Raw genomic sequence first — 288,358 nt, 5'->3', positions numbered from 1 at the left:
CATATTTCAAAGTGTAAAATTGGAATCACATGAATACAATCTCATCAATCTGAATAATAGAGGGGAAGTATTCAAGGAGGATAACATTTCGATGTGAGTGAGAACTGCAGAGTGATTGAGAAGGATGAGAAAGAACCACAAGTTGTAGTCACAGCCCCCGAGAGTGCTATTTGTGATTTGATTGAGCCCATTTTATACAACTGAAGGTGGGATAGATGGGTTCAAAAGGCATTATGGCCAAGATAGGGAAGGATTTCAATGGTAACACCAAATTGACAGGCCTTCAGTAGGAAAGAGGTGTTGGAGGGGGATAATATTCACCGAGAACAGGAAGCTCAGATTGGAATTTTGGAGAGGCAATGAAGATGGTCATTCTGAAATGGACAGGGTGATACCCGAGGACAGGTCACCAGTGAAATGGTGGCTGGTATGGGTACCAAAGAGAGAAATTGCTTTAGTGTTAAGTGGGAAGATCTACACATTCTGGCTTTTATTTCTCATAGCCAGGAGGGCTGTGTTGCTTAAATGGAAGGAAGTTACTCCGCCTACTCATGCTCAATGGTTACGGGATGTTATGTCATACCTGAATCTAGAGAGGATCCGTTGTTCAATTCTTGAATCTAATTTAGACTGTCAAACCCTGTGGAGACCTTTTTTGAATTATTTTCAAAACCTTTGATTTGGTAACTAAAATACAGACATTGGCTGACATTGTTACGTTTCAAAGGTTTTTTTCTTGTTTTTTTAATTAAGCACCTTCAGTTTTTGGTAGTGGGAGTAGATTTTTTAAATAATAAAATATTCCAATTTTTTCTTAATCAACTAACTATCATATGTGATTATTAATTTAGAGTATTGTGATCCTAAGTATGATTTAATACAATGTATTCAGTAGTATTTTTATCCTCTTTTTTGATGCATGTACTCTGTATTTCTTTTTTGTGGATTTAATAAAAATATTGTAAAAGAAAAAGAAAGTGGGAAGGATATTCATGGACCCGATTATGGTATAGTGGTCAAAATGAGGCCAGAGAAATATAAAGCATTGGAAGAAATGGCAGAGATTAAGTTCAAGGTTGGAGTGAGTGGGGAACTCAGCAGTAGTTGAGAGGAGGATAGAAACAACATACTGGAAATAGTTCTACAGGTGGTTTCAATCTTGGAAATGAATCAAAATTACTTGCATTTGCCAGTAGAAGTAGGGTGAGGATGAAGTGGTTTAAGGAGTCAGTCGAACTTAGTAAGAAAAAATACAGTGCAACCTTAATATAACCTGGATGTCAAGAAACAACTTTAACACCTGCCTTCTAGCCTACCCAATTCATAAGTGAAACTAACATTTACCTATTTCCATTTTGGGGGACATAATAATATGTATGGTGCATTAAAACAATGATAAAATGAGGTGTATTGTATGGAGTTTGCATTGTATAAAGTCTTCCAAGCTTCCAAAGACGTTCTGCAATGGAAGGTAGGTTTAGCTGAGGAGAAGATTTGACGTGGCCAAGGCAGGTCTGGCAATTTTACTCAGAAATCTGTTCAGGCATTTATAACTCTAAGCTTTGGCCATTACTTGCCCAGTTATAATTAGTAATTGTCATTCAGTATCTGGTGGAAAGCAGAAAATCTGGTAATCAATAATTAATATCATCTTAATTCATAATTAATTGCAATAATTATCTTCTTCTGATGAGGAAAGTTGAAGTATTTATTATTGGTTTTGTAAGACCAAAATGTTTTGGTATCTTGCTTTTATAATTTGCCCTATCACAATTTTTAAGGTAGATTTATGATCAAATTGCCCTGATGACATCGCAGTAGAATTCCCTCTCCGCTATCCACTGTGCATTTGTAATTTCTGCTTTCACCTTAAATAGGCAATTCAAGTGAAATTGATTCTGCTTAAAACAGAGGACATATTCGTTTACAATTAATTCTTTTCCTGCATTAAAGGCTGTGTATACTTAATAATCAGTTGGGCATTTTGAAACTTAAATCCCAAGCAATAATGGTAGAATTTTGAGTTGAAATGTGATGCCTTCAAAGTGATGTTAATGAAGTCAATAGCACCCAGCAGTATGCAACCCCTGACATGCTGTGTGAATGCTTTGCCTGCTACTCTCTGGAAAAATAGAGCAAATGTATTCCACCCTTGTGGACCACGAGCCACAATATGTTGCAGATATCTGCAGTTCCTGCCTGATAGGAGTCTGATGTATATAAAATTCGTGGTCAGAACAGCATTGACAGCTAATGGCTCTGAGACTGATGTTGTTGTAACAGGATTTGGCATTTTTCAAGACGGAGGTTCTTAAAGAAACATAGTTGCTATACACGTGGTTGCTCGCTGAGGTGGAAATAGAAAACTGCTCCCTCAACACCCTGGGTGAAATCCTGGTGAAATCCCTTTTGCTCCTCCTCCTCCCTCTTCCAGATACTTGTCCCACTCTTTCTACCCTTCATTTTTTCTGTCATTCTACACTCCAAGGAGAGTTTCACAGGTAAAAGTAAACTTGTGTAACTTTCTCTCCCATATTGTAAAATACAATATCAACCACTTTCTCACCAGAATGCCGTACCAGCCCATATTGGCTACATTCACCTCTGGAAAATGCCTACAAATGCACTCATATCTGAGAGCAAAAGATTAGCGGGAAGCCTTGAAAGAGACAAAATCAGCACTAGCTTCAGAGAATTTTAGAAGTATGGAACATTAATTGAATTGAAGCAGAGACCACCAGAAATCAGCAACTAACCTGTTTGTCATTGATGATCCTTTAAATGGCCCTGAGGAGAATCCTTCCTGATGATTAGCACATGCTCAGGCATGTAAGGTTAATATCTAGTGTCAGCTTCAGTTCCAAATAGGCAGAGCTGGCATCAAACCTATGTTGTGTGCTGGTTGATACCTTTCTCAGTATGGTGGCCAGTGTAGCTTGCACTGCTTATGCACATTCATCTCAATACTGAAAGCAATTCAGTTCTCAGTACCCAAACAACAGCCACCAGGGAGCCCAAGTGTGTGTTTTTTTACCCTGGGAATGCTGCACACTGGAACTGGAACTACCCAAACCCTCTCTTCCCTCCCTCTGATCTATGTTTGTCTTACATTCCTGCTTTTACTTGTCTTTCTTTTTTTTACATTGTCCAATTTCTTAACATTTATTTCCTGTTTTTGATACTCTGTTTCTCTTTACTCTCTGATTTAAACCATCATTTTCCATCTTGCAATTTTTTTTTGCAATATCCTCAAGACCTGAAACCATCATACAGGTGACTGTTTCTCTTTGGGTGCATCATAGCAATTTGCTGACCCATTTTAGAGTATAAATCATTGGACTCCATGTAGCAACACTTTAACCTCTGGGAAGAGGTGGCTGAAGATGACTCTGATGGTAAATTTTCCCTGTGACAGGTGGCAGGGAACACCTCTGCAGTTACCACAGTACTGCCTCTCTGTTGTAACTACATATCATCCTCTTCCCAGATGAGGTTGAGGATTTGTGACTGAAATTCTACATTGCTGAGTTTTAGAACAACAAGTGGTGCTGCAGTTGGTGTTGCTGCACACAGTTGCAGGGAACTGGGTTTGAGCTGGGTGCTGTCTGTGTGGGGTTTGCATTTTATTCCTGTGACTGCATAGATTTCCCCCAGTGCTTTGGTTTCCTCCTGCATCCTATTGATGTGTTGCTGAATTAATTGGTTGCTGTAAATTGCCCTTAGTGTAGGTGGGTAGCAGGAAAATCAGTGGGGAGTTTAATGCCATTTGAAAGAGAATGGATTATAGCAAGATAAATGGGGGAATGGGACTGATAGGAATTTTCTCAGAGCCAGCATGCACTCAATGGGTTGAATGGCATCCTTCTGTATCATAAAAATATGAGAGCTTTGTGGTCAATCTTCCTGTGTCTCCCTTGCTTAGGAAAAGAGATGGGACATGGTAAAGCACTGATAATTTATAATTTGTAAATTTTATAATTGGTAAGAATTTATACTTTATTACCAAAACTATAAATGCAATCAATTATAATAATGTTTTGTTTAATTATTGCAACCTGATATGCAATCTGTTTACTTGTGTGTTGATGATATATTTTCTTGAATTACACACGGATTGAAACAAAGAAATACTTGGAAAGAAACTTTTCAACTCAGAATTGGCCCCATTTAAGAGGCCTTACATACTTTACTCAGATATCGCTTTCAGTTCCAAAAACACAGTGCTTTATCCAGTAATTACTCCACAAACCCCAAGAGAGACAATTGTTTTAAACAGCACTCTGGAAAAGTGGTGAATGATTTCTGGAGAAATGTCAAACCAAGCTAGTAAATGCTGTGAGCTGAAATGAAACACAAACAAATTTTTTCATTTTATTAATTGATGTAACTTGAATCTTGCAACTCAGAAAAATGTTTCAGTGAAATGTTGCACAGATATAGGTTTAGAAATATTAAAAATGATTTAATATTGACTGAATGTAACTTTAATTGGGGAATAATCTCAGGGATTAAAGTGCATTCAGACTGATAAATGTCTCTCATGAATTGAATAACTTCGAGTCCACACTCAAAAATATTAGTTAGAATTATAGTTAGTTATTTTTAAATCTGCTTTATTCAATCACGTTAGCATTGAGCTGAATCTTCCATGCCGGCACATCTGACCACATGCTCTGCCACTGGATTCAGCACTGAGCCCAGCAGTGAAGCACTAACATGCTGAACTTAGGGGCTGCAATTTGAGTAGGTTCACTGACCTTGAGTTAAAAAATAAGTGCACACAAGTGGTTTGTTTATTTTTTCTTATTTTCCTCCTCTTAATAATTTTAATTGATGTCTCGAACTTTCAGATATTTTGTCATCATTGAATAATTCTTATTTTTGGAAGCATTTAAGACCATTTGAATTGTTTTTAAATGCTACTGATTATCAGAGACATTTTAAAAACTGCCTAAAGGCCTTTGAAAGCAGCAGGATGTCAAAAGGTCAAGTCGATAGTCCTGCCTGTTTGGCCTCAGGATCTGCCACCCACAACCTGGTCATCATTAGTGGCCCCCTCCACTATACCATAGGGTTCTCAGGTATGGGAGATCAGCTTGGTTGCCCCTCTATATCATTAGAAATTAGTGCGGCTGGGCAGGCAACTATAGCAGTAAGATGAGGCAATGGGTTGGATACAGTTTTTGGCCAAATTGCATCTATTTCACAGGAGTAAATGGGGTTGGTGTAATGGTAGTCATTTCCAGAGATTAATGATTTATGCCGCAAGGCCAAATGAAAGATCTCTGTCTGGATGGTAGAATGGGCCATTTTAGGAGGTCCTGCTGGTTGTCTGAAACAGGTGTTGGACTCAATATGTGAAGATAAGGGATCTCATGACTGTTTAGGATCCTTCCATAAAGTTACTTGTGGCAGACTCAGGCATGAATGTGCCTGGTTTGCTCAGTATCATTAAGTGTGCTAATGCTAAACGCTTTATTTTTCTTAATTTGCTTCCTGATTCCACAGCAACCCAATCACTAGCCCACTGCTGCTTCTCAACCCCCCCAACCCCTTCTCCTTTTGACCTCTTTTATAGCCACATACAGTGAAGCAACTGGCCAAATATTCATGCACATGCTGTGGAAACATGACAGGGACTGGTCCTTTAGAAATAAGGTTTGAGGCCAGTCTGGTCCTGGCCTCATCACTGCCTCCATGCCTAAAACCAGGGGTTGGCAAATTTATACCACATTGTTCTTTGAGTCAATTTGAGTACCATTATAAATTTTAGACTACCATTTTGCTGATTTAAGTTTACAACGTTCTATATACTTGTGTCCATATCAATCAGATCATATACAGTAATCACGAGACTATTGCTACAGTTTGTTCTTCAAAATATGTAACCTTACAGCAGATATCAATTTTTAAGGAAAATGCATGAAAACAATTATTTAACAACATCCCAGGTTTTGTTCAACTCTGCAGGGTGTCCATCATTTAGAAGCCATTGGAAGTAAGCTACCAAGAAATCTTCTAAATCTGCTTAATTTGGAATGCATGCTTTTTCGTATAGATTGACCTTGGTTTGTTAAACAAGATCAGATTAGGGAGTCAATATCAAGGATGTCTGGGAATTATAAAAATTTATGACACGGAAGGAAGCTATTTTGCTCACTATCTCCATATCAGCTGATAACAAGCTGCCCCTTCTAATCCCACATCCTGGCTCTTGGTCCATGGTCTTTTATGTTACATCATATCAAGTGCTCATCCAAGTTCCAACTGAATGCAATAAGTATTTGTTTGCTATTGACCCTTTAGAATTCAGACCTCCACGAGCCTTAAATCTATATTTTCCTCAATTTTTGAGCTCCCTGCTTAGGGAAATATGTCCTTCCTATCTACTCTATCTGGGCGACTCATAATTATTAACATTTCAATTAAATCTCCCCTCAATTCCAAGGAAAATAACCTAGCCTAGCCAATCTTCCCTCTTAATTAAAATCCTGCGGTCCTGTTAACATTCTCATAAATCTCCACTGTATCCTATCAATGTAATCATTTCCTTCCTGGGATGTGGTGACCAAAACTATACATGGTATTTTAGCTGTTGTGTATGTGTTTTATAACCTTTTCGATGACTTCCTGCTCATGTTTTCTCTTGACCAAGGGAGGAGAGTCAAGCTTACTTAACTACCTTATCTACCTGTCCTGCTACTTTCAGGGATCGGTGAATGACTATGATGTCATCTGTGGCTTTATATTTGCCAGTATTCTGTCAATTATTGTGTATACCTTTGCCTTATTTACCATCTCTAAATGCATAACCTCATACTTTTTTCTAAATAGATTCTATTTGCCACTTTCCAGCCTACCTGACCAGCATGTTTATATCCTCTACTGTCTCCTGCATCCTTTCCCACAATCAACTACACTGCTTTCCTTTGTAACTGCAATCCTGCCCTCTACATTTAATCCCAGATCAATGAAATACTTCATGAAAAGCAATGGATCAGCAATTATTCCTGCAGAATCCCTCTGCAAATAACTTTCCAATCTCCAAAACACCAATGACATTTGATCCTGGCCAGTCAGAAAACTTTGGATCCCACCTGCCAGTTACCCTTGGATCCCATGGGCTTGTACTCTTCCGACCAGTCTGTCATGTAAAAAGCCATGATAAAATCCATGTAGACTCATCAAACATTCTGTTGACTCCTTTAAAAATGCAATCAAGTTGGTCAGGCCTGATCTTCCTGAACAATTTTGGCTCTATAATGCTTCAATAACAATATTACAGTGATTACACTTCTCAGGTACTTCATATGCTGTGAAACATTGAATAAATTCTGAACATGCAAGAAAACTTGCATAAATCGAATTTCTTTTTTTGGTATAAGGAAGGTTATTTTCTCCCACCAAATGGGTTGTTGCACTTTATTGGACTTCAAGGGGCCTCTAGCAGCTGTTTCTGTCATGTTGATTGAAAGGTAAATATTGGCGTCCTGACCAATATTTAAGTTTTCACCAACACTCAAGCAACTATCTAGTTATAATCACATTGCTATCTATGGAAGCTTGTTCTAAGTAAATTGGCTACCATATCTCTTGTGTTGCAACAGAGATTACGTTTCAAAAAGCGCTTTAAATTGCTGTGAACTAGGTTGGGATGTCATGAGGTTACACAAAAATATTGAAATTGGGCAATTTGGGTGTGTTGGCTTATTTTCATTATTATATGCAGAATTTAAGGAGAGGGTAAATGGCTAAAATTGTATTTATAACCAAAGAAGTGGCAAAGCTGGAGAGAATAATCCATTCAAAAGTAAAATACTGCTGATACAGGTAATCTGAAATAAAAGCAGAAGATAGCAGGAATACTAAACATATGTGGAGAGAGACCAAAGTGAAACTGAGTTTCAGTCGATACCCGATTAAACACAAGAAGGAAAATAGTAATAAAAGTGAACACAGTTAAAATAAAGACAAATGGAAAACCCTTTGAAAACAAGAGCAAATGGTGGGCATTGCTGGAAGAGGTGAAGAAGTTCAGTCAATCTTTTACAGAATAATTGTCTAGTCTGATGAATCAGCTGGATTACTCTATATCTGAAATGACTCCTACATCCAGGAGATCTTCATTGAATTCACTGACATGGTTGATAGTCTAGTAAGTTTACTGTACATAAAAATACATATATATAAGTATATAAGTACACACACAAATAAACAATATTAACATTAAATACAAAATAAATCCCACCAATTAACAGATTAGGCATGACTCACACTTCACTGATTAAGTCCAACACAATTGAACATAATGTAATTGTATACAAACGCATGCAAGCAATTCAATGTCAATCATTAAGCATATAGATGAGGATACTTCTGTGGTTGCTGATTTTGCATAAGATTAAAGTTTGTGGAGAAGTAATAAATTAAGACCATGATGAGAAGGCATGGAATAGCTTACTCAAAGGTTTGTGTAGAAGACTAAATATATTTCAGAAACAGTTTTGGGACTGCCCTGAGTGACTGAAGACTGGGAGATCTTATTTCCCTAAACCAGGCATCTGCTGCATAAGTGTGAGCAACAAGATTGTTCGATATATCCAACCAGTACAATAAAGTGGAGACACAAGAGACTGCAGATGCTGGAATCTGGAGCAAAAAACAAACTGCTGGAGGAACTCAGCAGTTCAAGCAGCATTTGTGGAGGCAAAAAGGTAGACTGTTGCCTCCACAGATGCTGCTTAGCCCACTGTGTTCATCTAGCAGTTTGTTTTATAGTACAACAAAGCATTTGACTTTTGGCCTGAGTAATCACAGAGTTTTCACATACCAGTGACCCTATTAATAATTTAGAGAGATATAAAACCTAGAGTACAGTGTTTTCCCAGATCTGAGAATAGTAGAAAACAACAGAAGCCTAAGCTTTGAATTGCCAATGAAGTAATAAGCAGATAACTTAGATTATCAATCCTTATCAATGTGAAATGTGGACCTCGGTAACTGAGTATCATTGGTGGGTTCTAATATCAATAATGGCAATAAAAAGAAAATAAACATAAGGACCCAGCTCTTAAGCAGTAGTCAACATGTAAACATAATACTGCTTGGGGTGTAAATTATTATGCAGATGAAAAGAAAAAGAATGGACTTGATTAACGTCAGAAGAAACGTGTTTCTTGTAAAATGCCAGAATGGATCCCTGCTGGTCATTGTGGTGACCCATTGTGCCAAAATGATGCATTGAAAATGAATGCAGTTGATGCTGTGTGGAGATTCAGTGTAAATAATTTGTACCATCAGGAAAACCATTTGTTCTTGTTCAGATCCAGAAATTGATGAGGTTTGATGACTCCAACATTTATAGCAATTTGTGAAATTCATGCTACATGACCCACTATTGACACTACATAGGATAATACTCATTCCAAATCACTTGTCTTATAAATACTTCGCATAATTATACGTATCATTGAATTGAGTAGTTATGTAATTGAATTCCTGTTTGAAGCATGACAGCCGATCCAACTTTAGCTGGGTTTAATAGACTTAACAATTTGGAGTAAATATCTACATGAAGAGTGGCACAACCAATTAACTAAAGTGCAGAAGTATATGAATGTACAACCTTAGGAAATACATGAATACAGCCTGTTTTATAATGGGAATAAAGGAAAATAAATCAAACAAAATCTACTGGATATGAGTTGGTCAATTCACCAGAATGATTGAACAGCCTAGGGTTCTTACATTAGAAAATTGAAGATTGATGGGTGAGAACACTGAACTGAGAAGATGGAGAAAATGTTACCACATGTCAGGTAATCCAGATCAGGATCCATCAATGTAAGCTGATCACTAATAATTGCATCAAGGAATTCAGGAATAATGTTTACTCAGAGTGGTGAGAACTCTACCTCAACACCACCTTCCTAACCCAGCTATTGCCATTAATTTGTCATTGTACTTGTCTGACACCAGTCTTTGATTAGCAGAATATTCAGTCAACTAAATACTTGAAAAATCAAAATCATTATCTTCAGCCACCTACACACAAAGGGAAATCCACAGCGGCCAATTAACCCACCAACCTGCATGCCTTTGGGGTGTGAGGAAAATGAAGCACCTGGAGGAACCCCACACGGTCACAGGAAGATCATGCAAAATCCACAGCGAGGTTAGGATTGAACCCAGGTTGCCGAATCCCTGAGCCAGCAGCTCTACTCACAAGGCTACTGCAGCACCCAAATTCTGAAGCCCGGTTAGAATAGCTGTAAAGATGAGGCATGAGATCTGGTGACCCAAAACTCTCATACCTGACAAATTGTAAAGTAAATGACAGAGACCTTTTGTTTTGAAAAGTGCTGGTGTTAAAATATGAGCAGCATATACCCAAGCAGCAATATCACTTCTTGTGATGAGGATGCTTAGTGGAATCTACATTTGATAGTTTAGTGGTTTCAATGAAGACTGCTTGAAGTTATTTTTGGTGGGATATATGAATGCTTTTATGGGAAAGCCATAAATAAGCCCTTGGGATGATCATTATAGAGTACCAGCAGGAAGTCTTAGGACTTCAAAATCAATTTGGTAGATTAGTGAACTGGATACAGGAAACATTTTATTTAAGGAAAAATCAAACAGTTTAATATGGGTAGGAAAGCAACATTTTGTGATTGAGAACAGACCTAAATTAAATCCCACACACAATTTAAAATGCATATTAGCTACTGTGGCAAAATCAAATTGATCAGGGTGAGCTGCCTCAACGACTATCGCCTGGTAGCACTCACATCTACATGATGAAGTGCTTTGAGAGGTTGGCCATGGCTAGAAGTAACTCCTGCCTGAGCAAGGACCTGGACCCACTGCAATCTGCCTACCGCTACAACAGGTCTACAATGGACGCAATCTCACTGGCTCTCCACTCGGCTTTGGAGCACCTTGACAACAGCAAAACGTATGTCAGGCTGCTGTTTATCGATTTCAGCTCGGCATTCAACACCATCATCCCCTCAATATTAATCAACAAGTTTCAAAACCTGGGCCTCTGTATCTCCCTCTGCAACTGGATCCTCAATTTCCTTATGAAGCCTCCTCTACACTCATAACTGTGTGGCGAGGCACAGCTCAAACCCCATCTATAAATTCACCGATGACACCACTGTTGTTGAACGAATCTCAGATGGCGACAAAGAGGCATACAGGAGTGAGGTAGATCGGCTGGTTGAGAGAGTTGCAATAACAACCTCGCACTCAACATCAGCAAGACTAAGGAAGGGGAAGTCGGGAGAACACACACCAGTCCTCACTGAGGGGTCAGCGGTAGAAAGGGTGAGCAGCTTCATGTTCCTGAGCGTCATCATCTTGGGCCCAACACATTGATGCAATCACAAAGAAGGCACGCCAGTGGCTCTACTTCATTAGAAGATGGAGGAGATTTGGTATGTCACCAAACACTCTTGCAAATTTCTACAGATGTACGGTGGAGAGCATTCTGACTGATTGCATCACCACCTGGTATGGAGACTCCAATGCACAGGATCAAAAGAGGCTGCAGAGGGTTGCCATTGAGGATGTCTTCAAGAGTTGGTGCCTCAAGAAGGCGGCATCCAGCATTAAGGACCCTCACCATCTGGGACATGCCCTCTTCTCATTACTACCATCGGGGAGGAGGTACAGGAGCCTGAAGACCCATACTCAAAATGTTTTAGAAATAGCTTCTTCCCCTCCACCATCAGATTTCTGAATGGTCCATGAATCCATGAACATTACCTTGTTATTCCTCTTTTGCACTATTTATTTATTTTTGTAACTTAATGTTTATGTTTTGTACTGTACTGCTGCCGCAAGACAACAAATTTCACGACATATGTCACTGATAATAAAGCTGATTCTGATGTCTTCATCTTTATAGCCACGCAGACTCAGTAGTCTCGAGGAAAATAAATAACTTCATAAAGGATGAAAGATGAAACTTGGTTTAGTACATGCAGCAATCGTTTTATGAGCCTCTGCAGGTGCAAAAGAAATTACAGGCTCATTTGTCTGAAGTTTGGACAGTTTTAATTTTTGTAAATGTATATATTTGCATTCATAAACAAAACCAGTATGTATCTATATTTAATTGCATAATCCCTGATTCTTATATTGCATAATGTCTTGGTTTCAACCTGTTCTTGATGGAATAGTCTGCATCTTATTCAACTTTGAAATAGTATCACCTGTTCAGAGCAATTTTCTCTCAACCAAAGTGTCCAGGTCTAAAATGTTAACAGAGATGATTCGCCTATCCCCACAACAGACCAGGCCTTTGACAAAACTCATTACATGATCCCAAAAGAACAGATAATCAGTATCAGGGTACAAGAACACAAAACAATTCTGGTGCACTGAGCTGGCAGGCAGCATTGTGAAAGGAACAACTGTTTACATTTCAGGTTAAGTCATAGAAAAACATAGAAACATAGAAAAACCAACAGCACAATTCAGGCCCCTCAGCCCACAAAGCTGTGCTGAACATGTCCCTACCTTAGAAATTACTAGGCTATAGAAACATAGAAAAACATGAGATCTGAAATATTAATTCTTGTTCCTTTTTATACTAATATTAAAAAAAACAGCTGAGTGATTTCAACATTTCTATTTTTGCTTCAGATTTCCAGCAGAGACAATATTTGGTTACAGAATTTGTTACAGTTGTTTCATATTCATGCACAACAAAATGATTTTCTTTATCATTACTACACACAATATTTTAAATATATTGCCCTATTATGATGTGCTTAAACAACGGCACTAACATGAGTATAAAGCATTGAAAACACAAAGTGCTAGAAGGCACAGATTTATAATTGTTGTATGAAGGAGGATTGTCTGTGTTTGCTTGCACAATCTGCACTTTAAAAATGTAATTATTTCATTCATCAAGATATTTTGTACATAGTATTAAGCAGCATTAGATTATATATTTTCTTCAGTATGGTCTTTAACTAGTTTATAACCTCAAAATCTTTTAGTAATCTGAAGGAAACAGGTTCTGAAACTGAAAAGGAAATGGATGGCATGTTCTGGGAAAAATTACATGAACCCTGTAACCAATTCTAAATGCAGTGAAGTTTTGCCCAGTTACAACTTGTCCAACATCTAACTGCTCTTTGGTGTGGCCTCTAAATTACCAAAGAATAGATTCCATAGAACCATAGAACAGTACAGCACAAATACAGGCCCTTCGGCCCACAATGTTGTGCCGAACTTTAAACCTCACCTAAGACTATCCAACCCCTTCCTCCCACATATCCCTCCATTTTAAATTCCTCCATATGCTTATCTAGCAATCTCTTGAATTTGACCAATGTACCTGCCTCCACCAGGTAGCGCATTCCATGCCTCAACCACTTTCTGGGTCAAAAACCTTCCTCTGATATCTCTCTTGAACTTCCCACCCATTACTTTAAAGCCATGCCCTCTTGTATTGAGCATTGGTGCCCTGGAAAAGAGGCGCTGGCTGTCTACTCTATCTATTCCTCTTAATATTTTGTACTCCTCTATCATGTCTCCTCTCATCCTTCTTCTCTCCAAAGAGTAAAGCCCTAGCTCCCTTAGTCTCTCCTCATAATGCATACTCTCAAAACCAGGCAGCATCCTGGTAAATCTCCTCTGCACCCTTTCCAACGCTTCCACATCCTTCCTATAATGAGGCGACCAGAACTGGACACTGTACTCTAAGTGTGGTCTAACCAGAGTTTTGTAGAGCTGCATCATTACCTCGCGGCTCTTAAACTCAATTCCACGATTTGTGAATGCTAACATCCCATAAGCTTTCTTAACTCCCCAATCCACCTGTGCGGCAACCTTCAGGGATCTGTGGATATGAACCCCCAGATCCCTCTGCTCCTCCACACTACCCAGAATCCTGCCATTAACTTTGTACTCTGCCTTGGAGTTTGTCCTTCCAAAGTGTACCATTTCCGGTGAATGTGTTTATTTGTGTGCAAGAGATAAAGGTTAATTCTAAGAATAAATCTGACTAATAGAAGTGAGTTATCATTAGGTCTATCCCAGTATAAGATTTTTAACAGACAATAGTAACAACTAACGGTTAATGGAATAAGACAAAAACAGCAATATTTTGGTGACAGGAACAAATACTGAAAGAGTTTTGAAATTTACAGTTGATGAACTTAAGATGTAGGGGGAAATCTTCAATAGGTTTGTCTCTGAACTTCTGCGTACTTGACTACATATTACAGTTCATTGCCTGCTGTATCCTTTGCACTGTTAATATACATTTACCAGCACAGTTTCCATTGGGGATGCTATGAATTATCTGATTCAAAACAGTGCCTGGCCCATGTAAATGAGGATTGAGTCAAGTCAGAAACATTGGTTTTGCTGAGTTAGCAAGAGAATAGGAGGCAGCACAGCCTGATTTAAGGAAGAAAAACATTCATCATTGTTGCAGGCTTTTGCAACCTAAAGACCTCTGTGAGAATGTACTAGATGGAGACCAAAATTGGGTTTGTTAGTGATTGTCAGCAGACTCTTCTTCAAGGGGAAGTGCATTGTAGCTGTTGTAAGTGTTGCCAGGTACTCTCTAATTTGTTCTAACCTAACAGATATTCAGGGGAGGGTGGGACGCACCACTTTCCAAAGCAGGCCTTCGTGCAGAATGTGAAAAGCAGGAGGGGTGTCAAAGAGTTGTACAGTACAGAAACAGGCTCTGTGGCCCACCATGTCCAGGCCAAACTTTTTGCCCATTTGCCCGCAATAGGAGTGTATCCTTCTATGCCTTGCCTATTTACATGAAAGAGATAAAGATTAAGTGTAAGAATTATGACAGCCTGTATCTGAAGGCTATGGTGCCATGACGGTAATTGCAAAGGATAGCTGTTGTGGGAAGTATCAAGAGTCAAAACTCAAGGACCTGGATACAATGTTGGAAGACATTTAGCAACCTCATATGTATGGTCAAGGTGAGTAAATGTAACTTTTAAGTCCCATATCCCAATAACTGTCCCACTAGCCATGCACACTGCCTATTGCACCACATACACATGCATGTACACACACTTTCAATGCACCACACCCATCATTCATTTACTGACAATCTCTATCAGCCAGAACTTGTATCAACAACATGCCCTAATCATCTTCAAAAACTTAAACTGCTGAAAGCCTAATGCCAACATCTCACAGTGTGCACATGCTTCTAACTATTCAACCATGACAAGACATCACCCAAGCACAAATGTACTTGTCCGTTCTCTTGCAAGACAGGGTGCCACAATATCGGAGGCACTCGCAGTCACTGCCAAAGGACAGATGCAGTTGAATGATCTTATTTGCATAGAGGAGACATCATGACCCATAAATGGAGTAAGTCCATGGCTAGTGGTAGGACTTCATTACGTCCGATTTCACACTTGTCTCACAAACTCCTCTGAATTGCATAATCTCTTACTTTTCTCCCTCCCCCCCATTGTGCTATGAAGCACAGTCCTACTGTCCACTCAGCACACATGATCCCTTCACCACCACTTCACTGATGCTTTTGCTCTTTCCTGTTAGTCAGGTATCCCAGACTGCCTGCTGCTCATACTAAGAAGGTAAAGTTTATTTCCGAGCATTTTAGCACCAGAGCTATTCAAAGTCATCTTGCATGTTCATTTGCACTGTCCACCATTGGAGTTTGGAAAATGAAGAACTGGGGCTTGGGGGTTGAATTATTCAAAGAACTCCTCTTCCTCCATCTCCTTTTTCTCTTGCTCCATGTTTAGTTGGTGCCTTGCCCGCACATTGGTGAAGTTATGTGGCATACAGCAGATCGCCACAAGTCTTAAGACCTGTTCTGCCAAATACTGCAGGGTTCCTGTGGAATGGTCCAAGTAGCAGAATCATTTCACTGTTCCAGTAATCTACTCTATCACGTTACAGCTTGGCGTAAATTGTGTAATGTTTCCTGCATAGCAGATGTACACAATGCTCAATGCACCACACCCATCACTCATTTACTGACAATCTCTACCAACCAGGACTTGTATCAATAACAGGCGCTAAGGCATCTTCAGAAACTTAAGCTGCTGATAGCCTAATACCAACATCTTACAGTTCTAACTATTCAACCATGACAAGACATCACCCAAGCACAAATGTACTTGTCCTTTCTCTTGCAAGAGTGGGTGCCACAATATTGGAGGTACTAGCAGCCACATTGAGAACAGACTGCCTCTTTGCCCTTTGTCTTGTTGTCAAACTCAGTAAAATCGGCAAATTTCCTTCTCAGGAGGACATTTATTGCACTGACCAGTACAAAACTAACGGTTAAGTTACTTGCATTCAAAGGCTGAATCAGTAATTCAGAGACACCACGTTCACATCCCACAGGGCATTTTAGCCCCAGAGCAGCTTAAGATCATCCCAGAAGGTCACCAGCACTGTCCACCACTGAAAGACAGCCAACAGCCATTCTGCAGTCATTGGGGTACCACTGTGGAAGAACACAAGGGCAGGGAAAGGCACATGGAGAACTGGCACTAAAGAAGTGAGCCAAATGGTTTTCTACAGTCCATTAGCTTCAAACTCACTGTTATTGATACTAGTTTTTGTTCCAGGTTTATTTAATTACTTGAATTAAAATTCCCCAGTTGCCATGGTGGGATTTGAACTTGATTCTTTGGATCAATGGTCCAGAACTCTGCATACTCATAACTTAACCACTTACTGCTATAATTGTTTTCATTATTTTATATCAAAGGCTTATATGAAAATGACAGATGTTAATACTTTGTAGTAGTCACTGACATTTAAATAACCTCGTTTAATTACTCCAGCTCTCTTGTGAAATCTGTACTTGGTTTGATGTGTAATGACATTGTAGATCCAGTGTGATAAAATTAGAAAAGTATCTAGTTACTTCGACTAACCAAAATGATATACTTAGCAACTCATTTGAACTTCTTTATAGAATGGAATCTGTTATCCTTAAAGTGAAAAAAAAATTGAACAATGGTCATCTAATGGCTTGACCTGGGTAATGTTTCAGAAGGTTTAGAGGGCATTTCTGTCGAGGTCAGTGGTATAAAGCACATACTTCATAGCCAAAAGCAAAATACTGCAGATATACTGGAGAAACAAAGGACTACAGGTGCTGGAATCTGGATGAAAAACACTATGATGCTGGAGGAACTCAGCAGGCCAGGCAGCATCCTTGGAGAAAAGCAGGCGGTCAATGTTTTGGGTCAGGACCCTTCTTCAGGACTGAAGATAGGAAAAGGGGAAGACCAATATATAGGAGGCAAAAGCAGAGCAGTGATAGGTGGACAAAAGAGGGGAGGCAGGGTGGGCACAAGGTGGTGATAGGTAGATGCAGGTAAGAGATAGTGATAGGCAGGTGCAGGGGAGGAGGGGAGAGCAGATCCACCGGGGGATGGGTCAAAGGGAAGGAGAAAAAAAGGGGTAGAAAAAAGAGATATGCCCGGAAAGGGAAGAAAAAAAGAAGCATTGTTGGGGGGGGGGGGGGGGTGTGGGAAAGGGGTGTGGGGATTACGTAAAGTGGGAGAATTCAATGTTCATGCCGTTAGTTTCCAAGATGGAAAATGAGGTGCTGTTCCTCCAATTTGCGCTTGGAGTTCTCCTGGTAGTGGAAGAGGCCATGTTGGAAACCTGAAATAAAGATAAACAATTCTAGAAATACTTTACAGATCAGGTGACATCTGTGTAGAGAAAAACAGAGTTAATGTTTTAGGTTGAAGACCTTTTATCAGAATTAGGAAAATTAGAAATTAAACAAGTGTTAAGTTGCAGAGGAAGGGGAAGGGGGTGGAGAGGACAAAGGGAATGGTGATCAGGAGAGATGGGCTGACACAAGCAGTGGTGGTGCCAGCTGAGAGAGGTACGTTTGGAGCAAGTGCAAATGGGAAAGTATGAAATTTAAAACAGCAGAGAAGAGAAAGAAGTCTGAAAAAAATGCTGGAAGTATAAACACAAGACTGGAAAGGATAGATATCTGAAATTATTGAATTCTAAGTTGCATCCCTAAGACAGCAATATACCCCGTCAGAAGATGAGATGCACCTCAAGCTTGTGTTGAGTATCAATGGAACAGTATAGGAGGCCAGGATCTGAGAGGACTGGATGGAAGGGGAATGGAGAACTAAATTGACCAAAGACTTAATAGAGGGTTTCCACAATGTAGAGGAGATGAAATCATGAGTGCAGAATGCAGTGTGCCTAATTTGGAAGAAGTACAAGTTAATTGCTGCTTCACCTTGGAGGGGTGTTTGTGTCCCTGGATGACTATTTCAAAACATTTACCTTGAGAAGTACCCCAAAAGTGTCATTTCAGAATGCTTGTTTAATTATATTTGAATCAATAGCTTACATGGAAACGAATACAAGGTAGGTTAAGGCACATGGGATCCAAGGTGAACTGGCTAATTGTTTCCAAGATTGGCTTGGTGATAGGAGGCAGAGGGTGTACTGCAGGGATTTATGCTGGACCTTTGCTAATTGTGATACATACATACATACATACATATATATAAAAAAATACATACATACATACAGATATATATATATATTAATGACTTGGATGTGTGAATTAAGAAGGTACTATTTATAAGTTTGTGAAAGACATGAAAATTGGTGGTGGTGTGGATAACCAGGAAAGTTGTCTAAGGATATAGATCAGATGGAGTGTTCAGCAGAGCATTAGCTGATGGAAATTAATCTCAACAAGTCTGAAGTGATGCATTTTGGGAAGTCAAATAGGTGTAGAACATATACAGTGATTGGTAGGGTTCTAGGGAATGTTGATGGACAGAGAGACCTTAGGATCCGCATCCATAGTTCCCTGAAAGTGGTAACACAGGTCTATAGGGCGATGAAGAAGGCATGCTTGCCTTCATAAGTTGGGATGTAGAATGTAAAGTTTGGGACATTATGTGAATATGATTATTCAGTGTTCCAAAATGTTATTTCAGTATAGTTTCAGAAAAACGGGCAGAATTCTTCATTAAGACACATTGAAAATAATTCACATGCACCATGCCATATTATAGCACTTATGAATAGTAATAATATATTTTTTCAGGGATTATCTGTCCAAAGATTAAATTATTTCAGCAGGCTGTAGAAGAACTGCGTCATGACCATTTCCTTAAACTTTCCAGGTTAGCAGTATTTAAGCCTAATGGTTTCAAATAAATCACCTTGTCAGCATAATGCCTTATCTCCCCTGTGGAAAAATAATTAAAGTTAACGTAATTGAGCATTTCCTTCATCAGTTACAATCCACAGTTCCATGCCTCGCAATCATGTGGAATGACTATATTTCATTTGCAATAGTTTCCAGTGTCAACCAAACAGAGTTCTAATATAATTTAAATACTCTGTTACTTCTTATGATTTTTTATGGTTAGTAAGGAAATACTGTGGCTGCTTTTGTGGTACAGCATTAAGAATGTAAAGGGAATTGCCTTCCTCTAGCTTCCAGATGGTTAGTTGTGCTTGCTTTACATGTTTTTGGATACGGACTGAGGCTTTGAAGAGGATGCAGAAGAGGTTCACCAGGATGTTGCCTGTATTAGCAAATATTAGCTATAAAGAGAGGTTGGACACATTTAGATTGTTTTTTTCTTGAGTGTTGGAGGCTGAGGGATGATAGAAGTATATAAAATTATGAGGGGCATAGATAGGGTAGATAGAGTCTTTTTCCTGTGGCAGAAATGTCAAATACTAGAGGGCATAGCTTTAAGGTGAGAGGGGGAAAGTTTAAAGGAGATTTCGGAGGCATGTTTTTTTACACAGAAAGTGGTAGGTGCCTGGAATGTGCGACCAGGGGACGTAGCAGAAGCAGATATGATAGTAATATTCAAGAGACATTTAGACAGGTGCATGAATAGGCAGGGAACAAAAGGATATAGATCATGTGTAGGCAGGCAGGACTAGTTTAATTTGGCATCATGGGCTGAATGGCCTGTTCCTGTACGGTACTGCTCCATGTTCTATATATGACTGTTGGAAACCAATCAATGCCTTTTTAGATGAGTTAGACTACCAAGAAAAATAAATTAATTGTCTTGATTCCTTTGATCCGAACTGCAAACTATAAATACACACCCATTCCCTAAAATTATCAAGAAACAAAATACAAAAGGAATAATAAGAAAGGAATATTGTACCAGACTGCATATATTACTAACGCCATTGTTTACTCAGTTACACCAATAATTTCCTTGATTTGCTTCAGTTGATGAATGAGTTAAACAAAATGAATTTGCTCCAGAGCTCTCATCTAAATTTGAGCCTGGAACGCACATGCATTTAACTAAGTGTTGTTATCTCATGTACAGTATCTGCTGTGATGCCAAGAGGACTACATCCATCCCTAGCCTTTGGCAAAGGCTTTGTAATTGGGATATTTTTCCATCAGATCTATTATTACAAGTGTCATCGAGACATACAACAAAGAAACATGTGCCGACATTCAACGCTAACCTTACATTAATTCCATTTTCTTTTATTCTTCCGAGCTCATCATCTCCCACCAGATTCTACCACTCATCTACATACTAGGGGCAACTTACAGTGGCCAATTAACTACTGACCTGCACGTCTTTGGGATGTGGGAGGAAACCGAAATACCTGGAGGAAACCCACATGGTCATGGGAGAACATGCAAACTCCACAACGACAACATCCGAGGTCAGGATTGAACCTGGGTCTCTGGTGCTATATGTGCCACTGTGCCATCTCTTTTGCAAAGAATGTGTTCTTTATGTTGGTGAATTTTTTTTTGGTAATTAGCAATGCCTTTTCATTGTCCCCTTCGTTTTTTTATAAAGTCTGTTACCAAGAAAAATCAGAAATTTATTTGCAAAGTTTAGTCTTCAACAATATTGTCCAGTTCAAAAGGAAGCAAACTGCAATAAGGCAAATACAAAACTTTTTTTTGAAATGGTATTTAACAAGGAATTCAAAATGTGTTCTGGGATCAATAGGTATTACACATATTATTTAAGTAATGTGCCTTTAAAACTGAGCCAAAGTGATTCCCAAAATAGAAAACTTTAAAGTTCGGATGAGATATTAAACCAAGGCAGACTGCCCTATTCAGAGGATTAAATAAACCTGCAACGTCATTATTATTTGTGAGACTTGCTACACACAAATTAACTGCCTATATTTCAATATCGACCAGTTCAATTGGATCTAAAGTGCTCTTGGTTTTCCTAAAAGTTGTAAAATTTATTGTATGAATCCAAGGTTTTGATCTATCTAATTTTGTGTATAAGATATTAGCTAAAAGAATTTCCGAACTTTTGTTTTGAAAGGACTAATTGCTGCAACTTGTAACGTGACACATTTACACTCATTGATATTTACCAAGAGAAAAGATATTCCTATGGATTTAATACATGTCAGTAGTGTGAAACACACTATGTAAAGAAGCAACAGCACATTCTACTCTGTTTCTGAAATTTGGAAGCAGAACAGAATGTGCAGTTAATACTGTATTGTACATTTTGCACTACTGATTCAGGATGAATTTGTCAGTACTAATTTCTTTATCGTTCTGCAGTTTTAAAATCATTGGAACCTATTTGTTATTTACTAAAAGGCAAAAATAAGAACGTTTTTAACTGAATGTAACTTCTAAAGCATTTGCTAGGACTAAGTTTAAATATATGTTAGTTCATTAGGCAGAATTGACAAATATCTCTCTTAAACGGAGACAGTTTTTTTCAGCAGTAACACATTTTAATAGCACATAGCACTAAGTTCATCATGTGAACCATGCTGCTATAGAGACAGCAGGCTTCATTTGAGGGCTTTCAGCCAACTTCTGAGTTAATGATTGAAGAATGCCAGTGCCGATAGCATTTGGAATATTGAATGTCATCTCTCTCACCCAATTAACCCAGCTTTTATAACGCACCTGAATTTAAGGAGATGGGAAATAATCCCTGATAATCAGAGCTCTCCTGCAAAATAGCTAAAGTGACCATTTAAAATCCAGTCTAAAATGAACAGCACGTAAAAGATTTGATGTAAACTAAAAGGTCATGTGATTGAGGGTAATTTATTAGCATGGTAGAAGATTGATTGAAGGACAGGAAACAGAGAGTGGGAATAAACGAGTCGTATTCCAGTTGGCAACTTGTTACCAGTGGGGTGCCATAGGGATTGATCTGTATTAATGATTAAGATGAAACTAAAAACAGTAACAAATCCAGGTTTGCTGACAATACAAAGCTTAGTGCAAAAAGGAGAACACCCCAAAGAACTTGCAAAGAATTGTAGACCAGTTCACTGAATGGAAAAGGTAGTGTAAATTGGATTATAATGTAGGAAAAATATTTATTTTAACAGTAAGAATATAAAAATAATGCCCCCAATACATAATTGGGAAGAAATTAGTAAATGTTGGTGTAGTGATGTTGGTGTCTTCGTATCTTTGTTCATGATGAATAAAAATTTACTATGCAGGTACAGTAAACACTTTGGAAATTGAATGTTATGTTGGCTTTTATTGCAAGAGACTTGGAATACAAAAGTAAGCAACCGTGGAGGGATGTGGTGAAATCACTTCTGAAATATTATGTGCAGTTTTGCTCTCCTGACTGAATGTAGGATATACTTCCCTTGGAGGCTGTAAATTGATTCTTGGGATGAGAGTTTTGTTATGTGGAGAAAGAATGGTGTATATTCAATTGAGTTTAGAAGGATGAGAGGTGAATACACTAAAATGTGTAGGATGTTCATAGGCTGCATCCTCTGGCAAGAATCGAGAACTATGGGACAAAGTCTTTGGATAAGGTGTTGCAGACTGAGATGAGAATTGTTTTTTACTCAGAGGCTTGCAGATCTTTGCTACTCTCTATCCCAAGGTATGTAGATCCTTGGATCTTGAACATTTTAAAGATTGATAGATTTTTGCACAGTAAGAAAATCAAGACACATGGATTTGGCAGGAAACTGGATGAGATATAGAATCAGCCATAATTTTGTTAAATTCTAGAATGAGTATAAAGAGCCATGAGGCCTTCTCCTGCTTCTGGCTCTTAGGTCCCTTCATTCTTATGGACCTTAGATCCCACATTTTAAAAGTATCTGAAATCACTATTGTGATCACTGAACAAAGGTACTTTTGGCATTATAGGTGTGTTTTTTGAGAGTCTTTCTCGGGGGATGAAGAGAAACAGAAAGGGCATGGATGTATCTGAAGGGTGATCAAATAAAAGGAAGCCTTCTCAGAAGAATCCATACCCTCCTACCTAGAAATCACACGTGGAAAGGGTTCAGAGTCCTTGCACATTTCTGATCCATTAAAAGATAAAGATGCAGTAAAAATTTGTGCAGAAATATGCCTGTAGGTTGATCACACGTACCTTTAATAATAATGATCAAAATTATAATTTAATTTCAATGAATGATCCAGCAATTATATGCATTTTTCTGACTTGGCCCCAGGGCACTGGCTCAGTAGACCTAATTGTTAGAACATTCTGTTCCTTTTGAAGATTATTGTCTCAGAATTATAAACCTACAGTTCCCAGGGAAGTATATGGCAAGGAAGGTGGTCATTTGGTCCATTATGACCATACAAGTTGAAAAAGGTGTTAAGGCTAATCTATTTTCTCTACTCTTGGTCCATGACTTGGTTGGGTATTGCCCATTAAGTGCTCACCTTTCAAATGTGATGAGAGTGTTTGCCACTGTCACCCTTTTAGCCAGAAAGTTTCAGATGCCAATCATTGTTGTGGTGTAAAAGTGTGTCCTCAACTACCCACGATTGCTTTAATCAATTACATTAGAGCCATGCTCATTACTTATTGGCCTTTCTGCTGTGAAAGTTAAGCCTTTCTTGTTCACTCATATTTTTATATGTCTCAATTAATGTCTTCCCTTACCCTCTGTTCTAAAGCAAAGCACCCACAGCCTAACCAATCTTTCCTGCAGCTTGGCAACATGCTCATAAATTTCCTCTTCTCCCCTCTCCTCTGGTATCACATCCTCCATCTATGCTAAATGCATTAATGCATAACAAGACACAATTCTCCATTAAACTACTGATTGCTTGTGTTGCATCCTTCAACAAAACCAGCTAACAGAGCACTCTTTGTTGTGGGCATGCTAACTGCAAACATGAACTTTCTTCCCTACACCTCCTTTAAAGTTGCCACAAGGTACAACATCATTCAGTCTGCAATTCATGCATGTATTAGGCAAATGACTCTTATCACATGTAGGCCGATTAAAAGCATCTTATTTCCCTGAGGTATCCTGATTTTCAGAACTAGAAATTTATTCAAGGTCTGTACAATAACAAAAAGGGAGTACGATGAGCTTTCCCCTTCTGATTTATGAATAAAAATAGGACATAGGAAGGAAAAGTTTAACAGTGCTAAGACAATGAGCCTGCATGTTTGATATGGAGGCCACGTGGAATTAAACCATGGCATTTAAGGTAAGATCTTTACCTTCAAAACATAGAAGTCAAGGCAAGTCAAGTTGAGTTTATTGTCATATGCACAAGTGCAGTGATGTACAGGTACAATGAAAATCTTGCTTGCAACAGCATCACAGATACATAGATTCAGGCAACACACAGAACATAAATTATACAAGACCGTAAAGAGAAAGACTGTGCAAAACAAGACATGAGTGTGAAAGCACAGTTAGGAACAATTCTATGGTCGTGCAAGAGATGGTCTGTAGTGTTCCGTTGCTGAGGTAGGATTAGAGTTATGCAGATCGGTTCAAGAACCTGATGGTTGTAGGAAAGTAGCTGTTCCTGAACCTGGTGGTGTGGGACTTCAAGCTTCTGTATCTCCTGCCTGACGGTAATAGTGAGAAGAGGGCATGACCCAGATGGTGGGGATTCGTGATGATAAATGTTGCCTTCTTGAGGCAACGCCTCACGTAGATGTTTTCGATTGTGGCAAGGGCTGTGCCCGTGAATCACTGGGCTGCATCCACTACTCTCTGCAGCCTCCTTCATTCCTGTGCATTGGAATTGCCATACCAGGCCATGATGCGACCAGTCAGGATACTTTCTACAGTGCATCTGTAGAAGTTTGTTAGAGTATTGGCTGACATGCAGAATCTCCTCAAGCTTCTAAGAAAGTAGAGGTGCTGGTGCACCTTCTTTGTGATTACATCTATGTTCTGAGCCCAGGACAGGCCATCCAAGATGTTAACATCAAGGAATTTGATGCTGCTAACTCTCTCCAACCCACCAATGAAAACTGGCACGTGGTCTCCGGACCTTTCCTTTTCTGAAGGCAATGATTAGAAAGAAATGTAATCCATTGCCTTACAATTATTCAGGCATCTGTACCAATTTGATGTTCTCTTAACTATTCAAGATGAAGAGGACTTTCTCTGCTGAGCTTATTCTATCAATCTCATTGCAACTGTCTTCAAAAACCTGGACCTTACAGCATATTTTCCCTACCTCCTTCTCAGTGAACCATGTTTCACACTGGCTTCTGGCCTCATTTACCAATGAAGGGAGGTCCAGAAACTGGAACCCTGGAACTGATCCCTTGTGGATTTCTCTGAGCAGCCACCACCATTCTTCTAACAGTTCCTCACTGGATGGCCAAATCAATGCAAGTTAAAATTGGGAAAGAATCAACAGCATTAATTAATTCTAGGAAAATTACTTTCATAAGTAATCAAGTGATAATAGATGGAAATTATTTGTGAAGTTGGTAAAGTTAAAAATTAATGTTTGGGCGACGTGAACAGAAGCCAACTACCTGTTTTGAGAAAATTTTCTGGGTGTGATTAGTGCAATAACTTTGAAAGTAACTTTAAAACTTTGAGATATCAAGTCATTAAGCTGACAAATTGCATGTTGATGAATTAAAAGACAGGTGAAGAAATCAACAATGCATATTCCACTCAATATGATAACATTTTCTAGTTATCAGAAACACATGTTTTTTAGTTTTATAAAAATATTTAGATTTGTTTAATAATAGCTTGCAGTATGAAACCTGCCAAATACTGATTGTATTGCAGCTGTTCTAATGCAGTCTGTTACATGAAACCAGAACATACTTTCCTGTGTCTTTGGTTACCTTTAGCATGCCATGTATTATTTAGTTTTGAGGACAGGGCACTGAACCTGCAATCATTAGGGTTAATGTTACCATAATTTTAGACTGTTTATTCAATTAGTGTTTAAATTACCAACTGTCTCCTTATACAGGAAATATAAGTGTAGGAGCACACAGACAAAGCTCTAAGTATCTCAGTCCGATTTCTCCTTTGTAAGCTCAATTTTGCTTGTTCATATGCCTGGTAAGCCACAATTTTGAACGTTACATGTATTTGACAAGAAATGAATCAACAAAAAACTCTATTTAATCTTGCTGTGTAATAATCTATGGAGTGAAAATTGAACACTTTAAATATACAAAAATAGTATTTTCTGCATTACCATGCACTTTCTGCAAGCAGCTGTGCTTGTCGTAGTACATGTTTCTCATGGTCTGTCAGAATCCTGTGTTTTGTCACGTGTTCAGCTGAAGAAATGTTAGTCTTGGAAACATTCCTGATGCTGTGTTCCACTGAACCACCTACTGTCAAATTAGAACAGTTAAGCAGCCACACTCTTTGAACCTTTTTTCCCCTTCAGTTGCATACAACTCAAAAGTCTAGAGAATTAATATTTTTGGTTGACTAAACTGACAACTTAGAGATAAATGTGCAATTTACCTAAAGGTCTCTTCATGTTTATTAACATTTATTATTGTGATTCAATAAAATAAATCTTTAATTTAATCAGCCAATTCATTCATTTATTTATGATTTGTAGTTACCCTATTATTTGTGCTTATGTGAATTTTGTGAAAGATCCTACATGTGTTGGCATAGTTAATGGGATACTTATACCACATATTTTGTTTTGCTATGGTTTTGTGCTGCAGAAAATCACAATCTACATTAATACATCTGCAGCCAAGTTCAGCCTGAGTTCAGATTTCAAGTTCGTTTGTGAGACTTCCTCCAGGATGTAATCTCACACCTCCTGGACTTAACAGAGGCTGTGGGATAACTGTAACTGGTAAAAAGGAAGATTTTTAAATGCAAAATTATACGTGTTCCTCCAATCTTGCATTGGTAGTAATAGTTACAAGCTAACTATTGTGCTTTTTTTTATTAACATGAAAAATGTCACAGAATCTATGCAGCCGACGCCAGAATTTTATGTGTCCATCCACTGTGTTCTGATTTTTCTTTACTGAGGGAATAGTGTTAAGTCAGCAGTGTAATTTCATGCTAATGGTTCAGATTGTTTTAAAGCTGAAATCATCTGGTGAATAAATATTAATTTAAAAATGTAATTTTATGGGCTTTAAATATATCAAGGCAGAGTAGAAATCTTAGTTTATCAATCCATTGTTGTGAACAGATAAATGTCAATAAAAAGCCATTGAGCCATGCAGCGTGGAAACAGGCCCTTTGCTCTGCGCCCCCCACCCCACCCCCGAGTCTGTGTCAACCATCAAGCATTTGTTTACACCAATCCCATTTTAATCATCCTATTTTCCCAATCAATTCAACCCACATTCTTCGACTCACCCAGACCAGATATTAGATGCCAGTTAACCTACCGATCCATATGTGTTTGGGATGTGGAAGGAAAGCAGAGCACCTCAAAGAGGCCCAGTCACAGGGAGAACATGCAAACTCCACGCAGATAGCATCGGAAGTTAGGATTGAACACAGGTCGCAGGAGCTGTGAGGCAGCAGCTCTGCTAGCTGCACGACTGTGCTGCCCATAAAGTCAACTTTATTTGACACTGCACTTTTATAGAAGGATTTCCACATTCAGGTTATGAGAATGTGAATTCAGGAACTGTTTTCCATGTATATCTCTTGTATGTATGAGTATATTTTAACAGGAAACTTGTGACAAATCTTTAAACACTCGTGTACTTTTTAAAAAATATTTTACCCCAATTTTAGGATGGAGTCTCGAATAGTATAAAGAGTTGGGATAAAAAAAATTCTCTTGCTGCTTTCTGCCAAGCTGTTTACTTTCACATAAACTTAGAAATAATGGTAGAAGGAACTTATCTCCCTGAGTAATTACAAAATATGAATACAAATTTACTGACAATGTCATCTAATTTTTAGGTTATCTGAGGGGTGCAGGATCTTGGATGATCCATGTGGGTCCAGTTCAGTTTCATTTCAAAAAAACTTTTTCATGTATATCTAGAGTAGTTCATAGCCAGAGATTGGATCCATTTACAGATGCCCAAATGAAGTCCTTGATTTTATACATCTTTAACAATATAACTGTCAATTAGTTGCAAAAGTACTTTAAGCAATATGCTTTGAATACCCTCTTTTTATCCACAGTCCTTAATGCTACTCTGAGCCTTGCTCCGTCTTAACACTAGAGTAAGATACTTTTTTGTCTGTTGATCCATGCTTTGAAAGAATTACAAAAGTGATGTGAAGAAACTGAATTGCGATAAATAAATGCAGTCATTTATGTTGTCATCCTAAATATACTCCTGTTAATTCATTCCCATCATGTTGTCAGGCTCAATAATGCCTCCAAACAACTCCCAAATTTTTAAATATAAAATCAATGGATTAGAGAGGTTAAATAAAAGACAAATTAAGTCAATGTTAAACATAATTGCGACCAGTTTGTTTTTAAAGCATGTACTCCTGCTAAAACCACTCCATAAATTGTTGCAAAAGAGATTCTCTTGCAAGGAGATCTCCTTAATGTATTTAGAATTTACAACTGAGTAAGTAACACAGGACATGCTCAGCTTTTAAAAGTACTTTAAAATGAAGCATACAATTTATTGTGTTTGGGTTTAGGGCAAACATAATTTTGCCTTTCCCCGCTTACAAGTGGTGTGATTTCGTTGATTTGAGTTTTTATATGCTACTTGTCAAAACCTTAGACTGAAAGTCATTGAAAGTTACATTGTCATTCAAGGGAACCTACAAATAGCACATTAGGACAAATTCTATTATAAATTTGAATTATCAATTTTCATTCAGTTGGGACAGGTGATGGCCTGGGGCATCCATCCATTGATGCCAGCATGAGGTTACACTATTTCCATGATCAGGTTTCATCACAATAACGTATAGAGGCTGCCAGCACTGAACGAGCATTGACAGGCAGGTTGGAAGGAAGGATTGCAGGAAATCTGGCAGCTCCGCTGCGCAGCTTGGGGGAAAGCAGATTGTGCTTTTCCTGGCAAATCATGTGCAGGTTCTTTCTAATTATTTCTACAAGTTACGTGCAGTAGACCCTCTTAAAAAGGCACTGTTTCATCCACTCAAAGCTCAGTTCTGTCAGATGTTGCTCATGCTTCTCTGGTGGAAGATGAACATTGTGCTGTATTCATTAACACAGTATTGGACTCTGCCGCAAATTGATACTGTTCGCTTGCACACATAAAATTGAGGCCGGCCAGATGTTGGCAGGATTGTGGAGCAATGTCTGGCCCTACGTCCGGGACCCCCTCCCCAACCCTTTAGGTTTTCTTTCTTCACATTTTGGTCACGTTGCTGGTGTACTAATCCACAGGCAACAACAGCTGTCTAGGATTCTATCCAAGTAGTGCTCTTTGTGTATGAGCCAAATGGTTGAGTGCCAGGAAGCTATTCATTTGAGGTGTCATCACTATCAAGTCCAATACTTTCCATACATACCCATAATGCAGGAGTGGTCACTGGAAACTGATTACAAGGGGGGCACTGGCTGATTTATCTTCCTCCTTTCCACTCAATCCTAGGATGTTGAGATCAAATGTTTATCTCACTACTACCCAGACTGTGATTAGTTAATTGAGTACAGGCCAGAAACTAAAGCTGAGCTCTTACTGCTTTGAATGGCTCACTGCTGTTCAGGGCAGTTCATTTGTTCACTGGATCATATCAAGTCATTGAGAGAGTTCACAAAGTATTTTATTTTTGTAACAATGCCTATATTTTACTTTCAATAACAGTAATTGGTCATTGCAGGCAGTAAATTCACTTAGACTTCCTACATTCACCTCAAGGCATTAGATTACAATTCTAATTTGTCTGTTACTGTGGCTCCTAAATGATAACAAAGTTTAAAAAATTACCATATATTCAAATTGCATTTGATCCACAGCTGGAGCCTTGTTCCCAAGAATGACTCCTGTCATTTGGGAAAAGAGGGGAATAGTTTAGTTTAAATGTGGAGTTGCAGCCAACCCAACTGGTCTTATCTCTAGTGTTTTTTTTTAAACTGAAAATAAATCACTAACTCAATAATCTCACTCTAAATTTCTCCATTTCACCCTTTCAGGTCACCATCAGATCCTGAAGGAAAATTATTTTGACAATTTTTGCTATTATCAGCATCTAAAAATTATTCAAGAAACCACAGCATCCACCAACAAAGCAAAACATAGGACACATTTTTTAATGTTTTTAATATTTTGTTTTGCAACGTACATTCAAATCTCTGTAACCTTGTACTGTGATAATCATGCTCCTCTGTTTCTGATAGAAGCCCATGCTAGATAGCCTTTGATAATTGTCTGATGTAATTTTTAGAGCTGAATAAACTCAACCAGAATACACGTCCCTCTGGAAGGACTAAGTGCCTCTAGGAAACTTAGTTCCAGTCCACTGAGTACATGCAGCACTCAGAGCCAAAAACAAGCATTCACTCACTAAATATTTGCTGGAAGAATTTCTAAATACTAAGGTCTGCAGAAGTATGCTTCAGATAGCTGGCTTAATTTTTAACCCACACTAATTCCTTCTGATTCAGTAAAGACCCAGTTTTTATTTTTTAACTCAATAAAATTTGAACCAGCTATTATAAAATGCTCTTGTTTTTAATTAACATTATTATATAGTTTACCTATAGGACCTCTCTTTAATGTTCTCATTCTTTCTTCAAACCTATAATGTATATGTTGGTTTTAATGCTGGCTCTCCTTCCTGTTTAAGGTATAGTGGGCAAGAAATTGAATGGCATGGCATTGGGTTTTTGAACAGTATGTTTCAATGTATTTCTGCATGTTGCTTGAGAAGCTCAATTTGATCCTTTGGGGCCCAGACCCATGAGCATAGATAAAACCTTTGGTGTGTGGGATGTGGACTGAATTATGTCAGTTATCATGCCACAGTCATTTAGCTTGTCTACAGCTGCAATTGGATCAAGTTTCTTTGCTTTTGAAGCATCATTGGATAATCACAGGGAACTAGGTTTTCACAGCACTTCATTCACTGTAACTGCGCTATTTAAAGGGTTACTCAGCCTCTTGACACATTCCACTATGCTTCATAAATAGCTTCAGCCACAAAGATAACCTCCCCCAGAGAGCATCAGGATAACACCCCTGTACTTTATACTCAGCCGAGGCTGTATCAAATGAGAAACTTGACATGAGCAATGCACACATAAGTGAACTACCCATCCTGCTGCATACCCTCAATCTGAATTTTCCTGCTCCATCTTACCAGTGGTATTCACCAAACTCTGTTCAGACTTGCTGAGCAATCCTGAGTACCTGAACTACAGCATTCCCTCCAGAGCAAGTCTACCTGGAATCAAAGAATGTTATGAGAAGCCAAGGCCAGAAAGTGGTGGACCCAAGAGCTGGCCATTGTCGACAGACATATCTAAAATAAGTGAACTCCATTTGTTAATGCCTTGTCACATCTAAAATGCATCAAAAAGCTACAATTACTTTTGGTGTGTAGTACAGCAATGAGCAATATTTCAATATTTCAAAAGTACTAATGAGATGGGTGCTATTTTATTTTGGTGATCCTAGTTGAGGGAAAAATATTAGCCAAATCAAATATCTCTTCTTTTTGTTCCTTCAAATAGACTCATCAGATTGTTAGGATTCACTTAAAAAGTGAAGATAGGAACTTGATTTGTGAATGGAGTCTAAGATATTGGTATTGGTTTATTATTGTCACTTGTACCAAGGTACAGTGAAAAGCTTGCCTTACAAACTGATCGTACAGGTCAATTCGTTACACAGTGCAGTTACATTGATACTGATATTGATATTGATATGAGCTCTAGCCATGGAGCAGAAGTTATCAAGAGAAAAAGAACATTTAATTCATCCATTTAGGAAGATTCTTCTGTCCCCCTTGCTTTTGCAACCAACTGTTTCTGAAACATTTTCAGTCTTTCTCCCTTAACACTCTACTTTTTGATATCAGTTCGAAAATGATCCTTTACTGTTTTTATTTGTGCCTCTTGTTCTACTAATACGGATTAATTTAAGATGGTTTTCCAGTTCTATCTTTACCTTTAATTTGTCATCCCATTTGTTTTATAAGACTGACAATCCACAATTAGGACACCTATAAACTACACTGTGAATGAATTCTTTCTTGTCAAGTTATCACATAGGACATCAGATAGCTGGTGAGGACTAACAAATATTTATGCCAAGGATCAATCAAATCCTCACTGAGGAACTGTTCAATTTATTATCCTTAGCTGAATGACACTAGATTTGGTACAGTGAACTTATTTGCATCACCCAATTCCAATTATGTGTGAATTTACCTTGGCAATACCTGTAAAATACAAAGTAAGTAACTTATTTCTTGTCAAGTCATAGATGAACTCATCAGACAATAACTCTTGGATTAGCAACCACTTATTGAGTACAAGTCAGAACTGTAACTATTTAAACACTAAGTACACAAACAGTGAATAGGAATAGTTATTAATTAGTAATTGGAATAATAAATAATTAATGGAGTTACCGACAAATTGACACAATGGATTTTAAAGACATTTTGCTGACATCAAAACTGTAAGTGAGATTACTTTCTGAGATGGCTCCAAAACAGTGAAATTATACCATGATTAATTTTCTTAAATAGCTGACAAGTTAACAGTACAACTGAATGGATGACAGTTTATGTGTTAGTAGCCAACAATATTTCCAGATTTTATATCATTCTATCTAAACAGTGTGATGGAGCTATGGAGACACAGAAACATGCCCTTTGGTCCACCACTTCTATATCAACCATCATGCCTATCTATACCAATCCCACTTGCCTGCATTAATTCCATATCCCTCTGTGCCCTGCTCAATCAAGTACCTATCCAGATGCCTTTGTTACCATTCCTGCCTTCTCTGGAAGCTTATTCCAGATACCAACTACTTTTTGTGTGAAATCTTTACCCCTCAGATCTCCTTTAAACCTTCTCCCTCTCACCTCAAAGTTATGCTCTCTAGTGTTAGTTACCCCTACCGAGGGAAACAGATTCTAGCTATCCACCCTATCTATGCCTCTCATAATTTTATATACCTCTACTATGTCACCTTTCAGCCTTCTTCATTGCAGGGAACAGACCCAGCCTATCCAGCCTCTCCTTATAACTCACGATTTCCAATTCTGAGAACATTCTTGTGAATCTTTGCTGAACTTTCTCTAGCCTAATCAAGACCTTCCTAAAGGTTAGACCAAAGGTTTAGACGGGGCAGAGTTTGTTAAGTGTGTCATAGTATCATAGTATGTTGACAGGCCGACTAGAGGGAATGCCATATTAGATCTAGTATTAGGTAATGAACCGGGTCAGGTGACAGACCTCTCAGTGGGTGAGCATTTGGGGGACAGTGACCACTGCTCCCTAACCTTTAGCATTGTCATGGACAAGGGTAGGAGCAAAGAGGACAGGAAGATATTTAATTGGGGAAGGGCAAATTATGAGGCTATAAGGCTAGAACTTGTGAGTGTAAATTGGGATGACATTTTTGAAGGGAAATGTACTATGGAGATGTGGTCATTGTTCAGGGATCTCTTGCAGGATGTTAGGGATAAATTTGTCCTGGTGAGGCAGAGAAAGAATGGCAGAGTGAAGGAACCATGGGTGACAAGAGAGGTGGAACATCTAGTTAAGAGGAAGAAGGCAGCATACATAAGGTGTAGGCAGCAAGGATCAGATAGGGCTCTTGAGGAATATAGGGTAGCAACGAAGGAACTTAAGAAAGGGCTGAGGAGAGCAAGAAGGGGACATGAAAAGGCCTTGGCGAGTAGGGTTAAGGAAAACCCCAAGACATTCTTCACTTATGTGAAGAGCAGAAGGATGACGAGAGTAAAGGTAGGACTGATTAGAGACAAAGGTAGGAAGATGTGCCTGGAAGCTGTGGAAGTGGGTGAGGTCCTTAATGAATACTTCTCTCCAGTATTCACCAAGGAGAGGGGCCTTGATGACGCTGAGGACAGTGTTGGTAAGATTAATGTTCTAGACCATGTTGATATCAAGAGAGAGGACGTGTTGGAGCTGTTAGAAAATATTAGGACAGATAAGTCACCGGGTCCTGATGAAATATTCCCCAGGCTGCTCCGCGAGGTGAGAGAGGAGATTGCTGAACTGTTGGCTAGGATCTTTGAGTCCTCGTTGTCCACGCGAATGATACTGGAGGATTGAAAGGTGGCAAATGTTGTCCCCTTATTCAAAAAAGGTAGTAGGGATAGTCCAGGGAATTATAGACCAGTGAGCCTTACATCTGTGGTGGGCAAGCTGTTGGAGAGGATTCTTAGAGATAGGATCTATGGGCATTTGGAGAATCATAGTCTGATCAGGGACAGCCAGCATGGCTTTGTGAAGGGCAGATCATGTCTCACAAGCCTGATAGGGTTCTTTGAGGAGATGACCAGGCAGATTGACGAGGGTAGTGCGTAGATGTGGTCTATGTGGATTTTAGTAAGGCATTTGACAAGGTTCCACATGGTAGGCTTCTTCAAAAGGTCAGAGGGCATGGGATCCAGGGTAGCTTGGCCGTGTGGATTCAAAATTGGCTTGCCTGTAGAAAGCAGAGGGTTGTGGTGGAGGGAGTGCATTCAGATTGGAGGGCTGTGACTAGCGGTGTCCCACAAGGATTGGTTCTGGGACCTCTGCTTTTCGTGATTTTTATTAATGACTTGGATGAGGGGGTAGAAGGGTGGGTTGGCAAGTTTGCAGATGATACAAAGGTAGGTGGTGTTGTGGATAGTGTGGAGAATTGTCGAAGATTGCAGAGGGGCATTGATAGGATGCAGAGTTGGGCTGAGAAGTGGCAGGTGGAGTTCAATCCGGAGAAGTGTGAGGTGGTACAATTTGGAAGGACAAACTCCAAGGTGGAGTACAAGGTTAATGGCAGGATTCTGGGTAGTGTGGAGGAGCAGGGAGATCTGGGGGTTCATATCCACAGATCCCTGAAAGTTTTCTCACAGGTGGATAGGGTAGTTAATAAAGCTTATGGGATGTTAGCATTCGTAAGTTGTGGGATCGAGTTTAAGAGCCGTGAGATAATGATGCAGCTCTACAAAACTCTGGTTAGACCACACTTGGAGTACTGTGTCCAGTTCTGGTTGCCTCATTATAGGAAGGATGTGGAGGCGTTGGAAAGGGTGCAGAGGAGATTTACCAAGATGCTGCCTGGTTTAGAGGGTATGCATTATGAGGAGAGACTAAAGGAGCTAGGGCTTTACTCTTTGGAGAGAAAGAGGATGAGAGGAGACATGATAGAGGTATACAAAATATTAAGAGGAATAGATAGAATAGACAGTCAGCGCCTCTTTTCCAGGGCACCAATGCTCAATACAAGAGGGCATGGCTTTAAAGTAATGGGTGGGAAGTTCAAGGGAGATATCAGAGGAAGGTTTTTGACCCAGAGAGTGGTTGGGGCATGGAATGCGCTGCCTGGGGTGGTGGTGGAGGCAGGTACATTGGTCAAATTCAAGAGATTGCTAGATAAGCATATGGAGGAATTTAAAATAGAGGGATATGTGGGAGGAAGGGGTTAGATAGTCTTAGGTGAGGTTTAAAGGTTGGCACAACATTGTGGGCCGAAGCGCCTGTATTGTGCTCTACTGTTCTATGGTAAAATGTGGTGGCTAGAACTGCATACAAAAGGGTCCTAACCAACATTTTGTACAACTGTAACATGACATCCCAGCTCTTATATTCAGTGCCTTGGCCAATGAAGGCAAGCATGCCATACACCTTCCTCACCACCCTGTCTACCTGTGTTCCCATTTTCCATGTATTATATACTTGTACTCCAAAGTCTCTCTGTTCAACACAACCATATCAATGCTGCTTAGCTCAATGCTCACTTTACTTGCTTATGGACTATTGAGAAAAGTGTCATACATCTTTGCAAACAGCCAGTGTAACCATACTATGTGTCTTGTATAATATCTTGCTGTTTGACCTGAATATATTTTATAAACATGAAGGCTCCCCCCATCAGCCAGGTAAAGATTATGTCAAAAGACAATGAAAGAAGACAAAGAAAATCTAACAGGAAGAATCAGAGACAAAACAAAGACACAGAGACCCGGACAAAAGACTTTGCAAACAACTTGTTATATACACTAAATGATGTACAGAGGGATCTTGGGGCTCAAGTCCATAGCTCCTTTAAAGTAGATAGGGTGGTAAAGAAGACGTATGGCATGCTTGCCTTTATTAGTCGAGGCACTGAGTTCAAGAGTCAGGAATTTATGGTGCAGCTTCATAAAACTCTAGTTAGGCCGCATCTGGAGTATTGTATTCAGTGCCCTATTATGGGAAGGATGTGGGGGCTTTGGAGAGGGTGCAGAATATGTTTACCAGGATGCTGCCTGGATTAGAGGGTATGTGCTATAAGGAGAGGTTGGACAAACTAGGGTTGTTTTCTCTGGAGCGTCAGAGGCTGAGGGGAGGCCTGATAGGTTTATAAAATGATGAGAGGCATAGATAGAATAGACAGCTGGTATCTTTTTCCCAGGGTCGAAATGTCTAATACTACAGGGCATGCATTTAAGATGAGGTGGGGGGAAAGTTCAATGGAGATGTGCAGGGCAAGTTTTTTTTTTACTCAGAATGGTGGGTGCCTGGAATGCACTGCCAGGGGTGGTGGTGGAGGTAGATATGATGGAGGTGTTTAAGAGGCTCTTGATTAGGCATATGAATATGCAGAGAATGGAGTGATATGGACCGTGTGCAGGCAGAAGGGATTAGTGCAATTAGGCATCATTACCTTAATTAGTTTGGCACAGCATCTTGGGCTGAAGGGCCTGTTCCTGGTCTGTACCATGCTATGTTCTATGTTCTAAATTCAAAGGGTAAAAAAATACTTTCTAAGGAAGCTTTTTTGTTGTTCAATCATTTCTAACAGTCACACAAAGGTTCTGGAAGATATCAAAGTTAATTAGGCATGATAACATGGCACCATGTTCTACTTTTCACTCCTGTAACTTTTCAATCTTCTTAACAAAGGATTCTACACAATACCAGATATGGTATGACATATTTATGTCCTACTAATGAGCTGTTCCTGACTGCAGTCCACGACGTTAGCCTCTCATCATCGGTAAGGAATGTTCTGTTCCAATAAACATCTATGTGGTTTTAAAAATTGATTTCCAAGCCATTTCCAGTTTTCAGGTCACCCACGAACCTATTGTGTGGACAATTAGGAAACTCCATTTTGAGAGCACACTTAAATCTATTTATTGGGCATTTTCCTATGTGGCTCCTCGAACATATGTATGTTGATTTCTATCCTTTAATTAATTCTTCAACACTGAATTTCCATGGATTTAAGTTTAACTTCAGCCCTTACCAATTGCATTTGGAGGTCAACATACAAAATAGTACAATGTTCTGGAAGGTTTATTTCATGTTGTTACTTCCTGAACAAATCTGATGGAAGTTCATTTAAAGTGCCTTCCTTTTCTAAAGCTTTGTTCCCATGGTGGTTGTTGCACAGGTGATAGCCAATTCCATAGGTTAATGGAACTTAACTAATATTAACAACTGATTAGTCATTCATGTTTTTGTTATCATTCTTTTAAAATATCAACATTAATCCATCTCCAGTTTAATGAGGACTCCCCAATATCCAATGACAACAAACAATCTGCTGGAGGAACTCAGCGGCTCCTGACGCAGGTTTCGACCTGAAACATTGACAATTCCTTTCCTCCCACAGATGCTGCTCGACCCACTGAGTTCCTCCAGCAGATGGTTTGTTGCTCCAGATTCCAGCATCTACAGTCTCTTTGTGTCTCCGGTATCCAATGATGTGTTCATAGAGATTAAATCTTTTACGTAGGCTGCACTATTTTTGTCTTGAAGGAATTCAACCCAAATTCTGATCTGTGTGGTGTCTCAGTTTCCAAAATTTCTCCCAGGTCCCCCATGCCCATAACATACCTGTGTATATCCTTTGCACATATACAGAGAAGCTGGAAGCATGTCAAATGGCACACATTGCACTTTTTAATGTCATTTGTCCAAAAACAACACATTTCACAACATATGTCAGTGATAATAAACCTGATTCTGATTCTGATTCTGAATTTATCTGTGTACCTGAAGCCTGTGAATACAGTCACACAGAAGCAGGTTTTACAAAACTGTTGAGCGCTGCTTCCCTGCTACCTTAAGGAGACTAGTTTTACTGGTTCCAGAGCTGTTGAGTCTGAGCCATCAATTTTCTCTCAGATAGCTCCTGCTTCACATTATTTTCACTTGTTGCTTCCTTCCTGCTCCTCCTACTGCTGAATAATTTGAACTTCCCAACTGATTCTCTGTCTTCTTGCTTCTGGATTACTGTATCTTTATGAGAAAGCAGTATTTTTAGTGATCTGCAGCTCATCTTGAAATAGAAAGTGGAACAGTACAGCACAGGAACAGGCCTTTCTGCCCACAATCCCTGCGCTGAACATGACGCTGAATTAAACTAAATCACTTCTGCCTGTACCTGATCTATATCTCTCCATTCCCTGCATATTCACATGTCTATCTAACAACTTCTTAAACACCACTATCTTATCTGCTTCCCTCAATACCCCTGGCAGCCCGTTCCAGGCACCTACCACTCTCTGTGTAAAACACGTACCCCACACATCTCCTTTAAACTTTCCCCCTCTCAAGTGCATGATCTCTAGTACTTGACATTTCTGTCCTGGGAAAAAAATTCGGTCTGTCTGCTCTATCTATGCTTCTTGTAATTTTATAAACTTCTATCAGGTCTCCCCTCAGCCTCTGATGCTCCAGAGAAAACAACCCAAGTTTGTCGAACCTCTCCTTTTGCACATACCCTTTCATCCAAGCAGCATCCTGGTAAACTTCTACTGCACTCTTTCCAAAGCCTCCACATCCTTCCTGTAATGGGGCGACCAGAATTGTACACGATTATCCAAGTGTCTTGTAAAATCATGCAATATTTTGCTCCTCCTGGCTTGCATCTCATTCACTGGAACTTCTGCATCCCTCCCGCAAATCTGAGGACTCTCTCCTCCAAGGCAATTATATTATTTGTGCCACTGCCAGGCTGCCATGGAGAGTGTGCCTTTAAGGCCTGACCCTTTTCTGATCACTACACAGCAAAGTATTGGCAGCGACACTAAATTTAACCAGGTCAAGAACAGCACAGGTTGCACCTTACTGCTTCTTTCTGTGGGTAAAATACCCCAATGCTTTTGGATGCTTGCTTATTGACATGTTTTGAGGGGAACCTGATTTATCATTAGTGTTAAATTCAGCTGCAGGTTAGTGCATCAAACATAGGTGCGATCTAATTTTTTGGCATCAGAAATCAAAGATATGGTGGAAACAAACATCCAGAAACTGGAAATGGCCAACAAGCATTTCTAAAGGGGAAGTCATGCTTGACTCTTTATTAGAGTGGGAGACCAATTTATTCCAGTTATGCCTGGTAGCTCAGCCTAGGGGTAGAGGAGAAGGCCAATCAACAGAAAAAGGAATAGGACTAGCTCAGAGATGAGGAATGAGAAGAACGCTATACAGGAGGCCAAGCCCACAAGATGTATCCATACTTCACAGAATGAGCCAGAGCTGAGGCATCTGTGTTCCACCTATGAGGCTATCCTGAGCTCTATCACCTATTTTAGCTGGAATCTCTGTCAATTCTAGGGCATGGACTACAATTGGCAGGGTTATTGACAGCTGTATAAACTTAACTCAGTAATGTGTCTTAAAGTATCGAGATGTATGAAGTCGATGTGAAGGACATTTGTTATTGAACAACCATGTAATGAGTTGTCCCCATGTTGCAGAGGTCATATTTATGTTGAGGGTTGGCATAAGGCTTTTGTGGCTTTTGAAATTTCAAAGATATTAATAAAGGTTTGTAATTCCTGTAAATATATAGTGTAAAGTTACATAATTGCAAACTGCAAATCTGGATTGAAAAGTGATTGTAATTTACATGCTTTGTGAGCAATAATGTTTGTTGCAATGTTTTTATGGAAACATAGCTGGATAATTTTCTTCTATTAAGATGCTCACAGAAAAGCTTGCAGAAAAGCACACCCAAATGCTCAGAATTTTATGTTTGTTGTGAAAGCCATCAATAAAATTTACTCATTCATGTCAATGGCTGATTATAGGGCCTGCATAAGAAGGGAATCACTGATCCTGCACATAAGTAGCAAAATTATTCCATGAACCATTTCCATCACAATCACGGTTTATAAGATTTGTGATATATCCTCTGAATAAATAGAGAACCAAAGAGTATTAGTAAATTTTATTTTCATAAATTCAAGAATTCTTATTTCATTGTAAAACTGCTGCTTTCTGTAAGTGTGGTATGTTCTGCGTTATTACTCCATGGCTAGTCTCACATGGAGTCCAGAATGGGTAAAGAATTTTCTTCTCTGAGGGATATTGTTGAACTAGCTGGATTCTTACTGAGGTTTGGCATTTTCATGGTCATCTTAACTCATGCTAGCTTGACTGATTTAACTAATTGAATTTAAATTGCTGAGTTGCTATGGTGGGATTTGAACTCATCTCCCCATCATTTGTCCAGACCTCCTTATCTCATAATTTATCTAGTAACAAAACAACTGGAGCATTTAATCCACATTAAATATGATAGTGTAGCGGTTGCTACCGCGGAATAAAACAAGACACTAGTCGGAGGATTGCCAAACAAGAACTGGTTTATTTTCCCGCCTTGCGCGGGCCCTTTAGGGGAGAATGTTCCCGCCCAAAACAACTGGCAATGACGTAAGTACTACGTCATCAAGACTTTCCTGCGCGCGGGTTCTCCCCGTCACTCGGAAAGATGAGGCCTGCCGCCATCTTGGGCCTCGTCGCTCCGACGCCGCGCGACCCAACTGCCGAGCCGGTTCGCCCGACTAAACGGTGAGTCGCCACAATAGGTTTTTTTTAACCACGTGTGTTAGTTGGAGAAAAAGCAAATTGTGACAGAAATATCTTAAGAGGGTTGAGGAGCCTGACTGATCCACATCTGTAATCTTCTCCCACAGCTGTGGAGTTCATGATCTTGCTTAGTTAACCGTTGTTGAGAATAGAAACTGAAATGTGAGGAAATGCACAACTTATAGAAAGAAATGTAGAAAGACAACAACTCTTCAAAATAATTATCAATAAAATGTTTTTTTCAACTACATCCTATGTAAATTTGCATATTTTCATAAGCCATTCTAGTTATGTACTTTTATTTGGTATAGTTATCGTGAGAATAGTACTAATTTTCTGTTTTATTTGAACAATGCACTTTGCATTTCTTTGTTGTTCCATGTATTATACGGTAGAATGCACATTGCAACTTTGGTGAAGAAAGCTGTTTTACCAAGTGTTTATAATGTTAACTAGAAGTTGGGTGGTTAGCTATTAGATGAAAGCAGCTTCAAGAAGGCAGATGGTATGTCATGGATGAGATTAAAGGGACAATTTTGAAGACAGGAGAGAAACTCTATTCGTATGAGGAGATTAAGGTATAAACTAGGGCAAGATTTTCAAGCCAGAAATTAGGGCACAAGCAGGAGAAACTGAGACTGCTTAGCTTTTCTTTCCTTACCACTGGGTGATCTCCAGCTCTCGAACTTTGTTCTGCACTTCCCTCGTGAACAACCATGACCAAGAATTTAATGTGTTAGAAAAACATTTCTTAGTTATCAAAATATTGGAGTAAAGAGAACTATTGCATTGTATTATTATAACCTACTCTAATGAAACAAAATTGTTTCTGTTGTCCATGAATAAAGGAGACACAATTATTAATCTAAATCTCATCCTGCATCTGAAGCACTTAAGGGAAAGAGAAGTGTGTTAAAACAAATAAATTAAAAATATAAGAGCTTCTTGAAGCTTCTTAAACAATGAAATCGTAGAACTCTCACTGCAAATATTTGGAGCAGTAACTTGTATACTAATAAGGTTACCTGTAATGTAGTTAGGATGTCATCATATTATTGGTGACATTCTAATTATTATGCATTCCATTAAAAAAAGAATCACCAAAATGACCCAAAAAATAGACAAGTAAATTCCAAACAACAACTTTTCAACACAAATTGTTCCATTACAAGATGCTTAAATTCCTAAAGTATCAAGATAATACCATTTAGAGCTCATCAAAAAAATTAAGTCTCAGAAAATTTTTGATAAATTATACCACTGCTACTCCATTATCAAACTATGGCTGTGGAATTTTAAGATATATTGCAGGAACCAAGAGATGTATCTTCAGTTTTCTACATGTACTTGGGGTGTTCTGCCCACCTTTGGTCTCAGCAGAGTATACTTCAGATTTGGTAAACATCGCAGCAGAGGTTCCAGTGGGAACCCCAATTATTCATGGAAATCAGGATCTCAGTTAAGATTCACTAGCCAATAGGAAGACCTAAGAAAATTCCAGATGCTAATTATGGGGTCACTTGAAAGAAACATCTAGATATAGATATAGATATAAAACATCACAACACAGTACAGGCCCTTCGGCCCACAATGTTGTGTCGACATTTTTTCCTGGTCTAAGATCTATCAAACCCTTCCCTCCCACATAGCTCCCCATTTCTCTATCATTCATGTGTCTATCTAAGAGTCTCTTAAATGTCCCTAATGTATCTGCCCCCACAACCTCTGCTGGCAGTGCATTCCATGCACCCACCACTCTCTGTGTAAAAAACTTACCTTTGACATCCCCCTTATATCTTCCTCCAATCACCTTAAAATTATGCCCCCTCATGTTAGCCATTGTTGCCCTGGGAAAAAGTCTATTTTCAAAACATAGATGAAAATCAGCCAAATTAATATTTTTAAAGAGATAGTATTTGGATCAATTGGATTGGTCATTTGATGAATCATGATGGCAGAACTTAGTAGCATAAGTGTAATATCTTCAGGCAATGAGTTCAAGTCAGAGTAAATTATTTATTTTCATAATATCACACTGTGGACTTGGCTTTCAAAACACACGATGCACGTAGATTTACTGCGTTTATTTGAGAGAGAAGCGGACTCGTTCCAGAGTGAAGTAGTTGTTTTCAGTTATGAATTAACTATCTACAATTATGTTTAATGGGCTACTACGGTCTTTGTGCTTGAATGAATCAAACGGTCAGATAGGAAATTCCCAGAATTCTTCTTAAGTTGGACATGGCTGTATTCTTCTGTTTGTTCTCTCTCCCAGGAAACTGCATAATTCAGGGATGGGTAAATGCAATCGTGTGTGCAATTCCTTGATGAACTCAATAGTCATTTCCCAAACTTCTTTTCACTTGTACATGTATCATTTATTCAAAGTGGTCTGGGATTTTCCCCAGCTGCATTTTGGGAAAATTGGAAAAGTTTCTAATCTGCAAACTAATTGCAACAAAAAAATGAATGCTGAACATTTATTTGAGATCCAGTTCTTATCAGATAATGTAATATTACCTGAGGTGATACTCAGCAATAGTGTTAATTTGGACTAAAAGAACTTAAACTTTCTCCAACCATTTTGAGCAAAATCATTTTTTACAAACTAACATATTATTTGGAAGATAAGGGCAAATCATAACCCAACCTCACACTCAGCAACAGGATGAGGAAACAGTCTTATCACTTCATTCCTGTTCACATTTGCAAACATTTTAAATTTTAGCCACACTTTGGTAGACTTCTCTGATGCTGATAACTTTCTGCGAAATTGGCCCCAGTATATAAGGAAACGGCATTTAGTTTTAAATCAGGTCTAAAGTCATCTGGGGTAGTGAGTGTTTTGCATCTGCCCAAGCCTCACTGATAATTAAAATTAGGTGTAACGGGCAGCACGGTAGTGTAGTGGTTAACGTAATGCTATTACAACGCTAGCGACCCAGGTTCAATTCCCGCTGCTGTTTGTAAGGAGTTTGTACGTTCTCCCCGTGTATCTGTGTGGGTTTCCTCTGGGTGCTCCGGTTTCCTCCCACATTCCAAAGAAGTACAGGTTAGGAGCTGTGGGCATGCTATGTTGGCACCAGAAGCATGGAGACATTTGTGGGATGCACCCAGTGGATTCTCAGTAACACAAAAAGACACACTTCACTGTGTGTTTTGATGTACATGTGACTTTTCTTTCTTCTTTCCTTCTTTAATTCAATATAAGTGAGTCTAAATACTTTTTCAGAAGCTGGCATTAAATGTACAGTGCATTTTTGTGTTTGTCCTACATGATATTCATAATTTATGCTACAGGCGTAAATGAGGTATATGGTAGTTGAAGGAGCCAAAACTAGAAATTTTAAATTTATGTTAAATTGTTGATTCAGTGACACACTGAATCTGCTTGATCCTTACATCATTATATCCTTACAACACTACAATTTAATTTACAATGTGGTAAATATTTAACCATTAATCTATTTATGAAAAACATGTCAGACTACTTCACATTATTTCCAGTAACTCCCTTTTCACTTGATCAAATGACATTTCCTTACATATGTGAAAGCAGACAATAATTCAGCAAGGATGACTCCAAAGCCAGCATTTAATGTCCATCCCAAACTGCCCTTCAAGTGGGTGGCAGTGAGCTGTGTTCTTAAACCATTTAGGCCATAACAAGAAGATGCTAACACTGTCCTGTTAAATATGGAGCTCAGGCATTTTGATCCAAAAAAAGATGAATATATGGTTCTACGTTTCTGGATCAGAAGGTTGTGTGACTTCATTTGGAAGAGAGTAGGGAGAGATGCATCCTGCTGCCCTGGTCCTTCCAAGTAGTAGAGGTTCTGTTGAAGAAGCCTTAATGAATTGCTGCAATTGCATCTTACAGAGCCTGCTGATAGTGGAAGGAATACGTGGTGCCACTCAACCAGAGTGATTTTTTTTCTTGGATGATGTTAAACTTCTTGACTGTTGGAGAAAGTATTCCTTCACACTTACATCTTCTCCTATGTCTTGCAAATCTAGAAGAGCTTTACGGAATAAGGAGACGAACGATTAGCTGGACAATAACTGTTCACTGGTCTGGTTTATTTCCAAGGCTGATCCAATTAATTTCCTAGTCAAGTGAAACTCCCAGTATATTGACTGCGAAGATTCCGTGTAGTTAATGACATTGAATGTCGAGGAGAAATGGTCAATCTCTTTCTTGTTGGAGATCGTCGTTACCTGATACTTGTTTGGTAAGAATGTTAGATACCATTATCAGAGTAAGTTTGAATGCTGGCCCAGTCTTATTGCATGTGGGAACAGACTAATTTATCTGGGGATTGTGAATGCAAGTAAAGGGTGTGCAATGAGAGGTACAGAGTCATACAGCACGAGAACAAGCCCTTTGGCCTAGTGAGTTTATACCAACCATCAAGCACCAATTTATACTGATCCCACACTAATCCCATTTTATTTTCTCCATATTCCCATCAGTTTCCCCGGATTCTATTACACATCATGTAGGCTATTTAACCCACCAACCTTTAGATGTTGAAGCAAACTCGTGCAGTCAAAGGAAAAACATACAAACTCCACATTTACAGTACCCAAGATCAGGACTGAACCCACCGCTGGAGCTGTAAGACAGCAGCTCTGGTAGTTGCACCACTGTGCTGCCCAAATTATCAGTGAAGATCATTGGACTAACCTTATAGCGTCACAGAATTATATAGCACGGAAACAGGACATTCAGACCAACCCATTCATGCTGATCTAGTCCCATTTGCCTGCATTAGGCCCAGATCTCTGTCATCCTTTCCTTTCCATGTCCAAATATCTTTTAAACATTGTAATGGCACCCACCTCTACTGCTTCTTCTGACAGCTTGTTCCACATACTCACCACAATCTGTATGAAAAAGTTGCTCCTCAGGTCCTCTTTAAATCTTTCCCTCACTTTAAATCTATGCCCTTTCGTTTTAGACTCCCCTACCCTGGGAGTATTCACCTTATCTATGCTCCTCATTGTTTTTTTGCATCTTTAAGCTCACTGCTCAGTCACCTACACTCCAGGGTATGATGGAAGAAAGGTCATTAATGAAGTAGCTGAAGATATTTGGGCCATGGACACTGTTGTGAAGAATTCCTACATGAGGTCCTGAGGTTAACTTGATTGAAGTCCAGATACACAACAGCATTCCTCTGTGCTAAGAATGACTCCAGGCAGAGGAATATTCTCCCTTATTCCCATTGACTTCAATATCACTGGGGCCTCTTGATGTCACACTTGGTCAAATTCCACCTTGATTTCAAAGCCCATCACTCTCATCTCAGTTCTACAATCTGCAACTTATTTTGATATTTAGATGAGGACTGCATTGAGATCTGGTGAAACCTAAGTTGATCATTGATCAGCCACTTACAGCGATTATGTGCCATTTGATGCTTGTGTGGAGGGCTTTACAGAATTGATTGAATTGGATATGTCATTGACCTGTCCAATATCTTAGTCAATGCTGCATAGAGCACCTGGCTTTTTTCAGAATATGTCTAATTGTTGAACTTGCTAGGCCATTTCAACTGCAGGAGATGCAACAGCTGACCTTTTACTTCTTCCCTTCCCGGCATCTGAAGACCCAAACAGTCCTTTCAGGTGAAGCAGTGATTCACTTGCACATCTTCCAATCTAGTGTACAACATTCAGTGCTCTCATAGTGGGTTCCTTTATATTGGAGAAACTAAATGCAGATTAAATGACTGCTTTGTGGAGTACCTGCATTCAGTTCACAGGCCCAGCCCCAAGCTTCCTGTTTCTTGCCAGTTCAGTTTAGTTTTCCAGCCCACTCCTGCTCAGACTCATCCGTCTGTGGTCTCCTTCAAGGTCCAAGTAAAGCTTGAGTTACATCATCCATCTGGACATGTTGCAGCCTTCTGGATTCAATATGAAATTCAATAGTTCTGGTAAATTTTTCTCTCTGTTTGTATCAGAATGGGCAGTTCTGCCACAGCTCATCCACTTGGAATCTTGAATCAATTTTCTCTCTCCATTAGCATTCCCTACAGCCCTGCATTTTGCAGCATTACACTACTTTGTGTTTTTCTCTCTCTAACTGCCTTCATCTCACAGTTTTTACATTTCTTTGTTCATGTTATTTCTCTGACTATCCTCATTAAACCACCAACCAGATTACATCAACATCTTTTCCCTACAGCAACCCCAATGTCATCCTATCAGCGATATTCCCTTTGTCCTAGCCATCCCTTCAACACCGTATTTGTAACTTGCAACTCATTTGTTTTCTCTCTTTCCCATTCTGATGAAGGATATTTGACCTAAAACATTATTTTTCTAAGTTCTGATGCTGCCAGACCTGCTGAGTGTTTCTAGCATTTCCTGTTTTATATAACAGTCATTCAAATAGCTGTGAGTCGAGAAACATATGCAGGCTCTGCTGGTTAAGACCGAAAGGATATCAGGAAACTAGATGGTGTTTAAAGCATTTTGGTATTTTCACGGCCTCTATCCCTGTTACTAGATTTTTATTCCATATTTAGTTGATTAACTGAATTTATATTTTCCAACTGCTTTAATAGAATTTACATTCATATCTCCCAATCATTAATCCAGGCTTCTGGAGTACTAGTCTGGTAACGTAACTAGAAACACACTCAAGAGTGCAAGTGATCACAGTAGAAATATGAACGGGGGGGGGGGGGGGGGGGGGGGGGGTGGGTGGTGTTGTATTTAGGAATAGAAATTATGTTGACAACCAGTCGCCTACTCATCTTACAACACTGCTATTTTGTGGGTTCATACATTTTGCTCTTTCCATGATTTTAGAAGTTGAGAGGCGGGGTTAAATCACAGTCCTTAAAATGGATGAAGGAAAAGGGAGTTGTATATCAAGTTTCTAGTTGACACTTAGGAAGCACAGTAGATTATATAGATGGCAGCAGGAAGTGGAAACGGATATACAGCACTCAGTTAACAAGTATGCCATTCCCTTTATGTCAATTATAGTCTTGCTTGTATCCATCTTTCATGGGTCCACATTCCCTTTCACCATTCTGTTTTTAACATATACATTAAAAACATTATCATTATGTTTGATATATTATTCACACTTTTCTTCATTCATCTTTTTCCTCTTCTGACTTTCTTTGTCTCATTTACCTCATAACTCTTCCACTGGATTCCCACTTTCCATTGCACTTGTGTAAGCTTGATGCCATCTCTTATCATTGTTAACCATGGCTGCTAATCTATTCAGATGGAGTCTTTGTCCTATCAAGGTATATACTGGTTTTGTATTATAGTAAATAGGCAGGATCATCCTAGACCTGGCCTGCTGCCCAGACTTACTGCCTGCGATGCCCACCCATTGCTCTAACCTGTTCCACATATGGACAGCCGGCTGAGTTGACCCTGAGTAACTGAGAGGTCTTCAACAAAGCGGCATATAATGGGCTTTGTACTCTGAGTTGAGTAGTCTCGTTTACTAAAGATTATTATTTTACATTCCTATAATGACTGCTTCACTTAAACTGAAATTTTGGTTTATAGCTAGCAATCCAAATGTTAAAAAAGATGAAAGTTTTGACAAATTAAAAAAATTAACTTAAAAATTGTCATGAAATGATGGTAAATAATTAAAAACATTAAAATAAAACAAATAAAGTAATCCACTTACTTTCACTTAGCAGCTCAGTTCGTGTTCTCAGCAACTGCAATATTAAGACCATCTTTTCATAAAATTGTCCCAGATATTTTCTGTAAATTAGTTACCTTCCCTTGAACTGTACTGCTTCTCCCAGTTCATGTGAAATCTAAAACCTTCCGTTACAAATGCACCGGCAGGAATCTGACCCGCTCTGGGTCAGATGGGAGAGGGACAGTGTGTATTCAGGTTGAGGGGTGCTGTGGGGAGTGGCAAAGATGAATTTGTATATGTGGTTCACTCACAACTGGAGTTTTATTTAGGAAAGATGTGAAGGCTTTAGATTCAGTGCAGAAGAGATTTAACAAAATGATTTCAGGAAAGATGGATTTTAATAACATGGATAAACTGGAAAAGCTGGGGGTATTCTCCTTGGAATAGAGGAGGTTGTGAGAGGATCTGATCAAGGCATTTGAAATCAGAAAGGGCATAGGCAGAGTAAATAGAACTGCTCACATTCTTGGAGAGGTCAAAAATTAGGGGACACAGATTTAAGGTGATTCACAAAAACACGTGATGTGAGGAAAAGCTTTTTATGCTGCAAGTGCCCAGGGGCTGGAATACACTGCCAGGGAGTGGAGGCAAATTCAATTATAATATTCAAATAGGGACTGGACAAATATTGGGAACTGGACAAGTATCTTCAAGGAACTTTTAGGGGAATGGGGAGAAGGCAAGGGAGTGAGATCAGCGCTTTTGCTCTCGCATTGAGCCAGTGCAGACTTGTTGAACTGAATAGCTTCTTATTGTGCTGTAACCATTCCTTGATGCTTCACAACTTGCTACAAAGTCACTCTCAGTTTACTCACGTGGGTGTGGGACATTTGGAAGAATTGATTCTGAAGAGGTGGATGAGTGAATATAAAATCTAAGTGAGACTGTACTTGATTTAAAGGCTTCCAGTCAGGTATTCCAAGGCCCATGAAACCTTGCTGCTGAGAGGAGGTGGGAGCTAGCAGATTCAGTAGCTAAGCTCCTTTTATGTTCACAGGCCTAAAGGAGTGGGAGTGCCTGACCACAGGCCCCTCAAACAAATCCTTCTCTCTGATCTGGCTCCTTCTCTATTGCAAGCTGACAACAGCAGTCACCCCCACCCTCCAACCCACCCATCATCTCCAGATTATTTATTGTAAGCAATGTTGCAGTGCAAGGTTAAGGAAGTCTTGTTGCAGCTGTACAAGGCTTTGGTGAGAGGGCTTTGGTGAACAGCTTAGCACCTGGATCGAAAAAGAGGGAACTATGAATAGGTTGTTTGCCTTTGCGTGTTTATTGGGAATTGCCTTTGCTTGAGTAGATGTCTTTTGAGCCTATTCAGCTCTTTATATGGTACTTTGTCCAAGTGTTAGTGTTAAAAATTTAGTTTTTCATTTGCATGTTGTTGGATGTTTTTAGAGTCAGAATCATACAGCACAAAAACAGGCCCGTCAGCCCACATTGTCCTTGTTGACCTTCACGTTGCTATTAATACTAATCCCATTTACCAGCACTTGGTTCATGCTTTGGTAGTTCAAGTGCTCCTGCCACCACCCTCTACTTGAAAAAAATCTTCCTCATATGCCTTCTAAACCTCTTACTCCTCACCTTACACCTAAGGTCATAATGCTTCTGCCAAGGGAAAAAGTTTCTTACTATCTACCCTATCCATGTTTCTCATAATTTTGTATTCCTCTATCAACCACACCCCCACCCCCACCCTCACCCCAAGCCTCCTCTCCTGCAAGGAAGACAAACCCAGCCTTTCCAATATCTCCTCATAATTGAAATATTTCATCCTAGACAATAACCTGTTGAATTTCCTTCGTACCTTCTCCAGTGCAATCATGTGCTTCATATAGTGTGGCAAGCAGAATTGTACAGAATCCTGAGCTTTTCCTGAGGTTCCACAGTTATGTGACCGGAACTTAATAGTCACTTCGGGCTATTTTTGGCAAGGGTCTGTATCTACCCTTGGTGTTGTAGTGAGGACGATGTGGGACATTTGTATTTTGGGGAACAATAAATGAGGAGGAACATTTGTGTACAGCAGAATCCTGCAAGGTTATTACATTCAAGGTTTAAATTTAATGTCTAAACTTTACTAGCTCTGTGGTGGATCTATTCTCAGTGGTGTCCTGTGTGAAGGTCATTGTCAAAATTTACTAGCTAACATTATTTTAACCCATTAATGAAAACTTGTTTCCCCACTGTAGCCTGTTGTTCACATTTTGTCTGTGTAACATGAGTGGGGACAATCAAATCTTTCCTTTGGTAAAAATAGGATTTTAAAATTCTCTTCAAGTTCAGTGGCTCCATTTTCCCTCACTAACAGATAATATATTTTCTTCTAAGTGAAATCTCTGACTATCTTCTAGATAAATACCTTTGATGGAGGTTTCTATGCCAGCTTGAACACTCCACAAAACTCACAATCTATTTGAAGCATTGGTACTTTTATTGAATGCTTTAGTGACAGAATTTTATAATGATCTTCTTTCAAACTAAATACAAACAAAAGAAAATCTTCATTGAATATACTTAATCTTTTTCTTTTGTTATGAACCTAGGTGGCAAGGTTAATTGTGTTAATTTCTTAATCATCTGAACTAAACTAAAACTAAAATGAAAATAGATATTTAAATGATTGACACATACTACAATGCTATTGAAAATATCAGAGTTTTATGAGTGTAAATTTAAAATCAAAATTATTATTGGTGATTTTGTTATTGATTCTGTTGTTTTCTGTTTTAAGAAAGAAAACAACAGAATCTGAAACAAAATCACCAATAATAATTTTGATTTAGGTATGGGGGAAGGAAGATCTATATACTGTTGCATTATTATTACCTTCTAAGGCAAAGTTTTAAATACAAGTTCATCCTGTAACATTATATTGGTGTAATTATGTGCACTGATTTGTCATGGAGAGAAATAATGGGCTGCAGCGCGTAGTAAAGTTAACTATTCTGTTGACTGATCTGTTGGAGATCATTCCTTCCCCTCAAAGAATTACTGTAAATCACAGTCAAAAATTAGAATAGCTGAGAAAATTTAATTCAATTTTTATTCAACTATTTTGATGAATAGAAAATGCACATATTAGTATTTTTATAAGTATGTTATTAGTCTAATTGTTATCCTAGTTAGTGAAAGCAAAAATGCAAAAGGGGGAAATTTGTATTTACTTTCATCAATGTGAGTCTCATCTTTTAAATCATAAAAATACATAATGAACACGTTTTTGGTTCAGCCAGAAAACCACAGGAGAAGGGCTGGTCAACAACTACTTCCTGTCTTTGCTTCCCTTAGTCTCAAACTGTGGCAGAAGTTCAAAAACTACAGAGATGATACTTTATTGTTTCTTCTCACTGGCCTCATTTTATACTTCCATGCTCCCATGAAAGTAAATATATCAATTTCTTTCAAAACATGTTATTAAAAGTCTTTTTAAAATCCTTTTCTAGGTAAAAATGGATTTTTAACAGCAGATGTTTGGTAGATGTTATACAATGAAAATGATCTACACCAGTGCAGCAGTGAGATTCAAATAATGGAGAAATAAAAATCTCTGGCTAGTCTCGAATTCTACTTAATTGTGAGTCCCCACATTGCCCAGAAATTCATCCCTGGTTAGTAGTAGTAAGCATAATATATCGTCACATCAGCAGTTTGTATTGTGAACAAGTTTCGGAGGCAGACTTCAATATGCTGACCCAACTATAAAGCATAGTTAGCGCTATTGACTGGAGATGAGTTTGAGGCCAAATCAGTTTTGATCTTTGGGAATAGGAAACCCACCAAATATGGATTTAGTGAAACAAGAGAGGAAATAAAGAAAAGAGTTGCTCTGACACTCGTAATCTATTTACAACTTAATTTAATTATTTGGGAAAAAAAGCTGATCAGTTTTTAGCTCACTTTTATTTCATGATTTTTCAGGTAAAATAATTTCTGTACAAAATATATAATAGTATATTTCGCAGACATCTAGTGAGTTAATCACCCATAATCCTGCTCTCGTGGGCCCAACTGCATCATAAGATTGAGTCACAAGGATGAAATGTAATGTGAACATGCTGACACTGCCCCTGTGCCCCTCCTGATCCAAATGAGTTCCATCACCCCTCTGCTCCACTTTGCAATGAAAACATCAGCACTGTCCTTGGTGGTAGAGTTTGGATCCAAATTAAATATGTCAGTGATCTCATTTTGAGCCAGAAATTCAAAATGATGGGATCAGTATGTTATCTTATGTTTAGCTCGTGCCCAGAAGGAAAGCAAAATGAGAATTTTAACCAAAAGAATCTCAAACCCCTTTGTGGAAATGTCTGTCCATATAATGCATCCAACAAAATGTAGCCCTCCCCGATCTCTGTTATCTGTGTTTGGCCTTGGACACATCCAGATGGGGTAACGCTAGCCAAGACAGGACAGCACAAGTCAAGACTTTTAAAAGTTTATTGAAATTAATTAACACCACTACTAATATAATGTAAATGCTACAAATAATATAAAATATTACAAGAAAGTACAAAATAAGTATAGATAAGGTTACAAACTACAAAATACCATGCACCGCTGTGGCTTTTATACTTTCACAATCATGCACAGCTTTTAACTATTAGCCAATGGTAACTTCAGCTCCCATGTAATTAACTGTAACTGGGATTCTGGCTATCACCCACCCTGGTGATGACCCCTGCCTAATGGTTTGCTACTGAACCCCACTTTTATAATAGAGAAGAATCACACCTAGGACAAATGATTGACACAAACCTCTCCTTTTGTGAATGTCCTTTCTATGCCCTGTTTATTTCCTTGTAAGGCCATGCATCCTACACAATTTAGTCCACAGTCCTGTATCATCATCATCATCATCGATTTTCATTTGAGGAGTTGTTATGATGGAGAAGAGCTCTGAACTTGTTGGCATCTGCAGAAGTTGTTCCTTCTCTGTGGACACTCTGTAGAGAGACTGCAAAATCTTTGTGAAGAAAACAGATGATGTAAATTGTGTCCTTGGATTAATCTTGTTTGTGAAAGAAAAGGGCTTTCCTTCACAGCTTTCTTCAACTCCCAGCCTGTTATTTTAAAATTTGCTTTAAACAAAGGTCTCATGGTCTCGTACTGGGTAGAACTTTGGTCAATTTTTGGTCAATGTTGATGAATCGGGAGTTAAATGCACATCTTCCTGAAAGCGTTGCCTGCAAACCATACTGTTAAAATGTAAACTTACATGAAGACTATATCAAATATTCTATGAAAGAGAAATGTTAAAAGTTTAATGTTTTCAGTTTTCTAATTTATGTTTAATTGTTAGTTAAGTAAAGAAGTTTTCAGATTGAAAATTACTTTCAACCAAGTTTTGTATTCCAGTTTAATAGCTGTCTCTCCTTACTTTTACGGCACTTCTGCATCTGTTATAAAATATAACATCTACTGTATGATAAGATTCACTAGACTGCTTCCAGGAATGGGGGTTGTCATATGAAGAGAGATTAAGTGGACTAAGCCTGTATACTCTAGAATTTAGAAGAATGAGAGGAGATCTCAAATTCTTACAGGGCTTGACAGGCTGGATTCGAGGAGGAAACTTCCCCTTTCCAAAGAGTCTAGAGCCAGGTGTCACAGTCTCAGAATAAGGGGTAAACCATTTAAGACTGAGATGAAGAGAGATTACTTCATGCAGAGGGTGTGGCTCTGGGAAAATTTCATTGAGTTGATTCAAAATAGAGATTAAAAGACTTAAGGATATCAACAACATTGAGATGCAGCTTGTGCAGGGATCTTTCTGAATGATGGGAATGCTTCATATGTAAACAGCTGCTTTTTACAATCTCCAGAACCATGATCCACAATGATTTTTGAGGGAGATCAAATTGACAATCCAAATCACTTCTAAGCCATTGCTTGAACGTGGAAGACCCAAACTTCTTGGAGATCCTCACTGCTATCAATCTGACAATGGAGTCATCGTGGTGTTAGGAAATCTGTATGCTGAACATGCTCTGACTTTCAGGTAGTTTACATTTTTTGAAATTCAAATGTATGTCTTTGTTAACAAATTGAATTAATATTAAGCATTTACTGTTTTTTAATATTTTCAACTATAAATAATCTAATTTAATGTTATAATTAATTTTAATTGTTTTTGAATATCTTCAATATTTGTGAAAGTTAACAACATCCATAACACCTTTTTACATTTTTGATAACCAGTATATCTGATGCACAGCTTAACTATCTATTGCTGTTTAAAATGTCACACAATATTATAATAAATTTTCCAGTGAACCAGGAAAGTTTAAAGGGAGTGCAAGAACTGGGGTCTCTGAGTTTGAAAGGAGTACAACAAACATTACTTGGTGATTCACACACGAAATCATCAGCATTTCCAAACAGTCAAATCACGGATTATCAGAATTTTACTGGAATATGGATTTGTGGGACATGTCAGCACTGTGAGGATATTGCCAATGATTTGAGACTGAAGAGGTTAATGAATATAAGAACTTATTGCTAATTAATGAAGCTACTTAAGAAAAGGAAGACTTGGGACACTTGGGCAAGCATTGTTGCAATTTCAGTTATGGATTTATAATTCTCCAGAAGCTAAGAACTTTTACTGTAATATGGTTCACAGAATTGGAGATTCATACTGCAAAGAAGCAGGTCATCCAATCTATCATGCCTACTCCACTGCAGGTCTACAGTCTTTTTTGTAAATGTATTTATTTGCTTTTGAAAATTATTATTAAATCTACTTTCACCAGTTACAGTAACTGCATTCACAATCGCTCCATTTGTGAAAAAACAACTCCTCATTTTAGCTCTTGCTCTTCTGCCAAATAGTTGAAACCTGTGTCCTCTAGTTACCAACCATTCTGTCAGTGGAAACAATTTCTCCTAATTTACTCATAATATGTGAATTTGAATGCCTCAGTTCAATCTTCCTTTAAGTGTTCCTGTTCCAAAGAAAACAATGCCATCGTTTTGTGTCGATTCACATTACTGAAGCCCATCATTCCTTGTAGCATTCAAATAATGCTCCATTGCACCCTGTCTTTTCTGAGGTGTGGGCCATCTGAGGATTAGATGCAACATTCCAGCTGAGTCCTATGTACTAATTATAAAGTTGTAGCATGACCTTGTTTTTCTATCCTGTTTCATTTTTGTAGATTCAAGGATCCTTTGTACTTTGAGTCTTTACTTCTTAAGCCTCCATAGTCAAGTAACTTTGTACATGAACTGCCATTCTCTCTGTTCCTTTGCCTTTTTTAAGATTGTACCATTTGATGTATCTTGTCTCAATTATCCTTTCATTTACCCATTTAGGTGCCCATTTCACAGGTTTCTCTACCTCTCCTGAACACTGCTATAATTTCACCATTGTCTACTACTTCTGAGTTTAAAATCATAAAGGAAGTTTGGATTTCAGTGACACAAAGCTCAAAGAAACAGCTTACATGGAGAAGCAACAATGCCTTTCAAGAGAGTCCTTTATCCTTGCAAACTCAGTGAAGGAAAAAATAGACAAATGTGAAATTGTTGGTTAGCAAGTTGATTAAGTTCAATGCTGGAAGGTTAACCTGAAGCTAAACCATGCTTTTTCATAAGTCACCTTGACAACCTTTTAGGATAGAATGTCAAAGTAGACTGCAGACATAGGTTGGAGATCACCTCATGCATGTTCTCAACTCTGATGCTTTCACTCAATACTGTACAACCAGTGTAATACTAGTGCTAGTATTCCAACACCCTAATATTACGTCAGCTGTTTTATTTCCACCTTTTTTCCAATTAATGTAATTTTTCCCCTGAACAAAAATTTCCGGATCCACAGTTAAAGCAGTTTTAAGGTGATGACCGGCAAGCAACATGACATTCTGTTTGTCTCATATTCACTCACGTTCAGGTAATGCTTTTTACATATTAATTAGAGCAAGAAAAGGCCACTGAGCTCCTCAAATCTGCCCTGCCGTACAATGTGATGATGGCTGATCTGACTGTTACTTCTACTCTGCTTTCCTGTCCACATGCAATATCCTTTAACAATTTGGCTTTGCAAATGTCTAATTCTGCCTTGAAAATATTCAAGAACTTTCTTCCTCAAAGATCAGTGGTAGCAGAGTGCCAAATGCACATGATCCTCTGAGAGAAAAGACTGTTTTATCTTATCTCTGTCTTAAATTGGTGACCCCTTATCTTTAAATTTTGCCCCCTAGTGCGAGATTCTCTTCACATCCACCCAATTAAGACCCCTTAGGATCTTGCATGTTTCAATCACTCTTCCAATCTCCACTGGATACAAGCCTAGTCTATTCAATCTTTCCTTATACGTCTACCCACTCATTCCAGTATCAGTCGAGTAAACCTTCCCTGAACTGTTTATAACACATTGACATACTTCCTTAAATAAGGAGACCAACACTGTACACAGTACTCCAGATGTGGTCTCACCATTGCCCCACATAACTGAAGCATAATCTCGCATGTTTATATTCAATTCCCCTCGCAATAAACAATTACATTCTGTTAGCTTTCTTAATTACATGCTTAACCTACGTAACAGCCTTTTGCGAATCAAGCACTAGGGGTCACCCAGATCCTCCGTATCTCTGAACTCTGCAATCTCTCACTGGTTAGCAACATGCATTTTTATTAGTCCTTCCAAAATAGAATGTTTCTCTTCTTCCATATTAAACTTTACTTGCCTGATCTTTGCCCACTTACTTATCTCTGTAGCTTCCCCATCTCATCTTCCTAACTTATTTTCCTACTGGGTCTCTTTTATTTCCCCACCTATCTTTGTGTAATCAGAAAATATAGCAACCATACCTTTGGTACTTCTATCCAAGACATATATATAAGTTGCAAAAAGATGAAGCCTACTTGTTATACTTTCCAACCAGTAAGAGATCCATTTATGCCCATTCTCTTTCCCGTTAGCTAGCCAACACTCTCCCCATGCCGGTTTATTACTTATTATATCATGAGTTTTTATTTTCCATAATAACTTTTAATCTGGCACTTTACCAAATATTTTCTGGAGATCTAAGTATAGTACATCCACTGGCTCCCCTTTATTCACAGGCATGTTACTTGTCCAAATAAATAGGCCAAACATGATTTCCTCTTCACAAAACCATATTGCCTAATTAGCTTGAAGTGTTCTAAGTGCCTTGCTGTAATATTTTTAATTAATATGCTATAATAGTTTTCCTATGATATATGTGATAATACATATGATAAATGTAAGATATAAATGTAATATATAAATTACAAGGTGATGCTGCACAGAAAGTAACTGGATAAACAGAAATTAAAGTACCATTTAATTCTTCAGAATAATTCTTAAATGTTATCTCCAATTATTGAACTAAGTGAACCGTAGAATTCACAGAAAATTATAAACATTGACAGAACTGAGTTTTCAAAGAGGTGGTTGTAAAGGCAATGAATACTCAGGATATCATCTTCAAAAATAGATTCTGGAATGGTTCCTGCAAATTGGAGGATAGCAAATGAGGGGAGAGATCACAGCGAACTACTGAAATCTATACTAAAGGATTTAATATCAAGAATCATGTCTTTATTAGTCATGTGCATCAAAACACACAGTGAAATGCATCTTTTGCACAGAGTGTTCTGGGGGCAGTCCACAAGTGTCGCCACGCTTACAGTGCCAACATAGCATGCCCACAACTTCCTAACCCGTAGGTCTTTGGAATGTGGGAGGAAACCAGAGCACCTGGAGGAAACCCACACAGACTTGGGGAGAACGTACAAACTCCTTATAGCCACGTCATGGATTTATGAAAGTGATGTTTGACTAAACAATTGGAATTCTTTGAACATGTTGGTAGTAGAGTAAATGAATCTAAGTAAGTGAATGTAGTGAATTTGGATTTTTGGAAGGTTTCTGATAACATTCTATGCAAGCGGTTGCTAAATAAAGTGAGAACACATGGAATTGGGCCTGATGTACTCCTGTGGATCAATAGTTGGTTAATAAATATAAAATAAAAGTAGGAAAAACAGGTTCCTTCTCAGGGTGGCATGTTGTGACAAGTAGAGTACCACAGGGATCAGGGTTTGTCCCCCAACTATTCACAACCTAGGTCAACCTTTGAGCTGAAGGGACCACATGTAACATTTCCAAGTTTGCTGATGACACACATCTCAGTGGGGGGAATGTGAGCAGTGATGACGATGCAAATTGGCTTCGTGAGGATACAGACAAGCTGAGTGGGCATCAACATGACAGATGGAGTATAATGTGAAAAAAAACGTAAGAACCAGGAGCAGGAGCAAGAGCAGGGCAATCAGCCTGCTCCAAGCTTCAATAAGATCTTGGCCACACCACTTTCCCACTCTCTCGCGATATCCCTGGACTCACTTGTGGTTTAAGTATTTGTCAATCTCAGCCCTGAATACATTCAAGGACTTCACCTCCGCTGCTGTCTGGGATAGTGAATTCCAAAGATCTGCAAGTCTCTGGGAGAAGAAGGTTTTTCTTATTCTCCATTTTTAATGGGTCACTCCTTATTCTGAATCTATACCCCAGTTCTAGATACCCTCACTTAGGGGAAACATTGTCAATCCCCCTTAGAATCTTTAATGTTTCAATAAGATCACCTTACATTCTTCAAAACTCCCTTGAGTATAAGCCCAACAAGCTCAAACTCTCTTTATACATCTATCCCTTCATCCAAGAATCAATTTGGTGAACGTTCTTTGTACTGCCTCCAAAGTAAATGTATTCTTCCTTCAATGTAAAGATGAAAACTATGCACAGTATTCCAGGTGCTACTTTACCAGTGCCCTGTGAAGTTGCATCAAAACATCCTTACTTTTATACCCCATATCCCTTGCAATAAAGGCCAATACTCCAACAGCTTTCCCAATTACTTGCTCTACCTGCAAGCCGACCCTTTGCATTTCATGCAGTAGGAACCCCAGATCCTTTCTGTAGTCTTGTTGTACTTTTATAATTATTTCCCGTATCATTCTTCCAAGGTGAATGACCTCATATTTTTGCACACTCTATTCCAGCTGCCAACTTTTTGCTATTCATTTAACCTATGCCTTTACAAGTTCTTTGTGAACTCCCCAAAGTTGCTAAACCAATGTGATGCTGTCCACTTGTATAGAAAAATAGAAATGCTGAATATTTTTCGAATGATGAGAGATTGGGAACTGTTTATGTAAAAAAAAAGAGGACTGCGCGACGGTGCACAAGTTATTGGAAGCTGATATGTTACTACAATTAAATGGGACTTTGGTGAGATCACACCTGAAGGAATGTGTGTAAGTTACCTGAGAGGACTCTGAGGGATAAGATACATGTACATCTGGAAAGACAGGGATTGATTAGGAGCAATTAGCATGGCTTTGTGCATGGGAGATCATGTCTTATAAACTTGAGTGAGTTCTTTGGTGATGTGACCAAGAAGGTTGATGAGGGCAGGGCAGTAGAACTGTAGGACCTTTGGTAAGGTTCCACATGGTAGGCTGCTCTAGAAGGTTAGATCACGTGGAATCCAGGGAGAGCTGGCTAATTGAATACACAATTGGTTTGATGGTAGAAAGCAGAGGGTGATGGTAGAAGATTGTTTTCCAGACTGGAGGCCTGTGACTAGTGTGACTTGGGTTGGTGCTGGGCTCATTATTGTTTGTCATCTATATCAACAATTTGAATAAGAATGTACAGGGCATGGTTAGTAAGTTTGCATATGACACTAAAATAGATGGTATAGTGGACAATGAAGGTGGTTGTAAAAAATTACGAGGGGATCTTGATCAGCTAAGTGGGCCGAGGAATAGCAAATGGGCAGGCACGGTAGTGTAGCAGTTAGCGCAATGCTATTACAGCGCCAGTGACCCAGGTTCAATTCCAGCCGCTGTCTGTAAGGAGGTTGTACGTTTTACCCGTGACTGTGTGGGTTTCCTCAGGTTCTCTGGTTTCCTCCCACATTCCAAAGACGTACAGGTTAGGAAGTTGTGGGCATGCTATGTCGGTGCTGGAAGAGTGGCGACACTTGCAGGCTGCCCCCAGAACATTCTATGCAAAGATGCATTTCACTGTGTGTTTTGATGTACATGTGGCTAATAAAGAAATCTTATCTAAATAGAGTGTAATTCAGATAAGTGTGAGGTGTTGCATTTTGGAAATTCAAATCCAGGCAGGACTTTCACAGTGAACGGTAGGGTGTTTTGTAGAACAGAGGGACCTTAAAATACAAGTACATAATTCACTGAAAGAGGAGTCACAGGTAGACAAGGTGGTGAAGAAGGCTTTTGGCACGCTGGCCTTCACAAGTCAGGGTATTGAGTACAAAAGTTGAGAGGTCATGGTGCAGTTGTGCAGGACACTGTTGAGACAGCATTTGGAGTATTGTGTTCAGTTTTGCACACCCTGCTATAGGAAAGATATTATTAAACTGGAAAGAGTGCAGAAAAGATTTACAAGGATGCTGCCAGGACTTGAGGGACTGAGTTATAGGGAGAGGTTGGACAGGCTAGGTCTTTATTCCTTAGAGCATAGGAGCCCAAGAGGTTATCTTACAGAGGTGTATGAGATCATGAGGGGCATAGGTAGGGTGAATGCACTCAGTCTTTTTCCCCCAGAGTTGGGGAATCAAGAACTAGAGGGCATAGGTTTAAGGTGAGAGGGGAAAGATTAAAAGGAACTTGAGGGGCAACTTTTTTTTTACACAAAGGGTGGTATCTATGTGGAATCAACTGCTGTAGGAAGTGGTTGAGGCAGGTACAGTAACAACTTTTAAAAGACAGTTGGCCAGGTACGTGACTAGGAAAGGTTTAGAAGGTTATGGGCCAAATGCTGGGAAATGGGACAAGCTTGGATGGGGAATCTTGGACATTATGGATCAGTTGGGCCGAAGGGCCTGTTTCCGTGCTATATAATGCAATTTTGGTGTCTTTACCTAAAGAAAAAGGATATACATGCTACAAAGGGTGTGCAGTGAAAAATCACTAGGGTGGCTTGTTAGAAAGCAGAGATTGAGTAGGCTAAGTCTCAATTCTTCAGTGCAACTTGCAAAATTCTAAGCAGGCTTGACAATGTAGCTAAATAGAGGGTGAATCTACTGGTCAAGAACTTTAGAACTAAGAGTCAAAATAAGGGGTACACCATTCAGGATAGAAATGAGGAGAAGGTTTTTCCACTCTGTACTCACTGAATCATTGATTGCATTCAAAAGTGAGATTAAAAGATTTCTGGATATTGGAGCAATCGAGGTATGTGGTGATGGGACTGGAAAATTGTGTTGACATAGAAAAATCAGCCCAGATTTTGTTGAATGATGGTTCAGGCTTGAGGGGTTGAATGGCCTACTCCCGCCCTTATTTTTGCGTACATTCAAACATAACTTATTAACTGTAAATTACTTTAATATGTCTCAAGGTCATGAAAGGTTTATTATAAATGCAAATCAATTTTTTTATGGCTTTCATCTTGTTGGTGTGAAGCATCTGTAGCATAAACAATTGGTATGGACTTTTACACAACAGGAAGTTGTTATTGCTTTAAGGTTCCCTGTAAAATTACAAATAAACATTTTCCTACTGCTCTGCCCATGTATTAGGAGCCTAATTATCCTGAGGGACTGGAATGGTTTGGAAATTCTAAATTATTGGTGAAGATCACATGAAATTGCAGCATTAAATCTACAATTATTACAATCCTGCAGTACGAGATTGACTTCCAACCTTACCAGGTTGATTTTCTTGATAGCTAAAAGCTTGTTTATTTACTGCTTTTCTGTGACATTTTTATCTTATAGTATTAAAGAATATGAATATGAAATTTTAACAAAATTACAGAGGTACAAAGGGTAAATTAAAAAATATTCTGGGAAGGTTTTGTCTCTGAAATGGCCTAACTAGCAAACTGCTGTCATACTGGCACCTGGGACATTTATGTGCAACAGCAATCATATTATTTGCATCATTTTAAACTTAAGGTACTAACTTCATGTGGAAATTCCCTTGAATCTTTTTAATCTGATCCTGAAATAGATAGTTTTATATTTAGTTAAAAATTCAGTACCTTTTAATATTGATCTCCTTTCTCATCTTATATATTATTCTGTAGTGGATAATCACCCTGCATTGTTTCATTCAGTTTTGTATCTCAATGCTAATTGTAACTAACTGATCATCTTACTGCAGTAAAGGAACTCAATAGGAGTTGAGTTGATGCTACTGTGACTTTCTTTCTATTGCACCACATACAAGTTATTAGAAAGTTAATAGCTTATTCATACTGCATTTACATTGTTTTAGCAGTAGCTTTGTTTTGTTTTCTTTCATCAATAAGACTGTAATATTTTAATAGCATGCCTTTTATTTAAATATCCCTTTTTCAATCTTATATTCAATACTAAGATTCATCCAGTTTTATTTTCATAAAGCAGAGATTGCGAATAGTAACTATATATTCACATTAACATTCGAAATATAAATGTCATCCAACCTATTAAGCCTGCCCCTTCTGAAAATCGGAGTGCAATGCCTCCATTTGTACTACTCACCCAACCCATTTAACATTGGAAGAATCACACTCAATAATCTGTTTGCAGTAAAATGAGGGCACTACTTTAAGTTTAGTAAAATTTTGAAGTACTTATTTGAGGAAATTGGGATCCACACACAAAATTAGACTTACAGGTTCAGAGAATGTGCTATACATAAATAATGCCTTAGAGTACTATTAAAAGCCACAGTCCAAACAACAAAGCTTTATATTTTCAGAGAAACTGGCATACTTGGGCCTGAAATAGTAACGTGCATGAAATGAGTGCCAAGACATCATCACATGAGGAACTCCGGTTATGTTTACAAGCCCCTCAAAGTGTCATGCATAGTGGAATAGGAATTATACAGAACACTTGCATATTAGCCTTACCTCCAGCTATTGTGGTGAATGGAGACTGCAGTGGAAGTATGTTGGTAAGTTGACTGAAAGATGGTGAGGGTCAGGGAAATACCACCTGGAAGTATTGCCTCGGAAACACTACCTGAAGTGATGAGTTTGTGGAGCCAGGTTTGGGGGAGGGAGAGTGGGTAGAGTGGTGGGGAGGCTGTTTGGTGAGATGCATAGTGGAGGAAATTGAAGAAACAACAAGGAGGGGGACTGGAAGGTTGGCAGAAAATTGTGGAGTTGGGAGGGGGGAGAACAATCAGTAACAATGAAAATTTAATGGAGAAGCTACACATAGAAAGTTGGATGCCATAGAATCCCTAGCAGTCACACAACTACATTTAGGCCCTTTAATTATTGCCAACACTGGTCTCAACCTTCATGTTTAGACCTACTTCAGAGTTCAAGGTCTGCATCGTTCATGGACCTCACACAGACAGTACAGCTTTGCACAAGTGACATCAGAACAAGTGTCATACATTTATTGATGTCAATCAGCATGCCTGGCAGATTCTGACAAATGCACGTCATAGCCATGGAAGACCTGGATTGAAATTCTCAGTGTGCTACTATTGCAAAAAGTGGCCAGCCATGTAATGCATAAAATTGTTGTGAAATGTATTCGAACTTCCAGTCACTAGTTTTAATCAGTTCAGCAATTTCTGGAGATTATATTGGAGAACGCTGCAAAACTTTATAACAGCAACTGACAGCAACCTATGGCTTTGTGTTTAACCGTATACTCCAGAAAATGCTGTCAGTTTTAATGTGTATGGAATGTAAACACTGACAATTTTTCTGTCAATACATCAGCAAAATCTTCCTGCTGATGTTGAGTGAGCTGCTGTGAAACTTAGTATTCCTTGCTTTTATTTTGCTTCATCCCTTACCTTTGCTCTGTCCAATGTATTTAATCTTAAGGAAACAGAAATTTTCAGTTATTTGAAATTTCACTTTAATCCACAGAAAAGTTTTGACATTAATGCACCCTCATAACTTGTACAATTCAATTTTGTTTAGATATCCCACACATGAGACACTCATGCACAGTTTTCACAATCAACAATATGCCTTTGTATCACATTTTATTATTCACTAGTGACAATTTGGAATTTAAAAACAAACTCAACACCTGGCAAAGTAGCTCAATGTGTCGAACAGCAACAGATCACTGTAGTTAATTGCTTTCTTATTATCCCTGACCACGAAGTCTTGTTACCTCCTAATTGCTCCAATAATTTGTGCATTATTTGGTGTTGAAATAATCTACATTATTTTCTCAAGACATTGCTCATGGGTGGTCTGGGGTCTGCTTATTTTCAGGCTTGCAAGCAGAGCATAGTAGAGTGTTAGGAAGTGCAAACGAATGGGACTTGAAGAGGAGCGTTGTGAAGAGAGTAAAGGATAAAGATGGTCAAGAAATGAGGTACAGAATTTTAAAATAAAAGCATCTGGGCTTTGACAAGCTCTTTCTTTACTACTTAGCAGCATTTGACCTGGTAAATTGGCGACATCTGTTCTGATAGAAATATAGTTTCTGGCTTCGACTTTCACTCAGCAGATTCTATCTGGGAGAAAATATTTGCTTTCGACAATTAAAACATTTGGATGCATCTTAAAAACATATTTCTAATGTCTGACAGCAAGACTGACAACAAATTTGGTGAGCCCCATGACTTCAGCCTGCCTAAATCCACGTCGGACTTGTTAAATCCTGGAATTTTTTTAACTACATTCTGTCAGACATAGTTCACTGGTATGACATGGACTGACTGACATTATTGCATTTGCATCCATTTTAATTGGATAAATCTATTAAATACACAAAAGAAGCTGGGAATGGAACGAAAGTGAATCCACATGTTGGCGATGGAAACTTCTTGAATACATTTCTAACATGCAATTGCTAACTTTTATAGATTAGTTTTATGGAAGACGATTCAAACACAATGCATTTCATGTATTTAAATATTTAAGTAAAGATTCAGTCAGAAACTAAGATGATAGCTGAAACAAAGTCGGAAACAGTGAACTACTCCATAATTGGTTTTCTATTATACTTCTTTCAGATGAATGTTTTTTTTAAATGGACTGCTTGTGCTTGAATGGTAGTTTTTGTACCTTTTTATATTCAAGTTAAAATAAATAATTATTGAGGGAGAATAGTGAGGTGCTTAGTTTTTTTAATGCATCCTTTTAAGTGTGACTGAGTCCAAATTATGATAGATACTTCTTTCCCGAATACTACTGAATAGTTGTTACTGCTTTCTATTCTACAGTTACAAAGAAACGTAAATGAAGTAGCAATATCTTCATAGGATAATATCCATATATATGTTTATTCTGAATTTCACATATTAGCATTTTGGGTAGTCACAAATGTTTACTATCCCTTCACCATTTATGAATTATTTGCTCAAATCTTTATTGCAATACAATTCAATATTGATTGTTAGCTATCTGCATCTACCTAAATATGCACTTCAAGTTATATACAATGAAAATAATAATTATCATCAAGTTCAAGAGATTGTTAGATAAGCATATGGAGGAATTTAAGTTAGAGGGATATGTGGGAGGAAGGGGTTAGATAGTCATAGGTGTGGTTTGAAGGGCGGCACAACATGGTGGGCCGAAGAGCCTGTATTGTGCCGTATTGTTCTATGGTTCTATAGTTTTATGAAGTCCAATATATTTCATCTACATATAACCCATTTTGCACACCACTAACTGACCGTAAATCATAAATGTCCTACTCCAACATCAATCTCTGAAAACTGAAATATTTATATATTGTTATATTAAGATGTGCATTGGTTGTTTTTATTTTAATTAATGTTTCTTTACAATTCTGTTATCATAGTTATTTCCTATTTCAATGTTTATTTCCCAGTTGCCATGATATATGTAACATTTTCACATGCTATGCAAACTATTAGAACAACAGGTGTCAGCTGTGGCTCATTGGGCAATCTCTGAGTCAGAAGGTTGCTGGTTCAATTCCCATTTCGGAAGCCTAAGCACAAACATCTAGGTCGACACTCCCAGTGCAGAACTGAGGGAGCGCAGTACTGGCAAAAGTGCTCTTTTGAATAAAATGTTAAACCGAGGTCCTGTCTGGCCTCTGAGATAGATCTCATAGATATCATAAAAATTCTTTAAAACAGCGTAGGGGAATTATCCCAGCTGCCCCAGCCAACAATTATCCCTCAACCAAATTTTAAAAATTGATTATTATTACCCTGCTGTTGCGAGATTTTGATGTGTGAAATTAGCTGCTCTGTTTTCTATGTCAAAACAACAACTACAGTTTAAAAGTACTTATTGACAGTAATGTACTGTGGACATCCTACAGTCATGAAAGGAGCCATGTAAATGTAAGTATTTCTTAATGCACAGGGGAAATTTTATATTCCATCCCATTTTACCTTGCATCAGATTATACTAATTATATACACACTTTAAAATTTTTTGCAAAACTTTTTGTTGTCAAGGGGTAGGTTTGAATAAAAACAAATCATTTTTAACATTTATATCTGTGAGGGAATTTTTTGCTGAATGCAAAAAATCTAGAGTAATACTCTGATAATCCAAAATCAAATTGTTCAGAAAACCTGATGTTCAGCATCAGGTTTTGTTTCCCATACCCCCTTAAAAGTGACTGAGGCTTTTGTTCCTTGCACTCCCTTCGGAATCACTGGGGCCATGTTTCTTGAGCTCCCTTTAAACTTACCAGGGCCCCGTTTCCTGTGCTCACTTTAAACTCACTGGAGCTCCATTTCCAGAGCTCCCTTTAAACTCACCACATTCTGTTTCCCACACTCCCTTTAATTTCACAGGGTCCTCTACAAAATTTATTATACTATTGTGTAGCATGTAAAACAAAATGAATTAAAAATTAAAAGTGAAAAAAATGTGTGGTGTATTAAAAGGAGTAACCTCCAATAATCCAGAAATCTGCTAATCCAACATCAAAGTTCCAAGAGTCCCCAATTAAAGGAATTTTATAGTGTCACTTTATGGCTGTATGCACCATTTAAACTTTAGCTGTAGACAAAGGAAATATTAAACTTCAACTGTTAAAAGATAGTTGATACTTGTTGGAGATCTTTAGCTAAAATCAGAAGCTTACTAAGAAGTTAGTCAAGTCTGTTGGTGCAAAAGACAATGAAATAAATTATCAAAAGTGACTATTAGAGATAATTGAATATGATAAGGGCATTGGATAACCATTTCTATTATTTGAAGTAGAAAAATATTAAAGGAAAAATGGTGCAACTGAGGAAAATGGGACTAAAGCAAAATGTATTTCATGTGCAGCTTTTGGAATGGGCCAAGGTAGCCTCCTCCTCTACTTAAATGTCTACAATTCTGTAATTATACTTGTTCTCAGAGTTTGTTTCATTGTTGTGGAGGCATCAGTTCTTAAAACAAATTCTAATAATATCAATACCTACTGTGAACAATAACTAGTTGTAACTTTCCTTAGTGTCCACTGTTGGTATTGTAATCAGAGAATAGCTAATCAATTTCAACAACTACTATTTGTGGTCCAAAGATTACTTATCAGGCTATTTTTACTGTAGAATTAATTCAATGGTATGGCTGATATGTTGAATGATTTAAAATATAACTTGGTAACCAACTGAATGCTGATTGCTGTTGATTAATCATCATTTATATCATAAATGTGACAATTCAATGCAATTTTTTTTAGGGCTAAAGGGAATAGCAGTATTGTTAGATGAGATAATTGGCAGCCCTCACAGCATAGTTTTATAGGAGACACTTAACAATTAGCTTTATGCATTTCATTTTTATATAACATATTTTGTTCCTTTTTAATAAAATACACAACACTTAAATCAGCCAAATTATAGCTATCAATGACAGCAGAATACAGCCTCACAGTCTTGTTTGAGGTGCAGTCTTTTGCGTGATCACAACTGTAAGGCACTTGAAGTCTACATCATGTTAGTGTAATAGATTGGAATAAGAGTTTGTGCTTATGAAACCACACTGTGGAAGGTCCACCCACAAGTTCCCCTCCAAGTCACACACCACCCTGACTTAGAAATGCATTATCGTCATATCTTCTTTTCCCCTGGGTCAGAATTCTAGAACATTCTAACCCACAGGCAGTACCTTCACCATAGGGACTGGAAGTGGTTTAAGAAACCAGCTCACCACCATTTCTCAAGGGCAATCAGGGATGAACATTATATGTTATACATAGAGCTTTCCAGCAACACCCACATCCTGTGAATGAACAAAGATATATACCATCCTTGTATTCTGCCACCATCATTGAACTTACAATGCATACTCCCATTCATACTTATTAAGAGGGAGCCAGCACATCTCGTGCAACCACCTCTTCGTGGTGTTATGAGGTTTCAGGCTGGCCCTCTTCTGTCTGCAGATGTTAACCAACTTTGCTTCTCCCTCACCACCATAAATTTCATCACTGTTGCTGGTGATGTCCTGACCAACAAGAAGGCAGAGGTGAGCCAGAACTTACTGTTAACAGAACACAGGTGAGAATTTTAATTGACTTCTAGCTGGCCACTCCAGTTAACCATCCTGAGCAAATCACCTTGATTTCTCAGTGAAATGAGATGAAGGATTTGGAACTGACCATGACAATGTTTCTATGCACCATGCATTTTGTTCAGCTGAAGTATGTACAACTCAGCAAATAAAAAAGTTCATCTTCAGAATTCTGTTTTCCTCTCACACACTGCTTTTAAAAATTCTACATTAAATTGGACCTCTTGTTTATTTGAACAATTAATTCTGGGCAAATAAAGTGCTAAAAATTAAGATAGCTCTAAGAGCAGGTCATTGACTTCAGGAAGCAGGGAGGAGTACATTTCCCTGTCTGTATCAATGATCCGGAGGTGGAGATGGCTGAGAGTTTCAAGTTCTCGGAGTAAATATCAGCAATAACTTGACCTGGTGCAGCCACATAGATGCTATGACCAAGAAAGTACACTAATGCCTCTACTTCCTCAGAAGGCTACAGAAATTCGGCAGGTCCCCAGTGACCCTCACCAATTTTTACAATGCACCACTAAAAGCATCCCATCCGAATACATCACAACTTCGTATGGCAACTGCTCTGCCTAACACCTCAAGAAATTGCAGAGAGTTGTGAACACAGCCCAGTCCATCATGAAAACCAGCCTCCCTTCCATTGACCCTGTCTATACTTCTCGCTGCCTCGCAAAAGCAGCAATATTATAAAAGACCCCTCCCACCCTGGTAATTCTCTCTTCTCCCCCCATTCCATTGGGCAGAAGATACAAAAGCTTGAGGACATGTACCACCAGGTTCAAGGACAACTTGTATCCTGCTGTTATAATACTCTTGAATGGATCTCTTGTACGATACAGATGATCTCTTGATCTTTCAATCTACCTTGTCATGGTCCTTGCACCTTAAATGTCTGCCTGCACTTTCTCTGTAACCGTAACACTATATTCTGCACTCTGTTATTTTTCCTTTTGTACTATTTCAATGTATGGAATGATCTGTTTGGCATGCAAACAAAGCTTTTCACTGTATCTTGGTACAATAACAATAAGAAACCAATTAAAAATTAGGAAAAATATTCTATCAATATGTTTAACTGAACAATGGTGATACATATGTTCAGAGTATACTGCACAAATTCAACTTAGTCCTGCTTTGGACAAAGATATAAGCTGAATTTTAATTTGCCACTGTACTGGGAGTGGGGGTGAGGAAGTCTTGCAAGCAGACAAAAGCTCCAAAGTTTTCTGCAGCACATTTGTTGAAGTATGTTTAACTCAACAATTCCATTAATCTATGATTCATTATCATTTCCATGTTTCTCAACCAATGTGTACAGTGGGTGCAAGGGCAATAATATGCAACTTTAAGTTCCACTGTTGAAAGACATATTGTAATCATTATACATAATGGACACTGGATTGGCAGCATTTCAAAGGAGGAAGGTAACCTTGGAAGCAGGCACATAAAGGCTGCTCCAGATTAACTGATGGTAGTCACCATCAACAATGTCCTCCTTTTGTCATTGCTGGATGTTATGCTTGGAACAGCTGGGGCCTACAAGAACACTAAATTCCCTGCTAGTGGAAGGTGCTCCAAGAAGGCATGGACTGAAATAGTAGCAAAAGTCAACAGGCTGACTGTAGTCCACTGATCTTGGATCAATGTGATAAGAGACATAATGATCTCATTTCATCAACAGAAGTGAGGACAATGGTGCATTCACCCACATACCAATGTGTTCATCAAGCCAACCCCCTCAGTCTGCCTTTTAAACTATCTCCAGTATATCACTCATCACACCTATTCACCTTGCAAGAGCACTTATTGCTCTCTGCCTATGGACATCCTTACCTCACCACCCATCCAGCCTCCACATTCAAACTCGTCTTTGCAGAGCTTCACACCTCTCCCTCATGGTCACCAACAAATGTTCTCCTTTCATCTGTACCATTCCTCTCACTCATAAGTCTCACCTTGTGGAAAAGACCAGAGTCTGTGAGGAAGGTCAGAAAATGAGGGATGACCTTCAGCTATCAACTATAAGAGCATGATCTAATCTGTGGCAATGGAGATGAGCAAACAAAGGGTCTCACAGCTCCCTGCTGACAAAATTCTTTCTCATCCAGCCACATTGCACACAACATTCACTCATATGAACTAGGTGTCAATAGTGAGTGAAAAATAAAAATATTTTACTTAATTGTAACTTATGTCTTTAATAATCCACAATGCCTTCACAGGGTACTGGAGAAAGGCAATGTCTTCTTCTCAAAGGTGGTCTTTCACGCCAAGGACTCACTTACATGCCTTCCATCCACCTGAACAGATTTCCACACATTTATGGTGTGGTCAGCTGTTCCCCCACCCCACCAGGTTGGGTCACATTCTGTAAGTAAGCAACAGCAGATGACAGAGATGAGGACAAAAGTGACGTCCATTTTGAAGGACACCGGATGATATGATTAATGACGGACTCTGATCTTGAACCCCATGCCATCAAATAATAAGGTACCGCTGCAGCCCCAGAAAAGATTTCATGAAATGCTAGCAAACTCATTGCACACTGGGGTATGGAGTGTGGAAGAGTCCATCCCAAGAACAAGTCATATCTTTTACAAATGATGTCTTAGTCCACGAAAAAGTCACACAAATTATAAAAACTATCTTGAATAGTAGACATGGTAGCCTCGGCTAAGAAATGTTATGAAATTTTCCAAAGTCACCTTTAATCCATTGTTTTTAGAAAATAATATCAGTTACTGAGAAAAATATGGAAAAAATATTCAGGAAATGTTATGACAATATCTTTTAGAATTGTGTAGGGCACCCTAACAGTTATATTATTGACTATAAAATCACAATTTCTCCTTGTGCAAAAAAAAATGGTCTTCACTATTCACACAGAGCAAGCACAGAGTTTGCCTGAAACATACTTTGGGCTTGTCAGTGAAGATCTTGACCAATCCAGCATCAAACCCAAGGTGAGACACTCTGCAGAAGATCTGTGGCAACTGTGAATAGGGAGCCTCTTCGACAAAATAGTATAAAATATCCTCATGGAAACACACAGACTACAAACCAGGAAGTAAAAATATTATAGAAAATAAGTTACATGACACAAGTAGTAAAATAAAGATTAGAATATAAAGGTATGTCTGAGGAAAAAAAAACATCTGTAAATATCAGTTTTTAAAATGTGCAGAATTCAGTTCTCCTGAGGGAATGGGACAGCTTGGTTAATTAATTTTTCAGGACAAGAGAGATTGATCAGCAATAATTATTACACCATTGAAAACTCATTTTGACATTTTCAGCCTTTTTAAATATGATACTAGTGGACAGTTAGCCCAAGTACGAGCTGCTACAGGTATTTATGTGCAGATTTCGATAGCGTAGTCTGTGAAGGAATGGAGCTTCACTGGCAGCAACTTACAGATTTCTGCCTTTAACTGCTCATACGGATGCCAGACGTTGCTGCCAGATTTACGTTGTAATAATGGCAAGTGTAATAGCCTCCCTGTAAAATCCAGGCCATTGTATGTCCATTGTTAACATGGTTTAACACAGTAGGAAATCTTTAACAAGCACTTTACAGTGCCACCTGCAGGAGAAACAGGTATTTCAGGTATCTGCAAAGATTTAACAAATTAAATTCACAACCCCTGTGGAATTAAACATACAATAGCTGGAAAGCATAGCAGATGGAGATTGGAGGAGGCATTTGTACAAAACTGGGAATCTTTATTATACATGAAAAAGGACCAAAATAATAGTCACTCCCGTTTAAAGTTTGAGCTGCATTAGTCATACTATTTAGGCCATATTAGATATGTTCAATTCCTTATTTTGTATGTACAGATCATATCTTTGTCCATCTCAATTTAGTACAACACACAATCAATTACAGTTTTAGTACCATATGCTTTCACAACAGATATGTGATTTGTGCAATGTGATCCTGGAAGCTGTGTTTGGTATTGTACCTTCCCATGACTGCCATATGTGCCAAATGCAACATAAACGGCAAGTGCTGATATCTCGATTCTGATGACAGGTCATTAACCCAGGAGGATAAATCTGTTTCTCTGTCCTTTGATGCTGCCTTACCTGTTGGGTATCTCAGTACTTTGTTTCATTACTGCTAACTGGAGCTCTTTCTGAGGGTTGACTGCACACTATGACTGAAATGTAGCATTACAAGATCTAAATGTGATATGTCTCCATCTAGATAGAGAACTTATTAGCCATTGCTTTCAGCACTGCAAATTCAGCTGCATATACTTGACAGCAAGGATTCCAACTAGCAGCCAATTTTGATGAGTTCTCTTTGAGCATATGAATTCTCCATTCTGACATTGTTTGAATCTATTATTTTTTTTATTCATTCAAGGGATGTGGGCTTCGCAGCCTGAGCCTGTGAAGCCGACATCCTTGGAAAAATTTTTAAAAAACAGTAATAGTTAAGGAAGTTCTGAAGACTGCTTGCCAGCCAATTGTTGGTGCTGTGTAGGAAGATTCTGGTACCAACAAAAGTAGGAGTTAGGAGGCAGCCCAAAAAAGCAATCAACAAGTGGCTAGGAAAATGTACCGCTGGCTTCCATCATTGCCATGCTGTCCAATCTGAGAAAATGCTGAGGAAGTGGCTAATATCTGAGTCACATGTAACCCAATATAAAATCTTTCACTGCGGTAAATACTTCACAGATAAATGCATGAACAGCAGGAAGCAAACCACAATCAGAGCATCCTGTAGCATTATGTTGCACAATTTGTGCGGTGCTTAAGTTTCAACAGAGAATGCCTCAAGAGCTAATCTTGAATCTTAAAATTAAAGGGTTCTTTTACAAAATGTGGGAGTTGGCTTTTTAAGTGTGTTATGGGTACGATGTACTCTGTGATAACATGTCACATATCTGCACGAAACTAAAGCAATGATGATAATGCAAGCATCCAGCTTACTTACATATTTACCCCTCTCTCCACCTCATCTGAATGTGGTAAATCTTGTTATAATCTAAATCCATACATCTGGTTGCTTTCAATAGTGGACAAAATAGAAAATACTGATTGTAATTTCTGTTCTATTCATGAAGCATATAATTGCTGCAAAGATTAAAGCTTCATTGTCTTGAGGCTTGACTTTTCAAATGCTGCCCTTGCCAATAGCCATCCACTGCAGACTAGTTGATCTGGAAACTACATTTCATGTCCACAAAATTCTTTTGCTCTCTGTACAACAGTGAATGCATTATAAAAGTCTTCATTCTTTTGTTCAAATCCCCTTATGGAGTTCTTCTGCAATCTCCTTTGGTGCTACACCTGTATGTAAACCCCTCACTCATGCAACACTGTCCAACTTCTCTTCTCAATTGTCATCTATTCACTTAGCCTTGTCCTTAAAATCTTGGCAACATTTGATAGTTAATCCTGTCATCCTCATCCAGTTTTTCTGTCACTCAGCTCTGCTACTGGTCCAGCGTGACTCTATTCCTATTGGAATACAACGCACGCTTATCTTTCAATGGCTTTTATTCCCATAGATGCAGTTCCCCCAAAGTTACTCTGTGATGGCCTGCTTTACATGCAGTACAACTTTTCTCTGCAACCCTGCAAACTGATGATCCCTCTAATATTGATCAACCTTCCCAATCGGAGCCTTTGCACAATTTACACTGATAGTTCCATTTTTCTGGAATAACCCCTTAACCAACACTCCTCCATCAATTTACTTCACTCCTAATGATTAAAAAGCTTCCCAAAATCTTTCTTTTTGACCAACTTCTAGGCACCTCTACCTAACTCTTACACATAGATTAAAGTCTGTTCCTTTAATCCTTTTAACTAGATTTTTCTCATTACTTTCTCTGCATGAATCCAAGTCACTGACATCGTATATAGAAGAATCAAGTGTTAGATAAACTCAAACTCTGCAATGAACATAATTGTTTTTTTCTTAATAGGCAATAAATACCAACCTGAAACTGTGACAGCTACTCAAACAATTTTTGACAGCAAAAAGCTGGCCTGGGGGGAAAATACCCTGATCAGTTAACAAGTCAAGAAATGAAATGATGTATGTAGTTAAACTCATTTTGACCGTTCTTTGCGCAGTGAAGTATGATGATATTCATTTATATTAAATGTTCAAACAGTTGTACTTCTCATGAACTGGGACCACTTAATTGGGTTTTTGTCATTAAGGTATATATTGAAAGCTGGTGAGCTATTAATTACATTTGCATGTCATTCTTGCATATTTTTAGTAAACCAACCTTTTTATACTGCAAAACGTATCAATTTCCTTTTGATCTTAAAAAAGCCATTACAACTGCTTTTCAAAAATTTATTACAATGAATTATACTATAATTGAAATATTTCTGTCCAGTTCTTTGATGATTTAAATATGACAAGGGTGACAAGTGATGGAACTACCAGGGTAAATAGCTGAAAGGGGTTTCTGACCCCAGACAATACAGGGAAACTAAATATGCACAGATGAAGTTATGACATCCTGATTAATGACTTATGACATTATTTCAAACCTGTCAGTGTTGTTTGGGTTCCAGAAGGGCTTGAAAGAAATGCTTCTATTATACAATCATAAAAGAATGTTTCAATTTTAAAAAAATGAAAACAATTGAATGAAATGTTAACATTTATGGTCATCTGTAAAATTTACATTATTCAACTACATCTCCAAAACCTGTATGCTCAAAGCAACAGACACAGAAATGCCACCACCTGCAACTTCTCTCCAAGTCACATACATCATAATACGGAACATATCTTTATTCCTTCATTTTCAATTGGGTCACAATCCTGGAACTTATTTAACAGCATTATGGAAGCACCATGGAGACTGCAGTGGTTTAATAACGTATCTCACCACTACCTTCTTCAGATCAACTAGGGAGAGGCTTTATTGCCAGCATAATCCAGAACCTGTGTACAAATAATTTTTTAAAATCTTTTAAAATGGTATCTTTCTGCATAGTAATTATTTTGTTTGGAGGATACAATTGAATGTGTGACACTGAATACAAATGTATATGTGACAATAACTATGGATATAAGATTGTTTCATTATTAGCACTTTTCACCAACTTTGCAATTTATATTTTAAACACTTAATGTCATGCACTCCAGAGGCATCAGTTGTAGGTCACAAAACAGGGCATTGTATCTGCTATGAAGTTATGAAATTGCAATGTCTTTATTTGCACTCATGCATTACAGTTGCAGATATCAGCAGCAGCATTGTCATATTCCATATATCACTAAGGATAATCTGCTTGCACGATAAACACAGGTTATTCAATAAAGCTCACAAATTAAATTATAGAATTTGGTAATTTAACCAAGATTTAAACAAAGTTCATGTAATACAGAAAGTCATGAGACTTTTTTTCTTAAAGGAAACTATTTTTGGTGCATCGATAAACTAAACCAGCTCTGTATATAATTGAGGAGGACAATGAATAGTAGTTCCTGTGATCACCACCCACTCTAATCGCATCAAGGTCGTGGTGCATCCTGCCGGCTGCGGTTGCAAGAGGCAATGCACTGGAGATCTCAGGCGTACAAAGAGGAAATGATTATTGGGCTGGGAAGTGGTAAATTAAAAGGTACCCTTGTGTCCAACCGTTGGTTCACTTAACGCATCAGCATTTCCTGCACTTCAAGACCCAAGTAGAAAAAGTTCAGATAACAAGCAAGGAAACATTCCCGCGGATTTTCACTTTTTTTAAACCTCCTTGAAATTGCATTTGTCATCGATTTATTATGATTTATGATCGTTGAAAATCTTTTAGTTTTGTTAAACCAAGTGCATTACTCTTCACAGAACCAAAACGGCATCGTAAAGAAAAAGGTCTCATTTCAGTGTTTGCAACTTCCAGTTCCGAAGTTTAAGCTTGTTTTTATATAAAAAGATACTGAAATACTAGCATTATTTTAATCTCTAACCCATTACTACCGGAGGAGATGATGAAAAAGAGTTCAGAGAAAACCGCTAAAAGGCTTATTTTGGATATTTTTCTTTATTATTTGTTGTGCTGTAGACTGATTGTCAGAGTAGCCACAGTGGAGGTGATTCCTGCTTCGGAGAACGTGCACACTGTGCTAAAAACTTCTGCAGTTTGCAACTGGAAAAAGAATGCTTCGTTAAAAAAAAGCGCAGAGCCAGGCGTGCATTCCATTGGCCTCGATAAGGCAAGGGAGGCGGTCTGTGGGAGACGTCAATGGTTTTCAGAATCCGTCACCACCCACCCACCTCCCCCCCCCCCCCAACCCCCCCTCAGCCACCCACCACCGCTCCCCCACCCCCCACCCCGCCCCCCTTCCTAAAAAGATCAGATCCTCGAGTTCTCGTCACCGGCACTGGGGAGTAATGTAAAAACTAGGCAGCACTGACTTCCCCCTGTAGCTCCTCTAACATTATGTTTTCTTACTCAAACAATTTCGGATGCTACGTACGCAAAACACCAACTCCCCTAGCACTTTTCAATCGAGGATAAATTGAATGAAGGTTCCGAGTGCTAAGTTTCAGTGGTTGACTTGTGGTGAGGGCTCTCTGTGCATAGTCGGTAATCATGCGTCTTGTGTTTTGGGTAGGGGTAACGTTACTTTTCGTCTCCAGTATAGAAGGAACACCACAAATGTATGAAAGACAAGGTAATACTCGACTATACTCTGAACTGTGCATTATCTACCGTTTGTTGCAAAACCTTATTTTATGTATTTTTAGAAAAATAAAACGAATATTTAACAAAACTTCGTTGACATCATACACACTGAGACATTATTTTGTGGTGATGTCCCATATTTTAAATCAGAATTTTATCTTGTTTCAGCTAAACTACGAGAGCAGCTGACGGTTTATGAAATCGTAACTCCCACTCGAGTGACTGAGTCCGGGGAACCTTTCCCAAACACGATGCACTTTAGAAGAAGAAAGCGAAGCGTTGATGCCGATCTCTGGGCCTTGGTAACCCACTACAGAATTAGTGCATTTGGGCAATTTTTTCACCTTAATTTAACTGCCGATTCTGGATTTATTGCACCTATATTTACCGTTATACACCTTGGAATACAAGCTAATCTTACAAACTTCCATGAAGAGGACACTGACACGAAGCACTGCTTCTACACAGGACATGTCAATGCTAAACCAGAACACACAGCTGTGATTAGCCTCTGTTCCGGACTCGTAAGTATTTTAACCTTCTCAATACTGAATTTCATTTTGGACTTTCCAAAGTGCATGATTATTTCTGTATGAACCTTTTGGATAAAAGTTGCATAATGACATAACAGTTTAGAATTTAGAGTTCAGTACTGGTTTATAAACGTTTAGATATATCGCGAACCAGGGAGGAGGCGGGACGGATTAAAGTTGATCAGTTTGTGAACCTGCTGAGCATTAGGACAAGCCAGTCAGATACACGTTGTCCTCCTCCTCTCGGTAAGATGCGCAACTCATCATTCCCCCGCCCCCACCCAGTCAACATCAGGAACACATTCAGATCACTATCCCTAAATAAGGCAGGTTGGTGCTACAGACCCAGATTGCAGATTACAGACCCATTTTGCACGGTGCGGCACGGGCTCTAGGGAGCCTGGGACGAAGTGCTGGTGAAGTTTGCGTCAGCACCGCTGTAACTGGAGCAGACGGGCCGCTGTTGTACGTACACTGTAACGCACAGTGCCCTGATCTGGAAACGTTCCGCTTGTGCACGGCGTCATCAGTTTCCTAACCACGTAGCTTCCCACTTTATATCCCAAGTGATGACCTCGATCTGAGCAGGAAACTTTTAATGCACACCAACCTTAGGTTTAGGCTTGTGACCACCTTTCGACAGGATCCGAGTTACCCCTTATCTCCCACGGAAAACACATCAATTTCTTGGTCTCGTTGTATATCCTAAAACTTGAACAGTTCCTGCAGAACTCTGTGGAGTTCGCATAAAGCCTTGCCTACAGAGTAAGATCAATGTGTCAGTCGCCAAGGTTTTGTTTCGCTTACTTACCTCGCGATCACTATTTGCAATGCTGTTCCCCACCAATTATCATCAGCGGGACATCCTTTCAATACGACGCAGCCGCCAAACTCTTATCAGTGTTAATCTCCACTGTCAGAAACAACGACAGACTTGGGGCCACTCATCAGATCAGCTCCCTTTTCACGCCGCTGAGGTGGAAAGCCTGCCCGGGGCTCGGCGCGGTGTAACTACACCTGAACGAAGAGCAAGAAGTTGTTTACCAGCGTGACAATTGTTTTGGTGGGCGGAGTTCAGTCTCCTTCCAGCGGTCACTTTACTTAAGGCGGAAAAGTGTAGCCACAACTGTGATTTATATTGTTCACTCGCACTTTCAGTTGATCAATTATGCGTCATGAACCAAACAGCTCTGAACATACTTACTACCGTAAAGAACACAGCTGTTTGCTCTCCATTATTCGTTCAAAAGTGTGAAGGGAAGCCCCAGTGTTGCAGGTCCACCTTAACAGGAGGGACGAGCCCTCCTCACCTCCCTCAACGAGCTGCACTTAGAATGGAGGCTGAGGAGGTGCAACATTTCAGTCACACGCCCCCTGACCCGACCGCGTTGATGTCACGTCCCAGAACTCATTCTGTGCAGTTGTCACCTTGTTGATTCCGTCCGGCGGACTGCAAGAGATGGTCGATTTATTTTTAAGGAGGAACTCGCCCATCATATCTCCCAAAGCTGGTGTACAAAAGTTAGATGAATTACCCCAAGTTTTGTTTTTAAAACCATGGATTAAAATAACATGGGAGTTCACAACTGTAGCCTTGGGCATCATGTGCAGTGTTCGTCTTCATTCCAATAGAAAGATATGCGTTGCCTTGGAAGCGATCTGAGGAGCGATGTGAGATGACCTGTATTAAAGTTTACAAGATTAAAAGGTGATCTCAGTGAAACATTTAAGATTGCCAGGAATTGATAAGGTAAATGTTGAGAACCTGTTTCTCTCGGATGGAAAATAAGCCTGAGATTGATGGCATATATGAATTGAGCAGGAAAATGGACGAGGTGGAGGATGGCAGTGGAGATTTGAGGGGCTTGCTATTTCTAATCCTTTCTCTCCTCCCTCGCCCCCTTTCTTTCTCCCAATTCATACTCATTCTACCACGTTCGTGCTCCCTTTCTTCCCCCATTCTCACTCCTTTTCCCCATTCACTCTCTCTGTCCCCCATTCACTCCCCCATTCACTCCCTCTTTCTCACCAAATAACTCCCTCGCTTCCCCCACATTCGTTCACTCTCTCCCCATTCGCTCTCTCTCCCCCATTCACTCCCTCTACCCCATTCGCGCTGTCTCTCTCTCCCCCATTCGCTCTCTTCCCCTTGCCCATTTGGACTCCTCTTCCCCCCCCCCCCCCCCATTCACTCTTTCTCCATCTTTCCCTTTGGTGCTCTCTCTCTGTTCTCCAACACCCTCTTTGCTCTCACTCTCTCCCTTCCACCACATTCACTTTCAATCTCTCTCCGTTTCCTCGTTTGCTCTCTCTCTCCCTTTTGCCCCATTTGCTCTCTCTCCGCCATCCATTTGTGCTTTCTCTACCTTCCCCACATGTACCCATCTTCTCCCCCCATTCTCTCTCTCTTTCTCTTCCAAGTTCTTTCACTAGCCAACATAACCTTCACTCACTCACCACCTCCCTTTTTTCATCTCCACCACACCCCTCTCTTCCCTTCTCCACTGTCTTCCTACTCTTAGATTGCAAGGCAGCAAGAGGCTAGGTAAGTGAATAACCTGTGGTTGCTGGATGTCTTCAGAATAGGTGGGCAGGCCTTTTGCTCTCATGCTTCAAAATGAATGAAGGGATTTGAAGTATCAGGGCAGTTGACAGTTTTACAGCAGCAGCTGGGCAGGGAGTTGATGGCTAAGACAGCTTGACCCCAGATTACTACCCTATCAGCAATATTGGCATCCCATTTATGTCACAATCCACAGTTTGAAGCACCATAATGGGTGAGAAATTTCCTTTTGAAATTCTTGGACATAGCTTTTGGTATTGGAGCATATCTTTGAAAATGAGATTTGTGGATCGATTAACATTTATGTTAATGAAGGAAAATTTTTAATCTTGCTGATAAATTGGCACCTAGTCCATGTTCATTCCCATCATAATGAACAAAATGTGGAGAAATGTCCATACCTTGTGGTATGTATAATCCATGTTAATTTATTATTTTGATCATTACAAACACATAAAAGTTTGGGTAGTTAGTTATGTCAGCTTGGTGCAATACAAAGAACTTGCTCATAATAATTATCGATGCAACAAGTACATGTTTAAGGAAATACTCAAGATGAGAGGATGGATGAAATGGAGAATTATTGATCAGATGTAGAGCAGACATCTGGTAGGTTGCTTGAAATTCTTTAGGTCTACCTAGAAGTGGACCTCAAGGAACTAACTTTTTAAATGAAATAATGTATTGAATGTAGTCCTGTCAGATTACCAGCCTCTAACAATTCCCAATCAATATTTGCGATATATTGTAAAGTAATGCAGTTTAAGTTTATTGTCATAGGCATATATACCCAGGGTATAAATGCCATAAAAGTTAGCTTTTTGCAGCAGCAGCACAGTACATTACAAACATAAATTAACATAGACTTATATTAACATAAATTATACATAGTTTACAGGACAAAATAAACTAAAATAAACATAACCACATTAGTGCAAGTTGAGAGAAGAAAGAAATATAGTCCGAGGTAGTGTTAGGGTTTTTCAGATCTGTTGAGGAACCTAATGGCAGTGGGGAAGAAGCTGTCATTGAACCTTGAGGTGTGGGTCTTCAGGCTCCTGAACCTCCTGCCTGATGACAACATTAAGAAGAGGGCATAGCCCCGATGGTGGGGGTCCTTAATGATGGATGTCACCTTCCTGAGACATCATCTCTTGTAGATGTCCTCGATGGAGGGGAGAGCTGTACCTGTGATGGAATTGGCTAAGTCCACCACTCTCTGCAGCCTCTTGCGTCCCTGTCCGTTAGAGTCTCCATACCAGGCCATGATGCAGCCAGTGAGAACACTTTTCATCGTACATCAGAAGTTTGTTAGAGTCTTTGATGGCATGCTGAATTTCCTTAAACTTCTAAGAAAGTAGAAATGCAGGCATTCTTTCTTCATGATTTCATCTATGTGCTGGGCCCAGGATAGATCCTCCAAGATGTTGACACTCAGGAACTTGAAGCTGCTCACCCTTTCCACCGCAGACCCTTCAATGAGGACTGGTGTGTGTTTGCCTCACTTCCCCCTTCTAAAGTCCACAACCAGTTCTCTCGTTTTACTGACACTAAACGCAAGGTTGTTGTTACACCACTCAACCACTGCATGGAATCAAGGTCAGGTTTAATCTTATTGCAGAATAATTCAAGGGAAGGATATAGATTATATGAATTCTCTTTTCCAGGCAGCTTCCAGGAACTGCTCCTATTCAATTTTTGACATGTGGGCTTCATTAGAAAGGTCAGAATGTATTACCCAATCCGTAATTATCTAAGAGAAGTTGAAAGCAAAGGTGCTCCCACAATGCTGTAGTGTAGTAAATTCCAGGATTTAGACCCAATGACAACAAAAGGATGGCGATATATTGCCAAGATGATATGTGACTAGAAGAGGAAGCTGCAGTGGTGCTGTTCTCATATGCTTGCTCCCGTTGCCCGTTGATATCTACATGGCTGGTCCTGTTGAATTTCTGGTCAATGACGTTGACGGTGGGCATCGTAGCAATGTTAATGCTATCAAATATTGGAAATGGTCACTGCCTGGCATTTGTATGGCTCATATGTCACTTGCCATTTATAATCCCATACCTGAATTTTGCGCAGGTTTTGTTGCATACTTGATTTTCTGAGCAATAGATAGTAAGTTTAGGATATTGCACTGACGAATGCATGCAACTGTCATCTTTTGTGTGAAATATGTTTCCAACTCTTGGAGCATTTTTCCCTTGATGCCCATTGACTACAGTTTTATCAGGACTCCTTCCATATCACCCTGATATCACCTTGGAGTTTAGCTCCCTGATCCATGTTTCGATCAATGCCATGATGTAACTTGGAACCAAGTGTTCCTAGTGAAACTCAAACTGTTCATTGGTGAGTAGGTTACTGGTGACTTGAATGTTGCTTGATAGCACTGTTGACCACAATTCCCATCACTTTGTTGATGATTGAGTGTAAACTGATTTGGGAGTAATTAGCCAGATTAGATTTGTATTGCTTTGGGTCATACCTGGGCAATTTTCCACAAATTCAGGTAGATAACAGTAATGTAGCTGTACTTGGGACAGCTTGGGTTGACACAGTTAATTCTGGAGCACAAATTTCTGCATTAAAGCCTGGATGTTGTTTAATCCTGTGGGCTTTGCTGTCAGCTACTGGAACACATAGAGTGAATTGAATTGATTGAAGACTGGCTTCTGATGATGGGGATCTTAAGAGGAAGCTAAGACAGATCGTCCATCATTGAACCTTCTCCCATTTGCTGTTTAATTGTCCATCACCATTACATATAGATATGGCAGGGTTGCAGAGCCTTAATCTGATTAATTGGTTGTGGGATTGCTTAGCTCTGCCTATTGCATGCTGGTTTTGTTGTTTAGCACACATGTTGCAGCTTCACTAGCTGGCCATCTAATTTTTAGCTACATTCTGTGCTGCTCCCAGGATTCCCGTTGGGCACTCCTCACTGATCTCCTGGGTTGATTGTAATGGTAGAGAATATGCTGTGCTATGAAGTTCAAGTGTTGTGATGGAATACATTTCAGCTGCTGCTTATGGTTCACACTGCCTTATGGATAACCAGTCTTGCGTTGCCAGGTCTGTTTTATGTAGCACAATCTATTCCATTTCACCCAGTGTTAGTGCCACAGAATAAAAAGGTGGCATTTCACCATATGGACTGGTAACTTTTCTCCACATGGACTGTGCGATGATTACTCTTAAATGCTGTTGTGAACAGATAGATCTGCAATAGGCAGATTGGTGAGGATGAGGTGAAGTCAGCTTATCCCATATTGTTTTGCTCATTTCCTGCTGTAGATCTAGGCTGGTAGCTATGTCAGACAGAATCTGTACAAAGAGAAACAGAATCAGCATTTCAACAGAATCCTCCAACATAGTGTGGTGAGGGGTCTTCAACTTGATATGTTAACTTTGTTTCTCCTTCCACATGCTTCCTGATCTTATGCTTGTTTCCAGCATTTTATTTCAGATTTCCAGTAATTGCAATATTTTTTTGATTTACATTTACTGGTAACTATGTTCTTCAGGATTCAATGAGCTCAGTAATTAAGGATAGGTTCATGTGCCTATATTTGACAAACGATTAGACTTCATGGAGCCTGGAATCAATGTTGAGGACTCTGAATCACTCTGTCTTCCCCCATATATACCACCACCTCTGTCGGAGCTGCCAAGCCAGTTGGATAGCTGATTGTGATGGAGGAGCCTGGCATATTTACTGCAAAGTATAATTCGGTGAACGTGACTATATTGGGCTATTGCTTTACTATTTAGTGGAATAACTCTCCCAGTTTAGATACCAGTCCTCAGCTGTTTGTAGAGGGGGAATTGGCAAGGTGCCATTTGTTTAGAAGTACAGATTCAACTTGCAATGTCAGAATCATTTCTTTGTCATTGTATAATCCTGTACATGTGACTGCAGCCATAATACAAAGACATCAATCTGTGTAGTTGTATGAATAAAAATCCCCCACTTCTATTCCCTCTGTTGGGGGGTGGGGGAGCTTAGAATTTGGGCAACCTGGTGAAGCAGTGCAAGGAAAATCATAGCTAAGTGAAGAATTCTGTGAAAAACTTGTTGAGCACTGAAATCATGTGAGGGAATGGAAGACTCAAGTATGTATTATGTTACATAATATATTGCATTCATTTAATTATGCAGAAAATTGTCTGAGAATAAAGGAAACCGATCCTGTCCAGTTTTTATCATAAAACATTCAGAAACATAATATGTAATTTTGTCTTTGAAATCAGTTGAGGGGCCCCTAAAGACTGGGAGAAAATCTGGTAGCAAGACCCTGCTGGGTACCTCTCCCTTGGTGCAGTCTTGAATCTGTTGATGATGTGTGGCAATATTCAGCATATTGCTTTCAAAATTTTCAATCCATCTGAGGGCATATTAGAAAAGTTGTTTCATTGATTCCAAGCTGCTAAGGCTTGCTTATTAAGGAGTCTGATTCATTTTTCATTTACATCATTGTACCTGGCACTTAATGAGTAGCAGCAGGACATTTAGAATAGTATATTTAAGCAGAGGGAACCTGGTTTTATAAAAGGGACATCTGGTTTAGGGTTTGAGAATATAACAAGCAAAGTGGATAAAGGGGAACCAGTAGATGTAGTGTATTTGGATTTCTAAAAAGTATTTGATAAGGTGCCACATAAAAGATAAAGGTTTCCACACAAGCTAAGAGCTCGTGATATTGGGGGTAATGTATTAGCATGGATGGAAAATTAGCTAACTAACAGAAAACAGAGTTGGGAGAAATGTATCATAGGTGAGTTGTACCTAATGGAGTGCCACAGGGATCAGTGCGGGGGTTTCAACTGTTTATAGCCTGTACAAATGATTTGGATGAGGGGACTGAATATTACCAGATTTACTGACTGTACAGATATATATTGGAAATCAAGTTCTGAAGAGGGCAAGAAGTGCCTGCAAAGCATATAGACAGATTTAGCAAGGGGCCATAAATTTGGCAGATGAAGTATAATGTGAGGAAATGTGGGATTATGCCCTTGAGAGGAGGAATAGAAAAGCAGAACATTGTTGAAATGGAGAGTGGTGATGGAAGGCTGCTGTATAGAGGGATCTGTGGGCTCCCAAATGTGGACTATAGAAAGTTACTATGCAGATACAGCAAGTAATTTGGAAGGCAGAATGTTGTTCTTTATTGCAATGGGGAAAGGGATAGAATATAAAAGGGAAGAAGTTAGAATCAGGTTTATCATCACTGACATATGTCATGAAACTTTTTGTTTTGCAGCAGCAGTACAGTGCAAGACATAAAAACTTACTCTTGGTTACAAAAATAAATAAATAGTGCAAAACAGGAATAGCAAGGTAGTGTGCATGGGTTCATAGACCATTCAGAAATCTGATGGCAGAGGGGAAGAAGCTGTTCTTAAAATGTTGAGTGCAGGTCTTCAGGCTCCTGTACCTCCTCCCCGGTGGTAGTAACATGAAGAGGGCATGTCCCGGATGCTGACGGTCCTTAATGATGGATGCCGCCTTCTTGAGGCACCACCTCTTGAAGATGTGCTCGATGGCAGGGAGGGTTGCTCCCGTGATGGAGCTGGCCGAGTCTACAACCTTCCACAAGCCTCTTTCGACCCTGTGCATTGAAGCCTCTATACCAGGTGATGATGGAACCAGTCAGAATGCTCTCCACCGTACATCTGTAGAAATTTGCAAGTCTTTGGTGACATACTAAATCTCCTCCACTTCCAAATGAAGTAGAGCCACTGGTGTGCCTTCTTCATGATTGCATCAGTGTGTTGGGACTGGGATAGATCCTCTAAGGTGTTGAAGCCCAGGAACTTGAAGCTGCTCACCCTTTCCACCGCTGACCCCTCATTGAGGACTGGTGTGTGTTCTCCTCACTTCCCCTTCCTGAAGTCCACAATCAATTCCTTGGTCTTGTTAACGTTGAGTACAAGGTGGTTGTTGCAACACCATTCAACCAGCTGATCTACCTCACTCCTGTACGCCTCCTTATCGCCGTCTGAGATTCTGCCAACAACAGTGGTGTCATCGACAAATTTATGGGTGGGGTTTGAACTGTCCCTAGCTACATAGTCATGTGTGTAGAGAGAGTAGAGCAGTGGGCTAAGCATGCATTCTTGAGGTGCACCTGCGTTGATTGTCAATGAGGAGATGTTGTTTCCGATCTGCACTGACTGTCGTCTCCCGATAAGGAAGTTGAGGATCCAGTTGCAGATGGAGGTACAGAGGCCCAGGTTTTGAAGCTTGTTGATTAGTACTGTGGGGATGATGGTGTTGAACGTTGAGCTGTAATCGATAAACAGCAGCCTGACGTATGTTTTACTGTTGTCTAGGTGCTTCAGAGCTGAGTGGAGAGCCACTGAGATTGCGTCCGCTTATGGCCTGTTGTTTTGTGGCTGTATGAGTGTTGCAGAGACCATAGCTGGAGTCCTGTGCATAGTTTTATTCTCCTTGTTTAAGGAGGGATAGCTCTGCAATGGGAGTTTCGAGAATATTTATAGGAGTTGATTGCTGAAATGAAGGGGTTAATAAATGAGGATAGGTTGAGAGGTTTGGCCTATACTCATTTGAGTTTAGAAAAATGAAAAGTGACGTCATTGAAACATATAAAATTCTTAGGAAGCTTGACTCGATGGATTCCAAGAGCAAGTTTTCCCCTTGTGGGAGAATTTAGAATTAGTTTCAGAATAAGGAGTACCCCACTTTATTTGGAAATTAGGAGAAATTTCTAGTCTTTGGTGGATTGTGAACCTTTGAAATTCTATATCTGTAGATACAGTGGAAGCTGAGCCACTGAATATATTCAAAACTAAAATAGACCGAATTTTAGAGCCTAGGGGAGCTGAGGTCACAGGGAAACATGCTGGAAAGTATTCAGGCTAAGATTTGATTAGCCATTGTCTTACTAAATGGTGGATGAGGCTCAGGAAGCTATGAGGCCTGCTCCAGCTCCTGCTTTTTAATGATCTTGCATCTGGAGAGGCATGAGAACTTCCGGTGATATCACTTTCGGTGATATAGATGGCTCTTTTGCCATGGATATGCTCACCTTGTGTTCATTGATTCTGTTAGTGTTCCATTTCTGATGACCTCTTGGGATCTGGTGCCATTTTTCTTATTGAAGAACTGTAAAACAGCTTCATATTGCTGGACTTTTTTTGTGAGGTGTCTGTACAACTTTCATTTTGGACAGATTTTTTTCTGTTTTTATTGGAGTGCAAGACATTACTTATTTCTCTTATTTTACTTTTTGAGCTCAGACCCAAAACAGATGTATCTTTAATCAATGTGAAGAGAAAATTATTTACTTATGTACAGTGGCAAAGAAAAGCTATGTAACTTTACACAAGCTAGTCAAGAAACCATTCTTTTCATTTTCTGAAGAAATCTTCTGCTATGTTTTTGAGACGTGCCTTTAACTCCAACTCCCTCTGTCCCACTTTTCAGTCTGTCACGCTACAGTAAAACTTAGTACTTGCAATGAGCAACACCATGGGAGATCTGAGAGCATTAAGATGAATCTCCAGTCATTTGTTCACTAGTGTCATTATGTTTACATGCAAACTAAATAATTGCCATGGAATCATGTTTACATTTTACAATTGACAAATGCATAAATACATTTACACATTTAAATCAGAAGGAATGATTATTAAAGCAAAACAATGAGTTTTGATAATTGTGATTCCAGAATTGATATCCTTTCTACAGCAGGAGAAAAGATGCTGGAAAGCATGTTAGCATAAGACCTAGTTACCTGCTATTTCTGATGTTGATTGATATGTGTCCTTCAGTGAAGGTGGCCTTTGTTACAGACATTCATGTTTGCTTTGTGGTGTGAACTCTACTAGAGATGGTTAGCCTCTCCCCTGTTCTTGTGATGGGAACTCCACCAGAGATGGTTAGCCTCTCTCCTGTTCTTGTGATGGGAACTCCACCAGAGATGGTTAGCCTCTCCCCTGTTCTTGTGATAGGCAACAAAGCAACAAATAATAAGTTTGTTCATTTGAACCCGGGAAAAGATTTTCAATGAACCAACTTACCACTGTGGAAGAATGTTGCAAAAAATGATGTGTAGTTGTGAAAGAATAAGGTACAGCTTCCCAATGACATGTGGATAACTACAGACAGTGGTGAAGGAAAAGGTAATCCGTGGTGATGCAAGGAAAGGATGCATGAAAGGCCGTAAGAAAATATACACGATGCAGATTAAGTTTCACCTTAGCACTTTTGATGAGAGAATTCAATTTCTGTCAATTTCGATGAAATTCTAGATAGTATTCAGGCATCCCTAACTCTGCCTATTCAATTTGCCAAAGTATCTGTTTACCATTTGTAGCTCATTCCCTTGTTCACTCACTTTACCAGCATCTCTATCCTGTTGGAATTCATCATGCCTTCGGACATTTCGCAGCTCCATAACATTGCTACCCTCTTTATTGCTACCATTGTTGCCGCTCTTTTAAGCTTCTGCCAGTTCACGAGAACCTGCCAGGAAAGAAGAATGTTTTGGCGATATTGGATAAAGAGAAGCTACTTAAAAAGCCGGTTGTCATGAGCAGAAAAGTCTGAAAGTGATACATTATGGCTTTCTGACAAAAGTAAGGGTTGAAATTGCACAGGCTATATTTTGGTAGAGAGACACCAAAAGGACCAGGAGTAAGTCATCGTTCAGTCCCTTAAGTCTTCTTGACCTTTCAGCAAGATTGTGGCTGATCCAACTTTCCTCGCCACTCTCCCACCCTACCCCCATAACCTTTGATTCCTTTACGGATTAAAATTCGATCTAAGTTGGCTCTGAAAATATTCAAAGATTTGACCTCCACAGATTTCTGAAGCAAGGAATTCCAAAGGCTCTCAATTGTTTAAGAGTATAAATTTTTCCTCCATTTTTTTCTTAGATGGGTGCACACACATTCTGAATCTATGTATTCTGGTCCTGGGCTATCCCACGTGAGGAAAGTATCCTCCCAGCACTTACCCCTGTCAAATTCTCCAAGATTTCTATATGTTTCAATGAGATAGCCTCTCCTTCTTCTAAACTCAACCTTACCCCATTAGACTTTCCCTCCATACCTTGGATCATCCTAGTGAATCTTGCCTCCAATGATAATGTGCCCTTCCTTAGATATAGGGACCAAAATTGTTTGATCCAGATACGGTCTCACTAGTGCCGAATACAGTTGTAATACGATTTCCCTACTTTTATACACTAGTCGCCTTGAAATAAAAGCCAGCATTCCATTTGTCTTCCCAATTCCCTACTGCACCTGCATACCAACTTTCTGCATTTCATGTGCAATGCCTCCCCAAATCCCATTATTCTGTAGCTTTCTCCACTTAAATAATAATCTGTTTTATCATTCTTCCTTCCAAAGTGAACAACTTCACATTTCCCTCTTCATACTCCATTTGCCAATCTTTTGCCCATTCATTTAACCTACCAATATCTCTCTGCAAACAGTTTGTATTTTCCTCACAGCTTGCCTTCCCCTCTACTTTTGTCCTACCTGCAAATTTGGCTACAGTGCATTTGCTTCCTTCCTCTAAATCACTGAAGTATTAATCCCTGTGGCACCCCACTAGTTACAGATTGCCAACCTGAAAATGACACCCTTCTCCCCACACATGGTTTCCTGCTAGTTGGCAAATGTCCTTCTCTATCCATGCAAATATATTACCTCCAACACCATGAACCATGAACTTCTGTGTTGTGAAGTAACCTTTTGTATGGCACCTTGTCAAATGCCTCTTGAAAGTTCAAATATATTTGCAGGTTCACCTCTATTCACTCTTGCTGATGTTTCCTTAGAGAAATATAATAAATTTCTCTGCTTGATTAAGTAATCGCTAGCCAAATGTTTTGTTGCCGCCTGCTGAATACATAATTCTGGCATTTTTCCAACAATCAGCTGATAGTTACTTTCTTTTTGCCTTCCACCCTTTTGATTAGGTATGTTATATTTGTAGTTTTCTTCTCCTACAGTACTTCCCCAGAATCTAAGGATTTTTAGAAGGTTACAAGCACTACATTCAATATCTCTGTAGCCACTTCTTTTGGAATCCTCGGATGCATTAGATCTTAGGGATTTATCGGCCTTTAGCCCTTTTAGTTTCACAAATGATGGTGATAGTGGTTAATTCCTCCAGCATTTTTTCATATCAATGGGATATTGTATCTTCTTCTGTAAGGCCTGTTGCAAAATATCTGTTTTACTCCTCTGTATTTCCTTGTTCCCCACAGCCATTTCCCTGCCCTATACTCTAAGGTACCCATGTTTACTATGTACTAAATGGAGCTATTATTGTCAGTTTTTATTTTTCTTGCCCTCATAGTTTCTTTTCTCCTTCTTACTTATTTCTTTAGTCCTCCTTTGCTGGGTTCGGGATTTATTCCTATCTTTGGATGTGCCTCAACTTTTGCCACCTCTTTAACTTTTGGCATCTCATTCATCTAAGTAGCCTCCTTAACTTCATTGATTAACCATGGTTGGTTCATCCCCCTTAGAATCATTTCTCTTCATTGGGTTGCATTTTTACCATGGAAAGAATTAGGAGAGGTGATACTAACTAAATAGTACAGTTTGAAAGCAGGCGTGCTGTTGTGATAAGTGGCAAGAAAATAAAGACCAAGGGGTTTACGTCCATGGGTCACTGGACAATGTAGGAAAAATTAAGAAAGCTTCGCTTAAAAAATGTGAAAGGAATTCTTGGTGTTGTCCATACAGGGATCAAGCATGAGAGCAAGGAAATTATTAACCTCCTTATAAAACCAGTTAGACCTTGTACCAGGACATTACTCTTTATGAACTATGTCAAGGATTCAAAGAAGGTGTAGAATGGATTTATAGATCTGATACCAGAGATATTTTCAGTCATGTTGAAGGACTTGAGAAACCAGAGTTGTTCTCCATAGAGTAGAGAAGGTCAAGAGGAGAATTGATAGATGCCTCCAAAGTCATGTGTGTATTTGATGGAGTAAATAAAGTCATGATGTGTTGGTGATCTGTACAGGTTGGACAAATTACACCTCAACAGCACTGTCACCAATGTCTTCATAGGGAGCTTCACTAGCATCATGGGGAAACCTTTAAACTAATCTAGCTTGGTAGGCTGGGGCAGGGAGAGGGATGAGTATAGGGATATGCCATGTAAAAGGAGAAAAAGGTGCAAAAAAGATCACAAGATCACAAGACAAGGGAGCAGAAGTAGGCCGTTTGGCCGATCGAGTCTGCTCCATGAACTAAACTAAAACTATTCCTATCTAGCCCTAATTTCTGGTCTTATCCCCATATCCCTTGATACCTTGACTAATTAGATACCTATCAATCTCCTCCTTAAACGCCTCCAATGGTTGGGCCTCCACAGCTGTACATGGCAAAGAATTCCATAATTTACTACCCTCTGGCTAAAGAAATTTCTCCTCATTTCTGTTTTAAACCGGTACCCTCTAATTCTAACATTGTGCCCTCTAGCCTGGACTCACCCACCAAGGGAAACAGCTTAACCACATCTACTCCGTCCAGTCCTTTCAACATTCTAAGTGTTTCTATGAGGTTCCCTCTCATTCTTCTGTACTCCAGTGAGTACATTCCAAGAGCTGACAAATGCTCATCATAAGTAAGCCCTTTCATTCCGGGATTTATCCTCGTAAATCTTTTCTGAACCCTCTCCAACATCAGTACAACCTTCCTAAGATAAGGGGCCCAAAACTGCACACACTATTCCAAATGAGGCCTCACCAATGCCCCATAGAGCCTCATCAACACTTCCTTACTTTTATACATTATACCTCTCGAAATGAATGCCAACATAGCATTCGCTTTCTTTACAATTTTTCCAAAAAAGATTGAGAGAGATAAATAACATCAGAACAAGGAAAAGAGAGATTTGAGACAGAGCCAGGTTTTTTTAAAGGTATCATTGTTAATCACATGTACATTGAAACATGCAGTGAAATGCATCTTTTTGCATAGGGTGTTCTGGAGGCAGCCCACAAGTGTCGCCATGCTTCCGGCACCAACATAGCATGCCCACAACTTCCTAACCTGTACGTCTTTGGAATGTGGGAGGAAACTGGAGCACCCGGAGGAAACCCACGCAGACACGGGGAGAATGTACAAACTCCTTACAGACAGTGGCCGAAATTGAACCCAGCTCGCTGGCGCTGTAAGAGCTACACTACCGTGCCTGCCCTAAGTACAAGAAAGTCTAAGATAGGTTTATAATGTATATGTATGTAAACACAAAAATTGTATTAAACACAAAGCAAATTAAACAAGATTGATTAGCTTCACGTACAATTGACCTCCTGGGATTTTAACGTTGAGGCACTAAATACATGTTAAACAAAAGGGAAGGAATAAGTTCTAAATATTTCTGAATTAAAGGTCTTCAGGAAAGAAAGGGAAGTGGCAGTATTGATAAAGGAGAATATTACAGTGCTGGAGAGAGGGAATGTCCTGAGGTGAACAGGGATAGAATCTCTCTGTTTAGAATTAAGAAACAATGCAGGTGTGATTCCACTATTGGAACTATTGTGTAGGCCCAGACTTGTGGGAAAGACATTGGGAAGCAAATTTGCTGGGAATATTGCAGAGATTTGAAAAATACGTAGTGTAACATGAGACTTTAGCAATCCAAATATCAACCAAGATAACATGGCATAAGGGCAGATAGAGGGAGGAGTTTCTTAAGTGTGTTCAGGAGAGGGTTCTTGATCACTATGTTTCTGGCCCAACAGGAAGGCAGCACTGTTGGACTTGGTTCTGGGATATGAGTGAGACCAAGTCGGCAAGTATCAGTGGGGAACTTCTAGGAAACAGTGATCATAACATCATTAGGGTTTAGAGTAGCTATGGGAAAGAATACAGTCCATTTAAAATGAAAATGGTCAACTGCAGAAGGGCCAATTTCATTGGGATGATAACAGCTCTGGTCCAAGTGAATGATCTCAAAGTTTGGCAGGCAATAATACATTGAATAATGTGAGGCCTTTGAAGTGTGAGTTTTCGTTCCAGTGCTAATACATTCCCATGAGGGAGAAGAGTAGAGGAAATAAATCCAAACTTCATTGATGACCACAAAGATAGAGAGCAAAATAGAGGAGAAAACAAAGAGAATATGACATACTTACCTCAAGTGCAGAACAGGCTGATTTCAGAAAAGGAAATGAGGGAGGCAAAGGGAGAGCATGAGAATAGATTGGCAGCAAACTTAAAAGGGAATCCTGAAATATTGTCGACATGTAACTAGGTGTTGGTTTGAAGATAAGTGGGACAGTTTGGAGCCTGCCGGAAATCTTCTCATGGAGTCAGAAGATGTGGGTGAGGAATAGAGGTTCTGAAGGGCTAAAACTTGATAAAGGGAAAGTACTGGAAAGACTAGCTTTGCTTACAGAAGATAAATCATATGGACTAGAGGGGATGTATCGCAGGTTACTGAGGGAAATAAGTTTGGAAATTCCAGAGGTTTTGGCCATAATCTTACAGATGTTGATAGATTCAGGGATGGTGCTTGAGGACCGAAAAATTGCAAATGTTACGCTTTTGTTCAATTAAGGCTGTAGGGGTAAACCCACAAACCACAGACCCGTGGTGGTTAAAGTTCTAGGACCAACAATGAAGAGAAAAATTAGCAATCCCTTGGGAAAAGAGAAAGCCATCATGGATTTGTTAAAGCAAATTCTAGCTTGATAGGGATTTTGGTGAAATAACAGAGGGCCAGTGTTAAAATGTGATTGAACGGGTATATATGTTCAGGTATATAAGTGGCATTTGACAAGGTGCCTCATAATGGCATGCCGTCATGATTGAAAGCCATGGAGTAAAAGGGTTTATATCCACATTGATATAAAACTGGCTAGCTAACAAGAAACATGGAGTTGCAAGTGAAAGGTTGTTACTTTGAATGGCAGGGAAAGGAACAGTGGAGTTCCCCAGGAGTTGGTTCCAGGACCACTGCTTTCCTTAATATTAGCCGCAACTAGAATATTCTGTCCAGTTCCGGGCACGATCTTTCCTAAACTGTGGTGTGATTGTATTAAGAGATTTACCAAAATGATTTCAGGGTCGAGGGACATTGGTTAAATGGAAGTTGAGAAATTGGAGTTCTTCTCTATGGAATAGAAGAGGTTACTGGTGATCTGATAGGGGTATTTAAAATTATGAAAGGCACAGACAGAATAGATGGAGAGAAACTGTCTCCTTTTGCAAAGGGTAAAGAACGAGGGAACATAGAGTGAAACTCTCTGACTCTATACAGTGATTGGCAAAGAAACAAAAATGACATGAGGAAGTCAGCTTGTACACAGTGCATTGTAAGTAGTAGGGGCAGACTTGATTGTGGCTTTGGAAAAGGCAAGAGAGACTATAGGTGACCTCTGCATCATTGGCAGTTCTGGAAACAGAAATTTGCTTTACAGAATTCACAAATCACTACCAAGAAATCTGGGATACGGAATAAAAATACGTTCTTATGAAATTTTTGTGAAAATAAGGTAACTAAATAAACACACAATTTTTTTTCAACTAGCATTTCTTGATACTGCGCATATAAAGTGGCTTTGCATTACAGAAAATCGCGATACAGATCATTTTCTAGGAACACAACCCACCCCCTACCCCCCCCCCCAACCGTAAGGCGGGGCTCACCTCTAGTTAGAATGCATTTACATGGAGCCAGTACAGATTCAGTGGGACAACTGGCCTCCTATGCTATAACCATTCTGTGACTCTCTGTGATCAAAAGAAAGTGGTTGAATATGATTGACAAAAGAATTGGATAACACAAGACTTTTTTTCACAAACTAAGCTTGTGTGATCTGGAAAGAATACCTGACCAAAATAATTTGATAATAGCAGTCAAAAGACTGTTACTATTAAGTCAGTTTGCTAAGGTATTGACCAGTTAACTTAAAGGGAAATGAATTACAGACTTTGGGGAAAGAACGAGCGAATGGGATCAGTTGGACCACTTTACCATAGAATTGGCAAGGCGATGATGAGTCAGGTAGGCTCCTCGAGTCCTGTATCATTCTATGTTTCCCATAAAAGTGGAACTTCTGACATTGGCAGTCAGCATTGGTCCCACTCTCCTCAGGTTCTCCAGTTTCCTGTTGAGTGAACTGAATGGTAAACAATGCTTCTCCATACTTTATAACTAGTTTGTCCTGCAATTCCCGGTAATCAACAGAATGGTAACTTCATGGGTATGTTATAAAATAGTGTGGGTCGACATCTTCTGCCCATCGCACTTCCATGGTGCACTTGGATTTCTGCCAAATATTACTTTATATAAAAAAATCTTTGACCTCCATATGCTTTGACCAATCATGTTTTCGGAAGTAAAATGGTAAGTCAGGTCTCTGACGCACAGTCTAAAAACTACTTAAGTACTTGTGTTTAACAGAATGTGTCCCTTTTGTCCTGAAGGTACGCAGCTTAATTTTTTTTCAGATTAATACATGTGTAATATATGGAATAACATTTCCATCCTTGTTATACAGCATATCATTAGACTTGCTGTGAGCAATGCCATAGTAGATTTACTAGGGTTATTAAATATGTTCTTGATAAATTTCTTCATAGCTTGGCACCTTCAGGTCTCATGATGGGGAGTATTTTGTTGAACCTCTTGTTCTGCCTGATGGGGAAGAATATGATGAAGAGCACAATAAACCTCATATTGTGTACAAACAAGATGCACTGAAGACTAAAGCAGCAAGGGAAGTCACTGATATATGTGGCAACTCAGGTATGTTTTGAACCTTCATTGTGAAGACTGGATACCTACTGTACTAAACAATAGGAGAGAGAACGAAGAAAATAAAACAATTATGTCCATCTATTATTAGTGGAAAGCAATTAAAAGTGAGAAATATAATGAAGATATTTTAAGGTTCTAATTCCTTAGAGGGAAAATTACATTCACATAATATGGTTTAATAAGATTTGTAACTGAAAGTCATAGTTGGTACTTAAGAACAATTATGTAATAAATAATTGCAATCTCCGAGTATTTTGATGGTTTTCATTACTGTAATGTTTAAGTGCTGTTCTAATTCTTGAATGTGGAAGGTATTTTGTGTTATTTTTTAAGCTTTTAGATGTTTTTTAATTTAGTTAGAATGAACAATTATTTTCCTGTCTTAAATCATAAGGTTAATATTTTGTGAAAACAATTATGTATGTTTGAACTATTTAATGCAAATGTAAGTTTTTTTTGCCTTTTTTGCAATATTTGGTTCATGCCCAGGTTGAAATGGATCCAACATTTTAATTTAAATAATTTTTGTTATTGAGGAAAAAGTTATAGTGGCATAAGAATGTGATAAAGATGTTTACTTGTGAAAGCTGATAACTTGGTTAACATTTGAGTGACATATAACATAAAATTAAGAACAAATTTATTTATACAAATTAAAATGTTTGTTTCAGAACATTTTTCAAAAATTGCTGGAAAAAAATTTGGTTAAGCAAAGTAAAATTTATTGTAGATGATCCATACTTTTTATTATCTTTGGTGAGTGGTAAAATATGCTTTCATTGATGTATGTGGAACCCTGTTGACTGGCAGGAATTCACATGGCTATTAAGTTGTGTTAAATAGATAGGTGTTGCAATAATTATGATGTAGGTTGTGGATTTGACATTGTAAACCTAACATCAGTGTTTGTCACAGAGTAGACATCAATAGAGGCATGGAGCTTGAAGTTGAAGTTGTGGGAAGTTAATTATGATTCTCCTCAGAGGGAGGATAACAACTTTTGGATCATGACCAACATTTAATAAAGTGTCATTCTACTCCCATGAACAAATGCTAGTATTCTGAGCAGAGTTCAAGCAATGAACTATATGGGAATGCTCAAAATCTGAGCAATGCAATTAATTGTAGTAAATTAATTAGAAGGAATGTTCAAAGGTACAAATAGAGTCGTGCTAACAATATGACTTGAATGTTTTTTTGTTACTGGAGTAAATAAGAAATAAGTAGAACACTCATAGGTATAGACTAATAAACAATAAAGTTAGGGCTGGTTTACCTCAGGGAGCAAACTAAAAAGTGAGCAAACCTAATGCTATGGACATGATTTATGGAGTCGTGGAGATGTACAGCATAGCAACAGGTTCTTTGGCCTACTGTGTCTATGCTGACCATCATGCCTCTCTATACTAATCCTACTTGCCTGTATTAATTCCATATCCCTCAAGGCCCTGCGCATTCAAGTATCTGTCCAAATGCCTCAAAGGTTATTACTGTTCCTGTGTCCCCCACCTCCTCTGGCAGCACATTCTAGATACCATCTACACTCTGTGTAAACAAAAAATCACCCCTCAGATCTACTTTAAATTTCCTCCTCCTCACCTTAAACCTATGCGCTCTGGTTTTTGACACCCCTGCCCTGGACCACTATACCACCAATTTTGATGTTATCTGCAAACTTTACTGTCTATATCGCCAATATTCTCATCCAAATCATTAATATATTTATAGAGTTTTTAGAGGAGCAATTTTTGCATGGTGAGTTATTGATCTAAGTGAAGTTATTTGAGGAGCATTTCATGTGAGAAAACGAAGAACCCCTTCTGTTCACAGCCATATATACTTGTTCAATCAATTTTATACTTCTCAAGATCATGGTAGAGCAAGGAAACTTAAGCTAAAAGAAATCATTAATCTACTTAAAAACAGAAATAATTATCAAAACCTGGTGCACACCACTTCATCTATAATTGGTTTAAACACAAGATAACAAAGTCTCATGCCTGAATTGCAAGGTAACCAGCAACTTTGCTAACTAATCAATGTATTATTCATCAAAAGGTATTTGCAAGAAAGAGTTTTATTGAAAGAAATAAGTTTATGGTTTAAAATTTCACTCTGAATGCCATCGTAAACAGTAATTTTTTGCATGCTTAAATTGTAATGATTTTTGGTCAAATGTAAGATGTATGGAGAATTATTAGTACCAGTAGATAAACACTTTAGGTATCTTTCAATTTGTCTAATCACAATCACAGGTCAAATTCATGTATGACTAGGGTTTCTTCGGCACCCCTCTACAGAAATCTAATCAAAGAGATTCAGACTTGGAGTTGTGAGAAAGGTGCGCACAAATCTAAGATCAGACAAGGGTGTTGGAGATTATTTCATGATTTCAAGGACATTTTTGAGGAGGAAGTTGATGACACTCTTCATAACTCTATCCATTCTTAAACCAATTCAAGGGCTGGTTTGTCCCTTGTGCCCTGATAACTAGAATGTAATATAGTACTTGGGGAATTACTTAATCAGGATACTGTAGATCATCAGCATGATTACCTCTGATTTATACTGTAGTAATTTGGCAATGTAGCTCATCACTTTTCTCATTTTGTTTAGAACTCAGTGCATCTTCCCTACGAAAATCAAACTATTTACTACTCCCTTTTTGCTGATGAGTTCTGATGGAGTTCTGCCTAGTTTAATCACTAGCTTTTCTTCATGTGATCATCTTTCATACTGCCTTTAGACTCTTTGGAAGACTAAGGGTACAACCACAGGGTTCCTGCCATCTACCTTGGCTACGTTTTGCAATTTTAATTTTTCTCTACTGAAACTTCTTTCCTATTCTTTATTTTCTAAATATGTTCATAAATTTAATCCTTAAATTTGTCGCCACCGAATACAAAAATTATAAAAAATATTATTGTTAAGGACTATAGTTGAAGTTACCTGAGTTTATCACCATTTCCAAAATCATATCCTGGTGCTTACATTTTCTGAATTAAAATAGCTATCAACTATTTACAAACTTAATCCTTCATCTCATAAGAAATTTTGGTATAATCTGCACCATGCTATTTAGTAAGCTTGTCAAAGACTTCATAGGGTTTAGTTATACAACATCTTATGAAGGGTAACCTAGCACCTTACCCAGGGAACATTCTCAGAAGTAATGACTTGGAACTATGTTTAGTCCATGTCAGTCTTCTGGTTTTCTCTTTCAAATCTGATCACTAGTTCCATTTTTAAGAAGTTTGTTATTTTCAATAAACTCATCAATGGCTTTTCAGAATTTATCTCTGATGTTTCACTTTCCATCGGTTTTTTAATATCTTTAGGATTGCCTTTGGTTAATCCATGATTAGTTGTTCAGTCTTAAGAGCTTTTGTTATATTCTTATGTTTATCTGGAATTACAGCAGGTTGGGGATTCTGTCTGTATGGATATCAGGTTAAGATTTTTGGGGAAAGGGGATTTTTCCTATCTCCCACCATGATGTGTGTGGAAGATGAACAGGGAACACCGGAGAATCAGTGTAAATGAAATTTATGTTGTATCTTCTGTTTTTCTGCTGAAGTTCTGATTTCTAGTTTGATTAATTGACAATGCCAGGTATTTGTTGTCTCTTCATCAATTAAACTTTAATATCGAATCAAGGACAAATATCTACACCTTTGCAGTAGTCTAAAATATTGTGTTTATGTGTTATGATGCACCTCTACTTATCAAGCAGTATATCCTATATTGACTGCATTATCTACGTCATATTTTTACCTGATTGGCTTTAACTATGAATAGTAAAGATAATCTACCACTGAAAAAATACATATTCAACCAGAACACACAGATGGCTAAACAGCAGTTCAGCAGAGAACCAGCAGATAATTGCAGCACATGCATCAGTGAGGTCCGACTTCTGCATCCATACACTGTACCACAGATGTCAGCAGCAGAAGAGAAGTTGAATGCAAGCACATTTGGCCTGTTGTCTTTCCTTGACTCACCATTGAGTTCTGTAGCATTTTGGAAGATGAGGGACCAGATGCGGCCCAACTTGAATGGGTTTGCTGACCCTCATTAAAAATAGTAAGTTTAGATCATTTTTTTGAGTTTTGAATAATTCACTGTAGAAATAAGTATCAATGTTTTGAAAAAAATGGCATTAAGATTCTCTCTGACTTATTGTAAAACTAAATAATTAGAAAATGGAATTCTGCATTTTCAGTAAAACATTTTATTCTCATAATATTATTGATTATTTTCTTTGTCATCTGAATTAGTCAAGAACTACCAAGTTAGCATTTACGAATATAAGAATATATAAAAATATCCTGTCCATTTGCATTGGTTTATGACAGATTTTGTTCACTGATTTGAAAGTGACATTGAGCAGAAACTCGGCATTGCTTGAGGGGGAAATGGGGGAAAACACTTTATAAATTGGGTGTAGTTTTGCATACAGTTTGTATTGTAATCATTGATTGCACTCAGAACAAAAAGTCTATTCTATAAATTTTGCTTTATGAAACATGATTTGAGCATCTCAACATAATGCAAGTGAATGGTTATTTACCCATTTCACTTAATGCTGAGAATTTGAAAACAGTTGTTCACAGAATGGATTTATTTATGCAGCTGTGAATCCGTGTTTACTTAGCTGTGGAGGATAAAGGAAGCACTATTTACTTTTCAGGGATCAATATAAAAAGAACACTATTTTTCCAGTTTCTGTCAGGATTTTATTACAATATTCTTTCATTGGGGATCTGCATCTTCCCATTCCAGAACATAGTGTCTTCTGACTTCTTGTGAACAGCACCAAACTGCATAGGTTATTTTATTCATTCACTGTTATGACCAATATTCATTACCCATTCTCAATGTCCCTGAGAAGGTGGAAGCAAGTTGTTTTACTGATAAGTGGTGGTGCATCTATTACAGAGGTTAGTTGAAAGTGAACAGTGTTGCTGTGGGTTGGAAATCTGAAGCCCAGGAAAAAATGCAGATATCATTCCATTACTGATTCAAATGGGCTGTTATGAAATCTTGTAGTTTTGTGGTTACAACTATTGATGCCAACATTATTTGCTTAATTTTATTTAATTATTGAGATTAGAATTCACACCTGCCATTGGTGGGAATTGATGAAGTGTCTTTGCATTGTTGTAATTAAAATGATAATGTTACTCATTTCTAATTGAGTAATATTATCATTTTAACATATGCCTTCTCATATTGCACTTGATATGCAAAGTATCAATCACAATTCCACCTTAATGAATCCAATATCATCTTCATAAAACTGTAAAGTCTGAAGAGGTATAGAATGCACCACTGAGTATGTAGTATTGAAGAACGAGTCTGAAAAATAAGTCAGCTGACAGCAAAGAACAGGAATCAATGCAGTTTGTTCATCATTTATTGAAAATCTTTTCAACCAGCAAACTGTGAAACTTAGGATTGGAACTTAATTTATATCATGATCAGACCGTAAAAATGTTACAAAACCATCTGTAAAATACTATTTTGTATTGTTTAAAAAAGGTCTTTGAAAGATTTTTCCATTAGGTATTTGTGCTTCCTTGAGAATGGGATTTCCCAGCTGTATTGCCTTTATGAGAAAACTCTGTGGGTTGTTCAGTTTGCATCAGTTCCAACAATTACAGTAACTGCTTAATGATTGACAAGAAGACTGGTCATTCTGTGCATGCCAAAACCTGCTCTTCTTGAGACTTGTCTCCCTTCTTTTAAAATTCTTCTTTTCTAGTCCAGTGCCAACCCTTGAAAGGGAAACAATAATGGTGACAGAGACTGACGTGTATTTTTTATGTTAGGAAATTGCTGCTTTAATTACTTATCCACAGTGTGTCCCAGTGGAAGTGTTACATATGGTACTATGGAGGCTTGTGTTTGGACACCTGTTCGTTCTTATCTACATAACTGACTTGTGTGTAGAGAACAATGGTAAACTTGTTAAATGATCAATCGAAGTTAAACAGAGAGAGCAAAGGGATGGAAGATGTTTTTCATGTAACAGTACTTGCATTAGTAATGCAATTCTCACAAGAATAGAATATTGCATTTTGGGTACAGAATGAATCTGTGAGCTAGAAATTGGAAGTATCGAGTAATAAAGTATAGTGGTTTGAAACATCCTAAGGATGCGATAAGGTATTTATCTTTTCTGCTTGCTCTACTTTTTGCTTCATCTTTCATTAATTTGTTAACTACTTAGGACTTGGATTTTAGTCTGGATCCATCTTCTGTGCAGCAGTGGAGGAGGTCTTGCCATTGTAAAATTGGTTAACATGGAATAACGGGTTTCTGCAGACTTTAACTGCTAGGTTCCTTTCTACAAGCAGCCTGATTCACATGCTGGAATAATTTTCATCTGGGATACTCACTTCAGGAGGTCAAAACCCAAGGTGTCAGTTGAATAGGAGCACGTCAACCACCTCCTGCCCCATCTGCAGAAGAGTCTACGGGTCACACACTGGCCTCATTAGAGACCATGGAACCCACAATACTAGAGTAGAAGCTAGTCATCCTCAATCCTAAGAGACTTTAGAGGAGCATTTTGTCAATTCGTCTTGATTTCACTTCACTAATGTTTCATGATCAATTTGGAATCCATGAGAAGAAAGATGGGAAGGCAAACTAAACTGTTGACTCATGCTATTTAGACAAATTTATTCTCATTGACTTAGGTTTTTGTAAGTTTCATTTTTCATTTTTCATTCATAAAAGTCATGAAATAATTTGTACTCCAAGTAATTCTGATTTTTTAAATCTATTTTATAATATCAGTTTAGTCATTTAGTTCTGGAGGGAATACATCCTCACGTAGTCCAGCCTAATGTATGTACAAGAAATTTAACCAAGATAGGAATAATTTAGACATGCATATGTACATTTATATATCTTGTTTAATGTCTGCATTTTAGTTAAAAGTTCTTACAGTCTATGTGTTTATTTTTCCTAATGTTTCTGTATTGTACTATAAGGTTCAATGCCTATAATTTCTCAATGGACATGTATTTATTTTTCTTTAAACCTTTGCCTATTTAACTAATATATTTGATGACCTTCGGTCTAGATTCTAGTCCATGTTTAGGAAATATTTTACACCTGTTACTTACGGTGGGGCAATTGTCACTTGAAAGCTGGCATTTATGTCATAGAACATTTTTTTGGGAATGAAGATATGTGTCAGGATATGTTGAGAATAAGAGATCAAAGAGTTGCTGCCTTCTTTGTGTGGTAAATATCAGTGATGGTGGAAGAGTTTTCCTGGTTGGATTATTCCTTATTGTGTTCATGTGAAGACTGGGTCACAGGGAAAGCATTGTTAGGATATGTTGATCCACCACATACATATTATTTGACTTTAAATAAATATCATTAACTTTGCAATAATATAACCACCTATTTGGAAAGGGTCAATGCAGGGACATAATTGACCACAAAATTGCTAGAATAATTGATGGCAATTAGACAAAAATAAGCACTAGTTATACAGCAATTTTAAGATGAATAATTTTCTCTGAATCATGTTTAATGTTACTTTTTTTTGTTTTCTTCTGTCCATGTCCACTCCTTTCAAAAGCTTTCAATATAATTAACTTCTTTTGTCTATTGTGCACCCAAAACATCACACTTCTCAGGCCTCACACATTCTCAGTTACCGCTTTAAATAATGAGGAATGACTAGGGAAAACAATTATCACTCCAAAACTTAGCAGTATCATAAAGCAATCCCTATAAATAATTCATGGAGCTGGAAATTGATTTGCATACAAAAAAATTGTGTTAATGTGGCACTGCACAGGACCTCGTGCCTGTTTCTTCCAAAGCCACAGAGCCAGGAGGAATTTCTCCTTATGTAAGGAGTTGCAGGCACATGTGAACCAATTTCCACACTATTTAGCACAGTTATGCACATTAGCTGCACACAATGTAAGCTTGCCTGTGCAACCTTTTGCCATTGTAGAATCCCTTACAATGATGGTTCTTAAAGGCAAGTATGGTGCTAATTCAGCTGACATTCTAGGAGTAGTGGAACCTCCACAAGAGTAGGTACCCTGATTCTCCAGACCCAACTGTCGTAGCAGACTGAGATGTGGGAAAAGGATCAGAACACCAATGAATTTAGAATTCCTTAAATATGCAAAATGGGTTAATTGATGCATCACAGATGAATCCATCATTGTCCATGGCTAATTCCCCAATAGTTTTCCAGGTTAAGGATATTCATTAACATCCCAGCAGACCACCTACCATTAAGACCTGGTTTCTTGGTCAAAGTCTACACTATGTTCCAGTTATTCACACACCACATTACTGAAGCAAGAACACCAAAATTCCTTGTGTGTTTATTGGTGTCGTTGTTGTGTCCTTGACAGCCTATTACATGCAGAAGCAGGTGATTCAATTTCCCAGTGTGCCGTATGCATTCTGAAATGTTCTGCTGACATTTAGTGATTGATTATTATATTTCCATTCAGTTGCATTGCACACAAAATGCATGCACTTCATATTTGAATTTTTTAGCTCATGGGTTTTTTAAACATATTTTGAAAATGTTGTTTCATTTTATTTATGTCAATATATGTTATAAGATGCAACATTAATAATAAATTTGTAAAAACAGTTCTGGGGGAACTGTAAACTTTCTGTTAAATACTGGAGATGCCCTCCATCTACAACTGAGAAATGAACTAAAAGTACATTTCAGCCCTGGATGCTTTTCAGCTGAGTCTTGGGATCTGGATTTCTCTCAGTTTCTGTGGAATTATAATATTCAAAGTGCAAATAGCAGAATACATAAAATATGAAGTATAAATATTTGAGAGGAATGTTCTTTGAATACTCCTGACCATTTATCTGTTAACCCAGCAGCATAATTTTTCTTCATTGTTCTTTGTGGGATTCTGCAGCTCTTCTGATGTAACTAACTTAAAAATAATTAATTATTAATGATTTTTTTTTGCTGCTTTAGGGACTTAAAGCATCCAAAATAAATACATGTTGCTTTTCAAGCCCTAAACTGAAACTTCTGAGTTAAGGGTGGAAGTGCAGAAAGTTTAATGAAGGGTTTAGGACAATTTTGGGACAAGATGCTGAATTCAAACATAACAGGTAGAGTCAAGTAAACTGTACAACATGGGGAATGTCAAGGAAAGTTTAATGAAGGGTTTGGGACAATTTTGGGACAAGATGCTGAGTTCAAACATAACAGGTAGAGTCAGGTAAACTGTACAACATGGGGAATGGCCACATGTTCATTCTCATTTGATTGAAGGATTGGGTGCAATTAACAAACTAAATTGTGTGATAATCCACTGGAAGTTACAACTTTCATATTTCTCTATGACATAGAAGGAGGCCATTCAGCCCATGAAATCTGTGCCAGCTCCCAGAGCGATCCCATTCCCTTGCATGTTTCCCTGTAACCTATTCTCTCCTACAAATCCATTAATTCTGCTATTATTCTCCTACCATCCACCTACACCGCGGGTAATTCACAGCAGCTAATTAAACTACCAGTGAGCAAGCCTTTGGGATGCGGGAGGAAACCAGAGCACCTGGAAGAAACCCACACAGTCACAGAGAGAGAATGCAAACTCCATCCAGAAAACACTGAGGTCAGGATTGAAGCCAGGTCATTAGAGCTGTGAGGCAGCAGTATTACCTGCTTCGCCACTGTGTGGCCTATTATTTGAATATACCTAGAGAGTGCATGAGCAATTCAGTTCTGTCATGAAAATATCTTTTGTTTAAACGTAGCAACACAAACAACAGTAGCTTATCCATAAATGCAGAACAATGTGGAATTGAGAGTTTGGATGGAGATTTAGAGTACAGATGAAGACCAAACCTGATAAGATATCTTTATTAGTCATCTGTACTGTACATCGAAACACACAGTGAAATACATCTTTTGCATAGAGTGTTCTGGGGACCAACATAGCATGCCCACAACTTCCTAACCCATACCTCTTTGGAATGTGGTAGGAAACCGGAGCACCTGGAGGAAACCCACGCAGACATGGGGAGAACGTACAAACTCCTTACAGACAGTGGCCGGAATTGAACCCGGGTCGCTGCCGCTGTAAAGCGTTACGCTAACCACTACACTACCATGCCTGCCCTTGCACTACTTTGCCTGCAGAACCCCATTATGTGCTTTCAGGGGATCATGGACCCCCTTTTGGAATTCTACATACTTTAGCAATTGTAGCTTCAAGAAATTAAAAATATGGCAATGGAAAATAGGGCAAAGAAAATGACACATAATTATATCAAAGTAGTAGCATAGAAAATAAGTAAGCATGAATTCAACAATAAAGGAAAATTAATTGACTGCAGATGCAGGAAATTTGAAATAAAAACAAAATGCTACAATTCTCAGTCAAGGTAGCATGTGTGTAGAGAAAAAGAGTTACTATTTCAAGATGATGATCTTTCATTAGAACTAGGAAAACTTAGAAAACGAATATGCTTTAAATTGCAGAGAAGAGTGAAGGGTGGAGCGAATAAAGGAAAAGTCTGCGGTTTGGAAATCAATAGGGACCGACTGGTACACATGGTACTAGTAGCAGTTGAGAGAGGTCGATGAAGGCTTGTTAATAGCAGCCGATCTGTCTGGAGGAGATGTAAAGAGAAGGATATGGATTAAGGTAGAAGGAAGATAAAAGGAAGTGCTCGAACTATGTGTAAAATTCTCTCCCTGCGCTTGAAACCTGAATAGCTTTTTTCCAGCATTCTCTTTAATTTCAGGTTTCTAATAACTGCATTGCATTGTACTCCATAGTTCCAGCATTGTTGTATTTTCTTTCTCCTCTGTCCTCACTAATGTTCTCCTAATTTACATCCCTTCCAGACAGATCAACAGCTATTAACAAACCTTCACGATCCTCTCAGCTGGCACCAGCACCATCTATGTTACTCAGTCTGCACCCGATCACACTCATTCTCTTTGTTCTCTCCATCTCTTTGCCTTCATTGCAACTTAAAATGAGCAAGCTTGCTAACTTTTTACAGTTCTGAAGGAAAGTCATCAACCTGAAATACTAACTCTGTTTCTCTCCGCTCACGCACTGCCTTGATATTTCCACCATTTTCTGAAATTATTTAAAACAAATGTGGAAATTTGCTTCTTCAGTCTAACTCAGAAACTAGAGGTAAAAGAGAATTAAGGAGAGTTCTTGAGGAAAATGTAATGCAAGTTACTATAAAGCACATTTTACATGGTATATGGAATTAGAAATTTTTCAGTAAGCATGAGATAATGGGAGTAATAATCTGAGAGAGCAGATAGCTCATCCATGGTAGAATCAGCTGTATTGTCATCTCATTAAAACAAAGGTCATTTGATCCATTCCAACCTGACATCACCCCAAGAAGAAAATTGAAACCTACCCAAGATCCCTCTCATTTCAATTATGTCAGATTGTGGTATTGCGAGAGTGGATTATGTTGAAGTAGACTGTAAAAGGATTATGGATAACATCAAAAAATGAACAAAGGCTTAGAGAATGTGTGCTAAATTTATTTACAATTTTGGAGACTTACTGAGCATAAAAAATGGAGCTAGATCCACAAACATAGTTAGCATTTACCGGTCCTTTATCAGAACTGGTAACTGTTTGTCTACCTAACAGGAGCAGTGATAATTTCTTAGCTTTAATTATCATATTAGGTAACTATTAGGTTTGCATTAAACAACATAAATATGTGTTAATCACATGTAGATTAACACCAGATTCCTGATTCAATCTTAATCAGAGTCATAGAGAGATACAGCAAGGAAACAGATCCATCAGCCCACCAAGTCCACACCACTCATCAATGCCCATTTATACCAATCCTATATTAAACATAGAACAATAAAGCACAGGAAGAGGCCCTTTGGTCTACAATGTCTGTGTCAAACATGATGCCAAATTGAACTAAATCTCTTCTGCCTGCACATGATCCATATCCCTCTATTCCCTGCATATCTCTCCATTCCCTGCAATTATTTTGACTTTGTAATTCACGTAAAAGTCTCACAAGCAGGGGAAAGTTAAACATTGCAAACTTTAGCAAAATTAACTCCATTGAATTTACATCAATAACACATCTCACTTTGAATTTTAGTTTAGTTTATTATGCTGTTGGCAGAAACTTAACCTAACCAATCAGATATAAATTTAACAATCTTACTCAAGTCCATTGAACTGTTGTAGACAGGACTCTGATGGAAGCTCTGCTTTTGTTAATAATTTTTTCACATCCTTGTTTTTGACTTGAGGTAATTGGTTGAGATGGAGTGGCTGACGGTCTCGTTCAAATTTCACATAGGTGTCAACCCAGAGTATAAAGTAGTTCATAATTCTGTAAATATTTAAAATATCATTCAAAGGATTGCTATTGTAAGACATACAAAACTTGTATTTGCTTAGTTGATGCTGCTTTTCAGGGTTTGAGGTTAAAGTACATGGTTGAAGAAAGTAAAAGGTTATTTATTTTGCACTTGACTGTGCTATATCTTAATGGGGAAGATTTGATACTGAAAAATATTTCATTCCTAATTATTGTACTCAAAAGTACAAAAACACCAAAGCCTATATTTCAGACATATTATGTGAACAAGTTAAGCTGAATTTCCACGATCTTAAAGTGTTAGAGTTTGTCTAATATATACTAAAAGATTATGCATTTTTTAAATTCCAGGAATCTGCGCACATCATTGAAACAACATATTATTTGTTTTAGTCCTTTTCCCATGTCTTGAATAAGTCAGTGTGCCATAACTAAAATAAAAGCAGGATATTATGCTGGAAATACTTAGCAGGTCGGTGGAAAGTGAAGCAGAGTCATCATTTCAGGTTGATGACCTTCCATCAGAACCCATATCTAACAGCAATATACTGTACATAGAAGTTTAATATTTGGAATAATGCTACTTTTATGAAAATAAGTTTAAAATGCTCTATTCTGAAGATTTTTTTTCTTTTGAATCATAGGTCATAAAAATAGCCAAAATAAAAACAAGTGGAATAAAGGACTATCCAGCAATACTTTGTCTGATCTGGAAAGCCTCAGAAATAGTGTTGCAATGCACAATTTAGCTAGCATGGATAACAAAACCACTGGAGCAGGAAGGCACAAACGAACAAAACGTTTTTTGTCATATCCCCGATATGTTGAGGTTATGGTTGTTGCTGATAGCAGAATGGTTGAACATCATGGAGCAAACTTACAACATTATGTTCTCACTTTAATGTCCATTGTAAGTACTGCTGTTGGTATTTTCTTGAATGCTTTACTTGTGATTTTATTTTACAGATGCACATTTTAACATGTCAGTAGTCTGTTACAATGAAAGCTAGTTAAGTAATCAGGTCTCCAATGCATTAAGTAATAAAATATATGGAAAATTAGTTTAATCTTCTAAATCCATACTTTATCAGGTTTTTTGTTTTTATTTAGTACCTTTTGCTAACATTTTGTCTTTCATCTGTTACAGGTGGCCACTATCTATAAAGATCCAAGTATTGGAAATCTTATAAATATAGTAGTTGTGAAATTAGTTGTTATAAATAGCGAACAGGTAACTTTTCAATTAAATATTTTAAAATTCTAACTAAAATACTACAAATAAAAATGAGTACTTGATACTTGTTTTATAATCCTCAGGATGGTCCATTTATATCATTCAATGCTCAAACAACATTAAAAAACTTCTGTATATGGCAACAAAAACAGAATAATGCAGATGAAAATCACCATTCTCATCATGATACAGCAGTACTTATCACAAGGTAATTCAAAATATTGTTGTATTATCCAAGGGAGAGATTATTTTGTAGAATCACTTCCAGCAGATACATTGCAAATCACAGGTAGGTCTACTGACTAAGTTACTGATGGAATAATGGCATTGATTGAATGATCTTGCAGAAGTCTCATGTTATGAGTAGAAATCTGAAGTTGTCACACTAATACTATTTACCATTCAGTTCCTTTTCCATTAACTTATGATTCCCCAAGTTTCTTTCATATTTTCTTCTTTATTCTTATTTAAAAGTAATTATCTCTTGAATTTATTCCCTAAACCTAACTACTATTCTATTGATTTCACATAATCATTCTACAAAATGCTTCTGCTCTTTTTCAATAATTATATTTTCTAATTTAAAATGCGATTTTTTAAAGGAAGCCCAAAAACATTTTCTCTTTTCAGAGTCAGTTTATGTCATTTCCCAGATTTGCAGAATTGAAGATGTGCAGTTTTAAAGTTTTTAGAGCAAGTGATTGTTGAACAAGTAGTAACTATTTATAAAAGGATTTAATATGACCAGAGAGAAAATAGTCTGTTTAAGTTTTCTTCAGGTCATTCAAATTAACTATGGTAAACAAATCCTACTTTCCCCGTCCATTTTTTCATAGTGACTCAAAGTCATCATAACTTTACATAAATTTATAAGGTATCTTGCACAGATGGAACAAAAATGTTTTTGACTTTCGAGCATTGAATTAAATGTGTGTTTTCCTTTAGGCAAGACATTTGCAGAGCTCGTGACAAATGTGATACATTGGGTAAGTTTTGGCTTTATTATGTTTTTGGTAGAAATATTATTTGTTTCCTTAGATTATCCTGAGCTGATCTAGTAAGTAATTTACTGCATGAGTTTGGTGGCTCCATGTTTGTGCCAAGTTGGAGAATCCTGGCGGGTGGAATAGAAGAGGTTCATTTTGATTACAGATGATAAAACTGATCAAGACCCACACCACTCATTGCACTTACTTTAATAAGATTTATTATTAATGACCACAAGGGCAAAATGCTGAAGTACACTTACTTCTGTGGATCAATAACCCAGGACGAGTTAACGTACAGGACTGGCTGATCAGATGTTAAAAAAAAATACGAATATGGTTTCAATTTTGTAAATTTTTTGGATTGAATAAATTTAACTTGTCAAGTCTCATTCAATCTAATTTTTTCTTTCATCCATCCAGAGTTGACTCAGCTTTTTCCATATGGAAAAGGAAGGGAATAGTATGTTTCCGTGATTTATTCATTGATAACTGTTTTTCATCTTTTGAACAATTGTCTAACAAATACAATTTGCCTAGATCACACTTTTTTGCAGATATTTGCAGATCAGTAATTTTTTAAAAGCTACTATACCCTCTTTTCTGACACCTTACAGAACTGAAATTATGGAAAAAATTTTAGGTCTTAATCCTTATCAGAAGGGCTTGATAGCAATAATCTATGATTTAATTATGAACATACGTTCAGAATCACTGGACAAAATTAAGAATGAATGGGAAAGCGAACTCCAGACATCTATACCTACAGAGACATGGAAGAAAATTCTTCATTTAGTTAATACATTTTCAATGTGTGCCAGACACTCTTTGATACAGTTTAAGGTAGTTCACAGGACCCATATGTCCAAAGATAAGCTAGCTCGTTTTTATCACCATATAGATCCTATATGTGACAGATGTAAATTGAATGTGGCTTCTTTGACACATGGTTTTGTCCTGTCCTCTTTTGGAAGAATATTGGAAAGACATTTTTAACATTATTTCAAATGTATTGAAGATTGATTTACAACCTCATCCTATCACTGCAATTTTTGGATTACCAAGGATAGAGTCTGGCCATTTATCTGCTTCTGCTAACCGTATGATTGCCTTTGTTATATTAATGGCCAAACAATCCATTTTGTTTAAATGGAAGGATCCAATACCCCCTACTACTTTTCAGTGGTTCTCTCAAACTATATCATGTTTAAACTTGGAAAAAATTAGGAGTGGTACTGTTGATCCTTTGCTTAAATTTGAAGATATTTGGAGTCCATTTATTCAATATTTTCACATGATATAGATCCCCTTTCAATAACTTTCCAACTTAGAGGAACGGAGTTGACGACATAATATTGCTCCGTTTCTACTGAGAAATTTTAGTCCAGTCTTTTTTTTTCTTTTTTTTTTGAAATTTTTCTGTTTAGTTTGGTTTGATATATTGTTTATAATTTTTCTTATTGATTTGGGGATTTTTTTATCTTTCTCTTTTATATATGTAATAAATCTTTTTCTTTCCTTTCTTTTATATTATATTCATTTACTAAGAGATCATTGGATCTACAGGTTTTCTTATATTTTATTGTTCTTTATTATTATCTATGCCATGATTGTTCTCCTGATCTCTTTGTATTACATGTACAAACATTGATATTATATATTAATCTATATTACTTTGAAAACTAATAAAAAGATTGAAAAAAACTTAATTTGTTTTTGATTGATTTTAAATTGAAGCAAAGATGCATTCCTGTAATTCTAATTTTTAAACCAATTTTAGTCAATTAATTTTCTGTGGAACATTAATGCAAATCACAATATACTATGTCAAATCCCCCATTTATTTGAATTATTTTGGACCATGCTTCACTTTCTGAGAAGATTGGAAAATAATCTTTCCCTTTGGATTTATTATAGGTTTGGCAGAACTTGGAACCGTATGTGATCCTTATAGAAGTTGCTCCATCAGTGAAGATAATGGATTAAGTACTGCTTTCACAATAGCCCATGAACTTGGGCATGTGTAAGTCATCAATGAGTCATTTTGATGTTATTGTTTTTATGCGATTTTCATAGAAAATTAACGTGCTTTGATATTTGAATTAACTTGGATGATGTTTCTACCAGGTAGATTTTCCTTTTTCAGTAATAGCTACAATAGCAACATGCATATTTAAACTGACTTAAATAAAGAGATACACCCAATAGCACACCATAATCTTAAAATAAAATGGATGGCATCAATGGAGTTGTGCTTGGTGAAAATTTACAAAGCATAATGTGAGGATGGTGAAAGGCTGGTGGAGAGAAGGAAGAGAATTCCAGAGTGGGGAGTCAGACAGCTGAAGACCCAGGAAGTATTGGTTGGGTGATGAAAATGTTGAAAACTCAGATATCTGGCTCACAGGAATACGTAATTTAGGGATAGTGGGGGGTGGGGGGCTGATAGTGGGAGAGATTTTGTTTTACTGGAGGTTACGGATATGGAAAGGAACAAAAACCTGAAAAGATTCAAAAATTAAAATAAAATGTTAAATTTTAAGTTTTGCCCTAGAAGGCTGGGAATGATTTTAGGCCAAGGAAGATAATATTGAACAATTCTTGCCTTTACTTGTCCAAAGCACCAGGGTAAGTTAGGATGAAAATTATAAAATACAGCTGCTGCCAGAGGCAGCGGAGAAAAGTCGAATTGAAGAGTTCTTCAAGAGCATGGATTCACTTGTGATTTTTGCAACTGAGAACGGTGTTTTTTGCATCTCCTTCAGAGTTTTGTCTGAACAATCCTGTGTCTACTTGGGTGACACCACTAGAACATTTTCAGCACCCTCAGCTCATTCCATCACCACCTCCTTACCACAGTCAGGATAACACAGGAGTCAGAGTTATATGTTCATTTGCTATTATTCTGCTGAAGGAGAAACAGCACTGGATAGAACAAAAGTCTCATGAAAATTAATTGCTGGAATCCACTAATAGAATATATAGCAGAAAGGGTGATATGGTGCACTTATTCATAGAGGCAATAGGTTACCTTTGTCACCTACTCATGAGGTCTTGCAAATTTGATCATTGTCTACACTACTTAAGTATGTGGTTATGAAGGCTATTATCACACTCAAATGACTCCAGTTATTTCAGACAGCAGGGGGAGCTTTGTAATAACAACCAGGTTGCAAAGCAGAATATATTTTTCAGGTGACTCATACTTTGCAGGAGGGCTAGTGAGTTCATCAATAGTGGCATCCCCATTGCTTTGCAAGCTATTACAGAAAAAATACTCATTTACCTAAATGGGAAGAACTTCGAGGCCGTGAATGAAAGACTTAATGTAACAATGTTCAAAAGATCCTGTACATGAGTTGACGTTCAGCTGGAAGCTGCATCGTGCTTTTATCTTTCAAAAAATTATCTTTCAAAAATTCTGTGCTCTGAATAAAATCAGGAATATATTCTGAGTAATGAAGTCCATTGAATGCCATTGGAAGTGGTCTGAGAAGCTAAGGAGCACCAATACAAAGCAAAAGGTTGGTTATCAAGAGCAGTAGAAGAATCTTAAATGGGCAGTTTGCAATGTCCTCCAAATAGTGTGCTGTGTGTTGAAATTTCACTGCACACAAAATTCTGAAGTGTGAGACAGCTGGGATGCAGCTGTAGTCACATTAAGGGGAGAGCAGCTTGGGCGAGCTCTGTTATGTCCTTCATTCAGAAGATTCCTCAGGGAATGTTACATTGGAGCAAAACTCTTCATGGATGAGTGTGTAACATAGTTTTCTTTTGGCACCAGCACACTCCCCTTCCACATTTTCAAATAAAGGAGCAGTTCCTAAATTCCATGAGAGTACTACAGTATCTCAATACATCTGCCCTCTTCATCATCTAATTGAATAAATCAACCAGAAATGCACAATTCCCTGTCTGAATCCATATGCCATGAATGATTCCTAAAGCTAAAGCTTTACATTTATTCCTTCTCCCAGATCTTCATGGTACGTGTGTCTATTTCCTAAGTTTGTGAGAGTGTGCAAATACAAAGTTACTCCTTGAATCAATTGCTACGTTTAATTCATTGTCCCAACTTAAGTTTCATTTTTTTTATAATTTTGCATTAGTCCCTGCAATTTTAAAAATATGCCATAAATCTCATTCAACTTACCTGCATTTTAATGTTTGATGGTCTATTAAAATATATAAAAAATCATAATTTGCAAGAGAATGTGCCCTACTAACATAAATATCCAACTTTCAAAGCCTTTCACAACCCTTCCACCATTTGAAAGGAGGGCCCCCAGCTCACTGTCCCTGAAAATTAAGTCTCTGGGTATATACCCTAATCCTTTTAGTGTCAGGGTCACTGGTCCTCTTTGCTATTCCTGCCAGGTTTTAAATCTCTCTACAGGCAGCCACTTCCATTAATACGCTGTCATATAAAGATGCTTTCACACTCATTGACTTGCTCTTCATCACTCCTATTTTGTCCTACATATCAGTTTGTCAGGTTCTGCCTTACCTGCTAGCTTTTAAATTGCTCTGCGAACCAACTTGTTACTTATCACACTGACCACACTGTTTCTTCAAATTATATTTCTCTCGTCCATTCTGCTCAATCACCCTCCCCTCTCCCAGTAAAATAGCAAAGAATCAATAATACATTATTTTCTCATGGCATTCTTACATAGAGGAGATTTGTTTTTGGCAGTCTTCTCTGCTCCATCTGTGACAGTCGTCTCTTTCACACACAACGGGAGCACACTGCTTAGTGGATCAATCATTCAAGCAGCAGTATTGACGTTGTGTGCATCCTTTGGTAAGATCATATTACCATTTCAGCCAAGGATTGGGGGAGGGGGATCTGGATGAACCAGGGAAGGAAAAATGAGAAGAGGTTTACTGCATGTTTATATGCTTTTGGAAAAGAAAGAAGGGGAAACAATGGAAAATTATAATATTGTTTGGAATTTAAATTGTAACTTGCATGTTTGTTTCTGGAATAGCTCAACACATTTAAGTACAAAAGTACACCGCCTTTTAAATTCATTTGACTTATGGCAGAGTCCAGGAACTTGACAATAGGAGGAGGTGTACACCTTGGAGCCTGCTCAGTCTTTCAATAAAATGAAAATAACATGGCTGCTCACCCTTGAATACATCAATTACTCTGCCTCCACAGCTCTCTAGGGGAGAGAATTCCGAGATTCACAACCCACAAGATATTCTTCATCTTGGTCTTAATGTGCAGTTCTTTTTGTGACACTGTACCCTCACATTCTCAGCATCTAGCCTGTCAAACCATCTGAGACTTTTATATATTTCAATAAGATCACTTCTCATATTTATAAACTCCAAAGAGTATACACTCAAGCTACAATATATGGTAACACCACCGTCTTTGGGATCTACCTAGTGAACCTTCTCTGAAATGTCTCCAATGCAAGTAAATCTTTCCTTAAATAAGAATTATAGAAAAAGTTAAAAAGAAAATAATGAGAAAGGCAGAGATGAACCATAGAATTAAATTCTCAAGGATCTATAAAAGATGTAAAATATTTTACAGACACATCATTAAAAGGAAAGAATGTATGGATGGCAGTAAGGCCATTGAGGGATAGATGATAGAATATCAGAGACATTGGGAAGATAGCAGACACATTAACTCAGTATTTTGCTTAAATATTTACCAGGAATTTAGAACAGGTGTCCATGACATTGGCTGATGAAATGACGAATGAAAGAAATGCATTTAAAATAGAAAAAGAGAATGTATTAAGACAGCCAATCAAATACCACAAGGATAAAACTGTTGCTCCAGGTGGATTGTATCCATGCATTGTAGATTAATCTAAATAAAAGGTAGTAAGGGTATTGTGACACATATTCAATAATTCCTTAGAGAAAAGTATAGTGCCAGAGAACTGGCAGATAGCTAATGTACTACAGTAAAACTCCGATAATCCTCTCATTCTCAGCCTCTAGCTCACTAGGTGCCTATTCCCATCCTTCCTTTGACTCTGAGGCCCCAGTTTCTGCACTCCCTTTCACTCACTTGGGCCCCAGTTCCATTATTCTCTGACGCACCAGGACCCAGTTCCCATGCTCCCTTGAAACTTGTGGTTTCCTTGAAACTTTCCAGAGCCCTTTTTTCCCTTGCTCCCTTTGCACTTAGGAAGGCGAAGAATCTTTGCACTTACTGGGTTCACTGGAAAATGTATTATACTACTGTGTAACATGTAAAAGTAGTGAAGTAAAGGTCTGTTGGGGTAGTGTGACATCCAATAGTTCAGAAAATCTGCTAGTCAGCACCACGCAAGTCTTGTGTGTGCTGAATTAACAGGGTTTTACTGTACCTAGATTTAAGAAGCAGACAGGGCATGTCCAGGGAATGATAGCCCAGTTAGTTTAGTATCAGTGGTAGGAAAAAATAATGAAATTCTTACAGAAAGAGGGAATTGACAAGAAGTATAATAATGAATTGTGGATGTGGATTTCAAAATTCTGCTTGAACAACCTTATTGAATTTTTTGAGGAGATAACCTAAAGAATAGACAATTGTTTTGCAGCAGATGTAATTAATTTGCATTTCCAAAAGATCTTCGATAAGGTATCACACAGCAGACTAAGTAATAAGATTACAGAATGGGTATTTAGGCGACAAGTAACTAAATGGAGAGAGCAGTGAGTATTTGCCATGGAAGAAGGTGGTAGTGGTGTTTCACAAAGATCAGTGTTGGAACCACTGTTGTTCACAAATTAGACTGGAATAAAAAGCACAGTTTATAAATTTGTGGACGGTGCTAAATTGAGGTGGGTTAGTCAGTACTGAAATGGAAAACAATGAATTACAGGAGGACATTAAAAACTTGCGCAACAGGCAAGTAATTGGCAAATGAAGTTCAATATGAATAATTATAAGATTGCACATTTTAGTGGGAGAAGGATGGAGATTGCTCGTAACTTGGAAACTCTGAGTCACGACGGGATTTGTACCACAGATTGGCTAGTGTTTATTTCCAGAAGGATAGATTGGAAAAGTGGGGAATTTATGTTAAATCTTTATCAAACCTTGGTTAAATCATACTTAAGAGTACTAGGTATATTTTTGGTCACCATGTTATAGAGGCATTGGAGAGAGTGCAACAATGATACCAGAAATTTGAGGATATGCATATCAAGAATGGAAGAATAGACTCGGTCTCTTTTCTCTTTAGAAAAGTAGACTGAATGGCAATCTGGTAATTGTTTATAAAATAGCATAAGGTTTTGAAAGAGTATATACAGACAGATTGTTTCCACTTGTGGGGAAGAACATAATCAGAGGCCATTGTTATAAGATGCTCACCAAGAATTCCAAAATTCAGAAGAAACTTCTTTGTGCAAAGAGTGGTGAGAATGTGGATTTCAGTAGCACGGGATGGTTGAGGTGAAACATAAAAGGGGAGGCTGGACAGGCATTTGTGGAAGAGGGGAATAGACAGTTACAACGATTTAGCTGAGGAACATCAGGAAGAAGCTCAAGTGCAGCATAAACAGTAGTGTGGACAGATTGCGTCAGTTGGCCTCTCTCTGCGTAGCATATCCCATATAATCCTGTTGAAGAAAGTAAAGACAGATTGAGTAAAGCCTATTCAAAACTGCTCCTCCAAACTCCCTATCATTTGCTATTTCAATTCTCTATCTCATCCCCACTCTGGCTGTCTGTATATACCATTCTCTGCTGTTAAAGTGAACCTCAATATAAGGTTGAGGAAGAGCACCTCACTTTTCTACTGCAAAATTTGCAGCCTTCTGGCCTTAGCAATGACTTCAAAAACTTCAGATCCTATCTGCAATACACTTTTTTCTTCTCATGCTTACAGTACTGGATGCCTGTGCCAGTTCTCTGAAGAGAAGCAGATGATAAGTGTGCTACCTCCACATTTGAAATTTATGCATGTAGAATTCTGCATCCTTATCACCCAACCTGCTGCTTTCTTTTCACCAGTCCTTCATTTCTTCTTTTGCATCATCAGCTATTCACACACTCTTTCCAGCTTTTATTTCTCTCATTATGTTTCCTTTTCTCTGCTGATAACTTTACATCTGCTTTTTGATTATTTCTTGTTCTTCAGCCAATCCCTTTGTTGACTGTTCTGCTTCTTTACCCATGTGCTTGTCTTTTTTTTCTTTTTATCCCAACACAGTTTTCCACTGTCGCCTTTATTCTTGCAAATCTGTTCATCTGTTACATCTCCTATGGACCTCAAGTCACGACAGCCTCCTGTTAATTTCTTCTGTTTATATTTTGAAGATCAGTTTCTGTGGTTTGAAGACTGAAGCAAATGCTTGCACTTGTATTCTAACTCCTTTGTTTATTACTGCCCTTAGTGGGAAAATCAAAGGAAAACGTGAAATGCCCTCATCTGGCTTTAATTTGCATTCATTTGTCAAAAGTATCACCTTTTACTGATTCTGAGCACGTGCATAAACTTTGTGTCCATGATTGGTGAAGGTTGGAGATTGGTGTGGATCTATCATGAAATTTGGTTTGTCTTTTTCTAAGTAATCCAATAGCCAGCAATAATTGACAGAAACATCTAATATACTATATAATCAACGGGCAGCAGTATGATGGACACATTGAGAAGAATTTCTAAATGAAACATCACCTACACATCATTTCTGATATAATTCATGTGCATTTTGGACTATATTTTGTGTGTAATCTGATACCACTTTTTCAGGTTTCAGTGATGTAATTGGTTTTGCATATGTTGGGGCTATTCCTACTCCATTTTTCAGCTGTGAAAAACTTTTTTTCATTTAATTAGTGCACTGCCTGGTCCAATTTGAGAAAGGAATTGCTGCCTGAATCAGGCTCCATCCGTGCTTGATTAATAAAATTCATCCCTGTGATATGTTTAGAATCCTGAAACAAAATTGTTTTCCAGCCAGGCAGGAGAAGCCCAAATTCTTCCTTTGATCCCAGAAGCATCATATGACTCCTTGGATCTTGTCTCCCCACCATCTCTGCCACAAGTATTCTTGCTGGACTGAGGTGGGATGGCAGGTGTATATATGTCTGTGCAGTAGAGCCTGGTCTCCAGTCACCATGAACCTTGCCATTGGACAAAGTCCTAGTTCCATCAATACCATGTGGTAGCTGGTATGCAATGGCCACCCCACATTAAAATAATACATGTACAACCATCTTCCACTCCTTAGCACTGGAATGGGAGCAAGGCATCCTTGACTTCAAGGGACTGCTTGGATCTGCAGAGAAGTCACAAGACTTTCAAAAACCTGCCCTCCAAGTCACCCTCAACCATCATCACCCAGTACACCAGGCTGGCCAAGCTCTCTGTATTTGCTCAAATATGCCGACAATGTTAAGATTGTATTAGTGAGCCCTATTTAGAAAAAAAATTGCACTAGCCTCCCATTAATCACTTAGTGATGTTCTCCTGCGACAAAATCTATTTTCTGTTGTTTGTGTCTTTTTTTTGAAAGTTGGTTTGAATCAAAATACCTGGGTGTCATTCACAATGAACAATTTGTGATCATGATATGGATTATTAAGCAATTCGCAGTTTGTGATTCCTGGAGGGAAAAAAAATAGCTACTTTTTCCAGCTTTCCTGTGATAGAGATTTTCTGATTGAATTTTAATTGGGCATTGGTTAGATCATTGCCACTTGCATCCACGTAACAGTCAACCTGTTGCTTCTGGTACACTTTGGGTATAGCAGTGAAATCAAACCAGAAAAGGTCAGGAACCTGTGTCACAAGAGATCCTTAAGATGTTGGGATCTGGAGCAATACACACAAAAGGCTGGAGGAAGTTAGCAGGTCAGGCAACATCAGTGAAGATAAACAGTCAATATTTTGGGTGGAGAACCTTCATCAGGACTGAAACTGTTTGTCAGAAGGTCTAAGATGTATTAATTCACATGGATGCATGAAGGTAAATGGTCATACTTAGGAATAATGATGTTCTTATAATGATTGCAATCCTACTTAATGCTGTCTACTTGCTGTTATTGAGAGAAACTGTCTAGAAATTGGAGTTTACCATTTTTGGTGTTCCAAACAGAAGCTGCGTGAGCAGTAGAACCCAGCTGGGTAATCTAAAGAACAAATCAGAGAAAATGTAGTTTAAGAACATCATTTGTATGGTTTTCACCTTGAATCATGTAAAACCTCACCTGTATGGTTCCTGACTGATCTGGCCGCTGATATTGCAGCTGCTGTGTCATCGTCAGGTTCACTGCAGAAAAGTGAGTCAGCCCTAAGAGACCAGGTCAGACCATGGGATGGGGGCTGAGGGGGGAGGGTGGGCAAGATGGAGCTAGGTGGAGAGCAGGGATTGTCTTGTGAACCCCCACTCCATCATCACTACAGTTTAGCAACACTATGACCACTCTGATCACTTTACACTAAAATGGACTTCATTTTTTTTTGGTCTAATTGTAAAAATTGTGTTTAATATATGTTTAATGGTTTTGTCTTGTGAATGCTGCTTATATGATGCAATGTGCCTGTGATGCTGCTGCAAGTAATTTTTTCATTGCACCTGTGCACACATGTACTTGTGCATATGACAATAAACTCGTCTTTGACTTTGTTGATTCCAGCACAATCCATCAAGGTGCATAATACAGGGGTGCTGCTGCTGTGATTATTGTCAGTGATGCATCTGGACAAAAGTGGAACATGGAAAAATGACTGTGGTTGTGGGCATGTTAATCCATGTCTCCTTGTTGACTTGTTGCAGGGTTTGTCCCTTGTTTAATTGTGAGCTATAAGCACAGGTCACAGATTGTGCCTTTAGCAGGCTATTTCCCTTGGTACATGGATGTGGCACACCAGATGAGATTATTTTTTGTGTATCTGATATTTGGGGTGGGGTGATTGTCCCTAGAAGTACCCAGGCCAAATGCTCGAAAAGACCATGACTTTGATCCAGTGAGCAAAAACCATCTTTTATTTGCAAGAGGGACCAACTTCAAGGCAAAAATTGTAAATTTGTACTGTGTAACTGAATGTCATGCTATTTTTCCCAGGTGTTCATATCTGATTTATGACCCTCTACAACTAAAAATATGGCACAATTCCATTAGCAAAATCATTGGAATCAAGTTGGATTTTACCATTTATTTAGGATGACAAACTGGAACCATTCAGTTTCCCCGCAAAAATTTGTAGAATTGACCAAAGAAAGAACACTTTGATGGTTTGAGGGATATGGGATGAACACTGGCAAATGAGACTAGCTTAAATGGGAATCTTGGTTGGCGTGGACCAGTTGGGCAGAAGGGCCTGTTTCCATGCTTGTATGACTCTATGACTCCTCGAATCATGTGGTAAAACTGTACCTGCCCTATTTCAGAAGAGACCACATTTCATTTAGCACACCAATTTTAACCTGTATAGGCAGAGTCCCTGTTGTAGACAGACTGCTGCAAAACATATATGGCTGCCATTAGGGAGAGAGAGGCTGCAGGGGAAAGGGAAAGAGGTCCACATTTCACTCAGCCTGATGCAGAGTTGTTGGTGCAGCCACTGTGTGCCAGTGAATGAATTTGTGTGTTTAATGAGGTGCAAGGAAAGCAGTGTGCTTTGACCTGGATGGCTAGTTGAGAGTTGTTGAAGCTGTACTCATTCAGGTGAATGGAGACTATTCCATTATGCTCCTATGCCATATAAAATCTGGAAAGGTCTTGGGGTGTCAGGGGCTGGTTTGCTCACTGCAGCACACCCAGCCTCTGACCTGCTGTTGTTAACACAGTACTTATATTGGTGGCCCAGTTGAGCTTCTAGTCAATGATGACGCCAAGGGTATTGAAAGTGGGGCACTCAGTAATGCTAATACCACTGAATTTCAATGCCACTTGATTGCACTTACCTGATGATTGAGAGTAGATTGATTATGCTGCAAGTATCCAGATTTATCCTGCTTTTTACGAACAAGACATAGCTGGATAATTTTCAACATTGTCAGGTAGACGCCATATGTGAGGAGAGTGCTCTCCAATAGGAACAGAGGTATGGTGTGCAGGAACTTACTTTTTTCATTCAGGAGGAGATACGTGCCTCCTGCACTCATTATCCTCTTTATCGAAGGTGCAAAGAGCTGAATCCAAGGAGAAAAATGAACTCAGCAGGTACTAATATTTATAATTCAGGGTCAGTCATTTGGCTCAGCTTCATGTCTGGAGGTTGAATTGATGGTAAGGCAGTCTGAGTTTCAGCAGATCATTGCACCGTTGTCTACACAGGTCGCGAGAGGTCGCCTGGTAAGCAGGTTCATGACATTAATGTACTCCTCTAAAGAACACACCAAATTACTTTCCACTATGACCTATCGGGTAGCATGCTCAAACATCCCAAACAGCTCCTTCAACTGGTGCTGGGCAGCAGTCTGGATCTAAACCAAGTGAGGCAAGTGTTTTCAGTCACCAAGCCTATCTCTATGGATTGCAAGTGAAAGACGCTAGAAAACAAACTATTAGTGCCAATAACTTTTTTTAATAGTGCTAATAACATGTTTAATAGTGAGGAGATAAGTAACAATGGTGTAGCAGCTGCTGGTTCTGCTGTAGATCAAGTCATACCTCACCTAGAAAATTTAATAATGGTGTGTGCTAATGTTGTCACTACTGAGCATTCATTGAATGAAGATGTCAATAGCTAAATGCCAGAAAAAAACCCTGTTTGCTTAAGTATGTTGTTGTGAATCTTAAATGGTATTTGAGCAGTCTGTAGAGAGTCTTGAAGCTGTTCGTTCAAGTCTTCTAATGTCAGCAAAATCTCCCTTTAAATGGACATAAATTTAGCAAATGGGCAGTACAGTGGCACAGCTAGTATAGCTGCTGCCTCACAGCTCCTGTGACTCAGGTTCAACCCTGACTTCTGGTGCTGTCTCCCTGTGACTGCGTGGATTTCCTTTGGGTGCTCCGGTTTCCTCCCACGTCCCAAAGCTAGCATAGATTTATTGGCCTGAATTAGCCTTTCCTATGTTGGAAGTAAATATAGAATATACAACAAAGCTATGAGAGTAATCATCAGTTGTACTGTGAGTATTCAACAAAAGATGTGGGTTACAGTCAAAATGCCAACAGTACACAACTAGTGAGGTCATTTGGTATGTGCCTGGTGCCAGAAAAGTATCAGGCGCATTAAGGTGGATTATACACAGACCAATTTCCTAAATTTGTTTAACTCCACCTAGGAATGATTACTGTGCAATTGAACCCTGGTTAAATTGGTTTTAATGTATGCTCTGTGCTTAAAGAAAGGGTACTATAGTATCCATTTCTCGGCAGTGATGTGATGTGAATTAAAACAAAATCATCCAGTTGATGACTGGATGACTGTAAAATAGACCTTTAATGGAACATTTTTATTTTCAACTAGGTTTAATATGCCTCATGATGACAGTAATAAGTGCAAAGAGGATGGAGGCAAAAATCAGCAACATGTGATGGCACCTACACTGAACTATTACACCAATCCCTGGATGTGGTCGAAATGTAGCAGAAGATATGTTACTAATTTTTTAGAGTATGTTTGAATTTTATTATGTCATCAGTTGAACTGTGCATGGTTTTTGTGTGGTTTTGGAGCCTGAGTTGTGTGAATTTCTACTGCAAGTATTTATGTAAGCATTCTGAAAGTTAATCTAATTTGCCAAAATTACATTTCCATTTAGAGGGTTTGTGATTTTCATCAAATGAGTTTGTTGTGTGAAAATTTTCAGTAGTGAGAAATATGAATGCGGGGATATTTTTCTTACCCCTTTTTTCCTTTTAGTACAGGATATGGTGAATGTTTACTTGATGAACCTGTGACAAGAACATATACACTCCCTCATCAGCTCCCTGGTCAAATTTATAATGTTGACAAACAATGTGAACTGATTTTTGGATCTGGCTCTCAGGTGTGCCCCTACATGGTAAGTGCAGTAAGGTTAACCGATGGTTGTGATGTATGTAGTTGGGATGCAGAAACTTTAATAACTGTTTTGAAATGTGATTAATGAAATGATTCTGATCTTTCTATAATTTTGTGGATTTTTTGAGAAGTATACAGGACATGTCACATGTTAATCTAAGTAAGTTCATTCAACATTCAATTTCACATTGAACTAAATGTTTTTTAATTGTTTTTTTTTCCAGTTTGTTTCACACGACCGTTTGTAAGGCAATTAATATAGTAAGCTGCATTCTCAACTTATGTTTTATATGTAAAACTGCCTGGTTGAATTTAAAATTTAAAATTCAGATGCCATTCCATGTTCTCATTTTACACTGGTGCAAGAGGCCGAAGGCTTAACCCAGTAGCTTCTCACTGATAAAGTGTTCTTTAGCAAATAGTGTCATAGCAAAATTGCTCGACTCTATTGCTGAAGAACAATGTATTAACTTCTTTTGTATAGTGATGTGTTCCAGTCATTATTAAAATATGCTTATTCTTTGTAGCACTGTGAGGATATTTTAGTACTGTGAAAATAGAGACTGACAGTAGCAGATTTTAGAAGTTTCTTTTGCTCTGTAGACACAATGCAGACGCCTTTGGTGTACAAGTACTGAAGGAGTTCAAAGAGGCTGTAGAACTCAGCATATGCCATGGGCAGATGGAACAGAGTGTGAACCTGGAAAGGTAAGTGCTCCAAATTTTGATTTTTCATTTTTAAGTCTTTTTTTAAAGTGAGAAATTAGTTTGATGCAAGTTACATTTATGTCTGTGAACAAAATACTATTGTTTTACAAGTGTCATGTATAACTAGATATTATATTCATAGGTTTCTGTTCTTAAAGCATTTCTTCAGTCATTTGGAACTAAGCTAATAATAAGAAGAACCAGAAGCACACTGAAGCAAAAGAAAAATTTAACAATAATCAGCATCTCTCTGCTTTGGTATATCTCACTAGATTTAGGCTGGTTGTTGTCTTTCAAGTGCATGTACCTCCTCCAACAATTAATAGAAGTATAAAGCAGAAACAGACTTAAAGCAATTCTAATGACATGTTTGTGATGCACTTTCCCATTCATTATCTTGGTTAGTATATAATTAATACCTTCCTAACTTAAACTTCCTGTTTAACTTCATTTTAGTCTTGCTTTGTGTTAAATTCTTCAGAAGCTTTTAAAGTACTTCGTGTTTTTTTTAAAACATAGAAATAAAAGTTTTGCTTATACATAACTTCATTTTTTAAGAATTTGTTTTGTTTATAATTCTCAGTTTATTACCTTTGCAGAACTGTAGGTAACCTTATTGCATTACTACGGTGCCATACACTTTTAAGATTTCCAGCTTAATCCAAGTAACTCCCCATGTCCTGCACACTACATATGGTGTTCTCATTTGACCATGTTCACTTCCTTTCCTCCTATTGTTAACATCAGTTATGTTTGCTTACTGCCATAAGAGAGAGAAAACCCTGGGGAGATGAGGGAGAATGGAAATGTCATGACTAGGCAAATAAAAAGGATCCTAAGAAAAATTATCAAGAACTTCAACTGAACATTGATTTTCCCTGGAACTTTTTCAATGAGAATAATACAGGAACTTGGGGTTCTAAATTACAAAGCTGGGCTCAGAGAACTGAGTGTATTTTCATGAAGGATTGAGTAGGATTATAATCTAGCAGTTTAAAAATGTTGAGGGTGGGAAATATGGATTGAAGCAGAATACTTAACACTGAAGAAGGGAAAAACAACATAAACCTCAAGCAAGACTAAAACTTAAGAGATACCTGCCCTCCACCCTACCCTGGAGGAATGCACTTGTTTAATCTGTTAATTAATGATTAATAAAAAGGGATGAATAAACATCTGGTTGCAATGGATTGAAGGTGAAGAATTGACAAAATACCTCAATAATACTATAGATCCTATTTTGTAAGATCAATGAAATTCTGGTAATATATTAGTAAGTAACAAAGGGTAACATAAGTATCTATTCTTAAGTTTTAACTGCATAACTCCGTGATCAGGTAGAAATTTTGTAGTTTCTCCCTGAAGATATGTCTTTGTCTGTGACAGGCCAGTTCTTTGTAGTCAATGGAAGGATAACAATTTAAGAAGCAGCTAGTTTTGTCTTGTTTCATGTATGCGTTTATTTATGAAAATTTACTTGGAAGTTAATGGTGAAATGCTCTCTGTGCCATGTCCAAATGTAAGCACTGGAGAGTTACTGCAATAAAAGAGTTCAATTATAGAGAGTAGTTGGAGAAATAGTCAACCACTGACAGCAACTTTGAAAGTATGATTTCTAATTGCAAAAGTTTCAATGTTACTCATGATCACAAGGGAAAATGACAGCAGTTATGGAGAGAAATGCCAACATTTCCTTGCAAATACAGTGCACTCGCTTCATCCTCATGCAACAAGGGAACTCTGCTATTTTTCATTAAAGGGTAAACTCAGGGTTCAAATTCCACATTACTACCTTATGTGGAATTTGAACCCTGTGTATGTACTTTGTTCCCATACAGTGGCTGGTGGGTGTACACGGTAACATCACTCAGTATACAATACATGAGTGGCAACAGTCACGATTTTCCACCATGATTATGCAGTTTGCAAACAGTTTGAGCCCTGATTGCAGGAAGAGCTTTGCCTGCAGGGTGAAGGCCTGGTCCTCTATTAGTCACAGAATGTTTACACCTTGGCTGTTGCCAGGGAGGTTCATAATGAAAATGCACTTTCATGCCTCCTAGATATTCCCAAGGACTCTTTCTGGAAGGTAAGTTCTTCTTTTCTGTGAGGCAGGGTGTGGCCCTAACACCACAGTCCCTTCTGTGGTGCCCCCAGCGTGATGTCCACACAATGTGTACTGTCTGTTCACACATGCCTCCAAATGTTCCCTGTAGTTGAGGTAGTTATAACAGGAAATTGTATTCCTCAAACAGCTTTGGCCTACTGTGAATTTCTACGCCTAGGACTCTTGGCACATTATAAGTATAATTGTTATAATTAATACTATGAGATTCCCATTCAGTTAGTACCAAAGAGGCTTGACTATCTTGTTGTATACTGAGCTAACAGTGCTTGGGTCAACCAATGATGTACTTTTAATTGCAATCTTCAGCACTCAACCACTCCATTAATATTGACAATCGCAATGGAGTTAAGAGACACAGATGCAAGCCCAGTTAGTTACTGAGCTCAAAAGCAGCTGTTGTAAATTATAAAACCAGAGGGTGATATCCACCATTGCGATGCAAAATTGAGAATCTGCATGAAACCCTTTTGAAGAGTTTAGAACCTTCCACAATAGCAAACAACTGCATGATTATTGTTAATTCGACCCATTATTTGTTACAGAAATATTCCGAGTGTGTGACTCCAAAATAGAGGTAATATTAAAATTTAGTGTACACAAATTTTAACATTTTGATTTCCTAATTTCCTTAAATCATGAGCTGTTCAAGGAAAATAAACTAGCTTTTTAATGTTTTTGGTATAATGAAAACTCAGATACAACTTGGAGAAACTTTGAACCAGCCAAAATACATCCTTGGGATCACCTGACCATGCCTACTGGTATGCAAGATTTACTGCTGAGTATTTCAAATCCTGTACACTAATTACCTTCGATTCACTACTTTAGAGCCAAATTCCTACATCTAAACCATAAGAATGTTTGGCACAGAAAAATATAATTCTCTAAGCCTGTGGAACACAAACAATAACAAGAGAAAATTAGAATCTGTGCTATCGGGACAAGACAGCATTGAAATTAAACAGTCATTTCAAGCAGCATCCAGGTTGTTACTGACAAAGTTGAGTCCATAAAATCAGATCATTAATGATCAGAACACCTTTCTATTGTTTACACAGAAATATATTACAGAGAAGAAAATGAAGCTCTCAATCTGAAATAGCTTAAGTGAAAAGTGGGTTGATGATTTATTATTATTTAATATTATTCACTTGAATAACTCTCTCAAAGAGAGGAGGAGAAAAATATGTAAAATGTTTTATTTTGTGCTTTTGATGATGGTAATTCACCCTTGAAGATCATATTGTTTTGCAAATGGAGTACAAATTTCTCTTGGCATCATACATGATGAAACAGGTGAAATAAGAATTTTGATGTTTTGCAGTGACATTGTCTTATTTGTTTTGAGGTCTAAGATGTGGAAGCAATGGGAGATCCAAAACCTGGGCATTCTGTAATTGGAGTATTTTTCAGTATCCCAGGCTCTTGCATTTAAAGAAGGGTGTCTCTTCAATGATAGTAGGGCTTGTTTCTAAGATCTGGTGACTTCGAGAAGATAGACCTCAGGGATGGAAGTTTTGTTGGTTCTTGAATCTAGTCCCAATCCTTATTTTTTGCCCAAAATGCCTTGGTTCAGATTTTACTGCTTTTGCCAGCAGTTATCCATGTAAGTTCCTGGAATTTCCACACAAATGTGAAAGTCACAATCTTTCTGGCCAAGCTTCACCAATGATTTTCCAGTTACATTTTTCCACTGGGCTCTGCATGGAGCAGGAGCTTGCTAGAATTCCACAGCACTTAACAGTGAGGAATCTGATCTCAGATCTTGTGCCAGAAGAAGAAAGATGAGAATAAAGTAATTTTCTTTAATGATAGCTTTAATATTTTTAATTTCTTAAACATTTTTACATGTTACAATTTTTTAAAAGACAATACTTTTTAAAAATGACTCTGAAGGGAGGGACATTCAGGAGCATAATAAGTGCATGACATCTTTGATAACAACACTGGGGCCATGGCTTTTACATCTGTCAAAGGTTTGCAGTAGAGATTTGTGGGCGAGCCTTTTTCGGCCACATCCACATCACCTGATGATGTTATTTGAGACCAATGCACCCAAAAGATCCATGATGCGGTTCACCACCATGCTGGACCCCTGTGGCAGCGTGTTTTGTGGCTGCACAGGTTCATTAAACTAGTGGCCTCTGTTTTGCTGAATGGGCCACAAGGTCCTGCCCCCCTGTATTCTACCCTGGTGGCCTTTGACAGTTTGTTTCAAATGCTTCTTTCACAATTTCCAATATCAGAGACAGTAGAAAAACAAGTCTATTTAAAAACACATTAAGCTGTTGTTAACTAAAAATGTTAAATACAATGAGATAAAAAAAAGCTGAATTTTTTTCTAATAAATATACCTACTGTGGAGGGGTTGCATACAGTGTGTATCAGTTACAGATTGCTCCTGAACTCAATGATGAGTTCAGGGACAGAGTGATAGATCAGCTCTGCACACTGCAGCTAGCTGGCGTTTATAATGGAACCACCAGCTGGTTGTCACCACAATCCAACTCAGTATGTTGGGTACTCAACTTATAGGGAATATTTGGATAAAGAAAATAGTGGACTGACCTGCTGACATTTCCTTACTGGCTACTTTCAACAAAGCCAAGAGCATGCATCAACAGGGCCCACCATTATATTCACCTTGATTAAGAAAGAGAAGACTTGGATTTATAAACCACCCTTCATGACCTCAGGAAAGTGCTTCACCATCAATGAAGCATTTCTGAATTACACATATTTCTGTTGCTAAGCAGAGCCTTCAAAGCAAGATCACCAACTATAATGAGTGCCAGGGGATTTGCTTTTGATGTCATGCATTCCAGGGCATATGCATTAACACAAGACACACAGGCCTGAAATTCACTCACACTGAGCATTTTTTATGTCCAATGGGATTGGATTGTAGTGTAAAATTGTTTGGTAATAACATCATGCCTATGTGGCACACAAAACATAATGAACCACATATACTCTGCAAAGAAACATTGTGGGGCATGCACAAGAAAGTAGGCCCTGACATGAGAAATGTATGAGATATCATCATCCACCTCTTTATTGGGATGTCCAATATATTAGGCTTTAATGATGCAATGATGGAATAGATTTCTGTTAATTGCTAAGGTGAGGACTGCTGAAATTTTTGGGAGCAACTGAGCACACTGATTCTTCCTTTGGATGTCCAGCTCTGTCACCACACTCTCCCATATCAGACTTGGCACACTTCCAGCATCAGTTGCAGTCAAGCATTGCTGCTTTAAAAGCTCCAGTCGTGGTGTCACATAACACGTGCATTCACAGTAGTGTGAATAGCACAATAAGTGTGCACTATTTCATAAAGAGGGTGCACGGTGCCCTACATGGTCTACATTGAAGAAAATTATTTCCCAGTGGCAGCTGAACAAACTAGCACATCTCCTCACTATTTTGGAATATCCTTTCAAGAAAAAGTGACAAGTATTAGTTAGGATGGTGGGGAGTCCTCCTCTGCTTTTTAATTTACACCATATGACCTTCTACATCAATTTGAGAGGATAGTTGACACCTCAGCCAAGCGACAGCATTTTTGATAATACAGTACTTCCTCCATACTGAAACGAAATGTTAGCCTAGATTATATATTCAGCTTTCTAAAGTGATGCCTTCAACCCAAATCCTATGACTCAATGGTAAGCGTGGTCCTATTGAGCCAAGGCCAATATTGATGAGGTTAAGAATTGGGTCTAGGAGAGAGCTGAGCAAGAAGAGGTGTCAGAAACAAAAATTTTGGAAGTACTCAGCCAGTCAAGAAGAGGTATTGTCCTGACAGCTCTTCCTTGCTTATCATGAGTACAAATACTTTAGATTTTAACCTGTGGTGGGGCCCCGTATTTCCATAAATCTTTGTGAATCTTCTGAATATTAAACAGAACTAAAAGACCCCATGTACTTTAAATTGCGATAGTATATTAATTACTGATAATTATTATTGTACTCATACATGGATTACTATTTGAACCTTGAGTACAATTCAGCAGTCCTTGGTTACTGCCTTGATTTTTCTCTCAAAAGAAATGTCTGCTTGTAAACATGATATGGTGGGAAATGGACCAGTTCACTCTTGGCGTCGCATATCAGGATTGCACATTCCCAGGACAAATATAGCAGAGCTTGTTGGAGTTCAAAACATATTCTATGTTACTTTAATAATTTGTCATAACTCCCACGAGAGAAGAGCACCCTCTAGTGTACTGATGTGACAATTTAATTTCTAGCATTGGCCAACGTTGCTGAATCTGTCATGTCTTTGCCGATGTTGTGCCAATTCACACTTTGTGGGCATGAGCCCAAGAGGAACTAATTCTGGACTTTCCTGAACTCGCACAGATATGAAAAGAGAAAAGATACATGATTGGAAAAGGCCATCGGGATTATCTAACATGATCTAGATGATTGTGATTCCCTATGCTTCACACAACAGACACTCCCAACTCACCTGGAGCCATTTAATCTCCTGAAAGAGGTGAACAATCAGATAAACACAGGCCAATTAGCAGGGGGTGGAGAATTTAGAAAATTCTTCTCATTCCATTTAGAGACAAAACAAGAGGGAGAGGGAGACTTCCATCCACTCAGTTTGGAATAAGCTCAAATCAAACACTGAAGCTGAAAGGATAATGTACCAGCCCAAAACATCGTCTCCCTTCTCTCCGTTCCATTAAATTCCAAACAAACAGGTAATTTGCGAGAATTATACATCCTATTTGATGAATAGTGACTGAAGAATAGTAGGTTAATGAGACATAGTATTTTTGGATTTGATTTTGGTTTATAATGCATTTATTTTTCAAATTGTGCTAATTTTATTTTGTTGGTTCAGACATGATTGTGGAGGTAACGTATTTTACCTGGTTTATTAATTGAGATGTGTTTAGGTGCAAGAGTGCACTACTAGGGGTGTTTCTCACCAGCTTTTAGAGGGGTATGAAAAGCATCTTAACTCTTTAATAGCTCTTGCCAAGCCTAAGGAGTCAGTTGATAAGAAATCATAGACATAAATGAAAGTAAAGAAATCCTCTTAGCAAAGTGGGTTCATTCTCTTGTTGTGGCGGTTCCTTGGTATACACAAGGAGCAACAAAGTAGCAACAAAGTTTGATAATTGTTGGTGACCACAAATGTGTGCTCCTCCAATGCATAGGATTCCATGCATTGGGTGCACACAGATGCCCTGTGTAACAGAGTGAACGACCTCACAATCTATCCACCCTCTTGTCCTGTCAGTCACCACCTGCCCCATCTGTTGGGGACTCCTTAATATCCACATTGTCCTTCAGCACTCATAAAACCTCACTGGAAGTAAATCATCCTAAATCCTGAGATGGACTCTTGACCTCACAATCTACCTTGTTATGACCTTGTACCTTACTGTCTACCTGCAATGCACTTCCCTGTGACACTTCACTCTGATTTCTGTTATTGTGACAATAATATACCAATACTTCCTTAGACGCGAAGATGAAGAGCAGCCATCCTAACAGCAGATCACTGAATTTTGCATGTAACTGCAATAATTTTGCCCTTTCCCCCCGAGATTTACCTGTAATGATGTCTGGAAATATGATTGGTGGAATCTTGGTAGAGACACCCACACAAGCATTGTTGGTTGCTACTCTGTCTTGTATACTTTATTTCATTCATTGCTGTGACATATTGTGAGTGAGAGGCTGCTGAAGATTCATCTATCATAGTTTCAGCCAGCTCTGCTGTTATTATTAACCTTCAGAATTTCATCCGTCTATTGCATTGCTCAAATGTCAGATCATTGCCATTCACTTAACCTTTCTGTATTATTTTGTAGCCTCCTTATGTCCCCTTCTCAGCTTACTTTCTTACCTATTGTTGTGTCATCGGCAAATTTAGCAACCATTCCTTTGGAACCTTCATCTGTCATTTGCATTGATGTTGACCCCCCCTAAGCACTGATCACTGTGGCACACCACTCGCTGCATCTTGCCAACCATAAAATGATCCATTGACACCACCAACCTTTGTGTCATCTGCAAACCTACTAACCTATCACTCCACTTCCTCATCCAAGTCATTTATAAAAAAATCACAAAGAGCAGGGGTCCCAGAACAGATCCCTGCGGAATACCACTAGTCACCGACCTCCAGGCAATATTTGCTCCGTCTACGCTCCATTTAGGTTGGAGGTGTTGTGGATGGTTCAGAAAGTTGTCGTAGGATATAGACAGGATGCAGAGCTGGGCGGAGAAGTGGCAGATGGAGTTCAATCCAGAAAAGTATGAATGATACACTTTGGAAGATCGAACTTGAAGGCAGAGTACAAGGTTAATGGCAGGGTTCTTAGCAGTGTGGAGGAACAGAGTGATCTTTTGGTCCAGGTCCATAGATCCCTCAAAGTTGCCATACAAGTTCATAGGTGGTTAAGAAGGCGTATGGTGTGCTGGCCTTCATTAGTCAGGGGACTGAGTTCAAGAGCCGCAAGGTAACATTACAGCTCTATAAAACTCTGGTTAGACCACACTTGGAGTATTGTGTTCAGTTCACATTTATAGGAAGGATGTGGAAGCTTTATAGAGGGTGCAGAGGAGATTTACCAGGAGGCTGCCTGGATTAGAGAAAATGTCTTATGAGGAAAGGATGAGTGATCGAGGGCTTTTCTCTTTGGAGCAACGCAGGATGAGAGGCGACTTGATAGAGGTGTAAAAGATTATGAGAGGCATTGATAGAGTGGACAGCCAGCAGCTTTTTCCCAGGGTGGCAATGGCCAATACCAGAGGACATCCATTTAAGGTGAGTGGAGGAAGGTTTAGGGGAGATATCAGAGGTAGGTTATTTTTACACAGAGAGTGGTGGGTGCCTGGAATGCACTGCCGGGGGTGGTGGTAGAGGCTGATATAACAGGGACATTTGAAAGACTTGTAGATAGACACATGGATGTAAGAAAAATGGAGGGTTATGGGCTGTGTAGGAGGGAAGGGTTAAATTGATCATGGAGTAGGTTTACATAGGTCGGCACAATATCATGGGCTGAAGGGCCCGTGCTGTGCTGTTCTATGTTTGACGCTTGCCGTGTTTCCTGTTTGCCAGCCAATCTTCTATCCATGCCAATATGTTACCTCCTACACCATGAGCTGTTATTTTCTGCAATAATCTTTCATACAGCATCTTATCAAATGCCTTTTGGAAATGTATGTATAGTAATAATCTGCTGTTTAACCACTTGGAAGTCCTGATGGCATCTGGGTCACAGGTGATGCCCTTAAACTCACTGACTGCCTCATTCCTGAGCTCCCTTTAAATTTACCAGGTTCACTGGAAAATCTATTATTATACTCTGTAACATCTTTTTTTTTAAAAAGTAACTTTAAAAATAACATCCAATGGTCTGGAAAATCTGCTAGTTTTGCCTCACCTTAGTGTGCCAGTTTACTAGAGTTTTACTATTGTACTATTGCTGCTTCAGAGAATTCCAATAAAATTATCAAACACAATTTCTCTATCACAAATCACTGTTGACTTTGGCTGATTACCTTGCATTTTTCTAAGCGCCCTGCTATGACCTCTTTTAATGATGGTATCTAACATTTTCCCTATGACACATTGTAAACCAGGTAGCCTGTAATTTCCTGCTTTTTGTCTCTCTCCCGTTTTGAATAAAGGAGTTACATTTGTTGTTTTGCAATGGAACCTTCCTAATCTAAGGATTGTCAGAAAATTAAAACCAATACTTCAACTATCTCCCGAGCCACTTATTTTAAGACCAAAGGATAAAGTCTATTAGGATTGGAGACTCAGTCCAGAATTTTGCTCGGTACCACCTCCCTGGTGATTTTAGTTTTCCTGAGCTCCTCCCTCCTTTCCAATTCCCAATTCCCAAATTGTATCCTCTGCAATGAATTTTTTTTTGCAAAATTCTGCTGTTTCCTTTCCAATACTAATTCCCCAGACCCAGTTTCTGTACGAGCTAAGCTCACTTTGTTGATCCCTTTTATTTGCAATTAAACTCTTGCCACTTCTATATATAATGGTGGCACGATAGTGTAACAGTTAGTGTAACGCTATTACAGCGCCAGCAACACTGGTTCAATTCCTGCCGCTGTCTGTAAGGAGTTTGTACGTCCTCCCCATGTCTGCATGGGTTTCCTTCGGGTGCTCCGGTTTCCTCCCACGTTCCAAAGCCATACAGGTTAGGAGCTGTGGGCATGCTATGTTGGCGCCGGAAGAGTGGCGACACTTGCGGGCTGCCCCCAGCATATTTTCAAGTAACACAAAAAGACGTATTTCACTGTGTGTTTCAATGTTCATGTGACTAATAGATAAATATCTAATCTAATTCTGGCTAGCTTCATTTCATATTCTAATTTTCCTTATCCTTTGCTGATTTTATTTTCTGTCCAGTCTTCTGATTTGACACCTGTCATGCTGCAAGTGTATGTTTTTTCTTTAAGTTTGACACTATCACAACCTCTTTTAGTTGGCCACAGATGCTGGGTCCTTCTATTACAATTTGTCTTTGTTATTGGAATGTGTTCTTATATTCTGAAAGATTCGCTTAAATGTCTGCCATTGTATCTTGACTGATTTATCTCGTAACTTGATTTCCAATTCACTTCAGCTCTGCTTTTGTGCCCATATAATTGCCTTTATATGTTTACAATATTAGTCTTCGACCCATTCTTCTCTTCCTGCAAGACATAAAAATTTAGTCTTTATTCCCAATGTTGGTGGAAGTATGCTTCTGATTCTAAAAATGAATAGAGACCCAGCTCACTGGATCTCAATCCCTTGTCCTCAGCCTGGAAATTTATGGAAAAACTGGAAAAGGAATAGAGGTCACTACCTCCTTTAAAATAGTCTCATTTTTGTTAACCTTGCACATCATGTGTGAGAGAGATGGCAAGGAATGATACAGTTAAGTTAGTTTGTTGAGGACATTTGCTAAACTTAAAGAAATATTTATTTATTGTTGTAATTTTTAAACTATTTAATATACAATTATAGTATTATGTATGTATTTCAATATTCATTAACGAATTGAGTCTATTCAGATGGTGCTTCTTCAAAATGTTAAATCTATTTTGTAGTTAAAGTACATGATCTAGCAGCTAAGTAAATTCACTTATTTAGAAGATTTAGTTTGATGGAAAACTCTTTTATTTTTCTCAAAGGGTTATGGCTGCTACTGCAACTGACCTGCAAAAAGAGATTTAACCAATGGAAGGATTGCAAAATTGGTCATTTTTCATATAATACAGTATTTGTATTTTCATTTCAGTTCTTATTAATTGAATGAAACATTTTTCATTTTGTGCTCCTGTAGTATTTTGGTTTTTAATCATGTTTCGTTTATATGCTATTGATCTTGTCTGTTCCATAGCAGTTCAAAGAAACCACACTTCACAGTGGACCTAGAAGGAGTTTATTAGAGAACTAAAAGGAGAAAGTCACTTGAGGATTTAAACATTTTCAAAATAGTGCAGAGAAGTAGCTTCTCAAATATGCTCATATGATCATTTTGTCTATGGTTTGGGAAGTTGGGCAAGATAATGGTTGACACTGGTGTGTTTTTTACTCCTAAAAGTATGTCGGGTTTGCAATACATAAATTAAAAGTTCCACTGAAAATGAGAAACAGTAAGCAAATATTTGCCCAGATAGATTAAATTTGTTTATAAATTTAAAAGATACATTCATCTATAAAAGAGAAATAACAATTATTTTTGGCAAGTGAGCATACATAATGAATCCCTTGTGACATTGATAATAATTGGGTGTTAAATCTACTCCTTTCAACATTTGGCTATTATTTATTTGCTTATTTACTCTCCATTTCAATGACATAGAAGTATTTTTCTGCTCATAAATCAAACCTAAGATATTACCTGATTGCTGTTTCATAAGCAGGTACACTATTCAATTAGTTCACTTATATTAGGTACAGGAATAAAGCAAAATGGTTTGTCTGCAGTTAAACTAAATGTAATCAAATACATTCATACCTTGTTTTAAAATCTTTTGTATTCAAGATGGAACATCATGTTTATTATTTGACTGAAACTCTTCTGTGGATTTGCAGCTTTCAAGGCAAGAACTAATTTCTCTCTAATTGTTGTCTCAATAGCACTGCAAACATGGTGTCTGCATTGTAAAGGATCCCACAGAATTTGCTGCAGTAGATGGAACATGGGGACCTTGGAGTCCATTTGGTTCCTGTTCCAGAACCTGTGGAGGTGGCATTAAGAATGCAGTTAGAGAATGCAACAAACCAGAGTAAGCACATTTCATCGGTGTGCAAAACACATTCAATTCCTTTGCAGATTTTGAAAGATCACTGGATTGTCTTTATTTTTCTGTCATTGTTTAAAAATCTGAATGGAATTTAATTACTTACCATGATGATGCAAACTGTTCAGCATTTTTTTAATAGAACATAGAACAGTACAGCACAGGAACCGACTCTATGGCCCACAATGTATGTGCTGACCATGATGTCAATCCAAACTAGTCCCATCTGCCTATACATGGTCTATATTCCTCTTTTCCCTGTATGTTCATATGCCTGCCTAAATGCCTCTTAAAAACTGCTATTATATCTGCATCCTCCACTTACCCTGGCAGTGCATTCAGTGTAAAGAAAAATCTTGCCTCAAAAATCTCCTTTAAGTTTTCCCCCTCTCACCTTAAAGCTATGCCCCTCTACCTTTTAACATAAAAGTCTCTGACTATTCAGTCTATCTATGCCTCTCATAATTTTATATACTTCTATCAGGTTGCCCCTCAGCTTCCGATGTTCCAATGAAGACAATCCAAGGTTGTCCATCCTCTCCTTGTAGCTAATACTCTCTAATCCTGGCATCATCCTGATGAACCTCTTCTGCACTCTCTCAAAGCCTCCACATCCTTGTAATGGGGCAACCAGAACTGCACACGATATCTAGATGTGGCCTGACTAAATTTTTACACAGCTGCAACATTTTAATAGCAACCACTCAATACGGAAATTGAATTTAGTAATTGTATTCTGGAAATGGAAACAAGATTATTATTTCCTAATCTTAGGCCACGAAATGGAGGAAAATATTGTGTTGGCCGAAGAATGAAATTCCGATCATGCAATACAGAACATTGTCCAAAGCAAGAGAAGGACTTCAGAGGAGAGCAGTGCACACAGTTTGATGGAAAACATTTCAATATTAATGGCCTACCTCCAAATGTACGATGGGTTCCCAAGTACAGTGGAAGTGAGTATTTCTTTAGGAGAAGGAAAAATATTAGGATAGAAATTCTATCGTGTAGTAGAAGGTTTTAATACATTACACAACAGTTTCAACAATCAGGAAAAACATGGGGTCTTAGGAAAGTTCAAAATAATGCAATTGCTGCAATACTAAACTATGTGAGCCTCAAAAGCAGGAGTGGGCTTGCTCTGGTTGCCCCCTGTGCATCCTCCCCACCCACTCCCACCATCCTGTAAAATTGCAGTGTTTCATCATCCACCTGAGATGCTTGATGCTCACTGATAGATAAAGCAACCCCACAGTAGCAGTTCCCATTGAGAACCATTGCTTTAAGGGCTCTTACTGTGACAGGAGATCACCCTTTAAAGTTCACATGTCTTATGTAACCTTACAAGTAAAGCGTGGTTATTATGTCTGGGATTTGTGATGCTGGTGTGCACAATGCACATAGGAAAATTGATACCCTCCAGCTCTGCACAAAACTGATGTGTGTCCCCCTGCAACACTGTTTTAATGTACACCTTCCAGCATGAAAGGTGAAAGACATCATTAAACCAAGAATTTTGTTTCCTTTTCAGTTTTGATGAAAGATCGCTGCAAGTTGTTCTGCAGAGTGGCTGGAACCACAGTCTACTATCAGCTCAGGGACAGAGTTATTGATGGCACTCTTTGTGGGCCAGACACCAATGATGTGTGTGTGCAAGGACTTTGCCGGGTACAAAACTAACTTGGAACTTTATGTAAATTTTTGAGTTAGAAAATTGTTTATTTGATGTCTTACAAAAATTATGTTTATTTTCTACAGCAAGCTGGATGTGATCATGTATTGAATTCAAAAGCACGAAGAGATAAGTGTGGTGTTTGTGGTGGTGACAATTCTTCATGCAAAACATTAGCAGGCACATTTAATACTGTCCACTATGGTAAGAAATCTATTATCATAGACATCAGGTAATTGCATTGTTGCCTTGTTGCTTGGACCTAATGCATTTGGTTAATTTAAAGAATGCAAGCAGATATTCTTTAGTACTAATACAAATTCAATTTATTTCTGTATGATTGGTTTCATTAGATGAAATGCTGATTGACTGAGCTTCATTAATATTTGTTGAAAGAGCATTGATAATCATCCTACTTCTGTCAGAAACAACAGTGCAGAAAACATTGATGATAGTTAAAATGAATCAGCTAGTCACTCGCCAAAACAGGCGGAGATTGACCATCGAGTACTGTGCAACAAATATAAAAGCGCAATAATTTTTTTTTAAAATTATTTGAAGTGGCAATCATTTCTGAAGTCTTAGCCCAAATTGTACAGGGAGACGCCAACTGCTCCAAGTGAAACTGCCAAAATTTCCCCACATAAATACACCCAGACTTTGGAATTCCCAAGTGTATGTGTGTGGGCAAACAGAAATCCAGAGCTTGCTGACTGCAGGGAATGAAGTTATGGCAGTTCCCCAACACTTACACTGGAGAATCCACCTGCAGAGCGAGTGCTAAGTTATTCTTGGAGCAGGAACAGAGGCTCCATTCATTTGAATGAAGGGGAATGGTTGCATGGGACTAGATGATGTATGAGATAATGTACATTGTTTTAAATTAATTGTATAGGTAAATGTTTTTATTGATTATAAATGTTAACTATTTTGTTTATTGTTTAATTTTTAATTATTTGATTTGTGGTAGTATTTGAGCACCATATAATAAAATCGTGATGCATCTAATTGTAATGGAAATTCCACATACCCATTCACCAGCAGTAACTTTTCCCCGCTTTACTTAACAAGCATCTATCTACCTAAGCTTTAAAAATATTAAAAGAATCTGCTTCCACTGCCCTGTGAGCAAGTGAGTTTCAAAGACTCAAGCCCTCTGAGGGAAACATTTTTACCACATCTCATCTTAAGTGGATGACTCTTTATTTTTAAACAGTGATCCCTCTTTTTAGATTCACCCACAAGAGGAAACACCCTTCCCTCAGATGTTACATGTTTCAGTCAAGTTGCCTCTCACTTTTTCAAACTCCAGTGGATAAAAACGTAGCCTTTCCTCATAAGGCAACCTACCCATTTAAGGTATTAATCTAGTAAACCACTGAACTACTTCCATTGTCCTTAAATAAGGAAACCAATATAGAACACAGTACTCAAGATGTGATCTCACCAGTGCTCTATATAATTTAAGTATAACCTCTCTACTTTGCGATCAGTTCCTTTAGCAATACATAATAATAAACAATAACATTCTGTTAATTTTCCCAATTACTTGGTGTATCTACTTACTGACCTTTTGCAAATCATGCACTAGGACTCCAAACTGTACTTTGTACTGTGCAAAATGGTAGAATGGTCGTTAAGTTGTCCAGAGGCCTGACTTGCCGTGGGGACGTTTTTGACTTCCTTTACATCAGCCAGAAAATTTAAGTTCAAATAGTTAAAAAGCCTGGTGTGGAAAATAAAGCTAATATCTGTAATGGCAATCACAGAACTGCTGGATTGACATAAAAGCCCATCTGGTTGAGTGATGTCTTTCAGGGAAAGAAATTTTTGCCCTTTATCCAGTTTGGCCTGTGTATGAATCCAGACACACGGCAATGTGGTTATCTCTTGATTGTTGTCAAAGGCCCAACATTGCACAAAGTTCAGGGGCAGTAATGGACAGACAAACTTGCTGCCCACAACCTGGGAATTAGCTCTTTATCTTGCATTAGGCGGTACCGGATCCAGGAACATTATACCCATTCGTTTGAATGGAGAGGACTGCAAAACTATTCAATATATTTTTTTATTTTTTCGTTATGTCAGGGACCTCAGAATTATTCACAGTTTAGGTACAGCTTGGGATCCTGGTTTTGCCAGTGGTCATTTTTTTTAAATTTTTCTGTCCATTTTGTGGGCAGGGCTGTGCAGGGCTTTGTTTTTTGGATTCAAACCTTACCAACATCAACTTCAAGGAATCCACACAATATAACTACAGACTTTTTTTACTTCTGTCAACATTGAGCACAGCCAGCTCCCAGCCTTCTAGGAAATATAGTATTTACTACACAGTGAATAAACCTCACCCATCCAAGTATTGTGTGCAAGATGCTGAATAGTTGTATCATAAGATAAATATCTGCTCCATCTCATTCCTGCAGTCTAGTTCACCTTTTTTGTGGAACGATGGATACATCTTCAAAGGCTCCATTAGTTCATATTTCAGGTTTGATCTTAAGGAAGAAATGGTCCCCATATTGTGTATTTTCATCCAGTGTTGCTCTTAAAATGCTTACATGAAAAATTTCTGAAAGTAAAAATAAATTTAGCAATTACAATTATCTTGTACCTTGAAAATACAGTTTGTTGTGATCAGAAAATCAATGTCAGTTTCTTAAAGAATATCATTGATTGCAACATAGCTGTAATAACATTGATAAATGAATACCTGTAGTTTTCAGATGTCCACTTCAGTACAATTTAGTACTTTACCGAGTATTTTAAGTGTATATTTAGAATACCTTTTTGATTTTTTTCCCAGGGTATAATGTGGTTGTACGAATACCAATTGGTGCTACAAACATTGATGTGCGACAGCACAGTTATTCAGGGAAGCCAGAAGATGACAACTATCTTGGTAAGCTCATTTAAAGTACAGTAAAGGTGTATAGTTTGATACTTCCTGATAACTGCAATAGCCTTGTCCACTCATACCAATAATTCTAAACATTATAGAATTCTAAACATCCTCTTAAGTGATGTGTGCAACAAACACTACAGTTATACATTATCTACCTTCCTGACTGTCCATCACAGTTTTGGGGCAAGAAGTTACCTAATTGCTAATACTCAGCTCTTCCTGTCTGTTGCCAGTCAACCTTTGTTAATGTTGTTTGAATTGTACGGGCCAGATCATGCCCGATCCATTCAGACCTTAGGCTCGTTGTTTGCCCTATTCCTATGATTACTCTTACTTCTTTATTTTAACAGGTGTTTTAACTGTTTTTAATGCCCCTAACATTCAAAAACAATTGAAGTAGATTCAAATAATAGAAATTCCAGTAATAAATTTTACACATTTTGAAGGGAGAGGTTAATTAAAAACATCAAGATTAAAGTCAAAGTTGAGTTTATTGTCATATGCATGGGTGCAATGAAAAACTTACTTGCAGCAGCACACAGGCACATAGCATCATATAAGCAGCACTCACAAGAAAAACATAAATTAAATGTAAATTGTACACAATTTTTACAAGAAAAAAAACACAATTAGGACAGAAAAAAAACAAAGTCATTTTAGTGCAAAGTGATCAGAGTGGTCATAGTGTTGCTAAACTGTAGTGGTGATTAGGGTTTTGCTGGCTGGTTTAAGAACTGAATGGTTGAAGGGATGTAACAAAATAGAGAAAGTAAAAACCTACCTGCACTCACCTTTTCAGTCCTTGCTGGTGACCCCATTCATCCACCTTCCTCAGCTTAGCACAGCTGGACTCCAACCTGGACTCAGTGCCAGCACCTGATCCCCAGCTCATTCCTGTCATCCATGAGGCAATGTGCTTCTGTGGAAGTCAGGAACAAAGTCACCTGCACAGTTTTTTCCAATGGAATTGCTAAAATGAGAGCAGCATGATCAGGTCCAATGTATCTTGATTCTCCTGCCTAGCATATTGTTACTGTGTGAAACCAAAATCTGGGAATCCTCCACCTTCTGCCAAAATCCATTCTTCTCAATGGTGATCTATCTATTAAGATGGAAAATAGAGGTTTTATTATAAACCAGCATGAGGTTCCTTTACCTGTGTTTTAGGTGTTTTCTGTCCAGCTTGTTAAAAGAGATCTTGATTGCTGGCTGCATCATCTTCCCAGTTTTTTAGATGTAGTCCCTGAATGAAGTCATCCCAGAACAGATCTGGTGTAAAACATAAACCTCATTAAATCTTGAGTTCCCTGACTCTAATCGTAGAAAAGCACCCAGCTATTAACTTTCTGCAGTAGCTATTTGTCTTTTTCTGAGTGAAACTGCTAAGTTAGTGGTAAATTACAAATTAATTCTGCAGCAAATGCTGCCACTGGAAACATCATTTGGACCGATCAAGCTGATTTCTTGTGAGAATCCCCACCAGGCAAGGAAATTAAACTTAATGTCCTTAAATTAAGAATAGATGTGAATCCAGTTCTTAGAGCTGAAATAATAAATGGCCACAGTGACAGACTGGCAGGACTGGAATGAATGTTACACATTAATTGCATAAAGTTGGTGTCAGAATTGCACTGAATTGGTTCCTTCTCATTGAATGAAGTTTAATGCATTAACTATTAAAAGCTGCAGCATAAGCTGTGAAAGGCACAGCAAAGGACTGGAGTTAATTTCTAGATGACCAAAATATAAAAGCAGAAAGATAGTATTAAATTAATGTGGAAGTAGGGTTAGGCCACACGGAATACTTCATATTATAAAATACATGTTGAAGCAGAGAAGAGATCTGCAGAGACAAAAGAAGGCCGAATGGAAACAATGAATGAACTGTTTGAGCAAGCTGGAATTCTGTCTGTCATAAAGAGAGGACAGAAGAACCTCATTTTGTGAAAGTATTTATTCTTGGGTGAGTCCAGAAAGGGAGAAAAGTGGGGGCTGTAGGGTGTAATAGATGGCAAATATTTAATGATAACCATTATGAACTCAAACAAAGGATTTAACGGGGATCTCTTTACATAGAGAATAGTGGTGATGTACAAGTTGATTTCATATGGAGTGGTTAAAACAAATAACATCAATGCATTTAAGGGAAACTTGATCAGTTCACAACAGAGGGAAATGGTGGGAGAAAAAGGAGCAAAGTGGTATGAGATTGTTGAATTCGGAGGAAGTTTATGTGAGGTGTATATATATGGACAGAGGTGGGTTGGGCCGAATTACTTTCTTCTCTGTTGCAGATTCTGTTTGATATGTAATGAACTTTCTCATCCAAAGGTACATTTTCATATGCTGCAGAAGGATTTTAACTGAAATTTCTTCTCAAATGTAATTAGGAAAATGAAAAATAATTTCACTAGATTAGGAAGTTTTGAACAACCTTCCATTCCCATCGTCTTCCAGTCACGATCGCAGCAGTTCCAGCAACCAGACCAGAAACGCAAGAGACCCTGAGATGTACCACAGGCTCCTGCTCCCTTATCTACCTGCTATCTGGAGTCAGATCCATTCTTATGTTGATGACACACAGCATGACCCCTTCACTGTCTGTTTTGTCAGAACCACAATTTGCAATAAGTAAGGACATAGGAAGTAGAAGCAACCATTCAGCGCCTCATGATTGTTTAGCCATTCAATAAGGTTACTGCTGATGTTTGACCTCGGTGCCTCTTTCCAGCACCCTTGATTCAAGTAATATCCACAAATCTATCAATACTCTGCAATGAGCCTCCACAGCTCTCTAAATGAATATGTTTCTTCTCATGTCAGCCCTGGATGGGCAGTCCTTTATTTTGAGATAGTGATGCCTGATTCTTGACAACCCAATTAGGGGAAATACCATCCCTATATCTAACCTGTCAAGCTGTAAGAATTTTGTATTTTTCAATGAATATCCTCTCAATCTTCTAAATAAAATACACCTTTTATTTTCTTTCTCTATATGTTTAACAGAATGTTAGCAAATCTTTTAAGCAAGTAAACAGTGAACTTAGAAGTAACTAATGGCTTGCAACACTCTCAAATGAGAAGTTAAAATTCTAATAAAATCTGGGCATGATGAAGTTGAGTGATTTTCAGAATGTACTGTCTTGGTAACACATTGACTTGTTAACTAATTTAACAGATACAGGAACAATAATAAATATCAGGAGGCTTGATGCTAGGGTAAAGGCAGGAACCACACAGGCATGAAGCACAGCTGAAGCCTTCATTATTACTATTCCTGGATATCATTGGTTCTTAAATTCAGTTTGTTACTAGGCTTTACTGCCTGCTACTCAACCAATGGGATAACTTGTTTCATGAATTTATCTACTAATGCCTGTTAATGCAGAACCATGCATAATCAGCTCCTGCTGATTTTCAATTAACTGTCACCTCAACTGCTTTCTATTTTCCTTGTCTTTCTTCACCGGCTAACTTTGATGTGGATCTAAAGTTGTGTGTTCCTAAATTAAATTGACTCAATTTAAGTAGCACATGGTAACATGATCTTGTCTACTTGTAGATCCTCTCCAGGATAACTTGCTTCCTTTTCAAATCAACCTGCAGATATTTGTAGTTAAACCTAAATAGCATTCTGCATTTAAATGTATCAGTCACAGAGTTTAGATGCAATGCCTTCATATCCTTGATGCATATGTACCATGTGGGAACTTGACTGGGTGCTGTGAAAATACTGATCCAATCACTATCATCAGTGAATGTTCATCTTTTAAAGCTAATAGCTCTTTTAATTTTGAGCATAAAGATATGGTGCAAAACAGAATTCAGTTTACTGTTGGGATCGATGCTTAATCGAACCCAGGAAAAATTGAAATGAAAAAAATAATAGGAAATATTTATGCCATCACCAATATCTGTGCAACAATCTGCATTTGGCCACTGCTTCATCTCATCCTTGCCTTTGTTGCTTCTGGAATCCTTTGCAAAAGGTGGCCTCCTTTGTTCCACCCTGGACAAACTTGAGGTCATCTAAAATCTCCAGTGAATCAATTTAAGATAAATTAACTGTGGCAAATACTATAATCTTTACCCTCATTTCAGAACATTCTAGGTCATGAATAGGAAAGGAATTTAATGTTCAGACAGGGCAACAAATACCTATATATGCTCGAGTATTTTAAACCTGCATTAAAATATGGCTGGTTGAATTAGTGCTGCTTCTCTGCAAATAAACCAATTAAATGTAAAGGGATTATGTGAAGGCATCCATGTGACTTCAAGGAACGAAACTGCAATTTGTGCAAGTACAAGTATTAGCAGCAATGTGCCGTACTGCTAATGAGGCTGTTGCAACTGTCACTTGAAAATATTTAAGTACAACTATTTAAAAAAAAAACACGTGTAAACTTGTAACATTGAAGCTGTGCCTATCCACTAGGCCTTTTTTGGCCATGTATGTGGTAGTTTACTAAATACGTTATTTGCAATTTAAAAATCAAAAGAAAGAAACTCAAGTCTATTTAAAGTCTGCATATAAGATGACACAGAAATATAAAAATTGAACCTTGTCCCCAAAATTCCATTCAGTTATAATTCATGATTATGGTATTAGATGGGGTAGAATTTTGGAAAGAGAGAAGTTGACTTCATGCAAAATTTTCTTTTCCTTGCTCTTGTTTTTGATTTCAATCAGTTTTTTTTTCACTTGTTACTCTGCTGTTCTTGTGCTTTGTTATTTAAATGAAACCGGCATCCTGACTTCAGTCCTAATCAATTTTGAATTTTTTCTTCATGTAACTGTTCTACTGGGTTGTCTCCAGTCTTAAACCAGAAATGGGAACCTGTGTTGAGATTACCTTTTAAATTTGACAGTTACAGAGCAGAGTATTGCATCAGTATATTGCTTCCCTGAGTCTTTGGGCAACTTTTTCCATTGGAGGGGCATCTAAGGGAGAACATAATCTACAAGTGAGAAAATTGTTAAAGCAATCTGTGCTCATGCATGTCTTTTCTGCTTAGTCTGCCTGGTGCTAGGTGCACAAACCTTTAATTTTTTGCTTAAGTGTGGAGAATAGTCACTGTTAAATACAATTTGGCTGGATAACTAGAATGTGGTAATACCCTGGGTTTTGTGGTCTACATAAACTAAAGGCTGCTCATTACATACTTATCCATGCTTTGTGATCACTGGGACAAGCAGTAATTAGAAACTTCTATCAGCTTAAAAGCCTCTCAGGCAGATTTGGGACCTGTGTTAACAAAGCATGCAACCAGACATCTCCTTAACAAATCCAGATTTAAAAATTCTTACTGAGACATTAAAAGTCTGAACCAAGAAGCCTCAGGTAGAAGAGTAAACTCAGTGCCAAATCAAAAAAAGAAAAATTAAATTATGTTTTTGAGAGACAGCATCAAACATTTTTACAAATCATTAAATTTCAACTTTTGAAAATCTCCAACAATAGCAATTAACATCTTAAGGGGGACTTCAGACTTCATAAAAATTAAAATTCAATTCCAAAGGTTGTTGGGCCATGATTAAGACTTACCAGGGCATTAAAAATATGATAACAATGGAGTGGAGGTGCCCTTTTGTTTGGCAAGTTTATTGAGAATTCATTATGTTAGTATCACATCGTCACTCCTTTCCAGATGTTACAATGTCAAGAGCCTCTGTGGAGTATTGGTTGTGCAATTTCCAAGCAAGATGCTACTCTCACACGTAACATAAAATGAAAAACACACCATGGGTATTTATTAATTCATGTTTTATTTTTACATCTCCTGAAACAGTTATTTTTTATACTGAACACATGTGTGAAATGTAATTTCCAAAGGTACTAAGACCAAGGTGCACTTCTCTCCAGAGATGTAAACGTCCTTGGAAATGTATGTGCAAGTTAATCTTTATGCATAAAAATATTGAAGTGAAATGTTTTCATTTATGTGCATCTGATGTGATGACAAATGGTTCCTCCAAATTGTCCACTGAAATAACATTGTGCTTGCTTGTTGGTTAGTGACAAGATATTAATTTCCTTCCACGAATAATGCTTTGTGCATGCATTAATTAAAAAATTTCCAACATTGATACGGTTATTTTACACGTAGCACTAGATCATTTTGCATTGAGAGGAAGCCAAGCATAGTGCTGACAGCATGGCCAGGCTGTCAGCAGGGGTAAAGAACAGGAAATATGATATGAGCTATCTGCACTTTGTTTTCATTTGGACTTGATCCAGTGCTGACGTATGACTGTACTGAACAGCTGGAAAATGATAAAATAGATTCATACACTGAGGCAATAAAATGCAGAGGTACAAAGTCTTTTTGCCTCAAATGAAATCTACACTGTGATGCTGAGGGGGAAATTTAGAAGTATAGTTAGAGTTGACCCAAACTTCTTACAATGCAGTCACCCATCCAACCAAGGATGGAACAGCTAATATGAAATAGATTATTGAGTCCATCAGACAGACTCTGTTTTTGTCATTCAAAATGAGGAATTAATTATGTCCATGATTGTATAGCTACAAGTCTGCCTCTAGTGTGCTGCAGAAACAACTGGAAAAAATCAGAAAACTTTCACAATTTAAATGGTGAATTTCATCAGAGAAGCTTTTGTTCAATCATGACCTATTGTTTGCTGTTTTAAAAGTTTAGATAAACCTCTAGATTTTTTTTTTGATTAAATCATATTTAATTTGGTTGGAATCGTTTCTTCTCTGAATTAGACATGAAGTCCTGCAAATTTGATCATACCTTACCAGGTTTTCTGGTGCTAAATAGACACAAAAGGATTCAATCTGGCAGTAGGATGGGCACAATTATTATGAGTTGGAAATGTTTGCATGCTTCACTTTAGTTCAAATTATAACGTTGGCATCCAGGATGTATGCCAGAACTATTTAAGGTAACATCTAAGGAATTCAGATTAGGATTTTAAACTTATTGGTGGGCCATTAGTGATCCAACACCTGACGCAATTTGCAATTCATTGGACTAATTGGCAGGAGTAATCAGAATCAGATTTATTATCACTGACTTATGACATGAAATTTGTGTTTTGCGGCAGCAGTGCAGTGCAAGTACATAAAATTACTGTAAATTACGATAAGTGATGACCTTCAGTGCAATTTAAAGGGCCATTACTAGCAGGTGAGTCACTGTCATTTGAGGCCGCTTATTAATTTCTGGTGGCTTTTCAGTGTTGTTTAACTGAGGTCACCTAATTTTACTGTTGTTTTGTTTTTGGCTGTCTCTTATACGTTTCTGAAAAGCATTGGGTTGTCTGGTGAGGCTGCCTTTGATGCTGCAGGAAGGGGGGAATGGCAAAGAAAACAACGAAGTGCAGACCCTGAGGGGTCAAGAGAAAGAGGAAGAAGCTTGGGTTGCCATTGCTATACCCTGCATTCAGGAAGCACATCGATAGATACAGGAATTTTCATTTCATTAATAAGGTTGTCACCAAGTTACACCATCTAGTACTGTCACAACTTGAATCAAGCACAGGACAGCTTGTGCTTGTCAAAGCTACTGTGTCCCTTAATCTTTAAACAACAAGTTCCTTTCAGGCTGCAGATGGGAACATTGGTAACATTTCATACCTTGCTTATCCACTGTTGTTTCAGTGAGGTCTCCAAGACTACATCTGGAGGCAAAGCTACTTTATTTTTCCAGTGGAAACATAATGCAAAATGAGATGGTACTGGGCTCTGCCTGTGTGTCAGGCATACCAATGTGTGTGAAGCTGACATGGACTGCACCAACACTGCTGTGAACTTCCCCATAGCAGGCCAGCAGCTTCATCAATTGAAAGAATTCCACCCTTTTAATGTGTACCTGGTTTGCATCTACAAGAAGCACATCTTGAAAGGCCATACCCACATTCATCAAGTACAAGTATACCTTAATATCTAGTGGACAGTCAGTTTGCAGGTTACTTATTGGTTGATAAGGAGGACCTGTACTAAGCAGAGAAGGAATGGAAGAGGCATAAACCCCAGCTTGCCCAATTAATAGAACTTCCAAAGAGCAGCTTCTGTTGACCTGAACTTCAAAGTATTCACTCACCTATCCAGTCCGTCCTCAAAACAGCTACAGAGAGGTGGATTGTAGGTAGACAATAAGGTTCAAGGTCATAACAAGGTAGATTATGAGGTCAAGAGTCCATCTCATCATATAAGGGAACCGTTGAATATTCTTATAACAGTGGGATAGAAGCTGTCCTTGAGCCTGGTCGTATGTGCCCTCAGGCTCCTATATGTTCTGCCTGATGGGAGAGGGGATAAGACAGAAATGACCCGGGTACAGGCCATTCCTGGGTTGTCAAGCTTCCATAATATTATTAAATTCAAACACCTGACATACTTGTACACGCTTGTTTCTATAAACGACAGAACTAGTTTCCTCTCTCTTTCTCTCTGCACTTTTAGTAATTGTTCTTTCCTTTCAGTTTTATGTGCTTTTGATGCCATTGATTTCAATACTGTGGAGGTATGGTTACAATAGCAAGTGATTTTTATGTATTTTCTGACAATGGACAAAGTCAATTTATGGATGTCTGTAAAAACTGAACCCACTTGTTACCCGGGGACGGCATGTACAGATGTGTGGGGCATGTACCACCTTCTCTGCTGCCAGGCTGCATTTCTATATCTACCCGCTGCCTTTATAAGAAGAATTTCCAGTCCTGCCACTTAGGGAACAGACTGCCTGGAGGACCACAAACAAGCATGTACTTGGCATGGTTGGAATTTCTGGGCGGGTTTGTCACTATTTACGTTGTTACAGCCAAGCTTAGAAATCTCTTGCAAGCTTGCTTTATGATATTGTAAATAGAAAACAGGTATCTGAGCTCCTTTGAAATTCCAGAAGATTTCATCAAAAAGATAATTTATTGATAGAAAGCATCTATTATAATACATGGGCCTAATATCACACGAGTTCCCAAGATCCAGCAATAATAAGAATTACAATTGGATTACAAACCCCATATCGCTACTTAAAACATACAGCTGACTTTTCACCAAGGGAAGAGCAAAACCTTGTTGAACCTGTATGTGATCAACCATAAGGCTGGGAATTTCTCAGAATTTTCTGACCAATTTTCAGCTACCCATGCAATATATAAATTTATGCACTAAGTTCTGTTGCTGCTTATTCATTGGGACCTAGTTACACAAGTCTGGATGACAGTCCTGGCTTACTTGATGATGAACTATTGAATAGATTATAAATTAGAGGGTTAGTCGAATCTCCAATTTTCTGCTCAACAAAATGTGAAAAAAAATATCCCAATGACAATAAACTGTGCAAAGGTTTTAATTGATGCAAAACATCAAGTATATTTCCCGTTTTAACTGTTGAAAACAAATGGAAATGAGTTAGAATTCTCCTACAATGTCTGAGAATCCATAGCCTAAAGTCAATCACAACTTTGTGCAGATTTGTAATTCAAGTAATTTTGAATCCATTTACTGAACCAATTGATAATTGGATACTCATACGTGCAAACCAAATGGATATACATTTTGTAATTTTTAAATATACTCTAATGTTATTGCAATGTATTTAAGGAATCAATATGAAATAACTATATAGTGAAGAGGGAGGTTGTCTGAATAATTTTTATAGAACCAGTGAGTACTGCATGAAATAAATTTGAGACACCAGGAGCTTCAGAAAATGTGTTAAATCTTTAACAAAGACTAACTACCAAATGGGCTTATATTTGTCATCCTACCAGTGCATTATTACATCACAATTACAGGGACTTGGTTGAGAGAGGGACAGGACTGGATGCTTAATGTTCCAGGGTTTTGATGCTTTAGAAAAGATAGAGAGGAGGTAAAAGAGGTGGGGGAGTTGCACTATTAATCAGGGACAATATCACAGCTGCACTCAGAGGGGACATAATGGAGGGCTCATCCACTGAGTCTATATCAGTCGAACTCAAAAATGAGGAAGGTGCAATCACTCTGATGGGCTTATACTACAGACCCCCCAATACCCACCAGGACATTGAGGAGCAGATATGCCAACAGATTAGGGAAAGGTGTAAAAACAACAGGGTTGTTATTGTGGGTGACTTCAACTTTCTTAATAAACACTGGGACCTTCTTAGTGCAAGAGGTAGAATTTGTTTGAGGCATCCAGGAGGGTTTCTTAAATATATAGGTAGTCCAACAAGAGGAGGGCCCTTACTGGGCCTGGTGTTGGGAAATGAACCTGGCCAGGTGACTGACCTTTCAGTGGGAGAACAGTTAGGGAACAGTGACCACAACTCCTTAAGTTTTAAGATAGCTATACTTAAGGATAAGTATGGACCTTGCGGGAGAGCATTAAATTGGAGCAGTGCAAATTGCAAGAGTATTAGGCAGGAACTTGGGAGAGTTAATTGGGAACAGCTGCTTTTGGGCAAGTGTTTAACAATTATTGGTTCATTCCATTGACTGGCTTTCTTAAATGTTCAGACCTTCTTAACCCTGTTTGGGTTTCTGGCATTTTAATTATTTCTTGATCTGAAGGATATGTGACTTCCCAATTCAACTCACTTCGACTTGCAGTTCCTCTGCAGTGGTTGTGTTCTGTATCCATTTCTGGAATAAATTCTTAATCACGTGTTGTGGTGCAGCTTTCCATGAAAGCATTTGGGCTAAATTATTCTGATTTTCCTCCAAGTAAAGCAATGTATCTTTCACTACTGTAAACTTGCACTATCACACTTCTTTAAGCTATTCTTGTTCATTGGTATTGGAACTTTTTCATGCTGCTTTAACTATTTTACTTTGCTTCTTCCCAATCAGTTGTTAAGATGCAAATCAGGACCTTGCTTTTATTTCAACTGCTGTCCCTCCATTAATATAGGATTAACATAAACTCAAATGCCTTCAAAGTTGGTGAATCCTGTGGTGGAATGTGACATTGTACAATACTGGAATAGGAAATTAGCTAAATGATGATTCATAGCGTGAGTTCTTTGTTAATGCAAATAGACCTTTCAGTTGCACCATTGAAGGCTGGATGGTTTGGGCGTATTAATATATGTTTGATATTGTTCCTCTGCATAAAGCATTCAACTCATATGACATGATTGTGATTTGTTATCAGATACCAGTTTGTCAGGAACACTGAGTTCCTAAAATCAATCTTGGCTCCTTGATTGCACGTTGTGGATGATCCCCGGTATCAAAGTTAAATCCATTTAGAATGAGCACAGATAAGGACTGGACATGGTCTTGTTATACATTCTTGACAGAATGTCTTCCGGATCTCTGTTATTACCTTACCAATGTACAGTAAAACTTTGATAATTTGCTGTCCAACGATTCAAACAACCCAATTGTTTGGCATTTGTCTAACTGCATGCTGAGTCCTGCGTGCTCTTTCACACACTGGGGCCCATAATCCCACAGTCCTTTTCACGCACCAGGACCCTATTTCCCGCAATCTCTTTCACATCCTGGGTGTCTGGTTCCCGCATTCACACACGCACTGAAACTCCATTTCCCGCACTCTCTTTCGCACTCTGGGTGTCTGGTTCCCACACTCTCTTTCGCGGGCTCTAGTTCCCTCATTCCCTTGATGTGACTGATAACAGCACTCACTCTATTGTTTTGAGGCATCACATGCTTCACTGCCAATTGCTAAATCTGTCTTAAACCCCTAGTAATTCTCAACCACAGTCAAAAGGGATCTGAACAGAGCCTTTTGGTTTCTTCACTTTAGCAATGGCTTCAGCCCTGCACTTGTTAAGATACTAACACTTCATCAAAGATTAAATTCTGGCAGAACAAAATCACATTTCATCAGTTTCACATTGAGACGATGTGTTTGCAAATTTCTTCTAAAATGCCAAGATTATCTTCCTTTGTAGAAGTGGCAATGAGGAGGTCATGCTGTGATTAAAAGTAAACTGCTGGAAGAACTCAGCATCTGTGGAGGCAAAGGAATGGTTGATGCATGAGGATGGAAGTTGTCAAAATGGTGGAAAGCATGAGCAGTGTCTTGGATTTAGGTGGGAAGGGACTGGGCAAGGAAAGTAAGTGAGTTCTTCCAGCAGTTTATTTTTTTTGCTCCAGATTCCAGCATCTGCAGTCTCTGTCTCCATGCAACGGATAGGATCTTGTCAATGGTCGACTGGATGGTGTAGCTCCATGAGGAAATTTGGTATATGATTATAATGCCAATGGCAAGGTGGTGTTGGCTGTCTTTATCCATATTATATTGAGCTTGCATATGTGATGCCCAACATTCTGAGGAGCTTGGCTGGCCTTGCCAGGGCAGCTCACATCCTGAGAAATAACTTCAAAGAAAAGGTAAACAAGTAAACTTAGTGTAACCGCTCAAAGGGATAATACTCATCCAAATAAATCTGGTGTTAAACTTGTACAATATATAGTGAGCTGAGTAAGCAGGGTATATTAATTTTATGCTCCTGGTTATAAAAAGTAAACATTCGTTATGGTGAGCAGAGTAACAGCTATTCAACAGTTTCAAAGGAGTGTGACAGATCGTGTATTCCTGGAGTGAACCTCTGCTTTCTACCCTACAGAGTGCATTGGCTTGATTGGTAATATAGAGTTAAACAATTGTGCTTCGGTTATAATGCCTAAAACACTTGACTGCATCTGAGTGATTGCTTACTGATGTAGTCATTTAGCTTTGAGCACAGTTCAAAATGTTGTATTCAGAGGAAGTAGCTTCTTGCTTTTGGGTTCCAATTTTCATGATCAGACCAAATATTAAATCTATTTTATACATCATCCTACACTTTTTAAAATGGCTGTTGTTCCACTTTGGGTTAGGTCTAGATGAAAGAAATGGAATTACATGGTAATGAAATGACAAGGAAACAAATTCAGGAAATAGGGTAAATAATCACATAAGTGTGAAGTTGTGCAATGAATTACTGGTTCACAGGCCACTATGCTTTCAAGGCATTCAGGCAAAAAGCTTTCAAACCCCACAGGAATTCTTAACTCTTTGTTCCCTATTTTAATAAGATAGAGTATCTAACTGAGGAAAGGTGGAGAAGATATTATTTAATTATATCCAATAAAATCAGACTGTTCTAAAAGCTGAAGTCTATTAGCATAATATTCTGAACACATTTACATAATGCATCCTGGAAATAATTATGGAATTTGTAATGTTTTTGCATTTTGTAATTAAATTTTCTTTTCTCAGCTTTGGCTAACAGTCGTGGCGAATTCCTTTTAAATGGAGATTTTGTGGTCAGCATGTTTAAAAGGGAAATTAAAGTTAGAGGAGCTGTAATTGAGTATAGTGGGTCAGATAATGGAGTGGAAAGGATCAACTGTACGGATCGGATTGAAGAAGAGCTAATAGTTCAGGTAAATTAACATGTGTGGTTCAATACTGTGCACAATATTGTCTTATGTTGTAGATTTCCTTCCACACAAGTTGATTAGTTTTTTAATGTTGCACTTTTCATGCAAGGTTTTGTCTGTGGGAAATCTATACAATCCCGATGTACGATATTCATTCAACATTCCGATTGAAGATAAGGCACAACGTTTCTTTTGGGATCAGTTTGGTCCTTGGCAGGATTGCAACAGGCTTTGCCAAGGTAAGAAGGTCCATAATTCCCTCCTAAATAGCTGAAAAGCACACCAGCATTCATATCCATTAATAATTTCATTTGCTGATTACTAGTTTGAAATTGCGCTGATAAGATTTTTCTACACTAGCTGTCATAGCTGTTTAATATAGTTCTCTAATGTCATCCTGTATTTAAACAGGTGAAAGGAAAAGAAGACCTATTTGTACCAGAGAAAGTGATCGGTTGGTTGTCTCTGATCAAAGATGCGATCAAATTCCACGCCCAGCTCCAATTACTGAATCATGCAATACAGAATGTGAAATAAGGTACAAAATATTCAAATTTATAATATTTCCTATTAAAACAATACTGCTTAACTTACAAAATTTATCATTTGGCTATTGTGTGCACATATGCCAGACTTGTGCTGCTAATAGAAATAGAAATAGCACAGGTACCAATCATATGATAGGATCCTTATTGCTATTGCCTACATGGTCTGATAGGTTCAAACTTATCTTTATGATAGTTGCCTGGGCATTGACAGCAATGACATCTATATTCACACTCACAACACTATCTCTAATGTTCCTCAAAAATCTGTTCTTGTTCCTCCTCTCTGTACTGCCTCTTGATGATATGATGGAAGGAAATTGGGTGAGGTTCCAGCTGAACTCTGATGGCACGCACGCCCATTCTGTGCCATCATATAGAGCAATTGTCCTGTGGGTTGTAGTTTCCATTACGTGCAAACTGCATATCCTCAGCACCAAATCCCTGAGGCATGTCTAACCCATTTTTCACAAGGGGCCTTAAAATATTTGGTCATCAATCCTGTACAAAGCAAGTGAAGGCCTTATTGAAGTATTTAAATCAGGGTTTTACCCTGTTCATTGGGCCCTACTGTAATTTTCTAGTGCCAGAATGGCCCAGTAAACTCCTTAAGGAAAAAAGATTTGCATTATGTAGCATCTTCCATGATCTCAGGATAACCGAAATGGTTCGCAGCCAATGAAATACTTTTGCATTAGCAGCAATGTTGTAAGGTAGGAAATGTAACAGCCAATTTGCAATGAGCAAATCCGTAATAGAGCAAGGACCGTATAGTCTACTTAGTAATGTTGGTTGAGAAAATAATAATGTCCAGGCCATCAGAGAGGCCAGATAGGTCTTAGTTTAAAGAGTTTACCAGAAAGGTGGCACTTCAGCACAGTAATAAAGTGTCATCCGAGGTTTTGTGCCCAAGAGTGATACTTCAACCCACAACCTTTAAAACTTAAAGACGAGCTGCCTCTCAGCAGTCTGTCCACTACTTCTGAAAATCACTTCCATTTTCTGCACCCTGTTTAGAGTCATAGATTTATATAACACAGAAACAGGATCATCGACCCAACTCATCTATGTCGACTAAGGTGCCTACCTGAACTAGTCCCATTTTCTAGCGTTTGGCCCTTTCATATTCATGTAATTGTCGAAATGTCTTTTAAACATTATACCTGCCTCTACCAATTCCTCTGGCAGCTCATTCCATATACCCACCACCCGCTGTGTGAAAAAGTTGCCCCTTAGGTCCCCTTTGCTCTTTCCCCTTTCATATTAAGCTTATGTATGCCCTTTGCTTTTAGAGTTCCCTATCCTTGGGGAAAATACTGTGACCATCCACCTTATTTATGCCCCTCCTAATTTTATAAACCTCGATAACTCAGCTTCCTCTGCTCCAAGGAAAACAGTTCCACCCTATCCAGTCCTTATAACTCAAGCCCTCCAGTCCTAGCAACACCCTTGTGAATCTTTTCTGCGCCCTCTCTAGCTTAATCACATCCTTCATATAGTATGGCGACCAGAACTGCACAACAGCAAAGAAATATTCTAAGCAATTGTTTCTATCAGGTGCAAATGTACAAAAATAATAAACAAGGTACTGTGCAAAGAATACCCAGCACATTGTTTTACCCTTCCAGTAATAAGTTAACTAATGGTGAAGCTCCAAGCGAATTAATAAAATATGCTGCTTACTCTGGAACAGATGGCATATTGCTAGAAAAAGTGAATGTACAGCCCAGTGTGGTCCTGGGTATCGGACTTTGGATTTCTACTGTGCAAAATATAGTAGATCAGATGGGAAGACAGAAAAAATAGACGAGAGGTACTGCAGCTATCAAGCAAAACCAGATAATAAGGAAGCCTGCCGTGGAGACTGCAATGCAGGAGGGTGGCAGTATTCATCGTGGTCTGAGGTCAGTGATTTCCCAAAATGCTCTTTTTGGAGAATAACGACAATATCTCCAAACTCACAAATCCAGTAATTATGAGAAAAGAATCAATGACATATAGGAGCACTATGTTCCTATGAAAGTGTGTACATTTGTTTACTTTATTTACAAACACAAAATCAAAATATATCAATGATTTACAAGAGTGATACTGTCTTATCTGACATATGATAAAACTTCCACTTCCCCAAAGAAAATTTTGTTAACTATTCTTACATGAAGATGATGCCCCTTAAGTAAAATGTATTTGTGGAAGTTGACGTAACTTTAGTGTGTGCTAGGATAACTACTTCTACTGTCATAATGCAGTAAGTTTGTGCAGGTGTACTGTGCTAGCCCTCTTTGGATAACTGCATTGTAGATACCATCATTAGCTTTCTTATTTAAATTTTGAAGTGGTTTCTCTTAATACCTGATCAAGATGGGACAGTTAATATGAAAGCAGTAATTGAAAAGCAAAAATAAAATTCTGCAGATGCTAGAAATCTGAAATAAAAACAGGAATTCCTGGAAAGAAACAGCAGATCAGTCAGCCTCTGTGGAGAGAGAAGTAAAGTTAACATTTCAGGTCGATGACCTTTCACCAGAATAAGGAAAAGTTGGAAATCAAACACGTTTTGGTGGCAGAGAAGGGAGTGGGGTGGAGGGAGCAAAGGAGAATGTCATGTGATAGGGTGGAGATCAAGAGAGACTGAATAACAGCGGTGGTGGAGGTGCTGGCTGCGAGAGACTGGTGAAGGGTTGTTGGAGCTGATCTGTCTGGAGGGGACTGAACTGAAAGACACAAAGAGAGAGGAAAAAAAGCAAACAATGCAAGCACTGTGAGATACAAAGCATTGTAGTTACTGGAAACCCAAAATACAAGCTAATACTGGAAAACAGAAGGTCAGACAGCATCTATGGAAAGAGAAAAACAAAGTTAACATTGGAAGTTCATCACTGGTCAGTTCTGACAAAAACTGGAAAGACTAGTTACCTGCAATTGTTGAATTCATTATTGAGCTCTGAGGGCTGCAACGTACCACTTAACAAGATGGGTTGTTCTTCTTCAAGATCATGTCGGGTTTTGTTGGAATGGCGTCAGAGGCTAAAGAGAGAAAGGTTGGATATGTTAGTGGTACAGGGAATTAAAGTGACAGGAAACTGGAACTTCATGGTCACTCTTGCAAACTGAATGGATGTACTCAGCAAAAGCAGTCATACAAATTGTGTTGGGTTTCGCCGATACAGAGGAGACCTTATTGTGACCAGTGAATGCAGTACACGAAATGTTTCTCTCACCATAGGTGCTGCCTGCCCTGCTGGGTATTTCCAGCATTCTTTTTTTCAGATTTCCAGCAACTGCACTGTTCTGTAACTCACAGTTCCAGTATGGCTTGCTTTGTCTCCCTCTCTCTCCTGTCCTCATTCATATCTTACCTACTATTTGCATCTCCTCCCGAGAAATCAGCTGCAATTCACAAGCCTTTACCACCTTTCTTGTCCAACATTAGCGCCCTCAGTGTCTTTCAATCTCCCTTGGTCTTTACCTCATCACAGGCACTCCCTTTGTTCTCTCCACCTCTCCCTGTACTGTTGATTTATAATGGTGCATAGTTCTGATGAAAGACTCTGTTTCTTTCTGCCTAGATGCTGCTGACCTGCTCATTTTATGTTTTCATTTTGGGTTTAAAATACTGTGCTAAAAATTTCCTCAGAGGAAAATTATGCACATGCAATCATCAACTACACAATTTTCTGATATAAATACATAACATCCTATAGGAGAAATACAAATTCCAAAAAATTTTACCCTGAGAAGAAATTACCAAAAGCTGACAGTTCCTACATGTCTTGAGATTATTAAATCAAATATTTCTTGCAACAATCTAAATTGAATAAAAGAAACACAGACTGAAAGGAAAAAATGTCCTAATTTGACTGTATGTTGCAAGTACAAGTTTACTTTTCTTTAAATGCAGGTGAATAGCAACATTCAACTATGCAAAAGGGATTGTTGACTTTTTAATCACTGTAATTATTCTGTACAAAATATCATAATTTCAGAATTTAGCAGTTTTTCTATCTCTTCATCTTCCTTGCACACACTTTGCATGTGGATCAAGGGAGAGCTAGGTAAATGGATACAGAATTGGCTTGGTGGTAGAAAGCAGAGGGTGATGGTGATGGTGGAAGGTTGTTTTTTGGACTGGAGGTCCATGACTAGTGGTGCTTCCCAGAGGTCAGTGCTAGGCCCATTACTATTTGTCACCTTTATCAATGATTTGAATGAGAATGTACAAGGTATAGTTCATAAGTTTGCAGATGATACTAAAATAGGTAGTGTCATTGACTGTGAAGATGATTATCAGGATTTACAGAGGGATCTTGATCAGCTGAGTAAGTGGGCCGAGGAATGGCAAATGGAGTTTAATTCAGATAAGTGCGAGGCATTGCATTTAGGAAAACAAATGAGGTAGGACATCGGCCCCGTGTCTGGTTCGACCAGGCCGAAGCACAATTCCAACTTCAGCAGATCACCTCCGACTCCACACGGTACTACCACGTGCTCAGCTCCCTGGACCAGGAGACAGCCACCCAGGTCGGAGACTTCATCCAGTCTCCTCCGGAGGAAGGCAAGTACCCAGCTTTCAAACACCTTCTTATTTGGACCTACGGCCTCTCCCATCACGAGCGCACCGCCCGCCTGCTTCATCTCGACGGCCTGGGGGACAGATCCCCATCGGCCCTGATGAACAAGATGTTGGCCTTGGCTGAGGATCACAAGCCCTGCCTGATGTTCGAACAGGCCTTCCTGGAACAACTACCCAACGACATTCACCTGCTGTTGGCCAACGCTGATTTCAGCAACCCACGTGAGGTAGCCGCCTGGGCAGGTGTCCTGTGGAAGGCCAAACGCGAGAGTGGGTTGTCTGTGGGCCCAGTCGCCAGACTGCGGGCCCAATGCCTACCTAAACCAGTCCCAGCAACCAAGCGACCACACCCCAGAAACACAGACGATGACACTGGCAACCAGCTGTGTTCCTACCATCAGAGGTGGGGCGCGAAGGCCTGTCGGTGCCACCCACCCTGCAAGTTTCAGGGAAACGCCAGGGCCAGCCACCGCCGATGGCTACGGCGGCTGGCCACCAACACAGCCTCCTATTCGTTTGGGACAAGCAGTCTGGGGGTCGTTTCCTTGTCGATACTGGAGCAGAGGTCAGTGTTTTGCCCCCGACCGGCTGTGACGCTCGTAGCAGGCAACAGGGTCCCGCACTCAAAGCCGCAAACTGCACAACGATACAAACTTTCAGTACCCGTACAGTTCAATTACAATTCGGTGACAGCCGTTTTACCTGGAACTTTACCCTTGCCGCCATTGCCCAGCCACTCCTGGGAGCCGATTTCCTTTGGGCCCACAGCCTGTTAGTCGACCTGCGAGGGAAGCGGCTAGTGCACTCCAGAACTTTCCAAACCTATCCCCTGGGAGAAGCCAGCCTACCGGCCCCGCGCCTGGACTCCATTTCCCTGTCTGGCAACGAGTTCACCAAGCTCCTAGCTGGGTTCCCATCGGTTTTGGCACCTCAGTTCACAAATTCAATGCCCAAACACGGGGTGCGGCATCACATCATTACCACAGGGCCACCCCTTCATGCCCAAGCACAACGACTACCTCCAGACAAGCTCCGCCTGGCAAAGGAAGAGTTCCGCCACATGGAGGAGCTGGGGATCGTTTGCAGGTCAGACAGCCCCTGGGCCTCCCCCCTGCACATGGTCCCCAAAGCCACCGGCGGGTGGAGGCCCTGCGGCGACTACCACAGGCTGAATGACGCCACCACCCCAGACCACTACCCCGTCCCTCACATCCAGGACTTCGCGGCGAACCTACATGGGGCCCACATCTTCTCCAAAGTGGAACTCATCTGGGGATACCACCAAATCCCAGTCCACCCTGACGATGTCCCCAAAACTGCGCTCATCACTCCATTCAGCCTCTTCGAATTCCTTCGAATGCCATTCGGCCTTAAGAACACCGCGCAGACCTTCCAGCGGCTGATGGACGCAGTAGGCTGCGACCTGGACTTCGTGTTAGTTTATTTAGATGACATACTAATCGCCAGCCGTGACTGCCAAGAAAACCTTTCCCACCTCCGCCAACTGTATTCCCGTCTCAGTGATTTCGGCCTCACTATCAACCGGGCCAAGTGCCAATTCGGACTCGACTCTATCGATTTCCTTGGCCACAGAATCACCAGCGAAGGAGCAACACCCCTACCCACCTAGGTAGACGCTATCCGTCATTTTGCCCATCCCAACACGGTCAAAGGCCTGCAAGAATTCCTGGGGATGGTCAGCTTTTACCATCAGTTCATTCCTGCAGCAGCCCGTATCATGCGTCCTTTGTTCTCGCTGATGTCTGGTAAGGGCAAGGACATCGTCATCTGGAATGACGAGGCTGCGGCTGCCTTCGTTAAGGCCAAGGACGCCCTGGCAGACGCCGCGATGCTGGTACACCCTAGGACAGAAGTCCCAACCGCCCTCACGGTGGACGCATCCAACACCGCGGTTGGTGGAGTACTGGAACAACTAATCGAAGGCAGTTGGCAACCCTTTGCATTGTTCAGCAGGCACCTTAGACCACCCAAACTGAAATACAGCGCTTTTGATCGGGAACTTCTAGCGCTGTACCTGGCGGTCTGGCATTTCCAGTACTTTTTAGAAGGCAGGCCTTTCACCGCTTTCACTGACCATAAGCCTTTGTCTTTCGCTTTCTCCAAAGTCTCCGCTCCCTGGTCAGCTCGTCAGCAGCGACATTTGTCCTACATTTCCAAATTCACAATGGATATCCAACATGTCTCCGGAAAGGACAATATTGTTGCTGACGCGCTTTCCAGACCGACCATCCACAGCCTGTCCCTGGGTGTAGACTACGTGGCCCTGGCTGACGCACAGCAAGCCGACGACGAGCTGCCTAGCTACAGAACTGCAGTCTCGGGCCTGCAGCTCCAAGATTTCTGAGTTGGTCCGGGTCAGCAGACCGTCCTTCGCGACGTTGCAACAGGTCAGCCCCGCCCTATAGTTCCTGGAGCCTGGTGGAAACGCGTTTTCGATTCGGTACACGGGTTGGCGCACCCATCCATCAGATCAACTGTCCTACTGGTCGCCAGCAAGTTCGTCTGGCATGGCCTGCGCAAACAGGTCAGTGAGTGGGCCAGGACTTGTCCGCACTGCCAGACTTCAAAAATCCAACGACACACCAAGGTCCCACCACAGCAGTTCGAGCCTACCCGTAGAAGGTTTGACCACATCCACGTCGACCTCGTTGGTCCCCTGCCATTTTCAAGAGGAGCCTGGTACCTCCTTACCGTCGTGGACTGGTTCACGAGGTGGCCAGAGGCAACCCCTCTATCTGACATCACGACTGATTCCTGCGCCCGGGCGCTGCTCACAACTTGGATCTTGCGTTTTGGTGTTCCGGCCCACATCACTTCAGACAGGGGCGCTCAGTTTACCTCCAGCCTATGGTCTGCATTAACAAACATGCTAGGGACGCAGCTGCACACCACCACGGCCTACCACCCTCGGTCAAACGGGTTGGTAGAACGTTTCCACCGCCATCTGAAATCAGCCATGATGGCCTGCCTGAAAGGTCCTAACTGGGTCGACGAACTGCCTTGGGTCCTGCTCGGCATACGCACTGCCCCCAAGGAAGATCTCCACCCTTCGTCAGCTGAACTCGTGTACGGTGCACCCCTGGTGGTCCCAGGGGAGTTCATACCCGCCCTTCGGGGGCAAGAGGAACAACCCGCGGCAGTCCTGGAAAGACTGTGCGAGAGGCTCGGCAGCTTGGCACCGATTCCCACTTTGTGGCATGGTCAAGCCCCATCCTGTGAGCCCAAGGAACTACGAGACTGTTAAGTTCGTTTTCGTTTGCAAGGGCACTGTTGCAACGACCATACGAGGGGCCGTTCCGGGTTGTCAGGAATAATGGGTCCACCTTTATTTTGGACATGGGGGCAAGGAAGAAGTCTTCTCGACGGACCGCCTCAAACTGGCCAATTTAGATCTACAACAACCGGTCGAGGTCCCAACACCGTGACGCAGATGCCGACCTCCTAAGCAACGGCCAGCACAGCCCACGAACCTTAGGGACCGTATCGCCGGTTCAGTTCGGGGGGGGGGGGGGGGGGTGGTGGGGAGGGGGGGTTGTGTAGTGACTCACCGTCCGAGCAAGAGAACCGGCTCGGTGGTCAGGTCGCGCGTCGTCTGAGCGGCGAGGCCCAAGATGGCACTGGGCCTTCGTCTCTCCCAAGCAACGGGGAGAACCTGTGCGCGGGAAAAGTTTGATGACGTAGCGCATACGTCATTTCCGTTTTCGGTGGGCAGGAACCATTCCTCTTAAAAGGCCCACGCAAGGCGGGAAAATAAATCAGTTTTGTTCTGCAACTCATCGACTAATGTCTTACTTTCGCATCGCGGTAGCAACCGCTACAATACAACATTAGCAGTTGGAGAATTAAATTAATTTACTACTTGTTTATCTGTATAAAGTGTTCAAAGAGCTGCGGTGGAGGTACAAGAAGGCGAAATGCAGTTTGTGTCAATGCTATGGGAACGGTTCTTGGAGACAACAAATGCAGTCAACAAGAAAAAATGATTATCCAGCGATGCAATGAATATACATGTCCAGTGTGGAAAACAGGTGAATGGTCAGAGGTTAGTTGCATTTTCTTCTTGATGTTTTATTGGGAAAATAAAAGATAGTTCTGTTTTTTAAAAAACTTTTTCTTCCAATTTTGCTGCAGCTTGATTTCCATGCTATTTATTTATTTATATATAAATTAAAAGTTATTGTGTTGAAATTTGCTGTGGTCATTGAGCTGGTTGTATTTTGAAGGATAAATTTTCCTTTGGGGCCCCCTGCTGGGCACCTGATACAGAATATACTCGATGTGTGCTGCACCTGTGGGGAAAATATTCTGCCCCAATTGATCTGCTTGATCCAGATGAATTCCCACCAGAGGCTCATCTTATAACATACATACATGTGACATACTGCATGACTCTGGTAGACACCCATTACCTCTGAGCATTACTATTCCCTTTTGTATTGTAATGTTCAGTGATGGTCTGAAATAGGTCACAGGAGGGGCAATAGAATGTTGGCCAATGCATTCCATGCATCTAAAACTTATACAAGTTACAGAGAGAATTTATTTGATGATGTTGTAGATCGATTGCTGACGATACATTATTGTTATAAAAATGTTATCAGTCAATAAACTCCACAATTCAAACATCAGGGAAGGCACGGTAGTGTAGCGGCTAGCATAACGCTATTACAGCGCTAGCAACCCAGGTTCAATTCTGGCCACTGTCTGTGAGGAGTTTGTACGTTCTCCCCGTGTCTGCGTGGGTTTCCTCTGGGTGCTCCGGTTTCATCCCATATTTCAAAGAATTACAAATGAATGTCTTGCTATAATGACAAAAATGCCCTGACATATTTCAGGTCTATCAATTAGTTACCCAAATGTTCTAAAGAGAAGGGTGTTAATTATTTGTTATCACTTGTAGCTTGAAGTTTAATATTTAGTATATTTGACACAACATTACAGTTGGAGAACAGCAGAGTTTTAACAAGTTATGGATATATTTGGCTTGCGGGAATTCATAAACAACTGAATATTTAGAATTTTCCATCATTCGTAGCACTTTGCGATAGAAAATTGTTCAACTCAAGAAAAATCAAGAAAAATAATGCTTATTACTTGCCTGTAACAATATAAAGAAATTTGAGTGGAAACAGTACATGCTATTTAAACTGGTGTCAATTGCAGTGCTTAGTGACATGTGGGAAGGGATTCAAGCATCGTCAAACCTGGTGCCAAGTTGGAGAAGAACAATTGGATAATGGGTTTTGTAACTCTGCAACAAAACCAGAGTCAGCCCAAGCTTGTCAACAACAGGAGTGTGCAGCATGGCAAGTTGGTCCATGGGGACAGGTACATTTTAATGTTATCATTTAACTTTCATATTTTTGATAGTAATTTTTATTCATTCACTGTGCACTTTTGCTGTACGTTTGTAAATTTTTCTTTTGCATGGACAGTTATACTTATTTTACAAGGAGAAGGAGCTGGGTGAATAAGTATCTGCAGACTATGCAGCAGGTGGACGATCAGAAAGAAAATATTATTCACAGGGTCATGATTAAGTCATGCCCTTGTACATGAAATCTCCCCTCATAAGCTCACAATATTAATGCCATGTTGTTATTTTTAACAAAAGCATTTATTTGCATAAATATATTTTAAAAAGAATCATTTGAGCCATTACAACACAGCTCAATCAGTACGGCACTGGTGTTCTTGTGAGTGACCAGACTAATTTTATTTGACTTTAATGCATTTTACATAAATCAATGTATTTGTGAGAAAGTTACATACCCTTCTTCAATAAGTTTGTAGTAGAGAAGTGTCCCAGCCTCATCCTCTCCCCTCCCATTAATTCTTTCAAAGTTATCTTAAATTTCTGCCTTCAGATTTCTGTCTCACCAGTTGGTAGAAGTGGTGGATATTTAGCCCACCATTTTCCTTCAGTAGTATTAGTGGAGAAATAGTGCAGGAGAAATTAGTGGCACTGAAAACCCATAAATCCCCAGGGCCTGATAATCTGCATGTTAGAGATCTAAAGTTGGTTGATGGACAGGAAACAGAGAATAGAAGTAAATGGGTCTTACTTAGAGTGGCAACTGGTTTCTAGTGTGGTACCACAGTAGCTGTTGAATGGGTTTCAGCTATTCCACACTATATTTCAATAATTTGGATTAGGGAACCATATATAATATTTCTAGGTTTGCTATTGGCATGAAACCTGGTGGGATGGTGAGTTATAAGGATGCAAAGGGGCACTTTTAGACAAGTTGAATAACTGTGCAAATAAATGGCAGATGCAAAGTAACATGTGGAGATGTTAAGTTATCCATTTTGACTGGAAAAACAGGAAAGCAGAATATTATTTAAATGGTGATAGACTTTACATTCATTTTTGGGATCTGGGTGTTGCTGGCAAGGCCAGCATTTATTGCCTGTCCCCAACTGCCCTCGAGAAGGTGATAGTCAGCTGCCTTCTTGAACCACTGCAGTCCTTCGAGTGAAGGTCTTCCCAGTACTGTTAGGGAGGAATTGCCAGCTTTTAGACCCAACGATGATGAAGTACCAGCTATAAATTTTAAGTTAAGATGGTGCTCGACTTGGAGGGGAACCTGTCGGTGGTGGTTTTCCCATGCTTCTGCTGCCTTTGTCCTTGGTGGGAGAGTTCAGGAGATTGGGAAATGTAGACGTACAAAGGGACCTTCATGTCCTTGTGACAGCAGTCACTGAAAGCACATGTGCAGGTTCTGCAAGCAGTTACTAGTACTTTGGCCTTCATTGCAAGAGGTTTTTAATACTCAAGCAAGGGTGTCTAACTACATTTATATAGGATTGGTAAAGTCTGTGTGCAGTTTTGGTCTTCTTACCTAAAAAAGGATATACTTCCTATAGAGGCAAGACAGCTAAGGTTCTCCAGATTGATTCCTGGGACAGTAGGACTGTTGTATGGGGAGAAATGTGGGTTAACTAGAACAGTATTTACCGGAGTTTAGAATAATGAGAGGGGATTTCATTGCAACATTCAAAATTCGGACAGGGCTAGACAGACTGGGTGCAAGAAGGATGTTTCCCTGGGGGTCGGTGTGGAGGGGGAAGGGTCTAGAATAAGAGGTTACTGTCTCTGGATACCAGCAAGACATTTGGAATGAGATGAGGGAAAATTGAGATTTCTTCACTCAGTGGGTGATGAACCTGGAATCTGTGGTATTCTCTACTGCCAAAGGTGATGGAAGCTGTCACTAAAGATATTTAAAAATGAAATAGATAAGATTTTTTGACTCTACAGGCCTCAATGGGTATGAAGAGAAATCAGGAATATGGTATTGAAACGAAGGAGCAGTCATGTTTGTATTGAATGGCAGAGCAGGTTCAAAGGCCAAATGGCCTACTCCTGCTCCTTATCCTACTTCTCTGTGTTTCTATGTTTTATGTCCTTGAAGACCTTTGAAAGTCACAGCTTCACTTTCTTATCTCAAATGACAAAGTTCCTGTTTAAAAGGAATCTATCTATAACAGTACCACCCTGATCAAAAACTAAATTACTTTTGCATGGTGTTGCAACACAGAAAATAAAAATTTAAAAAATGTCATGGTTTAACTTAAAATGTCTTCTCCCTCTACCTTAGTCAAGTTAAGTGACAGTTGAACAAGAAAGGGAGAAAGATATTGTGGATAATTCGAAAGGAAAAGATAGTGGTTGTGATAGGAGCAAGGGGATTGTAATAGATGGGGAATGAATCATGGCAGTGTGACGATATATGTTGCCCAGTGGGAATAAGCAAATGCATGAAGGATAGGCATTTGGAGATGGAGAATAGAAAGGAGATTTTCAGGACAAAATTTTCTCTGAAACCCGAATCTCCTAGGCAACCTGGAGCTATATTGGTTTTCCTCCTCCCCACTACAATATGAGATAGATTTCCTACTAAAATAAAATGCATACTTTAACTAAGATGAATTACAAGGAAGTTCACGATTGTGTATCCTTATGCAAAAAATAATATTGTGAAAAATCCCTACTTTCTAACTGTATGGAACATGCAGGATAGCTTTTAGAAAAATGTTGTAAAATTATTGAATTGGTTCTAACCATAATATAAGATTCTAATCTCAATACTCCCATTTTTTCAGAAATATAGAAGAGCAGTAAATATGAAAATTAAAACAATGTTCATATGTTTTTGAAAAAGTATTGATGTGCAAGAGTTTTATAAGTACAGACTTGTGACATAGATTTATTTTGCATTCACATGTCATGTTTGCCATGCACTGGGAAAGTAATGATTTGAAAGCATTAAATGAACCATGTGCACTAACTATTGAGCTGGCCCTTGAAGTCAGCTAGAAGTGATCAGATAGGAAGTATTGATCATTTCTTCTAGTTTTACAGATATATATAATTTATGGTTGATATTAGACATAATGTTCCCAAGATATCCATTGGAAGGTCTTTTTTTTCAACCTTTGTAGCTTTGATTAATCCAAGATTGTCTAAAATGAGGTGTTCTGTCACAGTAAAAAAAATTGCTCTGCACACATCTTTTTTTCTCTGACCATTTTCACTTTCATCTTTCTTAATTGAGCTCCTTTAAATTTTTAGAGCTGCGATGTTCAGTCTTCACCCTTTTTTATTTATGCTCAAACGTTATAGTTTTTTTATTGCACTAAATCTTATTTGACCAGGTCACCTGTCTGCCCTCTGTAAAATCTACCTGATATTCTTTACATTAATTTCTCCTCCATCAGATTGCTGTCCACATGGTGAAGGTGATAATTACTTTTCTGATTCTCTTCCTCTTCTTTCTCTATGTACTTGAAAGAAGATCACAGTCTAGGAAATTTCTCAGGTCTGAGATGGGACCATTAATATGATGCAGTTAAATGAAAGTTTGTAAATTATTTTGCAATTTTGATTGCTTTGTTTTTATAACTCTAGCATTATATGGCACCTTTGAAAATGTGTCTTTGCTGTGACTCGGACGAGTTAAAAATGTGTCCTGTTTACAGTGCACAGCCACATGTGGGACGGGCTATCAGATGCGAGCTGTAAGATGTGTTGCAGGCTCATATGGCACAATTGTCAATGACAATGAATGCAATGCTGCCACCAGGCCTAGAGATACACAGGTAATTATTTGTAATGTCACCACAATGCCAAAACAATTGGTCTTATAAGTCATTGTAGTTTGTGATATCTTATTATGCAAAATAGTATCTAAAAATTGTAAATGTGAAGATTTTTGAGCTGTTTTTGGCAGAGAGAGAGGAATAAAAATTTAATTTTGCTTTTAGATAATTACTATCAATTGAAAGACACAAAAACATCAATTTACTTTCAGCCAAGTGTTTTATGTTACAGGACTGTGAAATAACTTCTTGCCCTGATGTACATCCAGATGGAAGGGACGAAAGAATACCCAATCAAATGACCTACACAACTAAGTGGCGATTTGGATCTTGGACTCCAGTATACATATTTACGTTTACTATTAACATTAAGTAATGACTTATTCAATAAAATGACATAGGGAAGAGCTATTAATGAACAAATAATAAATAACTTATGACATTAATGGCAAATTAATATCAATTACTGTTTATTGTCATTATAACTTAATGTTAACTTGACTTTTTTAAAAAGTAGTTTTGTTTAAAGTTTATCTTGAATAGAAATTGCCAACAAAATATGCATAACCATTCTCATTCAACAGTGCTCTGCTACCTGTGGAAAAGGTACAAAAGAGCGATATGTTAGCTGTCGAGACCTCCATGGTGCTGTGGCTGATGAGTCGGCTTGCATGCATCTTCCAAAACCACCATCTAGAGAAGAATGTGTTGTTATCCCATGTGGTCGTTGGAAGACTCGTGAATGGACACAGGTTAGAAATATTGTCCTGAACTTTATCACAGCTGCTAAACCAAATAGACATTGGAGGTATTTTACAAGAAGCATTATATTTCATTCATATTTGATTTTGTCAAAAAACTATATTTAATTTACACTCAGTGTTTTAATGCACATGGTTATATTAGTGAAAAGTAGACATATGTTCAAAATAGGCATAGCACATTTGAATATATTCATTTATCCTTGTCAACTTCCAGCACAATTAGTGTTGAGATTGCATTGTCTTGAAAAATTTATTTTTCAGTTTTATAATGCAGTGCACTGAACCATATGCAAGTAATAAAATGACATGACTTCTGTTGGTAAATAATATAACAGCTGCAAAACATTGTGATGTTCCAGGAACAATGTTAGGGAGTTGAGGAGTAATTTGTTTCCCCACTTTGCCTGTTCTACTTTTCAGCGTATGATCTTCTAAAACTCAAATTTAATTATGAAATATTTTCTTCCTATAACAAGCATTCCTTGCTTATAATTATGATGCTTAAGTAATTAACTGGTGCAAATCTCAATATCCACTATGCAGAGAGTTCCATCTAGCTTTCCACAAAGAAAGAATTGTACACATTGCTTTACACTTTATAAATGTAACTGTGAGAAGTTACGTATTAGATTTGCAAAAAAATTACAGGTAAGAAGTCAAAAGCTCTTTTCAGCTCTTGAAAATACAGTCGGGTTCCTCATCATGCCCTTGTCTGTTTCACATGGTAACAACTCTTCTTTTTAATGTCCACTTCCCTTTCACAATAATTCATGGATTGCACTTTGTTGTGGGCATGTTGTGGTAAATTGGCATTTTGATTCAAATTTATAAATGAAAGATGGTAATTTGTGCTCTCTGTCCATCAGATGCTGATTGACCTGCAGCTGACCCTTTTATCTATTTGAATCTATGAGGTTTCAAGCAAAGGCATTATACCTGAACCACATTGGTGAATTTAGTCTCATCTACTCCATACTTGTTTACATAATTTAACTTCTTAGCTTAAGTTTTTCCTGTTTATTTGATGTTGTTTCAGAAATAAGGGTGCCATCTGCTTTTGTCTTTTTTATTCAATGTAGTGTTCAGTGACCTGTGGCCAAGGTAAAGCAACACGTCATGTGATTTGCATGAATTACAAGAATCAGATTGTTAGTGAGAGTGAGTGTGACCCTGATGATCAGCCTCGAACTGAACAAGAGTGCTCCATGCCATCTTGTAGTCATCGACACAACAGTCACCTATTTCCTCGTTCCAAGATGTTGCCCACACATGGTGACCCAGATTATACCCAACTCCGAGGAAGTCAGTGGAGAACTGGACCTTGGGGAGCAGTAAGTCGTTGTTGGTTGATGTTGGTTATTTGGACGTGTACTAATTACTCTGTTTTTGTACTTCCTACTTGCTCTCATCAGTAGTTGCATTTTCCCTCTCCACTGTATTTTCCTTTCTTGTCCCTTCTTTAACTTTAACCTTCACACCATTTCTTCCCAAGCACCCACTGTCTGATCCTTGCCATCTCGTATATCCTTACCACAGGACCACTACAGTCACTACGGTATCTCCTCTACCAGTCCTTTCCCATCCTCGTCCCACTGCCATTATCTTCTTCCCTCTGAACAAACTAGCCAATTGCTTTTATCGGTACCCCTCTTCCTGGCCAAGAAGCCTCTATGCCTATTGGACTTTCCAATTCAGCCTGCGACATACTCAACCCGCTAATTTGCTTTTCACCCCTTACATTGTCATTCACCCTCTTATCACTCTTGCATCCTTCTGTCTGAAGTAGACAGAGTGGAACAGATAAGGCACAAACTACTAATACTGTTGACCTCCAAATTTGTCAGAACCACATCAAGGATGAATGATTCCAGCTCTCGGTGGTGTAATACTCCTATTATTTTTGGATTACTCCTGAGGCAACCACATCCACTTTTTGTAATGACAAACCATCTCTTCAAAATTTGTTCTTTGATCCTTCAACCCTTTCCCTTCACACCCAGCAGGATTATGAAGTTCTGTGTTTCAGAATTTGAGGTAATCCATGCAGCATTTACAGTACTGCTAGAGGTAAACTTTTGCTCATTCTACATCTGTCCCCTTCATCTCCACTTGTTCTAATCACCTAAACTATATTTCTTTATTTCTTACTGAGATTGTTAATATCTCATTTTATTTGGGCATCATTTCTATTCCCTTCAAAACACAATGATTACCCTGTTCTCAAAAGGCTTCCCTTTGCTCCTTTACCTTTCCCATCTTACAAATGTGCAATGTGTAATTTCCTGTTCTTCTCCAGGGCTCCTGAAAATGTTGAGAATGTCTTGCCACATGGCTATCTCTCTTGATTCTCTTGCACGTATTCCATAAATGCCAGTGACACTCTCGCGCACTTCTCACACTATACCAGAATTTGTCCCTCAATACTCCAAAGAAAGGCTTTAAATTTTATATGGTACTTCAGGCCTTGTCAGATATTTTGAGGTCCAAAGCAGCAGCTGTAGAGAGAGAACAGAGTTAATTATTCAAAACAATGACACTGTGCTTATAATTTAAAACCAGTGATTTTTTTCTTTGGAGTCACTTAGGCATCAAATGGCCCTTTTTTAATTGTTCGACAATTTCTGCTGTGTTTCTTTTGTAGTGTTCTAGTACTTGTGCTGGAGGGTTCCAACGGCGTGTTGTGGTTTGCCAGAATGAAGATGGTTATGATGCCAGTAATTGTGCTGAGCAGGCTAAGCCTGTTGAAATTAGGTCCTGTGAATCTGGTCCTTGTCCTCAGTGGATCTATGGCAACTGGGGAGAGGTGTGTTTCCTTATAGTTTTATTATTCTTCACCATTTGGCATTTATTTCTTAGTTTTAAGGTCTCGAATTCATTGATAACAGTGTAGATTTTATATGATTTCAGGGCACAAATCACATAATCTCCTATTAGTAGTTTGCAGAGATGGCAAAGCAGATGAGGTTACCTTTACATAATTACAGTTTAATCAGAATCAATATGAGGTTTAAGTGCTATCCTATGAAATCCAAATTTTACATCTTCCAGTAATTTCTCCTGCAAGGAGAGTGCATTCAGTTCTAAGGGAACATTGAACAAACAAGGAAAATTAGGGGAATATACTATCCCATTGATAGATGAACCTAATTGTCTATTTCAAACTCAATTAAAGCACTTTGCCAATAAACTACAGTTTTCCCCAGTCCACAATGAGCATAAAATATATTTGTTTTGTTATGCCTTGGGGTAATATATTGGCATATCTTAGGAATTGTTTAACGATCAAAATTCAGAAATTTGGGATAAATAGATCATTTTCAGATTGGCAATCCATGTCATGGTGCCTCAAAGAGTTGCATTCTATATTGCAGACTTGGACAAAGGGATCAGTTGTACCGCAGCCACATTTGATGATGATGCTAAGATAAGTGGGTTAGCACATTATAAAAAGACACAGAGAACTTGCAAAGATTATATAAAGGTTAAATGAGTAGGCAAGAAATTGACAAATGGAGGATAATGTGGGAAAATGTGAGGTTATCCACTTTGGAAGGAAGAATGAAAAAGCAAACTATTATTTAAATAGATTGAGACTACAAAACATTGCAATGCAAAGGAATCGGGTAAAGCAAGTAATTAGGAATGCGAATGGAACATTAGTCTTTATTACAAATGATATGGAATATCAAAGCAGGGAAGTTTGGTGCTGATAAGACCATGCCTGGAGTACTGCATACGGTTTGGGCCTCCATATTTAAGGAATGATGTACTTGCCTTTTAAGCAGAGCAAAGAAGATTCGCTAGTTTGATTCTTGGGATGAAAGGGTTGATATTTGAAGAGAGGTTGAGCAGGTTGCATCTATACTCAGTGGCATTTAGAAAATTATGAAAGGTGGTCTTGTCAAAACATGTAAGGTTCTGAGCAAGTTTGAAAGGGAGGGTGGTAAGAGAATGGGTGGTTATTTAGTAAAGGGTGGGGTTATTTAGAACTGTGAGCCAGAGCTTCAGAATGAGAGGCTGCCCCTTTAAGATGGAGATAAGCAGGAATTTCTTAGACAATCTTTGGAATGCTCTACTTCAGAGAGCTGCAAAGGCAGAGTCATTGAATACATTCAGGGTCGAGATTGACAGACAGTTAAACTACAAGGGGGTCGGATGGTATGGGGAAAGAGCAGAAAAGTGGTGTTGTGGCCAAAACTGGATCAGGGGTGATCTTACTGAAGGCCTCAGCAGGTTTGAGGGGTTAATCCTGCTCCTTTTTATTTATGTTTGTAATTGCAGCAGTCTCAGGTCAAAGAAGTTCTGCTGCAATTGCATAGACCATTGGCACACTTGATCTAGAATCCTGCATTCAGTTTTAGGCATCAGGTCTCAATGAATGTATATTTGTCTTGATCAGCGTTGACCATTGATTAATGAGAATGACTTATTGGACTAAATTATGAGGATAGGTTTTCTAAATTTGACAAGTATTCTCTTTAATTTAGAAGATTCAGATATGATCTAAAGAAGATGTCTGAACACATTTTTTGTAGGGTATGGTGTAATCCAGAACAGAATAGTTATTTGTCTTAAAATTGTAACTAAGCTGATAAGGTGTGCGATCAGGAAGCATGAATTTATGCCAAGGATAATGAAAACCTAAAACTCACTCCTTTAATGCCCTATCGGTATAGATTTCATTGGAATATTCAATACTAGGATCAGTTTATTTTGACTAAAGATAAAAAGGCATAATATTGAAAGGTGTGTGAAATGAGTTGAGAAGCTGCTCACACATAATATATTCAAATCACAAATCAGGCTCAGGAATGAACTATCCATGCTTGCTCCTCTGCTCTGTACTTGGATAGGTTATTCTTAATAGTGAGATATAAACAATATTCCCTAATGTTTCACTGCATGTTTAATAGAGGATTTAGCACTTGACCGCAGCTGTTATCCCCTTTGTTTAATGAAAAAGTATTCTTGTCTGAATTGCTACATAAACTATTTTGCAATTATTGCTTTATGAGTTCATTAATTACCCAAACTTAGTAGCAATGCAAAACTCATTAAGTGTAAGGCAGTTTATTAAGCCTAGATTCTGCATTCCATATTGTGAACTCTACATTCATCCAAAAGAAATGCCGACCAAGTTCTGAGTAAGCTTCCTAGCTGTTTTCTTTCATTTCAAGTTCTGCTCTTACCTGTCTGGTTAGAATGATTTATTATTCTGCATGTTGCTATTAATAAATCAGAAAATAAAATGTGAGATAATATTCTCGATGCTTTAAAGTTCCAAAAATCATCTAATTTATTCTATTTCACACTGCTGTTATTTCCAAAATGCTTGTTTTGGTTTCTGAACAGAATTACTGTTGTTCAACCTTCCTTTCCTCTCTTTTGTTGCAAAATTATCACTTTTTAATGAATATGTTGTTGGTATTAAATTTATAGTGCACCCAGGTCTGTGGTGGGGGAGCAAGAACAAGACTAGTTATTTGTCAGCTTCCAAACGGCCAAAGGCTAAATGATCAGAACTGTGAAATTCTTGACAAACCTCCTGACCGTGAACAATGCAATACTCGAGCTTGTCCTACAGATGATGTCTGGCACAGAGGTCGTTGGAGCTCGGTACGATAATCCTTCTATTTATATAACTTAGTTCATCACACTATGGATACATTAGTTTATAAAAGTTTTGCTTAATGCCAGGGTATAGTTTTGTAAATGTTCACCTTTGTGAGTTTACATTTATTATTTCCGAATTGAATCCATGCTGCTGTTAATAATTATAAAGGCCAGTAATAGACAGTACACAGTATGTACCTCAAGTCACAGGCAATTGGTGCAAAAGTGTCTTTTCATAACAAAATTAGCTGGGAGCTTGTGGTTGCTCTGTTTTGAGGTCTTTAGGTTCTAAATATTTAGTAGGCTTTTTAAGTTCATCCTCTTAGTGAGCAGTGAGATTGGATTTGTGTTATGCTATGGAAGGCCATTTTACCTCTCAAAACTGTCACCAATCCTAGGGGTGAACTTTGGCTTTTGAGACAAATTGACCATTCTTTATATACACTCACTGATTTTCATTTCCATTAACTTAGATGGAATTGAAAGTCAGGTGGGACTTGCAACCCACCTAAGCAACATTAAATTCTGCCCCATAGCTTAAGTGCAACTGACATCACAACCCAGCTTCAACCCACTCATCTCTTAAAAATATCATATTAGCATTCAGCATGTGTCATAGTATGAACTGTACATACAGCTGTAACAAATGATATCTCTTCTCAGTATTTCAAAATCCTTCATCAAAATTTGACCAAGCTACTTGGTCTCCTCATCAGTACCATCTACTGTTCCCATCTTCATGTCTGTAAGAAGTAATACGTCAGTTCAAAAACTTAACAAGTAATTTTTGAATTGTCACATAACTTCTCAGGTAATTTTCTATTATCATCTTTTAGTTTCTTATCAAAAACAAGACATGCAAGAAAGGGTCAATAGATTTAATCACTCTCTACTTGAACACCAGCTTATCACCTCAGAAACTTATAAACAGCGTGTTAATAAGGGAATTTACTGATTCAGTTCTTGGTCAAAGCTTCTCCTCCAAAATTTTAGGTTTTCTCTGTTTGAACATAATATGTGCAGTGCTCGTCAATGTGTTTACATTTAAATTGCTGGCCTGGTATACAGCAAAATTACTACAGCAGTTGAAATGTTACTGATTGATGTGATGTATGCACAGATAAGATTGTGTATCGCAGGTAAGTGACTGTGCTTAGGCAATTATGTTTTTGTATTGTGATCCAAGGTTCAAATGCATGTGCTTATTTATATCTTCATTTCTTGATCACATTTCCAGCCTTTGTAGTTTTTTTGGTTACCTCAGGTCCAAACAGTGCAGCATTAACAAACTGAACTTTTGGAGTAATTAGGCACACAGGATTGTCTGGTTTATTTTACATTAGCTATTTGAATTGCTTGTGCACACTGGCAAATTATAAAGCAGAAAAAAAATTCCATTTTGCACATGTACATAAGAAAAATCAAGGGAACATCTCATCCAAACATGGGTGAATATGGATAAACCATAGACATGCCCCGGCATTTACTGTCTACAGTGGGAAATGTTATCCTTGGTTACTTTCAGTTTCGGGTAAGGTGATTTTTTTTATCCTACCTATGAGCTCATAAACATTAACCAGTGACCTCAGTAAATTGGAGTTTGTTGGATTCTAATCAAACTCATAACTGCCTTGCCACTATCAGATAAGCTTATTAAGAACCTTAATAGAATGGAAATGCTTATTAATGTAAGATAAATTTGTGGCAAAACACTTGGGGAATAATTTAATGAATCTGACTTGCCAATGAGCCAGATTCTCTGTCAGCAGTGTAGACACACTCTTTCATGTAAAATATACATAAACAAATGTACAGAGGCGAAAAAGGACAAACTTATTCTGTATTAAAACAATTTTGCTAAATATTTACGAACAGGATACTGTTGGTTTGCAGTGATCTTTTCATTTTTTTATCATTTTGATTCTCTCCTCCACAATATTCTCCATTCAATGTCATAGATCAGAGATACTATTTCATATTTCTAGGTTTTTTTATTCCATTCACAGTTTATTAAATTTGGGTTTAAAAGTAATATCAACAGTTTTGTCTGGATAACTGCTTTTATACATTAGATACCCTGGCAATTTAAGCATTTATATACAAAAAATAATGTACATATTGCTAAAGAGCTTAATTTATTAATGAAGTATTTGCTCCCATTTAAAATGTGTAAATATTTTATGGTGCACAGTAAAGATTATGATTGTGCCATATTCTAAGCAGATGAAATGTTTAATTATGTTTTTGTGCGTGGAGAATCCTGGTGCTAATTGCCAACATCCATAGAAATGTATCTTCTATATATTTGCTTTAATAATGTGTACAAAAGAGTTCTGTACAGTTGACAGGTTTATATTAAACCTAAATATTAAACAATGTTTTTGAACTGTTTTTACAGTGTAAATTTAATCATAAGTGAAAAAAGATTTGTGTTTGTTCATCTTAGAGATACAACATAATTTAACAAAATCCGATTCTGGCTTGAAAAGTTTTAGCCAATGAACAACTAGTGTGAAGGTGCTCATTTTCATTGTGGATTTTGTTAAATGTTTTGTATCATGCAGTTTCTACATTACTAGAGCTAGTTTTGTCATTCAAGTTTCAATATAAAACTAATTAAAGAGAAACAGCTTGCACCACAGGCAAAGATAAAGATTTGTAACCACAGAGAAATACACTTGTTTTTTCACATATGTTTAATGACCGAAGATTGACTCAATTATTGTAGAGTAACTCCTGAAAACACATTTAATGGAATCCTGTGCTGCTTTATTGTGGGAAATATATTTAAATAATGGGTTCAGTGAATATATTCATCACATTATAAAGACTTCGAGTTTTTTAGAAGATTGCTTTCACCTAATAATATATTATCACAATTGTCAGGAACAATATTCAAAGTATATTTACTTAATCAAACTATGAATGATGAAGGGTGATTCCCATTGTATTGTCTCAAACTCAGTCATATGTGAAGTTAAGTATTTTATGAAAGCTTCAGAAAAATTTGCACTACTAATTCCACCTCATGTGGCACAGTGGTGCAGCAATTAGGGCTGCTGCCTCATGGCTCCGGGGATCTGGATTAAATCCTGACCTTGCTGCTGTCTGTATGGAGTTTGCATGTTCTTTTTTCGACCATGTGGATTTCCTTCTATTTCTTTCTTCATCCCAAAGATTTACTAATAGTAGGTTAATTGGTTTACTGTAAATTGTAGTGTTGTTTAATTTGGCAAAAAGAATCAAAGTGGAGTTGGTGGACTTGTGTGAGAGAGAATGAGTTGTGAGGATAATGGGATTAATGAGATTGCTCTCCTGGAAGATGGTATGAACTCAATAGACCAAATGGCCACCTTCTGTGCTGTTATTGGTATAAGATTCTAAGAAATGTGGTGACAGTTTAATTTGCATAACATATACTTTGTGAATGATTTTGGTAGCTCGTTGCAGTATTACAATGGAGCCATTTCTATATGCATTTATTCTGCGTGTACAGTACCACATTTAAAATTTGATGCCATACATGAGAACAGTGAAAGTGTGCTGTCAGAATTAAATGGTTTGAAAGTATTTTAAATAGAGCCTCCCCATTTTCAATAAGGGGGCTCCATTCTTTGCGAGCATTGCTGATGTGAATTTTTGTTGACATAGCAATGTCTTTTTTATTTGGGGAGTTACATGTTGCAAAATCATTTATTTGAATCAAAGATAACTTGACATTTATATAATTTGTAGCTCAGTGTAAATTCTAAATTCAGTCACCTGTCCACTGTCTTTAGTATTATCCAACATACTGATTACTTTGTGTTACAAAAATGCCAAAACTTTAGCAAATACAAGAATTTTTAAATGACAACTGTTTGCTGCAATAATGCTGCTAGTTTTTTTTCCCCAAGGTTGAAATGCTTCCATCACAATGGAACTGGCCACAAGCACAAAATAGATGTTCTCTTCAATTGCCTGATGATAACCTAGCAGAAATTATCAAATTCCCTTACTGAAACCCATATTGAAATTAGTGGAATGAAATTTAAGCAGGTTATATAATTAGTATGGGACGATCATCAGATCACCATCCAGGCAAAGGTGAAAATCTACTCCATGTTTTTTATTCTCTTGTAAACTTAATATTAGTAGCCCTGTGGATTGCATTTTCTATGATGCATGTTATAAAGATGAAAATCAACATGTGGTAGCAATGTTTTAAAATTTATTGCAAAATATACTGCAAGTATTTTTTAATTAAAAAGTAAATGCTTTTCTATTTGGCTTAGAGTTAATGAGGAAATGGAATATTGGTTCTGTGGAAGAAATATAGGGGGAGATATACCAGAGTGTATCTGTTGCTTTTGCTCAGCAGGTGGGCAGGATCACAGAGCTGCAACAGGGAGTGTCTGATTTTTCTTCCAAGTAAATTAACTGATTGTAAGTCCACCAGACATCTGTTTTCTGTGACATCAAACTATTCATTTGTCAACCATTTAATTCTGAGAAGTCTTGAAAGCTTAACCTGCTATATACCATTACTGGAAAACAAAATTATATTACTCATGAGGTGACTTTATCAGTGGACATATGTACTGCTAGTTGTTGGGAGTAACTATACATATAAAAGGATATTTATCTATATGTGATACATAAACATTAAGAAATTAATGGTTGATGTTTCCTAAAATTGAATAGAGTTTTCTTTTCCCCTCTTTGGCATCTCAATCTACATTTAGAAGGCATCACAGCAGTAATGCCAACTCAAATTTAGTCTTCAATTCAGCACTAAGTTGAGCATTCATGAGCCATTCTACACAGCCTTTTGAAAAATTGGGGATGATTTTTTATCTCAGCATCCTCTCAACCTGACAACTTATGCTTGCAAGTTTGTGAGAAGATAAGAATTCCTTCTGTAGGAAAAGATTAAAACCATTGGAAATTTCAATGCTGGAGAGACTGAATTTGTTTACAAATGGATTGCTGCAGTCAGAAGGACTTAAGAACAAAATAAACTAAGCTATTTTGGATTCTGAATAAGATTACATGTGGACATCCCCTGTATGCTGTATTGAAACTCATTGTGAAGGTCTTTTGGGAGAATCATTCTACTGCCATGAAATTTTGTTTTTTTCTGATGGATTTCAAGCAGTCAACAGGAATTGCAGAGCTTATACATAAAGCAATCTCTGATATATCATGTAATCTCATTTATCCCATCACAGCAGTCTCATTTACACTTTAAGCAGTAATCCAGCTCTTAATCCAGATGTAATATTTCAATTCTGAGGAACTGGAGCACCACTGGCACTGTCAGTCTATGGATGAGCCTTTGAAATGAGGGTCTTTTTGCCTACCCCTTTTTTCTGGTAGATTTTTGGAAACAAAGATTTTTTCTTAATGAAGAGGAGGGAGTTGATGTCCTGCCAAATATTTTCCCAAAAAAAAAGCAAATGTTGGTTGTTTGACTCATTCCTGTTTGCAATGTTATTCCAAATAAACATCTTTGTGGTTTGACAATATATGGCTTTTTTTTATTTAAAATTCCTTGAAATATTGTCCCTGGCTAAAGCATCGAGAGTGAATAGCCCTCCTGGTTGTCCAGGTCCAATTCCATCATGTAAATAAAAAAAGTTACCACTTCAAGATTTGGCTGCATATATCCAAAAATTAGTCATATTGACATTAAGTAAGCACATAAGACAGGAAAATGAAAAACCAAACAAAGCATAACAGAAAAAAAATGGATTTGACGCCACTGGAATCCAATGAAAACCTCTACATCTGTAATGATCTCCAAGTACAAATGTCATGTGGATTTCTTTGATCTTGCAAGAATTTTTGAATAAATTTGACGCACTTCAAGTTAAGTCTAACAATGAGAGCAGAAGATGATAATTTCTCAGGTTCACTTTCAGCATCATCATGTTTCACATCTTTCTGACTGCGTTGTCATAGAGATTTCACATCAGAATCTAAAGCACAAATATGATTGTTGATTGTGGATTGTAATGCATGTACATAGATGAAACATCTGGAACTTTGAAGAGCTGAAGCTGTTGCTTTATGGAAGATCACACTTAACATCATCATTAGACAATGTGCTAAGGGTTATGGATCAATATATTTGCAGTTAATCCTTATGACAATTCTACAACAAATTATCACTGAAACTAAAACAGTTCTGTTCTAAAATCTTCTGTTCAGCAATAATAACAAACTTTCACATTCTTTTGGATATCTACATGTAAAATCTATATGCAAAGTCAGTCAACCAATATTACTATTCTTTCTTCATAAGGTTACATTCTTCTGGTGAATAATTCAGAAGGTATTGCACACAAACTGAATTGACTTCCTTGATAATTACTCATTTATTGTATCAGAATCCCATTTTTTCTGGCATTTTTGAATGTATTGACATCTTTTCATCTTTCCATTTGACTTTGGTGCTAACAGTTTCTTCAAACAATTCTAAAGCACTGAATGGGTATAGGAAATGTTCGTTCCACTTGAAGCTGGAAGATCATATCTAATTACTGTAGGGCCTCATTTGCATATGAGGCTGTTTCACCTCCATGGGCAGTGTCTCCAGTGGAAGTATAAAATGTCAGCCCCATGCCATCAACAACAGCAGTCCTTGGGCAAGTCCTGAGTGTGGGGATGTAGAGGGGATCCAGAGAAATACTATGGAACTGGGAAGGTATACCTGAATTAATTCTCCTCTTGGCTCCATTGATATTCTTTTTCAACAAGCTAATTTCTTACCATTTGGTGCTGGCTTGACCACAACCAAAAATATGGCTTGAGGTTTGCTTTATGCAAGACAAACCACTTTCTGATAAAGACCCTAGTATTGGTGTTAGTTTACTCATTAGCATAATCTCAGGCCTAGACAGTTTTGGATAGTCATCCCAGATGTCTGATAAATGACTTAACTCAAGATTTGGGTGAATCAGCCATTTTCCAAGCATCCATAGGTGAAGGATGTTGCGATTCAAAACTGGTTTGTTTTGGACTTCTTAAACCAAAGAAATGCATGAAAGAATTAAAGAGGGATAAACGGAAGTGAAAGACAGAAAGAAAGACCAAAGGAGAGATCAAGATAAAACAGCTGCTGGACATCAGAAATAGGTAAGCAAGTGATCATTTTCTCTAAGTTAACATTTGCAAATGCTACATTTATACAAATTAGTGTTTTTTTGAAAGTGATAGATCTACCTAGTGTATTCAATTTGAATACCAGGCACTTGAAAGTGTGAGGACACCTTAATGTAATTGAGTTTGATTCCTTTGTACAATTGGAGATATTGATAAAGAATAATGGAAAATGAACCAGGATGCTAAGAAAATAAATAAAATCTGATTCATGTTGAAGGTTTAAAGGAGATGAATTATTGCACTAACTGCTGTACTTTTAATAATTAGTCACATTTGTGCAATGAATCAAAGGCAACAAAGATACAATTCAGTTAAATTGTGAGGTTGACAAGGAATATGTAATTCTACAAAACTTCTATATCTTTATACTAAAGTTTAAAAAAAAATTCATTGTTGTTTGCTAATGACTTTGGCGTAAATTCGTGAAGAGTTTTCATTGCGAAGAGGTTCTCATGATATGAGCCACACTTTATTATTTCTTCACCGTGATGACTATGACACCTGTAGTAGAGAAATGATCATGCTATTAGTCCACAATCATGTTTATAGTCCTGTTTTCTTTACAATATTTTTATTAAATCCATGAAAAAAAATACAGAATATATGCATCAAAAAAGAGAGTAAAATAGTCCTGTTCTGAGCTCTCATCACAATCTAATATACCACTATTAAATTCATTATCCAGTAAATCTAGATGTATGCACACATGTAATTTTGAAAATAGTGATGGTTTTTGTCATTATTTTGGATTATGATGCATCAGTTATTTTGGTTGGATGTTGATGAAGAAGCAGTGGTTTGCTTTCTTAGGTTTCTGCATTTCTGTAGTTCACACTACATGTTGACATTGTTCAATGAATCTGCCCATCTGCAACAAGAGTTATTGCTAGATTGCTTTGTGCATGTTACTGAGCAGTGATCTTTGCTATTAACAACAATGTATGGCGTTATGTTATATCAATTATTAGTGTGGAATTCTTAGAAAGCAAAAAATACAAATTAATAATGCAAAGTAACAGTTCTCCATTATTATAATGATGGATTCACAGGGTGTGTAGTCTGTTCAGTGTTTACATGGTGGTTCAATTCAGTACATCTTATTGTTGAGCCTGCTTTGTGAACTCCAGCACCAGCAAACAAAATTATGGCCCAGATCATGACTGTTAACCCTGGTACCACCTACATTTAGCTGTAGAAGTAACAGTAAGTCTGGAACTTCAATGCAGGTATTGTCAAGTGCACAAGTTTCAGACTTACTGACAGATTCAGAAGATGGTTGCAATTCCTAGTAGACTGGGAGCGTAATGCCAAAGATCAGGAAGCAAAGTGGAAGGTAAGTTTATTTGAAAAATATTTAACTTAAATTAGTGTTTTAATTATTTTAGTCAGTTTATTTTTAAATTTGACTACTTCAATTTTAGTATATTTTAAATGTTTTTGAATGAAGACATTTGAACACTTAATAAAAATCCCTCACTCCTTTACAGCAAGTGTAGCTGGAGTGGGGCTTTGTTGGCTGTCAGACCTTTTGGGGCATTATGAGGGCATGGCCCTGCTAGTGTTCAGAATTTGGGATCCTTCAGGCCAGTAAGATTGGCCCTCCATTTCCACAATGGGTAAGTAGGGAAGTGAGGTCTTGGAACATACTGTAGATGCAATTCCAGGTGTGTGTCTGTCTGTCTGTTGGGGGGGAGGGGGGGGGATGGGTGTGGGAACTGTGCCAGCAAGATCCAGTTCTTTCAATTTTTCAGAATTCTTATTAAGTGTACATTGCTAAACAGTACATGAAACAAACAGAGCAAAAGCCAGATAAATAGGAATGGAAGCCAAGGACTAGGGTATGTAAAGAAATTTTATCTTACTACTATAGTGAGAGTTACAGAAATATCTTAAAATGCTTGTGCATTTATGAAAAGCTTATCAACTTGTTTATTAATAGTAATATCCCTTCATGCTAAAGAGCAAATTCTGTCAGTTGATGATCTGTAAAAGTACACATGCAGAATTATCTGCAGTCGAGTACATTTTCTGCTCTTGTGCTCCATCTGTTAACATTCTTGGCCTAGCTGACTGCTTTGATCTCAGCTGAAACCCTTGCATCTCCTCTAAAGAAGGCTGTCTTCAGAAAGCTCAACTTCCTTTTATCAACTCTTGTGGATTTTAAAAGGTCCACTCAAAAATCTGGGAACTGCAATAGCAGTATATATCTTCATGATATGATTAGTAAAATTATCATTTTGTCATGTATTACAAATTGTTTCAATAATTTTGTCATACCATGTGGTTAACATGTATATAATTGTATACTGAAAATAATTTGATACACTTAACAACTATTCATCATACTTATATAATGTCCAAGTTGATATTGATTAAAGAGTTTAATTCTTCAAATGATATAAAAAAAATTGGATCCATTTACCAGTTCAGTAAATTAAATTATGAATCAGTCAGTGATCATGCATTTACATCAGTTAAACTGTACGAGTATATGGAAAGTAAAGTCATTTTTAAAAAAATAATTGTTATATTTTGCCTCTCTTGGGGAAGTCCATTCAAGAGACTTTTATCCTGAAGCTACATAACATTTCTTCTCCCTAACGTGGCCCCCTTCTGGCATTTTTCCTGCTGCCCTCATTACTCGCATTGCAAGCTAATCTGCCAACAAGAGTTAGTAATCTCCTCTTTGGAGAATTTGTTGAGGTTGAATTTAATAGCACTGATAAACGGATGCAGAGATCATGATGCTTGATTACGCCACACCCATTCAACCCAATGTAAGCAGCAAGCAATCTGTGTGCTGCCCGATCATTAAAGTGATTGTAGCACACAGCCCTCACTAACCATTCTTTTAAGTTAGCTATTCCCTCAGCAACAAAGTGGTCTAATTTGAAGAGTGGCCACCAACGATTGCAGCTAGACTACTTAATGCAAGCATACAAATTTTAAAGGTAGTGTAAATTTTGGCTTTGAAAGAGTAGTGGGAGTGACTGCAAGGTAAATTTGACTTGGTCAAACAGGCATTACACCACACAGTTGAGAATGGGATTCAGTCTTTTATGTTGCTCTGGTTGCTTGCTGGAGGAGTGATGCAGTCTATCTGTGGAAGATCCAGAGGCTCTGTGGGTATAAAATGCAAATGCCTGGAGCCAAGTGCAATGGGACCTAGATGCAGTGCTGCAAAGATATTCGATGACCTTACAGGTGTGGTCAGGATCAGTGAATGATCTTCAAATTTGATATCCCACCAACTACACTAATAGTCTGCAGCACTACTCAATGCACCACACCATCATTATGCACCTCCCAGCAATCTTGTATCTTAAAATGCATACTCTGGTGTCATTTCACTTACGTAAGCTTCGCACGCATAATTCAAGCTTGCACACATGTGGCTATTCAACCATGACAACCACACTACTTAAACACATTCCATGATGCACATCAACTCACAACCCTATTTCTGAGGAGAATGCATGCTACAGCGAGTGGGGTAGCACTGCATAGGAGCCCCACGGCACAAAGTAAGGCATTAAATACATGCACAAGGTTCATTAATTGAAATGTTATGGCTTGTGGCATGGTGTGAAATATCATCTTTATTTTGTGGTGATCTTTATTTTTGCTGTGTGGTCAGATGGATGCAGGTTTAGTAATCAACAGAGGGATTTGTGATCATTGCTAAAGCAATCAGTTTAATTTGTCATGGACAGCCATTCCCCCAAAAACGTCAAAAAGCCAAAAAACTACTGTTGCTGGAAATCTAAAATAAAATGCAGGAAATACTCATCAGGTCAAGCAGCTTATGTAGAGACAGAAAAATGGAGTTAACATAGCAGGTTGATGACCTTTCTTCAGAACTGACCAGTTCTGATACAGACTGGAACTACTGGTTATCTGAAATTGTTAAATTCATTGTTGAGTTTGGGGGCTGTGCTGTGCATGGTATGAAGATGAAAATAGGCACATTCAGTGTTAGTTACCTGAAATTGTTGAATTCAGCTTTACCAGATTATGTCAAAACCAACCAATTCTTGTGAAAGATCATCGACCTATTGAGTTAACTCTGTTTCTCTCTCTTACAGTCACTGCCTGATCTGTGGAGTATTTCCAGTACTCTTTGTTTGCATTCCATCCAAAAGGAGGCTATTTCTATGGCCTCCTCTCTTTGCTGCTTTTTTCTGGACCATAATTCCTCATCAGTCAGCCTGTGGTGAGGGTTGAGCCCATGTTGAGATAGTTATGCATCTCAAGATTCATTCCAGCATGTGTTTCTGGGCTCTTCCAAAGCAATCTAGGCAGCAGAATATTTGAAAATGTCAGTAGTTTTCTCTGTTGTGTTCTGTGACACAACATGGCTTTCATTGTTGCACAAGAGGCTGCAGGTGCTGTAACCTGAAGCAGAAAAGCAATCTGCTGGAGCAACTCAGTGGGTCAGGCAAGATCTGTGCAGAGAGGGAGATAACTTGGCTGGGTGCTCTCAGTTCTGATGCAGGGTCTCAAACCTGAAGTGTCAATCATCCCTCTACCTCCACAGATGCTGCCTGACCCACTGAGTTCCTCCAGCAGTTTGTTTTTTGACTCATTGTTGATACCCTACCCACATGGGAGTGAGTTGCACACCAGAGTTAGGAGTCATGTCAAGTTGTAGCCCTTGACTTGATGTTAATGGCACAGCAGACTTCCACAAATGAATCCAATACAATTTCTGCCTGGATACCAGGCACTGATCATCATGGTGGACTGCAATGACCATCGTGATGCATTGTCCATGGTTGCACACCAAGTAAATGGTCACAATGACACAACAGTTACCCTTGCTACCTAACAGCTCCATGGACCTTGGTTCCATTCTGACCTCGGATGTATTTTGTTGGAGTTTGAACATGGGCACATGGGTTTCCTCCAGCTACTCCAGTTTCCTCCCACATCTCAAAGAGGTGATGGTAGATTGAATGGCTATTGTAAATTGCCCATGTGGGTTAAAGAAAGCGAAAAGGGAGTTGATGGGCATGTGAGAGAGAATATATTGTAGGACTGCAGGGCACATACCACCAGGCTCAAGGACAGCTTCGATCCCACTGTGATAAGACTACTGAATGGTTCCCTTGTATGATGAGATGGACTCTTGACCTCACAATCTACCTTGTTATGACCTTGCACCTTATTGTCTACCTGCAATGCACTTCCCTGTAGCTGTGACACTTTACTCTGTATTCTGTTATTGTTTTTACCCTGTACTACCTCAATGTACGGTGTAATGAATTGACCTGTATGAACGGTATGCAAGACAAGTTTTTCACTGTACCTTGGTACAAGTGACAATAATAAATCAATACCAATACCAAATAAGATGAAGGGGAATTGGACTGATGGGATTCATCTGCTTGCATAGACCCAATGGGCAAAATGGGCCTTCCTGTGTTGCAACAGGTATGTGGGTGTGAAAGTGGAAATCCTTCTGGTTGCAGTACGTCTGCTTTCAAAGCAATGTGTGTGTAGTTTGTGGCATCCATTGGGAAGCATGCAATTCTGGGCAAGCTGTGTACCCACTCTGCCATTCTCTCTTGCAAGGGAGAATTGGATGTTTTCAGCTTTCTCTTGGATTAGAGAGGAACTGTGAGCTCCCTTATGTCATGGTGTTATGAGGCTGGGGTATGCCTCAGTCCTACACCCGAAGGAGCCCAACACATAGAAGTTCATTGCCACTGAGACCTTATCAAGCACTGGGAAAGCTGCCCTTGCATGGCTGTATAGTTATAGCTATGGCTGTGGGATATTTTAATGAATAGAGAAAAATTGAATTTAATTGACCCTGGTGGCTATGACCTCATGGTAATGTCCCTTCTCCCCGCCCCCACAGCAGGCTGTCCCACTGTGTGTCCATGCCTCTTTTCTCTTGTCATGTTGCACACCAAGAGGCATGCTGAAGCAACTGGATATGGCAGAGTCTTGAAGCCAACAAAAACACTTTGAGCTCCTTGTACATCTGAGTGTAGATATTTCAGAAGCACTGAACCACAACAGCTTGCTCAAACCAATGCTCCCTTGTTATTAACCGCCAACTGCTGATGATCTCTTTAAATAGAGCAGAAGTATGTGTGGGTTTGGGGTAGGGTACTAATTAAAGCTTTATTCTGTGTATTTGTTGAACATAAGATGTAAGCTGCTTCAGTGAGGTCCAGTTTGACACAGCCAGCATGTTGATTGGAATTGTGATCTGCCTACTCTGCATATTTTGAAAAGGAGACAGTCGGACAAATGTGGTAATTGCTTTCATTCCTTCCAATAGCCCCTTTACGTGGCACTGGATACTTTCACTTGTTAAGCTAAAAGACACAGCATTCTGAAATCATCCTGTTAATAAGGTGTGATATGTTGATGCCTAAATTGTTTATTTATCATATTTTAACAAGAGAATGCTAAAATTTAAAGTTCAGTACAGTGTTTATTATGAAATGGAAACTTTTCCCAAGTAAAAGAGGGTTTTCTGAGCATTTACTATTTGTAAGCACACTACCATCATTCTGATGCTTTTGTCAATAATAGTAAAACCCTAAAGAAAGTTACCAATGAATATGTACCAAATAAGTAATAAGTCCCATCTTGGCAAGGGACAAACACAGAAACAGGAATATGACATCCACTCTTTCGATTCTTTTCTGTTGTTCCATGAGATTCTTATTGATCCTTATCCTGACAATATACAAAACCTGGTTCCACATCCCCAGCCATTTTAATTTTGGAAGTGCTCAGCAGGTCAGGCAGGATATACATGGAAAGAAATAACATTAACTTTTCAGATCAATAGCCTTTCATCTGAACGCATGATGAAAGGTTATTGGTCTGAAATGTCTGCTCTGTTTCTCTCCGAAAGCTGTTTAATCTGCTGAGAGCTTCTAGTATTTTTGGTTTCTACTTCAGATGTCCACCAAATGCAGCATATTTCTTTTGGTTTCATAATAAGTTTGGCAAGAAAAAAACCTAATCAATCCGAAATTTAAAGTAATTAATTAAACTAACATCAGTAGTTTTGTTTGTGGCTGAGAATTGCACACTTCCATCACCCTTCACAAAATGTTTCCTAGATTCTCCCTGAATGGCCTGGCAATGGTTTCAACCTTATTTTCACCAGCAGCAGTAAAAGTCTCTTTCTACCTGTCCAAACTTTCCCTTTTTTTTTGCCTCCATTAAATCCTCAACATTCCATGTTGCGGGGAAAACAAGAATACATTGTATCTACTATTAACAAAATCATTGGAGTCACAGGAACCTTCTGATGAATCTGAGCTGCACTCCATCTTAGCCCTGCATGTGGCATATTCAACATGTTGATTGGAATTGTGATCTGTCTGCTCTGCATATTTCGAAAAGGAGACAGTAGGACAAATGCGGTATTTGCTTTCATTCCTTCTAACTCCTTTATGTAGCACTAAGGTAGCATCCTCCAGTATGGATCTAACCAATCTTTTGAATAACTGCAGCAAAATTTCCTTCCCTTTATATTCTAGCCTTTGAGCTTGAATCATTTAAAAATGCCTCTATTCTCTGTATTTTTATCCAAAATGGATGACCTCACGCCTGCCTGTGCTGGAATTCATATGCCAGTTTTTCTGACAAGTAATCCATCAATGTCTACTTGTAATTTTATCCTCCCATTAGCACTACCTTTATGCCACAAACCTTTTCAGCACAAAACTCAAATCTAAAGCGTTGTTCTTAGGTATTCTTAGTAAAATGTTGAATGATGAAGGCAACCAGTATGCTGTGCTGATTTGATGTTCATTTGCCTGATTCTATCTTTTTCATGAGCAGTTAACAGCAGGAAGGACCTCCATCAGTACAATTTATAGGGGTCATCATCCAGTTTCAGTTTAGTTGCTGATTGGGCTCTGTTATAGTTTGACAAATGTTTTGTCTTTTTTAGGCTCTTTAAAATTGCTAAAGGCTACTAGGAGGGTGTGCTAGGTACTGAAGGACTTTAAGACTTTTGCATGAGACAGTTGCTCCCAGTCATGAATATATAAGGCCTCCCCTTGGAGCAGAGATTGACTGGGGAATGAGTCGCAGATAGACTGCCAAAAGGAGTATGAGGAGGAGGGGAAGGAATCTTAACAGGAAGCCATATCTACCCACAGTGCTTAGGGAGCAATTCTCCTCCATGAGCCTCTGAGGACGAGAGAGTGAAATGTTATCAGTATAAGGAGATAAAGATAATCACAGAATCTGCTAACTTATTCAATCAAAATGCACCTCCACTTTATGCATTGCAGGCAGCTTTGAGATTTGCAAACTAGCTCTAAATAGAGTTTGCCTCTCACAATGTACAATCACTCAACTGCACAGTTAGCAGTGGTTGTACATGACAAACAGATTAGCTGGCAAGCAATTAACTGGAACGACGGGCACAGCCTAATACAATTTAATGGTCCCCATGCACATTGTTAGGGCGATCAATCTTACCCCCAATCTATCATTAGCCAGCTTGGATGTATGGAGCTCCTTAACATTTTATGTTATCAATAGAAATGCTGAAGAAGGCCTGAGCACAGATCCTTATGAAACTCTATTCGTCATTTCCTTTCAGTTTGAATGTACGTGAATTACACCAATAATTTTCTTGTAGCTTCCTATTTGTCTTCTGATAGTTCATATAACCTATATCCATAAACAGTTCTCCTGTCCACTAATTCAGATACTTCCCTAAAATTCAAATAGATTTGTTAGAAGTTATTTTTATTTATTTGCTCACAGAATGTGAAGGCCGTTGACAAAATTGGCATTTCTTGTTCATCCTTAGTTGCTCCTTGAATTATGAGGCCATTTCAGGGGGCAGTTAGGAGCAAACCAGGTAAAAATAGCAGATTTTTATCCCAAAATGACATTGGTGAACCAGATGAATTTTTATAATAATTTGGTAACTTCATAGTTAGTGTTATTGATACCAGCATTTTATTCCAGATTATTAATGACTTGAATTTTTAAATTTACCAGTTGCTATGATGGAAATCAAAATCTAGTTTCAAGATCTAGACCTCTGGATATCAGTCCAATAATTTAACCATTATACAAGTGTATCCTGTTCTACTCTTTACAATGTAAGCTTTTATTACTCAGCTTATATTTCCAACTTTTCAGTAACTCTGTCCTTAATTATAGAATTCAATAGCTTCCCAAAACTGTTATTGAACAAGAGAGACATAATTTCCTACCATCTTTCTCTCATCTTTACATAATGCACTGACATTTGCAATTATCCAATCTAAATGGACAATATCTGCTTCAAAGTACATTTGGCAGAGAAAGGCTAAAGCTTCTGTAATTTGCTTACCTACTTTATTTAAAATCAACACATGGCGATGTGGAGGCATACAGGAAAGAGATAGTTCGGCTGGTTGAGTGGTGTCGCAACAACAACCTCGCACTCAATGTCAGCAAGACCAAGGAACTGACTGTGGACTTCAGGAAGGAGAAGTAAGGAGACCACACACCAGTCCTTAATGAGGGGTCAGCCGTGGAAAGGGTGAGCAGCTTCAGGTTCCTGGGCATCAACATCTCAGAGGATCTATCTTGGGCCCAACTCACTGTTGCAATCACAAGGAAGGCATGCCAATGGCTCTACTCCATTAGGAGTTTGAGGAGAATTATTATGTCACCAAAGACTCTTGCTAATTTCTATTGATGTATGGTGCAGAGCAATCTGACTGGTTGCATCACAGCCTGGTATGGAGGCTCCAATGCACAGGATCGCAAGAGGCTGCAGAGGGTTGTAGACTCAGCCAGCTCCATCACGGGCACAACCCTCCCCACCATCGAGGACATCTTCAAGAGGTGGTGCCTTCAAGAAGGTGGCATCAACCGCTAAGAACCCTCACAATCCAGGACATGCCCTCTTCTCGTTACTACCATCGGGGAGGAGGCACAGGAGCCTGAAGACCCACACTCAATGATTCAGGAACATTGTCTTCCCCTCCATTATCAGATTTCTGAATGATTCGTGAATCCGTGCACACTACTTCATTATTCCTCTTTTTTTGTGCATTATTTAGTTATTTTATAATTTATGGTGATATTTATGTCTTTGCACTGTACTGCTGCTGCAAAACAACAAATTTCATGACATACAAGTCAGTGATAATAAACCTGATTTTGATTCTGGAAATCGTCAATTGCTGGGGAATTTGTATATATTTAGCAGAGTGTTTTTCTAGTAATATTTTCTTGATAACATTTGCCATCTCCCACTTTTGTTTTTGAAGGGACTAAATTAAACCCATTTTTTTTTCCTTCTAATGTAATTCCAAAACATCTTGCATTGATCTTGTTATCTCTCATATTTCATATCACATTTAATTTTTGCAATTTTCCTTCATTTTTTCCCTCTTTGCTGTTTTAATATCTATGCCAATCCCCAGAATCCATACTATTCTTTGCACTTTGAAATTATGATGTTATCTAAGTAATATGATAAGTGGGCTGCAGCTTAATTTCCTGGAATTATACTGATATATATTGTAAATATATCAGTATGATGACTTGGCATCCAACAAACTCTAGCCTTTTGTTTAATTTAGGTTTTGGAGCACTTTCTATGAAGTTTCAGAGAGGTTTCAGTTTCTGGCTTCAAATCTGTTGCATAACTACACCAAGTCATGGAAAATATAGTCCTCCCATTAGATCTCAAAGTTGTGACATTTTGTCAATAATTTCAAAGACAATTTTGACAGATAAAATTGAGTGAGTGGATGTAAGGCAGTACACCCTCGCTAAGAACAGTAGAACAAGACGATGTCATATTTAATTCCTGTTCTTCCCACTTACTCATTCTCATAGGATTATAAATCTTTCAAAAAACTAATTTCAGTTTATCTGTGTGTAAAGACATTGTATTCAAAAATTTTCAAAATTCAAAAAGTGGAATTAATATCCTGACATCAGTTTACCAGGATGACAGTCAATCATAATGAACCATGGGGTTTATCAGATTAGGCCATCTTTCAAGCAGCACCATATGCAATTATTTTAAATGGAGAATGCTTGATATAGAACATCTTTCAAAGTGATCTGGAAAATCCAATCTCCTTTCATGATTAAGATTTCTGCTAAGGATGTGAAAGAACATCACTTTGTGTTCATTCTACCAGTAAATGTTGGTAGTAACCATCAAAGGAAGACTGTGCATTTATGTACATACACCTTTTCATAGTCTCATGACATTCCAGAATCATAGTTAATTAAATGCTTTTTGAAATGTGATTACTGTTGCAACACCATTTTGCACTCATGACATCCCATATGTGGCAATGCGAGGGTGGCCTTTTTTTTAATGATATTGGTGGAGAGATAAATGTTGACAGGACACCACGGAGAAATTTGAAGTGAAGCCATACTAACTTTTATCTACACTTCAGAGAGTAGAAAAAGTTTCACTTTATGTCTCATTTGAAAGGCAACACCACTGATGCTGTTATACTGGTGTAATACTGTTTTGTGTCAGCTTAGATGATGTACTCTGGAGAGGGACTTTTTCCACTTCTGAGACAAAATGGTTGTGGAGTTATCACCGAACCAAGGATGGCATCTAATGAATTGAACTAGCTTGCTTAAATTATGATAAAATGCCTCAGGATCTCTTAGAAACTGGCACTCAAAGCAACCTGCCCAGCTTTTTGTTTCAGAGTAATGCTGAGTAATGGCACTTATTGCTTACTCGCAAAAGGTGAGCAGTAGTAAATTGAGAAGTCCAAGAGTTTTCATCTGCTTTATGCTTTTCTGTCAGCTGTGGTTCATCTTTGTCTCTGAGTAAGGGATTGTGGCTGCCAGTCCCACTCCAGAGACTTCAGTACAAAATAGTCTGTCACTCCAGTGGCATATTGAGGGAATGTGGCACTGCTGGAGATGAAACATTAGGCTGAAATGTCTGCTTGCTCAGATATAAAGAGAGAGGAGAAGCTCTCTTTGTTAATCCTTTCTCTTTCTAAATCTGATCTAAAAGTTGGCTTCCCCATTTCTAACGAATTTCTCTCTCAACCCTCATGAAGTTACTTTCACAAACTTCAATCTGATTGTTTCAGGAAATTATGATTTTCCATAATGGATAAGTACAATAAATGTTCCACTGAATTAAGCTCATAATGTAAGTACGATGTGTTTCATTTTAGTAGATAATTGATTTTCAAAATTTCATTTTGCTGTCCCTAATGCTGTTTATTTTCCAATAATTGCTTGATTTAAATAATTCACTAAAAACCTTTGTCTTCTATTTTAAATAGTTTACAGACATTTTCTCAAAGCTTTTCTTTTCCCTAGCATTTTCCATGATTTTAATGATTTTCCTTGGATGTCCTGACTTATCAGTTTTTTTAAAATTTAAAATAATAAATTTGATTCCTACTCTTTAGGGTGCAATTGCTTGTAAATTAAATGCTCCTTTAATGTACAGTTGATTTAATCCAAGCAGTAACTGTGAATGTGTGATGAGCTACGTTTCCTATAAGCAAGTTCAAGTGCAGAAGACAGTAATATGCAAAATTGAAAGATCATGTTCTGTTCCTCAAGCTTGTATCAACTTACCTCAAATGGCATAAGAGGCAGGGGACAGAGAGATCAGAAATAAAAACAGAACATTTTGGGAAAACTCAGCAGGTCAAGCAACATTAGTGAAGACACTGACAGAGTTAACATTTCAAGTCAATGACCTTTTAATTCACTATTCTCTCTTTCAGGTGCTGCCTGACTTGCCGAGTATTTCCAGCATTTTCAGTTATTGTATTAGATTCCATCTGCCATATCTTGCTTTGACTAGAGAAGTTAGTTGGGAGTGGGAAAGAGAAATAAATTGGTAACAGTTTATGGTTGCAAGCAGACCAAAACAAATGTTCGATAAAACACTTATCAAATTTGTATCACGTGTTTGAAATGTAGAGGACATTGTATCACGGGCAACAAACACACCACACTAAGTTGAAAGAAATGCCTGTTACCTGGAAGGAACATTTGCATGCTTGGATAGTAATAAGTTAGAAAGTAAAAGGACTAGTGTTGCATCTCCTACACTTGCACAGGAAGATGCTGTGGGGAGGTAGAAAGATATTGGCAGAAAGGTCTAATAGAGCATGGAGGGAACAGTCCCTTCTGATTACTAACAGGGGAGATAAGGGTTTGGCAAAAATAGCTAAGGATGATCCAGAGAATTATGGAGGGTGGTGAAGTGGGAAATGACAAGAATAAGAAGTGCTTCCACCCTTCCCTTGTCCTCACTTGGACCAACTCCGAGCCTTGCTGTGGATGCTGTCTGATGTGAGTCTTTGCACATTTTCATTTTTTATTTCCAATTTCTGTCATAAACAATATTTTGCTTTTGCATTGTCATAAATATGTCTGCTTTTATTTTACTATGTCAGGCATAATTCGCCAGCTCTAAATATTCTGCGCTGCTTAGATACTGCAAGCAGTCAATCTTTGCTGCTGCTGACATGTAAATTGTGATGTATAATTTGAGCACAGAGGTTTGCAGAGAGTAGGGGTGAAATTCAATTTTAATCTGGGACTGTCTATAAATTACATAGGTATAAAGATGCACTTCAGGACATAAGAAGTGATGGCTCATTCAGGCATTGCTTTGGGCTGCCAAGCCCAAGAGAGGAAGATCTAGATTAAAAATCATAAACCATTACACTGAACTCTGTGACTTGATGGTGGGTTTCTATGTTTTCAGACATCTGGAACTGTGTTCTGTATATCAGACTGTGCTGTCTGCAAGTTATTGGCTCTATGGTTCATGTTGAGGATGATTACGATAAAGAGGATTAATGGGAAATTAGATAAGTGGATTTAAAACTGACCTGGAAAAGGAAAGGAAAGGGTTTGTGGAGCTATGATTAGAGAATTTCTGCAATGGTCCTTTGAGGATACACCAGGATTACTGTACTTGTGCCAGGTTAACCTGGCATGACTTCAGCAGGCAGATTCCCCAGCTCGAGAGGTGGGAAATCTGTGGAAATTCACCTTGCCCATTTGGACGCCATGTGGATGTCCCATGGGAGGTGTTCTGCTAAGTGGAAGGCTGTGCTACAGCCTCTGCTCTACAAAAGACCTGACGTGTCTTAGTGGAAGATTTGCCCCATTATTGATTTTTAATGGTATTATAGTGATCTTGGATTTGCTAATGTGTTTAACTGGCTTGTGTAATGGAGACAAGTAATTTACGAAAGGATCTTGACAAATTAAACAGGACTAGCCAAGAACAATTGGTAGACTGTAGTGAAATCAACAAAGGAAATACGAAGCATTGTACAGAATAAACAGCCGTCCATTAGCAAAAACGAAGGAAGAACAAATTGGTTTTAATTATTAGTGATTCCCTGAATATACTTGATCAAATGAAGTTATTACTTCCATAGCTAGTTAAGTATCGAGTTGCATATTGGTGGACTTCAATTGTTAGAATATATCAGTTAACCCTGTGATGGTCAATAATCCAGTTATGTTTAGAGCTCTTCGAACACCTTTTGGATATATTAGCATCTAAAGAACATTGATGCATTGTCCAGATCTCGAGAAAATAATGTAGGAGGATTCAGGGCATAAATCTTGAAATTATTAAACAGATTTTATGTCCTTTTGGAAAAGAAAGACTTAAGATAACATAATTCAGTTCCTTGAGCTGCTAAGAGAGCAATGGATTATGTGGTTAAAAGAAAGTTATTAAACTGAACTAGAGGAACTGTTACAAAATCCATGAGTTACAGTGAAGACAAGGTCAGAAGAATTTTCTCCTCTCAATATCATATATTCCCGGCAACAATTGTACAAAAATTACTGCAAAATTATTTTATGAAATGTAGGACTAAAGGTTATGGGGAGAAATTAACCTTTGCTCACTCATGGTAAATGAAAACAAGAACATCAGCTGCAGGTTATACTCCAGATGTTCAATTCTTTTGAAATCATTGGAACCAAAGTCTGAGTGGTGAGTACAGCTGGCGGCTGACACTCTCGCAGGAGCTTAGAAATCAGAAACTAATTTGTCCTCCCATATGTTTTCACTGATATTATTACTGGACCCTTGACACATAGCTGGACCCATGGAAGGAATCATCACTGTAATTTATCAGGCAGAAGAGATTACATTGTAATGTTAGCTTCCTGTCCTGCAGTTTCACTCAAACACCTTTGGAGGTTGAAAAGAAAAGCTGATATAGTTTTAATGTCCTCAGTTTTTGTTTGTTACGTAAATTGTACTAATGGCAATGAGCTTGAAGATTTATTCTTGTCCTTCCATGCATGTTCTTTTAAAACATTGGTATCATAACTCATTGTCATTTTCTGATCACAAGTAAACCCACTGCTCAAAGGAAGATCTGTTTTTGCACCACTTGCTCTTCTCTTTAACGGCATTAGATTTTCCGAATTGATGTCTCTTTTGAAGTTTTATTAGCATGAATAGTTTAAAATATAAATCTTGTGGCTCAGAACTAAGAGGCAATGATGGGTTCTTGGCTCAATGATAACTCACTTCCTCTGAGTAAGGACACAAATTCAAGTTGCAGTCCAGAGACCTGAATACGTAAGTACTGAGATGGCTATTAGAGCTGCTGTCTTTCAGATGAGATAAGGAATGGTTCTCAAAGAATGTTAAGCAGAGTTACCATCTGTTCTCCTGAGATGACAGCATGAGATCTCATTAAGGGATTCAGTGAAGTTGAGTTCTGTCAGAGTCCTGGCCAATATTTGTTCCCATTCAACATCAGTAAAACAGATCATCTGTATCTGCAGAAATGACTTTTCCCTGTAGAATATTCATGACCACAGTTCATAAGTACCTTATTAGCTATAAAATACTTTAGGACATTTTACTCAAGATAACCACTTTGTAGTCCGCTTATGGAATAGGCTAGTTGAGGAAGGTACATTAACATCATTTAAAAGACATTTGAACAGGTAAATGGATCGGAAATGTTTCGAGGTATGTGGGCCAAATGCAGGCAACTGGGCCTGGCTTAGATGGGTGCCTTAGTTGGCATGGCCTAGCCGAAGGTCTGTTTCCATGCTGTATGACTCTATAACTGTATGACGTCTTGAGGTCATAAAAGGTGCCATGAAGAAAGATGCAATATGTTTCTAATATGAAGAAAGCAGTTAATGTAGTAGGTGGTCTGATGTTCTGCACTCATGGCTATGCCTTTGTATGGGTGGGAGGAGGAAGGATGGTTTGAGAATGATGATGTATCCTTATTCAAATTCCATAGTCTAATTTTTTCATATCTTTTATTACCCTTGCTGAAGCATACTTCATTGCCTGAGCATGGTACACCTGTGTATTCCTTTGCCTAAATCAGGATCAAAGGTGCAAAAGGATCAGCTGTGTGCAGATTAACTGTGCTCTGTCTGTCAATGAAATATTCTCCTTGCAATAACATTCATCCCAGAAACACAATCATGAGATTTCCCATTCCCAGATTATGAGTTCTTTGTTCTTGAAGAAGCATTTTGGGTTGTTTTACTACATTAAAAGCATTTTATAGATGCAAAATGTTGTTGATGACAACTGTTCATCATTTCTCCACATTGATTATCCTAACTTTTATTTTCTTAACACTCCTCAACAAATCTGTCAATCCATTTCCAGTTTAAAAGAAATCTGTGAAGTCATCCTTACCGGAAAAGAATTCCTTCCAAAATGTTATTAAATGACACTTAGCAAAGAAATGTTGAATCGGTTCCATTTACAAAAGAATAAAAATACCTAAAATGCACTGGCATGTAAATTTCTAAAACAGAAGAACTGCAAATTATTAAAAGCAGCAAAAAAAATGTAAAATCATGTAAAGCTAGGGACATTTTCTTAAGGATGCTCTATGCTTAAGGAATGGAGGCAAATGCTGGGGATAGTTCAGATGAACAGCACTATGTAATATGTAGAATTATAGAAAGGATTGAGGTGCTGTTATGGTAACTGAAAATGGATTCATTTGCATCAGTAATCTGATGGGTAAAGGTTGTCCAATTAGTACGTAAACAGAAAATAAAATGTGTTTGAACTTTTTAATAGGATAAAGATTTTTGCGATTGAATGGCTAGGTTAAGTGAAGTTTTTGATTAACTAATTGGTTGCCTATGGACTGTGTAATTAGATGATTCCACTTAGTAGGACAAGAGCAACTTTTTGAGCTCTCTAGGAAATGGTTATGGCCCATTTTGATGCATTGCCAGTTGCAGACACCACACGTCCAAACCAGAAACTAGCTTGAAATTGGGCTTTAGGGCTCATTAACATGATCATTATTCAACGTGCTGTGGAATTGTGGGAGCATTTCTGCACACAGCAGCAATTAATTTGTTTATGACATGTCTGCTGCTAAAGAGGCTGGAATCCCTCTGTGCTACAGTTCCCCTGAATTGGTACACATAGGCATTAGGCTTCTCAGTTATAAATGTAAGGAAACCAACATCTGCTTTAAGCAGCTATCAAGGATGCCTGAAAATGGTTCATCCTGCAATTATAATGAGTATCTTTCAAGCATCATTTGGAGAATAATAATTGGTCCTAAAACTGGTCTTGATTGTGCCTGTTTCATACTAGTGAGTACAATAGAGGTCAATTTCTCTATTACTCTATACTGCTACATCTCAGTATAAATTTGTCTATGTTTTTACCCTTAATAAGGTAAGTAAGTACAGAACTTAACTTGATATTTCACATTAAATATGGTGTAATTTCCTCACAACTGTCTTCTTTTCCTTGCAATAAGATTTAACTGAGCTTTAAATATTTAAACAGTTTGAAGGTCTGGTACTATTTACGTTAGTCATTTTTGAGTCTTTTCCACTATGTCCACACCAGTACATTGATCAACCAGATAAAATTTGGCATTGAGTGTTAAATTTTATCTCTGGGAAGGTTTTAGCCAGATGAGTAGAGATGTTGTAAATGCCAGTATTCATTTAAATCTCATCAGTTGAGTTCTGATCAGTTCCAGCAGGAAAGCAGCAGTGCACCTAGAAGCTATTCAGTGATCAATAGGTTGTGGGATCAGTTGTTGGGTTGCCATCAGGGGTCTTCTGATCATGATATAGTGGGAGGTTCACAACATGGGAAGTCTTGAACTCCTTCTGAACTTGGGTGCCTGCATGGGCATTCATGGCATGATTTCTCTGGCAGGAAGGCCACCAAAGCTTTCACCCAAGCAATAATTCCACTCCCGTGAACCAAGGCACAAATAAAAATAAACCCTGCCAGCTTTTAGTGGATGCTCTTGCTCAGTTGAAGACTGAAATCTACATCCTTCAGCATCAGGAAGATTAAGTGACAAGGGTGAATCTAACAGCCCACCCACTCAGTTTCTGCTCAGCAGGTGGTGCCAAATTCTCTCCTCCAACTTCCTGTCTCACTGTTGTTTCAAGCTGTTCAATATTTGAAGCATCTGCTGCTAATTGTTTGGAGTCTGAGCTGAAGTAAACTGGAAGTAAGGGGAAAACAATGTTAATACATGATAATCTTAGAACTCTACAGAATCAAAACAATTCATTGAAAGAAAAGCTCAGCATTCAAAGAAAAAGAAATTGTAGAAGCAACCAATGTGGAAGGGGAAAATAGGGTGAAATATTGCAGAGCTTATCTTCAAACAAAATTCAACAAAGTCAGTACAATGAGTGGACTGGAGGGAGGGGAGGTGGGTGGTGGTTATTATTCCCTATGTATCACGCCTCATTTTTCTTGTATTAATGCATGTTGTGCAAGCTCAGTCATTGATTTTATTCAAAACTTATTCAATACACTTTTGGATAACGGTGGAATCAAACGATATGGACATAAGAAAATGAAGATAGAAGATCATGCATGATGTTCTGAAAGGCATAGAGGTTCAAGGGGTCACATGGTTTATTCCTGCTCCTACTTCTTATGTTCTTTGAACATTATTTTTGCACTCTGCGGAGAAGTGCGAGGGTGAAGGGGTGACGGGTTTCCTTGCCAGAGGTACAGGTTTACAAATGCAACTCTTCCAAATGATGGTTGTTCTTATGTGGTGACAGAGTTTAACATTGCTCTTCAATGACCCAAGATGAGGCAGTGTTTGCCAGGTGAAATGTCTTAAATGCAAAGAAACAAATATAAGTTTTTTTTATCTAAAGGTAAGGGTAGAATAGTTTTACAACTTTTTTCTTAAATTTTTACATTTGCTCCATAAATACAATGCATTAAAGTTCCTGGTACTGAACATGATTGTATTATACTTATGGTCTTTCATTTGTCAAACCTACGTATATTATCCCCACACAATGCAACGTAGTTATAGAAGTAAAGGAAGTTCCATTGGTGAGGTAGAGATAATCTACAGGTTGGGCCAAGGCGTATTGTAGGGAAAATAAAATGCTCACTACTGTTTCAATCCTGGAAAAGTCTGCGGTAACAACAGACCCTAAGCCCATGGGTATCTATTGTTTCTGTCCAAGGTTAACACATCCCTTGACAATTTATCAATGGTGACTTAATTTTTCATTTTGTGTTGAAGAAATTATCTTCCAAAATCATAAGGCAACAATTCCATCCATAAGTGGAAACCTATGGCTTTTCAGAAACTACAGTGAATTAAATAGTTTTTGTCTATATTGGTTCACTCCTAGCATAGTGTACTCCCTGTATGTTTTGGATAGAGAGGATATCCTGAGATGCGCAACAGCTGCCTGGTAAACCTCTTCATGTTTATCAGTTGATACATTTTCAGTGGACATGTGGCCAGGCATAATGGTAATTATTAGTGGATTAATGAATTTAGTAACCAGTAAATTAGGCTCAGATGGTTCTAAAAGGTCACACAAACTATCAGTCATCATTTCTGTGCAAAATATTAGAAGCATTGAGGAAGAACCAAGCAAAACAGCAGTCAACATAGCTTTGGAAGAACACAATCTCCACCTGATCAAATTCTGTTTTCTTTAAGGAAATGTCAGCCCAAGTAGACATTATTAAACCTTAGAACTTAGACTTTCATATGGGAAGAGGCAAAACTAGTTCCACGAAGTTAACTTCCATTAAAAAAAAACACTAATTTATCAATCAAAATTAAAACAAGTGATTAACTTTACTAATCAATTACCTGGATCCACATTCTACTCATGTCTCCTGAAGCAGAACTCACATTAAGTATTTATTTACTAAGGTGAATAATCTGTTTCAGAATGAATTATGCTGTGTTCATTTTTACACTTGCAGCAACAGCTTGAAATTCACAGAACTGAAATGAGAAAATGATGATATGAAAGTTCACAAGAGGGCAGCCTTCATATTAATCCATTCTCCCCCTATGTTTGTAGGTCAAAGGCAACTCTTCAATGAGCAAGTTCCAGCAATTTCAGTTTACAAGAGCAGAAACTGCTTTACAGTATTCGGAGTAGGAAAGGCATTATTTATAAGTAGGTTTTCCATAAAATAATACCTCGTGCCATATCCATAATGGATAGAAATGCTACAGGCTAATTGGCCAATTTCATTTTGAAGTGCTTCATTAAATTCTTGCAAAATTAACATGCCTTTTCTAATTGATGTGGATATTCTTCACATCCCAATTCTGTAATAACGTTTGAACATTTATTCAAATTACCAGCAGATTTGTTTGAGGTTACTGCAGATGAATTTGAGTAAGTGTAGCAAACGAGAAGCAGCTCCTTTATTTGAAGCAGCTTAAGTTCTAAATTAAGAATATAAATCAATTTACTTTATTACCGACAAAAAAAATCCAGTTTTGTAGGTTAGCATAAATTCTGAACCTCTCTTGGTATTGTAGTTTGCAATTTTCACATGAACAGAGTCTATGTGACTAAAGCAGATACCACATTCTAGAGAACGGATGCAGTTGCTTTTACAAGTATCAACTTTTGCAGCATTGTTATGCTTAATGATTATAACTTTTGGTCATTTCCGCAGATAACTTCCTGTTTAACAAAATCTTTCATAACTAATTATTTTAAAATGTTATTTAGTTGAGATTGTTGAAAAGTCAATATTTTGCTAATTCCCCCACCCCCAAAAAGGTAAGGAAATGTGACTCTTTCTGATGTAGGTTTAAACTGTTTAAAGAGATGTTCCTGAGATAAGAATATTAAAGCAAGATATAATTAACTCATTTTACTGCAGATTATCTTAGATTTACACAAGCTCTTAGAGGCCTGGCTAATCCTACCAGTAGGGAATAAAATGATGCAAAATTAACCAAAGGAAAAAGGAAATAAAATTGAGAAGTGGCTGAGTGACATTTTTTAACCTTAAACATTTTGTTTTGTCTTTAACACAACAGATTGTCTTATATAACTGAAGTACACTGTTTCTTTGTACCCACCATCCCTCCCCTTGCATTGTATTATATAAGGAAATAACATTTTACAGAACAGAGAAAGAGCATTATGTTCAACACTTATCATCCACCTACTTATGTTCTCACTATATAATTCAATCCCTGCTCTCTGCAAAAACTTAGCCATTTATATCTTTGATCCATTAGTATCATGCATTTAAATGATTTTGCTTGGTAAGTTATCTACAACACCTTAACAGAAATTTTAACCCAAATTCCCTCATACACCTAGTCTATATGTCCTGATATTTAAATTGATTTCCTTGCTAAATAATTAACCTGAATAAGTAGGTACCCTCGTGGGCTTGAAAAAAGTAGTTCAAATGTCTCAGGGTCTTGTCCATGGGAAACAATCAATCAATCAATCATTCTCAGAACCTGAATTCCTGATCCCAGTTGGCAAAATTACTTCGGACATTTTTGAGGAGCTGCCATTCTATACTGATGGGATGAACTCATGGTACGAGACGTGGGCCTAGAAATTGTTCAGCTTCACTTTAATAGTGTTAAAACAGTGTTGTGTGTCATACTAGTGCTGTTTTTGAAAGGCAGTACTCTAGATCTATTGCAAGTCCCGGTAGTATTTAGCCTTGCAGCTGCCTTGTCAGAAGTTAACAGGGACATATCACAAGGGACATATCACAAGTCATACTCTTCCAGCTTCTGAGCTGTTTTGCTGCTTAATGAATAGTTGCTACTGTGGTGGGAAGATGCTCTAATGGGATCAAAAAACACGTAGGCAGTCTGGTGAAGAACAGTACCCGAAGGAGGCATGTTCTTTACAGAGTGGGTCCTGTAAAAAAACAGGGTTACAGCCAGACACTCCTGACAGGAGGTTGCCAAGAGCAGCATCCAATGCAAACGCTCTACCTGCTCCTCCATGCTGAACGAAAAGTAAATAAAGTCATCTCTGCTTGACTGTAGAGCTTGGGTAACAACAAACAATTTGAGAAACTGTCGTATTCAGTGGCCATTGAGTTAAGAGATCGAACATGTAGTCATAACAGCTTACAAATTCAAGTGTTCGGAAAAGAAGCCACGACAAATTGTAAAGGAAGTTGGATCTCTGTGGAGGAAGGTATAGGGCGTAGTTCCCTATGTCTCTCTGCTGGAAACCGTTCTTTTGTACATAAATTATCTTTTTGTTGGTAATGTAACCTCAGTCAGGATACAACTGTGATGAGCAGGAACATGGAGGGTTTGGGAATGGTGAGGTATTGCAGAGGTTCCTCTTGAAAAGGAAAATGGACACCAAGAAGAAATTACTTGCTTCTCTTCCAAAAATAGTTTGACCTCCTTCATTCAGCCAGTACCACCTCAACTTGTCGATCTCTCCTGGTCTCCACCTTATGGCATACATTTCATTTTGTTCTCTCTGCCACTCCCCACTTTCTCTCCTTGTTTCATTTCTATTTATCCCAGCTTTGATGAAAGGTCATTGACCTGAAACATTAGCTCAGTTTCCCTTTTCACAGATGCTGCCTGACATGTTGAGTATTTCCAACTTTGTTTTTATTTCAGGTTTCTAGCATCTGCAGTATTTTACTTTGAAAATTAGCCCCAAAACAGAGATTTTCAGGATGCTTTCAAAGTAAAGGGAGATACAACAAGGTGAATAGGTTAAGGAAAAGAATCTCAAATTATGGTCCTGTTACTGTCATAGATTCAGTAAACAATCTAGGAACAAATTGAGAGTCTACACAAAAGCAGTAGCATGTGGGTTTTAGGCTGAGAGGCAAAGAGAGGCATTTGTAAATAAAAATAAAATGTATTTTGATACTGTGTGATGAGGATCATAAACCCAATGGAAGTTAATATGAATAGGGGAGGAACAATGTTTGGTATGGTGGGAGTTTTAAAAGACCTATAGTTGTTAATTAACGCACTATATCAAATATGACAAAGGCAGCATCAAAAGTGAACAGGATGCTGGATTATTAAATTAACTCAGATATCAAAAATTGAATCCATATCCTCTTGTCCTAATCTCTACCATTCTAGTTTTACTTTCCCAAAACGGTCTTAAAAAATCTCTAATAGGTGACCCTCTCAGACAATTCTTCTTGTAGTTGGAACCAAATAATAAGTTTTCATTAATATTATTGAGGTGTCAATCCTATGAAATGCTATTTTAGTACAAGCATTTGTTTCTATGTTTATCTGAAGTATATTTAATGAATGAAAATACTATTGAAACAGTGCCTTATTTTAAAAAATTTAAACATTCTGCTGTGTTCTCAACTTCTTTGTTCAGGTGTCTGCACTGTGGTGAAATCTAGAAATCTGCAGATAAAAATTAAAATGAAAAATTCTGGTTTATATTTCCCAGGACTCAGTGACTCCCAGAAATCACATGGGTGATAAATAGCTGATATACTTTTAGTTGCATGAACAATTGGAATGTATTTCTTGACACATCACTTTAACTTATATAGGAGGAAAAGTTTGAATGATGTCATGATTTTCATGAGGTAGATTAAAAACAGTAAAATATCAAGCCAAACTCTTGTAACTTTCTGCACCTGTCATGGATGTGACACCTGCATTTTGTCCAGAAATACAGTACCCATTTTATCTCTTCAGATTTAGATTTGATGCACAGGACTTCCACAGTATGCTTTCTTTATAATTTGTGAAATATTTGTTTCTTGGTCTTGGGCTAGCCTAGATATAATGACTGTGTCTAGAATTTAATGTATCAAAAAGTTGTTAAACTTCACTGTTAACTTCTTTAAAAGCCACTAATTTGATAGAATAAAATTTAAGTTGATTAAATTCAATGTTAACTTAAAATAGAGGATTATTATGTTGCAAATTCCATAAACGATTAGGCTAATAAAGGAAAGTCCAGTGTTATAGCTGCTAAGAACAGCTGTACAATATGGCTTAAACACATAAGAAATATCATTGTGGAATCTTAGAAGTCTTACTTTAGGAGGTGGGCTTTTGGCCATCTTTACCAATACTGGTGCCAGTTTCACATTGTATAATCTTTTCTCTGATCTTTATACTAATTTTAAAATAATTTTTATTCATTTGCCTTTTAAATCTTGTGATTGATTTGACTTCAATAGCTACTTGTTGAGTTGTATTCCATGTTCTAATTATCCTTCCCTTGAAAAAAATCTTTCAACTGCTCCTTTTATGTTCCCAGTGCTAATCCTAAATGCAGGCCCAGTCCTTAACAATTCACTGATGAATTGTAGTAATCTTTTCTCTGCCTCTCATATTTTAAAATCCTATTTATTGTCTCCACTCTAGTGATTGCAGTCCATGACTTCCAAATCTCTTAGCGTACCCATGCCTACCTACCACTGCATATGTTAACCCAGTGAATCTACATTAGGAAGGGGGGAACATAGGAATAACAGTAGATCATTGAGCTCTTTGAACCTTTTGTTATCAAAAATCTATTAATTTCAGATTTAAAATTAATAATTGTTGTCAGTTACCATTTGTAGGAGAGTTCCTAATTTCTGTAACCCCCCTGTGTGTTTGCTTCCTGGTTCTGAGTTTCAGACATTGCCCCTCTGTTCTAAACTGTTCAACCAGTGAGAATGGTTTCTCTCAGTTCGGCCTCCTTATTCCCCTTAATATCTGGAAAACTTTAATCAAATTCCTCCCTGAGGTTTAGAAATTTTCCACATTTGTGTTAAACATTGTAGTTTAATTTGTGGAGATAAGTATCATTCTAGTAAATCTTTACCCCTTCCCTCCAAGGTCCATATGTGTGAATATAGAACTGCTAACAGTACATCAAATGTGATATAAATAGGACTTTGTATTCTAGTCCTCTGCGTATACTCCACTGCTAGCTTTTCAATATCTTTAAAATAGCCTGGTGTGTCCTTGCATTTGACTGTATCAGAATCCACTTGCCACAATTTCGCTCATTCACTCCATCTATTGGCATCTGTGTGTACTTTAGTGCTTCCTTAAGATTGCTTACAATGTCACCTATTTTTATGCCAATAGCAAACTTGAAAATGTGGTGTACTATCATCACACTCATTTATAAATGTGGTGAAATATACACAAAATGCTGGAGGAACTCAGCAGGTCAGGCAGCATCTGTGGAGGGAAATAACCAGTCAACGTTTTGGGTGTGGTGAATAACTGCAGTATATGACAAATTCTTGTAGGACTCTTTTAGTCGCATCTTAATTACTAACCCATTATGCGACACTTTTGAATTCAATAATAATCAGCATTCCAGACTTATTTCTCACATTTCTTGGATTCACTTTGTTTTTCTGTCTCCTCTCCTCTTCTGGCATTCAGATTTCATTCACCTCTTCCTTTTTACATCTCTTCCGGTCATACCTGAACTACCCTCCTTCATCTGGCGCCAGCACTTCTGTCACTCAGCTTCCCCTGCTGTCCACCCTTTCACAGATCTTTCCTTTAGTTTTCACCACTCCCCCACACACCACGTCTCACCCCAGCCCTTTCTCTTCAACATAAAATTTGCTTTATTTCTCATTGTTCTCAGTTCTGATGAAAGGTCATTGACCCGAAATGTTAACTGTGTTTCTTGCTCCACAAATGCTGTCTGACCTGTTGAGTATTTCCAGAATTTTCTGTTCATATTTCAAATTTCAAACATCTGCTGTATTTTGCTTTTTGATTCCTCCCTCGCCCAGCCAGTTTGAATTTCCCAGTCAGGTCAATAATTTACTTTTGATTCCAACATTGCACCTACTCTGCAACAGTACACCATCCATAATGGGTTGTCCAAAATTACACGTTGTACTACCACCTGCAACTGAAATAAAATCTAATACAAATTCTCTATTACTTTGTCGCATTTGTGTTCAAAACCTGAATGCATAAAACCTAAAATCATGCTGTGCTTTTTTCATTCTACCCAGCCTAGTATCCTGGAGTACAGGTGATGCTTACTGGGTTACTATAATGTAGCTGGTTGTATAATCTAGTCCCTATGTTAAGTGACCTCTTGCCCTAGTGAAGATCCATGTCTTAATATGGGCATTAAGTAATCTCAATATTGCATGAAATATCTTGTGTATTATACCTTTTGATAAAAGTTATTTCAGTTTATCATGATTTTGTAATATTCAAATATTTAGTATTAAAGTTGTTTATATATCAAATAATTGTATTTCCCTGTAAATTGTTTAATGTCCATCTATGTGAATGAACAATTTAAATAATTCATAATACTTTCACATGAAAATAATCAGGCATTTTTCCCTCAATAAGTGAATTTTTTGACATCTGAAGTTAGGATTTAAACAAAAAGTCCTAATAATGTCATATTTACTATTGACATATTGAAATTTTTCCATTGGAGTTGTGCTTGTATCTTTTAGTACTTCCACTGAAATTTTTACTTTAGTCCGTTGAAAACCAAGGGCTTGATGTGCGGACTGATTGCCACCAGTTCCAAAGGAAACTTCACTGCTAACAGTCATTCGCATCTCAGCATTTCTCAGACCTCTGCACTTGTAGAGTGAAAGGCAAATGCCTGGGACATGTTGGAGGTCAGCTGGCAGCATATCTGACTGTTTGTTCTATTGGCCTTTTATTGAGCCCAGCAGCAGAGTAATGTTGTGCCGAAGAGGGAATGTGGATGCATTTCACATCTGGCCATTTGCTTTATCCCAGGGAGTGCTGCCAATGAATAGTGACCCTATTCGATTGAATGGAGTCAGCAACTTCATCCGAAAAGCTAAGTACAGGAAAGTGCTTGACTTATTTCTCTTCATTTTACTGTTTTGAAATATTTGTTAGAGTGGTATGTGCTTTATCTGAATTTATATTTTACTTTTTAAACATTTTTAAAAAACTGTTGGTATCTACTTGCTCTGTTTTTGAATGCCTCTATCAGAAAGTTGGTCAGAGTATTTGGGGGTTGGGCCCCATATACAATGGCTGACCCCAACGCACTGTATATCTGTTGGATGTAACAGGCCAGCTTGTCTGACCTTCTGCACACAGAAGATGTGTAGTTGGGTGTGGACAGCAGGGCTTGCCTGATCTGGTCCTTTATAAGGCAGCAGTCGGAAAGAGCTCTTATCACAGTTTTGTACTCTGAACATGTTGAGTTTGAGGAATTTTCCAGCGGGAGTTTCAGAGCACCAGCAGGACATCTCCCTGTTCTGTGATGATCTCAGAGTTTCTTGGCTTTTCCAAATGACCAGTAGAAACTGGAGACTGAATTGTAAAAGCTTTATGTCACCCAAGGCAAGCACTTAGTTAAAATTAAAACAGAAATGCCTGAAAAGAAAGGCAGTTGTAAACTGGAACAGTTCCAAACTGGCACAGTTCTAATTGTATTTTTATGAACAATTATTTTTATTAAAAAAAATTAGATGGCTCATAGAGTGTGGTTTACTCACTACTGCTAATGAAACCTGATCAGCGGTGGTTTGGATCCCAGACTTCTGGGCCTTTGACTCACTACGCCTGACATAATTCTAGCAAACAAAACTAATAAAAAATAATTGGATCTCAAAAGTGCTGCAGCCCCCAGCCACAAATCAGTTTTCTTTCAGCATTGATGGGATGCAGGTTGGCATTTTCAGTATACACACAGGTTAATATGTTTGGTGGTTCAAAAGCAAGATACTGTACATGATGCAAATTTGAAATAAAAACAGAAAATGCTGGATATACTTGGCAGATTAAGCAACATCTGTGGAGAAAGAAACAGTTAACATTTCAGATCAAAAACCTTTTTTTAGAAAACTCTTGTCAAATTCTGTTCATATTTAATCACCTTGACATTCGCTTTGAATAAATTTAAAAGGCTAAGGCAGGATTGATTGCAAATCTTAGTAATCTAATTTCAGGGCAAACCTCAGAGACTGCTGATTACATTATGAGCAGCAAACATTCTCAGCCTGCCACAGCTATTGTAATCAGGCAATGTTAACATAATTATGTGAAAGGGAAAGCATATTTGACCAACTTATTGTTTTTTGAAGAAGTAACAAGCTGATAAAGGGGAACTGGTGGATTTGTTTGACTTACATCTCCAGAAGGTATTTGGTAAAATGCTGCATCAAAAATTATTGCTGTAGAAGGTAGTGTATTGGAATGCATAGAAGATTGCTGGCTAACAGAAAACAGAGAGTAGGCATAAATGGTCTTTTTTGGTTGGTAAGCTGTACCGAGCCATGTGTCACAGGTACCAGTAGTAGGCCCTAATTTTATGAGAAGTACTTGAGAAAAGCATGCAAGATACTGTTGCTAAATTTGCAGATGACAATTTAGGAAGGCAATTTGCATGAAGGACACAAGGAGGTATTGGAGGAATGATATGGTGAGCATGTGAGTAAGGTGAGTATGCAAAGATATGGCTTATGGAGTATAAAATAGGAAAATAAGAAATTCTCCATTTTGGCTGGAAAAATACTATCTAAATGATAAGAGATTGCAGAGCTCTGAGATGCAAAGGTATCCGTGTGTCCTTGGTATGCTTCACAAAAGGCTATTATGCAGGAAAACCAACAGAATGTTGTTGTATATTACAAGGGGGAATTGAATACTAAAGCAGAGAGGTTATTCTTTGGTTATATAGGGCATTGGTGAGACCACATTTAGATTACTATGTACGCTGTTGGTCTCCTTATATAAGGAAGGATATAAAGACACTGGAAGAAGTTCAGAGAAGGCTTATTTCATATTTCCTAACAACATGGAAGAAGCCATTCAGCCCATCGAGTTATGTCAGCTCTCAGAGCAATCCCATTAATCCCATTCTCCTCTTACTTTCCTGTAAACTATTCTCTCCCTTGTATACCCATTAACACTCCTCTGATCCTTCTACCACCCACCTACACCAAAGGCAATATGTATTAGCCAACTAACTTAACAAGCGGATATCTTTGGTTGAGGGAAGTAAGTGGAGCACCTAGGGGAAAGCCCACAATCACAGGGAGAACATGCAGACTCCACACAGATGGCACTGGAGGTCAGAATCGAGCCCAGGTCACTGGACCTGCAAGACTGCTGCACTACCTGCAGTGCCCATTTACCAGACTGACATCTGGAATGGATAGGTTATCTAATGAGGAAGAGTTGGATAGGCCAGTCTTGTGTCATGCTGGAGTTTAGAAGAGTGAGTGGGATTTCATCAAAAACAACTAAAACATTCTGAGGGGTCTTAACAAGGTGGCTGTAAAAAGGATGTTTCCGCTTGAGGTCAGTGTCTAAAAGTTAGGGATCATCCATTTAAGAAACATGAGACATTTTTCTTTGCCAGAGAGCCTTAGAGCTTTCTTCCTCAAAGGGCAAAGGAAGCAGAGTCTTCAAATCTTTTTAAGGCAGATGCAGAGGTACAATATGCGAAAGGGTGAAAGGTTATTGGGAGGGGAGTGGGAAGTGACATTGTGAAGTTGAGGCTACTGTTGGATCATTCATGATCTTACTGAATGGTGGAGTGTACTCAAGGGTCGAATGGCCTACTCCTGCTTCTAGTTCATTTGTTTGTATTACCCCAAATGGGCTCTGAGAAGAAGAATGAGGCTACAAGGGAGGGGTGTTTGGAGGAATCCAACCATGACCCTCAGTGAAATATATAATTCCATCTGACCCCGAAAAGATTGACACATTCAGAATGGAAGAAGGAGGTAGGCACAATCCCATGCTCCTGACATTTGATTCTGTTGAACGAGAATCTAACAATGTGAGTAAAATTTTCAAATTGCAGTTCATAGCTCTGGTCTTGCCAATTTGTCTGCTGTTTCACACACACACAGACACAAACGTAGGTGGACAATCAAGTCCCATTTTTACAGCTTGCTCTCTTTCTTCATTCTATAATTTGTTTAATCTTCCTGAACTATAATTACTTATAATTTCTTATACCACTTACCAAATCACCTAATGTGAATCCAATGATAAGTTTTAGCATTTGCAATCATGTAATCTATAATGTAACACTGAACCCATTCATACAATTCTGTTACAGCATAACGAAGATATGAGGTAGGATTTGCCTGGATAATATTTTGCAAAACTGTTGAATAGGCAGACAGACTTTATAGCTAAAACTAATTCCAAAACTTAACTAACTTTTCTAATGATCAGAAAAAGATTGGCAATTAGTTAAGTTCCTCCAGTTTGTCAAAAAGTAAATATAATGCAGCACATCACCTATAACTAAAAATTGAAAAGTGGAATAATAGTTGTACATGGAAACTTGTATCCTGAATCCAATAAGAAATTAAAATTAACAACTCACCAATATTCTCAAGCATTTTCCTTGGACAATAGTGCTGAAAATTTACAGTAATGCTCACCTTCCTGCTATGTGGTGGTGGAAGGTGGACTTGTGGATTGGAACTTCAGTTCTCTCTCTTCCAGATGTTGTTGCAGAACTCCTAGTCCGGGAGGCTGTGTAAATTCCTTATTTTGCCTGAAGACTATTTACATATTGAATGGAGTGAGAGCTTTTAATCTTAAAACATGTTTGCTTTGCACTAAGTCTAGGATGCCAAGTTAGCTTCAAAAGACAGTGCGGCTCTGTGTATAGTTTTATTTTCATCAAGGAAAGTACTCTCTCAATGTCAGTATTATGTGGAAATGCTCAAAAATTCTTGAAAACCTTCTGTAACAGAAGGAAATGGTCAGATACTGCAAATGTAGATGTAATTTGAGAAATTCCAAAACAGAATATTTCCAGTGATTGTAAAGCGCCTTCAGTTTGTATTCCCAGTCCTCTAGAGGATGATAACAATTAAATTCTTCATCTAGATGATCCACTCTTATAGCTACTCACACTGAAGAGAGAAGCTGCTGAGAACTGATTTCCATTCTTTTCAGGATGTCATTAATTCGGGCTGCTGCTTTCAAAATTGGATCAGTCATAAAAAAATTATCTTATGATAGTTCCAATCTATTTTGCTCTCCTTTTCTGATGTTCATTAGATTCAAATACTGTAAATGAAGAACAGCATTTTCAAGATGATACTCAATACGAAACTTGATTGGCAGTAAAATGGAAATGGATGTAAATAAGTCACCTTGGGGTAGTAAGCAGTGATACAACTTAAAAATTAATCAGGCCAAGTGCTATATTAGGAGCTTTCAGTAATTCATCGGGGTAGTCAATCAAGTCCAAGGGCTACCTTCCCACAGCGGAGGAGGGTCCTAGCTCACAAAACCATCATACTACTGTGGAGATCACCACTTGCTTCTCAGCAGTTCCCAGCAAGCAACTGGATAGCTGGTGCACTGCCTGTTGAAGTGAGCAGCACATACTTCATTCCCAAGTCACTGACACCCTAACAATGTTCACAAAATACCTGAAAAGCAGAAGAGGTGTAGAACAAACAGTCATTTTGGTATCACTCATTTTACACTACCTTCATCAGTTTAAAGTTAGCCCTCGAGAAATAAATACAGGAAGAATAAAGGAATAATCTTGTACTTGCAGCTAGGCCATTTAGGAGTTAATGCAGAAAACACTTCATCACGCTGGGGAGCTGGAAATCTTACTTATTCCAAAAAGCTCTGTTGCTTTAAAGAAGTAAAGAAGGTGGTTGAGTTTAGAGAAGTGAATCCAGCAAGATGTTTCGACACATGATGCAGCAGCTACACAAGAAGGCAGCTCATAAAAATGCAAAGATTGGGTCAGATTGTGGCATTCTGAGAAGGTTGTAGAACAAAGGAATCTCCAGTCATGGAAGAATTTAAATGCAAAAATATGCATTTTAAAGTCAGGTCATTTGGGACTGGGAACCAATGTATATTGGTAATGACTAAGTTTTTGATTGACCATGATCTCATGGAGGATAGGATTTAGACACAAGCATTCAGAATTGGGTGCCAATATATGGTGTCAAGTTAGAAATAGGAAGTCTATAAGATGGAGGAGGTATAGGGTTAGAAATTCAGCTCTGTAGAAAATGAACTGAAACTTGAGATTGTGCGCTGTCTGCTTCAGACTAAGTCAAAGACAATTGCACAGGTTTGGGGCAAGGGATCAGTTAATCTAACCTAATTACTCCACCAACTGGCCACCTTCCACCCAGTTAATCCTGGATGATCAGCTCCACAAATGAAGAGGGAATACCAAGAAAAGTGAAGGGGAGAGAGAGCCAGGAGCAGAACAATGCCATTTCTGTAGATGATATTGCCCAAGGACATCATGTGGGTGTGGAGAAGAGGGCCAATGGAAGAGTACTTGGGAAAAATCCCATGGTGAAATATGAAGGGAAGCTGTGGGTAGAGAGGAGCTGCCTGTAATAATCGTGAAAGCAAGCTAGCCAAGACCACTGAGCCGCATTACAGAGGAGGGCGGCGGAGGAGGATGATGTGGTTATCTGTGTTGAAGGCTGTTAAGAGGTTAAGTAAATAATACATAACAACTTCAGTCAGAGAGGCTCTTATTCATAATTTTCCTTGAGGTCATTTCAGGACTGGGAGGAGTAGCGAACTGATCAGAGGGATTCTGTGTGTGGCAAGATTTTATATCTAGCTATTAGAGAAAGATAACAGTTAGCATTCTAACAATCTTAAATTCATTTAAGCCAACATTAATGGAGAGATATAGATCTGTAGGACTGCACTTAAAGCTGTCTGCCATCATGTGTGGTAATTAACTTCAAACTCTTGTATGCTGCCCAGAGTAAGTTGGCATGATTCCCTTCAAGTGTAAAATTACCTTCCGTCCTCCCATTTTTTTTTCTAGTAATTTCAACACTTTTACAAGAGCTGAAACGTGTTCACCCACTGGGAGAACTGCAGCAATGTCACATTTAATTCTCAATGAATATGTAGCTGCTCACTGTCAGCATGTAATGCATGCTCTGGGCAAGGGATAAGTGACGATGGTATTGCAGATGAGTGGCAAACATTACCATCTTGTCTTGGAATTGACTGAAGAATAGGTATCTGTTTGAGAGGCACAAAATAGCAAAGTACCTGAACACATTTTACAGGTTACATTTAAAAGTGGAGAATAATACTGAACCCAAAATATATCATTAGATATAATGTGGTTCTTTGTTGGGTTGGCTAGTTCAGGTGCACAAGCCTTCATCACTAAAGGCAGGATATTGTCTAGATCCATAGTCTTTGTTGTATCCAGGCTCTCAGGTGTTTCTTGATATCCTGTGAATTGGCTGATGACCAGCTTCAATGATAGCAGGGACCTCTGAAGGAAGCTGAAATGGGTTATCTACTGATTTTGATACCTATGCCGGACTCCTCATCATCAAAAATGGCAACCTCCTTGGAGCTTCCTCCATTTGGCACCTTCCTCCTACCTTCAGCTGTTTAATTGTCCACCACTATTCACACCACATAATTTCAATGCAAAATTCCTTATTATCCCTCCATTGAACTCATTGCTTCTTGGATTACATTCTCTGATGCCCTTTAGAAGCAGCTTGATTATAAAGATTCAGTAAGGGTCATTACACAGCACAGAAGCAGATCCTTCAGCCTACCATGTCCATGCTGACCCTCAAATACCTATCTACACTGATCCATTTACCAGCACTTGGTCTGTCGCCTACTAAGCCTTGGCAATCTAGATTTTTCTTAATTGTTGTGAGAGTACCTGCCTCCACTACGTTCTCAGGCAGTGCAGTCCAGATTGCAATCATCCTTTGAGTGAAGAAAATTATTCCTCAGTTCCCCTCTGGATCACTTACTCCTCATCTTAAACTTATGTCCTTTGATCTAGACATCTCAGCTTTAGGGAACTAGTTGCCTAACTATAGCCCTCATACTTCTGTATACCTCTATCAGGTCACCCCTTTGCCTCCTCTGCTCCTGTAACTGTCTATCCAGTCTCTCCTCGTAACTGAAACATTCCATCCGAGGTAAAATCCTGATGAATGTCCTCTGCACCCTCTCCAATACAATCATATCCTTCCTATCGTATTACAACCAGAACAGAAAACATTATTTCAGCTGTGGCCTAACCAATGTTTTATAAAGCTGTACCATGATCTTCCTGCCCCAGCCAATGAAGACAAGAATTCCAGTTGCCTTCTTCACCACCCTAAGTACCTGTACTGCCACCTTCAGAGATCTATGGATTTGTACATCAAGGTCCCTTTGTCACTCAATATTTCCCAAGGCCTACAATTCATAGTATCTGTCATACTTTTACCGAACCTCCACCAAGGTTGGCCCTCTGTCTTATATTACTATTTCAATTTTTGATCTAATTTGCCAACTTGCCTTGGATCTCATGGGCTCCAGCCTTTTGGATCTCTGCCCTTTAACAGTTAACCTCCAACTAAGAATCACTTCTACACCCTCCTCACTGGCAGTTGGTGTCTCACCTTGTTTTTACTTACCTCACTGGTGTCTATACTCCCCATGATGTGTAACTGCCAATGTTTGCTCCAGGCAGGGGGACTGATGGTCAGTGCTTAGTTGCATTTGAATTGCAACTGTTAGTCTGTGAAAAGAGCCGGGATGTCAAATACATAAGAAGGCTTTTATACATTTGGATAGTAAGTGATTAAATATTGATGAACAATGCACAATCATTATTATACCTAGTCTCATTAATATGGTATTTACCATTATTTACATCATTTCTCATAAGCTCAAGGCCTTCAAAACTTCCTGTCAAATCTCCCTTTATTATTTTGTATCAAAACATTCAGATCTTTCTCCTTCGCCATGAACTATTTCTCAGGCCAGACCTCATTTGAAAGATGCTGGCAATCTGTGGGTGCCAAGCAGGTAACTCTCTGAAATTTAGCAGTTGTGGTACAGCATTGAAAGGAGGCTTCTCCCATGCTATGACGGCCAGCAGTTCAAACTTAAATATCATGAAGGTTCAATAATTGTGAGACTGGGTTTCATAGATCCTGTCAGCAGGCTGGAATATTTTTTCAGTCCTGCTCCTTCTGGTCCTTTCAAAGTATAAGAGTTACTTCATCCAGTTTCTTGAGGTCCCCCTCATGGTCCCGTTAATAATCATTGCTAAGGTCATACGTACTCTCTATGAACAGATATATATGGAACACCAAGTGCTCTAGCTATTTGCACCTGAGGGTCCAATAATCAGTGTCAGATCTATCTGCAACTATTGAGCAGGATTCAGCCACTAAAGGGCAAAAAAGCTACTCGGCCATTTACAGTCCTGCCTGAAAAATGTATCAGGCTGGCCTTTGGAATCAATGGGGTGTCCAAAATATAACCCCGCCCCCTCCTCCCCACCACACCAAACCCAATTTTCAGCTGCCATTATAAATATTTATCTTGGCCACATGTTGCAAAACAGATTTTGGAAAATACCTTTTTATATGTATTTTTAAAAAATAGAGGAAATTGTGAAATAATGTTTGATTTATGTTTCTTACCATTGGTATCTTTTCATATATTTTGATTGGAGTTATCTTGTTAGCTCTTGTAAAATAATTGAAGTAGAGCCAGATTAATGTGCAACTCTTTCTGTTGTATTTCCACTAATAGCCCAGGGTCTAGCTTGTTATCTGATAACCATATTGTTTTAAAGGTCATTTCCTGTAGATTTGTCATGCACTGAAATGTCAACATTTTGAACAATCATTGTCAAAGTAAAGATCTCACAACAGATATGATCATGTATTTCCTACTACAGAGTTAACCTTGGCAAAATATTTATTTTATAAAAAAGCAAGATTCATATCAACATCATAGAGAGGAAGGATTGTACTGTATGCAAGGTTCTCAGAGTCATATTATTCAAGCAGTATTTCAAATAAATATAACTGCTTTTCTTCTGTAGCCTAATATTTTCTCTTATTCATTAAAGGTGGTTTAAATATGGAAATGCAACTTCAGTCAAAACATTTTTGTTCCAGGTTAAATATGAAAAAATCTTAGCACAGGACCCAAACTAAAATACAATCTTATTAGTAATATGGCTGTGCACTAAGTCACTTATAAAAGATATTTTCTGAATTTTCTTCTTCAATTTTCTACATTCAGTCTTATCATAAGTATACATGATCCAGTGTAATACTATGAATGGACAAGTATGTTATTAATTGAAGACTAAAAATTAAGTGTTGATATTGCAAATTTTGTGATCAAATGTTAACATTAGTATTCCACACTAAACATTTCAAATCAGCAACATTAAAATGGCATAAAATAGCATCAGTTGGACATCATGTATTTCATCAATGACGAGTTAGATGATGATTATAAACTAACCTACCTTATGAATTTTCATATTTTATAATCTTTAAATGGACCTACTTTTTGTACCAATAAATGCTATCTTGGAAACATCAACATGTTTTTAGTGATCTAAAACATTAGCTCTATTTTCACTTTTGCAGCCATAGATTAATCAGAAAGCGTTAGGTATGAAACATTACAAACTAGAGAAATTCTGTTCTGTGGAATATTATTGGGTCGCAGCTTTTATCTTCTGCATGCTTTTTAAATTGACTCTGTATATTTAAGCTTTTGCACAAATCATATGTGGCTATCGGTAATGTTTTTACAAATAATTATGGCTAAGCTGCTTTATGGCTTGAAAAATGTTAAGGATTATCCTTTGCTAAAGCAGATTTAGACTGGCTTATCGTTTATCCACTTTTTCCCCAAAGAGACTTAATACATTTTCCCTTCACTGTGAAAATTCTTTAGCATGGAGCTTCAGTATGTCTTTTTTCTGTTCACTTTTCTTGTCTTGCATGTATTATCCTCAGAAGACTGGCAACAGTTTTATTTGATTAGCATTTGGAATGTGAGGTCATTTGAAAAAGATATTATTAAGTGAAATTTACCCTTGAGACTTTTTTGGGTAGTGACAAAAGGTATTACACTGAAAGTTAAACAATTTTAATGTAAATTATCTGAAGATCATTTAATTTAGTTGTCAGGTGTTCTGCATATCAATATAAATTTGTTTACCACAATAGTGGACAAGTCTTTTGATTGAAAATAAATGCAAACTGGAAGGATTAAGAGATTATTAAGGCAACTGGAAATGAATATGATTGTGTTGAAAGACTTTTACAGATGTTGCTGCTCTGTCCAAATGAAGCAAATGAGGCTGCAACAAATAGTGGGAGCCCTGTTGTTCACATTGCACATGATGGGCATTGATTAAAAACCTTCACAAAAAGTAAAAACTTCATATCATGAAGTATGGATAGCAAGATTTATCAGATATCTGGCTGGAATTTTAGATATTTCCAATAGCCTAGTCAAGTGTTAGATCCCCATAGTTTAACATTGAATAAGGAATAATTCAAGATCAATTTATGTATATTGTATATTCTGTGTGTTGTCTGTACCTATGTACCTGTGATGCTGCTGCAAGCAAGGGTTTCATTGTGCCTGAACCTAAATGTACTTGTGCAAATGGCAATAAATTCAACTTGATTTGTTGAAATAATAGGTCTTCACTGGATTATTGAAAGGGTTGCAGTTCAGCTACCCACATCTTACCAGTTGATTTATTCCTGAGTCAGATTGGCAGATCAAACATCATATTATTTGGTGATGGATGCCCTATCTGCAAGCTAAAAGGAGAATGAGACAGAAGGTGGGGCACCATCTCATTTTCCCACCCATCCAGCCTCATCTAACCTTATCTACATTATTTCATTGTGCTTCATAGTTTAATTATAAGTAGTATTTGTCTTGCATTCATTATACTGATAGTTGCAAGTGCATTCTACCAATACACTAATTCTAATTATTGTCAAACATGGATATGTACAATTAAATGTAAAATTAGGTACTGGCCATGAAACATATGTGCAGTAAATTGTCTTGGCATGGTGAATATCAGAAACTCAGACTGCATTGCCTGAGAGGAACCAGACTGATTTCCCTCTCTTTAATAAAAGTAGAGAACGCAATGCACCTTAGTGGAAATACAGGAAAATCTCCTATTTTTTTTAACCATTAGCATGCTGATGTCAATTATAATTAAGTTTTGCCTTGTTCCCCAAGGAGCTAACCAGTATTCCTGCTGGTATTCATTGACATTTTATAGGTTACCCTCATTAATTAGATGTTCCTTTTTCATCTCATGGATCCTTTGGATGTTTGGAAGTAGGTGCTTACTGGAAAGGGATGTCCATTTATTGCTTTCTACTCATTATTGAAAATATTATCTTCCTATCTAGTTTTGATGTCTGCATTTTATATCACCTGGAATCCAGCATAATGAAGGTTTCTTCTCTCTGTAAGCAGATTCTTTTACATGGTGCCTTTTAAGTTGAACTGCATCATGTTTGTCATGCTGCTTCTGTACATTGTCCCAATATATTTAAATATTTGGCAGCCATCATGATACTATGTGATCAATGTCATTCTATTTCAACATCATTTTTTTCTCAGCCATGTATATATATTTATCTGCATTTATGCACATTTGCAAAATTAAATGTTTTCTTTGTGAGCAACATGAAAATATAATATAAGCAGCCTGTAAACAAGATTACTGCCCAAATTAATAAATGCATTTGGAGAAAGCTACGATTATGATCAAGTTAATATCATTTGAGTCCAACAAAATTTTTGTCAAATTCAAAGCTCAGAGGATTTATTTACATTGTGAGCTGCAAATTTCAACATATTTCAAGTTTGTTTTTCTATAGTTTTAGGTAACATGTAAAAAAAAGACAAACCTTATGCATCTGTCTCCATCCTCTGCACTGCCATGAGATTCTTTGGGACTTGCCCACTATGTCACACTATGAGTATGCCTGTGGTACTCTTAAGGCCCAGGTTTAGTGAACTGAAAAACATGTTTCCTCCTTCTATCTTACTTGAAGTTCGGGTCCAAAGTTTAGGAGTACCTCATAAAACCCAACGGTTAGACCAACCTATTCCCTGTCAACCAGATGGTCTGTGCAACGCCTAATAACAGGCTAACATAAAGAGACAATTCAGCAGCCAAATGACTCTGACCTCAGTACCACAAAGTTCAGCTACAGGTTGGGAGCTGATGCTTAATCTCCTCACAGTTTTGAGTTGCATGTCCAGTAAGGGGAAACCTGTACCAGGATTCCACTCGGATTATGCAAGAGAAAAAAATTCTCTCTTTGTCACCAATATATCCAAAGGTGCATTTCCAGTAGCAGGCATTGAAATGTGATTTGGTACAGGAACCTTGCCTTCCATATTCCTGATCCATCAGTACTGAGGCTAATTATATACCTCCTTAACTCCTTATCTGCTATAAACACAGTGCAACAAATGAATCTGCATCTTTGTGGTCTCGTATCATTCTGATGAGGCTTTACACAACAACGGTTGGTATTTTAGACTTGTTGATCAGTAAATATTGTTTCCATATCTTCTACTTTTTTGGAGCCTCGCGCTACTCCACTGAGATAAGACAACCTACCACCATCTTTGGCACTCCAAAAATGTCTGTAGGAGTAAATTCTCCCTCCTTTGGGAAAAGCTCTTTCCCAGATAAATACTGGAATGTCACACTGTGTTGTTTCTGGAATCCATGTTCAACAATCCCACAGCATGTCATCAGAACACTACATGAATCTTGAACTATTCAGATTTTGAGCTCACCCAGCTTTCAAATGTTGAAACTGGGACTTCTGCAAGCTTGGAAACTGTCTAAACCTGGATTTCTAATAGACATTCAACCTTCACTCTATTTGAGAAAATAGCACATAAAGATTTGATTATCTTACTGTGTAATGTCTTGTTCTATGAATACTTGCCATATAAAATATTTGTCACCATTTCATACCCTACTTGATCTTTCAGTAATGTTAATCTGAAATCAAAGAGGGTCTGGTCTGATGTCTGCACTTCAGAAGTACTTAGATTCTTGATTGTTCAATAAACCTGCTGTAACAGATTAAGTAAAGTGGGATTTTCTTCATGTTGATTTTTAATGTCGTATCTCCCCCTACTCTGATCTGAATAGCTGGAATGTTTAAGCCTTCCCATCTATTTTCTTCAGATGTATTTCCTTTAAAGAGATTTCTCATGCATTAAATATTACTTCTGTTCACAGTGTTTTCACGCTTTGAAGAAATTAATTTTCTTGTATTTGCTAACCATGCATGAAGACACAGTAATTATGTATGTTTGTTGAAAAATAATTGGTAAGAAAGAGAGGAAAGGAGGAAAGAGTAGAAGAAGGACATTGTGCTATTTATGATCCGAAAGCTGGCTCAACATCCAAGATACATCAGATTCCTTGCAAGCTCTGATTGCTGGAGTCTGCCATAAAAGCACATGGCTTCCATTAAAATGAACAGAGAAAAAATAGGTCTGTTCCTTTACAATTGTGGCATTTGCACTCCTTCTGCCTAGTTGATGTACCACACTTAAGAGACTAAAGAAAATGTTCTCTTAAAACTGTAAAGAATATTAAACAAGTAAAAGTAACATATAATTAATTTATTTTCAGTGCTCCATTTCCTGTGGGAAAGGAAATAAGTATCGTCCTGTTTACTGCATGAATAAAGAAGGAAAGGAAGTAGAGGAAGAAAATTGCAAACATCTGGAGAAACCTAAATCACAGAAACGATGTCGAGGAGGTAGATGTCCCAAATGGAAAATAGGAGAATGGACCCAGGTAAAGTATAAAACTTACTACAAATTATAGAAATTACTTGTTTCATCAATTTCCCTTTAAATCCTACATTGCACAGTGAAGAATGAAGTGTAAAAAAAAGCTGAAATATCTGCTGTTGAGAAAAGGAAATTTTTGTTTTCATCTTCCCCACCATTATCCAAATACCAGACAAGACTACATGCCTTCTGTGCCCAGCCCCAGGACTGTAGCTCTGTTTTGGGATCAGACTTCAGGGTTTCCTGGCTGCCGATGGAGATTGCTAGTTTGAGGTCTTGGCTGGATATCTAAATATCAAGCAAATTAAACATTTCAATATAATCTATTTCTAAAATTCCATAACCTCCTCTCAGAATCCTACTGACTGCCGTGACATTAACTTAGAAAGACAGGAAGAACTTTTCGTACACAAAGTTCATCTCAAAGTGCATTACAACCAATGAAATTTGAGACTGTTGCAGTGTAGAAAATGCAGCAGCCAGTCTTTTTGAAACAGTGCCATAGGATATGTTAGAGCCAGCTGAAGCAGTATCCAGCACCTCAGTCATCTGAAAGCCCGTGACAGTGCAGTACTTCCTCAGTATTGGTCTGGAGCACAAACCAAGATTATGTGTTCAAGTTTATAGAATGGGGCTTTTACCCACAACCTTTTGACTCAGAGCTGAGGACATTATCTTGATTCTGATGTGCAATGGTGTAGGAAATCAACTGGTATTTTGTTGAAAAGTTGGAGTATGGAAATGTCCTCTGTAGATCCAAAAGTCTACTGTCATGAAACCAGAATTATTGCCACCAAGATACCATGGCTGGGAAATCCCAATAGACCTTGTAAGTTGAACAGCCTCTGCCCACTGCCTAAGAAACAGGCCAAGTCAGAGGAGACAGAGCGAAGGAAGATGCTCCCTATGTTGGAGATCTATTGTGATCTACTATGTCTCATCTTCTTAGCACATAAAAGGTCCAATATAACATGGAGAGTAGGCAATATGTCCCATTCCATGAGACAGGCATCATTATGCAAGCCAGGCAAAGGGAACAGTCTAGATTCCGGGTCAGATAATAAAATGAACTATTTTGAAGCTGTCCCTTTACACAAAATCATAAGAAGGCCAACATACGTGACTCTGGTGACCCTGCCCCTAGTGGTGACCAGTTTCCAGCAACATGAGGCAGGTTGACATCCATCTTAGAGTGACACAAGACCACATTCCACAGATACAGCAAACGTCCTCAGGGTCAACACTGTAGGTACATTTCCAATAAAAGTCTGGATCACAGAATCACTGAATGGTTACAGTCTAGAAGAAGGCCATTCGACTTGTTGAGTCTGTACTAGTTCTAATTAAGATCAAGCTAGCAAGTCTCTCCTTATAGCCTTGCAAATTCATTACTTTCAAAGTACTTACCCAGCTCCATTTTGAATGATGCAATTGAATCTGCCTCCGCTACAACCACATGCCAGAGTCCAACCACCTGCTGTGTAAAGTGTAGTTCCTCGTGCTTCTTCCCATTCTTTTAACAATACTTTCACCCTTTGACCCATGATTATTGACTTTTCTGCCAATAGGAACAGTTTCACTCCATCTATTTTGTCTGTAGCTTTCATGATTTGAATAATTTCATTAGATTGCCTCGTGACGTTTTCTGTTCCAAGAAGAACAACTCCAGCTTCCCCAATCTATCCAAATAACTAAAGTCTTTCATCTCTGGCATAGTACTTGTAATTCTCTTCTGCATCCTCTCTGAATCCTTTACATCCTTCCTAAGGTGTGGCACCCAGAACTCATTGCAGTACTCATGTTATAGTGGAACCAGTATTATAAATGTTCATCACAACTTCTTTGCACTTGTATTCAATGCTACTTTTTATATTGACCAGGATCCTGCTGCTTTTTTAACCACATTCTTAATCTACCCTGCCTATTTCACCTAACTATGTACATATAATGCCAGATCTTCATTCTTTTATCCCTTTCAGTATTGTGCCTTTTTCTTGGTCTATTACTATCCTCCTCACAGTTCTCTATGCCTCCAAGTTTGGTTCCATCTGCAGATATGTGCCCAGTATAGCCAAGTCCAAGTTACTAATATATAGAAAGAGAAGTAGTGGTTCTTTTGGATCCCTGAGGAACTCTACTTCACAAAAACTTCCAGTCTGAAAATAACCTTTGCCACCACTTTTTACAAACCTCAAACTATGCTGCTACAACTCCTTTATTCCTATGAACTTTGATCTTGCTGACAAGCTTTCAAATGGTACTGCATTTTGGAAGTCTATGCATACAACATCAGCCTCATTTCCTTATCAACCTTCTTGGCAACTTAAACAAAAATTATATCAAGTTAGTTAGACATAATTTGCTGACTTTCTCTTATCAATCAACACTTGCCCAAATGACTGCTAACTCTGTCCCTAATTATTATTTCTAGAACTTTCCCCACCACTGAGATTAACCTATTTGGTCTATAGTTACTGGATTTATCCCTATACCTTTTTTTTTGAACAGGATGTAATATTTGCTGTTTACCATTTTTCAAGCACCACCTCTGAATCTTTAGACATGAGGAAGACTATTGCCTTCCTTTCCTCCCTTCTGCAACCTAGGATGCATCTCATCTGGACCAGGTTTTTTAAGCCAGCATTTCTAGTATCTCTATCAATTTTTAGCCCATGTATAGAATCTCAACTCGATCTTCCTTTGCTGAGACTCCTTCTTCTTTGGTAAAGTCTGATAATACACTCATTTAGTACCTTAGCCATGCCCTCCATGAGGAGATTGCCTTTTTGGTCTCTAATCAATCCCAACACTCCTCTTACATCTTTTTCCTGTTTATGTACCTAAAGTAGTATTTTTGGATTCTCCTTCATTTTTCTTGCCAGTTTTTTCCTCATGCTCTCTCTTTGCCTCTCTTATTACTTATAGCCCAGGGATTTTGCACCAGCGAGAACTTTTTAATACAAATTTCATCATTATGAAGCAGATATGTTTCTTGGTCCCAGTGGATGTTCCATTTTGTCTGTATAGCAGTTTAATTTTCTGAGGTGAATTTCTGATAACAGCAATGTTATTGCTTTCCTGAAGTCATAATTTGGTTTTGCTATATATTTTCTATTCATCATTTTACTCCACAATGGTAGAAGAACATTAATATCATTGGTTGTTGATAAAGATGATGCTTCCTATGTATCAAATTAATTAAGTGCAAGTGTTTGTGATGTTGGGGTGGTGGGGGTGGTGGTGGTTTCTTAAACAAAAACCAAAAGTGCTGGAAACACTCAGCAGGTCAGGCAGTGGAAGGAGAAAGGAAGGGTGCTGAGAATTTCCAGCATTTTCGGTTTTTGTTTCAGACTCCCAGCATCTGCACTTCTAAAAATTTTCTTTTAATGATGATTTTCTTATTTATGATTGTATAGAGTTTCATTACAAGTAGGTAATAGGCAATTTCCTCTCCCAAACTCTCGCAAATGGATAGTTACTTAGCTCCAGATTTCTGGAACATGTACTGCATTGGAGTGGCTTTCATGATTTCCCCACTCTGCCTATCTCCGTTCCTTCTTCAGAACTTAGTAAAACTAAGTGTTCTTGGAAAATTCCAATACAGTAAGTGCATATATAAGTTAATCACTCCCTTTGGGATAGTTGCAGTTGACTAGGGAAAGAAAATCAGCATTTCTGTTCTTGATCATTACCTAATGAGTCATAGAACCGAGCCCTTTGGCCAACCAATTCAGAACTGACCATCAAGCATCCATTTACACAAATCCTACACTAATCCCATTTTATTCTCCCCACATTCCTATTAATTCCCTCAAGATTCTACCACTTACAAGGGAATTTACAGTGCCAATTAACTTACTAACCCACACATCTTTGGGATGTGGGACAAAACCAAAGCACCTTAAGTAAATCAACATGCTCTGAGTGAAGAAGTTTCTCCTTATCTCTACCCTAGATTGTCGAACTCTTGTTCCGATACTGCGAGCCTTGGCTCTGGACTCCTCAGCCATTCTTTCACCCATCCTGTTGAGTCCTGTAATTTTATATACAATATTTACTATTCCTTCCAATATTGATAAACACATAGCAGACTTATTTTTCTCGTAGAACTTGCTAGTAAACTTCATACTGAAAGTTTCAGAAGTACTTTGAGAATAGCTCATTATTGGAAAATCAATTAATTCCTTTTCTGGAATTTATAATCAGCAGTTTAAAATTCTGATTGTTTTCTGATTGGAAGCAATAGAACATAGGAATATAAAAATAAATGTAGAAGTTGGCCATTTGTCCCCTTGTGCCTGATGTTATTCAATAAGATCCTTCTGCACGCCACCACTTTCTTGCTTTAACCTCATATCACTTGATAACTTTGAAATCTGAAAATCTATCAGTTTATTGGATAATACCATTTCCACCTTTAATATATATTTTTAAATGTGCTTGGGAAGAGGGTGATATAGATAAGCAATTTTCATTGTCTATCCAAAATTGTACTGAGATGCAAGATGAATATTTCTTTGAATCTCTGTGAATCTTGTGATGATAGTGCTCTCCCACAGTAGCCTTGAATAGTCATTTCAGGGATTCTGAATGGCTAACGTTAAAGGAAAAGTGAAGTATGTCCCAGCCAAAATAGTGCATGACTCAAGTTGGAACTTAGATGAGGTGATGTTCTCACAGCATTTCTATACCTCTCCTTCGTGGTGGTGTTGCAAGATAAGAAGGTCCCATTGAAGCAAATTTTGAGCTGCTGGTAGGAGGTTTTTGACACTGTGTTCAAGTCAACAACCTCTTACTAGCAAAATCAGTCAACTGCTTAATTGTAGATAATGCTGATGTCTTGAATGCTGTTTTGGCTTAACATTTAGACAAGTTGTGAGTACTCCTGACCAGCCTTATGGGCAATGGAGAGTTCTTAAAGGGTATGGACATTGCAAATTATCTAGCCCCTCTCCTGTTCTTATCATTAATGATATTGGCATGGCTGATCATATGCAATTTCTGGCTAATTGTGACCTCCTCAACTCCTCTCCCAGTCTGCAATATTATTTAAAATGAAGATCAAGGGACAGTAGTTGGGCTTTGTCTTGTTCAAACTACTCATTACCCCACAATCGTATGACGTAAGAATGTAAGAAATAGAAGCAACCCCTTGCACCTACTCCTTCATTCAATAAGACTGTAGCTTACCTTTTACCTCAAAGTCACTCTCCTGCGCAATCCCTATACCCCTTGATTCCCTTAACATTTAAAAATTTAATCAATCTCTGTCATGAATATACTCAGTACAAAGACTCCGTAGCCCTTTCGGTAGAGAATTCCAAAGATTCACTATTTTCTGGGTGAAGAAACTTCTTTTCATCTGAAACCAGAATGGATGACCCTTTATATTCAAACAGATCCCTGGTTCTTGATACCCCTGGTTCTAGGTATCGCAGCTAGGGGAAGCTTCATTTCTGCACCTACTCTGTTTGGTTCCAGATGAATTTTATGTATGGTATATTCCACTTTTCAATTCAATTCTGGATGATACCTGTTGTCAACAGTTTTAAGCTGTTTTAATATCAAAAGAGTCATAAATGAAGATGAACACTGTGGAATTATCAGCAATGGTGTCATTGAGTTATCTAGCATGGTAAATGGCCCTTTGGCCCAACTCGTCCATGGGGATCAAGATGCCCTTCTAAGCTAGTCCCATCTGCCTGCATTTGGCCCACATTCATCTAAACTTTTCCTATCCATGTAGCTATCTAAATGCCTTTTAAGCATTGTAATTGTACCCACCTCTATCAGTTTTGCTAGGCATCTTATTGTCTAATTCAGTTGACAGCAATCATGTTCACCTCACCTCTTGCGTCCGTATCTCTATCAAGGCCATGTTCCAGAAACCCACTTTCAGTCTTGAACTCCAGTGTTGCCTGTGGGGAGTTTGCAAGTTGTTCCTGTGGCTGCACAGGTTTCTTCCAGTTTCCTCTCACATTTAGCTGCACGGGTTGGTCGGTTAATCAACCAATGTAAATTGTCTTTATTGTGTATGTGAATGGTAAAACCTGGAGGGAGTTGATGAGAATGTGGGGAAAACAAAGTAAAATACGTCAATGGATGCTTGATGGTCAGCGTGTACTCTGGGCCAAAAGGTCTGCTTCCATACTGTGTGACCTTCTGTGTTATGAAGATTGCAAATACATTCATGAAGATTTGGACAAGATCTTGTTGATCCAGAATTGCTGCCTGTGATTTTCCCCCCCACCATGCCCATACTTACCTGGTCCAGATGTGGAGTACCAACCTCACTGAGACAAAGCATCACGGTCTCCAGAAGCGTGGTCTCAGTGTTGCTGAGAAAAGATCCAACTCTTTAACCAGCCCTGAAAACTCTGATAGCTGGTGAACCCCGCTCCTAACCTTGCTAGCAGTAAATGCTGTTTGGGATTTCTAATGGTTTGAAAAGAGTCTCATATTTTAAATTAAAATAACCCATTTTAAAATGTTATTCAATCTTTAATAAAAAAATTAACTGAAATTATATAAGGACTTATGAGGAGTGGTTGAGCAAGTTAGAGCTTTTCTCTGTGGAGCGACAAAGGTTGAGAGGAAACTTGATGGAGGTATATAAGATTATGAGAGGCATAGACAGAGTGGACAGCCAGCACCTTTTCCCCAGGGTGGCAATGGCCAGTACTAGAGGTCACCTGTTTAAGGTGCATGGAGGAAAGTTCGGGGAGATGTCAGAGGTAGGTTTTCTTACACAGAGAGTGGTGGATGCCTGGAAGGCACTGCCGGGGTTGGTGGTAGGGGCTGATACAATAGGGTCATTTAAGAGACTGTTAGATAGACACATGGACAAAAGAAAAATAGAGGGATATGGAAGGTGAAGTAGAGAGGGGGATATATTGAATTGGGATGTTTATATAGGTCAGCACAACATCGTGGGCCATAGGGCCCGCACTGTGCTGTACTGTTCTATGTTCTGTGTGCCATTGTAAATAATTAAAAACATTAAACTAAAGCAAAATATTTTTCTAAAACTAAGTAAATGTCCCCTTTAGTCTCCTGATCCATAGACCAGGAGACAAAGTGGGTCTCAGGTCAGGCCTAGTCCAATACAAGATCTGATTTCCCCAATGCAATGTTGGCCTTGCATAAGCATTGGCCAGTTCTGATATAAATTGGAAAAGTAATCTGAAACTGTTGAATTCATTGTAGAGTCCTGAGGGCTGTAATGTGCCAAATTGGAAGCTGAGACACTAATATTGGGCATTGTTAGAACAATGTAAGAGCTCCCTGTGGGATGGAGAAATAAAGTAAGTGGAAGACCACATTTGAGCACTGAATGTAGTACACAAAGTTGGAATAAGTACAAGTGAGTCATTCCTTCACCCGAAAGGTACATTTGGGATCCTAGATAGTGGGAAGAGAAGAGGTAAAAGGAGAAGGTGTTGCATAGTTGCATGGGAGGGTGTCATGAAAAGTGGAGAGGGTGTTGGTAGAGGTGGAAGATTGAACCAAGGAGCCAGGAAAGGAATGGTCCTTCAGAATGTTGAATAACATGTATCTTATGGCCCCACCACATAAGATGGTGGTGGAAATTATGGAGATTGATCCATTGAACATGGAGGCTGATTGGCTGGAAGGTGAACATAATGAGAATCCTACCCTTGCTCTGGGAGGGTGGAGAGAGAGTGAGAACCGAACCATGGAAAATGGAGTGAACTACAGCAGAGGGAAAACAAGCATTAAGGAAAGTGAAAGCTGTCTCAAGCACTGGTGTGGGTGGCATCATCACAGCTGGTGAAACTGGGAGAATGGAATGGTGTCCTTGCAGGATGTAGGATGAGAGGAACTGCAGTCTAGATGAATGTGAGAGTCTGTTGGGTTCAGAACAGATAAAAATGAGAAACCAGACCTTCAAGCCTTCTCTATTGTACAATGAGATCATGGCTAATCCAGTGTTGGCCTCTCTCCCCACCCCGTGACTTCCTTGTATTTCAAATGCCTGTCAATCTCCACCTTCAATATTTTCAATGACTCCACCTCCTCCTCTCTCCGAAAGAAAGAATTCCAAAGATTCATGACCAGCTGAGAGAAGGTTCTTCAATTCTGGTTTAGAAGGGCAATACTTATTCTGAAGCTATGCCCCACAAGGGAAAATATTCTCTCATTATTCATCCTGTCAATCCCCAATGGAATTTTAAATGTTTCAGTAACCACTTTTCATTCTAAACTCCTGTGAGCAGAGGCCCATTGTGTGCAACCTCTCTGCATATATCAACTCCTCATTCCAGCAATCAACCTAGTGAACCTTCTCTGATCAAAAGTGTATTCAGTACTCCAAGTGCAGTCCACTTGTGTCCTCTAACAGTTAATTCATAGTTTCTGGCACTGTGGCCTCTTGTAGACAATGGAAGAGTGATTGCAAAAAATCTGTACATGAGCTACTTGTTCAGAAAATACAAGAAAAAGTTGTACTCACCTTTCTTACATCCACAGTTGAGAGTCTGTTGCCAAGTGCTGTCTCCAAGCTCAGGGCCTTCTGCTTGTAAATACCATTACGTCACCACAAAGCCTTTGAAAAAATTCTTTGTCAATATGCTAAGGCACACCCCTAGTTTAGTTGCTATAAAAGCTGTCAGTAAAGTTTCTGAATGTTTGACATTCAAAATTCCAGAAATATTTCCAAAGGTAAGCAGAACCCTTGCTCAAAAAGTATGCGGTATCAATCGACTGAAGCTAAAATGTTGAGCCCTTTTTTTCAATCCACACTTACGTCAAGTGTCATTTCCCACTGGTAGTGATGAATGAAAAGAATGCATGATGCAAGAGCTGAACAAAATGAGAGAAAACACATTTGAAAGCAGGGTCAAAATACGATATTGGATGGAAGAGATATTTTAGATGCTAACTGTTTCATAATGCATTCCTTCACTATTAATTTATTCTGAATTTGTTTCAGCACATCTTTTTTGATGCTGTGGGCAATACATTACTATTCTCTGGTTTGAATTATAGCTTTTCCTGTCACTCATAAACACCTACCTAAGGAGTTTTGTTCATTCGTCATCATAAAATGGTGACAGTGGCCAGCTTTTTTCACTTATGAATCAAGCACAAATATCATCGAGTCATAAAGATGTTTGACACCCAGATTACCTTGCTTCTAAGTTTGGAAGATGTTACACGATGATTTTAAACCTAGAAAAGCAAAATAAATTATTAGAAAATGTCTTAATTTTTCTTTTCCAGTGAATGCGACCACTCATTAACATATTTTGCACTGATGCACACAGTGCTAAAACTATCAATTGCAGAAGCATGTTGTATCTTTAGGGTAAATGTCTTTGTGGTTTTGTCATCAGGAAATATTTATTCCTAGGTATAAAGCACCGAAAATATAGCAGTTACAGATATGTGTTGTGCATGCCACATGATAACTGTTTATGGGTAGATCAAATGATCGCACAAGAAATTGGAAATATTTTGAGTTCCAAGAAATGAGAAATATCAAATAGTTAACAGTTTTCACATTTAAAACTGAAATTAAGCTGGAACGTTCTGTCCTATGTTGTTTCCATGTGCTGTAGTAACTTTACATTATAAATTCATGATTTTTTTTAAGTGCATAGAAAAAGGTTATAACTTACTGAATCATCATTCTCTTCTTGCAATTCATTTGTCAAAAAGGCAAATTTGAAGAATCATAAAGAACACACATAGGATTTATCTGTGCATTAGGTATTTAATCTGTGTAAGCATGGGGCCCAATGCCTGTTTTAGGCCCTGTGGGAGAGTGGATATTGCAGACTGGAGCAGGAGTCAGGCCAGATCTAATCTGGTTTCTTTAGTTTTCACAGTACAGTGGCTTAGAGGAAACAAAAGATAAGTTTGTTTTTTTAAGACTATTGTAGAGCCAGAAAGAGTAGAAATCCTCTTCCAGTTCCACAGTTCTACCATGCCCTTTCCTTCACATCAGCCCCTCCCCCACCCAACAAGGCAAGAGGCACCACAGATGTCATCTTCAGCTGTTAATCTTTGATACTTATGAGGTCAAAAGTCCAATTTGGAGCTTGGGGTTCCCAGTTCTGCCATTTATTACCATCATCATTGCTTATAACTGGGCAATGACAAGTTCCACTTCTTTGGAATTATATTAGGTTAGGAATAAATCCAAAAGTTTTAAATTAATTCCATTTCAAAGGATATATGAGAATTGCGAGTCAAAACTAGCTTAATCTAATTTACCTTTGATCATTATGGTGGTCACAAAGTACAATAACTTCTTTTTGTATAATTTCATCCTGGCACAACCAGGGAAAAACTTACCCGGCTGGAACATACAGGGAATGTCATAGAGTCACAGAGTTGTACAGTACAGAAATGGGCCCAACTCGTCCATGCTAACCTTGATGTCTATCAATGTTAATCCTATTGGCCCACATTAGACAAGTAATTCTGAGCTAAGCTGCCACCATTTTGCAAAATTGCTGGTTCGTCTTCACCAGTGATTTCCCAATTGCAGTCCTTTGTTGGACTCCTCCTGGTGACTGGCAGTGAAGCGTGAACTTGCAGCAGTTTCCCTGTAGTTCTGCTGGTGAAGATTCCTGATGAACTTGGCTTCAGGTTGGACATGGCACTGGAACATTCATTTCAATCGAGAGAAATGCATGTAAGGGACCGGATTAAGTACGAGATATTTCTCTATTTTTAATTGAATATTTAAATACTCTTAATTATTTTTGTGTTGAAATGTCTATTTTTTCATATACTGATATTTAATTTTCATTGGATTTTAACAGTTATTAAATTTTCCTGAATGTCAGAAGCATTTAGGAACTGACAAAGTTTTTGACAGGTTTGACAGTAACACTAGATGCCAGCTGTTTTGTGAGAGGGACTTGTGAAGGTATTACATCATGCAAGGCCATGCCACTGCACTGGACCCCTAGAATAAGCATCAGGATGGCTCATGAGAATGCACTCATCGGCTACAAAAGGTCAGGATGTAACTCCCTTGCAGGTGAGGGGGGCCTGGGGGAGGGGGGTATTGCCATCAGCAGCAAGTTCAGACCCAAGGTTTTATTACTGTACTGTGTGTTAACTTTATATGCAATGTGGTTGCTTAGTATTAGTGACAAAATATTTTTAAAGAGAATATGTATGTTGTGGCAATAAATATGTTCACAAGATGTGTTCAGTGTAGATTACATCATTACACATTCAATTTCCTGAGTATGGAACATAAAGAGTGGAGTTCAGAAATCTGGCACAGTGGAGGTCATGCTGACTTTAAACATTATCATTTTTGTCATCCATTTCACACATGGCTTGCTGTCCACTGGTAGAAAAGGAACTTGCCACTGGGACTCTGGGGGCAGTTGGGAAAGCTTGTCTCTTGGCACAGAAATCAGAGACCACCAATTGGGAGGTAAAGATTGGGAAGGGGTGGTTAAAGGAAGGGGGTCAGCTGATCATGCTATCTTATTGGTTGAAACTGGCATCAGAGTTGCAATAGCATGGAGCAGATATAATTGGGGAATGAAGAGCGCCATGCATTTGGGAGCCTGGTTTAAATGAGTATGAGTGAAATGTTCTGCTTCTCTGACATGGGATATGTGCACATCCCACAACCTGTTGGTGAGTTTTTGATGTATTCCCAATTTTTAATTTTAGCAGCCTCCCCCTCTACCCTCTCCTATTTGGCATAAGGGCGGTTCTTCAGTATTGACCCCAATCTATTGAATCTGTTTTAATATTAGTTAAATCAGGGGTTTATTTCTTTTGTGTTCACTGCGAGCATAAAAAGTAGGATATTGCAATCTAAATGTCACAGCATTTTAAGTATAATTAAGATAATATCAAGATGGTTACAGATTGCTGCTTTCTGTAAACTTTCACATATGTCTAATTGACCACAATGTCACAGAAGGATACAGCAGTACTACAGAACTATGGCGCCAGTTCCTCTGAGGACAATGGCAAGTCATAGACCTATGCTTGGCCCAGTTAAGCCTCTCATCACTGATGACCCTATAGGATATTTGGGGAATTCACCAATGACCTCAGAAAAAGCTGATTAAATTTGTCAAATATAATTTTCCCAACTTTAAAAACATGCTGACTCGGTCAAATTACATTGTGATCTTTTAATGTCTAATCATTATCCCTTGACATTAGCTTTTTCTGAGGATGGATAGAGCAGGATAAATAACGAGGAACCAGAGTATGCAGTGCACCTAGTTTTCAAAAATCGTTTGATATGTTACCACATAAAAAGTTGCTATATACAGCAAGTGTCCATGGAGGTAGTAGTAATACATGAATACATGAGGCAACCAGAAGGCCAGAAAACAAAGACTAGAAATTGCTGAGACTTTTTCAGGTTGGCAGACTATTTCCAGTGGTTTGCAAGCAGGATCAGTATTGGACCCTCAGCTATTTATAATTAATGGCTTAGATAAAATAACAGACTGAAGAGCATGCAGGTTTGCTGATGATGTGAAGCCAGGTAGGGAAGTGAGCTGAGAGGTGAATGCAGAGAGTCTGTAAAAGAACATAGACAAGAATCCACTAGGAAGGAAGGTGGCATATGAAGTATATTGTGGCAAGATGTGAAGTTGTGCACTTGAGTTGGAAAAGAAGAAATGCAGAATGCTAATTAACTGGTGAGAAACTAATAAATGTTTATGTGAAGAGGGTTCTGGGTATACTGGTTCAGGAGATACAGGAATTTAAACATCAAATGCACCAAGCAATAATGAGGAAAATGGTATGTTAGAACTTAAAGGGTTGGAGGATAAATTAAGCAAATTTTACAGCGATTGCATAGGACTTTGGAGAGGCCATATTGGAATAGTGTGTACAGTTTTGTTCTCAGTGCCTGAGTAAGGGTATACTGGCCTAGGAGTCCGTGTAGAGTAGATTTGTAAGGAGCAATGTCATGAGAAGATTGTTCTTTGAAGAGAAATTGAAGCTTGGTGTATACTTGCTGGAGTTCAGAAGAATTGGAAGGGATATCATTGAGAATTACAAGATTTTGAGAGGAGTTGACAGAGTGATTGTTTCCTCAGGATAGAGAGTCCAGACTAGGGTGCAGTCATATAGGACTCAGGAGAAATTTCTTAATGTAGAGGATTGCAAACCATTGGAATTTTGACCACAAAAGGTTTTGGATGTTCATTCTTTGTCTAAACTGGAGGCTGGGTCAATAGACTTCTGGAAACTAAGGGGACTGGTGGACATGGGAAATGAATGAGGAAGTGGAGTGTAGACACAGGAGCAACTATGACCTTACTGAAAAGTAGAGCAGGCTTGAAGGGCCATTTGCCTGTTCCCATTTCTGCTTTTTTTTTTATCTTTGTGCATCCTTATTCTTTATCTGGAGGCAATCATTGCTTGTGCACAAGCTATGTGCCCATAACAGCCCAAATCTAAATATTATCCAGATTTTGCTGCATGTGAAAATAGACTTTGGAAGTTCTTGGTGAAACAACTGAAAATAATTGTTCCTGCAGAATTTCTGTAGTAGCTATATCCAGGGACAGAGATGATTAGCTACCAACAATCAGAACCTTTCGAGCCTGCTGTACCTTTCAGTAAGGTCACAGTTGAACCTTTGCCTCCACTCCACTTTCTCACTCAACTCCCCTGTCCACCGATCCCCTTAGTTTTTAAAAATTCTTGACCTAATACTATGCTTTAAAGTAATAATGAAGTACAAAGAGCACTAGGAGAGGTAAGATGTCCTGGGAATGAAGTTCGATACATTAGAGGCAAGCCCACACACCATATGCCCTTATAACTGATGGAGCAGTTGCATCATTTCACACTGGTTTCCATAGTCCAGCAAAACTAAACTAGCTCTGCAGGAAATTTCAATACAAGTTCTCACTGAAAATGCTGCTGCAGAAGCCAATGCCAATTTCTGCATAACCTTGACATAAATACAATCGAGGAAATTAGGGATATTCTGTCCGTTTATAAAGTGTTTCAGCACTTTAAATTTAGGGATTTAATAATCTTGGAGTTTTACACATTTTTATTAATTTTATTTCATGTAATTTGAAACTGAACCAACATGAGTTTAATCCCACATAGATTTATAAAACAAGATGGAAGGCCATTCAGCCCATTAAGCTGGCATCTCACTTTCAAACAGCACTCTAGTTAGGTTCATTCTCCAGCTCTTTCACCATGTCACGGCAATTTCATTTCTTCCTCAAATATAAGTATGAGAGGACATGGCTTTGGGGTGAAAGGGGAAAGATGTAGGGGGAACATTAGAGGGAACTTCTTCACTCAGAGAGTGGTGGGAGTGTGGAACGAGTTGCCATCTGACATGGTAAATGCAGCTCACTCTTAAGTTTTAAGAATAAGTTGTTAGATACATGGATGGGAGAGGTCTGGGGGGTTATGGACTGGGTGCAGGTCAATGGGACTAGTGGAATAAAGTTTCGGTACAGACTAGAAGGGCCAAACGGCCTGTTTTCTATGCTGTAGTGTTCTATCGTTCTATTTATCCATCATTTATAAAACTGTGGATTACAAATCCTAACTATTTGTTGCACAAAACGTTTCTCCTCATGTCTGCTGTGATTCTTGCCATTCACCTTAAAATAGAGCCCTCAATCCTTCAGCAGTTTCTATTCTTGTATTCCACCCAAACCCTTTGTGATTTTAAACAAATCTGTAGAAGAATCACAGTTTCGCGAGTCATCGTGAAGCTGTAATCCCTCATCCCTGGAACCATTCCAAGAAGTCTTTTCTATACCCGCTCCGATGACTTCAACACTTTCCTGAAGTGAGATGCTCAGAAATGGACACAGATTTAGCTGCAGCTGAACTGATGTTTTATACAGCTTTAGCAAAACTTCTTGGTTTTTGTACTCTGTGCATTTATTGGCAAAGCTCCCAGGATAACATCACCAAAAAACTCTTTTGCATCCAAAATGTGAAAGCTTCAGTTGCATATTTTCTTAATTCAGGGTACTTTTGGGGGTATTGGGCCTTGTAACAGCTGGAAGCCTGGCCAGTTGTGCTTGTCCTAGGAGAATGCAGAGGCTTCAGAGACTTGTGCCACAGCAATGAGGTGGGTCACAGGGTGAGAGGAAATGTATCGGAGGTGAAGCATTGGAGTATTTTAGTCTGCTAGGTGCTAAAATGCAGAGGGATTGGGCGCTTCCTCCTCAAGACACTTAGGGGAGATGGATCTAGGATCTTATTCTTTGGATGGAGGCTGGTGATGAGGTAAATGGCAGGGATGGGAGATTAGAGATTGGGTGAATGAGGTTTGAATACTTAGAATCAGTGGGTGTGCTTCAGAGATCAGGACCCCTTTGGAAGCAAGATTATAGATTGGTGTAGGAAGCTCCAGTTGTTCAAGAACTTAACAAGAAGGACCAGAAATAGGCTATTTGGCCCCTTTGAGCCTGTCCTACTATTCATTAAGACCATACCTGAATGCCATTCTCCTGCACTATTCCCATATCCTATTGTTTCCTTAATATTGAGAAATCTATTGCAACCCTGTTTTGAATAAACTCAGTGACTAAGCCTTAAAAATGTGAAGAAATTTCTCTTCATCTTAGTTCTAATTATTTTACCCCTTATTCTGAGATGCTAACTCCTGGATCTCCACAGTGCTGGGGAAACGTACTTCGTGCATCCAGCTCTTCAATCCCTGATAGAGTTGTCTCAATCCACTCTCTAGACAAAACAAAGCTGGAGGAACTCAGCAGTCAGGCAGCGTCTATGGAGGGAAATAAACAGTTGACGTTTCGGGTCAAGACCCTTCATCAGAGCTGGAAAGGAAGAGGGCAGAAGCCAGAATAAGAAGGTTGGGGGGGAGCACAGGCTGGCAGGTGATAGGTGAGTCCAGGTGAGAGGGGGAAGGTAGATGGGTGGGGGAGGGGGGATGAAAGGGAATGATATAAGAAGCTGAGAGGTGATAGGTGGAAGAGGCAAAGGGCTGAAGAAGGAATCCGGTTGGACAGGGCAGTAGACCATGGAATAAAGGGAAGGAGGTGGGGAATAGGAGGCAGGGGATGGGCAGGTCATGAGGGCGGGGGAGGGGAAAAAGGGGTGAGGGGGCCACAGGAATGGGAAAATAAAAAGGGGGGGAAAGGGGGGAAAACAGAGCGGTTACCAGAGGTTAGAGAAATCGATGTTGATGCCAGCAGGTTGGAGACTACAAGATGGAATATGTGGTGTAGCCCCTCCAACCTGCACCTGGCCTCAACATGGCAGTAGAGAAGGCTGTGGGTAGACATGTTAGTATGGGAATGGGATGTGAAATTGATGTGGCTGGCCACCGGGAGATCCTAGCTGTTGTGGCAGACAGAGCAAAGGTGCTCGACGATCGATCACCCATCTGCATCAGGTCTCATTGATATAGAGGAGGCCGCACCAGATGCAATAAAAGACACCCTCAGATTCACAGATGAAGTGGTGCCTCATCTGGAAGGACTGTCTAGGGCCCTGAATGACCAGCCACTTCAATTCCACTTCCCATTCCCATAGCGATATGTCTATCCACGGCCTCCCATACTGCCATGTTGAGGCCAGACGCAGGTTGGAGGAGCAACACCTCATATTCCACCTTAGTAGTCTCCAACCTGACAGCATCAACATCGATTTCTCCAACTTCCAGTAACCCCTCCCCTCTGTTTTCCCCCCTTTCCCCCCTTTTCCCCCTTTCTGTTTTCCCTCATTCCTGTGGCCCTCTCACCCCTTCTCTTTCCCCTCCCCTGCCCTCATGACCTGCCCATCACCTCCCTCCTATTCCCCACCTCCTTCCCTTTATTCCATGGTCTACTGTCCTCTCCTACCGGATTCCTCCTTCAGCCGTTTGCCTCTTCCACCTATCACCTCTCAGCTTCTCACATCATTCCCTTTCATCCCCCCCTCCCCACCCACCTACCTTCCCCCCCCCCTCACCTGGACTCACCTATCACCTGCCAGCTAGTTCTCTTCCCCTTCTCCCTACCTTTTCATTCCGGCTTCTGCCCTCTTCCTTTCCAGTCCTGATGAAGGGTCTCGACCTGAAACGTGGACTGTTTATTTCCCTCCATAGCTGCTGCCTGACCTGCTGAGTTCCTCCAGCATTTTGCGTGTGTTGCTCCAGATTCCAGCATCTGCAGAATCTCTTGTGTCTCCAGTCTATTGCACCGCTTCCCATACACCAAGCATCCCTGGAACCAACCTGGTGAATATCTTCTCTTCCAGACCTTCTCTATGGCACGTATATTCATTTTGATGTTAGAATATTCAAATAACAAAACTGTACACAATACTTTAAATGCAGTCTCACGAAGTACTAATTGCAATAAGACACCTTTCCCCCTGTACTCAAAACCTTTTCTAATAAAGGGCAACATACCATTTGCCTTCCAAATTACTCACTGCACCTGCATGTTGGCATACAATAACTGTGTCCAAAAACTCCTGGGTGCCTTTGATCATCAACAACACCCATTCTATCACCATTAAATAAAAAAATACTCTGCATTTCTGTTTTGTGCAGCAAAGTGGATGCCTGTATACTATTCCACGTTATGTTGCGTTTTCCCTGTTTTTGCCCACTCACTCAGCTTGTTTATATTCCATTGAAGCCTTTTTCACATCCTCCTCCCTACTCACAATCGAAGTTTGTATTAAGAGCACACATAAAAATACGATATTTTGTCCCTTCAGCCAAATCATTGATGTAGATTGTGAATAGCTGGGGCCAAAGCACCAAATCCTGCTGTATCCCACCAGCAACAGCTTGCCAGCCTGAGAAAGATCTGTTTATCCCCACTCTATGCTGTTAACCAATTCTCAATTCCATATGCTCTACCTTTGTCCTTTGTGAAACCTTATTGAAAGTTGATTGAAAACACAAATACACCCCATCCACTGATTCACACTTATCTATTTTACTATTCACATCCTCAAAGAAATCTATTAGATTAGTCAAACATGATTTTCTTTTCACCAAGCAACACTTACTCAGGAATAACCTACTCACCAATACCCAGTTTGGGTAGGATCACTTGACTCCAGAACTCATTACAGAGTCAAAGAGTTGAATTCTAGAGGTGAGAATGTCTGCCCTTGATGTGAAGGCAATATTTAGCTGAGTGTGACATCCAGGCACCCTGTGTTCATGGGCATGGGCATCAGAGAGAAAACACTCCAGTAGCTGGAATCATACCTCACACAAAGGCAGATGATTGTGGTTGTCAAGGTCAAACAATCTGGCTGCAGGACATCACTGCAAGAGTTTCTCAGGGCAGTGTCCTGGGCCCAACCATCTTCAGCTGCTTCAACAGTTTCCTTCCTTCCATCAAATCAGATGTGGGGATATTCACTGATGATTGTGCCATGAGTAAGTTACATTTACAAATCATCAGCAAATGTAGGAGCCCATGACTCATGCAGCAAAACATGGACAATGTTGAGGCAAGGGTAGATAAGTAGCAAATACCATTGCACGACAATAGTGTCAGAGAGAGTCTAATCACTCACTTTTGAATTCGGTTTTTTTTTTCGTCATCAAGTTCTCATAATTGACCAAAAACCCAACTAGACCAGCCACATAAATAGGTCAGAAGTTGGATATCCTGCAACAAGTGACTCACTTCAATGCCTTTCCACTATCTATAAAGCTTGAAACATACATGATAGGATACTATTCTCTTGACTGTATGAATGAAGCTCCAACAATACTCAAGAAGCTCCACACCATCCAGGTCAAAGCAGTCTGCTTGAATGATGCCCTATCAACCGCCTTAAGCATACATTCCCTCTATCATCATCACACTGTGGCTGCAGTGTGTGCCATTTACAAAGTGCACAGCAGTTATTCTCTAGGCTACTCTGACAGCACTTCCCAACCTCTAACACCAAAATCGACAAGGGCAACAGGTACATTAGATCACCACCAATGGCAGATTTCCCTTCAAGTCATGCACTATCCTGACTTGGAAGTACATCACCATTCCTTCATCATCACTCTGACTAAATTATGGAACTCCCTGACAGATCTGTGGGAATACCTTCATCAGAAGGCTGTGGTGGTTCATGAAGGCAGACTTACCACCTTCTCAAGAGCAATTAGGGATTGACAATTAATGCTAACCTTGACAGGGACACCCGAATCCCAAAATGAATAAAATCATCTATGTTGGCTCTGAACAATCCTGTTATTCTTTTCAAGATGTTCAGTTATTACATGCATCATTATAGATTCCAGCATTTACCCTATTACTGACGTCAGCCAATAGGTACATAGTTACCCTTTTCCTTTATCCCTCCTTTCTTATATAATGGGATCACACTTGCTACCCTCCAATCTGCAGGAACAGTTCCAACTTCTATGTAATTTTGTAAAATGTAAGCCATCTCTTTTAAGATGTGATGTAGATCTTTGGGATTTTCAGCTTTTAGTCTCTTTAAACTAATACTTGTTTCCTTCAATTCCTCATTTTAATAAGATCCCTGATTCTCTGGTATTTCTGGCAAGATAGTGCAGTCTAGTGGGTAGTCCAACCTGCTCCATGCTGCCCCTTTAACACTTCAAATGCATGGGGAATATCATTATTCCATGCGTGGCTGATGCAGAGATCGCATCAAAATGGAACAACAACAGTCCTGGAGGTGCCTAGTCAAATTTCCAGAGTAACGCAAAACAAATCAAGACGAAATCAGTGTCCACTGAACACTTTGCCAGACTGCAAATAGTCAGTCATTACAACTGATTCCAGCCCTCGGTCACTTTATATCCTATAGTCTCAGTTTTGCTGACAACACCAAATGTAGCATTTCGTTAAACTGATTTTGAAACTACAAATGCACAATATCAACTGCTCTCATCTACCTCATCAAAAACCTTAATCAACTTGATCAAAAATTATTTGTCCTTAATAAATCTATGATGTTATCCTTTATTAGTCTACGCTAGACCAAGCAACTGTTAGTCTTCTCCCAGATTATTGTTTCTAAACACGCTCCCATTGCCAGCATTAAATTGATTGACCTGTATTTTTCAGGTTTATCCTTCTCCCCTTTATTCGAAGAGGCTGCAATGCCTGCAGTTTTCTGGCACCACCCCCACATTTCAGGAACACTGGAAGATTGTGGCCAACACCTTATACTTAAGTTGTTCTTACTTATTCTCAGTACCCTGGGAAATGGCCCACCTGCACCAGGTGACCAATCCTCTTTTAAGTTTTGGCAGCCTTATGAGTACTTCCTCATTATTTTCATTAATCTCATCTGCTGTCCCAGAACTTTTCACATTTACCACGACACTGGTGAGGTACACATACAATACTGTCAACTGTGCCGCCTTTCTGCACCAAAAAATCTCCATTTTAGCCCCAATTTAACCCCCTGCACCTCTGATGAACCTTTTACTTTAGTGGGTCGACAAAAGACCTTATATTTCCTTTTCTACTTTGCTTGAATTACATCATTTAACATTCAGCTCCTTTTATGACACAGTTCCTATGATGACCAGCACACTAAGATGTATCATTTTCTTGTTTTTGCTTAAGTGCCTAAATTGAACAAAGTGCACAAAATGGAAAATTGCAGGCCTACTGTATGCTAAATTTTGGTCTGTGCCAAAATAGGTGATGCATCTTTCCAAAGGCATGGACCAGGACAGAATAGCCACATAAATTAATAATTGTTGTGAGTGTAACTGCATTCCCGTTGAACATACACTCATCCTGGCATAGCACTGGATCTTTCAAAACTGTACACATATTTTTGTAGTGAAACACAGAAACTGGAGAAGCCACTCAGCCTCTCATAGCTGTTCTGTTCAACCAGATTTTGTCAATCTGTGCTGCGACTCTGTTTATGTGCCTTTAGTTCAATATTTCTTTAAGACTTTCCTCAACATCAATGAGTTGGTTAGTTTTGAAAGCTTCAATAATTTTCAATTTCTCAAAAGTCATTTATCAATTTCTCCCAAAAACAGGCACCTCATACTTGGATCAATGAATATTCTAAATTAGAAAATGTATTCTCAAGGAATATTCAAAGTAATTAGCTGCTATTTTATCTTGGACAATATTGAAAACGTATTTTTAGGAAATGCCTCCTTCAGAGTTGTACATTGCCATGACTTTGATAGCAGATTCCAAATTGCAGTGGACTATGAAGATAAAAATGGAAACAGGTTGATGTGTGAACAGTTAAATATCTGTACCACTTTGAATTAGATGGGCTGTTTCAAATGTGGTTCTGATCAAATCAGTACTGTTATACTTTTTAAATGCAGTATTTTAACTTTTCGAAAAGAACTTGTGTTGCTCAGGCCTTTGAGAAAAAGTGAGCACTTTTTTTTCAGATGTGCAGTTTATAGAGTTTCAAGACAAAGTTACTGTTAAAGCTAATCTATTATTAAAACCAAGCTATCACTAGACCCTTCATAAGACCTCGTTGCATCCCATTAATTTTAACCAAATTAGAGAGCACATAGCTGTGACCTACTTGTAGATTTAGGAATAACTTGCAATCACTTGAATTGTTCAGAAAAGGTTATTAACTATATATGCTTATGATACTTGAGAGACTTTTACTTCAGAAATATTTTCCCTGCCATGGGTGAAAGACCAAGAAGTATTTTTACCCTCCCCCTCATGCACTGGGCAAAGTTCCCAGATTCCAGACAGCTATAAATTACAGCAGTGTTTGCAAGTTGCTGATGTAATTTAAGTAAGTGCTCTTAAACTATTGATGCAAGTTATTCTAGTATTCGTTAGTTTAATTCATTTTGAAGTGCATGGTTAACATCACAGATTTTACTTTGTTGATTTTAACAAACTGCATTCTATGCATGGCCCAAAAGCCCAAGGTCTCCAAATAGGACAAAAGACTAAGTTATTGATTTTAAATAACAGATTTTGTAATGCAAAATGATAAGACTGCATTAAGTAAGTGTGCTTAAGATGAGAAAATATAGTCAATTATTTAGAAATTTCTTCAAGATAAAATTTAATTATTTATGGATAAATTATGGTCAGGCTTTTCATGTTATTTACATTTGCAAAAAGTGCCTGAATTTTCTTAGTTTAGTTATGTTTTCCAGACAGTATTGTCAGGCTGTAGTGAATATGGTTTAGTTGTTCAGATGTGTAATATCAATACATTTAAGAATCATAAGTGAAATTTTTAACTGCTAAAAGTGCGTAATCTAAACACTATGTTCATCAAAAAAGCTAAAATTAAACTTGTATTAAAATACAAGAAGTTTCATACACCTTCTTACCTTTGAAAATTCTACAGTGTTCGGCCTTATGTGGAAATGGAATTCAGCAACGAGACGTCTTCTGCCAGATCTCAAACCAGAGCATTGAAGATTCTCAGTGCAGTCAATCTACTAAACCTGCTTCAGTTCAGCACTGTCAAAGTGGAGTATGTTTGCTTTACAGCTGGCAAGTTGAAGACTGGGAAAAAGTAAGTACAACAGCTGCAGCAGACAGCAAAGGCACTGCTCAGAGTAAACAAGAGAAAGGCACTCTTCCTGGCATGCACCAGTCTTACTTGAGGTGTGATTTGTAAACTAGGATCAGATGGCTGGCTTCATGTGGTTAGGAGGATGTTTGACGTATGGCCAAAGAGCGGATAAGTTAGAGGAAAGAAAACCTCTGCTGCATAGAATTAAGATAAATCTGATTTAATAGCACTTCAGATATCATATAACTGAAAGAGAAAGAGTTTAATGACTTTTCAGTTTAAAAGAGTATTCAACCTAACATTTTTTAATATAGTCATAGAAGAACATGATGCTTTCTATCAAATGTCAAACTCCTCCATTTATCAATTTAATACAAACATATTTATTTTCAAGACTTCAAATTGTACAACTGAAGGGCATAACTGTCTCAACAGTTATGAAAAGGAGTGAGTAGTACAGATAGTTACTCTGTAATTATATTATACAGTGAAGGTTTTTTTTTAATGTTCTTTTCATTAATCATGTTGATTAACCATAAGAAAATTGCAATTCAATTTAAATTAGTCACCAAACTATCAAAATTTTGAAAGGTAAATTTGTCTTTTTTTAAAAATAAAGTCTGTTCTCTCTCCCAGCCTTTTCTCATTTCCAGCACCTGGAATTAATTAAAGAGCCCATTGTAGTAAGTTAGGTTAGATCTGTCACGATGCTTTGATAAAGAATTCCAGGCTGCAAGCAAATTCGTGCATGCTCTGGAAGTATACAACATTTTACAGGCATATTTCCAAGAAAAGTCTTAAAACAGCCATGGTCACAAATTAATCTACTTTTTGCTGGAAATTTGTACTAATGTAGTGCAGATGTGCAATGTGCTTCTGGCAGCCTTCTTAACTGAACTGTTCTATTAATGTTCCATTTGTTTGAAGACATTATATTTGTATCTAAGTATTATTAACTATAGAATGATTAAGTAAAAAAAATGAAATGGCCATTTCATATGTAGCCAACTTCAAAAGAGAACCAGAATGGAATCAAGCTCCATTTAGGCCACTAAAGAATTCTGCAGATTCATGCTTAATCTATAAGAAAGTGAATTATGGCGCCATGCTTTAACAATTTTGGAAATGGCATCAAGGTCAGAGTAGATTGACAAGCAATTTAATCCACTGTCTGTTTTTAATTTCACTATACCTATCATTACTTAAGAAACAAATCAATTGGTGAACCTCAGGCTTTTGTAAGGAATAATGAAAAAAAGCTAAAAGACTACAGAAATTCTTTTATATAAAAGTTAGAAAGATTTCTTCTTCCTAATGTGTCTTCATTTAATTTTGTGTTCTGAATAAAAACATAAAATTCCTTAACAATAATTAATTTATTTTTCAAAGTCTCAATAGATCGACATAAATTTACGTAAAACAAAAACATGAGAATAAAAGAATGAAATTATTGAAAGCAATATTGCTTTGTTACAAAAATTCTTATTACCTGCTTTTGTTGGAGCAAAATATACCCTGAGTGAAAGTAAAAGATTAAAAATCATGTGAGCTGATGACATCCTGCTCCATATTTTCACTGCCTCTCTCAGCCCCTCAATCCATCCGGGGAACTTTCTGTGCTGTTGCTGCCTTCAGTGCTTCTTCCAAGTCCTGTACAACATTAAGGAGTATGGATTCATCAGCTGAGGGAAGCTGTTAAGTGGTAATTAACTGGAGGTTTCAGGACGACTTCCTTCCCACTGTATACCAGTGTCGGGCTTTTGCATGACTAGTCTCTGGGCAGTTCTCCTAATTTTGGCATGTCCCCAGATGTTAGCCAGAAGAACTCTTCGGGATTGAGTTGGACATGCACTTGTCTTTGTTGTGTCAAGGTTGATGCTGGTTAGTCCATCTAGTTTCAATCTTATTATAGATTTTTTTGTAGCAGCTTAATACACTTCGTTAGCTTGCTGCACAGTTTCAGAGGATAATTAAAAGTTAAGCATACTGTGATAGTCCATATCACACACAGGATAAAGACAAAAATCGTGGTCCCCTAAGGACATAATTGAACTGGGTAGGTTTTTAAAGCAAACTGGTACTTTCATCGTCACCATATGTGTTACTATTTTTTTATTGCAGATTTATTTAACTAACTAAACTTAATTCCTATGGTGAGATACGAAAATGTATCTCCAAATCATTAGTCCTAAATCCTGGATCAGTGCTATTATTACTTAGTGTAAGGGCTGTGCCCATTATCAGCTGATTCAAGTCAAGTTTGTAATATCCCTCCCCCTTTCAGAAAGTTATCCCCTAAACTTCTTCTTAGGTAGTTCCTTCGGATTGAGGATAACTTGCATCCATTCCAGTTGTGGAGTAGTCAACCCATCCAGTCCTTCTGAGTGCAGTGCTGCTTTAATGTATGTGTGTGTGTGTGTGTGTGTGTGTGTGTGTGATATGTTTGTCTTCATTTCGTGTGTCTGTTGAGGTAGCTGGCCATCTTAAAGTTTAGCTTAAAGTTGTGTGATTTTTATTGTTTCAGTATGAAGACATTGTGGCACTTCCTGGAAAGCACTCGTTGCCAGTTCTTTTTTGTATATCAGTTATACACTAACAAAATGATAATCCTTCTTTTGTGATAGTAACTCACAGGAATGGCTATGTAGGTTTAAAAAATGCCATTTATAAGAAGGATTGAAGCTCTGTAAGAAACAAAATAAACATATAATCTAGATTTTGTTAGTGATCCATTCCAGGTGAAATCCAAGCTACCACGTTAATATTCTCCCATTAGAAGATACACATTGAGTGACATCAGTCATCATGTAACCCATGTTTGAAGCCTTTATGAATTGAAGCTCCCAAGCCCTGAAAGCTGTTGTTTGTCTGGCACAAAAACAAGGAGGACAAACCCATTGAGTTCTATGTTTAGGTGTCCTTTAAAGTGCTGCTTGGTTATCAGCCAAAGACAGCTCCCTGCTTGGTGGAAACTGCATACACACTACCCAAAGATCTCAGATTATGCTCAGTTTAGCAAAGAGTGCTTTTTGGAGAATTTAGTGAAAAGAGATCTCATTTAATGGATGCCTCAGTATTCCCTCTGCCCAGCTGAAGACCTTCCATGCCCATGAAATGCTATGCCTGTGAAAGGCCCTTCCCATACAAGTAGGCTCTGACCTAATCTGAGCAGAAAACAGTTTCTGCCTCAGTGGATGACATGAAGTGTGTGTGTGTGTTTAAATGATAGCACTGCTCCATTGTGTTTGGGTTCTCCTTCCTGACATCCCACTTCTCGGTCCTTCAGTGGACCAAATCATAGTTATCTCTGGTGGTTTATAGCGAACTGCCAGTGACATTCTCCTTGTAGGTCAGTTGATCTCTGACTTCTGACCTCTTGCTCTGCCACTAAAACCGTCACATCCAGACAAAAGGTTTTCAGGCAGTTCCAAGTGCAGAGTCTCATCACCTTGTGGAACCTGTTTTATCTGATAGCACAGCTGTGGAATCCAAACCTCCAATTGGATTGACTGGGCTGTAAAAGATAAGCGCAGTTGAGGAAATAGCTCAGACACTGAGTGTAGACAGTGGGCCAGATTAAACACGATTTAGCCCCAATGTCTTCCTCAGAGAACCCTAATGCTCCCTTCATCTTTCCTCAAACCCATTTCTCCTCCAGGACAGTCATAATATGTATTGATGTTCTTTGATTGATGTATACCATTGTGGCAACAGCTGTGATAAATTGGGAGTGTTCTTGCAGGAACCTACATGGGTTAGGATTTAATGTATCTATTTGGGTAGAAGTCACACTAAATCTTGTTTACTTGTTTACAGTTAATTTTGAGATCTATTTGAGAAGGGACCTGATTTGGCATTAGTGCTACAGGCAATGAACCATGTCATAGTAAACTAAAATAAAATTGCTAAACAGTATACCTTGGAAAAGCCATCAATTTAAAAACAGTTTAGAACTAGCTCTGCTGCAGTTATTCCAGTCACCACCTTAATAAACAGTGCATGGAAAATGACTGATTATTGTGATTCTTGAAACTGCTGAGGGGTGCTAAATTAAGAGATTGCAGATGCTTACTACCACTGAAGGGTAACACATCTGGGAAAATATTAGAGTCATAGAGAGATGCTGCATGGAGACTGAGGCTGCGCTGACCATCAAACACCCATTTACACTAATCCAAGATCAATCCCATTTTTTTATTCTCCCCACATTCTCATCTACTCCCTCCAGATTCTACCAGTTTCTATACACTAGAGGTAACTTATAGTGGCCAATTAACTGGAAGTGGTTGAGGCAGGTACAATAGAATCATTTAAGAAACACTTGGATAGGTATATGGAGGGGCCAGGCTTGGAGGGATATGCACCAAATACAGGAAATTGGGACTAGATGGGTGGGCACTGTGGTCAGCATGGACTGGTTGGTCCGAAGGGCCTGTATCCGTGCTGTAGTGCTCTATGCCTCTATGACTCTCTATGACTCTAATGTACCAACCTGCATGTCTTTGAGATGTTGCAGGAAACCCGGAGGAAACCCATGTGGTGACAAGGAGAATGTGCAAACTTCACACAGCTTAGCTCAGGATTGAAGCTGTGTCTCTGGTGCTGTGAGGCAGCAGCTCTACTAGCTACATTTCTATGCCACCTTGCACAGTTCTTGCAGATCATCTTGTTGGACACTCACACCACAATTACAGCTGCTCTAGGACATGAGTTGCTCAATCCTAAATGGATGAAATCAAATAACTGCTTCTATCTCTGGAACGTTGCCAGGATGCTGCAGAGGAGCATAACTGAACAGAAATTGTGGCTGAGCCACATAGGAATATGTTATTGTGAGATCCAAAGCTTTTCTCTGGGTCTATGCATGATACAAAGCTTCGAGCATAAAAATGGACCATATGGTCTTTGTCTTCTCACTCACTCTGTCTCCCCTCAGCCTTTCACAATATCTTTGCATCAGTTTTTTCCCTATGTGCCATCTTATTTCATTTTGAAAGCATCTAGGCCTCAACCACATCCCTTGAATCTGAGTTCCAGATTCTAATTGCACTCAGAGGAAAGAATTATCTTGATAGTTCCTAATAAATTCAATTGGGAAATATCATTTACTTTTTGCCTCTCATTTTGGATAATCCCACAAGTGGAAACATTTTCTGTACCTCTTCCCCATCCACAAATTAAAAAGGCCTGTCACAGGTTTTCTAAAGACCAAAGCCCACCTTGTTTTGTCTTGACTGATAGATGTAATCTTTCTGATCTGGTACAATCCTTATACTTTCTGTGTTATACTATACACAGAACTCAGAGTGGAGCCCAACCTGGGTGTACAAAAGTTCACCATCACTTCTTTTGAAATCTATATCTCTGTAATAAGTCCCTGTGCAGTGTTAGAATTTTTAATTGTTTTGCTAACCTCTGCTGCTGCTTTTAATGATTTGTTCATTTGTAAATCTACTCCTGATGCAGGGTTTCGACCTGAAACGTCAACAATTCCTTTCCTCTCACTGATGCTGCTCGACCCGCTGAGTTCCTCCAGCAGATTGTTTGTTGCTGTAAATCTACCACTGAATTCAGTTTCTTAGTTTCACTTTAGTTCCATTTTTATTTTTTTTTACCGAAATGCATCATCTCAAATTTATTTGTATTAGAGTTCATTCGTCACTTAACTACCCAGCTTGCCTTTTCTCTTTGATTTTTATTAAGTTGAATTCTTTCTTAGTGTTAACCATAACCTTCAGATTTGTATCCTCTGCATATTTTTCTTATTTGTTCCTTAGTCCAAATCATTAATATAAACTATTAAGAATTGTAACTCAGAAGGAATCCTTGTATAATGCCACTTTCTAGCATCCTTAGATTTTGATTTTTCCGCCACTCTCTGGTTTCTATCCATTGGCCAGGTTGCCATCTTTTCATTCATTTGTCTGCTAGCTCCCCATTTCCTCATCTTTGTCTTGAACCTTATCAAAGGCCTTTTGAAAATCTCTCTTAGTTTTGCTAGTTGGTCATTATTTTCCCTTTTGATCCCAGGGGTATTAATATTTTTAAACTCATCCTATTCTGCTTCCTTTTTTTCTCATTTCATTTGGATGTGATTGACCCTTGCAAGGAAAACTTTACTGGCCTTCCGTAGCTGCCATGAGAAGATGCTGATGACCATCTTGAATAACTGCATTACTTATGGCTCACGCAGTGGTATTAGATAGAGAGTTGCAAGTTATTAATCCAGAGTAGGATGGTGTTGGATTTGAAAGGGAACTTGGAGCCATTCAGGTTCTAATCATATTATTGCCCTTCTTGCTCTTGGCCATGGAGAGGAAATTGCTGACTAAGCAAACTTGGTGCGTGTTGCAGTGTACATTGTAGATGGTCAATACTGAGGCCACTGTGAGTGAGAAGTAAAGGGAATGACCATGTTGAAATATATTTCCTACCTGGACAGTTTGGCGCACAATACCTCTTTATAGCTTGTACTCCTCACCAACTTCTGCATGAATTGATATCTTGGAAATGGCTACTTCATCCATTCTACACAGTTGAAAACTCTTGCATGCCTGACTAATACTGGACATGACCTGGAGTTCAGTGCTCAATTTCCTTTAAATCCTCTGTGTAATTCTGTAGGTTCTTTTGTCAGAATTGGCCTTCAACAATCATCTGTGACTTTTGTTCATTTGCACCAGCCCATTTTGTACAACAACAGTTCTCAGAGGAGCATAGCATGGATTCATCAGTTTATGAGTATTGCGCTAATGTTAATCTAACTTTTATAAAGACTAAGCATATGTAACCAGAGAAGGATATGGCCCTTAAGCTTACTGATAGAATGCACTCAATTTCCCTACACTTACTCATTTGGTTTTAGGGAGCTCTTGGCCCCCTGTGTGCCCCACTGACTGAACAGCAATTACTCCAGATTAGTTGTGCACAGATTTTATCTAAACTGACTTTCTTTCATCATTGAGAATTGCACAAAAATAAGGAGCTTAGCAGCTCAGCATGCTCATTAACCAGAGTTACACATGGGTAATTTAGTTTACGTACCATGCACAGATTTGTTAGCAGTTTATAGACACATTCATTCACATACTAGAACTTGATGAACTGTGTTGTGAAATATCAAAAATAGGTGAACTTTTTTAACCCATAATCATTTAACAGTACTGCATTATACCTTATGTCATGAAATGAGAAAAGTTCCTATTGAACCTAAAATGATATCTTTGAATACATTTAGCATGGTCTGCATAATTGAATATCTCCTTTGAATGTGTTATTAGTAGAGGTTCTTAGCAAAATTATGTTGCATAAGAAATAAAGTGAGCATTAAATGAAAGGAATCTATTACCCTAAAAAAAACTTTGCAAAGCCAATGCATCAACTATCATCATCTTATTGATGATACAAACCATATATAACATATTGTGACCATTACCTGAGTTAAATTAAAGTTAAAGAAATGTCAGTATTAAACTTGGAGATCATATTTTAGTTATTGTGTAACATATTTGATCAAATAATTTGAACAGGGTACTAATGTTGAATATTATGTGTCAATTCAATTACTTACTTCATGAAGGTCTTATTTGTGAATAATAGTTTTTGACTTAAACCAGAACCCAAACACAATGATGTAGCAAGAGGCCAGAGGATGAATAGAAAATAATCTTCAGGCCCAATCTCTGATTAACTGCTGATATCGGTTTTGCATCTTCAAGGACGTCAGGGAATGCGTGAAACAGTATTTGGGCCACCTGCTTTGTGGGTCGGGGGATGACACCATGTAACCAGAAGAGAAATTATTTTTCTTATAGCTACAGAAGTTTTAAAAATATAGTTTTGGTTTGTGAGTCTTCTGGGAGGTCAATGCCTTCTACAGGCAGAGTTTCTGAAAGATGGGTCCCATGAATTTGGCAACGGCAGCAAATTGGAGGAGGAAACAAGGTAATGAGCAATGGGTACAGTAAGAGTGCAGGCAATCCCACTGCTAAATTCATATACTTTTTTTCTAATTCTTCATTCAGAAAAACAGCACTGCATAGTGATACTAATCAATACAACTTTGGTGGAAAGGAGCATCACACGAGTTGCTTTAGGAACTCAGCAGGTCAGGCAGCATATGTGAAGGGAAATGGACAGTCGATATTTCAGGTTGTGACCCTTCATCTGGACTGAAAGATAGAGGGGAGATGGCCAGTATAAAAAGGTGAAGGGAAGGGGTGAAGCAAGAGCTAGCAAGCAAAAGATGGATCCAAGTGGGGAGGGGTGTTAGGCAGATGGTGGAGGGGAGAGTAGAAATCTTTTTAAACAAAAAAGAAACTTGCCTTCCCCTTTCCTTTTGGCAAGGCTAAATTCTCAATCAAAATAATTCAGCTTATGGATCCTATGCCAGATCTAAACTGGTGCAGAATTTGAACATTGATTTTTTAATGGAAACTCAGCACGGTGGAGCATCAGTGCTGGACTCAGTGCTGCGTTCAGCAATGGACAGTGTTAAAACCTAAGGCACCAAATAATGCCGAGTAAGTGTTTCCTTGCTGTATTGCTCCATAAGTTTGAGAGTTGGGCATTTGATTATGCATACATTGAAGTTGCAGAATTACTCACATTTTACAGCAAGATGTGGGCCAATATTTATGAGAAAAGTTGTTCATCTTAATAATTTTCTCCACAGATTCATTAGCTAAGATGTACATCAGAAAGCTAAAGCCTTGTTGAACTGACATAGAGAAATGTACAAAAAGTTTCCTTATAAACCAATCTTGTAAATTCACAATGGAAGGTTTGGAGCACAGAAGCTGCTATTCAGCATGGAGGACTATGTTTATACCTCACATGTGCCTCCTCCAATGTTTCGTTACCTAAACCCATCCTCATATCATGCAGTTCCTCTCTCTGTCATGCCCTTACCTTGTTTCCCCCTACAATTCACCTCAACTATTCCCATTGGTAGAATTTTACAATTTAATCTCTAGTCAAAGAAGCTTCCCTGGTTCCTTATCAGTTTAGTTATTATTATTATTATACTTAAGTCTCCTGATTTAGATCTTGCTTGCAAATGGAGTTAATTTCTCTGTCTACCCAATCAAACTATCTCTGTCAAGTATCCGCTCATTCTTTTCTCCAGTTAGATACTAAAATGTTCAAATGCAACAGAATAAAGCATTTTCTTGTGCTTCCTTTGCAGTGCAGTGCAACCTGTGGTACCGGAACAAGACGTCGTAAAGTAACTTGTATCAACCAGAATTCAGAAGAAGTACATAGTATTGAATGTGATGCAAGCAAAAGGCCATTAAGTGTGGAGCAGTGCAATAGTCAACCTTGTGAATACATCTGGATTACAGGAGAGTGGTCTGAGGTAGAAGAATATTTAAATTAGTTTGCAAAATAGCAAAGAATGCTTGACCCTATTTGGCTTTAAATGCAATATCTTCTGCATAATAAAATCCATAAGAATTCTAAAAATTCAACATCTTTAAAGGCAGAATGCACTAAGTTTCTAAGATTAGTGTTGAGGGTGTTTGCATTGAAAATGTGATAGAATATCTAGATTGCTAGTGGTGTCAAAAATCAAATAAGAATTACCTGTTTTTATTTTGGAATCAATATTGACACTAATTTATTCAGGCCTCCATTTTTAAAGTGTTTGGTTTCCTTACCCATTTGACATTCAAACCTCATTTACCTTCTGGTTCAGATTTGCCACAGTTTTGTTTTCCATTCAGGGAATATCACTGTGTTACTAAATGCAATTTTACGCACTGCAATATAGGAAAGTAGGGAAAATCCCTTACTTTGATTGACAGTAGAAATGGAAAATATATGATCAGCCGTCTTTCTTTCTATTGAAGTCAATGATAGCCAATTGCTTAATTTACTTCAGCACAAAAATTTAAAACTATCTCTAAAAGAATAAAGCCAGAGAAACACCATGACACTAATTCACTAAAGTCATACTAGAGATGGGGAGCACATTTTTGATGATAGTCTGAGATACTGTTTTAATGGAGTTAGAGAAGAGATGTTCCCTCCAGTTTGCAAGTCAGTGACAAGGAGCCACTTAGTTAAAATTTTACAAGGAGGTCTTTGGAAGCAGAAAAACACTCATTGAAAACAAAGCACTGCTTCCAACTTGCTTACATATATTAAGCATATGAATAAACAGTAAGGGGGTTCTCACAATGGTAAAAATCAAGTTCCATTTGCTTATCAGTTTTGAAAAAAAATCAGAGCATTCCTAACTAACAATGCACATGGACCCACATTCACTTTCAGACTTTCATTGGCACAATTAGCCTCCTGCTGCCTCTACAAGATCTTAGATCATCCTGAATATGGTTGGTTGTGGGATGGTGGGGGGTGGTGTTACAGGAGTTTTCATGCGTGCATGCATTTTTGTATGTGTGTGTGTGTGTTTGTGTTTGCCTAGGTGTCTGTGCTTCTGTGTATGAGAGAGGGAGAAAGTACAGAAGGGAAAAATAGACTTTCAAGTCTATGAGATTGAGAGGTATTATTCTAATAAAAGGCTAATGAATGTGTTCTCTTTGATGTGGCAGCAGGAAACTGCTATGTGGCTGTCTTAGTTAAGCCTCCTGTGGTATATAAAATGTAATAAGACCTGGAACCTTATGTAGTACAAGAAGTAATTGCTAATACCACTGCTGCATGCCAATTAATTGTTCAAGTTTCCTTTGTGAGCCTAAATTAACTTTCAGACTACTGGGCTATTGGTGAACAGAAATGTAAATTTTGCATTACCAAATTAATATCAGTAATATCTTCAATTCAAGCTTCACAGTCATTTATTTAAACAAACAAACGTTGTATCCAAGTAGAAAGGAGGCAATGGACCACTGAAATCTTTGTTATTGTGTTCATATGATGGTTTTAATATAGTAACAACACCCCAAGGTGCTTGGCAAGAATATTAGCTATCAAACATTCAAACTAAGCCACATAAGCACATATTAGGGCAGACAAACAAAAATTTGGACAAAGAGGTACATTTTAAGGAAGTGAATTCCAGAGTCCAGATGCAGCAATTAACAGTGAGATGTTCAAGAGGCTGGTTTTGGAGCATACAGGTATTTTGGGTGATTGTAGGGCATAGAGTCATAGAGTTATACAGCATGGAAAATGTCCTTCAGGTAAACTTCCAAGAGAATGTTGGAAAATTCAATGAAAAGGTAACAAAGGCATTAATGAGGGTTTCAGTGGCGAATAAACTGAGATAAGAGCCAAGTTGGATGATGTCATGGAGAAAGAAGGAAGCATTCTTCATAATATTATTAGGAAGCTCAGCTTAGGGGTCAGACACAACCACAAAAGTATGGACAGCCTGGTTCAACCCCAGGTAGGGATACACAGAGTCAGTGGTAGGAGAATAGATTTTGGTGGGAAGTGAAGATAATATGCTTAAAAATACTTAATGCACCATATAGAAAATGTCTGTTCATTGCTCTCTTACTTCAAGAGGCAGCATGTAGATGATAAACAGCATATAGTTAATAAAAGATTGTTGGAAAAGACCAGAGATAACGGTGAGGGCGTAGAACAAATGCCTTTATGGAATATTCTCTGACTACGGCATGATAAATGACAATGAAACAAGATTAGTGTGACTGCATTCTGCACCTAGTTGGAGCATGGTTGAGAGAGATTGAGGAGGATAGTCTGATCAGCCGTATCAAAGACTAGCTTCAAGTTGAGAAAATTAAGAGAAGTTAATTTGTGAAACAAGGAAGTAATCAAAGGTAGCCTTATTTGTGATTCCCATGAATGGAATAATGAGGCCACATTAGATAGCAAAATCAAGGTACAATTGTAAAATGTAAGCTGGGAATTTATATGCAGGTAGAGATTAAGGAAATGTAGGAGAGCAGAGAACTCAGAAGAGAGCATATGATGAATACGGATTGAAATCATTGAGGATGAGAAATCACTCAGTGCAAAGGCTGAGACAGAAGCCAGGGATTTTCAGTTCCACAAAGTGGTTTATTCAAGGTAAGATAAGATTTCTTTATTAGTCACATGTACATCGAAACACACAGTGAAATGCATCTTTTTTGCGTAGAGTGTTCTGGGGGCAGCCCGCAAGTGTCGCCACGCTTCTGGCGCCAATGAATTTCTTCCAAGTAAAGTTCGTATCAATGAACAAGCCTTCTATCAATTCCTACAGAAGTTCAAAGTTGTAATAATGTTTTAGAGAACCCGATCAGTAATTCAACATGCTCAAAATCTCAAAAGTGAACCTATAAACTGTAACAGCATGAAGTGATGCACTAGAGGACAAAAGAACTCTGCTGCTATCCTGTTCTTTAATTGTAATTTCATATACTTCACTTGATGAACTCACGCACTGGAGGACCAAGGCAATCTGCCGGTATACAGCTCCTTAACAGTAACTTCAACATCCTGCTTTTAGTGCCTCACAAAAGCTATAGTCAAATACAGTTCTCTTGTATGAGATTATGGCAGAGTGAGCCAAAGTACATTTTAGCATCTTTGATTCCAATATATACTTACAATAGAAAATAAAATTAGATTAACAATTTAACTTTATTTCCAGTGCTCAGTTACTTGTGGAAATGGCTACCAACAAAGACTTGTTTCCTGCAGTGAGGTTTACAATGGTAAGGACCTCTATGAATATGGCTACTATCACCAGATTACAACTAACTGCCCTGGGACACAGCCGCCAAACATCCGAGCCTGCTCTCTTGGTGAATGTCCTGTTACTGCTTCATGGCGGGTTGGAAATTGGGGAAGTGTAAGTTCATTTCAAAAATTTTCAGGACACAAGTTCAGACCTTACATTTGATGCAAGTGTAACATAATCTTTTTGCTCTGATATTATATTAATGCTTTGTGAAAGGATTTTATGGAGTATGTTATTTGAATTACAATGAGGACATGTGGGATCTTACAAGGAAACAAAGGACTGCAGATGCTGGAATCTAGATGAAAAACACGATGATGCTGGAGGAACTCAGCAGGCCAGGCAGCATCCGTGGAGAAAAGCAGGCAGTCGATATTTCGGATCAGGACCCTTCTTCGGGACTGAAGATAGGAAAAGGGGAAGCCCAATATGTAGCAGGGAAAAGCAGAGCAGTGATAGGTGGACAAAAGAGGGGAGGCGGGGTAGGGACAGGGTGGTGATAGGTAGATGCAGGTAAGAGATAGTGATAGGCAGGTGCGGGGGAGGAGGGGAGAGCAGATCCACTGGGGAATGGGTCAAAGGTAAGGAGAGAGAGGGGAAGAAAAGGTAGAAAAAAAGAGGCTAGGAAAGGGAAGAAGAAAAGAAGCATGGTTGCGGGAGGGGTGTGGGGAAGGGGGGTAGGGATTACCTAAAGTGGGAGAATTCAATATTCATGCCCTTAGGCTGCAAGGTTCCAAGACAGAAATCTCTGACGGGACCCCACCACCAAGCATATCTTCCCCTCCCCACCCTTTTTGCCTTTCGCAGGGACCGCTCTCTCCGCAACTCCCTAGTTCACTCCTTTCCCTCCTGCCCATCCCGCTCCCACCCCGGGAACTTTCCACTGCCCCCGCCATAGGAGCAACACCTGCCCCTACACCACCTCCATCACCTCCATCCAGGGACCCAAACAGTCCTTTCAAGTGAGATGGAGATTCACCTGCACCTCCCTTAATATCATCTACTGCATTCGGTGCTCCAAGTGTGGCCTCCTCTACATTGGTGAGACCAAATGCAGACTAGGTGACCATTTCACAGAACACCTGAGCTCCGTCCGTAACCGCAGCCTGCATCTCCCCGTTGCCAGTTACTTCAACTCCCCCTCCCACACTATCACTGATATGACAGTCCTCGGCCTCCTCCACTGTGAGGAGAATTTCAAGCGCAAACTGGAGGAACAGCACCTCATTTTCCGTCTTGAGTTCCTCCAGCATCATCGTGTTTTTCATGGGGTTTTACAGGAGTAGGCCATACAGCCTCTTGAGCTGCTGCACCTTTCAAAAAGATCATAGCTGAATCTCTACCTCATCCAAGCGTGCACAGGAGCAGGGTCAACAGAGGCAAAGTCTCCCCCACTCAACATAGGTGCATGCATGTATGTACAAATGTGTATAATTTAAATGTTTAAAATGCCCCTCCAAAAACAGCCAAATTTTAATTCCTGCACCAGTCCCTGTTCAAGTCCATTTTCGTGTCCAGTCCTTAGTATCCAACATTTATATTGTATGTTCAGGGTTAAACAGCTACATACATTTTTCTGGTACCTAATACTCTTTGGAGATTTTCTCACACCACAAAAGTAGTTAGGTATTGCCGTGGTTGAATCCTCTTTATATATGGATGAAGAATCCCACATTATGATGTCTGTGTGTGTCTATTATATTTTTCTCCAAACCAAATTGCTATCTCAGATGCTTTCTGAAAGATTATTATCATTCCTTTGTTTAAAAAAAAGTGTTCTCAAGCCACCCAAATTTGAATGCCAGTCAAATGATTTGCTCTCCTAAATCTTGACATGACAACAATAAAAGGCCTTTTGACAGCAGTATTAAATGTTATATTAAACGCAAAGTAATAAGTGGAGATAAACATCAGACTGAAATATTTATACGGTTTCTGTTACATGAAAGTACTTGTTTGATCATTATAGATTATGATTTATGCTGATTTTATATTTCATGCTATTTAATTTCCTTTTTTTCATTTTCTTGTAAGTGTTCGGCAACTTGTGGAATAGGAATCATGCAACGCTCAGTGTACTGTTTAACAATCGATGGACATTTAAGCAATTCATGTAGTTCAGACATTAAGCCAGAAGAGAGGAGAACATGCCAAAATGGAAAATGTAAGCATCTGGATTATTAAGTTCATTTTCACATCCCCATCTGTTTTCTGTTTGTAATAATGCAAATTATCATGTATAGAGTCTGTTTTTGGTTGTTCTGAAGTACATTTTCTGAAGTATAATTAAAACCATATTTCACATGTAGGTGAATTTCCAGAAAGCTGTAGAGATGTGCAGCGATTGAAAGGATTCATCGAAGATGGTGATTATGTTCTTAATGTTCAAGGGAAGCAAGTAAAGGTATATCAGTGAACTGTTTTAAGAGAGGAATTAAGAGTATTCATTTTTTTTAAATTCCATTTATTGTATTTTTGCTTCATAGTGCATTTCTGGTTTCAGATATATTGTGCCGATATGCTGTCAGACAGCCCCAGAGAGTACATTACACTGACAAGTGGTGATTTCGAAAATTTTTCAGAAGTTTATGGCTACAGGTATAGAAAAGCAAAATATAACTGAGCAAACCTCATGCTCACCTTGTGAAAAGTAAAATAATTTTCTATCCTAATTGACTTGTACACTTAACATTCTGTTTGGTTTAGGTTACATAATCCTGCTGAATGTCCATATAATGGAACTAGAAGAGATGACTGTCAGTGCAGAAGAGATTATTTAGCTGCTGGGTATTCTACTTTCAGAAAAGTTAGACTGGACATCAACACACTACAAATAATAAGTGAGTAAATTTTCCTGAGGATCTTATTGTATGTAGCCATATCAATAACAAAGCTTCCTCTTTCACAGAAAGATATATTAGACAATAAACAAACAAGGAATAAAATTGTTAACCTAACAAGAATAAATAGTTATTTTTTATTTTACTTTTAATCTGGCCCCTCCCTATCATCTCCAGCAGGTAATTAGAATCTACAGGAGATGTAACAGACAACTTTCTACTTCTGTACCTCAATTTTCAATTTTAATCCAAACTGATATGGGGTTTCAACCCAAAACATAGAAAATTCCTTTACCCCACAGATGCTTCTGGACCCACTGAGTTCCTTCAGCACATTGTTTGTTGGCCACTGTGTTTCCCATGCTATGACCAGGACTTTACTCCAAAAGTATTTCTGGAGTTTCTTGCTGTCCTTGGATCCCTGGATCCCTTTTTCTCTGCCTCCTTCCAGACACTTTAAAATATATACATGTTTTCTGCCTGCTTCTCTCATGCTGCATTTTCAGTAACATTTCAGTAACATTTGCCTTGTTTGGAGCAGAGCAATCATGCCAGAATTAGCTGGCTGAATGCCCAGTCATGCCTGGCAGACAGTTAAATAAGCTCCTTTGGGTTTCTCATGCTCCTGAGGTTCACCCCATTATTCAGCACTTTGCAGATGTGATCTGAAATTTGCTATATACATTAAATCAAAACTTGAGGAACTGTGTAAGCATTGAGAAGTCATGTCTGATAGCCAGAAGCATAGATTGGGACTGCATTGATGGATTTGCACCTCAATGCTGTCGATGTATTGTTCATGTAAATTCAAGACTGGATCTAAAAGACTAAAGATTACCAAAGTCAAATAATTTTTTTCTGATAAAGGTGGAGTTTATTATTTGTTTACTTCTGGGATGTAGGCATCATTGGCAAGACCAGCATTTGTTGCCCTGAACTGAATGTCTCGAACCACATAATGGCCAGACTAGGGCAGATTTCCTTCCCTGAGGGCATTATTGGATCAGTAGGTTTTGGCAACAATCCGATTGTTTCTTACTTCTTTAACTGAATTTAAAATCTACAGCTCCCTAAATAGTTAGTCCATGCTGGTACTAGACTGGTAACTTAACCATAGTGCCACCATCATAGCTGTGATTTTAAGTCCCCTCATGGGGCAAGAGCTCAGTAGATAGACCATCACGGAACAATTCCATTTCTTAGGTCCTGGTCAGGAAAAGCATCATTGCGATTTAATTATAAGTTTTGCATTTTAAGCAAATATTGTGCTTTAACAGTCCAATAATAGAGGCTCTTAAATTTCTAAGACTTTAACTTTTAATCAATGAGCACTGTTGGAAACAATAAATTAATAACTGTTGGTGCTCCAGTAAGCAGAACTTAAATCATATATTATTCACTAATAGCACCATTTCATTTGGTTTATCTCTATTCTTGGTAATTGGATTTATTTTTATCTTTGCTGTCAACAAAGAAATATTATTGGAAATATGTGAATAGAAAGCAGGCTATTATTCTCTCCCCTTTCCACTTTTGCTTAAATGCTGATGTGCAATGCACCAAAACTGTGCTGTGTCTGTTCAAGCCTCAGATTGCCAAATTTCATGAGCTGACTCGTTTATATTTTGCTTCAACGAAATATAAAAATAGTTACATATTTGATAACATGCAATTATAAAAAATGAGGGGAATTTTAACCTTCAAAAACAAGCAAGTTTTCAGTGTTTGGGATGTAAATATTTTAAGAATCTCAAGCCCAAACTCAGCTCATCTCAATGTGCCCCCTTCCAAGTTTGCTGGAGATGGTGGGGGTGGGCAATGGGCAACCAACCAGTTTCCAGAAAGCAGGTTACTTGTGTAAATATTTTAACAAGGTTCTGTGCTTAGATGTTACCCTTCTTCCAAGGGGAGCTGACGGGAGGTGAAGGTATGGTGTTGAAGCAGTATATGTCTCTCTGGCACTGCTGATGGGCCGGGGAGCAGGATTGCTTTCTTCCAGACTCCCAAGTTTAATCAGCTTCCTTCTCATAATTCTTTTCCGCCATGAGTGGATCACCTCCCACTAAAATAAAAATACCTTCCCTTATCACGGACTTGTTCCCTCCTATCTCCAACACGGTGCCAACAGTCTAGTGATGTGTCACAAAATAAGATTAGCTCTTTGTTCATTTGCGGAATGGATTGTCACTTCAGCACACTGTAGCAATTCTCTGGAATACACAAAGGCCTTTTTTTTGATCTTAAGCCTACTTCCATTTCACATCCTTTTGCATGAGCATTGCTAGATTTGGCAAGAATTGATTTGAATAATTCAGCAATCCCAGATATACCTTTGGCTCAGTTACATTAGTAGGGGCAGTTGCATTGGTATTGGCTTTTATCTTTTCTTGAAATGGGTGCATTCCTTTAACATCCACACTTTAACATCCAAATTCTGTACTTCATTCACCAAGAAATTACACTTGCTTCTCATTAAACATATGCCTGCCTTTTCCAGTCTGCTGAACACTCCTTTCGCATTCCATGGTATTTATCTCACAAGGCTCCTGCAGACAGAATATCATCCAAGTATAGGAATTCTCTGTAGCAACCACTTCATGGTTCTGAAGGTTAGCAGTTACAAATGAAGCTCTGAAGAGTATTCTGTTTTATGTAAACAAACCTTTCTGTATTAACAGCCAAAAATCTCTTAGACTGATCCTCTAACACTATCTGATTATATGCTCGTATCCAACTTATTGAACTGTTGCCCACCAAACAAAAAAGTCAGTAAGTCTTGTCTTCTGTTCCAGGGACAACTTGATTATCAGTCAGCTTGTAATCTCCACAAATCCTGATAGATCCATCATATTTCAACATTAAGGTAATGGGTACTGCTCATTCAGAGTGAAAAGATTCCATTATTTTCTCAAGAAACAAAGGACTAGATGATGCTGGAATCTAGATGAAAAAACGGCAAGATGCTGGAGGAACTCAGCAGGCCAGGCATGCAGATGCTGGAATCTAGATGAAAAAACAAGATTCCTCCAGCATCTTGTTTTTTCATCCATTGTTTTCTCTCTGGGAACCCTGTCTACCTCCAGTTTTGGTTTCATTGCATCAGACAATGACCTTGGCCAGAACAGCTGTGGTGAAATGTTGGAATCAACATGAATCAACATGAATTTTGCCTTAGGTACCCTTCAACGTGCCCAGTTCATTTTTTGAATATCTCGTTTTGACTTCCTCACACTTTCTGTAATGTTCCAGCCTCACCCATCTTCATATGATAAATATACTTCCAATCCAGGGGGATTTCTTTCAGCCGACTTCCTTCCAGCAGATCTGGTCCAGAGCCTGGAATGACTACTAGTGTAATGTTTTAACCTGAAATTGATTTTTCACTATCATATCAACATCTCCAACAATTCAATGCTTTGATCTGTATAGGTTTTCAGACTTAGCTGAGTCTTTTTAAATTCAGGCCACCAGGTTGCATATTCAATCTGGTTCATCAGTGTTACACCACACTCATTGTCAAGCTCCTCTGTCATTCACTTTCATGGTAACAATTAATGGTTCTACTTCTGTTAAGTCATTCAACATTGTGAACTCTATATCACAATCAGAATCAGGTTTATTATCACTGACATATGTCATGAATCTTTACTTGTTTCCTTTATATGGTAAAAATGGTGGAAACTTGGAAATTTTGAGCACCTTCCTTTAATTTCTTACTTCCATGTTGTTTGCTTAATTTTACTTTATGCGTATACCTACAAGCTGGAGTGATGTGGCCTTTTAAACCACATGTGTGACGCTTTTCCTGCCTAAACCAGCATTCAGGAGGCATACATTTCTCTCTACACTGGTAACAGCCTCTATTAAGCTTTTAAAATGATGTTTGATTTGCTTCAGCACAATGTGTTTTGCCACTATTCCTGTGTGCAGATTGAGACTGCAGTCAGTCTCTGTTGCAAGTCCTGCATATTTTAACTAGCTGATTTCACTGCTTGGGCAAAGGTCAGTGTAATGCTGCAACTCAATGTCAGATTCACCTCTGATAACAATTCTCTCTGAATCTAGTCATCATTAATTTTGCTTATTAACTTCTCCATTAGCATCTGTGAAAGTATGTTGCCATAATTATAGTTTTATAATAACTTCCTCAATTCAGTTTACAACCTGAGCCACTATTTTGTTAGGTTTTGTTAATTATGAATGAAAACTTAAACCTTTGTATGATCTCCCTTGGCTTTGGGTTAAGTTCAACAAATCTACTAATTCCTTATTTTCTTATTATTACTGTGTTTCTCTCAGCTCAGCAAGTTTCTCATTAAACTGTATACAGAGGCCACCACCTCACTAATTAGTCTAGACCTTCGTTGATTATCATCATTGTAGCAAAGTGATTTGACAGTCTATTGCAATACTTCTTGCATGTCTGGAGTCAGTCCATTGTTATGGGGCCCTTTTACTTCCTTTTTTTTGAAAGCAGACAGTAGATTTTGTTTTCTCTCCCGATTTCTTTTGGAAAAGAGTTTATCTTCAATCTGACCTGACTTCAGGATCTATTTTTCTTGTCATCAATATACTATTTTTAAAAAAGTTTTAAATTAAATTTTATTTACAGCGTGGTAACAGGCCATTCTGGCCCAACGAGTCTGCGCCGCCCATTTTAAACCCAATTAACCTACCCGTACGTCTTTGCAATGTGGGAGGAAACCGGAGCACCCGGAGGAAACCCACGCAGACACAGGAGAATGTACAAACTCCTTACAGACAGCGACGGGAATCGAACCCTGATCGCTGGCGCTGTAATAGCGTCGTGCTAACCGCTACGCTACCGTGCCGCACCCATGTATGCTTTTTTGTATGCTTTAACATACAAAAAAGGTAGAGGCTGAGTTTCATCCTTTAGGATGGTTGTTTATTTTCTTCAAGCCTGCTAGGTGCACGTGTCTGCAAGCACAGCCCCGACAGAGATCAACGAGAAAGGTGTCTGCCAAGGAACAGAACAGTGACACAAGATAAGCCCCCGAAAGTATCAAGATCCTTGGTGACTTAGAGGAGAACAACTATCAACCATATACATTCAATCAAATATATTACTATATATTACTACAATTACACTGGCTTTTGAGAAGGGTTCTTCTTTTAAAAAAAGCATGCATGCGATAAAACTCCAAAGCATTCCCAAATTTCCAACCAAAACTCTGCTCCCACTTGAAAATCCCACCCCTGTAAAGATTAAGGCTATGATCTCAAAATTCTTCCATTTTAGAACATCTAATCAACAAAATGTTGCGGTGTAAATTTCTAGTCAATTACATGTTCGAAAGCTAGCATGGTTTAGCATGTAAATTTGCATAAATTTAGAACATGAAATTGGACATTGTGATTACTTTGAGTAGAATATTTATCATGCCAGTTGGCTTTAGATTTTTTTTTGCTTTTTGGAAGAACAAAAATTAGCAACATCTGTTGCCTATGAATGAAACCTTTTGACTTGTAATTAAATCATCCAGAACTGAGATAAACTGGGTGGATTCAGTACATTGTCACGAACAGGATTCACGTGTTGAATTAAAGATAAGAAGTAACGTCCAATTCTCATAATGAATGAAATCACAGCATGCAGTGGTAATGAACTGTCTAATGCAGGATTGTCTAATATATATTTAGGTGATACAATTTGTTGGTTGAGTAATCTCTTCCAGCACCTTGTAACTGAAGAGCAGGCTTCATAGGGAAGCTTTAAAGATTGCAGATATATCTGCATCTGCTGGAAATTGTGCATTCTAATGTAAATATATTTTTGAATAAAAAAGATTCCGTGTTGTGTTTATCAAGGAGAAGAATAATTAAGACAAAACAAATTTTTCCGTAATTGTGCAATGCTTCTTGGGTTGCTGAGTAAACAATCAATGGAATATATTGGATGTGGGAGAATGACTAGTGGAGACATGGAATGGTTTGGAATAAATCTCCCTTTATTGTGCATCATCTTCATTTTTTGACTTCCTTTACCAAGCTATCTCTGTAACCTCAAGAGTATGGTTGATAACCATGACCAAATTTATCCCAGTGTTTTACTGTGGTCTTCTGTTTTTAATAAATTTTCAAGTGGGCTGTAACTGCACATTGAATTCTTACCATAAACATATCAATCATGACCATTCTGCAGTATCAGCATCTTGAGAGTCCCTGTCAGTATGTAAACACTTTCTGCCAAAATTAGTGATAACAAGTCCCTCTGTCTTCAATACCGTCTCCTGATTTCAACTGAAACATTCGTGTTTCCATCTCCATTCTAAGTCCAGCTAATAAAGTGTTGGGCTGAACTTGCCTTTCTTTAATGTCACTAACAGTTGTGATTCTAGTGCCTATATTGAAGACAGGAACACCACGTATGTAAAGGCTCTAGCCTACACTTTACAGAAATCAGAATCACTACTCTAAGTGAACGGAGTAGCACTAAGGAGACAGGAGAGCCCTTGAATGATCCAACAGTATATCTGGAAATGACGAGAAGAAGGGGTGACAATAAGGTAAAAGGAAAGTGGGTAAAATTGGGGAAAGCAGTATAGTGTAAGGGAAAATGAAGAATTCAACATTAATCCATAGGAAGTGGAGAGGAGAACCATCACTAATGGAGCTGGGGAAAATAAGGAATGAAAGAGAGAGAAAACTGAGTAGCATGAATCAAGAGAGGAGGAACAGTGAACTGTGGGTTTCAAATAACAAAATAAGACAACTAGAATAGGAGCTGGAAGAGACATATTCCAAGTTAAATGGTAGCATTGGTGGTGGAAGGACAATGGGAGCAGAAGATGGAGGTAGAGGAGATTGCATCAAGGGAAGTGTGTAAGAGTTACCAGTGTTGACCAGGAGAGTTGGGCAAATAGTTTCCCTATGAAATGGTGAGGCACTGGATAGAATGCAGTGTCTTCGAGGGCTAAGTCACAACTCAGTGGAGTAGGTCGGATTTGTGAAAATTACATGAGGAGAAAAGGTGGTTTAAATGGTCTATTTGAAATAGTGATGGAGACACAAGAGACTGCAGATGCTAGAATCTGGAGCAAAAAAATAAATTGCTGTGCGTCAAGCAGCACCTGTGGAGGCAAAGGGATGGTCGACATTTAGAGTTGAGACTCTGTGTCAGGACTGAGAGGGGAGATAGCCAGTATATAGCAGTGAGAGGGAGGGATGAGGCAGCGGCTGGTAGGTGATAGGTGGAACCAGATGAGGCGGGGTGATGATGGGCAGATCATTTTGCTTAAAATAATGATGTTGGTTTGGTTTTCTTGTATAAAAAGTCCATGAATTGTGAGGTATAAATACCCCAAATTTTCAGTGATACCAAGCATAATGTAAAGATAATCTGGGGAAACATGTCTCTGGACTTGCCTATTGCTTCTCTGAACTTACTTGTTCCCCATCTCACCTCTTGCCCACACTTCCTCCTCCCCCCGCTGCCATCTCAATTTACATTTAATTTGCAAAGTCCTTGCAACTCCTTGTCTTCACATCAGATGTGTCAAATTTTCTGACTGTTGTTCCATCTGTTGCAAGTGTTTTAAATTACTAGATGTCAGAACTTTGAAAATCTTGAAACGTTGGTCCTGCATTACGGAAAAATGCCGTACACTGATCTGTTGAGATGGCCATATGAAGAACAGCTAATGTAATTTGATTGAAAGGCTATCTTGAATTCCAATTTGAGTCATTTTCATGTGTATGGTTCTTTGGCTATTATCCCAAATATCAACTTTGCAATGTGGCATTTGGTATAATAACAACAGGAATTTGCAATGAAACATACGTAAGAAATAACAGGAAAAGATTATCAACCCTGCACGTCCAGATAGGCTGTAAGTACATCCCTCATTGGCCCACCCATACACCAATACAGAAGGAGAAACTGGGAATTTCCTCTACTACTTCTAAGATACTCAAGCAAAGCTTCAACAATCACACCCTATAAATTCAGTGGTAAAAGCAATTAGAGATTTATTTCCTATAAGTAGGAATGCAACTTTGTATTCAGAAATTTGTCAAATTTCTTAACATTGTTGAGAATTTTTACCTAGCTCTGGGTGAAGTTTTCCCTAGAATGGAACCTTCATTGGAATAGCAATTCTCAAGAAGTAATAATTATTCAAAAGTTTATGATGTTTCACTTTACAGCAAATCACAGTTACATGTTTATTTTACTCTCTGTTAAATGTTTAAAACATCTAACTTAAAGTTGTTTTTACTTCTGGATTTTACATCTGTAAGAATTCTTCAATCAACATAAGCTGTTGGTTTAAGGATATAGCTCTTAAACTAGTACCTGAAAGCAATGGACATCAGAAAAAGGAAGGTTCTATGCAGCAGCGAGCACTAGATCTTTGTGGGTAGATTTATCTGAGGTCAGCAGTGAGTACCGTCACTTCGTCACTAATTGTAAAATCCAGACCAATACATTTTTTGATTGTATGGCAGTTACAATAAAGTTACTGAAATTACAGTCAAATTTCATTAGACGTTGAAAAATTATGAACTGTTCAATGTACTTTGCATGTTGAAATTAGCATCAGCAAAACTGCGATTTCTTAAGTGTATTTCAACTACTGTGTATGAACTAACTTAGTTAACTATTAAATAAACTAAATATTTTGAATGTCTTAACCATACATGAATGTCAGGGTTAAAGTTGCTCAATGTTAACTTGAAGGTGCTTAATTTTCAATAAAAGCAAACAGAATTTGCCATGAAAGGTAATTTGGGGAGCTTGTTAATCACTGTTTTCATAGGATGTTGCTTTCTGTAGTTACCTGAGAAACATTGATGTCTTTTATGAATAATTGATTGTTATTATACTCAAAAATAAGAGATGAGTTGATTTACGCATCGAGTCCAACTTCTCATTGCAACTGAACTAGGCTGAAGAAACTTTTCCATGTAATGTTGTGATTGGTGTACATATCAAGGTGATTTCTCACCTTGACCACAAGCATGCTTATGAATAATCACATCTAAAACATTTACCAATTTTTCTCCCATAGATAATAACCTAGCTGTTTATAGCTTTACTTCAACCTTCATTGTTATTCGTATGTGTGTTTCTGCATTGGCGATAGAAAGATTATTCATCAGTGTCATAAGATGAGCTGAATGAGTTATATTTCTGAGAAGAAGCTTAATTCAGGAACTGTCAGTCCAGAATTGCATGAGATCTTGAGGTTGTCTTTGATAATAAATGATAACCAAAATGAATTTCGACTATTTTCTCTACACTGCCAAATAGAAGAAGACGTCAAGATTTATTATATTAACTACCGGTGCATGGCACAAGAGGACAATTGATACTTCCTTTCTCTCTTCTCCATTTTTTTCTTTATATTTGTCCTCTTACCCCTCCTGAAGGTACTAGCGCATGCTGCAGTGCAATGCTATGCACAGTAATTGTTGGCAAATTAGTCAACTGTGGAGAGCAGTCTCCCCGAGTCCAATCATTGCCTTGAAATTCAGTTGTGTAATGCTTTTTAATTCAACATTTCACAATTAAAAATAGTTTCTTTTTCCCATGAGTGAAACATGATAATGCCATTTCCAAGTTATTTTGGAACATTTGCAGAATTTGACTAAGCACTCCTGAAGCATTGCAGGGGAACTTGCCTCACATTGTCCTTGGTGCGCTCATTGTTAAGTATTCCTGGGAGAACGTGCTAAAAGTCCTGAAGCACCAACCTACATCACTGGGTCCCACCCTATCCCCAGAGCTGTGCCCGCTACAATCCTCCCAATTGCAAAACCGAGCTCCCAATCCCACCTCCTCCCCAATAAAATCCTCATCCCCATTCTGATGTGCAGTCCATTCACTGATACTTCATCCCTTCTCCTCTTACCCCACTTGCCCCCTCCCACTGGATGTAAGGCCTTTCACCAAAACTCCTCAATGACTGTGAGAATGCCAGCTCAATATTCTCAACCTCCAGCCCACACTGCGTCCAACTGTCAACCAGGTTCACTCAGACCTGTGACTAACCTCATAAGCCAAGTCTAGGAAGAGGAGGACCACTTACAGAATTACAAACACAAAGAGTGCAATGCCCAGTCCCTTGGGACCAGAACCTTGTGCCTCTGTCATAACTCAACTTCAGTGAAATAGGATAATAGCCAAATGTGTATCCCAAAATATCTACACTATGAGGCAGCATGATGGCATAGGCAAGGGCAGTATGTTTGATGCAACAGTCAATGCTGCTGTCTCACAGCTCCAGGGACTCAGGTTCAATCCTGATCTTAGGTGCTGTCTATGCACTTCCTACTTAGGTTTTGTCCGTGTGATCTGGTTTCTTCCTACATTACTGGTTGGGTTAATTGGATACTGTGAATGATCCTGTAGTACAGGTTAATGGTAAAAAGGGAAGATGGTAAGCTTGTGTGAGAGAGAATAAGTTACAGGAGAACAAGGAAATGAGGGTGGAGTGGGGCTAATGGAATTGCTCCGTGGAAGCCATCGTGGACCCGATAGGCTGAAAGGCCTTATTCTATGTCATTTACATGTTGAGTGAAGGCATGTTCCAGGCAATGTCTTCATCCAGCATGTAAACATGCATAGACCCAGCAAGGATTCTTAGGTCAGTACCAGGAGCAGAAAGTTGGCTCAATGCAGCTTCAGTATAATGAGTTCAAATGTGTCATCCCTCACCAAAGTCAGCAAATGTCTTAATTCCATATGGCTCAATGGTAGTCCATTTGATGGTATAACTAATTCTGAGGGTGGCATTATTTGAAACTGTTGAAAAGCTAAAAACACTTATTTAACTAAATCATTCCTAATAATCCTTTTTTCTGATTGTACCATTTCCAGCTGCTACCACAGAAGATTCACTTAATTTAATGAATCTCATTTGGTAACTTGAAAATTACTGAAAACTATTTTAATGTATTTAAATATAGTATTTATAGTGACAAATATATTGTGAATATTGTTTCTTGACCTTAATAGTTTTGCACGTTTTCACTGACTCCTTGCTTTATAGCAACAGACTTGTACTTTGCACAGACACTTGAAGGACGATCAGTTCCATTTGCCACAGCTGGAGACTGTTACAGTGCTGCCAGATGTCCACAGGTAACATAGTTATTTTACTAAACATTTTTTTTAAACTACAATATGCAAAAAACGTGACAAATGAACAAACAAAGAACTCAGAGACTGACTGTTGGTCAAGAGTGAATTTCAGTACTTCCATAAGCACTTTGTACTCTCATGAGAATTAGTAAGATGCATATCAATTTATTTCCTGTTAGAGAAAAATAATCTGGCTGTTATAACATATGAGTATAATTTATAGAAATATAATTTAGGAAGCTGAAGTACTGGCTATATATTCTAAACAAACTGACTGTATTTGAAATGATACGATGGAGAGAAAACAGGCTATCGTAATTTAAAGAGCTAACCTGAAAGAAAATCATGAAGAGAACTGTAAAGCAAGCAAAATATTTTATAAATAACACTCGTATGTTGCTAGAACATTTTTAAAATCTGATATTGTAATTCCATACAGATATACAATAATTTTGCTATAGGTATAGTAATAGATGTAAAATACTTATTAAAATAGAAGGGTTTTTTAATCATTCCAAGAAGGATTTAAGTTAATTCATGAAATATCAGAGTAACTTTGTTATTTAGAGTAAGAATGAAAGATATGAAAACGCTTGTGTAGTAATTCCACTACATATCAATATTTTTTTGTGAACCACACAATAGAAGATTCTTAAAAATCAGTCACTAAATGGAATTAAGTAGTTTGTATGCAGTTAACACACTTCCTTATTTCCAGTCTGGGTCCTCCATACATATGATGTGAAACAGTGCACCAAGTTCATTTTGACATCATTTGTGTGAAAATCCGCTATGAGGCCTGCAAGGTACAGTCCTCAGATCCTGAGAATGGCCTTCTTTGGAGGTTCGGTAAAGAGCCCCTTGCTGGATGCAGTCAGATAATCTCAAGATGTCCATCTTACTCCAGACGGGTTAACTTCTCATTGTTTCTCATCAACACACCTATCCACTCTATCATAGTAGATCCCCTTTCATATTTCCAACCAACCAACCTTTGATCATCTCCTCACCAACCTCCCCCACCAACAATCATTTCCACAGTATTACATGTTCCCTCTCTGAATATCTCTCCCTCGAAGATCTTCTCAACTGTATCTGTTCTCGCACCCCAATCTTACCTGGCAGTCTGCTGGCTAACACAGTTCCTCTGTGATCTCCACTCTCACACTATGGTGGGAGATGAAGGCCTGTGAGTAAATTCGTGCACTTAAGGCTTGTTCTGCAAAATATGAGGCATTGGGCCCTGTAGGTAGTGGAAAGCCAGAACCTGGGGCCTCACACAAAACCATCCCAGGTACCCTTGCATTGCCACGTTAATACACGTTGTTACAATTTCTTGGCCATAAATTATTTAAACATCTTTGAATAGAATAAAACAAAACAGAACTTTCAGGTTTCATTTCCAAGAAAACCATTTAACTTTGTAGCAACAATGAAATTTACTTTATTCATACTGATTATTATGTATATTATGTAGCCCCACCTAGCAGTGCTGAAAGACATACTGGTGCAAATTGACCTACAGATAATGAAATAGCTACAGTATAACCAGACAAAGAAGTGTAAATGGTTTGCCAAGAGTATCATTATTAAAATATACAATTTAAATATTTATGAAAAATCGGCAGATAATTATTTCTGCCTTTATTACAGTATATGTATTAAAGCTGAGATTTATTTGATATAAATCTTCCTGACATAATAGGCAGTCCATGAAAAATATCAAGGTTATAATGAGAAATCAGTCTTCATCTGTTCTATATGGTCATGCGTGTGAGATCTCACCCAGAAGAATATCCGGACTGTAGCATGCAGTCCTGAAGTACTCTAAATTAGATCATTGCTGATCCTATTTCTTAATTCCACCTTTATTCCATAAATCTTAATACTCATAGCTAATAAACACTGCTTTGCTTCTTCTTTTGCAAAACATTTTTGCTTCTTATGCGAGTTCCAAATTGTCACCACCCATTGTGTGAAGATTTACTTGTTGCCATTACACCAGAGGGAAGAATAAGAGGTATAACTTTGAAATGAGATAAAAATATTCAGTAAAATGAGAAAAAAAATCCCATCATAAAAGGAAAAAGATGAGAACTACCTTAAAAATAAATCAGGAACAGCCAGAGCAAGCAGCAAATATTAGAATGACCACTTGAGGGAGTACCAAGCAAGGCTGGAGATGGTGAAAGAAAATATGCACTTGAACAAACTATCAGTTTTTGAGTTTTCTTTTGAACTAATCTAACAAAGGTTTTGGGAGAAGGAGTGCAAAGAGGCTCCTTCTGGAAGATTCAAGGAAAAGGTTAAATTTTATGAGACTCAATTAAGCCAGAGTGGCAGTGTGCAATTATTTTTATTCATACAAAAATTCCAACATATATATTCATTTTCATGTTTACTCAATTACATTCAATTGTTACTGCAAACTTCCAGTCAAATAACTGCCATGCTATCTGGTGAAATCCATTTGAATAATTGCATTGTCAAACAACCGCATAAAAAATTCTAATAATTCTGCCATCACTGCAGCATAACTTTTCCAATAGAAATATAAGTAAAGGACTACACTGCCACTGTTAACTATATCCAGTGGCTGTAATAAAATCTTGTTGAAGTTCATTGATGCATTTCAGTGCTTCAAATATATCACATCACAATTTTATTAAAATTCCTCTCATCTCAGTAGTCTAGTCCTCGCCACCTTGAACATTATACGGTGTGCTGTTTTCCAAGTTATACCTTGGATTCCAATTTTAACAAAATGGGTTAATAATGCAGGAATCTTTTAATAATTTAACAAATATGTGTTTGTATTAGTACTTTCAGTTTTAATATTTCCAGAATGTGATTAATTATCTATGAATTCCAATTTCACAATGGTGAGGTTAAATTAAAATAATTGAATCTGCTAAACTTACTTTATATGTAAATAAATTCTGATAAGTTGTGCACAATATTCACTTCTGGGCAAATGTGTTGTTTATCTATAATTGACAATAAAATTAGAGTCTGCATAGTTTGCAGTATATAGGTACATTTTATACATATGTATATATTTTAACTTATAGTATTCATTGACACTGTTATCTGAACCACATTTTATATTTGGAAACCTAACAATAGAACAACAGCAGTGCCCCCTAGTGCTGATTCTGAAACAATGCCTCTGAAAATCTGCCTCCTTTAAAATTAGAAGTATAATCTATTCTGTACAATTTCTGAGTGATGAACATTGATTTAAGTAGCTAATTAATTATAGTCATACTGCAACATATTTTACCAATAAATTAATGAGATTTTGTTACCATTGCCTATTCACAAGGAATTATAGCATGGTTATGCAGAATTTTATGGTTAATTTTAATATGATTTTTTCTTTAAATGACTATTTATATGGACCTTGTAACAATTGAAGGGCATTTTCTCTTTCAGGGTCAATTTAGTATTAATCTCTCTGGAACAGGACTTCGAGTATCTGAATCTACTAGATGGATATCACAAGGAAATTATGCTGTTGTAGAAATACAACGATTGATGGTAAGAATCTAATGGAAAGTTAAGTTAAGTTTGACAAATAGTAACATACTTATCTAAAATATTATTTGCTGAATATCTAATACACAAAAAAGGATGAATATCTAATACACAAAAGGATTACCCAAATGATATTTATCTGGGACATTGTTTGCGCCAGGTGCCATTTAACTTGGGAATGGAAACTTTTTGATGTATTGCAACAATCCATATTGCTTATAATGCTAATCTTGAGCTAGGAGTGTCCCAGCCTAAATTGGCAGAAGATGGATCTGCTATGTCATTCAGTTTTAGCCAATAAAATTCCATCTTTACTTTCCTCGTTTCACTTTGCACCAAAATACAGTGTGAATGACCCATGCTGCTATTATATGCAACCCAAATTCAGCTTGAAAGTGATCATTGATAGAAACTCAGAACACTCTATTTTGGCAACTAACTAATGGAGGAATAATTTTTACATAATTTGCATATTGCAAAATTGATTTCAATGTAAACTAAAAGTTGAATAGGCACAAATTAGTCTTTCAAACTTCTGCTTCTGCAGTGCAGTAGAAGAGTTCCAGTCCAAATTTCATGAAACCAAGCTGTATTCAGATAATGAATAAATTATAATCCAGTGCAGTTTTTGACAAAAATTGATGCAATTTTTAATGTTTTTAATTTTAAAGATGCTGTCTGACCTGCTAAGTGTTAAGAGCATTTTTTTATTTCAGATTTCTAACATCTGCAGTTTTTTTAGATTTTCATTTAATGTTATTTTTACAATGTTTTATGTTATGCTTTACAAATAAATAAATATAATGAAACCATATGGAACTTCTCTAAACACATTGGATTCAGTAACATTAGTAATATTCCTTGACAAGTCAGTTATTTCCCAAAGTTCAGATTTTAGATATTGTTGGTACATATTGTTTGTACTGGAGATCATCAGTGGCAATATATTTTAGGTTTTAGCATTGAAACTTCATAGGACAAGTCATTCTGTTCATCAGTCTAAAGCAGGTCAAATGTCCAGACCTATTATTGTGTGCTCCCACTTAAAGCCCTTTATTGTTAAATGTTTTGTCATTGTTTTCTTAAAAGATATACATTGCTTTGCTTCATTTCTTTCCAAAGGCAAACCTCTCATTTTTTTTCAAAAAAATTATGCCTCCCCAGTAGAAATAGTCCCAGTTTCTGACGTTACTATAACGTGAGTCTCATGAGTGTATGGCATTAATGCATTAAATATTGTTTCTACAGTTTATCACTGTAAAGCCTTTTGAAGTAATCATGCACAAACCTAATTATTGCCTATCTACTTGCTCTTTCTGAACTCCCATGTCTCTCTGTTTATTCACACCTTTCAGAGTATTTCTATTCAAAATGTACTCCCATTCCTTACTTTTGCTCCCAAAATACAACAGGCTTTGTAATACATCTATTAAATTTTATCTGCTACCAACTGGCCTTTCCTACTAACACTTCTGTCTCATAGTTTCCAGGTCCTTTCTACTACATATCCTACCCCATGCTAATTAAGCCATGGACATCATACTTATGTACTTCCTGTTCCCCAGCAGCCTTGAAGTAATTCCTCAGTTTTATCTGGGAAACTAAATTCAATAATAATAATGTTGAACTTGGTGACAGAGTTATGTGCAAAAATTTCAGCTATTGGAACTACTGCTGCAGAAGAGGAGTATGATGAGAAGAGGTTTTTGAGGAAAGAATTCGTAGGGGGTTTTGACAAGGGAAATAATTTTCTCTCCATTTGAGAGTTAAGTGACAGGGGACTATCAATATAAAATTGCCACTAAAAAAGTGTGGAAATTGTCTGGGAGAAGATTCCATGTGCAAAGTTTGTTCAAGATTTGCCACAGGAAACAAATTCAGAGAAAAGCAACCTAGCAGGAGTGGAGAGGCTGCTTATTTTATAACCTGCATGATTACACTTTCAAAGAATTAAGTCTAAAGTAAAAGTCAATTCGGCTCATAGTAGGTTTGGATCATGTTTCAAGAAGGACCTTTCAACAAAATTGTATCACGTATCATGCATTGACATTGTACTATGCAATAAAATTCCTAGGCCATGAACAAACACCAGCGTGTATGGTAGCATTTACGATGACTCATCCAAAGTCTTAATAGCAAAATATAGTTCAAAGGAAATGGTGTTAACTCTATCTGAATCCTTGACCTCAGCTGAACCCAGTTGTACAACTAGCTGTAGCTCATTTGAATGGGCTGGGCAAACACCAGGTGGGACTACCCCGTGGGAATCAGTGGTCAAACCAGATTGAGCAAAGAAGTTTGTGTACTACTGGAAAACTGGAATGCCTCTAGCAATGCAAATTCCTTACAGTTGTTAGGTCTGCAAGATCCTGTCAGAAACAGCAGAGGGCCTCTCGCCCTGCAGCACCTTTGAAGCCATTGACAAGAAGACTGCTGTCTGGCATTTGGGATTCACATTACAGCCTCACCTGCCTTAAAAAGACCTCAAAATGTGATCCTAACAACATTGAGGGAGATGTGATGATATCCATCCAACATCATTGCATCAAATGTAAATATCCCACCTACTTTGACCAGAGGATTCTGCCATAGTGTGGATGGTCCAGCAAAACAAGTCATGCACAAAGATGCAATCAAAGCCCAGTCTGTGAGTCTGGTTAAATGATGCACAGGTAGAAAGTCAGGAAAATGACTGTATCTGTGTTAACATATATTGTGTCCATCATTACAACAAGACAGTGATTTAACAAACAACATTTAAAAGCAATATCAGTGTGCTACAAAGAAAGTTTTTAAAGTAGTCTGAAAATATTTTTATGTGATAGTCTGGCATTAACATGATCAATTTTTTTTCAAATAATTAATGAAATGTACTTTGCAAAGATGTAGATGGCTAAATTGATTGGCCCCCAAAAGCAGCCACTGGAAGTGCAATCAATGTGATGCAGGCACCACCTCAATTTTGTGCCACTTGTTGATGTTCGTGTTTGTAGAATCTAGCTGGTCCTAATAGTGAATGTCTACAGCAGACAAGGTCCCAATACCATTACTTGCTAGGACTACTTAATGCAACCCTACACCTTTTAAAGCTAGTCTTCACCTCTTCAAAGGAAGATATGCATTGATTGCTGGATGTGCTGAGAGCATGACTGCACGTGTGATCAAGATCAGTGAATGCATGTTCAAATACCATATTATTAAAAATGCATCACTAGTATCAGTCACTTTTAATTTCACCACATCCCAATACTCACCGGCCAATGTCTCAACATATATCTATCATTCAAATGCTTCACCTCAGCTTCATATATCGAGGAGTGTTGTAACCCTTACTCCTTACACATAGTTTAAGCTATGAATCTTTGACAGGCACGTCAGCTAAACATATTGCATGAATCTAAATAACAAACTTCCCTCTCTGAGAACCAAAAGTAGCAGAAGCCAACTGAGATCTGTAACTGCATCTTCTAACCGTCATTTAGAAGTGGAGCTGAGCATTATGACAAGAGCAAAAGCAAAGGTCCTGGTCACCGATGGAGCTGAAACCATTTTAGATGATAGTATTGTGATACATAATAATGCTATTCACATCCCCTTATCCCTCATCCTTCAACATCTTCTGAATTAGGAGCTGCAGAGAGTGTTGGTTTGTACCTCTCACTTCCAAAGCTCCTCTTACCACAATCCCATCCTTTCTTTTCTGTGCTTTTAAATATCAAGAACTGCACATCATGCTCAAGCACTGATAAAAGACTATGAAGAGAATGATAATGAAGGTAAACTGTCGCTAAATTTCACATTCATATCCACCAGCTTAGATATTGGCATTGTGGTTATCTCAGAGGATAGTACAGAGACAGTTGTTGAGACAGGAGGCATAAGTGAGCTGAGGCCAGGGAAAGGATTGCTCAGATTATTGGAGGCAAGGTTACATGAATTCTGGTGCAGAGCACTCTGACCAAAGGCTTTGACAAACCACAGAAAAAAAGCTGTTGGCTGCACACAACAAAGTGATTGCTGCATTAGAAAGCCTAAGCAATCTATGTCATGCTACATGGATGAGTCCATCCCTGACCTAGTAGGCTTTTTCCCAGAGCATGAAACTCAACTCCTCGAGCCTTGAACTGGTAGGATATCCATCTAAAGTCATAAACTCATAGGGTACAGAGAGAAGGTCTTTGGCCCAGCATATTGGCGCCGACCATCAAACATTCATTTACTCAAATCCTATATTAATCCTATATTTTTATTACATCTTATTTTCCTCAACTCCCACCAGCTTTTAACATTCACCTATACACTTGAAGCTATTTACAGGGGCCAATTTACCCATCAACCCGCATGTCTCTGGGATGTGGGAGAAAACCAGAGCACCTGGAGGAAACCGATGCCATCACAGGGAGAGTGTCCAAACTCCAGCCAGACACTACCCAATGTCGGAATTGAACAAGGGTCTTTGGTGGTGTGAGGCACTGTGCCACCCAAGCCATGTAGAACCAAACCTGATGAAGCATTTAGGCAATGTCTCGGCTTTCATTGTAGTACATGCAACGGGGTTAACACAGGGCCCATGCAAAGCAATGTGTGTGCAATTAGTGGCAACTGGCACCATGGTGAAGCCTACAAACATTTTAACCCCTTGACATTCAATGCCTATTTCTGTATGGCAAAGCAAAATGAAATGAAATTACCTCTTATTGAATGGCGTACCCCTTCTGTGATAATGCACTACAAACCATGAGGTTTTGTCAAAATTATGAGCAGCAATCTGAAATAAGCCAAATGCACAAGTGGTAACTGTCTCAGCCACTGGGAATGTGATCCTTACCTTACCTATTCAGAGGCTGCATCTGTGACTGAAGCATCTGGCAAATTTTAATGAAGACCACATTAGTCATAAAATCATTGAACATTTTTGACACAGAAGGAGGCTATTTGGTCCGCCATAATGAAGTGCAGATGTCTGAAAAGTTGTTTATCACTGATGTTCAGGAATTGCTCCTGAACACCTTGGGATGACGTTGCCTCCTCTTAAGACACTTTCTTCCCCTCCACTGCCTCACTCTTTTAATTCTGTTTGACCTCTGTCCATTCTCTGAGTTGGGCTTAATGGGCTTGCTAATCAAACACTTCGTAGGCGTAACAAACTAGTTAGAAGCCTTGAGGTTAGCAAAAAGTACTTCAGCTCCTTGCTGTAAAGTTTGAAATTTCAAAAATGTATTGAATTATAACAAGAAAAGGAGTAAGCCAGTAGCTAACCTGTAGGTTGATAATGATAGATAATAACCTCCTTAAATAGTGCTCTGTTTTTGTGTGTGTGTATGTGTGTGTGTTAGATATATTGCATACATCTTTCTGCAAGCAGTATGTTAACAAGATTATCTGTGTGTTATATAAAGCTAATTTTTATATATATATTAATGAAAGAAGTCACTTGGTAAGCTCTATATGTTTAAAAAGCTTTATTAAATTATTCAGACATAAGTGGATTATTTTATTTATCGGTTACAATGATATATAGTCATGAAAATCCTATTTCATCCACAGAATGGCGCCAAGGTGACTGGGAAATGTGGAGGTTATTGTGGAAAGTGCATCCCATATTCTGGAACAGGACTACATGTACAATTGCTTTAGCTCAGGTATTCCCTTTTCTAAATATTTTTGTTAAATCCTAATTCATATTTACAATACAGCTGCAATATTGCTTCATATTCCACAACTTTCAGTCTTGGATGAATGGTATGAGATTGCAGATTTAACCATCAAGGGGTAAACCCTTAATGTCAATATCTCATAATTCACCCTTCTCCAAGAGTTGCGACAAGGAGGAAGCTTATAAAGAAGTATCATAAAGGGAACCATTGGTCAGTACTTCACATGCAATGTTCTCTTTGTTAAAAGGCCAAAATTTCATGAGCATCACTCACTAGAATTTCTAGTTTTCATTGTAGCTTGACAGTGTCTTAGTCCCAGACCCTGTGGCCATAGTTATCAGCATAAAGCATACCACCCAAAGAGTCATTTTTTTGTATTTTCATAGGAGCAGGCTATTCATCTTGAATGACCTTGATTATCTCTCAGAGGTTATGGTTAAACAGGGTTATGTTGATAAACCTGGCAAGGGTAGCAGTCCATGTCTGCATGCAGCAAAACCTGGACAACACGGCTGATTAGTGGGAAGTAATATTTTCACCACAAAAGTGTTAGACAATGACCATCTTCAGCAAGAGAGACAGATCACCTGCTTTGACATTCAATAATCTTGCCACTGCCCGGGCCTCCATTATGGGAAAGAACTGATGAAGTTTGAGTGATAAGAGCTCCAAGTTTTACTGTACTCACACCAAATAGATATGATCAATGCACAGTCAATCAATTTTAGCTAATGCTGTTCCATCTGTTCTTGACACTTTTAATCCTGCGCATAATGCAGAGCTTCTAGAAAATGGGCAACATAGAGCAGATATTTCATTTCACCCATTCAACCTTCCTCAATTTTCCTAACCCTCTCAGAGATTGCCAGGTACATATTATAAGAGTGGTCTAAGCAAGGGGAGAGAATCCCCAGTTAGGAATCAATTTTATGTTGGAGCTTATACACAATCATTGCCAAAATAACATGGCACTCCTGCCTCAATTGAATTATATCATAATTATGTGTTCTGTGACAGTGAGGCAATATATTCATCGCTTTCCATCAGCAGCCATTAACATGAGGGTAATGACAACCCTTCAGGATAAGGCAAAATTGGATATGCAGCAATGTCAGAAGTTGCCACACCAGTGTGACATATCTCTGCACACTGAAAGATGTTGCACAGTAAATGAGAACATTTGTGAATGTTGCTGGTATCTTGAAGCATTTTTAACAAAATGAAATTAAATAATATATTAATGGAAGAACTGAAATTTATCTCTAAATTTACAGGTTATCCTACATGACAATCTTGTAGATGGATTTTGATGCCCCGGTGCTCTGTTGTAGCATCCTCTCTGGATCTGCAGTCAGGCTACTGGAAGGTTGTTCTCTTTCAATTTGAATCATAGAGTCATACAGCATGGAAACAGGCCCTTCAGCCCAACTGGTCCATGCCAACCAAGATGCCCATTTAAGCTAGTCCTATTTGCCAGCATTTGGCCCCTATCCCTCTAAACCCTTCCTATCCACATACCTGTCCAACTATCTTTTAAAAGTTGTTATTGTACCTGCCTCAACCACTTCCTCTGGCAGCTCATTCCACATACATACTACCCTTTGTGTCAAATAGTTGCCCCTCAAGTTCCTATTAAATCTTTCCCCTTTCACCTTAAACCTATGCCCACTAGTTCTTGATTCCCCAACCCTGGCAAAAAGACGAGTGCATTCACCCTAAGTATACCCATGATTTTATGCAGCTCTATAAAATCACCTCTCAGTCTCCTACACTCCAAGGAATAATGTCCTAACCTGTCCAATGTCTTCTTGTAACTCAATCCCTCAAGTTCTGGCAACATCCTTGTAAATCTTTTCTGCATTCAATGACCAATAAGAAGCTCTTGCCCAAGATGGGCCAATTGAAGGACATTCTAGGATGGCTGAGGTAGGGCAAGAGTGAGAGCATGATGCCTGAAACATAGTGGTGGGGTGTGAATTGGTGATCTTATGTTGTGGGACATCATTGTCCTGAATCTGGCCACCAGGCAGCCCCTCAGGGGACTGAGTAGACAATGGTGTTACACCAGTGGATGTGATATACTTGGACTTGCAAAAGGCTTTTGACAAAGTGTCACAGGAAGGTTACTTTGCGAGATAAGAGGCAGCAGTGTAGGAAGTAATATGTTGGCATGGATAGAGGATTGGCAAACAAGCAGGAATCCTCAAGTACAGGTAAGGCAGTCATTTTCAGGTTGGAACCTGTAACCAATGGGATGCTACAGGGATTTGTGCTGTTGTTTGCATTAAATATTAACAATTTATAGGAATAAAGCAAATATACTGTAGCCAAGTTTACAGATGATGCAAAAGTAGGTGGGAAGGCAAGCTGTGAAAAGGATGCAAACAGTTTACAGAGAGATATATTGATTGGTTAAATGAGTGGGCAAAAAGTTGGCAAATGATGTACAATGTAGGAAATGTGAAGTTGTTCACTTCAGAAGAAAGAATGATAAAAGGGATTGTTATTTAAATGGAGAAAGGCTGCAAAAGCTGCAGCACAAAGGACTTTGGGAGTCCTTGTACATGAAACACAGAAAGCTGAGATGCAGGAAGTGATGGAGAAGAATGCTGGCTTTTATTTCAAGATGGTTGGAAAATAGTAGGGAAGCCTTACTGTAGCTGTACAAAGTACAAGTGAGGCCACGTGCAGAGTACTGTGCACAGTTTTGGTCCTCTTATTTAAGGAAAGGTATGTTTTGATTGCAGGATGATCCCAGTTATGAATGGATTGCGATGTGTGAGTGCAGGGAGCATGTCTCTTTTCCTGCAGGAGAGGGAAGTTCACATATGCCATGTTTCTACTCCTATAGGAGAGCAATCCACTGACATGTGGCATCTCTCTACTCATGCAGGTGAGCAATCTGCTCTCATGCCACGTTTCCCTGTTTGTGCAGAAAGCTAGCTCTTACATGCAGCATTCCCCCGTTCCTACAACCTATTCACAAATGGCATATAGCTGCTGGAAAATGACTGCAATTGACTAATGTGTGGCAACTCTCTACGTTATGAGGACACCAATCTCCTCCCTGATGACATATCAGTGTTCCCAAAGAGCTTCGACCTGCTCCCATGCAGTAGAAAACAGACATCAGTTTGGATTGGTATGAGACTGCATAGAAGCAGAAAAACATTCAAGCTGTCTCCTGACCAGTGGGTGATATGTGATGAGATGGTCACTGACCCCTTGCGATGGAATGCGCATGATCTTATGAGAAAACGTGCCGGGTTCCTCCTTATCATCTCCTGCATTCAGCTGGGCAGGCTTGACAATGCACTCACCTCCTTCTCAGGCATTTGCGTCAGCCTCATCATGAAAACATCCCAATTGTAGTCCTCACCTGAATCTTTTGAAGCAGTACAGATTTATGAATCCCCCGTTACCATGTGGGATAGAGAGGGAGAGTGATTTTTAGTGATATGCTGCTCACCTTATGAAGTCATGACATTTTTGCTGCATTCTCCCTGTCCAAGGATTCTCAATTCGGAAGAAGGCCACCTCCTACCAGGCTCCTGTTATGTTGGGCCCGGTGGTCTCCTGGCCCTGGCACCCTAGCACACAGAACCTCCTGGCATATATTACAATTGTAGTGCACGTCTGTGTACGTTTTGTAAATCTGGGAGCTCTCTCTCTCTCTCTCTCTCCCTCCCTCCCTCTCTCTCCCTCTCTCTCCCCCTCCCTCCCTCTCTCTCCCCCTCCCTCCCTCTCTCTCTCCCCCTCTCCCTCGCGCTCTCTCTCTCACTTCCTCACTCCCACTGTCCTAATGTTCCAGTGGGGGAGTTTGCCTTGTAGGCTTTCGAATTATTTCTGGATATTAAACACCAGACTCAGTTGAAAACCTGTTTTTGACTAGTTATGTGTTTTTTATGCAGATCCAATTTTGTAGTAATGCTAAATGCAACAATTGCTGAAATTCAATTCTGAGTCTTTGATGTCAAGTTGAAGTACAGAATAGGTTTTAAACATTTTTATTTTGTACTTATATGAAGGTAAGCCTAGTGGAAGCAAACAATATACCTAAATACATCATCTACGCTTGATAAAATCTTGGTTGCACGAGATAATAGCAGACAAAGTCTCTTGATAAGATTATTTAGCTTGTTTATCAGGAAAAAAATATGGCTGAAAACACAACATTTCAAGGCCTCTTTGCGGACAATATGAGGCAGAACTATCAACAGCGATTAATTATGTTATGATAAAGTCCTGACAATGATTGCTTACAGATGGATCTTGCAGCCTTTAAGGAATCTCTTCTGTAAAATCATCACACTCTTATTCTTTCTGGTTATCTAATTGCTACAGCTTTAGGCCTTATATCCCAGGTACCTGCTATATCTGCTCTTCTTTGTAAGGTGATTTATGCCATATCACGTCTACAGTGGCACGGTGAAACCTTAGTAAGTACATTACAAGATATTCCCAGGACTAACTGAAGCATCTAAGGTGCTATTCCAACTTCTTTTTTGATTACACTGATGACATCAATTTTGCTCTCATGCTATGAAGAAATAGCCATGATTGTCCGTCCAGAAACCACGCTCCCATTTCCTTTAAAGTTGAAGAGTAAGGTTGGCAGATTACCTTAAAAGGAACACATCCAGGCAGTTGCCTGGAAAATAAGCATTGATTACAATTGATGTGCTATGCCTTCATTCAGCAAAATCCTTCATAAGGATTGTGACATTCAAAAAAGCTTTCCGTTGCTATCCAGAAATTTGCTACTTAGGAATCTTTCCTTGATCCATTAATTATAATGCTAATGTAGGTATTGAGAAAGAGTATGTGGATAGACAGCATTAATAGACAATTCAGTCAGGTTTTCCACCTCCATTAGTATTGTAACTAATACTATTTTAGTGTTGTTGATTCGGATTTTTGTGTAATATGGGCCTATATTGCAAAGTCAGCCTTGGCGGTCAACCATTTAAATCATGCTCTGCATAATTTTCCTTTTGTTTATTTTAATGGAAACTAAGTGTCTTTTCTGCAAATT

At 38.5% G+C, this 288,358-nt stretch overlaps 1 protein-coding gene across 1 annotated transcript; it reads left to right on the top strand.

The window, feature by feature from the left end:
- The first annotated feature begins 77,797 nt into the window (after positions 1-77,797).
- Positions 77,798-283,303, top strand: LOC127571379 (A disintegrin and metalloproteinase with thrombospondin motifs 9-like). The gene is made up of 39 exons (XM_052017693.1): positions 77,798-78,019; positions 78,199-78,554; positions 96,724-96,889; positions 109,912-110,177; positions 110,415-110,498; positions 110,585-110,709; positions 111,447-111,487; positions 113,405-113,510; positions 124,873-125,019; positions 125,269-125,410; positions 126,013-126,117; positions 138,372-138,520; positions 139,310-139,491; positions 140,067-140,203; positions 140,294-140,411; positions 143,011-143,106; positions 156,301-156,467; positions 156,574-156,703; positions 156,876-157,002; positions 158,703-158,913; positions 165,481-165,645; positions 166,767-166,931; positions 170,589-170,708; positions 170,941-171,048; positions 171,293-171,460; positions 172,552-172,803; positions 174,114-174,275; positions 176,912-177,088; positions 224,918-225,085; positions 247,354-247,524; positions 256,712-256,882; positions 260,093-260,293; positions 262,217-262,346; positions 262,492-262,586; positions 262,686-262,780; positions 262,889-263,022; positions 274,038-274,129; positions 277,565-277,669; positions 283,214-283,303. The coding sequence occupies exons 1-39, from the start codon at positions 77,938-77,940 to the stop codon at positions 283,301-283,303; spliced, it is 5,706 nt and encodes a 1,901-aa protein (XP_051873653.1). The 5' UTR covers positions 77,798-77,937.
- The last annotated feature ends 5,055 nt before the right edge of the window (positions 283,304-288,358 follow it).

Source organism: Pristis pectinata, chromosome 6 (assembly GCF_009764475.1).
Source record: "Pristis pectinata isolate sPriPec2 chromosome 6, sPriPec2.1.pri, whole genome shotgun sequence".
Taxonomy (NCBI): Eukaryota; Metazoa; Chordata; class Chondrichthyes; order Rhinopristiformes; family Pristidae; genus Pristis; species Pristis pectinata.
Note: the sequence above shows the minus strand (reverse complement) of the source record. Positions and strands in the feature narration are given on the sequence as shown.

Excerpts from the sequence above, each read along its gene's own strand:
- LOC127571379 (XM_052017693.1), top strand. The coding sequence starts at position 77,938 with ATGCGTCTTGTGTTTTGGGTAGGGGTAACGTTACTTTTCGTCTCCAGT. Across the intron at positions 171,049-171,292 it reads GATTTGGATCTTGGACTCCA|TGCTCTGCTACCTGTGGAAA; the intron begins GTATACATATTT and ends CTCATTCAACAG. Across the intron at positions 263,023-274,037 it reads CAACACACTACAAATAATAA|CAACAGACTTGTACTTTGCA; the intron begins GTGAGTAAATTT and ends CTTGCTTTATAG.